We start from the raw sequence: 288,358 nt of genomic DNA on the forward strand, positions 1-288,358 counted from the left end.
TAAATGTCGTGCCCATGAAAATTATTACTACACCTTGAATATAATAATGACAATTAGACTACATGATTCAGGAGCTGAGGTCTCTAACTCCTCAGAATTCATTGGCTTTGGTTCATTGCTGGTGAAAACTGAGACTGCTGGTGTTACAGAGATCATAGTCTTCCCACCCTCCTAGCAGCCAGAGGATGACTACGTTCCTCTAATATTTAAATCAGGTTTATTCCTGAAGCCTGTAGCAAAAGGGCTGGAAACATCCACAGCTTCATGACTGATAAATAAATTGGGGACGGAATGAGTTGTACATGACACTGAAACAATTTCTCACTAAAGAGATTTCAAAGTTGATAGTCATCCCATTTCTGGTATGTAATTTGTGTCTTTTACCGTGAAGACAGACACAAAGTATTTTTTCAACATCTCTGCCATTACCTCATTTCCCAAGATAATTTCTCCTTTCTCTGCCTCTAAGGGATCAATGTTTACTTTAGCTACTCTCCTCCTTTTTACATACATATAAAAGCTCTTACAATATGTTTTTAGATTCCTGGCTAATTTACTCTCATATTCTATTTTTTCACCTTTTAAACAACTTTTTGGAAGGATGCGCGTTGCTGTGGGCTGCTCCCATGTGCCTTCCAATGGTTGGTTCACCTTCATTCAGTAACACAAAGTTGGGTATCCTGAGGAGATGCAAGCATGGAAAGGAATTGGCACAGTGCAGAGGTGGTGAGATGCGGCATCAATTCCCCATATCACTAACATCATGGTCTCTGCCTCTGTTGTGGGGAGTGACCAGGCAGAGGTATAAAGGATACAGGGAAATAAACAGCTGGCATGTTGCCAACAATTCTTGATCACTTGCTCTTGGTGGCAAGTGCGATAGTGACTGCAGGTTGTCTATCCATTCCATCAGGAGATGTATTGCTCAGGGAGACTAGGGCATTAGAGTAAGAGAAATTTTTGCATAAATCCAAAGATTGTGCTCAGAATAAATAAGGGGAATAACGTGGTTAATCATCTCCAGCTTCTCCCTAGAAGGTGCCGATTGTTGCTGGGGTTAAGCTCCATAGCTGCTGACAGTCCTCAGCATCTTTTCCTTTGATAAGCGAGTGCCAGGGATTCTGACTACATGACCGGCCTAACACAGTAAGTGACTGTCTCAATGTGGTGTGGATGCTTGGTATGCCAGCTTGGGTGAGCACTTCAGTGTCTGGTATTTTGTCCTGCCACCTGATCTTCAGCAGCTTCCAAAGACAAGTGGAGGTGGTTGAGCTTCTTGACATGACGCTGGTACACAGTCCAACTCTTGCATGTGAGGAGCAGAGTGGACAGGACTATTGCTCTATAGACTTCCAGTTTGATAAACAGACTTGCTCCTCTTCATTCCCAGATTGATGTTCAAAGCCTAAGAACACTCTGAACATTTCACTTAGGAGTTTTAATATTGATTTTAAGTGCTAGGAGAAACTCGCTCAAGATCGCTGCACCTGGCATAACCAAATAAAAACCAGCGCAGCCTCCTTCAGTCCCCTCAGGATCTTATATGTTTCAATAAGGTCACCTCCAATTCTTCTAAACTTCAATGGATACAGGCCCAACCTTTCCTCATAAGATAACTTCTTAATTCCGGGAATCAGTTGAGTGGACCTTCTCTGAACCACTTCGAATGCAATTAGATCCTTTCTTAAATAAGGAGACCAAAACTCTACACAGTACTCTCAGTGTGGTCTCACCAATGCCCTGGACAACTGTAGCAAAGCATCCCTACTTTTATATTCCATTCTCCTTCCAATAAAGGCCAACATTCCATTTGCCTTCCTAATCACTTGCTGTACCCACATGCTAACCTGTTGTTGATTTTCTGTTCTCTCTGCCAAAGTAGACATGTCCACATTTTCCCCCATTATACTCCATCTGCCAAATTTTTGCCCACTCACTTAACAGATCTATTTCCCTTTGCAGACTCCTTATGTCTTCTTCACAACTTACTTTCCTACCTATCTTAGTGTCATCTGCAAATATAGCAACTATACATTCAGTCCTTTCATCCAAATCGTTGATATAGTTTGTAAATAGTTGAGGACCCCAGCATTGATCCCTGTGGCACTCCGCTCGTTACATCTTGCTGACCTGTAAATGGCCCATTTATGCCTACTCTTTTTCCTGTTAGCTAACCTATCCGCTAATGTGTTATCCCTACACCATGAGCTCTTTCCTTTATTTATTTTCCTCCTATCTACCTCTGTCTTGCTGAGGCAATCTCAGATCAGATCAACTTAATAGATCAGTTTAGACAAGGAGGGTCCCACAGTTCATTTAATCTTATCCTTTCAGAGTACTTGCCCTACACTTTTCCTGTTGAAGCTTTTAATATTCACTTAAACAGGCGGTTTAATGTCTTATCTGATGAATGATATCTCTGACAGTGCAGCAGTGTCCCAGTGTAGTACTGTCAGGCTGGAAAATGCACTCCGATCCTCTTACAGGCCTTGACATCTTCGGAGCCAAAGGAGAGAGCCAGCTGAGCAAAACTGACTCAATACAAAAATAATCTTCCAAACAAGCAGCAACGTGTTTTATGATAATCTTAAACACAGAATATAAAAAGAGAATGTGACAGTCAGCCATAAAATATGATTTATATTCCACTTGTGTGGCTGACTTTGTAATTTGCAGTTTGTTGCCAATCCAGTCAATCTCACTTTATAAATCGTATTTCACAGCTAGCTGTGACCTAGCTCTATCTAATTTACATACAGAAGACGTTGTGTTAAGGACATCGCACAGATAGAGTCAGAGACTAAACTACACTAAATCTGGAGGTGGGGGTTGGGGAAGGGAGCAGGGAAGGAGGCATGCAGTAAGACAGCACCACTCCTTGGGGGCTTAACAAGCCCATTACTTCCTCTCAGGACTATTTGCATTTGTGATTCTCACTTGCAGCAGATGAAACTTGGCTTCACACATAAATTCGCAGCTTGCAGTATACACAAGAGAAATAAAAAACACTTATTTTAGAACATGAAAGGATGGTAACCTTTAAAAAGTAGCCTGGACTTTACACAGCCAAATTAGAGAAGTCTTGAGAATAGTTCCATAATTGGATCTCAGTTATGTTATATTATTTATTTCCAGTGCTGTTTGTGAGTGTATACAATTTCATGCCAAATAAATCCTGCAGTTAAAACTAATTGAGTGTGGTAGAGTTGGGAAAAGCAAGGTGAAGTTGCAGATCTCCCAGTAGATGAATGGAACAATGCTGATATTTGTTGCTGCTGCACTCTGGCTTACATTTTCATTCACCCTAAGAGCAATTTATTTCCCTCCAAGCCTCTGTATCAGCCTTGTGCCTTTTTTAAAAAAAAGAAACAGTATAATGTGACCTACCACCAGAACATAAATGCATTCTGAAGGATGAATAGATGCTTAAAATTACTTTCCTCTACACAATCTTCCAGCTGACAATCTCCCATTCTTTCACTGTTAACTAATTGTAGCCTGTACCTCGGGACTGATCTCTTATTTGTTTGCTTTTGGGGGGTTGAAACATGCAACTCAGCTCAAACTGATTCAAAAGACGGTGAGGATGTTCAGCCCCCAGACGCGACGGGCGGCAAACCGGGTGGGAGCAGAAAATACCGCGAGAAGGCCAAAAATCGGTCTTACGTAGTCGGGAAACCAGTTTGCGATCGTCCGCACCCCCGCCCGCCAATCGCTGGCCGGGTTTCCCAGCGCGGCACGTTGGGAAGGTCACTTTAATACGTTTCCACCTGGTTATAAGCATGGCTTGCCAGAATCAACCCTCCCCACGCTGGATCATCAGGCCACGTTGGCGTGCAATTAGAACGATGCGTTTCACTGCGGTACGTTAGTGATAGGCGCCTGGCGACCTGCACTTCGCTCGTCACTCTGAGCTTAGTTGGCCCATGCCTTGCATCGCGCAGCGCACGCAGGAATCAGCGCCAGGCTTCGCAGGCAGCACAACGTCGCCTTCAGAGGGTTGTCACAGGCAAGTCTCTACTTACCAGACTGGTGGTAAGGCAGGAGTGGCTTTTAATGGGCTGGAAGGGCTAGAGCTGCACTGGGGAAGGGGCGCAGCTGGCCTCAGGCAGGAGAAGGGGCTGCAGGGCTGGGCCTGTACTGGAAACTATGAGTGGGGAAGGTTGCACTCAGACAGATGAATGGGGGTGAGGGGGTGTGGTGTTGGGGGGAGGTGGTATATGATGAGCAGCGTAAGTGGCCTTAAGATGAGGATGGGTTAGGTCCACACAGGCCATAGGCACATCCACTTCAAACTGTGCAGGGGCTAAGAAGCAGACAGGTAGCAGAAACATGATAGGATCAAGGAATACAGGGAGTGGATGGAGAGGCCTGTGAGGCCAAAGGATGTTTTACTGAAGTTGGGGTTTGTGAATATTTGTTGAGACAGAAGGGAATGAGAACTCCTCGGTAGTTTTAACGCAATCTTGACGTGGAGGCAATTGCCACTTGATGCAAGAAGTAGAACAGTAATCCAGTCTTCAAGGCTGACAATCTTCACAGTGATGAGCACAAAAGGATAACATATCAAAAAAGACAATAAGGTACAAATGCAGGTAACAGGCAAGAGTTAGAATGTAGTACATTTCTGTTGATATGCAAGACATGGTTGGCTGTGTAACCAGCTTTGTCATATCCTTTTGAATAGCCTATTACATCATTACATGTAATTTATGTAATTACTCATTAACTGCTGCTAAACTGGTGATTTTGCATCTCTGTGCTGTAACCTGGGATATAAGTCAATGGTAGGTCTCTCAAAGTTTTATTTTGGGTAGGGCAGAAGACACTGATTATAAACCAATATTTATCTTCCTACCGATCTAATGCTTGATTGAATTTCATCTGTACTCTGGAGGTGAGATATTGCAGTTGTTATCAGTCTTAGCTATGACCTGTTGGAAACTGAGTTAAAACATCCAAAGTCATTTCACTTGCACTCAATCACTATGAAAGGAGACAAGATTTAGATGTTTGGTAGTACTGAACTTCAGTTCTGCTGAAAAAAGAGACATGTCTAAGCTTTTTGTCTTGCACTCATCAGGACAGTCTTAAGAATACCAATATAAGGGGAAGACAACAATTCATATGAATTGCGAGGAAAATGCTGATTGGTTGGCAAGTGGCATTGCCATGGAGAATACACCACTCATGGTGACTGCAAAGCGTTGCTTGAAATGTAAACCAGGCAGCTTGACCCTGATTGGTTGGCATTGCCCTGAGGAATGAGTCAGCAAATGACTGTCACTTATTTTGTTTCGCTGAAAAAGGCGCAATAAAGGTAAAGAACAGGGCCCTGTTTATTAATATATGCAGCTTCCAGCACACGCAAATGTGACACAGTGAGCGCAACTGACAATCTTAGATTGGTTGGCAGCGTAATTCTTAGCTCATTGAGGATTATTCAGCAAATGTTGTCTAATCACGGATTCACATCTAATGTTGGGCACTGCACATTTGCATGTACTGGAAGCTACATATATTAATATACAGGGCCCTGTTCTTTGCAGACAGAAAGAACAGGTACACACATTGCGCCTGTTTCAGCTAAACAAAATAAGTAGCAACCATTCGCTGACTCATTCCTCAGGGCAATGCCTTGACCAATCAGGGTCAAGCTGCTTAGTTTACATTTCAAACAATGCTTGGCAGTTAACTGCCAGTCACCATCAGTGGTGCATTCTCCATGGCAATGCCACTTGCCAACCAATCAGCACTCTCTTCACATACAGTATAAATTGTTGTCTTCCTCTTATATTGGTATCCTTGCGGGTGTCCTGATGAGTGTAAGACGAAAAGCTTCAACTTATATTTCCATTAGTCTGGACAGTTTATAAACTACCAGAGGTGAAGGGAAGAGTGCTAGCCGCACCCTATTTTGCCAACTAATTATTTCCAGTAGATTGTTGACAAACTTTGTAACATTATCTAGATTTGGATTTTATTGGCAACCAATTCCAGTTCCATTCGCAACTCCTCAGTTGATGAAGCCAGCATGCAGCAAGACCTGGACAACATTCAGATTTGGGCTTACTTGGGCAAGCGACATTCATGCCACATAAATGCTGGGCAATGACCATCTCCCGCAAGAGAAGACCTAACCATCTCCCTTTGACATTGAACAGCCCACCAGCAATCTGGTGTGTTTCCCACGCGTACATAATTAATGAGGCGGGAAGCAGGCAATATGGCGTGAAAGCCCACCATTGCGGCTGGTGGGAAAAACCCTGGCTTTCCCGCCCACTGTCTCAGTTTGGAAAAGGCCAGAACCGGTCAGCATGAATTTTAAATTAAAGGACGTTTGTGGATATATACGGTAATAGCTTCAAAGTCAGCCTTAACGCACTGTTAATAAATGTTTACACACGCTGCTTCCTATGCCTTTTCACCCTTCTCTACTCATTACCTAATAAATGTCAAAGCAGAGAAAAGGGATTACATCATCAGGTGAATGGATTCTGAAAAACAAGGGAAAATGAAAGCAAATACCTGCTGAGGCAGAAATGAATAACTCCCTTTGGAATTGTTGTTTAGCTTATGCATCTATTTTACACATGTCATTCATGATCCCTGGCCTAATCCCGAATGAAGTCTCCTGCTGACCTGCCACAGCAGGCTTCACCTCACCAGATGTTCAACCCATTTGCCTCAATTTTTGATAATAAAGCAGCTCCAATTACTATATCACAATCAGGGCACCTTTTTGTGCTTTTTACTCATGTTGCTAAATGGCAAGAGGCTGACGCTGAGACTTGGAGCCAAATAAATTGCTTTGAAGTTGAATTGAAATGCAAGGCACGGTTCCCGAGAGCAGTAAGAAATTTCAATGTTATCCCATTTATCCACTGGGAGATACAGGCTGAACTGCGCCTTGCTTTCCCAAACTCTATCACACTCAATTAGTTTAAACTGTGGAACTTATTTGGCATGAAATTGTATATACACACATAAGGATCATTGGAAAATCGGTTAATACTTATTCTCAGTGAACACCCACGCTACTGATATTTACTGGCCTAGAAATTGAATGGCGCTGTCTATTGCTTGAAAAACGGCCACTTAACTTCCAATATGGTGGTTAGGAAGTGCACACTCATTACCAGAACTATGTCATCCACTTTACTGGTGCAGACAAAATAATCACCAATGAGTGACAACACACGATTCCGGTCTCTACGCTCCCCGATCCAAGCCTCAAACATGCCTGATTCTGACCTCCACTCTTCTCGATCCTAGCTATACCCTTTATGATTCCCGCTCTACCCCCTCCGATCCTAGCCTCTACCCTCAGGATCCAGGCCTCTGCCCTCCCAGATCCCAGCCTGTAACCCCGCCTGATCCTGGGCCCTACCCTCTCCGATCGTGGATTCTACCTTCCTCGAGTCCGGCCTCTACTCTCACGAAACCGGACTTTACCCTCCCCAATTGTGGTGTCCAATTTTTCAATTGATCGGTGATTGATTATGTTTGTCTGCGCTCTGGTAACTGCTCACTGTGTATGATTAGTTAAGCCTGGGTGTGGTCACTTAAGAAAAGAAACTAAATGAAGGTAAGCTGTTGTAAGCACCAGAGAGCAGACATTTTAAAACATTGAATAAAACTCCTGTTACACACATAGAAGCTGGTGTCTCATCTCTGCGTATCTCCAAGGCATAAAACACAACACTGATCCCAGCTTCTACCCTCCCCGAACCAAGTCTCTACCCTCCCAATCCTTCATGACCTGTTCAGCTCACCAATTTAGCACTCATTTACAAACGTAAGACCCTAACATCTGTTTCAGTCAGGCACCATGAGTGCCTAGGCAGCCGCCAATGCCAATATATTGGCACCTGTACACACCTGTAGGGCTGAAGGAGGTGGCGGGGACAAAGGGGGGGGCAGGGGGGGCGAAGTTGTGAACCCCAGCCGCGGTGCCAGTGGCTCTCCGGTCGTGGGCGGTACGAAATGGTTAAGAAAAGCCCTGGAGGCAATTGGGATGAGGGGACTGGCGGAGGGTGGGGGTGGGGGTGGGGGTAGGAGTGCAAACATGAACCATGAGCAGCTTGGAAATTGAGCGTAGAGTTGGGAGGAGCACTCGTCACTATTTACAACGCAGGCGGTTTAAACTGTTGCTTGAGGCGGAACATAAAACAAACATATTACATTAAACCACAGGCAGCTGACACTGACCTTTCAGTGCCAGATGAAATGTATATTTTCAGACAGGGTGACATTTTGTGACAGGGTATTTTTCTCTTTAACTCATTGAAAGGTTAGGGCCGTTGACTGTACCAGAAAAAAAAACATAGTTTTGCAAACAAAATAAAAAAAATTCAAGGATGTGGGACAGGTGAATTGTATAAAGAGATGAAATGTGGAGATGCACACCGATTCCATTTGAAATGTTTAAATGGTTGTAGGGTCTTTTATAATCAATATAATCCTTCCAGTGGAATTTAATTTACTGTAGATCATTTACAATTGTGTACAATTTGGACAGGATCGGCCTTCGGCACTGTTTACAAAGCAAATCATTTAAATTGTGCCTGAGTTGAGAAGTAAAATAAATGTGTTAAGCTAAATCCATCAGGAAGCTCATACTGACCTTTGGGTGTCAGATGAAATATAAATTTTTAGGCGTGCTGACATTTGGGAACAGTCTTTTTTAAAAAAAACTCATTTGGAGGCCCAGGATGCTGGGGAGGGGGAACAGCTTGCAGCACAAAATAGAAAACTTGCTCTTCTTCCCCAAAATTGCCCTCCATTGTGCTAGTTTATACCCTAAAATAGGTGGAGCAAGCTCCGGAAACTACTGCCACTAAAAGCACAGGATATTGGTACTTACTGTTGATAAGCACACGCAGGGGTAAAAAGATAACAGGGTGCATTTTCAGGCCTGGTTCAGTGCTGAGTGATTAGTGCCTGAACCAGACTTTCTAAAGCACAACCCACCCCCCTCTTCCGCTGCTCCATCCTTCAGAAGCGGGTGGTAGATTTCTGTTACAGGCTTTGAGACACACATCCACATCACATCAGTAAAGTGCCTCCCAGAACAACAGAACAGTAAAAACTGGGAAGTAAGAATACTGATCTGAACCAGGCCTGGGCTGGAAGCACTGAGCGCCACTATGCTTTAAATGTGATGCCTGGTGTAGTGAAGCAGCGAGGTAAGGGCGTTCCAGGCAAATCGGAGCCCACCTGCCATCGAAATGGCGTGTATCCCGGGAATGCATAATGAATGCAGTAGGTTTGGGGCGATATGGTGTGAAAAGCCACCTTTGGGTAAAACGTCATTTTTCCCACCCACTACCGTACTTAGTGCCAATCTGGGACGATTCTACCCTTAGTCTAACATACTCCATTATACTAAATCCCCTCCCCAAGTCTCTGTCCAGATGTTAACATTCTCTAATGACCCTGGAAGCCCAATGCTTTAGTCTCCTGGTCATTCTGAACATTTCAGTCTTTTGAAGTCTTGTAGGAAGTGTAGCCTATTTTTGCTCTCTAAGGCAAATGTATTTTTTCTTTCTCTCTCCTTTCTCTAGTTTTCTCAGATTCTCAGCTTCTCTTACACTGATAAGCGTTGCGCTGGCATTCACTAGCCTACAGTACCTCGTTCACCTCTCATTTGCAGGGAATAAGGCATTCTCATTCTGCTGTTTGTCCTCTGGGCGCTGTTGAACAGAATTCGATCTAGTAGGTGATTCGGGATCACCTGCTTCAGTGTCTTCTCTTATTTCTGACGATTGTGACCTCTCTGGTCTCTGAATTTCACCCTGTTGCTCAATTGCAATCAAATCTCTTCTGTTTCTTCTTACTGTGCCCTGTTCTGGCTAGACAATGTAAGATCTCAGGTATGGTGATTTCTCCACTATTTCTCCAAATCTTGATTGTTTGCTGATTTAAACCCGTTCTGCCTATCAAAGATCTGATAATGTTATTGCTCTGTGACGACTATCATAGTGTTCATCTGTTTACTTTGGTAAATTTCCTCTCTTTCTTGTTCTTTCTCTGAATCTGTGTCTTTGACCTGTGGCATCAATGTATGTAGAAGAGTAAGAATCTGTGTCTGCAACCTTCTTCCCATGACTAACTCGCATGGAGCCAATCCATTCTGCAAGGGTGAGGATCTATAGCTCAACAGTCTGGTTGAAAATCCTTTTCAGTAATGCCTTTACAGTTCTGATACTTCTCTCAGCTTCTCCATTAGCCTGAGAAAAACTTGGAGAACTAGTTGTGCGAACAAATCCAAATAATTCAATAAAGTCTTGAATCTCTACGTTCACAAATTGTGGACCATTACCTGATATCACAATATCAGGAATCCCATGGACTGCGAAAATTTCTTTCCATGAGGTTATCACTGTTTCCAATGTGTGACCATGTAATGGTTTCACTTCACTCAACCTTGAGTAGTAATCTGACACTATTATGAACATTTTCCCTTTCTGCTCAGATAAATCCATTCCTAGGCCTTCCCATGGTCTTGGAGGAAAGAAGATGACATTAGAGTTTCTTTTGATTCCTGTCTGTGAATTGTACATGTGATATATCTGGAAATCATTTCTTCCATTGACTTTGAGACACCTGGCCACCAAACCAAGCACCATGCTCCGACTCTGCACTTGGTAATGCCTAAATGACCTTGATGTAGGTGTTGTAATATCTCAAATCTCAATGCTCTTGGGATGACTATTCCATCATCATAAACCAGTAAATCATCGAACATTGTCAGATGTGATTGTTGCTCAAAATATGGCCTCCAGATAGGACTATGCGGTATATATGTTGGCCATCCTCAAATGCAAAATTCTCTGATCTGCTGACATTTCTCATCTGATTTTTGAGCCTCTTTGATTTCACTCAATCTTTGTGTTGTTGCTGGCAATGTATGGGCTTTTATTATAGCAAACTCCTCGACTTCTTCCACAAATTCAGTATCGCATTTTCCTGGATTTTTTGTTGCAATGCATGATAATGCATCAGCTGTGCTCCATTGTTTCCCTTGAACGCATATCATATGAGTATCAAACCTCATCAATCTTAATTTAAGCCTTTGAGCTCTAGATCTCTTGGGTGGCATCACTGCAAGCTCTTTCGAATTCAACAGTGTGGCTAAAGGTTTATGGTCTGTTTCTATCGTAATGTGAAGACCTAAGACATAGTGTAGATTTTTGGGGGTGTTTAACCTCCAAATCCACTTACTCAATATTCCTTTGCTCTTTTGAGACTTTAACCATTCAGGCAGTAGGAGACAATCTAGTGATGTAACTCATGAACACTTATTAAGCAACAAAAGTAGTACTTAACAAATTAGGCAGTGTTTTCACTGGCTTAACATGGTTCTTGCTTCCTAATTCAGCCTAGGCCATGATGTGGGTTGTGGGCTTCTCTCTGTTTTATTGGCTTAATTAGTGCATGATCAATCTCTATATAATAAAGGCAAATACTGCAGATGCTGGAAACCTGAAACAAAAACAAGAAATACTGGAAAAACTCAGCAGGCCTGAAGAAGAGTCATACGAACTCAAAACGTTAACTCTGTCTTTCTCTCCACAGATGCTGTCAGGCCCGTTGAGTTTTTCCAGCATTTTTTGTTTGTGCATGATCAATCTCTGATTGGTTTATGTGGTGCATGATCAATCTCTGATTGGTTTATGTGATGCATGATCAATCTCTGATTGGTTTATGTGATGCATGATCAATCTCTGATTGGTTTATGTGGTGCATAATCATCTATTGTGTTAATTACTCATAGGACCATCTCCCTCATTACAGCCTTTCCTGTTGTCTTATTAAATTTTGTGCTTTCCCACTGAGATAACGGGCCTTAAGGTAGTTGCGGTGTCTGCTTTTAGTTTGGTGTTATTCGAGATAAGAAAGTGTGGTGTCCAGCACTGCTGATTAACATTTAGACTCAGGCGTCTTGTAGAATTCTTATCTGTCTGTACTTTGTACGAGTCAATCAAAAAACAGTAGAAGAGTATGGAGTGGTACATGGCCTTACAGAAATTACAAAGTTAAATACATATAAAGATCATTGCATAGAGAAGGCTGGTGTGTTAAACCTAAGGTAACAAGATACAGATACAAGATATAGCCGAATACATTATGGGTTCATAAAGAATAAAAGTAACAAGAACTATATTGCTGCAAAAACTGATGATGGAACTTCATGCTAAGCTTACAAAGCCAAAGATGGGTACATGCTTACAAAACTGCAAGTTAAAAAGACTAAGCTAGGTCTGACTCATTGCTTAGAACCTTGCAGTTGTTTTACTTAACACAATAGCTTTTTGAATCTCTGGGAATATAAATTTCAATTGCTAGGAGGTACAATGGCTCTACATCTTAATCTAACCAACCTTGACTGACTTTACAGCACTGGCTTGGGGCCATGTGGTGTCTCTCATTGGTCAGGTCTGGATTTGACTTTTAACAGAAAGTCATGTGATGTGCTGGTGTCCTGTATTTACTATAATTCAGCGAAATACCATATTGGGTTAATTAATTAATATACTTTGATTGGTTGATCATTACTCATAACTAAACTACAAGCTAGTTATAAAATCTAAACTTTTTTTACAATAGTCAGCAAATTTCTCTCATGTCCATGCGGTTACTGATGCTTCCTTTTCAAATACTGCGTATCTCTTCTCTATATCTAATAATGAATGCGATGCGTAATAGACTGGCCTGCATTTTCCATCTCTTTGTACCTGAAAAAGTACTGCACCCAATCCGATAGAGGATGTGTCCTATTATGGTGGGTAACTCCAGATTATAATGTGCTAATATCTCTGATGACATTAACCTCTCCTTGCTTTTTCCAAATGATTTCTGATGTGCTTCTTCCTAACACCATTCATTGAATGGTGTAACAACTGGCTTGGTGGCTCATTGAGCTATGTTTAGCTTTTCAGAAGTTTTGCCACTTGATCCACCATTCCCATGAACGCTTGTACCTCATGATGTTCCTTGGAGCTGGAAATTCTTTGATGACTCTGGTCTTCAGTGGATCAACCTTTATTCCTGCTGTACTCACTATGTGACCAAGGAACCTGTTTTTTGGCTGTGAAAATTCGCACTTAGTGTTAAGTGTCAGTCCTGCCCCTTGTAATCTTCTCAGCACTGCTCTCACTCTCATCTCATGCTCAGCTTGAGTGGACCCATGTGTCAACACGTCATCCATGTTAGCCCTCTAAAAGATTTGACACTGTGGGGGATTTTAACGGCCCTGAAAGGAAAATGTACTGTCCTTACTTGGTCTGACCTACATTTGCTGCCATAGAACCATAGAACCATAGAACGCTACAGCACAGAAAACAGGCCATTCGGCCCTCCTAGTCTGTGCCGAAATATTATTCCGCTAGTCCCATTGACCTGCACCTAGTCCATAACCCTCCAGACCTCTCCCATCCATGTATCTATCCAATTTATTTACCACGTCAGGTGGTAGCTCATTCCACACTCTCACCACTCTCTGAGCGAAGAAGTTCCCCTTAATGTTCCCCCTAAACCTTTCCCCTTTCACCCTAAAGCCATGTCCTCTCGTGTTTATCTCTCCTAATCTAAGTGGAAAGAGCCTACTCGCATTTACTCTGTCTATACCCCTCATAATTTTGTAAACTTCTATCAAATCTCCCCTCATTCCTCTACGCTGCAAGGAATAAAGTCCTAACCTGTTTAATCTTCCCTGTAACTCAACTCCTTAAGACCCGGCAACATCCTAGTAAATCTTCTCTGCACTCTCTCAATCTTACTGATATCCTTCCTGTAGTTAGGCGACCAGAACTGCACACAATACTCCAAAGTTGGCCTCACCAATGCCTTATGCAACCTCACCATAACATCCCAACTCCTATACTCAATACTTTGATTTATGCCCTTGTCTTTCTAGGTGGTAGAGGTCACGGGTTTGGAAGGTGATGTCATGGAGCCTTGGTAAGCTTGCTAGCTTTCTTATTTCTTTATCTAACTTTTACATTTAATTCCACTGCACTGTTACTTCTCAATAGTGCCACACTTACATTGTTGACGCTTTCTTTACAGTGCCACCTCCCCCATCCCTAGCGAAAAGTCCCTTGTTTCTCCCCAGAGTTGGTGACACCATTGTTCCCTTGAATTACCAATTGCTCCCAATTACTAATGATCGCCTCTGAACGCAGAAGATCGCTTCCACAACCTTAATAAGCCGCGATGGCTTTCAAGCATTTTTGAGTGTTTTTAACGAATCCTGTAGGGCAGGATCATGATTTTGAGTGCTTCAATACTCATTCCAAATTACAGCATTTGAAGTCTGATCAGCAGTGATTATTCAAAAACTTTTATAAATGCTGAATCGATGTCAGATTTTTCAGGTAGGGATGTGACTCCAGATACACAGCAATGTGGTGGGCTCTTAAAAAATGCCCTCTGAACAAGGGCAATTAGGGATGGGCAATAAATGCTGGCCTAGCCAGCGACGCCCACATCCCATGAACAAATATTTTAAAAATTGCCAGAATCCGCTGTCAGTATCTAACTGGGACAATATGGAGCTCTTCCCTAATTTTGCTAAACTCTCATCTACTGATACCATTAGATGGACTTCTCTTCCACAGCTTTATTGAGTTGTGTGAGATCAACACATATTCTAATGGAACCATTTGCCTTTGGAACCAGTATCACCCCTCAGCACCAACTCATTGGTTCTTTTACAGGCGAAATGACTCCTTGTCTTACCATTGAGTTGATCTCTTTCTTTACCTTTGGAAGTAAAGGGTGTGGAGCCTTTCTGGGTGTACATAATCATACTGGTTTCGCTTCTGGGCTTAGTGTTATACTAAATGCCGTTTTAGCACTCCCAATCCTGAAAATAACTTCGGAAATTCTGTTCTGAAGTCTCCGGGATTGACCCTCATCGTTCTTTATTTCTGCTATTCTGCGAATTAGATTCAACTCCATACATCTCTTTCTACTTAAAAGTGAACAACTCTGATCTTGAATTATGTATAGTGCTTAAATAATTACTTTCTCTCTGTGCTTTAAAGAAGCTGTTAGTTCTCCCAGAACCTTTAGTTCTGTTCCTCCTGGTCCATGTAGCTTTGTGCAGGATGGTTGAAGCACTCTCTTGTTTAACCGTGGTCCCGCATCTGAAAGAACTGAAACTGCTGCCCCTGTATCTGATCTAAAGTTTGTCCTGTGACCTTCTGCCAGGTGCTCTGTACTCCAATAGCTTCCACTTACTTCTTTAATCTCTCCTAAGAAGGGTATCTCAATGACGTGTGAGTCTTCAGCTTCCTTTTAAAACCTTTTCTTTTCGAGCGTTCTGCCAATTTTTCTCCTGCGGCATACTGCCTCAAAATGCCCCATCTTTTTGCACCAATGCACATCTTTGGTGGGACAATTCCCATGCCTGTGTCTTTCTCTTCCACACCAGCAGCAACTAGTCTGGTCTGCCACTATTAATTGCTTTTCATGCCACATGTCTCTCCTTCTTTCTAGTTTCCGTTTTTTATGTTTGATGAATTCAGCCATCTCTGTTACTTTGGGATTCGGGCTGTCTCTCTCTCTCTCTCTCTCCCCTGTCTACCGATCGGTTCTGCCTCCTGATCCCAGCATGCCTGCTTAATTGCACTGCCTTCACCAGCATCAAGTCTTCCCAGAACAACAAATTATCTGATAATGCATCAGCCATTACTCCAACAACTATTCAGTCATATGAATTATCTCTTCATTCAGATTGCTGCTAATCAGTATAAATCAGTAATAAATGCGTCAATGCTTTCCCTGTGTCTCGTGGAATGTTTATTGAACTTTGTGCTTTTCACAATGATGCTCTTGGGGAGATTGAAATAACTAAAATGTCCTCCACACAGTCACCCATTGCATACAAAAGTGTACTGACCTGCTCACAGCCTAGCTTGCTACAAGGCCCAATGTGGTTCAAAATCGAGCGAATCTCTTGTACCACTTTGGCTATGCTTCAGCCTGATTTAAGCCTGAAGCTCTCTCAAAATGTTGCAGTAGTGGTAGAGATTTTTCTAATGCCACCCTTTTACCACTTGCCACCATATGTTATTGTGCTGCTGGGTTGGAGTAGTTTCAACAACTCCCAAAGACTGTTGGCTGCAAACACTAATTTTATTGTAACATATTTACAGTTATGAGAACAATCCCTCACATTAGCTTCTTTCCAAGCTGCTTTCCCTTAGGGTCTCTCAGATCGCAGGTATATGTCACTTCCTTCTATGACATCACAGACTATTACAGTTAACCCTTTATGGGACTTACTCTAACGCACTCCACTAAACTCTTCCTATGGGTGGGCAGAGTCCAGGGGACAATTTCCAATGCGGACACAAGGTGTCAAGATTGGACAGTGTTCTATTTTACAGTGATAGTGTCCTACTCTCAATTACAAGGATTCGTGTGTTGGGTTTGGGGGGTGGGGGGATGGGAGAAAACAGGATGGGGAGGGTGGGGCTGCTAATGGAATTTGTCCTTAAATGGACACCCTTACTGCACTCAGTGTGACATAACATTTCTAATACCAGCCATCCCGTGGCCTCTCTGTGCATGATTGCCAATTGTAGCTGTATTATAGTACAAAATCCTGCTCTGCCCACATGAGCATGGGTTTCATGTCAAACTGGTAGACAGGACATTGTCATTCCAACAGTCTGGCCTCTGATCAGAGCCAGGGCGCAGAGATAAGGTTGATTCTGTGATCTGGTACTCACAGAGAGTGCACCTCGAGAAATGGTGAACTCATAGCCCCTGGTATCCAACAGTTTGATTTTCATTTTAATGGCAGAAGATCATGCCGGAGCCTTTGCTTGCCTGAGATACACTCTCTACAGGCACTGTGTCTGGCTGGAAATGTGCAATTGCAGTATTAACCTCTTGAATGCTCTCCCATATCATGCTCAGCCCCATTGAGCACCCATTGACTGCTTTCATATTGCTGAACCACAGTGATGATAGAACAGTGAAAACAGGACTTTACATCGATAGACCTAAAGAACCTGGCTAGTCTAATCTGGTGGCTGCCTTTGGCTGTCAGAGACCCATTCTTTAGGATCTGCCGGCACTCACTTGGCTGTTAGTTCAATGTAAGAGCAGGTGTATTGCAGGGTGGTGGAATGTGCATTGTCCTTGTCCTTCAGATGTTGGAGCTGCCATTTATTCCAAATCCTGGTACTATCTTAGTACTGCTTTATTTTGCTTGACAATTGTATCTTTCAGCTTGCATTTATAAGGCAGGAGGTTAGAGGGTATTCCCTTGAGGAATTTTCATGTAAGGCTGTGTGAAAAGCATAAACAACTGTCTGATATACTTTGGTGGAGCTGTGCTTCAGTCATTTATTAAGTAAGACCTATAAGTAGTGTAGTATATGCACCACTTGAAACCATAATGCCGCACTATGGGCGATGTGTGATAGGGCAGCCATGTTTCATCCCGTTGCCAAGCCAGTGACACCCACATCCCATGAAAAAATTATAAAATGGACGTCCGGCACCTTCCTCCTCCTGGATCTCCAGTCCTCACTGTTGCATCATGAGACCTCCACCACAAGGTGCAGCAGCCCACCATCACCTTGGACAGGGCTTGCAGAGTTTAGATCTGATCCCTTGGTTGTGGGATCATTTAGCTTTGTTTATCCAATGCTGCTTGCGCTGTTTGGCACGCAAGTGTTCTAGGCTCACCAGGTTGACACCTCATTTTTAAGTATGCCTGCTGCTGCCCCTGGCATGCCCTCCTGCACTCTTCCCTTGCAACCTTTGAACCAGGATTAATCCCCTGGCTTGACGGTAATGGTGGGGTGGAATTTTCCAGTCCCCCTGCCTGCAGCGGGTTTAACGGCAGGCGGAGTGGGCGGTGGCGGGGGGAACAATACAGTGGGGGCTGAAAAATCAGTTTCCTGCCAGCGTAAAATGGCGGCTGGATCCTCCGATCACGCCCGCCATGGTGGGTCACCAGAGGCCAGCGGGGAACCGATTTGCTTTCCTCTAATGGGGTGCAGATGAAAGCTCGACTGGAATGGCACCCTACCCCCCCCTCCACCCCCCGACCCCACCAGCCTGATTGTCTGCATCGCGAGCGGGAAATCACGCCTGTCCAGAACACGTCTAGACCAATGTGGCATGTACAGGTCGGCGCTTACCTGAAGAAGACCTGGGGCAACCTCCGGAGTTTGGGATGGAGGCCACCAGTGAGCGGACCCTGGAACGCCACCTGTCGTAGTGGGGGTGGGTGAAGCATCAGCCACACATGGATCTTCTCCCAGGAGGTGAATCATTAAGCTGCAGGTGGCACTGGGGCACGGCGGTGGTCTGTTCTTGGAGGGGTGGGGGGGATTAGATGGAGAGGAGCAGAATGAGGAAGTGGGATGGGTGTGGAGGCCTAGACAGGGGAGGCAGCGGACGTTGGGGGGTGGCAGGGGAAAGAGAGGGATGATGCAGGGTCATTAAATCGGTGAGGAGGTAAGGAGTGGGAGGGCGGGTAAGGCTGGAGTGCGGGCGGGGGGGGTTGGTCTATGCAGCTGTGAACAGGCATGGGAGCGAAGAGGAGAAAGGGGTTCAGAGGGAGGGGTCAGTGGCATCAATGGAAGTGCCCTGGAGGGAGAACTCAGGAAAACGGTGGTAGGAAGGGATGGTGAGGGTTAAAGGGGACAGCGGGAGCCTGTATGGTGGGAGGGTGAGGGTCCAACGATGTCAGGTGAAAGGGCGCTGATGGCTGTTGGAGGGGAGAGTGGAAGGAAGTATGTGTTCTGGGGGTCAGCAGAATGGGGGAAGCAGATCAACTGTAATAGGGATCAGCTCTTTGGGGATATAGGGGACTTCTACATTGACCTGCACAGGATCAAGGGTCATGGAGGAGGGTTGAAGGGTCACGGTGTGGATGTTGACAGTGATTCCTGCGGGGAGGTCACCGGTGATGGGGGGAAGGGTGTGGGTGATGGGGGGAGTGGAAAAGATATTTGATTGAACCTCAAATGTCACTTGCACCACGGCTGCTCACGACTATGCAGAGCCGTGTGGTGGACGTCTCAAGATGCTGCATAGGGGTTGGGTCATCGGGGGTGGGCGGAGATGCAGGTCATCGCAACTGGACAACTGAAGGGGACTTCCAGCATATAATATTTACAATGCTAGGGCCTTGGGACAGATGAGCGTGGGAAGGGTAAAAGCTCAGTGTGCACGGGGGACTCCTTGCACACAGTTCGCAAGGCCCCTGGCAAAAACTTTTGCCTCCCTGCAGATGCATGACTTTTGAGGACATGGAGATGTCCCTCAGAAGATGGGGGGAGCGCGCAGAGGCTTAGGGATTATCCCAAGTAAAACGCATCAGACATGATTAAAATGCAAGTGAACTATATTTACAAAAGTGTGTTAAGTTTTACAATTATGCTGCACCTGTGCAACCACGTGTGAAATCAAAACTTCTTAATTTTTCTCTTCCTACCACTTCTAGGTGCTGCCCTGACATCTGCAGCATGGGTGGAGGCAGCCTGCTGACCACTTTGCCCTGTTGCCTTGGATGACCTTGGCTGCCGTCCTCGGGAGACCCGAGGTCTGGAAGGCCCCGGCTTACTTTGCTGTCCTGCATTGGGGCAGCTACTCCCTCTGTGGTCACAGAGAACGAGGCTAAAGGGCTACAGGCATAGAGGATTCAGACAGGCTGAGTATCCTGAGAGAGTCCTGAGTGAAGGTCCCACGCGCGTCCACCTGCCGTTCCTCCTCCCTTTAGGTGCCCAAGGGTCCCTTCCTAATTCCTTGAGGGCAAGGGGCACCTGGAGGGAGGTCAAGGTGCCCTGTCTGCCTCTTGCAGCCACTGCAGAAGCTCACCTCTGGCTACAGTGATGGAGTGTGGGTCTTAGCGCATCTCTGGCAGAGTCTGGTTCCTGCATAGCTACATTATGCCTGGATCCTCACTGAGTGGAGCCTGTCCGCTGACCTCTCCATCTCCGCAGGCTCTGTTCTTCTCGACGCCTGCCGGCTGGGCTACCCTGTCCTCGAAGTCAGCGAGGAGGTATTTCAGGTGTGGCCAGCCCCCTCCCATCTTCTCCCTCTCTCCCCTATTATGTCTTAACCCTATTCTGCACAAGGGAAAAGACGGGGTTGAGCGCGATTGGGTTTTAGGTATCTTTCTCATGTTTCTAATCTTACAAATAACCCGCTTAATGGTGTGCTATCTGACTGATGCACTGCATGTTGTCCACAAGTGTTCTGGGGCAGCAGCCTCTAGAGCAGTGAGCCCATGCAGATAGAAAGGTAAGGCTCCCAGAGGCATGTCATTAGTGGTGCTTGCGGGTGCCCTGAGCACCCGAACCGCCTTTCCACCCACCCCCACCTCTCAGACAGCATGTGAGCTTCTGTGTGGTAGAGTGGGGAGCGCACAGTGGTCTCTCCACCTGCAGGGTATGTAGACTGCAGAGGGGCTATGAGGTATCACCTTACCACATTGTCACTGAGGCCCATGTCCCCTGCACCATTCAGGGAGGCGAGTGTGGGCAGTTGAGGGTTCACTTACCCTGGCCGAGCGGATGAGGTCATCCGTCCACTTCCTGCGCTACAGGGCAGACCTCCGTTGGATGCACTGACTGCCCTGGAGAATGTCTCCCATGTTGGGTTTGTTTCCCTGCTCGGCCTCCTCCTCCCATCCTCCGGAATACAGGACACCCCTCCAGACCTCCATCTCACCCAGCAGGATGCCCAGGAGGCGTGGCTAAATTTGAGCACTGGATCTCCCAGTCCCCCTCGGCCCATCTCCTCCCCGACGGTTGGGTAAGTTGATGTCCGGGCCCTTTTTATATGTGGTGCCCGGATATGACAGCGGGGTGCGTGCCATGCAACCCGCTCTGCCATACGAAGCGTCAGAAACCTCCCGACTGCATAATTAATGAAGCTGGGGGTCGCGCGATACAGTGCGAGTTCCCGATGGGCTCTGCAGTGGGGAACATTCCCCACCCCCACCACGAGACCAACTGCCGGGATGGACAATCCTGTCGATAGAGAGGGGGATATGCTGGGGCATGAGGTTACAGATTGTGGTTGAGTACAGTTCTGCTGCTGCGCGTGGCCCACAGCACCTCAGGGATCCCCAGTTTTGAGTTGCTAGATCTGTTCAAAATCCAGCCCATTTAGCATGGTGGTAGTGACACACACAGATGTGTCTGCGACAGGTAGTTTGGTGAGGACGAGGTCAAGTAGGTTTCACCCTCTTGTTGGTTCCCTCGCCACCTGCTGCAGACCCGGTCTAGCAGCTATGTTCTTTAGGTACTATTGAGCCACTCTTGGTGATGAACCTTGAAGTCCCCTGCCCAGAGTACAGTTTGTGCCTTTGCCACCCTCGGTGCTTCCTCCAAGTGGTGTTCAACATGGAGGATTCATCAGCTGAAGTGGGGGTGGGGGAGGGGGGCGGAGGTTGTGGTTGGAGGGATGGGGGCAGCGGCGTGCGGTAGGTGGTAATCAGCAGGAGGTTTCCTTGCTTTCCTTTCCCCTGCCTCTTCAGGAGAGGAGGTGCAGCAGTGGAGCAGGAGGATGATGTGGTAAGGTCACCAGCCACAGCTCACATAACTGCCCAGGCTGCCTGGGATTGGCTGATTCAGGGATGGGTCACTTCAACTGAGGCAGTGCAGACATCTGGCAGACGAATTCTGAGCCTATGCCTGGCTCCCACTCCCCACCCCGACCTCACCAAATCCCAGCACAAAGCCCAAGATCCCAATCAACAATCCAACTCTTTCACAGACACCTTGCATGAGGCAAAAATGGGCAATACAGGTGAGTGGAGTACAGAAAAAGTAACAATAAGCACTCATGTCCATACCCTTTTGCAATTTTAATTCTTACTCTTGCTTTTGCAAATACTACAAGGTGCTTTCCCTTAAGGTTTCAGCAGGGGTAAAGATAGCCTGCTAGGTCCCCGGCTCTGACTGCTAAGATGCTCTTGGCTGATGTCCTCTGGGTATTGGCATCTGTGAGGGCACTGTCGAAGAGTACCCCACCTGCACCGTTGAAGATGTGGACCCGGTCACCAGGATAGAAGACAGTATGTGAGGCTCTGAATGAGTGGTTGGGGGTGGCAAAGGGTCAGGGGTGGAAGTGCTTTGAGCAGGCTCCCACTTCCATGTCTCCTTTCCTCATCTTCCCTCAATCTCGATCACCTCTACTTCCCTGGTAGCGAAGAGCTGGACGTCAGTGAGTGACTGAATAGTCAGGATAGGGTTTTCATCAATCCTGTTTAAGTTGGAATTCTAAATATGCAGGTCATTTGTGAGGACCAGCAGGCATTCTGATGCATGCCTGATGCTTTGTACAAGTAACCACTCTTTCCATGGTCATAGGCATCAACTCGAAGGCCTGGGACATCATGACGCTCATGCTAGAGATGGGCTTCTCCAATCTCTCCCCAGGTGTGCACAGTGCAGCTGGAAATGCTGACTGAACCTCAGACATTTCTGCTGCTCTTGAATTGTGCTCTTTGTCAATGGCCGCTGGGGCTCAGTGTCGGTATCCAGCTGATCAAAGCTCAGAGGGTCCTGTGCCCTCCAACGCACACTATCCACCCTCTTTCTGACACCACGATGCTGCTCCTGTTCACCTGTGATGTGGAAGACACCATGTGACAACCCAACTACCTGTCTTGGAAGTCTCATCGAGGTGTGTGAGCGTGTATCTGAGCTGCTGGATGGTTTGCTTGAGTTCTGTGATGGGATCTGTTCTCAGAGTGAATGACCTCCACTGAGGAGTCTTTGTCTTCCTCTTGTTTCTCTTCCTGTGGGAAGCTTAATGGGCCTGTTGGAAATGAAAGACATGAATTTGAACTGAGGTGGAGATGGTGACAAAATGGTACTGTTACTGGACTAGCAGCCCAGAGGCCCAGGCTAATGCTCTGAGGGTACAAGCTCAAATCCCACCATGGCAGCTGGTGGAATTTAAATTTAATTAATGAATAAATCTGGAATATAAAGCTAGTCTCAGTAATGGTGACCATGACAACTATTGCTGATTATTGTAAAAACTCACCTGATTGACTAATGTCCTTCAGGGAAGGAAATCCACTGTCCTTACCCGGTCTGGACCACACGTGACTCCAGACCCACAGCAATGTGGCTGACTTTTAATTGCCCTCTGAAATGGCTGACCAAGCCATTCAGTTCAAGCAGGGACTGGATGGCCTTGCCAGAGACACCCACATCCCATGAAGGAATAAAGAAAGTAAAATGTCGCTATTGTACACATGATCATATTTCGCTGGTTGCTGACATCAGGTCAACATGAGTGAGTGTTGTACGCCATGAGGCTGTGTGATATTTAATTCTGGCACCAGATAGCAGGGAGATCTCCATCTCTCCATCTCTGAAGGCCAAAATACCGGGACTTGTCTTATCGCCAGAGCCTCCTCTTCTGTAGCTGTCAATAAGGAGTTGACTGGAGGGCCATGTCTGTTCCCTGCCATTCCCTGGTGTTCTCTGCTCTTTTCTTTTGCATGAGACCTCAGAGCATGAGAAATGGAATGTGTTCAGAGGATGGAAGGAGAATATTTATGGAGGGTCATAGTGCCCAGGTGTGACATTGCATTAAGATGAGGGTGGCTATCAGTGGTGGATGGGGATGTGAGGAAGTACCTAGGTAGGCAGGGATGGTGTACCTTCAAGGTGTGTTGGTATGAAGACTGGTGTGCAGGAGTAGAGAAGGCAGAGTGAGGGGAATTGGGGATAGATGCACTTCAGGGTATACTTGAAAGTGCTGAGTCACTCATCTTTTCTGCCCTGATTATGTCATTAAACCTCTTCCGGCACTGTATCCAGCAGCATGGCACCACACTCCTATTGCTGACCTCAGTGACTTCCAACTATGGCATTTTGTTTCCTGAGGAAGCCTTCTTACCCCGTTGGTGGCTATCAGAATCACTGGCTGCAGTGTCTTCTCTAGAGAAGCATCGTTGAACAGTGATGCTGCCCTGCCACATTGTGCATCCATTGCTGTAGGTTCTGTCTAAACACCTCTACAATGCTTCAAATCCCAACCTCGCAGGGTCCCTTTAAACAGCTCAGCTGCCATAGACAGCTATAGGTCATCATCACACCTGCTTACCCTAATCGGTCAGGAAACACTGAAGTCAGATACGAATGCAATGACTCTGATGTGCTACTGAAATTTCTGGGTTCCCGACACATTGCTGGGTTCACTCACTACATCTGAGTGAAGAAGTGAGAATTCAGCCCATAGTCATTGTAGGACTTAAAGTAGTCAATTTGCGCACAACCAGCTCCCTCAAAACACAGTGAAATAATGACCAGAGAATTAGTCTTAGTGACGTTGTGGAGGGATTAATATTTTCCAGGTCACCAGGCAAAACTCACTTCTCCCTTGTTCATGGGATCTTTTATATCCATCTGAGAGAGCTGATGGGGGCAATGGGGGTTTAAAGTCTCATCTGAAAGGATGTCACTCTTTGTTACTGACTGGGTCCAGTGGATGCTTTGAAAGTTGTCCGTCAGAGAATGTACACTTCCTGCATCGAAAACTGGGAGTGAATAGACAACGTCACAAATCTTCATCTTCTGACCCTGCAGCACCATAAACCACTGGCAGAACCGTCAAACACTCAGCGTACCATTTCCACTTGCTGAGACCACATCTGTATTACTGTGTACGGTTTTGGTCTCCTTTTTTGAAAGAGGACACAACTGTGTTAGAAGCAGCACAGAGAAGGTTCCTTTGACTCATTCGTGCGATGAAGGGCTTATCTTATGAAGCAAGGTTGAACAGGTTAGGCCTGTACCCATTGGGGTTTAGAAGAATGAGAGGTGATCTAATTGAAACATGAGGAGACCTGATAGGGTGGATACCAGCAGGGTGTTTTCTCTTGTGGGAGAGACTAGAACAAGGGGAACGCAGTTTAAGAATGAGAGGTCTCCCTTTTAAGACTGAGCTGAGGAGGAATGTTTTCTCTCAGATGATCGTCAGTCTGTGGAATTCTCTTCTCCAAACAGGCTGGGTCGTTGAATTTATTCAAGACAGAGTTAGGCAGATCTTTAACAAAAACAGAATTACCTGGAAAAACTCAGCAGGTTTGCCAGACCTGCTGAGTTTTTCCAGGTAATTCTGTTTTTGTTTTGGATTTCCAGCATCCGCAGTAGTTTTTTGTTTAGGCAGATCTTTGATAGACAAGGGACTCAAGGGTTATGGGCGGGGGGCAGATAGGGAGGTGGAGTTGAGACCATGACCAGATCAGCCATGATTTGTTGAATGGCGCAGCACGCTCGAAGGGCCGAACGGTCTACCCCTGCTCCTAAGTCCTATGGCCCTGTGACATTTTCTTTTATCGAAGATCGATTGATCAGATTTCTAACCTTCCTCACTCACTTATGTAACAGAAAGTTGCATTGCTGCTTTGCACACCCAGAATACAACAAGGTTGCAAATTTAAAATGTTGTGGCAGCAACAAAAGATGATGTTTAGTTCGAGACATTTTTCCTCTGTGGGGCATTTAGTTTTCAAATGTTAATTAGCAAAGAATTACAAATGTTTTACCCAGAGCACAGTGTCACACAGGCAGTGTGTTAATGTAATAATGTTTTCTGTTTTGGTAAGAAGCTCCATTATAGTAACAGTTTCCTTTCATGCAGTTATAACTGCTGTTTATTTAATTAATACAGCAGTATTGACATTGGATTTGAGATACAGATGGCTTTTAGATTTTTATGACATTAAATACATCAAGGCCAGTTCTTATAATGTAATTACTGTACATTGTAAAATAGATAAAACCTAGCAGTGCGAGCTTTTACAAAGTTACTAAGCTGTTTCAAGACCTCCCATGCATTATAATCTTTTTATTCTTTCACAGTATGTGGGCACTGTTGGCTAGACCAGCATTTATTGCCCATCCCTAATTACCCTTGAGAAGGTGTTGGTCAATGTCTGCCTCTGTGGTTTCATAAAGTTATATTTAACCAGCAGAGCTGACACAGTGCAGAGAGATGCAATGTTAAAATGAGGGGGACGAAATGGAATCAAGTACATAAAGAATGACCAGCCTAGGATCAGAAATAGTTGGGTTACTGATGACAGAAACGATATTACACTTGGACTTGGCATTGCTGGGTGGTCAAGGTACCATCAGTCAATGATTCTTTTTGTTAGCATGTGTGAATGTGAATAGGGATATGTTTGGTTCAGCTTAATGTGTGTGTGATTGTGAACAGGGATATGTTTGGTTCAGCTTAATGTGTGTGTGTGAATGTGGACAGGGATATGTTTGGTTCAGCTTAATGTGTGTGTGAATGTGAACAGGGATATGTTTGACTCAGTGTAATGCTTCCTAGAAATGATGTCATCTTTTACCATCCTGGCCACTTGAGTGAAACCCTGAAGGCTACCCACATTTATGGGACTGTATAGCTGAATTGTCCGTTCCAAAACTAACCTGGTCAAGGTTGGTCAGGTACAACCTTACTTGATTGAAATCACATTGGACTTTCCTGGGGTAATTGGAGTCAGTGAGTGCCTCTGGGGCAGATTGGTACTTCCATGCCTCCACTCTGACCCCATCCTGGGGACAAGATCATTTAATATTTTGATTTTGTGTAGCGGGGGAGGTAAGCAGGCCCTTGGTGTCCCAACTTCCGGCACCTGACTTTGGAGCAGGGCCGGAGGCCGGGCCATGCCCACTGTGGGGCAATCCCTGTGTGGCACTAGGTCCCCACCAGTAGATGTCGTCAGCCTGGGAGGTCGCCAAGCAGGGGATTCAGTCGACCCTGGGGGCTCCCCTTGGAGCAGGAGCCAAGGTCCTGTGGGGAGCAGAGGGTGGGCAGAGCCTAAGCCTGGAGTGCGGGCTGAAAAATGCTGGATGTGAGGCCTGGGCTGGGAACATGGGCTGGAGGAGAAGGAAGGACCAAAAGCCTTGGAGGGAGGGAGTGGGTGAGAGGGCGAGAAAGAGAGAGAGAGAGAGAGAGACAGAGAGACAGAGAGACAGAGAGAGAGAGAGAAGGACTGCAGCCAAGAGCTGGAGCAGCAGATCAAGCCTGGTGAGTTACTGCTTTGAGGAGCCAAGGCCATGAATAGGGCAGAGATCTGGAGCATCGGTGGTGAATATTCCCTGTAAATAGTTTGTTTCCTAAAGTTAAGCTTTCCCTTGAGAGTTTGTACAGCTTTGATGCCGCTGGAATAAGGTAACCTTGTTTTTTTACCTCGTGCAGTCCATGTGCTTGAATTCCACGCTCTATTTGCATCTACGCTGCATCCAGTGTAATACAAGTGTTCATCTAAGTGAATGCGGGGAGATGCCAGACAGGAGGCTGAACTTTGCTGTTGCATTTTGCCCATAAGAGAGGGAAAATCTGTTTGAAAAGATAGTTTCCTTCAGCCTCTTTCTTGAAACAAATGATTGCTCCATAGCAAGGGTGGCCAAACTTTCTAAACCTTCGAGCTTCATCCAATAACCTTTAGACATTTGAGAACCACAAGACACGGGCAATCTTTACGGACACATCTTTATTGCTTTAAGGCATTACTATCTTTAAGTTTTCTCTTAACTTCAATAACCATAAAGTATGTATACCACAGTTTCTAAATCTGAATTAATTGTTATATTTTACCTGTATTAAATACGTTAATATGTTTGCTTAAATTAAATTCCACCTTATAAAATTATTATAATAGAAATATCCCTTAAGTAAGATGATAGTTACAGTTATCAGGACTAATCACTGTTAGAGGTAGAGACCTTGTGAGTCGCTATGTGAGTTTAATCAAACGGAAAAAAAAAATGCCAGGAGGACTCCAATTGGCTGCAATTTTGGTGGGGTTTAAGTTTCATTGAGGGATTGGGCATGAGCAGTGAGTGTTGGTCCAAGTGTGATCAGCGTGAGCAGGGGTTTGGATCACTTCACCTCAGGCCTTTTAGTTAAAAACTAGGAGATAGAGAAGCTTTTCCGTGAGCTGCACTTTATATGTAACAGAGCCGCACTTGGCTCGGGAACCACGGTTTGGCCACCCCTGCTCCAGAGAGGCAAATCCAGGCTTTGAATTAGAAAATTCCTCTCCTTCACCCAGCCAGCATCTCTGGGGACCAGGAACTCACAGGCCTAGCAGCACTGGAGACCAAAGGCCGGATTTTCCTGTTTGAGGTGGTTTTGATTCTGGGCCATGATTCCAGTGTGTCATGAAACACGAATTTCACGGGGCCGGAGCCTTAATGACGCTAGAGATTGGTCTGCTGACATATTAGTGGCCGGAAGGGGGTGGGGTGAGGGCAGAAATGGAGGTGGCACACGAGGGAAGTGGGCCACGTTCTGGTTTAATTTGGCAGCCATCGCTGTGTCTGCTGTCTGTGCATGGCATTAAAAATGAAAGGACCTTTATTTGCAAAGTGGCCGGGGCAAATGGAGAGCTGGGGATAGGGTAGGCAAAACTCAGTTGGTAAAATTTTATTACTGTAGAGCAGGTTTTTTCTGTTCAACTTCCTTTTTTTGCTTTAAGTAAAACAGTTTCAGCATTGCTGCCCCTGTTGTTGCCTGCTGCAGTTGGTCAGCTTTAGAGAGCTCCAAATGGCCGTCCGCCCCTGTGAAAATCTCGGGAAGTCAGGAGGTGAGTTCTTAACGAGCTCCCTAATGACCTTGATCTGCCCAGTTAACGAGGCGGGAGACTTCACTTTCCTGCCCGCACCCCCAACCCCCCCCGATTCTCGTCCCATCCTCAGGAAAGTCATCAGAGTTGGGAACAGAGGCAGCAGACTGGCACATGGACCACAGGCACCTTTTCTATGCCATCCTGCTTCTGCCCAGTCCCAAGAGTTCACTGACCCTGCAGCACTGGAAGCCCGGAGCTATAGTATAATAGTCAAGAGTTCACAGGCCTTTCCTAGCTCGCATACATTTTTAGACCATTGTATGTAAGTTTGCAACTGTGGAAGAAGACAGGAACTTGGCACCATTCATTGCTGTTCACACTTTGGCCAGAATTTTATCTGGATGACAAGAGGTTCCGAAGATGGGCCTGAAAGCTGGGGGTGACTCCACCTCAGCCGGTTATGGACCGCACCCCCGCCACATGCTTGGAGAAGGTCCAGCAAATCGCCGCCGGTGCTGCCATCCCTTTAATGGACAGCTATTTGCTGCTGGCCAGTTGGAGGGCCAGCAGCTCAGCAGCACCACTGGGAGTGGTGGCCACTTCTGGGACTGCATCTGAATGAAGAGGACGTCAGGGAAGGACGTTGACCTCCCAACCAGGGACGTGAGGTCTCAGGTGATGTGGTCATTCAGGCAGACCCGTTGAGGCGGGGTGGGGTTGGTTGGTGAAGGCAGCATGTGCTGATGCTATGGCTACTGGGGTCCCTGGGTGGGCCAAAGAGAGCTCGAATAGGAACTTGAGAAAAGAGAGTTGGGAGACAGCAAATGTTACGGTTCAGGCTAAGTAGCCTTTTTTAACATGTGATACAAGATAGCAAGAGTGGGCTAGGGATTTAATGAAGGGCATTCTAGAACAGTGAAGCATCCAGTACTCAGCCAATGGTCACACGCAGATGCATTCCATCAGGTGCTTTGATATTTTGGATCAATGTTGTTGTAGATCTACAGTCACCAGGAGTGGTTCTGCTGAAATATGCCCTAGATTTATATCCCATCCTCAATTTATTAATGAACATTTCAAGGAGCTGTTTGGTGGTGGAGGTCGCAGGTTTGGAAGGTTTTGCTGAGGAAGACTTGATGGATTGTTACAGTACACTCTGCAGATAAAACACACTGCATCCACAGTGCACAGGCACTGGAGGGATGGATGTTTAGACTAGTGGATGAGGTTCTGATCAAATTGACCACTTTTGTCCTGGTTGGTATCGACCTTCTTGAGTGTTGTTGCAGCTGCACGTACCCAGGCAAGTGGGATTGTCTTTCATCACATGTCAGACTTCTGCTAGTAGGTTTTGGAGAGGCTTTGGGGAATCTGGAGGCAGGTCACTCATCGCAGAATAGAAGACCATAGAATGGCTATAGCACAAAAGAAGGCCTTTCACCCTGTCGTATCCATGCTGGCTCTCTGTAAGAGCAACTCATTAGCCCCACTCCCCCACCTTTTCCCCGTAGCCCTACAATTTTCTTTCTCTTCAGGTATTTATCCAATTCCCTTTTAAAATCCACGATCGAATCTGCGTCCACCACACGCTGTCAGTGCATTCCAGACCCTAACCACTCACTGCGTAATGAAGATTTTCCACATGTTGCCATTGATTCTTTTGCCATTCACCTTAAATTAGCGTCCTCTGGTTTCTCAACCTTCCGCCGATGGGGACAGTTTCTTCCAATGACGCCCTCTTTTTCCACCGAGTGCAGGTTTTGCGAGTGGCGAATGGGCACCCCCCCTGCGTTCGCTCCCCGGTAGGTGGGAGGATGTGGCTTCACAGCGGGAGGTTGGAGCCTCAGAATTTCTAAGGCTTATGGGCAGTAAATGGAAAGGCTGCTGTTTGCTCCTATCGCAGCCTTGCCATTTGAGGTCTAAAATCGTGGAGAAGGACGCACACCTGATGAACAGATGCATGTTACTTACCAGCTGCTGCACTGATGAAACCTTCTGATTCTGAAGTATTGGAATACCCTCCAACAGTCTGGCCCTCAGCAGTGCTCCCACAGGCTTCCGGCCTGCATCGTATTGGGATGCCATTTTCCACGCACCTGCCCTGGGAATCTGTCTGCTGTCCATAATTGGACGGTGAACTCAGAAGTGGCTTGTTAATTGGCTGTTGGGTGTGAGTCAGGACTCAGAATTGATTTAGATGTCGGGTTCCCATCCCAACACTCAGTTGAGTTGTTTTATGATGGTTCATCATACCTTCCTTGCTTTTATACTCAATGCCTCCATTTATAAAGCGCAGGATTCTGCATGTCTTTTTAACCACTTTCCCAACCTGCCCTGCCACCTTCAGTGATTTGTGCACATACACACACCAGATCACTCTCTTTCTGCACCCCCCTTTAAAATTGTATATTGCCACTCCTCATTCTTCCTACTAAAATGCATCACAAATGAATATATAGCTTAAGACCATAAGACCATAAGACATAGGAGCAGAAATTAGGCCATTCGGCCTATCAAGTCTGCTCCGCCATTCAATCATGGCTGATAAGTTTCTCAACCCCATTCTCCCGCCTTCTCCCCGTAACCTTTGATCCCCTTACCAATCAAGAACCTCTCTATCTCGGTCGTAAATACACTCAATGACCTGGCCTCCACAGCCTTCTGTGGCAATGAATTCCATAGATTCACCACTCTCTGGCTAAAGAAGTTTCTCCTCATCTCTGTTCTAAAAGGTCTTCCCTTTACTCTGAGGCTGTGCCCTCGGGTCCTAGTCTCTCCTACTAATGGAAACATCTTCCCCACGTCCACTCTATCCAGGCCTTTCAGTATTCTGTAAGTTTCAATCAGAACCCCCCTCATCCTTCTAAACTCCATCGAGTATAGACCCAGAGTCCTCAAACGTTCCTCATATGTTAAGCCTTTCATTCCTGAGCTTCTGACCTGCTCTAGTCATCACAGCATTTATGTAGCTAATCCGTTGTAGTTTCTAGTGAATGATGGGTCCCAAGATATTGATGGTAGTGGGTTCAACATTGATAATGCCATTGAATGTCAAGGTGGTGGGTAGACCTTCTCTTGTTGCAGATGGTTATTGCCTGGCATTTTGTACGGAGTGAATATTACTTACCACTTATCAGTCCAAGCCTTGATGTTACCCAGATCTTGCTGCATGTGGGCACGAACTGCTACATTATCTAAAGAATAGTGAACGGAGTTGGACACTGTGCAATCATCATCTCATTGCCCTACTTCTGACCACATGATGAAGGGAAGGTCATTGATGAAGCAGCTCAAGATGGTTGGAACTCCTGCAGCGCCATCCTTTGTGCTAAGTGTGACTCCACAAACTGGAGATATTCTCTTCTGATCCTCACTGGCTTCAAGCCAGTCAACACAGTCTGGTCCTAAAATGAGAATAAGATTCATCACCTTTGACTGGATTTTCCTATTGGTCAATTTCAATGCGAGTTTACGTGGAGAACTCATTTTTCTTTTGTCTAATTGTTTTAAAGTCTTTCTTTACACACCCCTTCACTTTCCTTGCATGCTTGATTAATTTTCTCAAAGCTGCCCATTTGTTGTGACAGGTTTAATGTACCTCTACTTAATTAATCTTGTCTCTTTGGCTCTTAATTTAACAGTCCATCTGTCTAGGTGGAGATTTGAGATATTTTAAGGTCTGCATTCCAGATGGATACCTGGTTACCATTCCCATGCAATAGTAGCTTCTGTTCCAAATAATAGTTCCATTCATGAATACCTTCAGATCAGGAACCCATTGGAGTTGGTGTTAAAACTGACCCATATGCAATTCACTTGAGTAGCTCACACCTTGGGCAGAATTTAATGCTCACTTCAGTGGTGGGTTTGGAGTGGGGAGGTATTTAACTAGGCAGGAGGGTAGTTGGTGGCAACTCCGCTGCCTGCCTTCCTTCCTCTCTCTGTCCGATTAAATCCGGGGTGGGAAGGCTCATGGTTGGCCTACCCACTCCATGCCAAGTGAGGCCCTTAAGTGGGCAATTAATACCTACTTAAAGGCCTCACCCCACCACCGCTGGTCTTTATCCATCAGTGGGTGGGGGACTTGCCATGTGGGAAACCCGAAAAGCAAATCCTGTCCAGGTTGCTTATCGGCTTCTGGGGAGGTGTGGGGTGGTCGGGGCAGGGGTCAGGGGGTGGGTGCTTCATTCAAAGGCACTCAGCGCTTGATTGGGGGACCTGGCATTGGGTTGGGGGGTAGGCTCTGCTGAGATCTAGCCCCCCTGCCCTTGCTACTGAACCCCCTCCGTTGCAACCCCCACCCCACGATTCCCCTCCTGTTGTCACTCAGCTATGGCCTTGGTCCATCAGTAATTCTGGCCCTCGGGTGGTTGCGTTACTTGTAGCAGCCACTTCTCCCCCAGTTGCGCTGTAGAGAATTGAAGCCTGCCTGTCTCTGATTGGCCGGCAGCTCTCAGCAGGCAGGCCTTCTGCCCCTGGGGTCCTTGATCCCTGGGAAGACCCACTGTTGCTCAGTTAAGTGCCTGATTGACCCTTTAATGTGGTGGGCCTTCCCGAAAAGAGGGGATGCGGGATTCTCCCCGACTTTCCAGCCAATGGGCGAGACACCTGTTGCCTGCATTAAATACTACCTCTTATACCTTCCCTCATTCCCTTCAACATCTACCAAAGCACTTTTGGACCAGTCACTTCCTGACATGTAAATGTCGTTCTTTTCACTGTTCTTTAACTCCTCTTGTAAAACTATGGAGAAATTTTACATGTAGCCCTGGGGACATTTTTCTATCATTATGTATTTGTTTTTCTTCAGCATTTCCTGGTTAGTAAAATAATTGCAGCTATTGTTTGGATGTTTTATTTTCTGTTCAGCACTTTTCACTTCTGCTTCATTCCTCTAATTGAGCCTTTTAGCTGTTTAGCAATTAAACGGTAAGGTTTCCTTCAGAAATTTGTATTTTGCATCTTTAAAGATGTGGAAAACAGTACGCAGAATATTCAATATCTGTGACGTGTGGTCCACTGAGAAAATGCCCATTTCCTTAATCTGCTTATTTTATAGACAGAGAGGAAGAGACAAGGAGAGAGACAAAGATAGAGAGACAAAGACAGGAGGAGAGAGAGAGAGAAAGAGAGAGAGAATCATAGAGTTGTTTACAGCACAGAAGGAGGCCATTCTGCCTGCCATGTCTATGTTGGCCCTCTGAAGGAACAGTGGCGGTGTTTGAGTCCATGTCCCCAGAGCAATTACCCTGGGCCTCTCATTCTATGAAATAATAAAAAAAAGTAACTCCTTTGACTTGGCATTCTTTCTTCTCTCTGATCACCATGGCTCACCTTGAGAGATTTTTTTTTAACCTCAAAGCGACTATAGAAGCACAGGTTGCTGCGGCGTAAAGATTTCTAAAGCCCTTTGTCAACAGGTAATCAGGCTTTCACTGAAATGGTGCAGAAACCTGGGCATTCAGTGTGTTTAATTCAATTTTCTTTCCCTCTTCTATGCTTCCTTTCATAGCCATGAACACACCAGTGCCTCCCATTTAATCAGCAGTAACCCTTCTGTGCTGACATTTACAGATTTCTTCTGGGCTCAACAAACAAGTGTGGCAGTGTCTTCTGATAAGGGCTCCAGCAGGTTATCCATTGCCGTCGACCTGAGGCACTGAGTTGAAACACTCCTTTGCAGACTCATCTTTCTTGTCTAGGTGGCGTGATAAAGACTCATTCCGAGGAACCAGACGCTCTCAGAGTGCTCAGCGTTAGGTGAAAAAGCTTCTTTTTGGAGTTTGCTTTTGGTCTTGAAAGATGTGTTCATCTCCCCACTACAGCCCAAGCAAGTCCCTGTCCTATCTAATTTATTACAACCAGCCAGATCGCGCTGTGTAGGCAGCTCTTTAAGCGTCCAGTTCCTTCAATGTTGTTTCAATTTGTATTTGCACCTTAAAATGCAGGCCAACGTATTCTATTCCCTGAAACAGAAACAAAAACAGCTGGAAAAACTCAGCGGGTCTGACAGCATCTGCGGAGAGGAACACAGTTAACTTTTCGAGCCCACACGACTCTTCATCAGAACTGAGGGAATAAGAAATGAGGTGGAATATAAACTGGTTGAGGGGGGTGGGACAGGTAGAGCTGGTTAGAGGGCCAGTGATAGGTGGAGGCAAAGGAGAGATTGCCAAAGATGTCATAGACAAAAGGACAAAAGGACACGGTGTTTAACGGTGGTGATATTATGTAAGGGATATGCTAATGGTGACATTAAGGGTAGAAAGCAGGATGAGCAAGTAACAGGTAGCCCTAGCAGGGGTGGGGTGGGGGGAAGGGATCGAAATAGGTTAAAAGGTGGAGATGAAACAATGGATGGAAATACATTTAAAAATAATGGAAATAGGTGGGAAAATAAAAATATACTTAAAAAATATAAATTATTGGAAAAGGGGGGATCAGAAAGGGGGTGGGGATGGAGGAGAAAGTTTATGACCTAAAATTGCTGAACTCAATACTCAGTCCGGAAGGCTGCAAAGTGCCTAGTCGGAAGATGAGGTGCTGTTCCTCCAGTTTGCGTTGAGTTTCACTGGAACATTGTAGCAGGCCAAGGACAGACATGTGGGCATGAGAGCAGGGTGGAGTGTTGAAATGGCAAGCGACAGGGAGGTCTGGGTAATGCTTGTGGACAGACCAAAGGTGTTCTGCAAAGCGGTCACCCAGTCTGCGTTTGGTCTCTCCATTGTAGAGGAAACCGCATTGGGGTCAGCAAATGCAGTCGACTAAGTTGAGGGAAGTGCAAGTGAAATGCTGCTTCACTTGAAAGGAGTGTTTGGGCCCTTGGACAGTGAGGAGGGGGGAAGTAAAGGGGCAGGTGTTGCACCTTCTATGGTTGCATGGGAAGGTGCTGTGGTAGGGGGTTGAGGTGTAGGGGGTAATGGAGGAGTGGACCAGGGTGTCCCGGAGGGAATGATCCCCGTGGAATGCCGCCAGGGGGGTGAAGGGAAGATGTGTTTGGTGGTGGCATCATGCTGGAGTTGGCGGAAATGGCGGAGGATGATCCTTTGAATGTGGAGGCGGGTGGAGTGATAAGTGAGGACAAGGGGGACCCTATCATGGTTCTGGGAGAGAGAGGAAGGTGTGAGGGCGGATGCGCGGGAGATGGGCTGGACACAGTTGAGGGCCCTGTCGACTACAGTGGGTGGAAAACCTCGATTATGGAAGAAGGAAGACGTCAGAGGAACTGTTTTTGAAAGTGGCATCATCAGAACAGATGCGACGAAGGCGAACGAACTGAGAGAATGGGATGGAGTCCTTACAGGAAGCGGAGTGTGAGGAGCTGTAGTCGAGGTAGCTGTGGGAGTCAGTAGGCTTGTAATGAATATTGGTGGACAGTCTATCACCAGAAATTGAGACAGAGAGGTCAAGGAAGGGAAGGGACGTGTCAGAGATGGACCATGTGAAAATGATGGAGGGGTGGAGATTGGAAGCAAAATTAATAAGTTTTTCCAGGTCCAGACGAGAGCATGAAGCAGCAATGAAATAATCATCGATGTACCGGAGAAAGAGTTGTGGGGGGGGCTGGAGTAGGACTGGAACAAGGAATGTTCCACATACCCCATAAAGAGACAGGCATAACTGGGGCCCATGCGGGTACCCATAGTCACACCTTTTATTTGGAGGAAGTGAGAGGAGTTTAAGGAGAAATTGTTCAGTGAGAGAACAAGTTCAGCCAGACGGAGGAGAGTGGTGGTGGATGGGGATTGTTCGGGCCTCTGATCGAGGAAGAAGCGGGGAGCCTTCAGACCATCCCGGTGGGGGATGGAGGTGTAGAGGGATTGGACGTCCGTGGTGAAGAGGAGGCGGTTGGGGCCAGGGAACTGGAAATTGTTGATATGATGTAGGGTGTCAGAGGAATCACGGATTCTCTGCTGACCTGTTCCTACATTCCACAGTTGTTCATTCCACACTTATTGACTGAATGGAAAACAACCTTCAGCAGCTGCCAACTGAAGCTAATGTGCAACTTGCTTTACCGTTTCCCTTTTCATTTCTTTTTCGATAAATATGGTGCTTTTAACAGGGAGTAGACTCCTCCCTCCCCACCCCCAAACCACCACCCCCCCCACCCCCCACCCCCCCCGCCCCCAAGCCTACATCCGCTCACTTGATTTTCAGTTTCTGAATAGAAGCTACTTTTATTTGTGCTGGCGGTGTATACCCCAAGCACCTGAGACAATCGGGTAATGCCCCTGTCAATCACTGCCTGACTGACTGGGATAGGTTTTACACATATAATTTGTATTATCCTCTGTTCACTACTGGAGAATCATCAATCTATGGACACAGCATTTTGCTGGAGAATCAATCTTGCCTTTATCGGGAGATTTTGTTGTAGATTTGGTCATGAGCTCTGTTTGCTGTGCCTTGTAGAGACTCTGTTTAAACAGACTCTGTTTTATGGGTAAATAGACTTTGTTGTCAAATACCCTATAAGCTGCAAATCCTGCCATAAATCCCTCCTTGCCTTCAGCTCATCAGTTGACACACTGGCATTAATAGTCACTTTGTTTATTTTTCCCTCAGGTTGATGTCCTGTCCTACATTGCTTGACCTGTATTTTTTGACCTGTATTTTTATCTAGGAATTGATTGCCATGGAGATAGTGGTGTGGAGTGCTTGATTATCAATATGGGCCGATACAGATCAACATGGACTAGTGTGCTGAAATATTAGGCTGGCTTTTCACGGAGTCGGGGAGACTCTATGGACCTTTAAAAGTGGTAGCTGGGGGATTGTGGGATTCTTGGTGTCTTGAGTTTTCCTGAGTGACGGTTAAGGGTGCGGGCTGGCGTGAGCCCTCACCCTGCCCTCCTGACCTGGCTGGCTCCATTGCAGGGATAGGCATCTCCTAGCCACTCCCCACCCCACCACCACCCCCCGACAATTTTCATGGAACCAGGCTAGCTTTACAAGGACTCATGGTCCAAGGCCTCTCCAAGGTGTTATGCACCATAGTCTAGATGAGGAAACCTTTTTGAAAGGTAAGTTCAAAAGGTCTTACCTATGCCCACTATGCCAACCTATGCCCCTCCATCCACCTCCAATGGCCTCATATCCTCCATGCCAAGCTATGCCCCTCCACTCACTCCCCCTTCCACCCCGAAAGTCTTCTCATGCCCTTCATGCCAACCTATTGCGCTTACATGCCCATTCACCCAGTATACAGTCTGTACAGAACCTATGGGCCCTATAATAACAATGTCATATGTGGAAAAGCTGAAAAGAAAAGTAATTCATTCAACAGAATAATGAATGTCTCGACTCTCAGCCAAGCCTCATTATGTATTCTTGGCTGTGAGCCCAGACATTCATTATTCTGTTGAAACAGCTGTGCCCAAGGAAATACCATTACTTGATTGCCAGCTCTTTTTCTTAGATCTATTTTATCAAGTGCACATGTTTATTTACACAAGATAAAGAATTGTCAGGTGCTTGTAGTTTCTGCTATTGAAACTTTAAAGATATGGATGATTGCCACTTTTATAGGGCTGTGCTAAAAGCAGTTTTTCAAAGAAACTTATGAATGAATTACTTTTTAAAACCTTTTCCACGCATGCCATTGTTTCTATAGGACTCATGGTTCTGTACAAAGTGTATACTGGGTGAATCGGCATGGAAATACCATAGGTTGGTATGAGGGGCCATGGGAGTGGGTCAAAGGCATGCGTTGCATGGATGGGGCATGCAGAGTGTGTGCGGGATGAGGCAGTGAGAGTGGTGAGGGCTAAAGGGGCCTAATATTAAATGAAACAACTGGGATGAAATCTCAGAGCCCAGAGGCGCACCTTTTAAAGAGCCTGCCTTGGCACTCGCTAGTCCATGTGGCTGTCTCCAAAACATTCCTGGGGGCGGTAGGCCTGACTTCAGTTAGCACCTGCCTGCACACCCCTGCCCCCTATCCCTGGACTTGAAAATCCAACTTTCTGTTGAGATGGGCAGCCCAAGCTGAGTAATATCCCAACTCCTACCACCCACCTCAAGGATGAAAATCCAGCGCATTGATTCTGGAGGTAACCCTCCCCCACTCCACCCCACCTCCGATATGTGAACTCAGTCAAGATGTTTTCTCATGCGGGTTGCAAAGTGTTATGTTGCATAATGTCAATCCTTTTACAGGATCACTTTATCAGTGTGACAACTGGTGTCAGCCTGGTCTTAATGTTGGGGTTCTTCTTTTGAGTCAGGAGGTCATAGGTCAAGCCTGATTTCAGAAACCTGAGCACACGACCTCGGCTGACAATTCAACGCTACGCATTTGGATGTGTCGTATTTTGAGTGAGGGTCCTGGCTTCCCTTTCTGTTGGGTGTAAAAATTCTATGGCATTATTTCATAGTATTACATCCTATCTACAACACAGGAACAGGCCATCCTGTCCAACAGGCATACGCTGGTGTTTAATGCTCCACACAAGCATCCTCCCACCATTCTTCATTTAACCCTGTCAACATATCCTTCTATTCCTTTCTCTCTCACCTGTTGGGCTTCTGTATGAGTGCATCTATGCTGTTCACCTCAATTACTCCACAGTCAGTTCCACATTCTAACCAGTCTCGATTTGAAGTTTCACCTGAATTCCTTTTTGAATTTATTCATGATTATTTTATTTTTATGGCCCCTCGTTACTAATGGGCAGTGAGGATTCCCACACCGCAGCCTGAAGAGTGGGAGGGGGAACATATCCCTGCCAAAGCTGGCTGTCCCTCAGCTATTTAATGCACTGAGGGCCGTTAATTGGCAGCTTGTGAAACTCCCACCCTTCACTTTGTGACTTCTTCAAATCATTAAATAAGGTTAGTCAAGCATGACCATCCCTTTTGGGACCTGAAAATGGTCCCGACTCCATAAAATGAAGAATCACCAGAAGATTCCAGACACTGGGCAGAATTTTCCGTGCCCGCTGGCATCGGGTGTGTTCGATGGCACAAGCGGACAACGTGGCACAATCATGATGGCGGGAAACCAGTTCCCGATCGTCCGCTCAGCCCGCCGATGGCGGCCACGTTTCCAGCCATCGGACGTGGGGAACCTCATTGTAATACATCAGCATATCATTATCAGGCCAGTCTGCCGGAATTGTCACCTCCGCCCCCGCACCCCACCACCCCCCACCATCCCGCTGGATCATCCATCCACCTAGGTGGGAAAGCACGCCGACCTGTTTCACAACAGCACATAAAAGGCCTGCACTTGGCGGCCTTCACTTTGAGGGGAACGCGGAGGTTGGTGCACAGAAACGCTGTGCAGCACTTGCCGGGGTCGCCTGCTGGACTTGCAGCTTGAGGGGCATTGGGGGGGGGTCAGGATTAAGTTGAGGCGAATTGGAATGGAGTGGGGGGCAAGGGCAGCCCTCGAATGTGGCGCACAAGCATTTGAGGTGGGGAGTAGGGTTGGTGAGGGAAGCGGCCATGCGTTAGGGAAACCCGTATAAAGTGACCATTCCTCTGCAACTCAGGCAGTTCAGACGCAACCACATTGATATTATTGGAGTTGGGCCTCTAGCTTATCTGCCCTCTCAAGCAACGCAGAGGCATCAAAGTGTCACCAAGTGTTCCAAAGCTTTTCACTCCCCCACCCCGGCACAGACTGCAAAGTGATGAGCATTTTAGTGGACTGCAGAACAGCTGGACGACTGCACACATTGTACAATCTCCTTGTGAAAGCTGGGCTGTGGAGCACTCACTGCTGGAGGTGCTCACAGCCCTTTGCAATGTCTTCATTCAGGTTTGGACCAGTCTCCCCGACAGTTCAAGCTAACAGAACCCACCTTGCAGTGTGGGTTAGGAGAATGCCTGCACCTGAGCTGAGAGCACAGCATGCAGTCCAATGGGCAAAGCTGCTGCCAATCGGTTGGGTGGAGTGGGGTGGAGGTGGGTGGGGTTTCGGGGAACCAAGCAGTGCACTATACTCTGACCATCCAAATGGTGGCCAGCACTCTCCAGGAAGTGTTAAGGGGCCTTCAGGCTTAAACAGGACAGGTTGTTAGTACACCCATGCTAACCACGTGTCTCTCTTTCATCCTGCAAGAGGAGCACATCAGGATCATGGAGCCTGGTGAACTAGCCATATGCCTGATGGCCTACAGAAAGCGAAGACAACAGAGGAGAGAGCGACTGAGGCTCCTGGCTGCGCAGAGGCAGGAGCAGCAACCTCAGGAAGAAGTGGCGGCCAGGGCTCCCGCACACGCCACCGAGAATGCGGAGCAAGCCGACGCTGGTCGGCGCCAAGCGACACCCAGGGTCTTTAGACACAGCCTGTCGTTCCTGCAGATGACTTAGAACCAGTGTCACCGAAGACTGTACATGTCTAGGGAACTGGTCGGTCACATCTGCCAGCTGCTGCAGGATTTGGCACCAAGGGGACATGGAGGGTATCCCCTGCCAGTGGCCGTGAAAGTGACCGTGGCGCTCAATTTCTACGCCAGTGGCTCCTTTCAGGCTCCACAGGTGACCTCTGTGGGATTTCACAATCTGCCACCCACAAATGCATCCATGAGGTCATGGGTACCATCTTTGCGAGGGCACACAACTTTGTGCATTTCGCCAGGGACCAGGAGAGCCAGGATGCGAGAGCGATTGGATTTGCCCAAATCTCGGGTTTCCCACAGGTACAGGGTGCAATCGACTGCACTCCTCATGGAGCCTGGTAAACTAGCTGTATGCACTCAGATCTCCATCGCAACATAGAGTAAACTACATCAACCAAAAGAGGCTCCATTCACTGAATATGCAGCTGGTGTGCGACCACCACAAACGCGTCCTGCAGGTCTGCGCACGTTTTCCAGGGAGTGTCCATGACTCCTACATCTTCAGTTGGTCACAGATCCCTGACATCTTCCAGGGTCCACAGAGGCTGAAGGGATGGCTCCTCGGGGACAAGGTGGCCGGTGACACCCGTGCGGCGGCCTCAGACTGCAGCAGAGTGAAGGTATAATGAGGGTCATGCAGCAACTCGCAACCTGGTGGAGCAGACCATCGGGATGCTGAAAATGAGGTTCCGGTGCCTGGACCGGTCTGGTGGAGCCCTGCAATACAGTCCACAGAGGGTGTCACACATCAGCGTTGTCTGCTGCGCCCTTTACAACTTGGCGCTGCAATGGGGAGAGGAGCTGGCTGAGGAGGAGATGGAGGAGCTGGAGGTCTCCTCCAATGAGGAGGACGCTGATGAGGATGAGGGCGAGGAGGTCCTCTGAGGCGATGATGGAGATCGGGCCCTCGCACTGGCCAGACGAGGCAGGCGCACTTGGGAGGCCCTCAGAGCTGCTAGATTTGTGGAGGATGATGACGACATGCAGTGAGGTGACCCCATAGATCCTCACATTGCATCTGTGAATGTTTAACTCCAGTCTGGCTTATGGCAACGCACATACCCTCTGTGGGAATGCTCCTGTCATGGAGATGCAGTGGAGGCCCTAATAGTCGTTCGATTGCAGGAGGATGATGAAGACATGCAGTGCGGACACTCCATAAATCTTCACATAGCCTCTGAGAATGTCTGACTCCTGTCTGGCCGAGGGCAGCTTGCTTGTGTTCTGTGATCAGGGTCATATCATAGAGGCACAACCATGAAACTTTAGAAGCATCTGATGCTTTGTCTGCTTTCAGCACCTGAGCCCTTCAGGAGCTAGGGCACAGCATCAGTGGTCACCGATGCTGAAGAAATGGGGGCAAGCCCCACCTTAAAGGTGCTGAGAGCACACAGAGAGAATGAAAGAACTCTGTGACGCCTACCCACAATATTCTGGCAGCAATGACCCACATCATCGAGGTGCAGGCATCAGTAATGTGTCCAGTGAGTGTGAGGCCGGACTATAACTTTGGTCTGAAGGCTGCACAGAGCACAGGGAAGAGGCCCTGGACTGAAACACCTGCCTTTATCTTGTGCAGAAAGGTTTCACATCTGAGTGACATGAACACTGCTCATCAGAACAAGGAGCCATAGGCAGGGAGACATTCTTGGGAGTTTATTGACAATAGTGAACAGTGTGTACAAGTGATTAACAGCTGTGCCAAGGCCATGCAACTAATTCTCCTTAACCTTCCTAACCCTGCTGCTATGTCTTGGTGTTCCCTGAGTATCTACAGCGGAGGTGGGGGCAGCCTGCTGACTGCTACACCCTGTCTGTGATGACCATGATGGGCGTCCTCTGGAGGGTTGAGACCTGGAGAGCCCCGGCCTGCTTTTGGGGCCCTGCTGTGTGGCAGTGGCACCCTCCTCCTGTGGAGTTGGAGCTGCTGAGGTCACAGGAAGAGGGGCTTCGGATGGGCTGGACACACCCGGAGTCACCTGGGTGGATGACCCCGGAATGTGCACCTTCAGATCCTCCCCCCTATGGGTGTCTGAGAGTCCCAGGCTGACTCCTGGAGGAGAAGGGGTAGCTGGAGTGAGATTGGGCTGCCCCACACCCCTCTTGGGTACATACTTTTGGAGGCCAACTATGGCGTCAGTGATGGAGTTGAGCCCACGCAGCAGCGCAGGAGTGACATCCTGGACCAGACCTCCATGGCGGCCACCATCCTGCCAGTGTTGACCTTGGTACGTTGGCATGCCAGCGCTACCACCTCAGACTGAAGGCAGAGAGACTCCTCCATTGTGCTTTGCAGTCTGAGGAGTGCAGTGGACATCCCTCCCTGATGTTCCCGAGCTTGCCTTTGCAGCTCCAGCAACTGTGCCCTGTGTCCAGGGGGTCATCATCTGACTCAGACTCAGCAAATTTCTGGCCTCCAGCAGTCCCCTGAGCACCAGACACCTGGGAAGTCCCTGCCGCCGCCTACTCTGGATCAGACAGTGCGATGTGCTTACCAGACTGTGATCCCGAGGCTATTCTAAAGCTAGGTCCCACCGTGGTGTGTGTCTCTGTGCTGGTGGAGGGTGTGGGTGAGCTTTGTGACGGGACTTCAGGGCTGGTGCCTCCAGAATCCTCTTCAAGGTTTCTTCGGGGCTTGATCAAGAGTCCCTGGGTCGTGGACTCTATCGGCTGTTTCCCAGATGTGCCTGCGAAAGCAAGGGGAGATAATTAGTGCATGGCAGTGCCTGTGAAACAGGACACATCACTCGCAGCATGGTTGTCTGATGGATGTTGCACTGCTGTATCCTCACTTGGTAAAGCACTGCCGACCTCACTGTCAGCACAGGAATGGTCCAGATCCTCACTGGCCAGCTGGATGGCTCTGTTTTCAAAGTCCGTAAGGACCTTGATTTTGTGCATTCCTCCACCGGTCAGCGACCTCTCCCTCTTGTTGTGTGCCAGCTTGTCCTGCATGAATAGAGATGGAGAGAGTGTAAGTAGGATGTCTGCCAGGTCAGATGATAAGTATGCCTGGCCTGTGTGGGTGGTGAGTGGTCCCATGGACGGGATGGGAACAATGAAGGTGTGTGTGAGAGAGTGGAATGGTGATGTCCCTTGAGCCGGCAGTGAGTGAGGTCCCTGTGGATGTGTTAAAAACAAAATACTGCGGATGCTGGAAACCTGAAACAAAAACAGAAAATGCTGGAAAAACTCAGCAGGTCTAACAGCATCTGTGGAGAGAGAAAAACAAAGTTAAAGACCCCTGAAAGGTCATATAGGCTTGAAACATTAACCCTGTGGATGTGTGATGTGTTTGCGAGTTGAGAGTAATGAGAAGAGTGACTTACCCTGGAGGAGATCATTCATCCTCTTGCGGCACTGGGTGTCTGTCCTCTTTTGAAGGGCGTTGGCGCTGACCACCACTGCCACTGCATCCCAAGCCTGGTTGGTGACCCTGCTGCCCATCCTGCGACCATAGCGGGGGGTAAAGGACATCCCGGTAGGACTCCACTGCGTCCAAAAGGCATTCGCCCTCTACCGCACTTAGTGCAAATCCGGGACAATTCTGCCCCATTGTAATAAACTGCCTTTTGTTCAACTTTACAGAAGCTCAGATGTAGGCCAAAGGCTCTGTACATCGGAGAGGATGGGTAAATGGTCTAGGCTTTGTAACATCAATCATCCAGTCAGTACAATTGCTAACCTAACCATGAAAATAAACCTCGAATTCGGGAGTTTGCAATCACCCTGCTACAGGGGAACATGATGCTGGAGGGATAAAAGCAAAAAAACTGCGGATGCTGGAAATCCAAAACAGAAACAAAAATACCTGGAGAAACTCAGCAGGTCTGGCAGCATCTGCGGAGAGGAACACAGTTAACGTTTCGAGTCCGAATGACTCTTCAACAGACCTAAGTAAAAATAGAAGAGAAGCGAAATATAAGCTAGTTTAAGGGCGGGTGGGACAGGTAGGGCTGGATAGAGGGCCAGTGATAGGTGGAGATAACCAAAAGATGTCACAGACAAAGGAACAAAGAGGTGTTGAAGGTGATGATATTATCTAAGGAATGTGCTAATTAAGGGTAGAAAGCAGGACAAGCAAGGTACAGATAGCTCTAGTGGGGGTGGGGTGGGGTGAAGGAATCAAAAAAGGCTAAAAGGTAGAGATAAAACAATGGATGGAAATACATTTAAAAATAATGGAAATAGGTGGGAAAAGAAAAATCTATATAAATTATTGGAAAAAACAAAAAGGAGGGGGAAAATCGGAAAGGGGGTGGGGATGGAGGAGAGAGTTCATGATCTAAAATTATTGAACTCAATATTCAGTCCGGAAGGCTGTAAAGTGCCTAGTTGGAAGATGAGGTGCTGTTCCTCCAGTTTGCGTTGAGCTTCACTGGAACAATGCAGCAAGCCAAGGACGGACATGTGGGCAAGAGAGCAGGGTGGAGTGTTGAAATGGCAAGCGACAGGGAGGTCTGGGTTATGCTTGCGGACAGACTGAAGGTGTTCCGCAAAGCGGTCACCCAGTCTGCGTTTGGTCTCTCCAATGTAGAGGAAACCGCATTGGGAGCAACGAATGCAGTAGACTAAGTTGAGGGAAGTGCAAGTGAAATGCTGCTTCACTTGAAAGGAGTGTTTGGGCCCTTGGACGGTGAGGAGAGGGGAAGTAAAGGGGCAGGTGTTGCACCTTCTGCGGTTGCATGGGAAGGTGCTGTGGGAGGGGGTTGAGGAGTAGGGGGTGATGGAGGAGTGTACCAGGGTGTCCCAGAGGGAATGATCCCTGCGGAATGCCGCCGGGGGGGGGTGAAGGGAAGATGTGTTTGGTGGTGGCATCATGCTGGAGTTGGCGGAAATGGCGGAGGATGATCCTTTGAATGCGGAGGCTGGTGGGGTGATAAGTGAGGACAAGGGGGACCCTATCATGTTTCTGGGAGGGAGGAGAAGGCGTGAGGGCGGATGCGCGGGAAATGGGCCGGACACGATTGAGGGCCCTGTCAACCACAGTGGATGGAAAACCTCGGTTAAGGAAGAAGGAAGACATGTCAGAGGAGCTGTTTTTGAAAGTGGCATCATCAGAACAGATGCGACGGAGGCAAAGGAACTGAGAGAATGGGCTGGAGTCCTTACAGGAAGCGGGGTGTGAGGAGCTGTAGTCGAGGTAGCTGTGGGAGTCGGTAGGCTTGTAATGAATATTGGTGGACAGTTTATCACCAGAAATTGAGACAGAGAGGTCAAGGAAGGGAAGGGAAGTGTCAGAGATGGACCATGTGAAAATGATGGAGGGGTGGAGATTGGAAGCAAAATTAATAAATTTTTCCAGGTCCAGACGAGAGCATGAAGCAGCACCGAAGTAATCATCGATGTACCGGAGAAAGAGTTGTGGGAGGGGGCCGGAGTAGGACTGGAACAAGGAATGTTCCACATACCCCATAAAGAGACAGGCATAGCTGGAGGGTGTGAGTTTCTAACAGTAACAGCACACTGCTGCCACCTTGTGGCCACAGTACAGCATGCTGGGCATTGAAATCATGAACAATTAAAATCTGCACACGCTTACCCCACTCTATTTAATGTCACTAAACAAAATTGATCTGCATTTTGATAACAAGCAGAAAGACCCTTTTATTGTTGCGAAACTATAATTCGCTCCTGCTTTTTTACACCATTTATGGAGTTAATTTCTCCCCCCTGGGTTCATTCATGTCCTACATGCCTCGGGGGAGCAGATGGGGCCTCTGTTCTCAGGCCCCTGCCACTCTTTATTCCCTCTTCGATTTTTAAAAATTCTCTCTCCTGTGCATGGCAACCTAGAAAACTAGCAAAAACTGACAGATTAAAACAGTTAACACAGGTCCCACAAATGACACTTTAGGAACGAGCCTGATCGTGGCTTGTAAAAAGCATGTAGTTACGTAGAATCACACAGTCCAGAAGGAGGCTATTGCGCCTGATGTTCCTGTGCTGGTTCTTCGAAAGAGCCAATTAGTCCCACTCGTCCCCCTGAAATCGCTTTGCAATTTTTTTTTTCTTTTCCAAGTATAAATCTAATTCCCTTTCGAAAGTTCTTATTGAATCTGCTTCCAAAGCCCTTTGAGCAGCACATTCCAGATTGTAGTTCTTTTTCCAAATACTTTGAATCATGTCCTCTGCTGTTGGAAATGCACCTCTCCCGCCCCCCCACCCCCCCCAGCATCATATTCCCCTGTAGCAGGGTGATTGCAAACTCCCGAATTCGAGGTTTATTTTCATGGTTAGGTTAACAATGGTACTGATTGGATGATTGGTGTTACAAATGCCAATTGCTAGTGAAAATGTCTAATCTCCTGATTCTTATGGTTTAGGAATATAATTTTTGGGGATTGAAATGTCCATTAGTAAAAGTCAGAAGCTACAGAATGGAGCCTGTAAATCTGGTAGGATTACAGTTGTAGGATTGTAGTTGTCCCCTTTAGGCCTATAAACTATATATGTAATTCCCCAGATGAAAGAAAGATTGGAAAGCAACTTGTAAACAAGGGAAGGTCTTAAAGTATCCTTCTTTATATACTTCTCAGATCAAAGGACATGTTTTGGAAGGTAAAGATAATTAGTTGAAATATTGATCTGGGATCTCCCAGCTGTGCTTTGTTGCCATGGGGATAGGTTGCAGTTGTTGTTTTGGGTTTACCTGTGTGGTTTCGTACAGTTTGTCTGGAGCTGGGACAACTTGGAAATAGAGGTAGAGGGAAAGCTGCTAGGAGCTGTGGACTGCTACGCAGGAAGGCAGTGTTGCTTGAGTTGGGATGTCCACAACTGTGAGGCTCTTAAAGAGAGTGGGTGGGTCGCTTGGCTGGAAGCTGGTGAAAGGGCCCCAGGAAAATTTCATACCTCAGAGAAGAACAGGAATACTGAGGAGAATCAAAGTGAATTCCTGAAAGCTGTGACACACCTTGCTTTGGTTCCTGGAGAAGTGAAGAAACCCTCAAGATCCTGTAAAATATAGGGGAACTCTTGGGTGGAAATAAAAATAGAAGTACCGAGGGTCAGAGGGACCTTGGTGTGCATGTCCACCGGTCCCTTAAGTTAGCGGGACAGGTAGATAAGGTGGTTAAGAAGGCATATGGTATACTTGCCTTTATTAGCCGAGGCATAGAATGTAAGAGCAGGGAGGTTATGCTGGAACTGTATAAAACACTGGTTAGGCCACAGCTAGAGTATTGCGTGCAGTTCTGTAATCCGCATTATAGGAAGGATATGATTCCAATAGAGAGAATGCAGAGGAGATTTACCAGGATGTTGCCTGAGCTGGAGAGTTTTAGTTATGAGGATAGATTGGATAGACTGGGGCTATTTTCCCTAGAGCAGAGGAGATTGAGGGGGGACATGATTGAGGTGTAGAAAATTAATAGGGGCACAGACAGGGTAGACAGGGAGGAACTTTTCCCCTTGGTGGAGGGATCAATAACCAGGGGGCATAGATTTAAGGTAGGGAGCAGAAGGTTTAGAAGGGATGTGAGGAAGAATTTTTTCACCTAGAGGGTGGTGGGAATCTGGAACTCACTGCCTGAAAGGGTGGTAGAGGCAGATAACCTTGAAACATTTAAGAAGTTTTTGGATGTGCACTTGCGGTACCATGCCATACAAGGCTATGGGCCTAGTGCTGGAAAATGGGATTAGAATAGTTAGGTACTTGTTTGACCGGTGCAGACTCGATGGGCCAAAGAGCCTTTTTCTGTGCTGTGGACCTCTATGACTCTATGACTCTAGAATGGGCAGTGACGCGTTGAAATTTTCAGGCTCAAAGAAGAAGGGTTTGCGAAATATAGTGTTAAGTTAATAGTACTTACTTTGTTTCTCATACAATATAAGTTATTGTTTAAAATATGAAATCTTATGGCATAATATTTTTAGTTAATAAAGAGGTGTTTGAATTTCTTTTTAAAAGTTAATTCTCTCCCTTGAGATCATAACAACTGTATCAAAGGCATTCATCATTTCGACATGTGCTTTGTATCTTAAACTGTTGGTATACATTATGACCTTGGTAGAGACCAGTAACTTTTCTTTAAAAGTGGATGAAATTCTAAATCCCAGTTATTTGCTAAAAGACTAAAGCCACAAGAATCCATGGTTTTAAAAGAAGAATTTTTACTATACAAGTGTAAACAAAGCAAATATTAATCATTATCTATCCCATATTGTAACATCCAGAATTAACATGAGTTAAAAATGAATTAACAGGCAAATTGTGGTTGAATACCGTAAATTGCAAATTAAAGGGCAGACACAACCAGGGCAGAGAGGATGAATTGACTCAGAGGTCTGCTCAGATTTTAGTGTTCACAGTGAGTCACAAAGTTCATCAAACTCTGGGTGGAATCATCCCAGAGTTGCACTAAGTGTGGGAGAGGGCAGGAAAAAGGACACTTTACCCACTGGCCACAATGGCAGGTTTCCGCACCATATCATCCCAATTCTGCCTCATTAATTGTGCACTCCCGAAAAACACATCGTTTCCGATTCGCCCACCAAGCCATCTCCTCGCCATTTCCTCAGGCAGGGCACCACATTTAAAGGGCAGCTGCACGCACACCTCTCAGTGTTTCCAGCCCAGGAGGGCACCAGTGAAGACATGGCCCCAAAAGCCAAGAGGACTGAAGCACCCTGATTCAGTGATGCATCCCTGGGATACCTTCTGGACATGGTTGGAGTCTGCTGAGACGTCCTCTACCCCGGCGATGGCCTCAGGAGGCCCATCGGTGCCAACACTCCAGCTTGGAAGGCGCTGGCAGTTGTAGTTAGTGCCAACACTGTACAGAAGAGAATGAATGATCTCATCCATGCCACCAGGGTAAGGCAACCATCTCATCACTCTAAACTCACACACTCACAAGGCCATTACACATCCATTGGCACCTCACTCACTGCCAGCTCAAGGGACATCACCACTCACTCCCTCACACACGGCCTCACATCTCCATCTAGACTCATCTCCTCTGGAGACTGCCTCCTCAGCCCTCACCATGTTGAGGCTACTTGCACAGATCAACATGTGTCCCCACACACACCCTTTGATACCCCCCTTCCCCAGTAATGCCCTATCCCTGCAGCCTCTCCCCTTGCCTGAGGCCACTTCTCCCCCTTCACTAAGCAAGCCCTAGCCCTGCAGCCGTTGAAAAGCCACCCCTGCCTTATGGCTGGTCTTGTAAGTAGAGAGCTTCCTTGAGCCCCCCTCAAAGTGGTGCGGTGCTGCCCATGAAGCCTGGCACTGATGACCGTGAGTGCTGCCCGAAGCAAGATAGGCAAACAAACCTCAAAGTCCTGAGCGAAGTGTAGCTCGCCAGGTACATGCCGCTTACGTTCAGTTTTGAAACATGTCGGTGTGCTCAGGTGATCCAGAGTAGGGGGGATGATTCCGCCAAGCTGGGCTTATAATGATATGTAGATATATTACAATGAGGTTCCCGACGTCCGACAATGGGAAATGCAGCCCACCATTGACAGGCAGGGCGGACGATCGCAAATGGGTTTCACGACTTTGTGAAACCGATTTTTGGCCTTCTTGCCAAATTGTCCGCTCAGGCTGCCAAACACGCCTAACGCCAGCGGGAATGGAAAATTCTGCCTTGTGTCTTCCTCATAAGGAATTTTAGCTGCTCTCTTTCTAGGAACTAGTCTGATTCACCAGCCAAAAGCAGTGGGTAGCCAACCCGAGTTCCATGACCACAGTCTTCACCACAAATGGCTGCAGAACCTGCTGAACTTGTTCTGCATGGGGTAGATCCACCACTGTTATCTTACAGTAACAGAACAAACTGCAGCAACATATTTGTTTTGCTTATGCTTAGCTCTGGATCTAACCTCTTCTTGAGTCTTCTTCAGCTTGTCCGTTCTGCTCAGCTTGGCCATTTATTTCTTTCAACAAGTTTGAACTTTGATTTTCCAACTTCAGTTTGCTCTTAATTTCCTTAATGACTGGGAAGTTCGATTTCATTTCTAGGTTTATTTATTCTGATTCCCTTTTTTGTTCCATTTTCGGTTCAGCTTCTGTTTTGAGGTAGAATCTGCCTCAAAAAATAACAAATTGAATTTAAAAATATGGATTCCCTCACAAAAAGAACTCAACGTTTCTTTAATCATATTGGAGAGGGAAACATAAATAAACAAGAAGCTAAACACCATCCAGGACAAAGCAGCCCGCTTGATTGGCACCACATCCACAAACATTCACTCCCTCCACCAGCGATGCACAGTGGAAGCAGTGAGTACCATCTACAAGATGCACTGCAGCAACTCACCAAGGCTCCTTAGGCAGCACCTTCCAAACCCATGAGCTTGACCACCAAGAAGGACAAGGGCAGCAGATACATGGGAACACCACCACCCGCAAGTTCTTCTCCAAGACACACACCATCCTGACTTGGAACTACATTGCTTTTCCTTCACTGTTGCTGGGTCAAAATCCTGGCACTCCCTCCCTAACAGCACTGTGGGTGTACCTACACCACATGGGCTGCAGGTGTTCAAGAAGGTAGCTCACCACCACCTTCTCAAAGGCAACTAGGGATGGGCAATAAATGCTGATCTAGCCAACGATGCCTACATCCTGTGAAAGAATAAATTTAAAAAGCTCAACATTTCTTTAATCACATTGATGGGGAGAAACATAAATAAACGAAAATGTTAAGGACAGGGATATAAATACTAAAGGCACAGCTTTGATAATGTAATTCTTGGAGTGTCTGGCAACATGCTCCTTTGAAACGTTTTGGATCTATTATTGTTTCCTTTAAACAGTGGTGGATGTGGTGCTTTTTAGTTGGACACAAAGGTGAAACAAAGTGATATTTGAATTTAGAACAAACCAGCCAGATCACCACGTACCAGGCACAGTCACTTCTCCAACTCCCTGGCCCAATTCACAAAGGGCTTGCACCCCATCCAAGTCGCCAACCTTTCAGCAACTACTTGTGTTTATATAGCACCCTTAATGAAGAAAGTGGTCCCCAGGTGTTTCACATATGTGTCCCAAAAATATACATTGCATCACAAAAAAGAGGAATTAAGTTTGGTCAAAGAGTTGAGTTTTAATGTGCAGCCTAACAGTGATGGAGAAGCAGGGAGGTTTGACTACCAATTAGGCCATGTAGAAATTAGGCAGTCCTTATGGTCGCTGGATATTTCCAGCATGTTGTATTTGTCTTTAGCCTGACCTTCTGTGGGACCAGTGCACTAAGTTCCATTAGTGCTCCTATCCTAATTGCTACAATGTTAAGGAGGTTTTGAAAGTTCTATTACAATGCTACCTTGTTGACTGACCATCGTGGGTTTTGCAGGCTTGAAATCTTGGTTCTGCATAAAAAGCAATTACAACGGCACAAACAACTTGCATTTATATAGCGCCTTGAATGCAAAGAAACATCCCAAGTTGCTTAAAATGATGCAATCAGCCAAAACAAAAAACGCTAAATTAACGAAAGAGTGATAAGGCAGAGTGACCCTGAAGATCGGTGGAAGGGGTGAATTTAAAGGAGGACAGAGAGATAGGGAGATGAATTCCGGAATACGGGGCCTGGGTGGCCGAATACATGACCACCAATAATAGAGATGAAGGGAGAGGGAGCTGCACAAGGGATCAGAGTTGCAAGGATGCAGAGCTCTTGTGGGGGTAGGGGCTGTGGGCCCTAGGGCTGGAGAAGGTTATAGAAGTAGGGAGAGATGAGGCTGTGAAACCATTTAAACACAAGGATGAGAACTTTGAGGCATTATCAGACTACAAGCCAGCTAGGTCAGTGAGAACAGGCAGATGAATGAGCAGGGCCTGGTGGGGGATAGGTTAAGGGCAGTGGAGCTTTGGTTGGGTTGAAGTCTGTGGAGGGTAGAGGACAGGAGGCTGGTTAGGAGAGTATTTGAATACACAAATCTGGAGGTGGCAAAGGCATGGAGAAGGTTTCAGCAGCAGATGTGTTGGTGATGGAAATCAAGATTGCGGACAGTCTGGTACAGCCTGTGCAATGGCTGAGTGAACAGATGGAGTATGTGGCAAGGATAAGGAGTCTGTGGCAGGGGCCAAAGACAACAGCTTCAGCCTTCCCAATGTTTAACTCGAGGAAATTGCAGCTCATGTAAGACTGAATGTCAGACGAGCACTATGCCAACATAGAGGCCGTGGAGGGGTTGAGACAGCTATCGGGCAGATAGAGCTGGGTGTTGCCAGTGTACATGTGGAAACTAATCTTATGTCTTCAGATGATGCTCCAAAGGACAGTATGTAGATAAGGAAGAGGCTGGGAGCCAGGGAGATCCTCAGTGGACTCGTGAGGTAGCAGTGTGGGTGTGGAATTCAAACTAGATACTCTACTATAACCACAATAACCATTTAGGTCAGGGGGGTCTCAACATTTTTGCTTCTGAGGCCACCCTCCCACCACCCCCACCCCCCACCCTCCCACCACCCACCCCACCCACCCAACCCAACGCAACAAAATTTCCATGGACCTCCTGTAATGCAGCACAAGCTTTTGTATAAAATTTCATGATACAATCATAAGTATATATTCGTTATTATTTTTGTTTTAGCTACTTAATGTAAAGCCTGTTGCTGGTGCTGAGCACCAGATAGAGGCTGGGGTGAGGGGAATGGGCACCACATCGAAGATGGGGTGAGGGGAATGGGCACCAGATAGAGGCTGGGGTGAGGGGAATGGCGAACCCCTGAGGTCGATAACAGCGGAGTCAAACGAGGGCCGCCCCACTGAGCTGGATAACAGAGCAGAGATATTAGGAGAGGATGGTATGGTCAACTTTGTCATAGGCTGCAGAGAAAGGAAGAAGAGAACTCGTAGATTTAGGGAAAGAATTTGAATTATATGGGAACGGGCGGGTGAATTTGATCAGAACTATTTGTTCACAAATGTGATAAGCAGAGTTGAGCTGAATGAAGAAACTGAAACACAATTCAGTTGTGAGAAAGATGGGCATAGATTTATGATGTGACAACACATTCAAGGACTTTGCAGAGGAAAGGCAGGTTAGAGATGGGCAGTAGTTTGTAAAGACAAAGGGTTCAAGGTTGGATGAGGATTAATCTGCAGCTCTAGCTGTGATTGGTCATGTAATACTATGTCTATGGCCCCCTTTAAGTAAATATATGCAAGTATCATGGAAGACACATTGTCCATGATGACCCTTTAATGTATGGGGGAAGGGGTTGTAGAACAATATTGATCAAACAAAATAAATGAATTAAACAAATAATCTATTTCCTTTTGGTTAATTGTGTTGTTCAGACTGTCTGGTATTGTGTTAGTGTTATCCTCATGGTGTACTGCCCAATATCTATAACTTAACAAGCAATGAAATGTAATAAAGCTTGTGAATTAAAAACAGATTTACTCTTCTGCACCAATTTCAGCTCTCCTCACAGAAACTCATTATCTGGAACCCTGAGGGCATAGGCTACTCCTACTAGTCCACATAAATGCAAGTTCAAGCACAGAATTGATCTTGTGTTGACAGTTTAATCCACTTTATCTAAGATACACACACTTCAATGTGCCGGTTATTCAAGTGCTGGAAACCTTTGCTGCTTTCTTGCTACCTCAGTGGTTTCCGTGCTACTGTTAGTTGCCTTATTTCTGGATGGAGGTGGTGGAGCACTCACCCTCTTACCTCACAATCCCCTTGAGTTATTTGCAAGGCACATTCAAACCTGTTCCACTGTCCCAACTTCATGGTACAAATTGTAAATATTAAAAGGCTCCTGAGACGATTGCAACCTTCATTTATTCTTTCTGGAGTTAGAAGGTAAAAGTAACATGGCCCGTGCTTAGTCTGATCATTAAGAGGGATTAAGAAGATAATTAAGGAAGGTATGGGAATAGGTCAGGAAAGTGGAGTTGAGATAGAAGATCTTACTAAATAGTGAGCAGGTTTGAGGAGCTGATATGGTCTATTTCTGTTCCTATTTCATACATTCTTAAAACTCCATTTTACTAAAACACAATATTGGGCCATAATTACTGTAGTAAGGCATCTAACAGCATCTGCCGTTAGCTAGATTTGCTCTTACAAGCTTAGGTTTTTAAATAGTTTGTGAATTGTTGAATGTGTGAGCAGATAACATCACAGTGAGGGAAAGTGGGTACCTGGAACCTGCATGTACAAGGCAAGCAATTGCGCATCACCTCAACCAATCAGATTGAAGGATTGTGAAATTAACAGCACAGGGACGGAGAAGGAAAGTGTAAATTGGAGTGAGTGAATTCAACTTCAAATCAGGTATAGAAAGAGAAATAAAGGGCGGAATCATCCCAGATTTGCACTTTGTGTGGTAACGCGTGGGAAAAAGGACGTTTTATGTGCCAGCCGCAATGATGGCTTTTCACACCGTATTGTCTGCTTCCCTCCTCATTAATTATGCAGCCATAGGAAATGCGCCATCTCTCTGGCAGGCAGCCTCTGGATTACCTGCCACACCGTTACCTCACACTGGGTGCCAAATCTAAACTACAGCCGCACAAACAGTGCTCAATACTTGCAGCTCAGGACTGCTCCAGTGCAGACATGGCCCTGAAAGCCAAGAAGAGTTCAGCGACCAGTCACTGGAATGCCTTTTGAAGACCCGCTGTGATGTCCCCCATCCCCACTCTGGCCGTAGGAGGTCCAGCAATCTCACCGCTCCAGTTTGTAGGCAGTGGCAGTGGTGGTCAATGTTAATGCTGCACTTAAGAGGTTGGCCATCCAGTGCAGGAAGAGGATGAATGATCTCATCCGTGCCGACAGGGTAAGGAAACCATCTCATCACTCTAAACTCACAAGGCCATCACACATTCACTGGCATCTCACTCACTGCCAGCTCAAGGGACATCTCCACTCACTCTCTCACACACACCTTCATATCTCCATCTGGCCTCATCTCCGATGGAGGCTGCCTCCTCAGCCCTCACCAATTTGAGGCCACTTGCACAGATCAACTTGTGGCCCCACACACACCCTGGGATAACCCCCTTCCCCAGTACAGCCCTCGCCCTGCAGCTTCTTCCCTTGCCTGAGGCCACTTCTCTCTTCCACAAGCAAGTCCTAGCAAAATTCTGCCCTGTGAATATTAAGGGCTCTAGTTCTCCTGCAGCTATAGTAAATAGAATAAAATCGCGTGGGGTGTATAACAGACAACTAACACAAACCCACCCTGTGGTATTTGTAAGTTAAACCTTTTCTTATTGTTATGGGGATCTTGTGACTGTACAGACGAATCAGCCCTAAGTTCAGGGAACCTTAAGGGCAGAACCTTTTAGCCTTAGTCTTGGAACAAGCATGTAGCCTCACCAGAAGTCTGTTAATAAGGTTTACTGTTTCTTACAAGAAGCCAGCCCTGCATTCCAAGTTTATTACACACCCATTCCCTGTCTAGTGAGTTAGTTTAAAGATTTCACCCCACCCCACACACAAATCTGTTTGACTATACATGCTTACATCTATTTATTAACTCTGCCTCCCCCCACGCCCCCCTGAGTCCTCCTGAAACATGATTTTCTCAAACTTGTCCTGTTACTGCGCTGCCTGAAGACCCAGATAATGGAAGCATATGCAATCTGCCTTGGCTTTCAAATTATGTCATGATGAAGGTGAAAACAATAGGACTCAAGAATGAATACAGGGAAAAGAGTACTGTATTTTTAAAAAGTGGTGTTTATCATTAATGAAGCTGTATTTGTATCAGTGATGGTTGGCAGTAAAATCACTAATATTGTCATCCAACCTCTTACCGTCTGTTAATGAAAATGTCATAGAATCATAGAAACTTATAGCACAGAGGAGGCCACTTGCCCTCTCATGTCTGCACTAGCTCTTTGAAGGAGCATTTGTGTTAGTCCCACACTCCCACTTTTTATTTGTACCCCTGTAAATTCCTTATCCTCAAGTATCTGTCCAGCTCCCTTTTTATAATTATTTATGGGGTCAGCTTCCGTCATCTTTTCAGGCAGAACCCTCCAGATCCTGACAACTCGGAGTGAAACAAGTTCTCCTTATTTCCCTCCAGATTTTCCCTCAATGATTTTAAATCTAGGACCTCTGGTCATTGACCCACCCACCAATGGGAATAGTTTTTTCTCTATCTACTCAACTAAAACCTCTGATCACCTTGAAAAACGTCTATTGGGTCATCTCTTAACCTCCTCTGTTGCAAGGAGAATGGTTCTGCCTTTTACAACTTCTCCTCATAACTGAAGTCCCTCACACTGGATAAACATCCTGGTGAACCTCCTCTGCACCCTCCCGAAGGCCTTTAAATCTTTACTAAAGTCTGGGCCCAGAATTGGTCCCAAAACATCAGCTGAGGCCTAACCAATGATTTATAACATTTCAAACAGGATATTCTATTCCTCTCTTATAAGCCCAAGAAAGCAAATGTTAGTTTCACCACCTTATTAACTTGCCCCGCCACCTTTGAGAATTTGTGGACACAAATGTTTTTCTGCTCATCTGCATGTTTCAAAATCAGGTCCTTTATTATATAGATGAGCATTTCACTCAATTTTTCCTTCAAATTGCTATTTCCAGTGGGATGTCACTCATACGACCTTGTCGTGTTCAATGAGGCTGAGCTGAACAGACTGTTCCTCCCCCTTTCCTGTACCTTTGTCCCATTTCACACTTGCTAGTTTCCCCATCACCTGGTACTTTTAGCCCTATTTCAGAGGCTGCATGTGAGACACAGACAGACTCACCAGGCTCACTCGCAGCAGCCTGCCTAGCCGACAGGAAGAGTAGAATGTGCTTCGGGATGTCAGACGAAAGCCGTGAGCTCTGTGGTCCTCACTCAACAAGAAAACTTAAAATTAAGAGCAATATGACCTCTTTGGTGAAGCGCAAACTCTCAAGACTTTCTTTAGATTGGAGCTAGGTTTGATTTACCTGGCTTTAATTTTGAAACCTAATTATGGATTTGAATTACTTACAAATATTTTTGCTTCCATTTTGGGAGCATCAAGCATAACGCAGGGCATGTCCAAATGGATACAAAACTTCTGGCAAACCATTTCCTTTGGGAAGAGTCATCATTTTCATGATGATGTTGTCACATGAAAATGATGCGGTGATTCATATTGACATCATTAGCAGAATTTCACTCTGTGGTGGTGTACAGAATAGTGAGGTTTGTCAACAAAGGTTTTTTTTTGACAAACTAGCGATTATCCTTTTTTGAGGGAAAGTAATCGGGGCTGATTCCCAGGCCCATAGATGGAATTTTGAAACCAAACTCTATGTAACCCCATACTTAAACCAGGCAGAGCCATAGTACTCCAGGGCATTTTGATGATTGACCAGCAACTCTGGCTCATGATGGAATCTGGAGAGTTAGACTTGTTACTGCCTGTGGGATTATTCCCATTTAGCACCAGGTGGTCCTGCAAGCTAATGTACTAACAGATACTTAAACAAATAGCAGGAAGTTAACCAGAGCTCTGCACCAGATGTGTGGCATTTGCTAGTTAATCTCAAGCATCACTCCTATACACACTTGGATGTCCATTTGCTTTGACTCTGCCAATTTATCATAAACTCGCTGGACTTAGGCATGTGTCTCATATCAGGCAAATAGAAATTCTACATGGGTCCAATCTCTTGATCAAGTATGCTGAGGAGTTCCTGAAAATGTCAGCTATTTCCTTGATCAAAAAAGGTAATCAACAAATTTTTTTTATGAAGAGTGTGGCCCCTTTTGAATCAAAGCCTCTTAAAACCAATAACATCTTTCATGTTAATGAATTATGCAATTACAGATGACCTGTCGCGTTCCTTTCTATTCAAATCAGTTTTCTCTTTCATCGAGCCTTTAGGACATTTCATTGAACAAGTAAATGCCTAGAAATAAAGAGTACTTAGATTTGTGTGAAAGTCAAAATAGTGAATTAATTTGCCTTCTGTACATGGCCACGTTAAAGAAATCCTCCTGAGAGAAATTGATGTATTAACTTGTCATACTTTTAAAATTTCTTCTGGAACTCTTTCTAAGTTAGGAAGGAGATGAAACAAAAACAGAATTACCTGGAAAAACTCAGCAGGTCTGGCAGCATCGGCGGAGAAGAAAAGAGTTGACGTTTCGAGTCCTCATGACCCTTCGGCAGAAGGGTCATGAGGACTCGAAACATCAACTCTTTTCTTCTCCGCCGATGCTGCCAGACCTGCTGAGTTTTTCCAGGTAATTCTGTTTTTGTTTTGGATTTTCAGCATCCGCAGTAGTTTTTTGTTTTTATCTCTAGGAGATGAAATGGCTGGGTGTAGGCTCAGAATGAAGACATAAGTGGAATGGGCAGCAAAGGATGGTGTATTTCAATGGGTCTATTTTCTCTTCCTCCACTATTAAACCTCCAGTAGATGCAGGAATAATAAGGTTAATCTGGACTGTGATTTAATCTCCGCTGGCCAAAATGAGAGATTTACTCTCTATAATATTGTTGCTGTTTTATGTCTGTCTGCTTTCCTCAATGTATAAAACCTGCTTCATGGTTGTCTGTGTCAATCATGCTGCTTTCATCAGTGCAGCCTGATGTGCCTTCTATTCCAATTGTGCTTGCTTTGGAATGTATAATACCCTTGGCAGCAGCAGCTCCTGTCTGAATTGTGCCAACCAGCTGCAGCGCCATCTGTGAAAAAAAGCAGCTGTGCCCAATTTATTAATATCTCATTCGTGCCATCTGTATTCACTTGGTTGCGCCCGGTGCTGCACTGTAGTGGTCGTGACATTTCTGCATTGGAAAGTCGCCACCTTAAAAATGGGCCTAAAAAAAAAAATGGGTACCTGCCCCGAAAATTGATGGGATGGGATCGGCTGCCCATTTTATACCCCGTCAATGAAGCCAATGAAAGGTAATTAATAAACAAGGTCAAAGCGTGAAGTCTGCAGGGATGAGTAGCAGAATGGACAACTAGTTGGGTACTAGACAGAGAGCAGAGGGTTAAGGATAAAGGTTAGCTGCTCGGAGTGTCCAAAGGTGGGAAATAGGATCCTAAAAGTATCAGTCCTATACCACTGTCGTCTACAAGTTATATTAATGATTTAGACTTTGGAATCAAACACACAATTTCTAAATTTGTGGATGACAACAAATTGGGAGATGATGGTCCCCAACGAGGAAGACTGCAACAGATTCCAAGAAGACATTAATAAACCTGCATAATGGGCAAATAATTAGCAAAATTTTCAACATTGATCAGCCTAGGTTTTACATTTTGATAAGAAAAATAAGGAGGTCACAAATTACTTGCAAAGTAAGAATCTAAACAGGGTAGAGGAACAAAGGAATCTGGGAGTACAAATCACTATAGTGACATAGCTTAATAAAAACAATGAAAACATGGTACAAGGATTTAACTCTAGAGGGATAGAATTAGAAGTAGATATATACCAAACTTGTATTGAACCACAATTAGACTGCACTTGGATTATTGTGTATAGTTCTGGTTGCCATATTATAAAAAAGATACAGAGGCACTGGCAAAGTGTTAAAAAAGATTTACAGAAATGTGAGGTTATACCTATCAGAGAAGGGTGAACAGGCTGGGTCTCTTTTCAAGAAAAAAAGGAAGGGATGAGGGGTGACTTAATAGAGATCTTTAAAATTGTGAAAGATTTTTATAGAGTGGATCCATAGGGTTTCCATTGTGGGGAAGAGTAAAACTAATGGCCATTAATATAATATAATCACCAGGAAATCCAATCGGGAATTCAGAAGAAACTTCTTTACCCAGAGATTGGTGATAATGTGGAACTCACTGCCACAAGGAGTAGTTGAGGCAAACAGTATAGATGCATTTAAGGGGAAGGCTAGAGCATATGAAGGAGCAGGAATGGTGGACTATGATGATAGATTTAGATGAGGAAAGGCTGGAGGAGACGCGACTGGAGCATAAACGCCAACATAGATTGGATGGGTCAAATGGCCTGTTTCTGTGCTGCAAATTCTACATAACATTGGACAAGGTGTAAAGTGGGCAGCTGATCCAATCCCATCGATTTCCCATTGGGCAAGTCAGGTGAAAATTAGTCAAGAAGAAAAATAAAATGCAAATGTAGAAAATATGAAATATAAATACAGTAACTGCGGGACATTAACAATAGTTTAATCAGCAAACGAAAAGAAAGGAGACTGGCTAACAGGGTGGGTTTCAAGAAAGGTACCAGGGCAAAAGTATTGTGACTGGAGAATCAGCTCTAAATCTTTATGGCAAATTAGAATAGCCAATAGCAACATCAACACTGGTCAAGTTCCAGCACACAAAGCAAATGTCACTTTCTGGGAGGAAAACTGGAAAGGACAGAAATCCAGTGACACATATGGTGAGGATTAATAATGGGCTGAAAGGAGACATCAATGAGAATGAGCAAGAATCATGAACGACAATAACACAACTTTCTTCAGGCACATTTTGTATTAAGATGTCAGTCATGCAGGGGCAAGTCGATAATGGAGTGAAGGAGAGGTGGAGAGTGAGAGAATGGCAGGATATTAAACAAGTATTTTCCATCAGTTTCCACAATAGGAGTAGAAACTGGGATTGTGTGTTGACAGTGGTCAAAGTGAAATGTTGCTGGAGAAGCTATTCAAACTTAAGGTTAAAATAAAATCACGAGGAGAATAGCAAATGTGAATCACCCCGCCCCCCCTAATCTAAAAAAATGAAAGCACATGTGCACGAATGTCAGATAAGGACAGGATTTGTCTCAGCTGTGGTCAATGGTTGAAAATCACTGTCAGGGTTTAAAACTTGAGCTTCTTGGCATATCCAAGGACTGTCTTTATTAGGGCTGTTTTAATTAGCTCCTGTGACTAACACGTTCATTCTTCTGGTGATTAAATTTTTAAACGTGTTAATCACAGAAGTTACATGGAGAGTACTTCAGAGTCTTCACAGTTCCTTTGGGATCAATGGCACAGTGGTTGAGAAGGCAGAAGTATCGACTGGTTTACTTAACCCTGTCTGTCCTCCACCGCTATCATTTAAATGCGAAGGGGCAATCAAGGGGTGGGTGGTCAAGATCCATGACCTGGTGTTTGGCAGAGTGCAGTGTTCAACATAATTTCTAAGGTTGGGAATCCAGTAGTGGACATCCCTACCCCATTTTTCCCTGCTCCGCCACTACCCAATTTATCTGTTATCTAGCCCTTAGTGCACAGGCTAACAAACGAAGACAGCCAAATTTGCTGAGATACAGGGAGCGAAGCAATGCCTCTGAAACTGTTCTCTATCAGAAATCAAGCCCTTCAGGATAGAGAGCAGATCTTGCAGAATTTAGATCAAGGTATAAATAAATAATAATCACATACGGGAGTTCCAACTTTTGGTTTAATTTTCAAACTACTTTTGGCTACATGGTATAAGTGATCATCCACTAGAATTTAATCAATTGGCCTCCTTCAGACATTAATTCCAAATGTTACATCTCGACATGTGTTGACCATGACTTTTGAATGAGAGCTCAACAAATTTTAGCCTGGCATTCCTCACCATAAGCTCCTATACATGTGATCAGTATGTTATGCAGATATGCAAACATTATCCTCTTTCTGCACATGTGCAAATGCCACGCTCTAATCATAGTTGCCAGGACGATTTAGTAGAGTGTGAATGCAGCAGTGTCTGTCAGAGTCTGAGGCTTGCTGAAGGCCATTTCTCCATCAGCCTCAGGCCCCAGTAGGCTGCTGCTCACTGGATCCCCATTCATTGCGTGCAGGTCAGAGTGTTCCTGCTGGCAAGGCTGCATTTATTGTCCACCTGTACTTTCCCTTGAGAAGATAGTGGTGAGCCGCCTTCTACTTGAACTGTTGCAGTCTGTGTAATGAAAGCGCTTCCGCAACACTGCTGGATAGGGCATTAAAGAAATTTGATTAGCAAAAAGGAAGGAACAGTGATATATTTTCTAGTTAAGATGGCGTGTGATTTAGAGGATGGTGATGTTCCTCTGTGTCTACTGTCTTTGTCTTCCTAGGTGGTAGAGGTCGCAGTTTTCAGAGGTCCTGTCAAAAAAGCCAAGGTCGAGTTACTGCAGTGCATCCTACAGATAGCACACATTGTAACCATGGTACACTGATGATAGAGGGGGTGGATTTTTAATTGTTAACGGTGAGAATAATTACAATTAATTTTTGATGGTCCTAATACATAATTATGAATAATTATTCATAAGTACTCTATCCTGAAGGGCTTAACTTCTGCCAGAGAACAGTTTCAGAGGGATTGACTCTCTCCCATTTGTCTTCATTTGTTTACTGAATAAAAACTGAACCTACTTTAAATACTCAGCAGGTCTGGTGACATTTGTGGAGAGAGAAGCAGAATTAATGTTTCAGGCCTGTAACCTTTATTCGCAACTGGGAAAAGGTAGAAATGTAACAGGTTTTGAGTGAGTGAAGGGGGATGGGAAGAAGAACAAAAGAGAAGGTCTATGATAGAGTGGAGGGCAGGAGAGGTTGAATGAGAAAAGGTTTTGTGGTACAAGACAAAAGGGAGTGGTAATGGGTGAGTAAAGAATGTGTCTAGAGGAGGTGTGAATGGTAAAATCTTGAATAGCTGCTATCCAAAAGCAAAGGAAATAAGAGAGAAACAAGAGAGAAAATACCAAACCAGCAAAGGAAACATGGGGGAGGATGTTCCCCCTCGTTGGGCAGGCCCGGGAGCAGCCGCACAACAGCCCCGCCCGCAATCGGGGCCCCGACCGCAATTAATTGGCCAGCCAGCGTGAACCGCCCGCTGAAATGCTCAGCGTTGCCTGAGTGGGGAGAGGGTGGGGGGAGGAGGGCGAGCGCGGAGGTCAGCGCATGCTCAGCGAAATCTCCCTGAAGGCACAGAGCTGCCTCGGGGAGCTGAAGGTTTTTCACGTTAAAAATAATGTTTTCAAAAAAAAAAGGAAACATGTCCCCTCATGTGACTCCGTCACATGAGCGGGGACATGTTGAAAATGAGTTCTAAAAAATTTTAATTTTATTTTTAATTAACGTCAGAAACCTCACCCCGCCCGTGGATGAGGTTTCCTCAAAAATCCAAAGGCCGCTTGGCCTTTTCGCCCGCCCGCCCAGCCGTAAGGTCGGACGGGCAGGGGAAAATTTCAGTTTAATTAATTGAATAACGGGTTTAACAGCCCTCTTAATTCTCGGCAGGCACGCTACCGACTCCCACGCGCGCGCGCTAACTGAAATATCGCGTGAGTGTGCGATGACCTTGGGACGCTCACCGTACATCATCGTGTGTTATTTCACGCTCGTATACGTCGCGTACTCGCCCGCACGCCGAGCTGAAAATCCAGACCGTGAAATAAATTGGGGTCACATTCTAAAATTGTGGAACACAACGTTGAGCCCAAAAGGCTGTAATAAGTCCAGAGAAAGACGAGGAGCTGTTCTGCGCCCTGTTATACCCAGTCTGTCCACCGGATGGCAGTTGTTGAAAAACTGCTTTGATTAGAATTCAGCTTTAAAATGAGCTGAAATTTATTATTGGGGGATAGAGTGCCCATACCCACTGTTAAGCACAATTACTGTTGTGTTATAATCTCCAATCTCTGCTGAGGGAATTGATTCAGTCAGGTTGGCAGTAAAGGTGTAAAACATTAACTTTAGCACATACGTGGGATGAGGAAATATAAGGTGTTGAGCCCTTCATTGCTATCCAGCAACCTCTTCAGGACTCTTCCACAGGGATAAATTGGCCCACGATGGACTCACCTGCACTTCATGTGAACAATATGCTCTTTGATGAAATATGTTTGTTGAACAGCTTTGCAGTAAGAGATTCAGGGTCAATGGAAAAAATTGGCATGGAAAAAGATGCCTGTGATTGGTAGAATTAATTTCCTTACTCTTTAATGTCACTTTATGGTGGCATTGGTTTAAACCAGCAATTCAGATCAGTTATTGATCAACCAGTTGGAATGTAGACTTTGAATTCACTCATTTTTAGTTCTGAAGTCTCTGTTATCACAATAGCAATGTTACTAATATATGAGTGAGAGAGAGGGAATGTAGCAAGTGACAGTCCTAAACTTAGAATTATAGGGTGGAATTTTACGGCCCTGTTGTGTCAGGGGTGGGACTGTAAAATGTGGCAAGCCTTCAAAAGCCCGTTGACTTTGGCAAGGCCATAAAATCCCGCCAGCCTAAAATTCCGCTCATAGAATGTACACCCGCCCATAGAATCTAGTTAGTACGCAACGATGCTGATGTCACAAGATATGTTAAAACTTACTCTGACCCAGCACTGGACCTATACTGCAGCATTACTGAACGGTGGGTGTGACTGGTTCCTTCAAGAACTTTCATACTGTTCCATTCTGAAGTCAGAGTGACGGTCTGGGGTTAGCCTAAACTTTAATATCACTGCAAAGTGGAAAACACGTCATAGCAATATTTAAACAGACTCTGAAAAGAAATACCTAAAAGTCCTCACATGGCCTTAAAAGTTGGAAATAAACACATTTTTCATGTTGACATCACTACCTATCGATAGGATCGTCTTGTGTGTCTGTGTCAAAGCTATTATTTTCAGTAACTGCAAAATAGTAGAGACTGCTTGCTGTTTGAATGCTAATTTCTGCTGTTTCAAGTAACAATTTCTTGTTCCTCAGTAAAGCCATCAGCTGAAAATATTTTTGGATAATTAATTTGAATAGTTTAACAAACTAAAAGCGAGACTCCTGACTACCCCTCTCCAACACCTTGTAGCATAGAAATACCAGCACATGGCATATATCTTGGTGGAATCGCTGGATAAGATCTCGCAACCGAGCAGAGACACATCATTTTTACAGCAAAATTTTACATTCTTTGACGGGAGATATGGCAGCCAAATCATTGGTGAAACCCACTTAAACTGTGTTAATTCTGTTTAGTTTTTGTATGCAAATGCACAAAATAAAGCATGTTGTTAAACACACATCATATAACATGTGAATGGATGGGTGCATTTGGTTTGTCCATATGTAACTTTATTAAATAACTATCCATGATTTACATTTTCTTGTGGATCAGCCAACAGGGCCTCCAAGGACGGCAACTGAGGAACCTGTAGCTTCATAATAATTATCAGTGGTGCAGGTTCAGGGGAACGTGCACCTTTACAGGCACAATAGGAGCTTTTTTCAAATGTCAGAAGAGGTGGCAATCATTTGCAGGATTCATGAGCATCTTTCAGAATAAAACACCAACGAAAGAGATGTTATTCCTAATTCTCTCTTGACTTAAATTCGATAAGATGGAAAGAACGTTTACCGCTTATAGGCAGAGAAGTCTCCTCCCAGTGTGGTAGGAACTCAGGATGATAACTGCATAATAAAATAAGTGTCTGCCTCTTTCACATGTAACACAATTTCTAGCTTCTGACATCTACAAAGGGCACAACAGCAAAACAGTCACTGCTCAATTGAATTATACTCCACAAACACTCCCTGCTAGCCATTATTCTCCAGTATATACAGCCAGAATTCTTTGAACACAGGACTGTGTGACAGCAATTTAATTTCCACTCCTGAGATTGGCCATAACTCACTTATATTGTGTAGTTTCCTTACTGGTGGAAATAAATGAATGAATAAATAAAACTAGGGCACAGACTGCTATGAAGAATCTTCCGTCTTTGTGTTGTAAAAAGCCCCTTTGGAAATAAGAGTGAAAGTAATTTAAAACCATAACACTGAATGTCAATTTATTTAAAACATATTTGCAAGTCAATTTGAAGTAACTTTATTAGCACCATATTAAAAAAAAGCAATATAATGTTAATGAATGATCACAGTCACTTCTTCAGAAACCAATTGTATCTCATTTGTCCATATGGCACTCAAGAAACATGCCATATGTGAAGCAGAACCTCAATCACTAATTCACAGTGGGTGACCCTCTACTTACACATGACATACTCATTGGATTATATTTTAAAATACGTGGTTATGCTACATTGGCTTTAACAGAGGATAGCCATCAGGAAGCAGTGGTTTATGAAACATAAGCCCTTAATCAATGCTGCAATGTTTAACACACCTGGAAGATACCAAGAGAGTTAAGTGCCTGGTTTATTTCTTGCAGGTATTCAAAATGTGTTTAAAATTTGGATTTTTTTTGTACTCAAGGTGAGTGACACCACTTTGGACAATGCAACATTGTTAAATTCAAGCATTTCCAGGTCAGGCATATAGCACATTCGGGAAAAACTCAACCTTCCTCCTGAACTTTTACAGTATTTCCTATTTCATGTAAATGCATTCTATCTGCTCTACTTTTTCCATTGTTGAGACTGGCCATAACACCTGTACCGTATACAGAATAGTTTCGTCATTTGTGGGAACAAATGAATAAATGAAAATTAGCAGACTGTCATGAAGAAGTTTCCATCTTTTTGCTGTAACTGGACCACTCAGGGTCAGTTTTCTTTTCGCTGTCCTTATCCAGTAAGAAATAAATTAAAGTAGCCCAAGCTTATTTCATGTAGGACCGCTGTCAACAATACGCAGAAGCTTTCATCTGATCAAAAGAGAGGTTCAAATGTCATGCCAATGAAGCATTTTTCTCCCTGACAAATTGTTTATTGGATTCTTTCATGCTGGTAATATCACACACAGGGTTAAGGTTAGTTTCTGCTGTCTGCTTCGGCAGGCTATAGAGAATACGACTGTGTACAGTGATGCCACTATATCCAGCCAAAGTCGAGCTGATTTGCTAATTACTCTGTCAATCACGCCAGGAGACCAAACTGCTATAAGTGGCCAGGATTTATTTTAAATGTATTTAGCTTGAAAGTGAGTTGGAAGCAGATTAATTAATAACTTTCAAAGGGGAATTAGACTACTTGAAAAGGAAAGCCTATTGCTGGTTTACGGGGAAGGGGTACAGACACAATGGGCCAGATAACCTCCTTCTGTACTGTATTATTCTATGATTACTCACATGATATGCCTATAATTGTCCACCACTCGCTGCATTTTTCTGGGATTATCACCCTTTTATAAGGAGATGTTATTATTGTTTCAGTCCTGAGTTCTGTTCATTTGTAGTCATGAACACTCTTTTTAAATAGATATAGATATAGATTGCAGTTGTCCACTGTTTAAACAGACTCTTGTGTAAATAGATTTCAGTAGTATCGAACTTAAGCATTGCTGAAAAAAGAGACAAGTCTCTTTTTGGCATCTCTCTTTTGTCAGCAACGCTTAAATAGACTTTGTTTGCTGCAGGATACACTGTTTGCTATAAGTCCTACATTAAATCCTGCCTAGTCTCCAATTCATTGGCTGACATAGTGGTATCAATAGATGCTCAGGATATACATTGCAACCTATTATGCCTACATTAATAAGCTTAAGGATTACCTGTACAATAATAGTCTATTTAACCACAGCCACTATTAGATTCCCCTTATTAGATAAGGGGAAATTCCTGCCTAACCAACCTCGTTAACATCTTTGAGGAAGTGACAACACAGGCGATATTACGATCTCCGTGGAGACCGATAACTAAAAGATATTTGAATTCCAGTGACCGACTGAAAAGATTACATGACAAGGTTTCAAGCATTACACTTTTATTGTAATAAACAAACTAAAAGCAAATTTGACTAAACACTATTTTTGTAGGGAACTTATACTTTAAACTACAGATAAGTTCCCCTGTTTATCTTTTACAATAGCTGATAATTCCATACTGCAGTTATACTTTACTCTGTCCCTTATGAGGACACTTAATTCTCTGGGAATCAGTTTAAAGCTTTTCTCCACTCCCGATGGCTTGCTTCTTTTTCCCTCTCCCTGCTGGCTAGCTTCTAATCCCAGGACTGACTTTCACTGTGAAGGTTACCTTGGAGATTCCTTCCTCTAGCCAATGCTAGGTGAAGCTTCCACCCTCATTTAAATCACCTTGAACCTTGGTCTCTTCAATGTGAGTGCAAACACTTACCCATATTGTGCATGATGAACAATAGTTAGCATTTTCTCTGCTTCAAGTGCAAGATTGGCTGCCTCTTTTCCTCTGCTCTCTCTCTCAATCAGGTTCTTGCAGATACACTAGTGTCTGTGAGGTTCAGTGATATCTTAGGAACACTGTGATTACTACATTACTACAATGGCTTTCTATGGCCATTTCTCCTCTAAAAGCTCATCTTCATGACAATGTGAATCACATGGGCCTTGTATCTAGGTAGAAGTGTGAGATCATCTACTTTGTATCAGAGAAAGACAAATTAGAATGTTTTCTTAATGGTGAGAGACTATTGGTGACCTAATGGTGATGAGCAAAAGGATTCAGGTATCCAAATGTAGTGGTCACAAAAACCTAGTGTACAGGTACAAAAGATAATCTAATAAGATAATGGAATGTTGGCCTTTATCACTAGGGAGTGGGAAAAGAAAGTTGAAGAAGCAATATTTCAGTTGCACGGAACCTTGGTATTGCATTTTGTTTCGGGCTCTGGATCTCAGGAAAGATACAGATTGCAAGATTCAATGAGTCCTGAAGAAGAGTGTGGGGATCATGATGTTTGGTTAACTTGCGCATGTTGCTTCTAATACAGGCAGCACAGAAAGAGCATTCAAGCTGCATGCCTAAGCAGAGTGTGCAAAATCACAAGAAGGGAGCAAGAATTCAGGTTAGCCAACACTACTTAAAGGAACCTGCACCTCTTAAAGGGGAGGTGCATTTTGGCTGCAGCAGGTAACGGAAGTCATTATACAAGTGATTTCTTAAAAAAATATTCATTCATGGATGCGGGCATCGCTGGCTAGACCAGCATTTACTGCCCATCCCTAATTGCCCTCGAGAAGATGGTGGTGAACCGCCACCTTGAACTGCTGCAATCCATGCATCGTAGGAACACACACACTGTTGTTAGGAAGAGACTTCCAGGATTTTAACCCAGTGACAGTGGAGGAACAGTGATATAGTTCCAGGTCAGGATATTATGTAGCTTGGAGGGGAACTTGAAGGTGGTGGCGTTCCCATGCACCTGCTCCCCTTGTCCTTCTGGGTGGTAAATGTCTGATGAGTTGCTGCAGCGCATCTTGTGGATGGTACACACTGCTGCCACTGTATGTTGGTGGTGGAGGGAGTGAATGTTTATTGTGGTAGATGGGGTACCAATCAAGCAGGCTGCTTTGTCCTGGAGAGTGTCAAGCTTCTTGAGTATTGTTGGAGCTGCACTCATCTAGGTAACTGGAGAGTATTCTATCACCTATCCTGACCTATGCCTTGTAGACGGTGCAGCTTTGGGGAGTCAGGAGGTGAGTTACTCACCTCAGAATTCTCAGTCTCCGAACTGCTCTTGTAGGCACAATATTTATTAGGTTGGTCCCGCTCAGTTTCTGGTCAATGGTATCCCCCAGGATATTTGACAGTGGGAGATTCAGCGATGGTAATGCCATTGAATGTCAAGTGGAGATGATTAGATTCTCTCTTGTTGAAGATGGTCATTGCCTGGTGTGTGTGTGTGTGGTGCAAATGTTACTTGTCACTTATCAGCCCAAGCCTGAATATTGTCCAGGTTTTGCTGCTTTTGGACATGGACTGCTTTTGATGTGGAGAAGACACAAGAGTAGCACAACAAAGCAATAAGCAGATTCTTAGATTTTCCAATGGTGCACTGGAGACCTTTGGTGCAGAAGGTGGAGGGGAATAAAGTTGTCACCTATCCATAGGGGGCTAAGAAGCCCTCCAGACAAACTTTGTGAAGGCAGTGGGACCAGATAGCTAGTTAATGTCAGGGACTTAGCCCAGAAGATCTGGATGCACTGCCACTAGAATCAATGACCTCATAGGAGTGGTCAAGGTCAGTGAATGCGTCAAATACCATATTCCACCAACTGCACCACTAGCCTTATACACCTCAATACCTCCTTCACTCACCTACCAGAAATCTCTATCAATCATGACTCACTTCTAACATTCATGGTTTCATGTGTCTCTCAAACTTTGCACTGCTGCAAACTTCACACTCCACCTCATAGGCTGCACACACTCGAGCATGACCAGGCACGTCACTCAAACACATTGTACTCGCCTTGCAGGACAAAGTGCGTATAATCAGAAGCAGCAGTTTCCACCGGGCAAGGAGAGTCATGGCTAAATGTTCTCACTCCAATCACCATCATTGGAATGGTCAAGACTGAGGCCATGGCTCGGGGTTGGAACCATTGAAGATGATGGTATGTTAATATCTAATCCTCCTCCTTACATGGTACTTACCTTCATCCGACAATCTCTCCTGATTTGCAAGCTACAGATGGTGTAAACACATACCTCCTCCTTCAACCACGCTCCTCCCCTCACCACACCCTTATCCGTGTGCCTTTCCCCCTCTAGATACCCAAGAACTGCAACCTAGTCAAGCAGTAGTGGAAGAAAAAGAGGTAGAGCGGCAGGAAAACAATGAAGAAGGAGAAACACAGTCTCTCTTTCTCACACTAGCAGCCAGCAGCTCAGATGCTGCGTGTACTTCACAGGATAATGAAAAGAGAAAATGCTGGAAATACACAGTGGGTCAGACAGCAACTGTGGAGAAAGAAACAGAGTTAATGTTTCAGAATTAATGTCTCATCAAGATGCACCTATTCTGACCATTCCCCAAACCAGTCAGTTTTACAAAGGGTGCAAAGCAAAGCAGGTGTAGCTTCCCTGTGCTTCCCGATAAGTGATTATACATTGTCAGAAATCAAGAATTTCTACCCTGCAATCAGAATGACATCTTGGTGATTTGCTTGCAAGTATTTTTTTTAATTCATTGGATGGGCTAGGGCAGCATTTATTGTTATTATTCAGAGGGCATTTAAGAGCCAGTAAGGCAGCAGATTTCCTTCCCTAAAGGACATTAGTGAACCAGATGGGTTTTTACAACATAAAAACAAAAACAAAAATACCTGGAAAAACTCAGCAGGTCTGGCAGCATCGGCGGAGAAGAACACAGTTGACATTTTGAGTCCTCATGATCCTTCAACAGAACTAAGTAAAAATAGAAAAGGGGTGAAATATAAGCTGGTTTAAGGGGGTGGGGTGGGGGGTTGGGACAAGAAGCGAAAATCCTGCCAGACCTGCTGAGTTTTTCCAGGTATTTTTGTTTTTGTTCTGGATTTCCAGCATCCGCAGTTCTTTGCTTTTATCTCTGTGTTTAATTGACTGCCACTTCTCTTCAAGGAATGCCTACCTTGAAGAAGTTTTGCTCTTCTCTCCGTCAGGATTTTCGCTTCTTGTCCCAACACCCCACCACCCTTCCTTAAACCAGCTTATATTTCACCCCTTTTCTATTTTTATTTAGTTCTGTTGAAGGATCATGAGGACTCGAAACGTTAACTGTGTTCCTCTCCGCCGATGTTGCCAGACCTGCTGAGTTTTTCCAGGTATTTTTGTTTTTGTTTTGGATTTCCAGCATCCACAGTTCTTTGCTTTTATCTTTGGGTTTTTACGACAATTGGCAATGGTTTCATGGTCCTCATCAGACTTTTCATTCCAGAGTTTTTATTTTATTGAATTCAAATTCCACTACTTGCTGTGGTGGGGTTTGAACCTGGGACCCCAGAGCATTACCCTGGGTCTCTGAATTACTAGTCCAGCACCATCGTCTCCTCCTATGAAGGGAGAGTAATAAAGATGCGACCTTTAGTCTTTTACTGCGTTTTATCAGAGATTTTTATTTCAAGAAGTTTTCACAGAACGTTAAGGTTAAACTATAGTTACTTTACCACAAAACTGAAAGGTTGCCTTGGTATTCAAAAGGTAAACTGTGCACGTTGTGTTGCCAATCTTACTGAATGCACACACAAGTCTGTGAACAAAGCTTCTTTCATTGGTCTGAAGAGCCTCTTTCAGAAATACCTTGACTGATGCATGCAGGCACGACCAAATCATGTGGACTCACAGGGCTAGTGGGGCTTATATTTATGCACAAAAGTTCCAGTTTGGATGAAGTCCCATCAACAAACCTTAATGAAGTTTGATCTTCGGGTGAAATTCATTTTCCAGCATGCAAGCACCATACCTACAGATAGATACTGGCACCAATGCACAAACTGAACCTCTGTGTACTGGCCCTGCACCAACACAGCAGCTATTTTTCCATTTTGTAGTTTAAGATGGGTGATCTATGGGCAGAATTTTACGCCCGATCGGGCAGGCATGAGCCCAGCAGGATTGGGCGTAGAATGGTGAGAGAAGAGGTCAGGTGAGCATCCTGATGTCATCCCGCACGCGTGCAATCTTCAGGTCGGCGGGCACGCGATGGTGTCGGAGCCGTGCCCGCCATCAATTAAGGGGCCACTTAAGGCCATTAAAAACCCAGTTGGACCCGATTTTATGTTGCCCGTGCAATTTCACGCTTGTCGCTCGGGCAAAATGGGCAGGCGGGCAGCCCACATTTTGCGAAACCTCATCCAAGGGGGGGATAAAAAGTGTCAGCGGCATTGCCAGTGTGAGTGGTGAAGAGTTTAGGAGATAGTTTGCTGCTGGCTGCTTATTTGAACTTGACAGCTTTGTCCCTGTTTTGAGCTTCATTCTTAGCATTTCCAGACTTCATTTCAGGACTCATTGGGTCTCCAAGGCCCCCAGAGGATTTTGACTCTGTGAACCCTTCCAAGTATCAGGCAGCCTTCTGTTACCCTAGTAATGGGGATTGTGCTCTCCGCTGGAGGCACCTCCTCTGAGGAGAAAGAGAGGGGCAGAAGGGAGAGGAGGCCAGGTGTCCCAATGCAGCTTCAAGGGGAGTGATCTGCGGGAGAGGCGCAGGCACAAGGGGTGCGGGGCCAGCAGGTAGTCCAAGGCAGAAGGGGCCACAGAAGACGTCACTATCCTGCTGCCAGGGTTTACAGACAGCGATGCAGCTACCTCAACATGTCCGAGGTGCAATGCCGAAAGAGGCTCCATCTCTCCAGGGAGACTGTGACCTCCATTTATCAGATGATTGGGCTGAGATCAGTTTCAACTGTGTGGATGGACACCCCATGCCAATGGCTCTGAAGGTCACAGTGGCCCTCAGCTTCTTTGCCTCCGGCTCTTCCTAGGGGTCAGTGGGGGATCTTTGTGCAGTGTCCCAATCAGCTGTCCACAGTTGCATCAAGCTGGTGATGGAAGCTCTGTCCAGGCGGGTAATGACATTTATTCATTTCCGTATGGACAAGAGCCAGGCTGAACGAGCCAGAGGGTTTGCAGCGATTGCTGAGATCCCATGCATCCAGGGTGCAATCGTCTGCACACCATCAAGGCACCAGGTCAGCCGGGTGCCTTCGTCAACAGGAAGGGATTCCACTCCATGAACGTGCAGATTCTGCAAGTCTGTGCAAGGTACCCTGGCAGCTCCCATGACGCTTGTATTCTGAGACACTCCCAGGTGCCGAGGCTCTTCAGTGCTCCAGCCCGCCTGGATGGATGGCTGCTGGGTGACGAGGGCTATCCATTGAAAAGGTGGCTTGTGACGCCTCTCCGCCTCTCCCAAGAACAGAGTCAGAGCAGTGTTATAATAGGAGTCATACCTCCACAAGTGCGGTGATAGAGAGCACCATAGATCTTCTGAAGTTATGCTTCCAATGCCTGCACCATTCACAGGGAGCACTACAATACCCCCCAGAGCAGGTGTCACTGATAGTAGTTGCATGCTGCACTCTCCACAATCTGGCACTGGCAAGGGGGGGATCCACTGGAGGAAGGGGATCTTGAGGCAGCTCCACAGGCCACAGAGAATGAATCCAGTAGTGAGTCAAAAGAGGAGCATGGTGAGGAGAACACTGAGGGCGTGGAGGCAGACCTCTGTATCCTTCAGGGAGGCAGGAACACCAGGGAAGCAGTGATCCAATGCTCCTTCAGCTAGGCTGCCAAAGATCCGCTTCCACCTCATGCCAGGGCTGCTGCCTCCATCCTGATGTCTGAAATGACCCTTTCATTTGAACCCAAAGTCTACTCAGTGCCTGTGCAATAAAGTTTAGAACCACTCACACCCAACATTACAGACTGGCGTACCCTGCACCAAAAAATTAAAAAGGTGAAGCATACTCAGGCGATTATGACAAAAACAAAATTTATCTCATTTTGACAATCCAAACAAATTAACATAACCTTCTCTGGTCTTCAATCCCAGGCCAATAAACACAAACAAAACATTACAGAACAGAAGATCACCTGTGATCTGTCCCTCTTGTGCTCATGGTGCCTTAAACTTACATTTGCAAGTGTGACGTATTGATACCCTCCCCCCCACTGGCACCAGCATTGGAGCCGGCCTGCTCACTCTGCTGTCCTGTTGGCCTTAATGACCTTGGTGGTCGTCCTCTGGTCAGCGGAGCCTGTGCTGGCCCCACCTGGGAGGGAACGGCCAGTGCCATGGCTGGCATTTCCCGAGTCATCGCAGCCTCACCAGATGCCACAGTCACTGGCAGAGGGGTGGAGAAGCTGCTGCCTTCATCCAGGCCGCCCTGAGAGGAGCCCGCAGAGACAAGCAGCTCGTGCGCCAACGTGAGGCCGCTCTGGACCTCCCTACTCACCACTGATGGACAAGCACCTAGCTGGGATACTGGGTGCCTCATCCATCTCCCACACTGGCACTGACCACCTTAGGTCATTGCCTGTGTGAGGGTTTGCAGGTCCGAGTGCAACCCCAGGAACCCCGATTCTGTCCCTGGAACTGCCTTTCCATGAGAGTTGCCACTCTCTCAATGGAGGAGGCAGTGCACTCGACCATGAGGGTCAACACAGTTTTCATGCTCCCCATGGACTCCTCCACAACACAGACCTCATGGGTCTCCACCAGATCCTCCCACACATCCCACTGGACGTCCAGCATCTGCCGCCTAATGGACGACTCCTGAGGTTCATCATCTGCCCTCGACTCAGCATCGTCCTCGTCTCCAGCAGTCCTATGACTGCCGGTGCCCTGGGCACTCTCTGCCTACGTCTGCTCCTCAAGTGAGTGTGAAGAGCCCTCACCGCTGTGCTCCGACATTCTAGCCAACAATCTAATAGCCACCGAGGTGCTGGTATCTGCGCTGGTGCCTGGTTCAGGGTGCAGGCATGACACAGGTGCATATGAAGCCTGGCGGTCCTCTGGTGTCAGGGGTGGCACTTCAGGGTTCTGCGATTGAGTGTGTGCTGGCAAAACTAAGGGCAAACAGGAACATGTCATTAGTTTAAGTCATCACACTGTCACTGTGCATGCCAGGCACCCTGGTGAGATAATGGAGATCTGCATCATGGTGCCATCATCTTTCAATGATCAATGGGGAATCCAGTTTTGAGGCTCCCATCAATGATGAGGGTACACAAGAATGTTTGCACCATTGAAACTCTGACCTCTGTGCACTGCTTCTCCGTGGCCAGTTGACCGAGGTGTGTGGTGCATCTCCAGCTTCAAGGCGCCCTTCTCGAATCTGGTTAGGATTAGGAGGTTTTGGGGGCCTCCGCCTGTCTGTGACCTTTCCATGTTGTATTGGATCATCTTCTCCTCAACGGACAGAGGAGCATGGATTAGTCCACTCTCTACCTGCAGCACCATTGCAGCCTGGCCAACCCCGCCTGAGGAACACCTTGCAGGGCACATCAGAATCATGGACCTCAAGCCACAAGGCATTCAGGCCAAGCAGCCAGGGCTTACCCCCTTGGCCAGCTCCGGTGTTATTGACAGTTGGCACTCAGATCTAACACTCCTGAGCTCCACGGGGAGGATGGCCAACCCTTAACACTTCAACACACTGATCCATGCCAACATGATGCTCACCCTTCCTGAGCACAGCAGATCATTAAACCTTTAGTGGCACTGCACCCCTGTGTGTCGTGCAACATCGTGGCTGCTGACCATTATTGCCACCTCCTCCCAAGCTCCTCTTGTCAGGTGCAGCGGCCTCCTCCTGCCAGCCCTGGAGATGAGGGTGTCCCTCCTGGCAGCCGCCTCCTCCAGGAGCACCATTATCCAAAGACCGGGAGGGAGGTCAAGTGCCCACCCATCCTGCCCTCCCGCCTGGCGTCTGCAGCTGCACTTGAGGCCATAACTTCAGTCTTCAGAACACTGCAACTATGTTCTTCCCTGGCAGCCTTCCAGGAGCTGCCTGCACCGTTTTTAAGCCGCACGCCGGGTGGCCATTGGACCCGGTGAGCGACAGGCTCTTCCCGGCCATTGGGAAGATGTATTTCACGCTGGGCGGGCGTTAATTGGCCAGCCAGCGTGAAATCGCGGCCGGGTGGCTATCGTGGGCGGTGGCCCGGTTCCCGGCCAGTCCCGATCCCACGTGCCCACCAAGGGTAAAATTCAGGACTATGAATATTTATTGTGCAGATTTGATGAAAATAATTGTTGAAGGGCGTAGTTCTGTGCTCATCAAAAGGTGGAACAGCATCCCTTTGTGGAAAAGAAAATGGGCAGAGTTATCATATTCAGTGGGATCGTAAATAGGGTGGTATCAAATTGGCCACACTTTAAACACCTTTCCATTGACTTTAACCTCAAGCGCTTTCAGGCTTTTATACTATAATTCAGAGATGCAAAGTACAGTAATTCCTCACTTAACAACCTAGTTGCGTTCTTCAGAAGTGTGACTTTAAGCAAAACATTAAGTGAATTAGATTTTGCCATAATTAATGTATTTAGGTTCCACAGCAATGTTTTCCCCTGATCTCCAGTGAGTTCTCCCTCCGATCCACAGCGATTCTCACGCCCATGATCCCCAGCAAATCTCCCCCCAGTCTCTGGTACCAGGATGTGGAAACGGCAAATCGATTTTGGAGCAAGACAGTGAGTGGTGCAGCAAGCAGAGCGGAATCAAGATGGGGGCATGGCGACGGACAGAGCTGGAGCAGGACTGATCTGGGAATCTCCCAAGGCAGCTCCTCAGGTTGCAGACAACCTCCCAACAGCACTGCTCCACTGCGATGAGAACGCCCAACACATGATGTAAAAAATGGAAATTGTGATGTAAATCGGAGAAACAGGCCCTAAAGAATAAATGACTTTAAAAAACAATGTTAAGTGAGGTGACTTAAAACAGGGACTTTACTGTACACCAATAAGTTGCCTTTATTTTATTCTCCAAAGTGTACCTCTATTCTCTGCTAGTAAGACATTTCTAGTTTTACTCCAGTTATCCTTGTGATGTGAAAGTCATGTCGGACTGAAAAGTCCGACTGCTCCGGTCAAGACAGGGCCCCAAAAACCAAGAAGAGTTCAGCCCCCGATTCAGTGACGCATCCCTGGGATGCCTTCTGGGTGTCGTGGAGGCCCGTCGGGGTGTCCTCTATCCCCGTTCTGGCCGCAGGAGGCCCATCTAAGCTCTGGGTTGCTTTCTGGTTTAGACTCATACTCGACATTTTCTGAGTGTGGACCGTCTTTCAGATGGAGGATGCAAGATAGCTCCTATGGGGCTATTTTGTAGAACAGGGGAGTTATCCCTGGCGTCCTGGCCAATAATTGTCCCTCAATCAATCTCACAAAACAGGTCATCTAGTCATTAGCACCTTGCCGTTTGTGGGATCTTGCTGTGTGCAAACTGATTGTTGTAATGGAGGAAACGTGGCAATGAATTACACTTCAAAAGCACTTAACTGGTTATAAAATGCTCTGGTGGTCATGAAAGGTCTTATACAAACGTAACTCTTTATTTTCTGCTTGAGCAAGCTGACTTCAAGGTTTTTACAGCAGTCTGGCATGGAAAACCATAATCACTTCGATCGGGGCTAGACTGAAACCCCATCGCTGAAATTAACGGACAGTTTGCAAATCCACCAAGTTTCCAATTCAACCTCTATTTAACTAATTCAACCAGACAGATTAAGGCACCAACGGTCAGTTTCCGTCCACGACGCTATAGGCTCCTGAAATAAACATACGATACTGATAACATGTGAAATCTTCAACCTATTCTTGGCTAGTCACTAGTTTTCTGTAGCTTATATAGCTTTCGTTGTATTTGGCAAAAACAGATGCACAATCACCTTATGCTTGAAAACTTTCAATTCATCAACCAACACAGACGCATCTAATTTTTCAACACATTTTTATTTAAAATTAAAAACACTTGGCAGAATAAGTTAACTTTGCCCTCCATAGGCAGGTTGTGCACAGTACACTGTACTGTGGCCACAGTTGTGTTTTTTGTAGCTCCACTGAGCAGATTTGTTCTGAATATTTATAACTGGTTTAACACTGACAAAATATTTACTGCCCAGAGATTTAATTCTTCAAACAGTACAATTTGATTTGTGTGTACAGGTAAAAAAAAAATGTTCAGACTTAGGAAAAGCTTTTAGTACAATACACGTAGCACTGGACCATCCTTTAAAAACAACTTTCTAGTTTGGTAATATCGAACCTGCTATGCAAATTCTATTCTTAAAAAAAAAAGGGGGGGTTGTCCGATGAGAAGGTCAGTTAAAGGAACTAGAATGATTGGGGAGCGTAGTTTAAGTATAAGGCACTCATCTCTTCTATATCGGCACATTCAAGCCTTCTCTGCTTAAGGTATCCTATGCAGGTTGATATTTGATTTAAATTAGCATCTTCCTCTGATCGTGGTGGTGTGAAGCCTATCTGCTGCTGCTGAATTGCATGTAGTTGATCTGTTTTACATGTCAACCTTGTGAGCAACCTTTTCTTGTTGTTTTTGTCCTTTAAGCAAAGCTGCTTATTAACAATTGTCTATCGTGTAAATGGTATAAAATACTCCTACCTAGTCTATAGGCAGGTTAACGGCGTAGTTTTCAGCAGACATGTCCTCTGTTTGCGTAACATATGATACTAATAGAAAAGGTCACAGGGCTTCAGGAGCCTTTCAACTGGTGATTATTCAACAGCAAGAGGCAGCTTCTTAACCAACATGATGGAACATTTCTGCCAAGTATGCCTTCTCACTGATACTTGCCTTTAATGCAAATAATCATTCAAGTTTAATAGAAATGCGACTTTTAAAAAAAAAACTCTTAATTTCTCAATCACCGCAAGGAAATTCAGGCATTTATTTAAAAAAACATTGAAGGTAGAAACTCATCTCAGGCGACAGCACAAAATGGGCAATATCGGATCAGCTGCTTGTTACACACACCGCGCCCGATATCCATAGCTCAATGGAATTAAATATCAGGCACAGTGTTTAATGAGTGGCTGATCCGATATCGTCCCTTTGCATTACCGCCAAAGACAAATTCCTACTCCATTATATCTTGAATTGGAGGTCGGAAGTTTCAAAAGATAAGCCTCTGATCATGTTTTGTGTGTTCACTGTGGTGCAAGAACATTGGAGTTCTATGGGTCAACAAAAGACACTGCAATGTATCGTGTTCCGTTTGTAGTCGGAAGCCCTTCGTGAAGGTGAGTTAGTCTTCCTGGATGTATGAAACTCCACCCTTTCCTGGGGGACTCGACTGCACAGTTATATCGATGGAATTTGCAGCCTCCACCCTGGAATGAGAAAAGGGTTTATTTTTCTCCAGTTTTGAGAAGTTAAAATTTATTTCACTGCTCAGTATTGAAAAAAAAGACTACCAGAAGAATCAGGCACTATGTTCCTGTCTTTCTCCGTCACGGTTTTACATCCGTCGCAAAACGTGACCATTTGTATGGTGGACATAAGGCATGAAATCTATCTTTATACCTACCTGCCTTAGAAATAAAATATTTAATGCTGAAATAAACTTTTTTGGAAGATCAACTTTGTCCCTAAACAAGCAAAGATAACTCATATTGGAATAAGAACTGCAAGTTAGCTGTTGTTGGCAGCATCAGGGTTGATGTTGATCTGAACAGGTTCTGGAGGCTTTAATGGTTGGTTTACACTTTATAACCATTAGCAGATAATGTCAACTATCTTGGAGCTCTACATTCTGCAGGGATGATGAATCTATAATATCATTGAAGATACATGGATAATGTTGATAATCAGGAAATTCTAACTGCTGTCACTGGTGATCTATAAGAGCTTTGTACAAAGGGAACGTGGCTCCTTTACCATCTGCTTCCAAATGCAGCAGCTTGTTAAAATGATCCAGTAATTAACAATTTAGCTATTCATTGCTAATTTTGTTACATGATATCTTTACTTCTGTTACTTCAGTGACATTTTATGCTGTCAAGTGGACACCAAAACAGAATGGGGGTAATTTTAACCTAACGTTTCCTTTGTACTTTCCTTTTGTAACCAGGTGAGATGCAAAATGGGCGCTCCATCTGAATCAGAGGCCGGGATTTTCCGGCCCCGTTGCAGGCGGGGCCCCAGCCAGAAGCCCATTGACTTGAGGTGGGACCGGAAGATCGTGGCGGCGGGCGGGCGGAGAAAATCCCACCCAGAGAGTTTGTCACCAGGCAGGTTAAAAATTACCCAATTCCCACCACATTTAAACTTTCCAATTTTTAGTATTCTGTAAAGGGCATATCAATCAGGAAGGCCGGGCACATTAAGGTACTAAAGAACATCCTCCCGGAGGAGGGTGAATAAAAGCAAAATGCTTTGGGTGTTGGAAATCTGAAATAAAAAAACTGAAAGTGCTGGAAAAACTCAACAGGTCTGGCAGCACCTGCGGAGAGGGATAGACAGAGTTAACATTTCAAGTTGAACGTGACACTTCTTCAGAGCTGAGAAGGGTTCTGCTCGATACAGACCTGCTGAGTGTTTCCAGCACTTTGTGTCTTATTCCTGGAAGTTGGAAATGGGTTTGATTGAAAGGGACACAGATGAAGACCCTCCGTGAGAAGGTACCAAAGGACACCATCCCTCTCACTCCCTGCAGGTCAGCACCAAGGGAAATAACCGTGTTCAGGGCAATTGAGTTTTGAACAAAGATACTGTGAAAAATGGTCTTAGGCCTAGTAGCCGGAAGCTAAAGGAGCAAGTTTTGCAGTTAGAAGTTGCCTTAGTAAGAAAAGCATGCTAATGACAAATGAGTCAGGTAAGGTGGTCTCGTTTTTCTCTCCCTATTTTTGAGGAGAGAAGAGACACCGACTAGTGAAATTTACTTTGACTGTTGCTCTTTATGTTCAATTACTCTCTGCAAAATATAGCAGCTTCACAATTTGTATCTTGGCTCCTCTCACCAAGTTATTCATTCTACCTTTGAAAAGGTTGGAGAGAAGCACAAACCTGAAAGACACTATATCCAGTTCACATCACATTGGAGGGGGGAGGGGTCCCATTGTTACAGCCCTTGGTTATACTACTGTATAATTAGGCTGTACAGACACACCTGAATGGAGGATGCACCCAAAAGAATATCTAAAGTAGACCTGAAACTTTATAATAAAATTAAACAATATCATAGAAAGCAAAATTATACAAAAAGTCCTAGAAAACCAGGTAGGGTCAGGTGCCACCTGAAAGTGGCAGGTCTACTATAGGAATGGAGATTGATAAAATGGAGCTAAAACCTATCTCAAATAGTTATGTGAAACGAGGCAAGTCCAAATGACCAACCAGATTTTACAATAATGAAGGACATTTTATTAGTGGGTTCAGCTCATGGATTTCAATGTAAGCTATCAACTGGGGCTGTGGAGAGTGTGTGGAACAAACAACACATAAGATGATGAATCTTTCTAACCATGCACTAACAAAATTTACAATGAAATTTGACTAAATGAAGACATTTGGGTTATGACCAGACACCATAATTATGCTTATTTTGTCAATGCATTGTGTTTTGACTTAAAGCCAGGCCTTCTATATTTATGCTACCTATGGCACTATGCAAACTCTAGATTATTAGTCTGACAATAGTTGGATTGCAAAGTATTGGCTGTCATTTTCTTCCCTCTCTCTTCTTGCCTCCTCTCTCTCTTTTTGGACTGTTCCTTCTTCAACCACTGGACTGGAAAGTCCATCCCAAGTGGTAAATGCTAATCCCAACAACCACAATCAGGAACTGACACCTCAATTTTAGCCAAATGTCTTTCCACCATCAAAATCCTCATCTTCAAGCACAGCTTTGTTACCTACCTCAACCTTTACTCAGAGTCCATCACACACCTGACGAAAGCCTTGAACCACCTTAAGGCTATTTTTGGTACAATAGGGTCCTTTTTTTTAAAGCAACTTTTGGGTTTAGAATTATACTTCAGGATAATGATATTTATGTCATCTTTCTGCTTTTGCATTCTCCATTAGGAGAGCAAAGACTTTTTAAAAGGTTAATGCCAGATTTAAAATAACATGACTGGAAAATCAAGGCCGGACCCTGTAAGCATATTAAGCTCCACCCTTAAAATGAAGACAAAGAAAGCAATGCTTGGGGTACCTATTGAGTTGTTTTACACTACAGAGTATAACACAGGGAGACTAAGACATCTGCAGTTGGCTATACATTTGTAATACAAGAATACCCTTCGAGTTAGCACTTGGAGGCTCCGAAGTGACCTGTAGATATAAACATACCTTTAGACAGCTTCTTAAACAGCTGTAGGAATTACTTCTAAAAAAAAAGCACCCAAGAAGCAAAAAACAGCGGGTTATTCAAATCCATAATGATAATCACCAATAAGTATAGAGGAGAGAAGCTATCTGGCTGATCTAGCTCATTTTTCCATGGAAAGTTACAGGTCACCCTCGTTGCATCATCTACTGTCCTCGTAAAAAAGGATCCAGAGCTTTTGATTTGACTGTTTTGCCATAAAGACGATTCAAGATATTAACCATTCTTTGCATTTAGAGGTACTCCAGCCATTAGTCTTAAACGTGCCTTTCATCAGTTTAAATGACAGGGTGGATGTGGAGAGGAGATTTCCTCCTACGGGAGAATCCAGAACTAGGGGTCACTGTTGAAAAATAAGGGGTCGCTCATTTAAGACAGAGGAGGAGAAATTTTTTCTCTCAGGGTCGTGAGTCTTTGGAACTCTGCTTTCATCACCTTTTGAGGAAGAGAGTCTTTGAATACTTTTAAGGCAGAGCTAGATAGATTCGTGATTAACAAGGGGGTGAAAGGTTATCGGGGTTGAGGCTACATTCAGATCAGCCATGCTCTTATTGAACGGCGGTCCAGGCTCGAGGGACCAAGTGGCCTACACCTGCTCCTAATTCGTATGTTTGTATGTATATCTATGCCCCGGTTGAGACTCTGTGCCATTTCTCAAGTTTGAATGTTTTGCTGTGCCAAAACTGAAAGTACTATTCAAATTACAACCTGATCAGAGCACTGTAGGAGAACTTATGTTCTACTGATTTAGCAAGATGGCTCAACATTTTGCTTGCTACACTGGTTACTGCTCCACAATGACTTAACATGGCGATCTAGGCTTTCTGCCTCACACAACCCAGGTGATTGGGTGGTGGGGTTGGAAATAGTGTCTAGTTTTTTTGCCTTCCATGTGCCCTTGTCCCTAGCCAATCTTCTATCTTTGGTGTCATTAGCATATTGAAGGAAGGATTTCTGGCCTCTATTGGGGAATCTCACTTCATCGAGGGCAGTTTTGATATTGTAGGTTTTGGCTCTAGGAGCACGTAGGGCTCCTGGTTGCAAATAAATTACTTTCTCTCCCTACTGTTGAATGTAGGAGTGTTTGGCCCTTGTGCCCATCATTCACACAATACAAATGCTGGGAAATATGAAAGATGCTCTACTGCCCCTATTTCTATAAAGTTCATGTAATGACAGGTGTACACTGTCTGGAAGAGTCTGGTCCCTGGGAAATGAGGATGGTGGGTGGGAGGGTGGTTGTGGGGGGACACTGTGGCAGGGATATGGTGGCACATGCTGTGGAGTACTTTTCCTCAACTATCCACCCCAGATCTGCTGGGGGGCATGGAAGAGGCAAGAGAGGAAGAGGAAAGCCTACGCTAGGAAACACTGCACGAACATCATTTCCAGATCTCTTTCAAGGAGAAACAGTATGTTAAAGGGTCAGCTAAAAAGTTTAATTCAATCCCCACTCTGATTTTTCCTAACCAGAAGGTAGGCAAAATGGAAGTGCAATCCTAAATGTATTTAAAACTAAGACCTTTACTGAAGATTCAAGTGAGAAGACACCAGCTGACAGAATAAAATAATACAAAGAACACATCTAACCCACCTGATAATCTATTCCTTTATTATTTAAGGCGATGTTTATAGTGAATGTAGAGGAATCATGATGAGGTTTTAAAGAAGCCTGTCTCTCTGGCGTATACTTTACAATGAAGTTCAGCATGGCAAAACCCTGGAAGAAAAATAAATCAACAACACTGAAAACTATTGAGTTGCTTAATCATTTTTGTGACATTGCAATGTTGTTGCACTCATTAATTGCCTTTCTGCTGTGAGTTGTGCCCAAATAAAACTGATTTTTTTTTAAACCGCCAGCTTGCTGAAAATATGAAAACATGTTTCAAAAGACTATCAAAACCCCAAAGTTTGTAAGCTAAACTAAAATTAAAAATGTGGCCTAGATTTCCTGATGAGCACTATTTTAACAGAATCTGTAATTAAAAACATGCATTGGTCCAGACATTATAATAACATCAACTACCAAGTCCAGCCCTCTACGTCATTGTTAGGTCGTTGCCAGCCTGTCTCCTATGAGTCAAATTTACAAGTCTATTGACAATCTTTACTCAGCAAAATGTTTGTTGGGCACCATATTAACAAACATGTGGAAACATTTCAGTCAGTTCCAGTAATAAAGAATGATTAGTTGCAGGTAACCAAGATTGGCACAGCCAATCACATCAGTAAAATACTTCCAAACAAACTCTTGAAAAAATTTTGTTGGTGGTATTTCTCGCTTCTGTGTTTCATTTTCCTCTTGTAGCCTGAGAGCAATTGCAGCTATTGGTCCTGTAACTTTCTTTCCCTTCTTCTTCCTGTTCAGGAATGCCTGTCATCAGTAACTGCCCACTGGTATGATTTAAATTAAGAGCTCATAGGGACATCACAGTTGCTGACTTTTTCCTGTCACTCCATGATGCAAGTTGTTACAGCATTCCAGGAAAAGTAACAGAGGCGGTGGCATAGTGGTAATGTCACTGGGCTAGTAATCCAGAGGCCCAGGCTAGTTCTCTGGGGACATGAGTTCAAAGCTGGTGGAATTTAAATTCAATTAGTAAATCTGGAATAGAAAGGTAGTCTCAGTAATGGTGACCATGAAACCATCATTCACTAACATCCTTCAGGGAAGGAAATCTGCTGTATTGATCCGGTCCGGCCTATATGTGACTCCAGCTACGTGGCTGACTCTTAACTGCCCTCTGAAATGGCCTAGCAGTTCAAGGGCAATTAGTAATGGGCAACAAATGCTGGCCTTGCCAGCGACGTCCACATCCCATGAAAGAATGTTGGTTCAGGACAGTGTACACCTAAACACTGATTGGCATTGCCCCAGCATAATATCTTCCCTTGCTTGCTGTCCCTTTGGATGTTTGCACCTCCCTTTGTTCTTTACCTCTTCTAAGTGCACAATGGCAATAGATGCCACTGTTGTACTTGCTGTTTTCAATCAGGGAACTTATTGTTTGCTGGACTAACTCATGTTTGGATCAAAAGTGCAATATATGACCTTATTATTATACACCTAAACGAGAGCAATCCAGAATTTGCAGCATTATAGAGACTAGCTGGGTCCACGCCTTTGATATCAAACATTTACACTTCGTAGTTATAATAACCGACGCAGTCAATAGCCCAAACAATTACTATAACCGATTGATCAGTACCCTGGGTACCGAGTAACACTCTTCAGTGCTCACCTGCACAGTAAATAACTGAGCAGCTGACTAACGGGCTTAACCTCTCCCCATGGATGTACTACTCACCTGTTTAACAGCCAGTGAGCCTATGGAGTGCTCCACATAAGAGTGGCAGGAGTTAGAATGTGTAAATGAAAAGTATCGATATCAGAAAAGTAATCATTCATAGCAGCCTGATGGGAAGGGGAACCTGGGGAATACAGTGGGGAGGACAAGCTGAGCAGCTGGTGATAAGTGGGACAGTCATTACATGATCATCAGGATCCACTGATAGTAATTTCTGCAGATTAACAAAGTTGTAACAGAGGGAATGGGCTTTGAGCAATGGGATCAGCCAGTAAAGATTTGTACATAAAATGCCACTAATTAAACAATTACATTTCTGTGGTTTTGAAAATCAGATTTTGGTTGTGATCAATTCTTCTAGATTCCACTGTTCCAGCATGTTAAGCCAAGTTGGAATTTGTGAATGAGCGGTAATACCTGCCAGATGTGATGTAACACCTGGATGACAACACCTTACCAGCCAAATGTGACTTAACAAGTGGCCTATTATGCCACAGCCATCAAATGTAAATTAAAACTTGGAATACCACTGACTGAATGGTAGTAAGTTGTTAAGAAATTACACTCTAGAACATGAGTAACATTCAAGAAAGAGAAAGTTTTAGTTTAATCGACTTCATTCCACTGCAACACAGCAGGTCGAGTGAGGTGGTGACATTTTTGTTTTGCTTCATTCAACTGATAAGCAAAAGCTAAGTCTTGGCACAAGGTACATTTTACACTTCCTTTTTCAACATTAAACATTTGTGAAGGAAGGCTTTCATACCTTGGTGTGATAACCAGAGAAAAGCTTTAGTGCCACTGGTGCAATGTACTCCCGAATGAATTGCAGCCACACCTGTTCCAGTCCAACCTGGGTCATATGAATGTCGTCAGTAGGAACATTTTCATATCCACCAACCAGCCGCTTATCCTTAAACAGAACGGTTGAGTTAGTGGGCTGAGATCCTTCAGCTTCAGAAAAGTTAAAAGAAAGACAGAGACACAGAAACAAATATGCCATGATCTCCTCATTACTGACTAAATTCAGATAAAAAAATAAATCCTCAGTTTTTGGGAGTGTACTAATCTACAATTTCTAAAATCTTGCCCTTTCTTTTTGACTATCATGTTGCACTTAATGTACTAAGACATCCCACAGCACTTCACAGGAGCGAAGAGTGAACAAAATTTGACACCAAGCTACATAAGGAGATATTGGGGCAAATAAACAAAAGCACAGTTAAAGAGGTAGGCTTTAAGGTGGAGAGAGAGAGAGATAGGGTGGCAGAGAGCTTTGCTCATACGAACTAGTGACTGTACTGTTAAGTGAGCAAAGACATAAAGGTGTGGGGAGGAGTAACAAGGAGATTAAATAATAAAGAAACTTGAGACTAGAAGCAAAAACCTGCTTACTCTGATAGCCTCTTTTTTAAGATATGTAAACAAAATGGCTGAGAGAGGAAGACAGCGTAGTCTAATGGAACTAATTCATGCTAATCCAAGGTTTCACCTCATTCTTTCCACCAGACCAAATGCCGTAGTGCTCCACTTCCTCCACAAGTTCATCACATGTTGTCTCTGAAAATATGGGGAACCAGAAGACATCTGGGCAGGGCTGCCAAGTACAAAAAGAGAAACAAAGTTCCGCATTAAATAGCTGGAGTGGTTACATAAGAAATAGGAGCAGGAGTAGGTCATTTGGCCCCTCAAGCCCACCCTGTCATTCAATAAGATCATGACTAATCTGCCTCAGGCCTCAACTACTCTTTTATGCCAGTTCCTCGTAGCCCTCAACTCCCCGATTTTTCAACAGTCTACCTTCTCGTTAAATACGTTCAGTGATCTAGCCTCCACAACTCTTTGGGGTAGAGAATTCTAGACATTCACTACCCTCAGAGAAGAAATTCCTTCGCATCTCAGTTTTAAGTGAATGTCCCCTTATTCTGTAACTATGTCTCCTAGTTCAAGATTCCCCCACTAGTGGAAACATCTTCTCAACATCTACCCTGTCAAGCCCCCTCAGGACTTTGTACGTTTCAACAAGATCACCCCTCATCCTTCTAAACTCTGATGAATAAAGGCTTAACCTGTTTTAGCCGTTCTTGATAAGTCAACACCTTCATCCCAGGAATCAGCCTAGTGAATCTCTTTTGAACTGCCTCCAATGCCAGTATATCATTCCTTAAATACGGGGACCAAAACTGTACACAGTACTCCAGGTGCAGCCTCACCAACACCCTGTACATTCCTATTTTTAAACTTCAACCCCCTAGTAATATACGCCAAAATTCCATTTGCCTTCTTAATGACTTGCTGCACCTGCATGCTAACTTTGTGTTTCATGCACAAGAACACCCATATCCCTCTGTGCTGCACTTTTATGGAGTCTCTCTCCATTAAATAGTCGTCTGCCTTTTGATTCTTCCTACTAAAGTGCATGACCTCACACTTTCCTACATTAAACTCCATCTGCCAAGTTTTTGCCCACTCACTTAATCTATCTACACCCCCTTGCAGATTCCTTATGTCCTCATTACAACATGCCTTCCCACCTATTTTTGTGTACAGGTTGTATTCCTCATTGGACGGAGAAACAAATTAACCTTCATGGAACCACACAGATCAAAATGACATCATGATTCAGTGCAGCAGTAACGGTTTACAATCATACCTGCAAAAGCGAATTATTGTCTAAGCTTATTGCTGGTTAGGTGTCATTTTTATATTACTATAATATCTGAAGATTATTTTAAAATAGTTTATTTCTAGCTGAGGTCCTAAGCAGAGTGGCGACTGTGTGATGTATGATGTGACAGGATAATAAAAAGGGCAATGTTTTGCGACTTAAAGATCTATGGCATTGTACGACAGATGTACAGTACATGACTTTTATACAGGCTTTATTTCCTCCCCTATGCACATTTTCCTTTACCAGGTATTTATCGGTTAATGTAAAGGAACTTCAGATATGTGGCAGGGCTCTACTGAAAAACAATGGACACATGGAGTGGGGTCTTCTGCTGCAGTTTTCCTGCTACACATTGGAAGCACAGATAATGAAACTGTGCACACAAAGTGCATTGTATTAGGCTGTGTGCGGGCAATTTTTCAATATACAAACCAGGTATGTGCTAGAAACACCGAAGTGTAAAATCCCAGCCACAGGATCTTAGCTGTACATCACAATGAATGAGAGATGCAAAAAGCGATTGACAAGAGTGCTTAGATAAGAGGTATATATTTTGTGAGGACTAGATGGTCCAATAGAAAACTTTTATAGTGTGCTACTGGAGATATACTTGGTGGTTCTGTGTCTGGAATATATTATGCACTGTGGAAAGGTCTTGTGAATATATATTATATGTATAAACAAGCTGCTGGCTAGGCAAATGGAAAAGTTCAAACAGTTTTCAATGATTACCATAAGGGGATCTGCAAGGAACAGCAAATGTTTGAAGGGACATTGCTTTGATTACTCTCAGCAAACTATTACATACCTCTTCAACCACCTGCCCTGTGAATATCTTGGAATAGTTTGGATGAATGTATTTTTCCTTCCAATCCTGCAAAACAAATTGTGATAGTCAGGAATAAGGCAAAAGACCTAAGCCAATTCAGGCCGCTGAGATGGCAGAGTTAGAGTAGGCTCTCTCTCCAGCTTTCTCATCCTGGAGGTTAGTGCTCGGTCTGTATCAGACATTTGTCCAGAGCGTAACACTTAGGTTGAGCTCACCGCTCCATCTCTCAGCAAAACCTCAGGGGAAAGCACACGGGAGAATGATGCACCATTTATAATAACAGTACAAATCAGAAGTGTAACCAAGGCCAGGATTTTAATATCGGCGTGTGGGGGGAGGGCCCGACATGCCAGGATGTAAAATGACGCGTGAAGGCATCGGGCGTGTGTCCCGACGCCGTTGCGCTCTCGATGTTTCGTTCGGCAGTTGCACACTGGAGTTGGCTGCGTGCCTGCCAATAATTAAAAAGCCTATTAAAGGCCATTAAGGAACTAGTTAATTTCAAATTTACACTGTCCGTTCAACCTAACGGCTGGCGGGCAGGCAGAAAGGCCACGCGGCCTTTACGCTTTTTAGGAAACCTCATCCACGAGTGGAATGAGGATTCCTAAAGCTTTTACAAATAGAATTAAAACTTTTATTGAAAAATAAAAACGTGTCCCATCTCATGTGACACAGTCGCACGAGGGGACATGTTCCATTAAATTTTTATCGCATTTAATTATTTTTTTTCAAAAGCGCTTCAATTTCCCTGAGAGAGCTCCGTGCCTCAGGGAGATTGAAGCGCTCTTTCGTGCGCACTGGACCAGACTCTCCGTCCTCACCAACCCCCCCACCCCCCCCACCGCCCGCACAGGTGGCGCTCAGCACTACCACTCGTGTGTTACGCTGGCTGGGCCTTAATTGGTCCGCCTGTGTAAAATGGCGGTGCGGAGCCAATGGTGGTGTGGAGCCAATGGCGGGCGGCTGTTGGCTCTGCGACCGCTCCCGCCGAACCCACCCGACATGGGAAAGATTCAGGCCCAAGAGTTGTGGAGACAAGGGCATGTGGGGAAGTGGATGTAGCCATTCGAAGCAAATCCATAGTTTGGAGTGGAGGAGAAATAGGCCATGCCAAAATAACTTGTGGGGATGGGTGCCGAACAAAGAGCAAACAAGAGATTTATTTTAACCTTCTCTTTCCTGGTGGCTGCAGCTGTGGGGTGAACTTTTACTTGGTACTCATTCTGCCATTTTGACAGCGGGTGGATGGTGAGGTAAGTCGCAAACCCAGCGCTGCTGCAGAAATCTGGCCTGTGGATAGGTTAAGCCCTGGCCCTCATTAACACGTCACTGGTCCATCTCCCAGAAAGGCCAGGATGCAGCTGTCTGCCTGCGATTCATCACCGCCTCCCAACACACGATAGCTGGCGGGATCAGGTTCTCGTGTTCTGAAAAACGCAGTGAGGGGCAGGGGAGGGAGGAAGTGGGGTGGCCTAAGCTTTCTTTGTGAGGCTCGAAGGAGGGTTTCTGCTCTTCTTAGCTCCCTGAAAAGGGGATGAAAAGCACATTTTCTATCAGTCTCTTCTGGGGTTGATTCTCTTTTGTCCAGAGATACTCTGGGAGGGAACACAGAGCACCTGCCTGTACCAAATTTACAGAGCGGTTTCAAGGATGTCATCAGGATACAACATGCACGTGTGAAGAAGGATCTCATTGGCTTTGGATGGGTACCTGCTCAGGAAAGCAGGTTACTATTGGCAACTCCAGGGGCAGGGGCATTTTAATTGCTTACAAGCCTAGTTTCTGATGGGCGGGTAGGATTCAAAAGTGCCCACAGTGTCACCATGCAATTTTTTTTGTTTCAGTTTTAATATGCAGTACCACTTCCAGCTATACAAATGCAAGCTGATGTTTTTGCATGAAAAACTCATTTCCCAAAGGATTTAAATGCTGTGTCGAAACATGCATGCACATGAAAGATGATGGGTAGTATGAAAGGCAAGTATTTTAAATTGAATTACTTTTTAACTTCACAATTTATCCCCATTTCCTCCCTCTTTCCGCAAGACCCCATAGGACAGCAAATTAATTGGCAACGGAGCCCCACAAATTGTAATATTACAGCTTCACATCTGGTTCTCCCACCCTCTTGTTATTAAGGACATTTTGTTCTTTGTGCTCCACTCCACAAATGCTGATTAAAGGCAGCACATCAAGCCAAAACTGTCTGTACTAAAAAAGGGACTGTTGAAAACTACAACCTGTACAAATAATTAAGGGAGAAATAAGGAAAGAAAATTATCCCTAAAATGAAATGGAAGTTGCTGATTTGATCCTTGTTTCAGATAAATGCCTATTAAACAAAATTCATCGTGAAAATAAAATTTCTTCATGTCTGCAACAGCTTATTAGATGCTGAAAAACACTACTACATAGGAATGTTGACATGTAATGATTAATTTAAAAATTCATATTAACAAAGCATGATTTTAGCAGTTACTGCATGGGGTTTAATCCCTCTTAAAACTCAATGCACTGTAATTCCTGATGCTGATTGGCCAGGTGTCTTTGTGCATGTGTGCGCTAATGTGTGCATTAGAGCTCGGCTCATATTGCGTCTGGTAAGCAGGCACAATTTCTGCCACCGCTTGCTGGTGTATGCCCATCAGCCAGTGCCAGTTCAGGTTTGCACCTGTGCAAGCTGAGGAGGTCACCCACCGACATTGGCCAGCCACTCTCTCTGGCTCTGGGTAGCTGTGTGCCAGTCACTCTGCCTCCACCTGTCGCTGCCTGCAGCTCTGGGAGCCATCCTGTCTGCCACTGCCCCAAATCCTCGCCTGCACTCTAGTACCACCATGTGGTATCCTGCTCTCTGGCCGTCGCCAGCCATGGTCTATTGGGCTCCATCTTGCTTCCGTGGAACTTGACATCTCTCTTTTTAACCCAAGCAGGCCCGTTGCTTCCTACTCTACGTTTTTCTTAGATCTGTATCATCTTTGGTGCAGGTAGCTGGCCTAGGACATCACTAGCCTTGACGTAGCTGGCGCTGCAACTGCTTGTGTGGGAGCCTTCTGCAGTTGCCGCATCACCAAACTCAGCTAACTCAATAATGATTAGAGGCGTGCCCCCAACATCCATGAAAATCCTTTGGGAAATGCATTAAGTCATGCAAAAACATCAACTTACATTTATAGTGCTGAAAGTAGCACTGTGTATTAAAACTGAAGCAAAAATTTCATGGTGACAGGATGGGCACTTTTGAACAAGTTTAATTTTTAATAAGTGGGAAAGCTGATCACCACTATGACGGCCACATTTCATGGGATGCGAGGGCTTACCTGTAACCATTATTGAGTTTAGAAAGAGATTAAACCCCACCTAGCAGCTACTAAAATCATATTTTGCCAATTTGTACTTTTAAAATTAAAATTATTACATCATCATTCCCGTGCAACAATGATTTGCAGCAATTACCTATCGCAAATATGAAGTTTTATTTCCACAGTGAATTTTGTTTTATAGACATTTGTCTGAAACAAGGATTAAGTCATGAACTTGCATTTGATCTTAGGAACAATTTTCCATAAAATAAATTTAAATTAAACTCAGGGCATTTTAATTGCTTATGGACTTGGTTTCTGTCAGGTTGATAAAGGTTCACATGTGGCCATGAAAAGCAGCTTACAAAATGCAAGTCTTTCCTTTCTTTCATTTACATTAAAAGAAAACCTTGATTTAAAGCTCAGATATTGTCTCTTATTCTTCTTACATGTTTAATATTCTTGTAATTAGCACCAAACAAGCATAACAAAATGCTAACATGATATGTATAATGCTATTGATTAGAGTGAATATGTAGATATTGCGTCTAATATTGAACTATACATTTAAAATTTAAAAATCAGGGCAAAGGCCCCATTTTTCAATACCCACCCCCCCCCCTCAGAAATACCTTTTAATCGTCTGTTGGTAGTTTTGTATTCAGAGAGCACAGGAGGCTGGTGTTCTGCCCATCATGGCTATGCTGGCTCAGAATAAGCTACCCAATTAGTCCTGCTCCCTTGTTCCTTTTCCACAGCCCTGCAATTTTCTCCCTATTACGTATTTATCCAATTTTCTTTTGAAGGTTAGCACCGAATCTGTTTGCCTCTCAGGCAGCGCCTTCTAGATGATAATAACGTGCTACATAAAAGAAATCCTCATCTCGCTCTGGCTCTTTTGTCAACTGCCTTAAGTCTGTCTCCCTTGGGTAATGAGTATGTTAAAACTATTTTCTCTTTTTAACAATGAAAATGACCAGACTCTATTTCATTAAAATGTAATTGCGAACACCATATTACCCATTAGCTTTCATCTAGTGGATGATGATCCTTGCAGTAAATTTTATATCTTCCCAGCTCTGAAGGCCTGCCTGCTAAAATAATACATGTCACCTCCTTACTCGTTCCATTCATTGCTGTCTGGCAAGATTGCAGCATTTACTTAAGTAAAATGCACAACAATCAACAAAATACCCAGTGAACCATAAAACAAGTCTCATATTGCATCATAAATATCACCAGATTACAGTGAAGGAAACGCATTTTAGTCAGCCCCATAACTGGTAAAAACGTAGCAGAAAGTGTGAAATATAACTAAACCTCGATCTTTAAATGCTTAATGTTTCTATCTTATATATCCTTGCAACGTACAAGGTTTTTCAGTATGATATTTATGACTTTCCCCAACATAAATGAAGTGTGCGCTCTAGATCTTAGTGTGCCAAAACACAAAATAAATACATCCAACTATTGCTTGGTCTGTCGCACATTACACAGTGGATGAACAGCACGGAGAGTTACAGCAAATGACAAAACATCCATATCGTTGATCCTTCCTATGGTAGGAAAGTACAAGACACGAAGAAATCTAAAATCTCATAACGATCCTGATTTTTTCAGGAGGACTGCCGGTAGACTATGCTGGAAGGCTGTGCAGTTGCAGCAAGATTTACAGGAACCATAACCGGCACTTAATATCAAAATAACCTAGGCATTATTTATGCCAAACAGTCTTGTGTTAGAGTTATGGGTTAAATAGGGTGTTGCAAGGCAATAATGTATCTTCAGGTTTAAATCATTTGAGTATTGTTCTCAGTGCCATGTGAATATTTCTGAAGGTGTCAAAACTTAGTCACCGCCTTGTTACAAATTCGTAAGTGCAGCTCATCAACTATGCAATACACTCATGTTATAGGTTGTACATTTTAAATAGTGCATTGTGATTAATAAATTTTCTCAAATTACTGTATTAATGAAAACTTAACAACAGAACATAATTGGTTGCCTGAAGAGAATTTAATTATGGATATTTGCAAACATCATTTAAAATTAGGCTTTAAAATGAACACATCAGATTCCGAACCTTACTCACAATGTACAAATACTCACCAACGGGTTGTCAAAGATTTCCCACAGATCACCGTGCACGTGTGAGGCATTGTAATTTTCTGTTGGAAGAAGTCGTCCAAATTCGTGCTGGTTGCTAATGTACATGAAAATGCCCTATATATTAAAATTTTAAAAATTACTACTTGAAAGTTACTATGGTGGCAAAACAAAAACTACACAAAAAAAACCCTGAAACAATCTACGCATTTCTTGAATGAGAATTCGGTGTTCCAGCAGCTAAAGATTGGTGTTGATGTGACTGCCTTGTGTGAAAGACCACAGACATTGTAGAATTACACAAAAATGAAAGACTTCTTTCATTTTCCAGAGCACTTAACATTTTTGCAAGTTTGATCAGCAGAATTCTTGCAAGAGATTGCAGTCACACCCCCCCGGCCTCCACCAACTCCCCGAGGTCATGGTACGGGGCGGGGGATAATGCAGACCCAGTAAGGTGCCTGCATGTTCAGTCTGTCATGTGCATCTTAAAAGTACCTTTTGCAAAGAGCTTCCTTACTCCATTAATTTGGAGGCTTGATCCAATTTTCAAACAAAATTACAACGCTTGCTGAGAATGCCTAACCAGCTAATGCTTGTTCTCCAAATATCATTTCATGCATAGGAAATAATCCTTTGTGCACTAGGTGCAATTTCATGTAAAATGGACTCTGAGCACCGATCACTGCAGTCATTTCCAAGGGAAGCTGATCTCGGAGGTGTTGCCTTAAAGCATCAAATTCCTGCTTCAACCTAGTAATACCTGGAAATAGACAATGTTATTTTGACTTGTTTTAAAACAAGTAAAGAATAAAAGAGCGGCACAATAATTGGACATTGCAATAATTTTTCTGGAAACAAAATGAAGAAAGGTGTAATTCATAAATTTTTTTGAAAAAAAAAGGCCAGGTTTTGATCTTATAAATTACCTTTATGCCATAGAATGACAGAAGCTCAAAATGTAAACTAAAGCAAACGTAATACAGATACCTATATATTAGCTGAAAACAATTTCAACCCAGATAAACGGTTCATAAAGAAATTTGACATCTTCACAAAAAGCAAGACATATGGATTAAGTCTAAAAGCACTGAGCATCTAGAATATCCCAAACACTGAAATCCCATTAGAGAGTTTTCTTTTGTTTGGGTAACAAAATCATAGGACCTCCACCTACCTTCGTAGCAGGAGGGCGCAGGGTTAGCTTTCAGAAGTGTGCTTTGCTAAAAAACCTGCCTGTTTCAGTTGAGTAGAATTCATGGGGTGGATCCCTTGAACTGATGTAGTTTCACCTTCCGTCCATTAACTGTGCAACAATATTGACAGCTGCCATTCATTTCTCAGAGTCTTACCCAACAGAGCAGAAGAACACGGAGGGTGGCAAGACTCTGGCAGGGTGAAAATAAGGGGTCTCAATCCTATTGCCATTTTGGAAATGAAGGAATTGAGAGGGTAATGGCAAACTCAATTTCATATATTAAAAAAGAAATGTCATCATTGAAATTACACGAGACTTCCCTGAGTACGATTAAAGTCATCTTTTCACAAGTGGCCACGAATTATCTGACACATGTACAACGATCCTGCTGATCATCAGGAAAAGCCCAGCTGACCTGGGTTTCCTGTCTTTGCCAGCAGACTGGCTTGACGTCCATTAAAACAAACAGTGAAGGGGTGGCGGGGTGAAAATCACAGGCTGGCGAGCGCAGTGAACTCAAACTGTTATAAAGAATGAGAACATTTCCAAACCCCATCTGTTGCACATTTTTTTTGGCATGATGCAAGGTTCCAGAGAACTCTTGCATTCTTGATTAGAGAGAAAAAACCTATCCAAAGGGGAAGCATGTTAACAGTACATTAACAATAGTTCAATATCCTACCCATTTAAAGCACAGCATTGTGTAAATTGATTTTGCTCCCAAATGCATCACATGCCACAGGGAGGACCAGGTCTAGTGCCACACCATCAACAGATTGTGGATTGAAGAGAATATCCCCCTGCCCCCACCCTTACTGGTTTAATGTGTGCGATATATCATTTGATAATGGAACTAATTTATTAAAACTGTGCACTGAACAGGTAGTATATGACTGAACTAGTTTTTGATTCTATGTTATGGGATGGAGGTTCAAAACTAATGATTAAAAGGGCATCTAAATAGCAGCAGCAGGGAATATGGAGGATGGGGTGGGGGGGGGCGGATTTTGTTGAATTACCGCTATCTGCAAACACTTCTGAAAATAAACCTTTATAATTCCACACTTATTGCGATGCAAAATATGAAATGCAACAGAGATTCAAACCTTTTTTCATGTCATCTTTCCAACTCTTCAACAAACTCTTCAAGAACTAGACACAGGATCTCATAACTAGGTTGCCTTTTAACTATGTAACATAACTCCCTGGTGAGAGAAAAATCAGTGGTTTTCTGTCAACCTCCAACAACCCTCAAAGTTTGGAAATTCACCCGAACATTGAATAACTAGAGAAAACAGCAGCAGTGCGGTACTAGGAATCTGCTATGTTCCTCTTCCCGTTATTTAAAGTAATTCAGAGCTGAATTGCAGCAATCTAAATAATTCAAATAAATGCAATACTAGCTTCCTTATTATATACCACAGACAAAACATCATCTACAATGGAAAGCAGTGATAAATAAACTTTGCTTCAGCTGACAAGACATCTATGGTTAGCCTATAACTTCAGCACTTGTGTGATACAGTGGGGTGGATTTTGTAGGGGCAGTGGCAGATTACTTGCTCCCCCCTCACCACCCCACCCTGATTGAAACGTCTGCTTGCACTGTGCCGACCGAGACCCAGCTACCTGCAGTGATATTATGTTTGGGGGTGGGGGGGGCAGGCTTAATTGATTAGGAGGGGCATTTCTGCCCCCACCTGGGAGGAAGTCATGCCCTAGAGAGCTGCCAGCCAATCTGATTGACTGGCAGCTTTGTAGTCCCAGCAGAGCCAGGATCGAGTAATGGCCACTTCTGGGACTACAAGCAGTCCCCGGGGAAATGCCATTGATGCTGGACTTCAGGTAAGTCCAGGATTTTGAATAAGCCTCCTGACAGACCCCAGCAATGAGAGTGGGGGGAAGGGGGGGTGTGAGGACCATGTTGTAGAGGCCAGGGGGAGGAAGGATTAAAGGGGGGTACGATCTTGTAGGGAAGTTGTGCCTCTGATAGGCACAGGGGGAACCCCCCAGACCCAAAGAAGGAGGTTATCCACCCGCCTTCATGCCCACCTGCAGCACATGCAGCGAAAGCTGCCGGAATACCCGTTTTGCTTCTGCCTTTGCCTTCCCCTGCCACATGTATTATAGTTGCGGAGGCAGAATGAGGCCCTTAAGTGGCCATTAGTTGGCCACTCAAGGGCCTCAATCGGCCCAAAGGCGGGCAGTCTGCCTGACGCCTTACCCACCCACTGCATTATGGGAGACATGCCGAGGGTGGGCGGGAAGGTGGCAGGCAGGCCACCTGTTTTATTTTCTGAGGGCGGGGGGGGTAAAGTTCACCCCGGAGCTCTTTCCTCTTGCCACATATGCTGCACCTCACTGTATTTCATCTGTGCATCATGTAGTTATGCTGCCTGGATGTGGAGATCAAATTTGATGTGGAGGTCAAATTTACATACAATAAAAATTAAATTTGAAATAGATTATTAGGTAAAAAATTTGGTGTGCATGTTAAACAAAACTCCACTTCAAGAATCAGTAGGCAACTCAGTTTACAGACATTCACACATTGTTCATAATACAGCTGTAACATCACCATCCACGTATTAGGTGTTCACATACTTGCCAAATAAACAAGGTGAAACCGCATTTCTCAATGTATTTCCAACAGGTTTAGGATGGAAGATGGTTCACAGTGGAACTTACGGTCTTCCTAACTTGTGGGATAAACCCAATTATTTATCTAAAGCTTTCCGATTGTATGTCTGAGGTCCTTTCCAAAAACAAGATAACCTATAGTAATTCCTATTGTTCTATGTTCTGTATCCTCCAGGTGCTCAGTTTTGAAGTGGTCAGATTTTACCTTCTATATGGAATGAGATACAATATCCAAGTGCTCGTCAGGTAGTTCTAAAATCTTCTTCGCTTGCATGGTGAGCACAATATCCCAGGGTTTGTTATAGCACACACACGCTACACACACACACACGCTACACACACACACTCAAGCTACACACACACACACTGATCTTTAATTATAGAACAGCATGGGGCCCTGGAGTTCCTTACATGTTTCAAAGTCTTCCTCACTTATAGATAAATCACTATCTAAGAGTTCTCCACTGATCCACTGTATCCCAACACTCCCTACAGCAAATACGCACTGTCTTCTTCACTGATGGGATAAGTGACAGCATTCCAGAATATCCTCCCCTTCATCCTCTGCAAGAATACTCAAGAAGCTTGACACAATTCAGGACAAAGCAGCCTGCTTTATTGGCAGCCCATCTACCACCTTAAACATCTGCTCTCTCCAGCACCGGTGCACCGTGACTGTAGTGTGTACTATCTACAGGATCCAGGATCCATAGCAGAAAGTCGCCAGAGCTTTGTCGAGAGTATCTCCCAAACCTGCAACCTTTACTCCCAGAAGGACAAAGACGGTAGCCACATGGAAAGATTTGAGGGGGTTGTGGATGCTCCATCATTAAATATATCAAAGGCTGAGATGGACAGATTTTTGGTCTCTCAGGGAACCAAGGTATATGGAGAGCGGGTTGGAAAGTGGAGTTGAAACTGAAGGTTTGCCATAATCGCACTGAATGACGGAGTAGCTCAATTGGGCCAAATGATCAACTCCTGCTCCGATTTTTTATGTTCTTAGCTAACCACCAACTCCAAGGTCTCCTTCAAATCACACACGATCCTGATTTGGACATATACCGTTGTTCCTTCGTCATTGCTAGATAAAAACTCTGGAAGTCCGACCTAATACAACTGTGGGAGTATGTTCAACGTAGTTCATAGGTTTGGAAATATATCGCTGTTCCTTCACTGTCGCTGGGCCAAAATCCAGGAACTCCCTTCCTAACACCACTGTGGGTGTGCCTACACCACATGGACTGCAGCGGTTCAAGAAGGCAGCTCACCATCACTTTCTAGAGGGCAATTAGGGATGGGCAATAAATGCTGGCCCAGCCAGCGAAGCCCACATCCCAAGAATGAATTTTAAAAAAAGATGGCTCTCCTCCACATTTTCAAGGGCAGCTATGGATGGGCAATAAATGCTGGCTTGCCAACACCACCTATATTCCAAGCATCAAATTCTGAAAAAGTTATTTCTCACTTATAGAATAGGCGCTATCTCAATCTCGCCTGCAATGCATCTCCAAGCTTTTTGTCACACAGAGTACCAGCACGTCCCACTGCGTGTCAAGGTCATCTTCACTTGCAACGTGATCTGATTCCACGACTCTCCAATGTGCATTCCATTCACTACACACATAAATACAGACAACATGGCTATTCTAATCATTGACTTAACAAAATAGAGCAGAGCAGGATAAAATCAAAAAGGCATTTGCCCTCTTAAAAGGAAGTATGACTTCTATTAACCTGTATATTTGTTTGGGTCAATTTTGTAAAACAGCCATCCAATTCAGATGACGTTTTTATCAACTGTGCTCGTCGAATCAATTATCCAATTAATCGTGAGGCAATTACTTCATTGTACAACTGACGATGGGCAATGGACAACAGACAAGATACATTCACACAAGTACAGGATTTAAACAAATGCTTAATACAGCTGGAAAAACCCAATTGGAAAAAGCAAAAAGCACAAAGAGGATTTTTTTTTTCAAAAAAAGATGAAGGAAGCAAACATAAACCTTTGGGGGCTTGAACATATGGCAACTTTCCGGAGTAGGGGAGCCTTTTTCCTTTTCTATTCTCTAAAATAAAGGAGAAGCACTGGGTAAGATTCATTATCTTGTTGAAAAAACATCTGGAACACATCTTGAGGAGATAGACAAGAGGAGACACCAGAGGTTTACAGGACCAGTTTAAGACACATGTTGCCAACAAAGCTTGCCTGGCAGTTGCATAACAAAGCTCCAGAAAACGAGTGACAGACAACAACAACCTGCTCGCTTGACATGAAAGAAGTACACAGCCCAGCCCCTTCAATTGATCGTTGCAGCATAAACTTGGCTGGTTAGTAATGCAGGGATATAGTTAATTCTGGTCAATACAAGCAGAGAGGGTTAATAAAAGGTAGTGCAGTGCAACACCAGCCACATGATCCAATTGGCTCAGGAATACGGTGCAAAACAAACAGAACAAAATCAATCGCTTCCAGTTGTGGGTCAAAACCGAAAAGGAAAAAGGTAAATTGACAAACAGGTCGTCAAAGAAATAACAGGTATATCTTAAATAGAAACAAGAATATCGTGCCCGATAAGGAACAGCATGTGCACATACAATCGTGCCACATCAATGGTAGTACAGTACTTGCCAACTCTCTTGATTTGAGGTCAGTAGGCTTTTCTCCCACCTATTTTGCTCATGAATGAAAATGGTGAAATCTACACATTTTAGTTCCAATTTAAGCTATTGTAAAATAAATACAGTAAAAAAAAATGAAAATCTCACAATATTGCTTTTTTAAACAGTAGAAAATACAAATGTTTGTCACCATGCAAAACTTTGATAACTTTCTTACAGGAATCTCAGGACTTTGAACATGTTGGTCCCCTTTGTTTTTCTCCATTGGAATGGAATGTTACACCATCCTCCCTGTCTTTATGTCAGGGTCCAGATGGAACAGTACAGGAAATGGCCTGAAATAATTCATCTGCATGCCAACATAAACTTACAGACCAACAAACTACAAATCTCCGAAATATTTTGCTTCCTTAAAAATAATTTACTTTCAAGCTATTCCCCATTCATAACGGTGAAAAGTCCCTGTTGGCTAACTCAAATAAACAGAAAAGTTGGCAAGCTTTACAAGAAAGTATATTTCTTTACCCTTTTGAGAAATGTAGAAACATTATTACAATAAAAGTAAGTCAATTACAATATTTAACAATAAATTATTCAATAGATTTTTCCCGATACTACTTCATAATATTTGACACTGAAAGAATGCTTTTTCCAGATTACATTTTGTAGGTCACATGCATCCATGCTACAAGTCATTAAAACTCAGTGACCGGCCCCCTCCCCCCGGCCCTCACTGTAACATGCACTTAGAAGCTCATTCAAACCAATTAATTTAAGGGCCAATGCCACTGGAGGGTTCTGTGCATTATTTGCATTGCTACAACTGGTAATCCATCAAAATTGATGCTACAAGTTGCTGTTACAGCTAAATTACTAATTTAATGAAGTTATTTCAGCATGGTGTTATGATTGACATTGTAAGGAATATTTCATTTACAAATTCTTCAGGGTATTGTCATGTGGCCTTTATTTGAGATCAATTCTTGTACAAAAAAACTTTCCCGAATGAAAGTGCTCTTGTAAAAATAAAACATACCCAACCCCTTACCTGTTCCCTGAGATTTCTGCAAAGTGACATATCAGGATCCATCGTGTCCTGGTTAAAATAGTTTTTCTCTTTTAGATCTGCTCTCAAGGTGGTTCCTTTGATAAGGTACACATGTGCGATGTAGGGAACATTCCATACGCCTCTGCAAGGTATACCACAAAGAATGTGAATATCAACACCATTTCCAAACAAGTGTCTTAAAGCCAAACATGTTGCTGGCATGTAACAAAACAATATGTATAGTGCTTAAAAATGGTTCTAAACACAGAAAGCCAAAATGTTTCATTTAACAGATTTCCATGAGTCTTGATCAGATAAATAGATACTCCAGTATCACGCACACGCTTACTGTGAACTGTCTCGCATTAAAAAAGTGAGGCACCCCTAAGGTTATAGGCCCTGCTCCAGAATAACTTGTAGCATTTTGCACTATATGAGCCTGTTGCTGTGTCAGGAGCTCAAATATATTATTTTCTACTTGTTTATGTGTCAATATTAAGCTATACAACTTTTCTTTAAATACAGGATTAAAATTATTAATCAGTAGGTCAGGTAGCCCCTGTGGAGAGGGAAACAGAACTAACATTTCAGGCTGATGAAAAAGTTTTAAACAATTAGAGAGAGGCAGGGAATTTTTTTTTACTCAAAGGTAATCTTTGGCATTCTCTTGCGCAGGGGGCTGTGGTAGCTCAGTCATTGAGTGTGTTTAAAGCAGAGATTGACAGATTTCTAAATACAATAAGATAAAGGGATATGGGGACAGTGCAGGGGAAAAAGGCACTGAAGTGGATGATCAGCCATGATTGTATTGAATGGCGGAGCAGGCTCAACAGACTGAATGGCCCACTCCTGCTCCTATGTACCTACAAAAGGGAGGAAGAGGAAAGAACCAAAGAGAAGATCCGTGATAGGCTGGAAGACAGGAGAGTTTGAATAGCAAAAGGCCTAATGGAGAAAGACAAAAGGAAATGGTAATGGGCCAGGTCAAGGAACAAGAAATGGATGTGGGATAGCTGTAAAGGGAAAAGCAGAATCATCAACAGCTGCCATCTAAAAATACAAAAAATAAACAAAACATTGGGGGCATAGGTGGAACTCTGTGTTGGGGTGGGAGTTTGTAAAGTGTCCAAAAGATGAGGCGTTGTTCCTCACAATGGAAGCTCGAGGAACAGCACTTCACCGATGAGGCTCTTTACATACTTTTGGACTCAACATGGAGTTCAACAATTTCAGATCATAATCTCTGCTCCTTTTTATCCTGTTTTTTTTTTGGTTTTAGAAGGCAGCTGTTGGCGGTGCTACTACTTTTCCCATTTACACCTCTCCTAGACTCAGCATTTTTTTTAACTTGTCCAATTATCATCTCCTTTTGTCTTTTCCCTTCAAGCCTTTTGTCATTTAATCTTTCCTGCCTTCTACCGCATCAGAGACTTTCCCTTTTGTTCTCCCTGCCTCTGTATTTGTTTAAAACCTGCCAACTCTCTAACTTTATCCAGCTCTGACAAAAGGTCATTGACCTGAAATGGTGGGCCGCAACTTCTGACGAGCATCAGAAAGTGCTGGCCCACAGGAATTAGAAGAAATAAATACCTACTTACCTGGCTTTGAAAATTACGTTGAGACTTCCATTCGCCGGAGCTGCTTGGGGCCTGCATCAAAAGGCCTCTTGCAGGCCTCAGCTAAGCCTGGATCCAGTGGATTCAAGGAAGCCACGCCCCCTTTTATACAGCACCAGCTGCCGTAAAGCAGGTGAGCTTAAAGGACCAGGGAAATGGACAGGCCGAGGGGAAGGTAAGTGTCTAAGGTAAGTGGATAGGATTTGGGGAGTGGGGGTTCAGAAGTCCAAGGGGGTGGGCTTGATGCCAGAGGTCGGGGGCGGTGGGGGATGGGAGGTCGAGGGGGCGGTGCTCGGGGGGGGGCGGTTGGAGTGGGGGGAGTCCTGCGGTGTCGGTCTGGGTCTTTACAATAGTTATTCAGAAGTCAGAAGAGGTTTTAATTCTTCTCCCAATTTCTGAGGAATTATTGGCATAACCCTGGCGGAGCCATCCGAAGTTTGCGATTTAAACTTCATTTTCGGATGGTTCCCAGCGCAACGCAATTGTCCAGAGGAAGTTAGCACTTCTGGGCAATTGCTGTGCAAACTCTTACCTGGGAACTTGCCAGAGGGATTCCCCAGCGTATCTTTGGGGTACCCCCCAAATCCGATGCTGGGGAGCTTGGAGGTTATGGGCCACAGACTCTGTTTCTCTCTCCACAGATGCTACTTGGCCTAGTGAGCGTTTCCAGCGTTTCCTGGTTTTATTTCAGATTTCCAGGATTTGAAGCATTTTGCTTTTATGATAGAATGATTAACCTGCACTACATGTTAGTAAGAATGGTATAGTGATATAAAAATGGCTACAGCTTTTCAAATTGTGCTATATTTGAAAAAAATGCATGATCTCAAATGTGTCATTTGAATTGAACATCAATAGTAATGAGGCTGGTAGGATTCGGTTGTGCTGTGTCCTTGAAAGTTAAAGAGCATCTTCCTGCAACAATGCTGCGAAAATATTTTTAAAGCTTATATACCTCTGGCTATTAAATGGATAAGAATAATCAAGGTTCCTGCAATGGAAGACTATTCAGTAAACCCTGCTGAAAACTGCATGAGGATGAAGGATGAGAACTGGAAGGCGATGCCCTTTATGCTAAAGCGTCATGCTGGCAATTGCTGTCTGAGCTCACAATTGGATAATAACCACCAGGACCAAGTGCTGAAGGGCCGCCAGCAACTATGGAAGCATTGCCCACCCACAGTCAGCATAAAGGGTGAGCAAAGTGGGCAATAGATCACACAACAAATGGGATAATCACATTTCACTTTAAAAAGCACAACTCGTTTACTTGAATCTTTTGAATAATAATCATTTTTCGGCTTCCATTTGAAAAGCTGGACCATTCACACTTTTGTGCCAGCGTTCACTGTGCTCAATTGTTAGGCTGACATTTCCACTCATTTTTGCTGTGTCAAAATGTCACCGTGTAGTTTTAAGGTCTGAACACGAGGCAGCTCTTTGGAGTGATTTACTGAAGCCTCTCTCCCAACTATGGGCTGGATTTTACGCTCCCCCTCCCCCCCCCACCCCCCCACCCAGCAGTGGGTCTGAAGGCAGGGTGGGACAAGTAAAACCCAGCAGGAGGCCTTCCAGCCTCTTACCTGCCCAACCCCAACCTGTCTGAAATTTCATGGGGGGGGGGGAGGGGGGGCCATGCAGGGGAAGTGTCAGGCGGCCCATTTGCTCTTGGGCCTCTTGAAGTCCTTCAGTGGCAAATTAATGGCCGATCGAGGGCCTTATCCTGCCCCCACCTATATTTTCCCTCCAGCAGAGTGGGCAGGGTGGCACATCATGTAGGGGGGGCAGCTTTAGCTGGCAGCGGGCAAGTGGGCTGGGGGGCAAAAAGCACTCCTTTGCAGGTCACCTGGGCACATCAGAGGCAGCCCCCCCCCACACCAAGGTGAGCCCTCCCTCTCAACCCTCTCCCGGCTTCTTGAACCCAGCCCTCCACCACCCCTCTCAGTGGAACTTACCCCTGGGCTCCTTGGCAGAATGCCCGTAGTCCCAGTGCTGACCACTGCTCCCAGCTGGCGCTACTGGGACCACAGAGCTGTTGGCCATCCGGTTGGCCGTTGACTCTCTAAAGGCAGGACTTCCTTCCAAGATAGGGCAGAAGTCACGTCTTAAAACAATGAACGCTGCTCTCAGAGTTAAATTACTGTGGGCCAGCCATTGGGATCGTGCTCGGACTCCTCCCCACCCCCCGGTTTTTTTTATGCAAGGGCGGCCAGGGGCCTGTAAAATCCAGCCTCATGATTGATTTATATCTATCACCTTATCAATAACCAACGGTGAGCAACACTATAGGCAATTCTTCGCACAGAACGATAGTGAATAAAACTCACACTCTTTTTCCTTCGACAATATCAACATAATCCTCAGAGCGTGCGTAGAAACCATCGGGAGTCAACGCGCCCCAGAAATTGGACCAGAGCTTTTTATACTGGGTAATCATCGGTGCAATTATCCTCCTGTTAGGATCAGAGACAAATAATGACTAACCCAAAAAATTACTTTGTAATTCATTTAGTGAAACATGTGACACTTGGTCATTTTAAGAATTCATTTCCCTCTTTTTGCAGGTATTATTCGTATTCTTTGTCACCTATTTTAACTATATCGTGTCAAAGCAAATCCACAGAAAATCTGTCAAAATAATGGCTAGGATGCCGCAATCGGTGGGAAAAGCAGCAAAACTATGGCCTGGATCTTAAGGCCCGCAGTGAAGGGTGGGGGGTGTACACTGTTGAGTACGTTTAAAACGACATTCTTACCTTCACGGTTTAGGCTGCAATGGGAGCTTGCTCTCCTAGCTGCAGCATGGGTCCGTTGCCAAGGTGAGTTAGGAAGGCCCATTGGCGACACCAGTTCCGGTGAAGCCAATCCAACTGACGTCATGAGCTGAAGACACACCCCTCGAGGTCCATTGACTGGGATTTTCCAGCCCTGTTGTGGTGGGACCCGTCACGGGAGATTCGGCAGCCCAACCAAAAGTCCATTGACTTTCGGCGGAACCAGATAATCCCAGCGGCAGGCAGGATTGGAAAATCCCGCCCCCAATGTCCTCATCCCCAATGACTGATAAGTGTTTGCAATCATTTTAAATGTTTTCTCAAATGGACTTTTAATTCTAGCTTCCCCACCCCCCCCGCTCCCCCCACCCCCACCCCATCCCCTAACCTGGCTCTGCTTCCTCCCACCACCTGCACCTTGGGGTTCTGCAAACCAAACCTTCACCCCTGCTCACCCCAAAACCACCCCCGCTCCCCCAACCCCCAGTTCCCCGCAAGCTCCCCAGCTTGCCTCGCACGTCCTGGCTTTTCTCAGACATCAGCAATCATATCTACTTTCAATTCCTGCCATTCAATTGACTGAAAAAAAAACAACCAGCAGAGTCAGGGTACAGACAGCCAATCAAAAAAAAGTTATTCCAATCAAAAAAAAAGTTAGTCCAATCAAAAAAAAAAGTTAGTCCAATCAGGGTGAAACTGAGGAGCCGAGGATGCGGCGGTGGAGGGAGTGTCGCTGGGAAAATGTGGGGAACGGAGGGGGGTGGTGTAGTGATGGGAGCAGAGTGGGGGTGGAGCAGGGTGGGGAGATGGTGCGGTGAGCAGAGTCAGGGTTTCGTGGCAGGGGGCTGGGGAGGCGGGAAAGGGGGACTAACAGGAATGGGGGTGCGGGAATGTTATCACACTCCTGATTTAAAGCTCCTGACAGGGGAGCTAGGATCCGCCTTAAATAAATCAGTGCAAAGGCTAGTGTAGAACCTAAAAAAAACTTAATACCTGAGACACAATATCAGCCATACAAATAGGAAATTATTAGTATGCAGCAACAGAATAGACAGCACACATACAGACTGCTCGAGATACTATGATCACAGCTCACGGTATGTCTGTGCCCTGCTGAATGAAGAACTGATCTTTTTCACCATTTCCTGTGCAGCAGCAGCAGTGTAGATCGAAGGCCGTTAGCCCAGGTTTTCGCATTGACATTTCCCAGAGAGACCATCAGCTTGGATTTCCCCGGAACCCCTTGCAGGAGAACCGCAAGTTCCATTTCTGAGCCTAAATTAGCATTCTCAGCTATTGGGTCCGCAAGGTTCAGACCAATGGCAACTTTTGAATACTCAAATATCTACTGTGTTAGCCCTTGAGCCAGTGATAACACTTTCAATGAGGGCCAAAGGTCATGGGTTTAAGTCCATTTCAGATACTTAAGCACTTCATCTCAGCTGGTATTTAAGTACAGCACTGAGGGAGTGTCATACTGTTGGGAGGGCAGTCTTTTGAGTGAGACACTAAACCGGCCCTCCATCTGCTCAGGGACCCTTGGTAGACGCAAAAGATCCCAGGGCAGTAGCGAAGGGCAGCATGGCAGTTGTCCCAAAGTCCTTGCCACGATTTCTCCACTGACTGACATCACCATAACAGCGTTTTCTGGTTATTTATCTCTGCTGATTGTGGGAGCTTGCTGTGCACTAATTGTGACCTCCGGAGGTCATGAAAGTCAATGGATAATTTCAAGTTCCTGATCCTTCTTGAAAGACCTCTTCCCCTCCAAGTTTAAGACCCTCCTTAAAATCCACCACGCCGGCCAAGATTTTGCTCATTCCACTTAATTTTCCTTCTTTGCCTCGTGCTCCACTGTTTCCCTCTGCTTGTGTGAAGCACCTTGGGACATTTCTCTACACCAAAGGTGATATATAAATATAAGATGACGTTGTTGATTGGAACGTCAAATGTAATGATTAGCCCATCATGGGTTCAATGGGTCGGGTGACCTCTTTCTGTGCCATAAACGACTTCAGGGGCAGGGTTTTTACGCCCCGCAGGGAGGCGCACGACCAACCCGATCGGGCGTAAAATAGCACGTGATGACACGGGAGCGAGTGTCCCGGTGTCATTGCGCACTCGTGCGATATTTCGGTCAGCGGGTGCTCGCGGGAGTCGGCAGCATACCCACCAATAATTAAGAGGCCTATTAAGGCCATTAAAGTATTAATTGACAGCGACTTTTCACTGCCCATTCAACCTTACGGTTGGCGGGCAGGTGAATCGGCCAGGTGGCCTTTGCATTTCTTTTTTAGGAAACCTCATCCACGGGCGGGATGAGGTTTCCAGCAGTAATTTTTTTAAAAAGTTACATTTTCACACACCATTTTTAATACGTCCCTGAGTTACCTGTGGAATTCACTTGCCTCAAGAGTGCAGTGGATGCCGGGATGCTGAGTAAATTTAAAGGAGGAGATAGACAGATTTTTAATTAGTAATGGGTTGAGAGGTTATGGGGAGAGGGCGGGGAATTGGAGTTGAGGCTGAAACAAGATCAGCCATGATTGTATTGAATGGCGGGGCAGGCTCAAGGGGCTGAATGGCCTACTCCTGCTCCTAGTTCTTATGTACGTGTAGGGACATGTTTCTCTCATTCTTAAAATGTTTATTTTCGTATCCACAATTCTTTAGCTCCCTGAGGCAGCTCTGTGCCTTCAGGGAGCTTTCAGTGTGCGCTTGCGCAGACTTTAGCGCTTGCCCTCATCCCACCCCCCACCCCGGCAGTGCTGAGCTCCTCAGCGCGTGTTTCACGCTGGCTGGACGTTAATTGGGCAGCAAGCGTGAAATCGCGATCGGCGGTGGGCCATTTCCTGGCCGCTCCTGCGCCCGTCCGCCGCCCCAGAAATCATGTCCCATGACTTTTTATTGTCAATTTTGACACGACTCACGGGCCAGGATTTTCAGCGGGGAGTGTGGGCGCGTGTCCGTGTCCGACACGCACAAGCATGGAATAACGCGCATGTCGACAGGCGAGCGGCCCCCTCGACGTCATCGAGTACTCGCGCAATATTTCGGTTGGCGCGCGCGGGAGTCAGCAGCGTGCCCGCCGACAGTCAAGAGGCTGTTAAGCTAATTAATTAATTAATTAAATCGAATTTTTCCCTGCCCATCCAACCTTCCAGTTGGCGGGCGGGCGAATAGGCCAAGCAGCCTTTGCATTTTTGTGCGAAACCTTACCCACAGGCAGGATGAAGTTTCGACCAGTGATTCGAAAACAAAGCTTTTAAAGCTCATTTTTAACACGTCCCTGCTCAAGTGACAGAGTCACATGAGGGGGGGCATGCTTTCTTCATTTTTCAATTCTTTATTTGCAATGTTAAAAATCTTCAGCATGTGCACGCTTCAGCGCTCTCCCCGCCCCCCCCCAGCCAGCAGCATTGAGGGTCTAAGTGCGACTTTCATGCTGGCTGGCCGTTAATTGGATCCACTCCAAGGGGTTAAAGGGAGCCATGAGAATCTGCCTGTAATCCTTCTTCAGCACGTGTAGCATGATAGATGTGTGTATCGGACTAAACTCACTGTCTCGAGGACAGTGACCATTTAAACATTACAGTAACCCTCACTGTATTGAATTTGAGTGACTAATTCAAAACAGCCTATGTACAAGGCAACATGGAGAGTCTAGTTCAACATCCCAATATTCTGCTTTTAATTTCATGAGTGCTTTTACAACACAAGTTTATTGTACCTCAGGTGGTGTAAATTAAATGAACATTTAAAAAGCCCAAGTTGATCGACTTCAGCTTTTTAAATGCTTATTGCATTTAAATACAACACAATCATTAGTTTAATTAAAAGACGTATCTCTTGTTGGTGCTGCTTCAATTAAACGCATTCCCTACTCAATCTCCAGTCATACCTACTGTAGTCTCCTGATTCAGAGCTGCTGAATTATCCAGAAGTTGGCATTTCAAACTGATGGAGCTGCCAGGAAAAGGCTGCACCAAGTATAGCCAAACTGGTAATAGCTTTTCTCAGTTCAGACATCTGGGGGGACTGATTTTTAGTTAATTCAACAGGGCTAATCAAGGGGCAAGTGGAAACCTAAGTATTTGGACTCCACAGGGTGGGACAGGAACACGTCATTTAAGTGAGGAGATCTCACACAGGAAGAAGTTTTTAGGCACATGGAGAATGTAACGCTTTGAAAATAGTCCCACCAGGCTTTCATCTTTCATTCTACTTAATATTTGATCAGAGGCATTAAAAGTTGGAGTGCATTTGCACAAATTAAAAAGGGGTTAATGTGTGTTGAGGTTTAATGCTTTCCATCTTTCCCTAGATGGATGGAACAATAGCCATATGCTACACAGCAAATATCTATAACCTATCTGGAAAGTGAGCCACCACAAACTGGGATTGACCAAAAGAAATGGAAATTCATTCAGGAATTGCTTTCTGAAATAGGTAACCATTTAAACTAAGAGGGAACATGGGTAACAAGAGTAAGCTTTTCAGCCCCTTAAGCCTGTTCTGCCATTCTATACCTCAGCCATATTTGTCCATTTTTATTCCATGTTCCTTCATACTAGCAAAAAATCAATTGATCTCTGTCTTGCAGGTTTCAAATGATCCATGATCCAGAATCGTTTGGGCAGTGTTCCAGATTTCCACTACCCTCTTTGGTGAGAAGTGCTTCCTGATTCCACTTCTTAATGACCTGGACTAATTTTAAGATTATGCCTTCTTATTCTAGATTCCCACACCAGAGGGAATAGTTTCTTTCCATCAAGACCACAGAATGTTTTTCAGTTTAAACAGCTGTTACATCACCCCTCAACAATGTAAGCCCAAATCCCTTTGCTCCTCCACTGCTGCTAGTCTCTCACCATTCAGCAAATATTCTGATTTGTCTTTCTTTGATTCCAAGTGGATGATCTCACACTTCCCAACAATGAACGTCATCTTCCACAGCTTTTCCCACTCACTTAGTCTGTGAAGGTCACTTTGTAATTTCCTGCTGCCTCTTAACTTAGTAGCCATCTGCAAATTTAGATGCCAGAATAGAGAATTTATTTCCACAATATCTATAGTGAAAAGCTAGTGTCCCAGTACAGAACTCTAGGGAACACCACTTGTCATATCCAGCCAATCCTGGGCCACATGAACAGGTTGAGAAAGCAACTATTATTGCACAAGGGATCTTAAAAGACCATAAGACATAGGAGCAGAAATTAGGCCATTCGGCCCATCGAGTCTGCTCCGCCATTCAATCATGGCTGATAAGTTTCTCAACCTCATTCTCCCGCCTTCTCCCCATAACCTTTGATCCCCTTACCAATCAAGAACCTATCTATCTCGGTCTTAAATACACTCAATAACCTGGCCTCCACAGCCTTCTGTGGCAATGAATTCCATAGATTCACTACTCTTTGGCTTCAGAAATTTCTCCTCATATCTGTTCTAAAAGGTCTCCCCTTTACTCTGAGGCTGTGCTCTCGGGTCCTAGTCTCTCCTATTAATGGAAACACCTTCCCCACATCCACTCTATCCAGGCCTTTCAGTATTCTGTAAGTTTCAATCAGATACCCCTCATCCTTCTAAACTCCATCGAGTATAGACCCAGAGTCCTCAAACGTTCCTCATATATTAAGCCTTTCATTCCTGGGATCATTCTCGTGAACCTCCTCTGGACCCTCTCCAGGGCCAGAACATCCTTCTTGAGATACGGGGCCCAAAATTGCTCACAATATTCTAAATGTGGTCTGACCAGAACCTTGGGCTTTATAAATAGAGGCATAGAGTACAAAAGCAAGGAAGTTATAATAAATTTGCACAAAACACAAGTTTGCCATCCACTACGGTATCCAGTTGTGGACACAGCACCTAAGGAAGGATGTTAAGGCATCAGAGGTGGTGCAGAAAAGATTCACGAGAATGATTCCAGGGATGGGGAACTTCAGTTGCACAAATACATTGGAGAAGCTAGGGCTGTTCTCCCAGAAGAAGAGTAAATTAAGAGGAGATTTGATAGCGGTGTCCGGAACGATGAGGCGTCTAGACAGAATAGATTGTGAGGAAATATTTCCATGGGGTAAAAAGGTCACGAACCAGAGGACACTGATTTAAGGTGACCAGCAAATGAAGCAACAGTGGCTTGAAAAAAATCTTTTTTAAGCAATGAGTGGTTGGGATGTGGAATGCAATGCCTGGGAGTGTGGTGGAGGCAGATTCAATTAAGACCTTAAAAGAGAATTAGATAATTATCTGAAGAGAAAAACAATTGAAGGGTTATGGGGAAAGGATGGGGAAATGGGGTTAGGTGGAGTTGCTCTTATTGGGAGACAGTATGGATACAATGGGCCGAATGGCCTCCTCTGGGCTGCAACCGTTCTACGATTCTACTTCTGGCCCACAATTTCCTTCACGACAAGTGTGGCCTGATGAAAAATCTGTCGCTGCTCCCATGCTCAGGTCGTCAACTAAAATGGCAGATCGGGACCTGATGGTGCCCTTGGGCCTTGATCTCCATATTTAAACAGGACGCTGAACCTTTTAGTATCATACTCACCTGCTCAGATATTGGAACACAGTTAACATCGGGATACGACATGAAGGCAGTAGGATTGGAGAGCGCCAAGTGAATAATCTCATTCTAACTGCTTCCACCCACTTCCTGGCAGGGACTGGGGGATAGTGTTGGGGTGGGGGGGTGGTTAGGTAAATTAAAATCGGCTTCTTGGTATTTGATCACACTCAACTGATTATCGACAACACTTTTTTCCATAACTTATCACTACAGCCTACAGCTTCAGTACCATTTTTGACTCAAACATTCCTGGTTTGGGATCATAACTTCATGGAATTGGCTACAAAAAAAATGAAGACTTTTTAAATTAAGATTAGGATACTGCCTTGTTTCCATTCAGCAGGTTCATGAATAGAAAAAACACACGATTACTGCAGTGAATCAACTTTAAATCAGCACACAGCTAAACACTAATCTGTAAGCTCGTTACCTGTTCTGCTCAATTAAAAGCTTCAGTGTATCTGGATTCGTCAATACAACATCTGAATCAAGGTTGAAGTAATAATCGCATCCCGGATCTTGGCGACAGTAATCCCTGCATCGAGAAAAGGAGACGACGGTATGAGGACGGTAAAATTATACTTGGCTTGTAACCACAGAATGACCTACTTTAAAATCACTGTCTTTAGTAATGGAAATAATCACAAAGTTTCCTTTTTTCCATTGAGGACTTGCCAAAGTCATTCTGTCTATTTTGGCAGATTTAAAAAGAGAAAAGAAAATTTTACAAACTTCCAACAAAAAACCTTTCTGAAGGAAATTTGCTTGCCTGATGCTTTTTTGTACTTTCCTTTTTAAAAAAACGCGAATATTTTTATAACTTGCCAGTTGTTCAGCTCTCAAATCAGGCCATCTGCTAGACAGGAAATGGAGTGAAAATATTCTAAAGAGGCTCGGCCATTGAATTCAACACGATCTCCATGTTCCCGGTGTTTCTGGGGTTTTCCAGCTGCTGACAGGCACCCCCTACTTCCTTCCCGCCAAAAGTTATTCCCAGGTTATTCCAAGCGGCGGCCAATTAAGAGGCTGCTGATGGAACCAGAGTCCAACTGAGGATGGTGGCCCACCTATCAGAGGTGCTGGCCCAATCAGAGGACCAGCAGCTTGGAAAAAGCCACTGCTGGAGGCTGCAGGAAGAGGAGGAAGGCCACTAAACATGGAGGCACCCTCAAAAACCAGGCCCCAGAGGTACGGCGGAGGGCACCAGTGCCACTGGGGTCCACTCTGTGGGCCATGGCACAGGCATTAAGGAGGGACCCCCTAAACCCTCGAAACCTGCTGGCTGGTTGTTTACCCGACAGTTGTGCCATGCAGTGGATGTCATCAGTTCCCAGGCTGGTAAAATCCCAGGCTGGGGCAGGAGTGGCTGTTTATTAACCATTTAAGTGGTTTGTAATTGGCTGCCCGCCTCTGGCTGGCAGCTGGTCATGTCGCTGCCATCCCCTCCCGTGGTGGTGGGAAGACGTCAGGCTCCCCTCCCGATGCCTTCTGCTTCCATTTTACGATGCTTCCCGTCTCCCAGCCCACCTCCACAGGGCTGGTGAAATCTAGCCTAGCAAGTCAGGTACACTAAAATGTTTGGAATTTTTGAAGTATCAAGTTATTATCTGGAGCCAGGCAGATAATAACCTATCAACCATTCCACTTCAGCCACAGTTACAGTCTTTGAAAGCAGAAACTCACATCCCCATGTTCCTGGCATCTCCTTCGCTCAGAATTTCCTCAGGACCCACAAACTTCACTTGAAGTTCACCGTTGTGTTTCTCCCAGAACCTGTGCAGATGTTTTTCATGGTAAACCTCCTAGGGAAAAACAGAGTTTAAGAAACGGAATTAATAGTCCATATTTTACAGTCGACGGTGAACAAATGGTGCTCGTTAAACTGACAGCTGCCTTGAGGTTTCAAATGAGCTTTTGTGCAGAAACTCGAGGTAATTAGAGAGCCATTTCAGCGCAGAGCCCTCTGCAGTGGACCTGGGACCCATGTTAATAGGGTAAAGCAGCCAATCAGGCTGAAGAATTCTCACTGGCTGAAGGAATTTTGCCAGGCCCTCGGAGGGGGGTTTGGAGACGGTGGGGAGGAAAATGAAAAAAAAAAAATCATGTCTGACAGGAACGTTGACGTATTCCTGCCTCTTCCCGCGGGTGCTTTCTGTGCACTGAAGGTAACCTGGCCGGCAGTGGCAGAGCCGATGGAGGTTGTTAATGAAGCAGTTAGCAGGCTTTTTCTGAGGGCAATCGAATTTTACCACCCCCCCCCCTCGCCACATCCCCAGCTCATCAACTGACAGAGCAGGGTGCACAGCAAGAGGTCAGAGCACCAGGAAAATAACGTGCAATCTACAAGTTAAAAGTGCAAATCAATTAGCCCAAGATCATCCACATTTGCATGATTACCTCCTGGAGACCGAATCATGGGCAGCGTTGGCGGGGAAGAGGGAGTGGCTGCCGGTCCCACCAGCAGCTATGTGCCTCCATTTTGTCCCTCCCTCTCTCATTCCCTTACGCCTCAGCAGCACACTCACTGCAGCCACAACGAAGGCTGCCGGCCACCCTTGTAATCGCGCACACAGTGCGTCACCCTCCTGTTGTCTCGAATCGGATAGCTATTCTGGAAACGCCCTTTTAATTGGATGCCTCACAGAAGGTTGTATCGGCAGCCCAGCTACTGCTGTGATTGTGTATCAACCCCAAAATGGCCCTGCCATCTAGAGAAAATGTCTCGGGTGGGAAAATTCAGCCCGCAGAGTCTAAGTCTGGAAGTGCCAGGTGGAATATTTAATTAAATATGAAATCGTGTACCGACAGCTCTTCTCACTCTCATGTAGTTTAATGGCAAATCACTTGGTAAGGTACTGGTATAGCAAAGCTTGTGAAGGAGCAGACCAAATTACAAATCAGACAGCAACTTCCTGGTTTCTGTATTTTATTGGGCATGTGCAGATGCCGAAAACTGCTGAACAATTTACTCCATAATAAAGGCAAGCACCGATAGCTCATTGTTATTGTTACAGCAAAATCTGGTTAACTCAAAACCACTGTACACCAAATAGGGGAAAAATAAAATCTTATGGTTGGAAAGATAATTTTTCACATTTTATTACCTAATTATTAAAAGTAAGGAACTGTGGACTTAATCTAAACTATGGGCCATTTGAACTTTATTATAATTTCCATTTCATCTACAATGAGGAGTTAAGAGAATCAGGGGAGTGCACATCCATAAATGGAACACTTACTTTGTTGTGAATAAAGTAAGTAAGCTTGTCCCTTGGATAATCAAGGGTCAGAAGTCTTTCCAAAAACTCTGGAAGAAAAGGTGTTGGCCGTTCAATGAATATTCCGACAGTCACACTGGGATATTCCTAAAATACAAACAGAGTGAATCAAATTAGTTATTATAAAACCTCTTTTGCCAATCGTAAATTAAACTCAAGGCGTTTAGACAGAAAACAATCAAATCACTTTATATGACATCACTGGAGGATACTTTTAAACACATTGAATCTTTAATCGAACAGACATCATTCAGTTTTGCACCCTCCAAAATGGAATGAATTGCTTAATGAAAATTGAAACTTTCTATTAATATTTCTCTGGAATGTTGATGAAATAGACAGAACGTTTTCCTTTGCAGGATGCGCCTGTCTTGAATGGTTTATTTCAACCCTCACCCTTGGACAAAAATTTGTTCAAGAAATAACAGCGTCTCAAGGGCTTAGATTGTGCGACAATAAAGCAATGGTTTCTTCAAGATAATCTAGGTTAGCAACACAATACAGTTCAGAAAGACAGGAATATTTACATGCTGTCACACACACTGGGCAGAATCTTTCACTCTGAGGCAGGTGGGCATGCAGACGGTGAGGCCCATAAAACGCCATGGGTGCCTCTTCTGGCTCCTACCTCCCTTCTCCTGCCCCTCACCACAATTTTATGAGCAGTGGGGGAGGCTTCAAGCGCCCCTCTGCCCTTGTGCCAATTGAGGCCCTCAAGTGGTCCAATTAATTAGAGTAACATTGTGAAAATGCATTGTGAGCTTTAAACTAAAATTGAAGAACTGACAATGCTGCCCTAGAATGGGGCACAGACTGGTCAGAGGACACTCACTGTCCACATGGACTCATTCCCACCATCCCTCCTTTTCAAACCTACCAGATTCTTGTTCTCTCCCTTCACCATCAGATCCCAACCTCTTAATGATACTGCACCCTAGTCACTGCCTCAAAATGATACAAATCCCAAGAGCTCCAAATATTCCTACATTCCACAACCCCTTCCCCATTACTCAACCTTGGGACTCCCTCCTCAGTACCACTGCTCAAAAACTTCAAGATCCTGTATTATCCTTTTCACTATTCAAAGGCCAGAGAATCCCATTCACATTGCTCACATATCTTAGTACTTCACTTCTTGAGCTCCCCTTCTTGGTTCCACCAGACCTAAGGAGCACATGAATACGTTCCTCAAAGTTCCAAGACTTCGCTGCCAAAGGTTGTCCGTATTGATTTTCGGACAGACTTTGATTTAGATAGCCAGCCTTCCTGCCAGAAACAGGCAGCGACCTCATTAATATATTTAAATAGGGGTCACGTTGAAGTTAGGGTCCAAGGGAATTTTGGTGTCAACCAGTGCTACTTCTGCAACCTATTCACAATCCACGCGTTGTACTATACTAGATGTCGTCAATTTGCAGAACTACTTCGAAAGGGGTCATAAGCTGCGGTCAGGTAAAGCTGGAAGAGGTCAGTTAGCTCAGATGGTCAAGAGTGTTGTGTAGAATTAACAGCAACAGCATGGGTGCAATTCCCCCTGCTGGCTGAGGCAGTTCTCTTCACCTAGCTGCAAAGGCGCAATGGGGAAAGGTCGCTGTCTAAGACCTTTCTGCCACAGTGCACCGCAGGGCTGGGAATTGTACAGACCCCTCGGGCTGTACGGCTCACAATGAATGTATGCATTGAATACTAATTGTATTATAATTGTATTGAAGCACCTCAGAGTGCAACATGATGTATGTTGATAACTGCAATACCATTGCACTGTCTGTTTGTCTGTAATGACCATACTGAAATGATTGTAATATTCATTGATTGTATTGAAGCACCTCGTGATCCATGTGTAAAAGTTGAATCTGATTGCACTTTTTGTAATGGCGATTTAGAAATGTTTTGTAATGTTCTTCCAGGTATTTTATGAATAAAGTATATTTTTCAAAAAAAAAAGTTCTCTTCACCTTGCCCTATAGTGATATCATTGCATAGGCCATGATTAGCAACCCTTGGCAGACTGCAGTAAAGGGTGGGAGCAGAGAAACACCCTGTCCTGATCATTCATTGTAGGTGCCAAGCTATCCAGGCATCTGGGATCCTGCTTGCCTCTGGAATCATGAGCATGAGGAACTGAGAGTGCAGGGGCAGCAGCACACATCAATCTCCTTTGCATATGTTTGACTGTAAAATATGAGACCTTTGAAATCACTTACAGCTTGGACATACTCCAACCACCAAAGTCTACCATGGAAGCTGGAAACTGTTTTTATTCATTCTTTTTTGGGACTTTTAAGCCTTAAAGACTTCCCAAAGTTTAACTTCTTGTTAGTGTTGTTTGTAACATTGTTTAAATGATTTCAGCCCTCCACTCCACAGCCCTATTAAGGCACAGTGGGTTTGACCTTAGAACAGACACCCCACCCTCCTAAAGTGCATCAAGATAGGAAAATCAACCCTGCTGGTTTTAGCAACTTTGAACAAAAATCTTGTTAATAGAGTGAGTGAAGTTTGAGACACAACCAAAGCTGAATTAAAGATATGGCAAACTGTCTGCAGTATAAATTCCTAACCGAGAGGTCTCAGAGAAAAAGTCAATCAAGTTCAACGGATCAGTGGAGCATTTTAGGCATAGATTGGCGACATGCAGATGGTCACACTTGTCCAAGCTTCATTCCCCCCCAGATGCCAGTAGTTCATTCTGTGGACAGCTTCTATCTTAAAGTTAATTCAAATATTATCCCATGAGTTTACATCTGAGTAAGGGCAAAAATAAAACCCTTTTACAAAAATGTCTGGAATTTAAAACAAGGGGAAGTTTGGCTTCCATCAGCCACATCTTTACACAGTTCCATGATCTACAAGGCTGAGTTCAGCTGCATTATATCAAAGCAGTGAACACGATCCAAGACATTTAACAATGGGATTTCATTTGTCTGGACAAGAACAATTGCCATTTTTATTGGGTTAAACCGTACAGCTTTCCAGATACTGGTATACCGCTTTCCACATGAAGAAAAATATATGCACACTTCACATGGGTCAGAAAATCGTTTGTTTTACACTATAACGTGAGCTCGGCCAACCTTGCAGCAGTGAGCAATTTCTCTCACAAGCAACAGAAGCTGAAAACCAAAAGGCACCCATACGGCTTTGTCAACACATCCTCTAAGGACTGAACCTTTCCCCACTTAAAACTGTTCAAACTACTTTGCACAGATTTTGAGATAATATTCCTGGTGCATTTGCAATCTGTTTTAGTTGATTAACAGCTAATGTGAAATACTGTGCTGTGAGGGGGTCACTTCGCAAACCAGCTTGGAGGATTGAGAATCCCCTAGAATCCCCAAAGGAAGCACATCGTTCCACTCGCACATCTCAACGGTTCAGCCAAGCACATTCCAATGTTTTAGCTGCATTTCTTCACGCAGCGACACAGAACTGTCTTCATCTTATTCGAATGTACAATTCTCTAGACATTTGGCCTTGAATCTACTGCCTCAACCCCAGTGGGAATAACAATATTTTCACAATAATCGCTGGCTTTTAGCAGGTCTTCAGCACGGTCATATTCAGCAATGCTGCTGATAGACATCAACGGCAAACATATATTATGGTGCAGATATGTTAATGCTGATGCCAGCATGTTTTGCCCCTGGTTACAGGTTAGTGCGAGGACTTTCGGAACTTGGTACTTGTGTTGCGGGATCAGTGCAATGAGTTTTCTTCTTGCAGGGAATAAGAATGGCCACCACTCCCTCCCTCCCTTCCTGCACCCCCCCCACACCCCTTCCGTACCCCCACCCCCAAAGCCAGTGAAAACAGCCCTAATTATATGCAACCTGCCAGTTCTGAAGCTTGGGTCCAGCTTTACACTGCAGGCTTGCCAAAGGGGAGGCAGAGTGGAAAACACACCTAAGCTTCAAGGGTTGTTACTGCAAATAAAGAGAAAGTGGTTACATAAAGGCACAATTTTGGAGGTGGCAAAACATTGCAAGTGTAGGAAAAGGAGTCGGTAGCCAAATGGTGGGAGTGGCAAAGGGCCCAAACCCCATTTGATAGACAGTGAGGTACGCGTGCTGCTTGACATTCAGGGCCAGCCTATTTAGTGTTTTGCAATGCCAGAGCTAATATTATGTTCATTATCCATGAGTCCTGGAAACAGATAAAGTACGAGCTAAAAGCAAAATACTGCGGATGCTGGAAATCTGAAACAAAAACAGAAAATGCAGGAAAAACTCAGGCAGCATCTGTGGAGAGAGAAACAGAGTTAATGTTTCGAGTCCGTATGACCCTTCTTCAGAGCTGAAGAGAAGTGGAAATGTGATATGGAATGGAAATGTAGTGTTTAAGGGGGGTGGAGCACTTGAAGCTGGGTAGAAGGCCAGTGATAGATGGGGACAAAGGAGAGATTGACAAGGATGTCATGAACTAAAGGACAAAGGGAGTGTTACTGGTAGTGGTAAGGGCTAAAAAAGGTGCTGATAGTGGCATTAAGGTGAGAAAGCAGAATGTGATAATAGCAGAACAAGGGTAGCATTGTGTGAAAGAATAACATGGAACAACTAACACAGGCCCTTTTGGAGATAGGGTAGGGGGAGGGAGGCAGTGGTGGGGAAAAAAGGATAGAAAATGGGATAGAAGTGGGGATAACAAAGCGGAAAAAAGAACGAGCTTCTTTTTGACAATGCTGGTCACCTCCTCTGGATGTGTCAATGAACTTTATAATTCAATGATCATCTTTATTGCGGAAAATAAAAGCTTGTGGTGTAGGGGTAACATATTGGAATGGACAGAAGATTGGCTAGCTAACAGGAAGCAGAGAATTGGCATTAATGGGTCTTTTTCTGCTTGGCAGAGTGTGATGAGTGGTGTGCCACAGGGATCAGCGCTGGGGCTTCAACTTTTTACAGTTTATATAAAAGGCTTGGGTGAAGGGACCGAAGGAATGGTAGCTAATTTTACTGATGACACAAAGATAGGTAGGAAAATAAATTGTGAAGAGGACAAAAGGAGGCTACAAAGTGACATAGATAGGTTAAGTGAGTGGGCAAGGATCAGGTAAATGGAGCATATTGTGGGAAAACGTGAAATTGTTCATTTTGGCAGGAAGAATAAAAAGAGAAGCTTATTATCTAAATAATGAGAGATTGCAGAGCTCTGAGATTCAGAGGGGTCTGCGTGTCCTGGTGCATAAATCGCAAAAGGCTTGTATGTAGGTACAGCAAGTGATTAGGAAAACTAATAGAATGTTATCATTTATTGTGAGGGGAATTGATTACAAAAGTAGGGAGGTTATGCTTCAGTTATACAGGGCATTGGTGAGACCACATCTGGAGTATTGTGTACAGTACTGGTCTCCTTATTTAAAGGAAAGATGTAAACGCGATGGAAGCAGTTCAGAGAGGGTTTACTAGACTAACACCAGGAATGGGCGGGTTGTCTTAGGAGGAAAGGCTGGACAGGTTAGGTTTGTATTCACTGGAATTTAGAAGAGTAAGGGGAAAACATGATTGAAACCTTTAAGCTCCTGAGGGGTCTTGACAGGGTGGATGTGGAGAGGATGTTTCCTGTAGCAGAAAAATCTCAAACTAGGGGTTACTGTTTGAAAATCAGGGGTCACTCATTTAAGACAGAGATGAGAAGAAATTTTTTCCCTAAGGGGGTTGTAAGTCTTTGGGAATCTGTTCCTCAAAAAGCAGTGGAAGCAGAGTCTTTGAATATTTTTAAGCAGAGCTGGATAGATTCTTGATTAACAAGGGGGTGAAAGGTTATGGGGGTAGGCAGAAATGTGGGGTTGTAGTTTACAATCAGATCAGCCATGATCTCATTGAATGGTGGTGCAGGCTCGAGGGGCTGAGTGGCCTACTCCTGCTCCTTGTTCATATCTTATGTACTGCAGTCACCACTGCGACATAGGTGAGTGTGAAAGATGGCAGACCTTAAGGCCACTGTCAAGGTATGGCTATAAAACAGTTTACATACCATGAATATGCCAAAAATATGCTTGGAAATCTGCAGTACATTTATTGTTAATCCCTGCCAAGGGCTCAGGCAATCTATCTTTCCTTACCCTACATATCTTTAACTCCAGCATAACACACATTCAAGCTGAGACTTAGAATCAAAACCTTTGGCATACTAACACCTTAAAAGCACTCCACACCATAAATGACTATAATACAACCTAGTAACCTGAGAATACTGCATGAGTTGGCATGGTAGATGTATGGGCAAAGGGTGGTGGGTGGGGTGCACAAGTTGGCACTAAGTTGGCATAGGGCCTATAAAGGGCTGTGAGGATGAGTCAGGGGCATAGGTTGGGATGGAGGATGTGGAGGGCCATGAGGGATGGGTGGGGACCATAGGGTGACATCTGTTTGCATGGATGTGGCATGGGGAGTGAGAACAGTTTTATGTTTTTTTTTATTGAACTTCAATACAGTGCCGGAGCAAAGGCTACTATTCTCATTTTCCCCATTCACTTGCACAGGCACGACTATAGCCCTATACACAGCCGTACAAACTAGACATGCAGTATTGTGCAATTTAACTTTTATATTCCATTTTACAATGGTGTTATAAACCTGATTTCTAAGAGTTGTTGCTATCATTTCAGTGACCTAGAAAAGCAGATGAACAGCACTGCCACTGATCAAGGATAAGATAGCGCCTTGTGGCATTTTGTGCCTCTCGCGCTAAAGTTTGCAAGCTTCAGAATAGCCAAACACATCTGCAGTAAGTGTCTGCAGCTGGAGGAGCTTCGGCTTAGGGTCATTGAGCTGGAGGCCGAGCTGCAGGCACTGCAACACATCAGGGAGGGGGAGAGTTACCTGGGCACTTTGTTCGAGGATAGGGCTGTCTGATTTGGTCCATGGTCAGGGGCAGGAGGGTGCGACTGTGAGTGAGGTAGCTAGGGAGATTGAGAAAGTAGAAGTGGAGGAGCCTCAGCCCTTGCAATTATCCAAAAGGGTTCAAGGTTCTTGAGCCTGTATGGACAAAAACGGTGGATGAGCAAATTGACCGTGGCACCGCGGTACAGGGATGTAGTTATAATAGGGGATAGTGTAGCGGGGATAGACACAGTTCTTTGAAGCCGAGAGTGAGAGTCTGGAACGCTGTGTAGCCTGCCAGCTCTGGGCTGAAGAGGAACTTGCAGCGGGAGGGGAGGAGAGTATTGCCATGGTCCACGTAGGTACCAATGACATAGGTAGGACTAGGAAGGAGGTTCTGCATAGGGAGTATGAGCAGCTAAGGGTTAAAGTAAAAAGCAGAGCCTCAAAGGTAATAATATCTGGATTATTACCTGAGCCACCAGCAAACTTGAGTAGGGTAAATAAGATCAGAGAGTGAATCATGCTAGGATTAGTGTTCTGGCAAGTCATATAACTAGGGCGGCAGAGAGGGCTTTAAACTAAATAGTGGGCGCGAGGGATCAAGTGAGGGAAGATGTGATAAATTAAAGGGAGGGGACAGGACAAGAGAGCAAGGTACTAATAAGGTATTTGATCAATAAAGCACGGCAGGAAGAGTGTACAAACTTAAGAGTGCACCAGCAGATAAGACTAGAGGTTGCAAAAATAATAAAAATACAGAACTAAAGGCACCATCTGAATACACACAGCATTCGCAACAGGTTTATGAACTGATGGCACAAACGGGAGTAAATAGGTGCCTGTATTATCTAATTGCCATTACAGAAACATAGCTGCAGGGCGACCAAGGGTATTCAACATTTAGGAAGGAAAAGCAAAAAGGAAAAGGAGGTGGGGTAGTGCTAGATGAGATTAGTACATTAATGACAGAAAATCTTAGCTTGGAAGATCAAGGTGTAGAATCAGTTTGGATAGAGCTAAGAAACAGCAAGGGCTGCAATGATTGAAAGTTGTTGTTTATAGGCCACCAAACAGTAGTGGTAATGTAGGACATGATATAAATCAGGAAATTAGAGGTGGATGTAACAAGGCTAATACAGTAATCATGGGAGACTTTAACCTACATAAACTGGGTAAACCGAATTAGCACTAATGCCTTGGAGGGCGAATTCCCAGAATGCATATGAGATGGTTTTCTAGAACAGTACGTTGAGAACCGACCGGAGAACGGGTTATTTTAGATCTAGTAGTGTACAATGAGAAAGGGTTAATTAAAAATTTCATTGTAAAGGAACCCCTAGGGAAGAGTGACCATAATATGGTAGAATTTTACATTAAGTCTGAAAGTGATGTAGTTCAATCTGAAACCAGAGTCCTGTATCAAAACAAAGGAAAGCATGAAGGTATGAGGGGCAAATTGGCTGTGGTAGATTGACAAAGTACATTAAAAGGTATGACGGTAGACAGGCAATGGTGAGCATTTAAAGAATTAATACATGGTTCACAACAAATTTACATTCCTTTGAGGCACAAAAACCCAGCAGGAAAAGTGATCCAACTGTATCTAACAAGAGAATATAAAGATTGTATTAGATCAAAAGGAAGAGTCTTATAAATTTGCCAAAAAAGTTATAAGCCTGAGGATTGGGAGCATTTTAGAATTCAGCAAAGGAGGACCAAAAAACTGATGATGAAGAGAAAATAGAATCTGAAAGTAAACTAGCGAGAAACATAAAAAGGATTGTAAAAGCTTCTATAGGTATGTAAAAAGGGAAATATTAGCAAAGTCAAATGTGGGCTGACTACAGGCAGAGACAGGAGAATTTATAATGGGGAATACGCAAATGGCAGAGAAACTAAACAAATACTTTGTGTCTGTCTTCACAGAGGAAGATACAAAAAACCTCCCGGAATAGAGAACCAAGGGACAAGCGAGAATTAGGGGCTGAATAAAAGGCACTGGAGAAATTAATGGGACTGTAAGTTGATAAAATCCCCTGGGCCTCATGGTCTACACCCAAAGTGTTGAAAGAGGTGGCTGAAGAGATAGTGGATGTGTTAGTGATCATCTTCTAAAATTCTATAGATTCTGGAACAGTTCCTGCCGATTGGAAGGTAGCAAATGTAAGCCCACCATTTAAGAAAAGAGGGAGAGAGAAAACAGGGAACTACAGACCTCAGTAGCAGGGAAAATGCTAGAATCTATTATAAAGGATGTGATAACTGGACACTTCGGAAATAATGGTAGGATTGGGCTGAGTCAACATGGATTTATGAAGGGGAAATGATGTTTGGCAAACCTGTTAGTGTTTTTTGGAGGATGTAACTAGCAGAATAGAGAAGAGAGCCAGCAGGTGTGACACATTTCAATTCTTTCCATAAAGGTCCCACGCAGGTTAGTAAGCAAAATTAGAGCACGTGGGATTGGGGGTAATATCCTGGCATGGATTGAGAATTGGCAAACGGACAGAAAACAGTAGGAATAAACGGGTCAATCTCAGGTTGGCAGGCTGTTATCCCAATGATCAGTGCTTAGGCCCCAGCTATTCACAATCTATATCAATGATTTGGATCTGGGGACCAAATGTAATATTTCCAAGTTTGCTGATGACGTAGGCCAGCATTTTACATTCGGCGTGTGTGGGGGGGCGGGTCCGATACGCCGGAATGTAAAATGATGCGCGATGATGTCGGGCATGCGCCCCGACGTTATCGCGCTGTCTCGCGATGTTTCGTTCGGGGGGAGGGGGCGCCGGAGTTGGCTGCTTGCCTGCTGATAATTAAAAGGCCTATTAAGGAACTAACCAATTTCAAATTTACACTGTGCGTCCAACCTAACGGCTGGCGGGGCAGGCGAAAAGACTAAGTGGCCTTTACGTTTTTTTAGGAAACCTCATCCATGAGCGGAATGAGGTCTCCGGAAGCTTTTACAAATTGAATAAAGACCTTTTTTTTGAAAAATAAAAACATATCACATGAGGGGATATGTTTCAATAAGTTTTTATTGCATTTATTTATTTTTTTCAAAAGTGTTTCAATCTCCCTCAGGGACATCGAAGCGCTTTTATGCGCATGCGCCGAAAGAGCGTTGGGCCCAACTCTCCCTCCTCCCCCCCCCGCCCGCACAAGTCGTGCTCACCGCTCGTGTATTATGCTGGGCGGGCCTTAATTGGCCCACCTGGGTAAAATGGCGGTGCGGAACCGATCACGGGTGGCAGTCGGCTCCGTGACTGGCCCCTGCCTGCCCGATGCAGGAGAAATTCAGGCCATAAAAAGTGAATTGTGAAGGGGATGCAAAGAGGCTTCAAGGGGATTTAGACAGGCTAAAATGAGTGGGCAAGAACATGGCAGATGGAATATAATGTGGGACAATGTGAAGTTATCCACTTTGGGAGGAAGAAACAGGAATGCAGAGCATTTCTTAAATGATGAGAGATTGGGGAGTGTTGATGTCCAAAGGGACCTGGATGTCCTTGTTCATGAATCACTGAAAGCTAACATGCAGGTGCAGCAAGCAATTAGGAAGCTAAAAGGTATGGTGATCTTAATTGCAGGAGGATATTTACTCCTGTAAAGAAGTCTTGTTGCAATTATATAGAGCCTTGGTGAGGCCGCACCTGGAGTATTGTGTAGAGTTCTGGTCTCCTTACCCAATGAAGAATATACTTGCAATAGAGGGAGTGCAGCAGACTGATTCCTGGGATGGCAGGATTGTCCTATGAAGAGAGATTGAGGAGACTGGGTCTGTATTCTCTAGAATTTAGAAGAATGAGGGGTGATCTCATTGAAACAAAATTCTTACAGGGCTCAACAGAGTGGATGTAGGAAGGATGTTTGACCTGTCTGGGGAGTCTAGAACCAGGGCACATAGGCTCAGAATAAGGGGTTGGCCATTTAGGACTGAGATGAGGGGGACTTTCTTTACTCAAAGTGATGAATATTTGGAATTTTCTACCTCACAGGGCTGTGGAGGCTCAGTCATTGAGTATGTTCAAAACATCGGTCGATAGATTTCTAGATATTAAAGACATTGAGGAACACGGGGATAGTGTGGGAAAATGGGATTGAGGTAGAAGATCAGCCACGATCTAGTTAATTAACGGAGAAGGCTCAAGGGGCTGAATGGACTACTCCTGCCCTTATTTCTTACATTCCGATGTAAGTGGTTAAGCACGTTGTCAGCTGCAAAAGAATGGTGGCGATTGGAGGGTAAGAGAAGCAGTTGGGATTAGAAAGTAGAGCTCACAGCACAAAGTCAACCAGTCTCATTCAGACAATGTTTATACTATCCGAAATTTTTATTTTAATCATCTTTGTTCAAATGGAATGGATAACCTTGTGTTGTTTGTGGCATCATTTATATCATGGTCTAGCCAATAACCCCCACTACAAATAGGTGCAATTGAATCACCAAAAGCTCAGCATGTCCTTGCAGCTTCCAAAAAGCAGCCAAGTGCCTCCTAGCAGGAGTAAAAGCAGAGGTGTAGGTGTAGGTTGTTTCGCCACCTTCGTCTATGAAGAAATGGTAGTGGGCGTACAATTTAAATGCGCATGTTTACTTACTCTCCACTCCAGTTGTCTTTGAGTTTCCTCAAGGGACTCCGAAATGCACTAACAATGAACGACGTAAATATTATCAACTTTCTCCTCTCAAGGGGCAACTCCTTGAGTGGCCTAGTTGTTGATTACAGGTAATTTCTTAAAATTCAAAACACAATGAATGCCTACAACGAATGTACTATTCCCATTCCCAATTTGCTGCCTAGCATCAAAGCAATTGAATTTAAAAGCTAGCTTAAAAAAAAAACAAATCTACTGTGGCTGCTTTTTTTATGGGAGCTAGCAAAGGTCCAGTTTCTACCTTGGATGAAGTTTAACAATGTCAAGTTCATATTTGCACTTTTTAGCAGAGGAACAATTAAATAGAACAAGCATCCACACTATTGCACATGTTATATACATTAGCTGTTCACTGCAAAGTAAAAATATAACATTGGAACTGTCTCTAACATATGGAGCTGTAGTTAGGTTTTATACTTCTTTGCTGGAATGACAATAGAGCTCAAGTTTTTATCAATGTTTTACAAATAGCATCATCTACATTACAAACCTACCAACTGTTTTTCCAATTCTCCCATCTTTAGTAGATACTTACTGGTATTTACACCTATCCCCTGGAATCAACTAACTTCAAACTTCTAACAGATGGATTTGGCAGAATACCCAACGTGCAGATTAAAAAGCAATTGCCTTCAAGCATTCAAAATCATATGCTATACTCACTCCAAAATAACAGACTATCTTAAATCAGAAGTTTCTCTGATTTCCCCATTTAAAAAACATTTTTGTAGTCTGCTTATATAAGCTACAGTAACAGTTAGGTACTGTAATTTTAGTCATAATTTCTGACTCTTAGTTTCCGAGTCACTTGCTAGGCTATTTCAGAGAGTAGTTAAGAGCCAAGCATGTTAGCCAGGGGTCATTTATAGGGCTGAAAGTGTAAGGATAGTAGGTTCACTTCACCAAAAGGGCATGAATGAATCAGATGGGATTTTTAGTGACAATCTAACAGCTTTATAATCTGTAGAAATGTTAGAAAGAATGGAAAAGTAAAAATTATTTAAATGGAGAGCGACTACAGAACGCTGCGGTACAGAGGGATCGGGATGTCCTCGTATTTGAAACGCAACAAGTTACGATGCAGATACAGCAAGTGATTAGGATGGCAAGTGAAACGTTAGCCTTTATTGCAGAGGGCCTAAAAGTAGGATGACTTGCTGAACTGTACATGGGGTTGGTGAAACCCCACCTACACTAGTGCGTATAGTTTTGGCCTTATTTAAGGAGGGATACACTTGCATTCAAGGCAATTTAAAGAAGGTTCACCAGGTGGATTCCTGGAACGAAGGGACTGTCTTATGACAATGGTCAAGAGCTCTGAAGAAGAGTCCTACAGACTCGAAACTTAAAACTCTGTTTCGCTCTCCACAGATGCTGCCAGGCCTGCTAAGTTTTTCCAGCATTTTCTGTTTTTATTTCAGACCATGCAGCTTATTCCTGCTCCTATTTCTGATGTTCTTATAGGTGAAAGTGCATTTTTTTTTCTGGTACTAGCTTTTGATTCCTAGATATAAAAAAAAAATCAAATTCTTCAATTGACACGGTGGGATTTGAACGCATAATGGCAGGGTGGGGGGGTGCGATGGGCACATTTTCCCAGCACGTCACAAGCAGGTTTGGAAGTGAGGGTGGAAAATTAGGAAAGAAATGCCAGATTTGCTTACCGATGTGCTCTCAGCTCCTCACACTTATGCCACAGGGAGGCTTCAGAGCAGTCATGGCGACCCGCTCGTCAGCAGCAGGAAGCCAATTAAGGTAATTATGGAGGCAACTTGTGGGCACTTCTGGAATTTTGCTGACAGAGCATGGGACCCCCCCCCCCCCGCGTACCTGCAGTCTGTATACTCACAGGAGGCGGGAACAGAGTGGGAGGGCAGAAGGCCATGAGATTCATATGCAGTGATTGCTTTAAAGGGCAAAATCGACAATCGTCAGGACATCCGCAGGCCTGTCGCTTGCTGGCGGATCTACCATATAGCGCTGGGGGTAGGGAATTGGCTGCTGGTTCCAACATGCGTTATGGTGCCTCCATCTTGTGCAGTCCTCTCGTTCAGCATTCACTTTAGCAGCACATGGTGCTCAGTGTGTCTGCTGGCCACCTTTCACTTCAGATGTTCTGACTGACCCCCGCGCATCCACAGGCCGCCCACTCTCCCGAATCAAACAGCGCTCTTGGAGGCAGCTTCTTAACTGGCTTCCTCTGGGAAAATTGTACCCATTGTTCCACCGGACACATATCCAGTTTTGCGATTCGGAAACCAACCTGACGTCAGGCTCAAAACTTAAAACGGGAAAATTCAGCCCATCGGATTATTAGCCCAGTAACATAACCACTACATGGCAGTACCCAATCATCACACGGAATAGTCATTTTCACAAGCGACATATACTGTGCACACAGAAAATAAGCGTCATTTATAGACTCAGGGGACAGATGCTGGATCAGATCCCACATTACTAACTCAATTCATCATCCTCTCGTTTTGGCTTCTAATTAGCAGACAGCAGCATAAATCATCCAGCGCTAAAACCGAGATTGACAGATTTTTGTTACTTAAGGGTATTAAGGGTTAAAGGATTAAGGTGTGTAGGTGAATTTAAGATATAGCTCAGTCATTGATGTAAGTGAACGGCGTAGAGGCATTGAATGGCCTATCCCTGTTCCTAGCTTTGAGAAATGGTCCATTTTACACCCATTTATATGGTTCAGTGTAACAATAATTATGCTATCCATGTTGTCCAATCCCTTTGCATGTAACCCTTTGGGGCTTTGGTTAAGCATTACATCCATACAGGACTGACATTTTTCATTTTTTTGGTGCCTTTAAATAATCTGACATAATAAATGTGCAAAAAAGGCACCATAAATGCTCGGTGTCCATCCTCATTGTTAAAGGAAACATTGGAGCACTCAAACTATATTTTCACATCCTGCTGCTTAATAGTTGGGAATTGCTATTAAAATTTGTTTTAATCCAAGCTGGAAGTTTAGTTATTTTTGTCCAGTCATGCCACTATCTTTGTCCGTCCTACTATAAATGCGATTGAAAAAAATCCTCACACAGGCTATGATCTTCTTGAGGCTGTTTTGTCAAATTATTTCTCAGATTTAACGTTTGTTAAATTGCATATTGCTGTACTTTGGGTTCCTCAGCACCGAAACGAAGCAAAGTGTAAAACCAATCAAAAACTCACGCCCAGTGTTGACAGATCCAGTAAATTTTCATCACAGACTGTACAGCCAGTTTCAGAAGTCCAGGCGTCAGGAACATAGTTACCAAGATAGTTCAGCAGGTGCTAAGTAAGGTGCACAAAGAAATTGAAATAGAAGCATCAGTGCAATAAAACAGCAAAAAGAGTCAATATACCAGAACTCAATTATTCAATACATACAACTACATTTCAGTCTATTTACTAAATCAGAATGTTGGCACTGAAACCTCTAATTCTGCATTTTAGGCACAATTACTGACTTCAGTATTTATATCCAAGTACAACCTATAATCCCTGTTTAGACAATTTAGTTGGCCCCTAGGACAAAGTCAAACTTTGCACATGTGGCAGTATTTATCTTCAGTACTGGCTGTATTACCGTTCTTGGCATCATGCCTGAATTTGGTCTGGGGGAAGGGGTCTACCAGGTTTCCAGGTGACTGACTGCTACCTAGCGACTCCTGCCTTTTGGTGGATGCCAGGTAAAGAGAGGATCATCTCGGTAGTTATACCAAGGCCCCTCTTCTTCAATGTTGTAAAGCCTGCCAACTGGGCTAACGTTTGGAGAATGGGCGAAGAGTACCAGTGGCTGATGCCGCTTGTGAAACTAAAAGCTAGCATGTCTTTAGGACCAAAGAAAAGGAGAAAACTTAAAACGAACAATGTTAATTCTTAAAAATTACCTCGGTTATATGGATATTGACATGACTTACAGTATCAGAACATTAGGGTGGATATAACCAGTAAAGTGACCATTGTCTGGAATTTCCACAGTTGGCTGGGACTAGAATTAAGATTCTAGTCAGAAACCCCAGACAAACAGGATAAATGGTCAATCACATTATTTTGTTGCAAGTTCTGCTGAGGTTAAAATAGGAAATCGAGACAACCCTGTGAAAATTCAGGAGTCTGAGCGAGTAAGCATGTAAGAGTCTAAATTGAAAAAAACAAAAGCAAACAATTCAAAAGCTATACTATAAATGACAAAAATTAGGGCCAGCACCGCCAGCTGTTCAGTAATCCTTGGATTATAGAACTCCACCTTCAATCAATCAAACAGGACGCAAGGTTATCTGACAGAAATGTTAACATAAACAGGGGAGGCAGGCTCTTGTAAAGAAATGGCGAGATGCAGGCTTGCATCTGCTATTCTCCAATGTCAGACACGGAATACTAGTTTGCTCCCCGTCATGTGGAAAAGGGTATAAGCAAATACAGAAGTGGATGATGAGTTCATCTCATTATTCTCTCACACCTCCTGGGGGGATTCTGATTGCCACAGGCAGAACTTTGGCAACAGATTGGCAATCCTTTGCTGCCTGCCTGGAGAGTAGCTTGTGAAAATAAAGTACAGAATAAGTAAGTATATAAGCCAGGCCAGACACTTCAACCTGGATATTTAACAGTAAGCTCCCATACTTTGGTTTGTCTATTGCCGTGGATTAGGACGGGTAACGAGTCGAATATTATATTCCTGGTTCTGACCCGTGTTGGTTCAAAGTGCAACTCCACTTCATCTGTAAAGAAAGGAGATTAAATAAAAGTTGTACGAGAAGAAAGGCCAGTTTTATTGCAAGTCGCATACATTTTCAATATATTATCAGGAAGGTTATGATGGTTAAATAACCATGAAAGCTGCTGGAACATGGGATTTACAGTAGGCCATTTGGGCCCTCAATCTCGTTCTTCTCCAGATAGAATCATACAACACAGAAGGAAGCACCAAGTGGCCCATTCTACTTCTATCAGCTCTCTGAAGGAGCCAGCAATTTAATCCCACTTGCCTGCTCGTCTCCCCATAGTCTTCAAACATTTCCTCTTCATGTAGAAATCTAATTCCCTTTTGAACCTTACCATGAATCTGCTTCCGCCAGGCTTTCATGAAATGCATTCCATGATGATTCACCCAGGCTTTTGGATTATTCGTTCAGTAACAAAAATGATTATATTACACAGTATTTGTGTATTCTCATTCAAAAACCCATCTGGTTTACTAGTGGAATTAAAGTGCTAGACAGTACTAGCGCTTGAAAAATCCTGGTGATATTACATTCACAGAATTTGCAATGAGTTAAGAATTATTTCAGATATATCACCCCAAAATCCATGACGTTTTAGAATCCTATTTTCTGGAGACAGTAACAGACCTTTGGATGTGTGTAAGCAATTCTACTTTATTAACCTCTCCAAAAATCAGTGAGGCTCTTTTTATTTTTGTAGTAAATTGCACAATTGCGTGTTTTATCTTACTGGTTATTTAATGTTTAAGTTTTTTTCCGCCATAATTTTACTTGGGCCATTATAAACCTATTGCTCCTTTAACAGTACACTACTCCACATGCAGCAGGAGGAACTGCAGAAGGCCAAATCTCCCAAGGCTATCAAAAATCACAAGATTTCAGTAAGTCACGTGGATTGGCAAATCTGACAACTTTTAAGCGAGAAACCAAAGTACAAGCTGAACAAAGAATTTTGTAAATTGTGTTTGTGACACAAAAAATACTGCATTTCACTAGAGTTAAATAATACTTCAATTAGAAACACACGCCTTTCAAATGAACAATTTGGTTATCGTAACAGCATTTGTCAAATGTTTCTATTGGGAAATTTCCATGTTATATTTCTTCTTACTCGCTCAAGGGATTTGAGCATTACGAGCAAGGACAGCATTTGTTTCCTGTCCATAATTGCCTTTCAGAAAGTGGTGGTGTGCTGCACTCTTGAACTGCTGTTGGCTATGTGGTGCAGGCACACCCACAGTGCTGGCAGAAAGGGAGTTCTAGGATCTTGATCCAAATATGGTGAAGGGACGGTGATATAATTCTAATTCAGGATGGTGAGAGGCTTGGAGGGGAACTTGCAGGTAGTGGTGTTCACATGCTTCTGCAGCCCCTGTCCTTTTAGGTGGTAAAGGTCATGCATTTGGAAGATGCTGCCGAAGGAGGCTCGGTGAGTTGCTGCAGTGCATCTTGCAGATGGTACACACTGCTGCCAGTCCGCGCAGGTTGTGGAGGGAGCGAATGTTTAAGGTGGGCAATAGGGGGCCAATCAAGTGGGCTGCCTTGTCCTGGATAGTTTTGATCTTGAGTGTTGCTGGAGCTGCATTCATCCAGGCAAGTGGGGAGCATTCCATTACACACCTGACTTGTGCCTTGTAGATGGCGGACAGGCTTTGCAGAGTCAGGAGATTAGCCTGCTCTCGTGGCCACAGTACTTATATGACTAAGGTAAAAGCAAAATACTGCGGATGCTGGAAATCTGAAACAAAAACAAAAATAGCGGGAAACACTCAGCAGGTCTGACAGCATCTCTGGGGAGGAAGACAGAGTTAACGTTTCGCGTCCGTATGACTCTTCAGTTAATTTTCAGGTCAATGGCAACATCCAGGATGTTGACAGTGGGGATTCAGCGATGGTAATGCCATAGATTGATGATTAGATTCTTTTGTTTGGAGATGGTCGCTGCCTGGCACTTGTGCAAGCTGAAATGTTGTCGAGGTCTTGCTGCATGCAGGCATGGACTGCTTTAGTATCTGAAGAGCTGTGAATTGAACTGAACATCAACATAGATGCATACTTCTTGACCTTATCACAGAGGGAATGTTATTGATGAAGCAGCTGAAGATTTTTGAGCTTAGGACACTACCCTGAGGAACTCCTGCAGTGATGTCTTGTGGCCTCCAACAGTCAGCTTCCTTTGTGCTAGGTATGACTCCAACCACTGCAGACTTATCCCTGATTTCCACTGACTTCAATTTTGCCCAGCTGCTGATGCCACACCTGGTCAAATGCTGCCTTGATGTCCAGGGCTGTTACACACACTGCTCCTCTTGAATTTAGCTCTTTTGTTCACGGACTGTATTTTATGTAGGGGCTGTGACCCTGTCCACTAGCTAAGAAGCCGGAGGTGAGCCTTCCCGGGGCACCGGGGCTGGATTTTATAGTCATCGGTTAATCTGTTGCTCGAGATCAAAGCCACCAACCTCAGGGGGGAGGATGTCCCTCCTTCAAGAGTTGCCAGCCAATCAAATGGCTGGTAGCTCTCCAGCCCCAGCAACCCCTCTGGAAGCACTGGCCACTGAAGGGGCTTCAGTCAATCCCTGACAAGGAGCCATGGAGGAGGCACTACTGGAAGTGAAGTAAAACACCAACGGAAATGGGAATTGGCCTCTTAAATGCCTCAATTGACCCAAGGGCAGATGGGTGTCCCGTTACTAACGTTGCCCTCTGCTGACAAAATACCAGTGGTAGGTGATGGGCACAGTACTTCCTGCCATCCCGCTTGATTGCACACCCCCCTCCCCCACCAGCGTATCAGCTGCTACTGCTACTGTGGGGGGCATAAAAAGCCGGCCCACGCTTTCACCAAAGTTGGACCGAGGTCTGGAGCCTAGTGGCCCAGGCGGGACCCGAACTGAGCATCGGTTAAGCAGATTTCTGCTGAATGAGTGCCGCTTGATAGCAGTGTCAGTGACACCTTCCATCACTTTCCTGATGTTTGAGAGCAGGCTGATGGGGCAGTATTTGGCCAGATTGGATTTGTCCTGCTTTTTGTGAACAGGAGATACCTGACCAGTTTCTAAAACATACACATTTCAAAATGTTCATAGTTAAGTTTTTCCAATTAAGAAGAATGATTTTACGAAGGAAGAGTAAACAGTCTGTTTAAGGTTTTCCTTTTTTTAAGCAATGCTATTCTTCTGTTCCAACCCTGTCCCTTTCTCAAATGTCAAATCTAACCTAGAGATCAGGGCAGAAACCCATTAACAGTTATGCTTACTTTGACAGTTAAATAAATGACAACATAATATAAATGCTAAAGCCACCCAACAACCAACCTTTGAAGGTGACGCGGTATGGTTTTCTGTCCCTGCTCATGGTCTCTAACTCACAGCAGAGTAAGAGTCAGTTATGCCTCTTTTACCATGAGGTGTAATCCAAGTTAGCTCCGTTTGAGTAGAAATTGAGCCCAGAAATAATTCTGGGACAAATTTACTCAGAAGTCACTTAAGTTAAAAAGAACCAAATCAAAAAAAAGTCATTGACAGGTTTAAAAAAAAACGTTACGGAGCCAATTAAAAGGGAAACGAATGGATTTTTAAAAATGTATTCTCTTTCACGGGATCTGGGCGTTGCAGCATTTATTACCCATCCCTAATTGCCCTCGAGAAGATGGTGGTGAGCCACCTTCTCGAACTGCTGCAGTTCCTGGTCAATTATTGCCAATTGTGAAGTAAAAGTAAGGCAGTTTATTAAGACCAGCTACAAATCACTTTCGTAACTTTGCCTGATTACTGAGAACATAAAACGTACCGTTAAGGTTTACGTGGTAAATATAAATCGGCAGAGAAACACAATAGGAATTTATAGGCTGATCAATACTTGCAGCTCATAAACAAGCAAACATTGATACTAAAGCAGAAGACTGGAGCTTACTTACCTACAGCCCCATTCAAGTTTTGAAAGATTTTGCTTTTGTGATCCAAGGTTATGTTGATAGAAAGCTAGAAGAATACAAAAAAGGGTATTAATCCCAAACGTACTTCATGCACCATAACAATTCTGGCAAATTACTACAATTGCTTTTCAGTCTCTGGAGAAACACCTGAAGAGAAGCCAACTGTTACAGAACTATCATTAAGAGTAAACGATTAGGTCATTTGTAACCATAAACTCTCATCATCTTGTCCTCAATTTACTTACTCGCTTTAAGGGATCCACATAAATTTTGGTATAGAATAGTTGATCATCATCGTTATCTTGTAGTTGCCATTTCTCTACAATGCGATTTACAGAAGAAGCATATCCAATGACACCTGAGGAAAAAAAAGTACACGGGTGGTAGTACAAAGTCGTCCACAAAAATACAGCAGTCTTGAAATAAAAGAAAGATTTCTTCAACAGTCAAAACAAAGGAAGTCTGTAGCTTTGGTCGAAAAAGCTGAGAATCTACACGGTGGGAAATGGGAGAATACCACTTTATTGACGCACTATCAAAATTGTATGCTCAGGAGCTGTACATTTTAAAAACGTGCATACCCTCAATTTTTCTGGGTTTTTTTCAGGGTGACACCACTATTCCCAGCTAGGAAAGAGGGGATTGGGTCATTTCTTCAGAAATCATGGGAAAAATGATCTCCCCATGGTGGGGGGGGGGGGGATTCCCTCAGCTGGGAGTGCGCTCTTTCGCACAGGCTAAGTGCTGCCTCAGGGAGATCGGCTCGAAGTTAAAATTTGCAACAAAATGAAAGAAAAATTTCCCTGACATGTTCCCTCATGTGACAGTGCCACATGAATTGGGACATGTCCATAACTTTAACTGAAACCTTTATTAAAGATTTAAATACCCACATGAAACCTCATCCCACCTGTGGATGAGGTTTCATGCTTTTTCTGAAGCTCGCCAGGACTCCAGGCCTGCTCGTCCAACCTTAAGGTTGGACGGGCAGGTCCATTAATGACTTTAATTACTTTCTCAATGGCCTCAATAGGCCGTTGACAGGTCGGTGGTCGCACAGCTGACTTGGCTGCGCTCCCGCCGACCTGAAAATGGAAATGACGCGGGGTGACGTCGGGAGTTCCACCTGACGTCATCCCGCGTCATTTTATGCGTTGGCGAGTGGGCCTCGCCCCCTCTCACTGACCAGAAGATCCTGCCCCATGCCTCGACACCGCACTGCTCTAAATGACTAGGATCAATTTTACACTCAATTTGTACGTAGTCATTCTTCACTCACTGCATTTTGCTGGAGGAATTATCCTGCTTTTATCGGGAGATGTTGCTAGTTTCAGACAGGAATTCTGTTGGCTGTAATCCGTAGATACTCTTTTCAAATAGACACTGTAGATTGTTGTAGTGTGCTGTTTAAAAGGTCTTGTTTGCTAATTAATAGATTTTGCTTGCTGTTAAATACACTGCTTGCTGCGAGTCCTGCTGTAAGCCCCACCTCACCTCAAACTCAGTGGCTGACACAGTGGTACAATTAGATACAATGCAGTCTTGTTGGTTGTAACTCCCCAATGGTTTAGTAGGTAAATGTAGGGCAGAATCGTCCCCGGTTTGTACTGAGTACGGTAGTGGGCGGGTAAAATGAGGTTTTTAACACCGGCCGCGATGGCAGGTTTCCATACCATATCATCCCAAACCCGCCGCATTATTTTTGCATTCCCAGGAAACATTAGGTTTCCATGGTGAGCGGGCTCTGATTCACCTGCCATGCCATCACCTCGCCGCTTCATCACCCCAGGCACCACATTTATAGTACAGCCTCGCTCAGTGCTTCCAGCCCAGGGCTGCAGCAAAGACGACATGGTCCCAAAAGGTAAGATGACTGGAGCCTTGAGCGCCTTTTGGACACCGTGAAGGCCGCTGTGATGTCCTCTACCCTTGCTCTGGCCATAGGAAGGGCAGCAACATTACCACTATGGCTTGGTAGGCGATGGCAGTGGTGATCAGCGCCAATGCTGCACAGAAGAGATCGGCCATCCAATGCAGATAGAGGATGAATGATCTCATCCGTGCAACCAGGGTATGGCAACCAACTCATCACTCTAAACTCACACACTCAAGCACATCACACATTCACTGGCATCTCACCCACTGCCAGCTCAAGGGACATCACCATCCATTCTCTCACACACCCCCTCACAGTCCATCTAGCCTCATCTCCTCTGGAGACTGCCTCCCCTGCCCTCACCATTTTGAGGCCACTTGCACAGATCAACATGTGCCCCCACACACACCCTGGGATACCCTCCTTCCCCAGTACAGCCCTCGCCCTGCAGTCTCTTGCCTTGCCTGAGGCCACTTCCCCCACTTACCCAAGCAAGACCCAGCCCTGCAGCCATTGAAAAGCCACCCAATAATGGCGGATCTGGTAGGTACAGACCTGCCCATGAGCCCCCCTAAAAGTGATGTGGTGCTGTCTATGAAGCCTGGCGCTGATAACTGCGAGTGCTGACCGAAGCAAGGTAGGCAAACAAACTTTGAAGTCCTGAGTGAAGTGCAGCCGGCCAAATGCACGTCACTTATGTGCTGTTGTGAAACATGTTGGCGTGTTTTCCGCCGACATGGGCGGATGATCGGTGGGGGGATAAACAATTCCGGTGGGCTGGCATAATAATGATACACGGATGTGTTACAATAAGGTTTCCAATGTCTTATGGTGGAGAAGGCGGCAGGCTGAGCGGATAATCGTGAAACCGATCGCACGATATTGTCCGCTCACGTCACAGAACACACCCGACACCAGCAGACACGGAAAATCCCGGCCATAGTGTGTGTGCAGTTATTCATCCACATAAGCCACAAGATGCCAGGTACAAAATTAGTGTCTGCTATGTTAGCTGATCTCAGCCAGAACAATATCTGGAGCACTGCAATCGAATTTAGATGTCGGCTATTCTTACAAAGTAGCATCTCTGCATCGAACAGCTGTCCATTCAAACTTCACTCCAGGAACTCAGTACACTTACTACGCCTACACTCTTTACCACAAGCAGTCATAAAAGTTTATCTAATCAGCAAACAGAGTCTCTTTAAACATCAGACTACAACAGTCTACAGGGTCTATTTAAAAAGAGTTTCTACAATATACAACAAACAGATTTCATGTCTGAAACGACAGCGACATCTCCCGATAAAAGCAGGGCAATTTCTCGGGGGAAAAAAAGCGCAATGAGTGGAGCAATAACAAAGAATGCTGGAAAAACTCAGCAGGTCTGACAGCATCTGTGGAGAGAAAGACAGAGTTAACGTTTTGAGTCTGTATGACTCATCTTCAGAGCTTCCAGCATCCACAGTATTTTACCTTTATGCAATGAGTGGAGTATGGTTACATACAAATTATATGTTAAAAATTGATTCCAGTCATTTAGAGCAGTGTTGTGTCCAGGCGTGATTTATGAAGAAATTACACAATCATTTCTATTCTGGCTGGCAATTCAGCAGCAGGAGTGTTTCAAACAACATATTGCTCAGGTACTGAAGCAGTCCATGTCCAAATGCAGCAAGACCTGGACAATATCCAGGCTTGGGCTGACAAGTAACATGTGTGCCACACAAGTGGCGGGCAATGGCCATCTCCAACAAGAGAGAATCTAACCATCACCCCCTGACATTCAATGGCATTGCCATTGCTGAATCCCCCACTACCAACATCAACAGAAACTGAACTGGACAAGCTATATAAATACTGTGGCTACAAGAGCAGGTCAGGAGCTAGGCATCCTGTAACGAGTAACTCACCTCCTGACTCCCTAAAGCATGTCCGCCATCTACAAGGCACAAGTCAGGAATGTGATGGAATGCTCGCCACTTGCCTGGGTGAGTGCAGCTCCAACGACACTCAAGAAGCATGATACCATCCAGGACAAAGCAGCCCGCTTGATTGGCACCCCATCCACAAACATTCACTCCCTCCATTCACCCACTCGTTGTTCCTTCACTGTCACTCACTGAATTTTTTTTGGAGAAATTACCCTGCTTTTATCGGGAGATGTTGCTATAGTTTCAGGTATGAATGCAGTTTGTTGTATTTTGTAAAAACTCTTCTTAAATAGAATGCTTCAGAATGCTGTAGTGTGCTGTTTGAAGAGACTCTGTTCACCTTTACTGAGACGAGAATTCAATTCCAGTGACTGCAGTGTGTACCATCTACAGGATGCACTGCAGGATCTCACCAAGGTTCCTTAGGCAGCACCTTCCAAACCCACGACCATTACCATCTAGAAGGACGAGGGCAGCAGACACATGGGAACACCAACACATGGAAGCTCCCCTCCAAGCCACTCACCATCCTGACTTGGCAATTTATCACTGTTCCTTGTGTGTCGCTGGGTCAAAATCCTGGAACTCCCTCCCTAACAGCATTGTGGGTGTATCTACACCACGTGGACTGTAGCGGTTCAAGGAGGCAGCTCACTGCCACCTTCTCAAGGGCAACTATGGATGGGCAACACATGCTGGCTTAGCCAGCGAAGCCCACACCCCGTGAAAGAATAACAAAAATGAAGTTGATATGATACATTCAACACACACACAAATTGTACTGATCAAAAAGCTACACAGTGGCTGCAGAGTTTTGTTCTGGAATATCGACACCTTATCTTGCATACTGTAATGAGTAGCTTTATTGCTGCAGACATTGCATGCTGTCAGCTGTCTGCCACATTTACATAGGCAAGTTGTAAATTTTCCTGTCTGAATGGGAAAATCAAGGCTTTCAGCTTTTCAAATGCCTGGTTGTCCATATTTATGATAGGCAAATTTTGATCAAGATATCAAGTTAGATTAATAAATGCCAGTATTTTATCACTTTGTAACAACTGAAATCAAAGCACTGCACCACTATTAATCAAAACAATCTGCTTTTGTTAAGTATAATGAGGTTGTATCACACTGTGACTGCAGTTGCTTTGGGCCATGGGGTTTAGCCAATAATTTTTTTTTAAAAATGCTGACATCACCATAGAATCTGGAATGTCTGCAGCCACTTTTCTTTGCAAGGTGGGGAGTGAAAGCTCACATTGTGGGCAGGCCTCTTGGGAATCATGCCAAACATCTGTGTAGACCAGCAGCTGGGCAAAATCATTCCAAAGGAACATGAAGAAGTTACAGTTTCATATGTGGTAACAGAAACTCCAGTAATGCAGTGAGCACCGCTTATAGTCTCCGAGCTTTCCTTTGGCTTTTTTGGAATTAGAAGTCTGTTCCTCTTTTGCTGGACAGTCTTCAGATAGCCCTGTGCAGATACAAAGTCACATTCATGCCCTGAGTTCCCTGCTTAGGATAGTGCTCTTCCTAAGTTCTCATTCTGATGTGGAATCATTTCAAGTGCACACTGCAATCTACAGTGTAAATGTGGCTATCTTTCTAATGATAGCTGGGTACAGAGACGCAAGCATCCATACAAAAAAAAATCATGATTGGAGACTCGAAATTATTAAAAGGACCACATATCTCTTTAGTTGTAAAAAGTTAAAAAAAAAGTTTGTGACATAATTTACAAGACGCAGTTAAGTTTGTACCAATGGGGGCAGGAAATAATAAAACGACAAAGGCTAAATATGTAGTCATGTTACTGGATAAACAATCCACAGAACTGGAGTTTAAATCCCAGCTTAGCACGACATTTAGTTTTAAGAGTAAGGAAATATAAAACTGGGATCTGTAAAAGTAACCATGAAGCTGTCAGATTGATATAGAAGCTAAAACAAAAGCAAATTACTGCAGGCGCTGGAAATCTGAAATAAAAACAGAAGATGCTGGGAACACCCAGTAGGTCTGGCAGTAGTGGAGAGAGAAACAGTTCAAGTTTCAAGTCCATATGACTATAAAAACTGATTCACTGATTTTTCTTTTGGAAAAGGAGCTTTGTCATCCAGCCTACATCTGAGTTCATGTCCCACACCAACGCTGTTCACTCTAAGTTCCCCTGTGACACGGCCTAGCAAGCACTCAGCTGTGTAAGAGCCGCTACAGGTACAGACTGTAGTAGTTCAAGTAAACAGCTCACCATCACCTACTCTGGGAAACTAGGGATTTAAAAAAATATTTATTCTTTCATGGGGCGTGGGTATCAGTAGCAAGGCCAGCATTTGTTGCCTGCCCTTGAACTGCGTGGCATGCTAGGCCATTTCGGAGAGCAGTTCCGAGTCAAGCACATTGCTGTAGTCAAACTGGGAAAGGATGGCAGATTTCCTTCCCTAATGGACATGAGTGAACCAGATGGATTTTTACAACAATCAATGATAGTTTCACAATCACCATTACTGAGACTAGCTTTCCATTCCAGATTTTATTAATTTAATTTTAATTCCGCCAACTGCCATGGTGGGATTTAAACCCACAGCACATTAGCCTGGGCCTCTGGATTATTAGTCCAGGGACCTTGCCACCTTTCCACTGTACTCCACCTTCCCCACTGCTGAGAGAATTCCATGGCATCAGGAAGGCGATAGGGCCTCTGTCTCCCTACTGCCCACCCCTCTCCCCAACACTCTGGCACCTCCTGCCTCCCACCGTGTTGCTGAGGGCCCCTTTAAATTCCACCCCATGCATTAAAGAGTTTATTATTAAGCATGGAATTAAATGTGTAAGCAGGCCTAAGGTAAGAATGTCTTCTCTGATAAAGGAGCTGATGATATTCAATCATGCATCTGATGGTCTAGAAGATGTTAATTGGATTAATTGTGCTTATAGTAATAACATAGTTGGAAGAGCTTGTGAAGACAATATAACCATGGACCCTAACAGGGTAATATGACCATGGTAACAGAATGATTTGAAGGGACTTGGGACTTAGAGTTAAGTGCACTTTTTTTTGGCTCCATGTTATTATTCTGATATCACTTTTATTTATCTTTGATGTACAATGACTTAGTTGGACTATGCATGGAATATAGAGGTTAAGGTAGAATTAGTGCAGGAATTGAGTGAAATTGAGTGTGCGCTATACTCATAATGAAATCATTACTGTGACCTCCCTGATTATTTGTAATGGATTGCAAGGTATGAGCTCAATGAAGTTCCGTGTACATTTTTTTATTCTTTCACGGAGTGTGGACGTTGCTGTCTAGGCCAACATTTATTGTCCATCCCTAATTACCCATGAGGTGGTGGTGGTGGTGAGCTGCCTTCTAGAGCCGCTGCAGGTCATGTGGTGCAGGTACACCCACAGTGCTGTTAGGGATTTCCTACAGTGAAGGAACGGCGACATAGTTCCATGTGAGGATGGTGTGTGGCTTGGAGGGAGACCTGCAGGTGGCGTTCCCATGCATCAGCTGCCCTTGTCCTTCTAGGTAGTAAATGTCACACATTTGGAAGGTGATGTCGAGGAAGCCTCGGTGAGTTGCTGCAGTGCATCTTGAAGATGGTAGATATTGCTGCCACTGTCATCCACTCCACCACCGATGCAATGTTTAAGATTGTGGATGAGGTGCCAATCAAGCAGGCTGCTTTGTTCTGGATGGTGTCAAGCATCTTAAGTGTTGTGGGAGCTGCACTCATCCAGGCAAGTGGAGTGTATTCCATCACAATCCTGATTTGTGCCTTACAGATGGTGGACAGGCTTTGGGGAGTCAGGAGGTGAGTTACTCTCCACAGAATTTCCAGTCTCTGACCTGCTCTTATAGCCACAGTATTTATATGGCTAGCCCAGTTCAGTTTCTGGTCATTGGCAACCTCCAGGATGTTGATAATGAGGGAATTCAGCAATGGTTATGCCATTGAATGTTAAGGGAAGATAGTTAGATTCTCTCTTGTTGGAGATAATCTTTGCTGGCACTTGTGTGGACGAATGTAACTTGTCACTTATCAGCCCAAGCCTGAAAGTTGTTCAGGTCTTGCTGCAGTTGGACATGGACTGCTTCAGCATCTGAGTCATCGCAATGGTGCTGAACATTGTGCAATCAGTGAACATCCCTATTTCTGACCTTATGATGGTTGAAAGGTTATTGTTGAAGTAGCTGAAGATGGTTGGGCCTAGGACACTACTCTGAGGAACTCCTGCAGTGATGTCCCAGGACTGAGGCGATTGACCTCCAACAACCACAACCATCTTCCTTTGTGTTAGGTATGAATTTAACCAGTGGAGAGTTTTCTCCAATTCCCATTGACTCCTTGGTGCCACACTCGGTCAAACATTGCCTTGATATCAAGGACAGTCACTCTCACCTCTTGAGTTCAGCTCTTTTGCCCATGTCTGGACCAAGGCTGTAATGGAGGTCAGAAGCTAAGTGGTCTTGGCAGAACCCAAACAGAGCATTAGAGAACCATAGAAATGTAATGGCGCAGAAAGAGGCTATTCAGATCATCGTATCTGCGCCGGCCAAAAACAAGAGCAAAAAAAGAAACTAGTCGCTCATTTTTAATCTCACTTTCCAGCACCTGGTCCGTAGCCTTGCAGGTTACAGCACTTCAGGTGCAGATCCAGGCACCATTTAAATGAGTTGAGCATTTCAGCCTCAAGCACCAATTTAGGGATTGAATTCCAGATGCCCACCAACCTCTGGGTGAAATTATTTTTCATCAGTGATCATCCAGGCAAGTGGAGAGTATTCCATCACAATCCTGATTTGTGCCTTACAGATGGTGGACAGGCTTTGGGAAGTCAGGAGGTGAGTTACTCTCCGCAGAATTTCCAGTCTCTGAGACCTGCTCTTGTAGCCACAGTATTTATATGGCACTTGATAATACTGTCAAAAACTCCTTCCATCACTTTGTTGATGATCGAGAGTAGACTGATGGGGCAGTAATTGTTTGGGTTGGATTTGTCTTGCTTTTTGAGGACAGGTCATACCTGGGCAGTTTTCCACATTGCTAGATATGTGCCAGTGTTGTAGCTATACTGGAACAGCTTGGCTAGGGGCACAGTTAGTTCCAGAGCACAAGTCTATAGTACTACTGCTGGAGCGTCGTCATAGCCCATAGCCTTTGCAGCATCCAATGCCTTCAGCTGTTTCTTGACATCATATGCAGTGAATCAAATTGATTGAAGACTGGCTTCTGTGACACTGGGAACCTCAGAAGGGGGCTGAGATGATCATCCACTCAACACTTCTAGCTGAAGAAGGCTGCCAATACGACAGCCGTGTTTTTTGCATTGATGTGTTGGGCTCCCTCATCATTGAAGATGGGGATATTTGAGTACCCTCCTCCTGCAGTTAGTTGTTTCATTGTCCACCACCATTCACAACTGGATGCGGCAAGGCTGCAGAGCTTAGATCTGATCCGTTAGGTGGGATCATTTGGCTCTGTCTGTTGCATGCTGCTTCTGCTGTTTGGCACGCAAGTAGTTCTGTGTTGTAGATTCACCAGACACCTGATTTTTAGGTATGCCTGGTGCTGCTCTTGGCATGCCTTCCTGCCCTCTTCATTGAACCAGGGTCAATCCCCTGGCTTGATGGTAATGGTAGAGTGGGAGAATATGCCAGGCCACGAGGTTACAGATTGTGGTTGATTATAATTCTGCTGCTGCTAATGGCTCACAATGCCTGATGTGTTCCCAATTTTGAGTTGCTGGATCTGTTTGAAATCTATCCTATTTAGCACGGTGGTAGTGCTGCACAACACATTGGAGGGTGTCCTCAATGTGAAGACAGGACTTTGTCTCCACAAGGGCTGTGCGGTGGTCAACCCTACTGATACTCGAGGTCATTGTGAGGGGGGGGGGGAGAGAGAGGTGGGGTTCCGTGGGGTTGGTCTGGGCCTTTACTATATTTACCCAGAGGTTAGAAAAGGCTTTAATTCTTCTAATGTTTTCTGGATAACTATTACTATAACCCTGGCGGAACCATCCGAAGATTGAGATTTAAAACACATTTTCAGATGGTTCCCAGCACAGCGCAATTGTCCAGAGGAAGTTAGCACTTCTGGGCAATTGCCGTGCAAACCCTTACCTGGGAACTTCCCAGAGGGATTCCCCAGTGCATCTTTGCGGTACCCCCCAAATCTGAACACTGGGGAGTGCGGAAGTTATGGGCCATTGTTTGTGCATTGTTACAACTGCATGTGTCTGTCCTCTGAGGTTTAAAGTAACAGAATAAATTAGAACAAGAAACAAGTCCAACACAGGTAAAGTGACATTGATCTTGCATTTAAAAAGGACATTGGTGAACATAATTCTCATTTTAGTAGGTATGCAGCAGTATAAAAGGAAGTTAACTCTCAAACTGAGTGCTTTGACAGAAACTACAACATTACCAACTGCTATGGCAATAGAATAATAATGGCCTGGATTTCGCTGGGGTAATGATGGCAAAACATGTCAGCATTTGCCACCATTACTCCTCTGAAATGGGCACCAACATCTAGAGTTCCCAACTGCACAGTTAAATGTAGGAATCCAGAAACTGGTGTCAGCGATTCTATGTTTCTCTGTTGAGATTCTGAAGTCAGAGGTGACAGTCAAATAGAAGTCACTAAATTGATGAGAACTTGAAATTTATATTACCAGTCTTGCTGTAAAGGCCCATGAAAACGTTTGAATGAGGTGTAACATTGTACTAAGTTTATAATTACTGACCCTGAAAAATGTCAACAATATTTGTAGAAAGTCAAATTTCTCAACCAAATGGAAAAAAATTAATATATTTTTAAAATAAAACATTTTTAAAAATTGTTTATATGTCGGCTTTCTATCTTAATCTCATGCATGTGTCCCAATCATTTATTTCACTCTGTAAAATGATATTACGGGGGCAATCAGTGCATTTTACTTCCTGATTACCGTCGTTGAGAATGCTTCCATGTGATTGACTGCTTACCCTGCTTGGTTATATCACAGTTGTCCTACAGAGAGATCCCCTTGGCTTGATGCCAGATTCAGACTAATTTCAGGAAAGGGAAAACCCACACCACACAGAGATTACCAGAGCTTTGTAGGCAGCTTTCTTCAAAGCCGGTGGCAAAGCTTCTTCCCTCCAGAAGACCAACCAAAGTTCACTTTATTCATAATTTTGATTCAAAGCGAGTATTACATTAGCAGAGGCACAGTCAGCAGCTCTGTCTCAGGTTTTTCTTTGGAGGTGGATTGGGAGGGAGAAGGTGGGAAAGAAGCGGTGTGTGAGATAATCGTTCTTCTTCACTCTCTCGTTATTTAGGCTTCAGTAAACCGCACATCTTTAAGAGTGTTTGCACGGGTGTTTGCACTTGTTCTCGGGTTCAAACCAATGCTTTTCTTCAACAACCTATAGGAAGCATTCGTGTTAGACAATGACCTATCTCCTCCTGCCAGCAACTTTACAATCAGGAGTCAACAGCATTTGGGAGGCTGCGGGGGTGGGGGGCAAGACGACAGAGCAAGAAAAGGAGCAAATCACGGCTGGGTATCACAGTTCCTCGACTTTTTCTCACTAAAAATGTACACTGATAATTTTTCAGACAAAAATTATACATCTTCTCACCAAAACATTCACCACTTCAATGCCATTGCCAAAGGGCAGTATCCAGTCAGATGTGGCTGCTGTGGTTAGCCTCACCTTCTACAGCTCTTATTATTCCATTTGAAGCTGTGGAGTTACTTACAGCCGTTGAAATTCTCCAAGATGGGGAAGTGTTTTTCCCCCCCACGTCTCTCACGGTCATCTGGTATTATTCTATTTGTTTAATTTACAGTTGACCACTTCAGTCCTTACAAAGTCTGAGAAAACGTAGCGTTTTTTTTCTCACTTTAGAGCAATTCTTACCTCCTGAATTAAGGAATCTCTTTCCGCTGCGGACATTAGGATACTTTTCTGCAAGTCTGTTATCTGGCCAGATAAGCCCTTCAGCAGCAAATACCACCTTGTGATTGAACTGCTGGAACTTGCTCAGTAGCTCTTCAGGGCCACCGGCAAAAAGAACATCGTAACTGGAAAACAAAACGAAAGAAGGTCTCATGTACATTCTGGAGCGTACGCACATGTACATTTTATGTCTTCCCCATTCCCTATACTTCCTATAACAGGACTCAACATGAGCCACTTATCTCTGTTCAGTACTGTATTCCCAAATTATAAGCAAAAAGCCCAGATGTTGCTCTACATATTTGTTTAGTTCATAAATGAGAAAATGAACTTCAAGTTTAAGCTCAGATTCATGAGATAGGGGAAAATACCATTTTCAGCTCTTCAAGAATGTCTAACTGACATTTATTCAGGGAGGCAGAATTTTCTGATGCTCCTGCCTTCTCTGAACTGGCAAACTAAAGGTCACTGTAAAAGACCTAATGAAATAGAGTTATGATTTTAGTAGAGACAATATTATTCATTTTTTTTGAAATCTGAAAACCCTGGTATTTACTAAAAGAACGAAGCCACTAGGTGCACAGATTAAAACAAAAGAATTTTACTACATGAAAAACCAAAGAACAAGAATTCTAATAACTATACTTTATCTTAACAAGTCAGTTATGTTAAAGATGTTAAAAGTACAATTAAAACAGATGTTTTAAACAAAACTTATTAACTCAACTTTCCTTCCACACCCATTTGATATACACCAATAACTCACATCAGATAGTTGTCAGAAATTGGAAGGTTAACCACTTGGTCTGAGTACTGTTTCAAAGATTCATATAAGGCCTGAGATTTCCTGGGCCTTCCGCTTACTTCAGACAAGATTGTGCCTTCAAATCTCCTCCAACCATCCCATGGTTGTGGAATCCCATAGGCATCACTAAAGCATAGCCGCCTTGGGCCAGGACACTGGGTTCTAATATTCTTCAACTCTGGCGTCTGGCATATAAAACTCTCCCTCTCTTTTCTCAGCTTGGCTATCCCTAGAAGTCCAACTCATTGTTAAGCGTCCTTCAGTGAACAAGAGTTTTAAATTCTTTTAGCCAACACACAAAATTTCAACTGAACCCTGTGTGAGAAATGTTTCCTGCACCAAGCCTGTTCTAAACTAAAAACTGAAACTCAAGTAGACAGAACCATGCCCACAATCTACTCCACCCCTATAATTAACTTCCGGATCAGCCTTTCTCTATTGTTATTCTCCCAGGAAACTTGGTCACCTGATCAGTTACTGGAAGCAAGGTGCTTTACCAGAAACCCCCTTCCAGAAAAACCTAGTTCTTAAGGGGGCCATCACCCCAACATAAAATATAGGTTTATCCCCCAAAAGCACATGAGCCATCACAATTGACTTCAATTTTACTAGGGCTCCACTCTGTCAAATACTGCCATGATTTATTAACACAGACTCTGATCAAAATAATACTTCATAATTTTAACCACCTCAATGAAACTTTCTCACCCTTTCTGCTGCAGTTAAAACTATCATCATGGTCAAACTTCTGCAACATCCCTGCATGTGATTTCTTGATGGCACAAAAGGGACATGCACTAGCCAAATTATCACCATCAGTCTGTACACGAGGGAATTGCTGGGCTCTCCTACAGCACAGGCACTTTGAAGCTTGCTTAACTTGCGCACCAGGGAGCCAATGTGAAAGCAGCGCAACTCTCTGCAGATGAGTGAATAAATCAGGGGCTTAGCTGTTCTTTATGGCTTAGTGCCACACAGCGCAAAACACTTACCAACAGCTATCAGGGCAGAGGCACAGGCCATTTTTATGAATCCTTTCAACATTTGTGGCGCAACATTTAAAAGGAAAAGGAGAAAGGACAAATTGTAAATGCTGCAAACGTGATTTTTTTTTAAAAAAAATGAATATTGGCTGGCCTGCTGCATTTTTCTAACATTTTCCATTTTAAGACAAGAAAAGGTCCCTATAGATTTCAGCAGCATTTGTTAATGTCCCTGTACAGCAGCCAATGCAGAACATGCTTTTGAAAATAGTATGAGAGACTCCAGCAGAAGCCAACAGTTACATTTCCTTTTCCAACTCTTCTGGTCTGTTACACTGAACAAGCATCGTATAAAGATGGATAATTAAACACGTCTTCACAGGGATCTTCTTTGCTTTTTAAAAAAGCAAATAGGAGGAATGCCTGAAATACTGGATCCTGTAAGCAAACTGCAGACAATCGGCATTTTATAACCAGGACTTTAACACATAACTGGAACATCTCTCAAAAACTTTAGGATAGGTTTAACTTGTGATTCCACTTACTCCTTCCACCCCAAACCGAAAGAAACTTGCTAATCTGTTAACTACAAGTCTTTTCTTGGAGCAGTCTTAAACATGAAGAATAACACTTTATCTGCATGTCGCACAAACTAATTGGTACATTAGAAGACTTGGATTGAATCTGGTTCCAGATAATGAGCCATCTTGATTTTCCCCAGGGCTTACTGTAAATCGGTAAAAATGTTGCCAGCACAAGCAGCATTTCCTAAAATGGTGGCTTGTTTGATATGCATTCCATAAAATTATTTGCCCCTTCCATTTGCCAAATCCTGCAAGACTTCCCGGCAGTTTCTGGCCAATGTTATAGATCAATACGTCAGTAGTTTGTCATTAACATTAGTGCACTTCTGCGCTACAACCATTCTGCAAGTTTACAAGCTTAGTAAATAACAGTTCAAAACAAAGAACTCTTGTGTACAGACTACTGGCAAAATACAAAAAAGCCATTTAAGTCAAATTCTATATATGTTTATTTCTTACGTGCAGCTTCAACATTTAAAAGTTTTATCCCTTTAATTCATTCTTGCGATGTGGCTTTCACTGGCAAGTCTGCTATTAACTCATTCCTCATTGCCTGTGGGAAGAAGGTGGTCGTTGTATATTGCAAGGTCTGAGCATTTTGTTATATTGCTCTCTCTGCTGCCCCCTCTGTTGGGGAGGTGGAAATAAAGTTAGCTCAATAACGACTGCCTGCAGTTGAGCATGTCTTGACTGCGTTTGTTGCCAATGCTGCGCATGCATAGGTGCATGCGCGTTTGCCATCTTTGATGGGGGCAATGCGTAGCAGGGCACATGTGCAGTAAACACTGGCCCTGGAATTGCAAAGGTTACAGCGCTGGCAGCATTAAGTTAACACTTATAACAATCCACTCCATCTGCAGCTCGCCCCAAACCTCAGCCAGGGCTAGGAAAGAGAAAAATGGCAAATGGGACCCACTCCTTCTGCCCATTCTCACTCCTAATGCGCAAGTAAAATGTCATAACTTGGTGTCTTTTCAGAAATGTAGTAAAAGATGAAATATTGGAAGAAGTGACTGGGGAGAGAGAGAAAGCTGGAGAGACAGAGATGAGGAAATGGCTGCGCCCCGAGTGCCAGCCCACCGCAGGGCTCAGGAAGCATTATATTGCTAGAAATTTCAGACCAACCATTTAATTAGTTCGGAGGGATACTTCACCTGGTAGCGACATGTTTCTTTTGTGTTAAAAATGATTTTGGGGATACATGGGCAATGAAATAAACTGCCAAAAAGAAGCTGTCACCGCTTATGAGGGTGGATTTATGTCTCCTGCAACTGACGCCATTGGCTTCTGCACACGCGCTGACAGATATCGGCGGCCATCTTGCATGACCATCTTGCGTTGGCAGGAGATAGTGAGCATATGTTAGTCTTGCTCAGTGCAATACACAACAGTGGTGGGACCTTTTTCTAGAACTACTTTTGTTCATGTAGAAAAGCTGCTTCTACAACACTGTTACCTATGATTTTGATTCTATGACAAAGGAATGTCGACGTACGTCTAAAGTCAGGATGGTATGCGACTTGGAAGGAGACTTGGAGATGATGGTATTCCCATGCCCTTGTCCTTATTGGTCCCTGAAGTTGTGTATTTGGGAGGAACTGCTGGCGAAATCTTGAGTTTCTGCAGTGCATCTTGTTGGTGGTAAACACCGCAGTTGCTGGTGGTGATGAAAATGGACTTTTAGGCATTCATGTGGCTGTTCAGTTGAAGTTTTGGTCATTGGTAACTCTAGGATATTGATGGTCAAGGACACTGCAATGTCAATGTCATTGAATGTTACGAGGAGGCAGTCAAGCCCTCCCTTGTTGGAGATGGTAATTTCCTGGCACTTAAGTGGCATGTGCTATTTGCACCACATGTCAACCCAAGCTATGTTGTTCAGGTCTTGTTACTTGTGGGCATGGACTAATTTACTATCTGAAGTGAACGGAGTTGAACACTACAATCATTAACAAACAGCGCTACCTGGACCTCATGACAGCAGGAAGGTCATTGATGAAGCTATCGAAGATCGTTGAGCATTGAATAAAACCCTGAGAAACTCCTGCAGGGAGGTTCTAGGGCTGCGATGACTGGCCTCCAAAAACTTAAACCCTTTGTGCCAGGCGTAAATCCAGCTACTGGAGAGTTTTCCACTGGTCCCTATTGCCTTCAATTTTATCAGCGCTCCCTGGTGGCACTCAGTCAAATTCAGCCTTAATGGCAAGGCTGGTCTTATTTCACCTCCATAATTCAATTTGGGCTCACCTTTGGACCAAAGTCTAGGGCCGACTGGTCCTAGCAGAACATCATTAAATACTGGTGATTAAGTGCTGCTTTAAAGTACCATTGCTTTAATGATGATACCTTGCATCACTTTGCTGATGATTGGGAGTAGGCCGATGGGGTTGGAATTGTGTTTGCTTTGTTTTTTGTGGACAGGGAATTCCTGGGCAATTTTCCCCATTTTTGGGTAGATACCAGTGTAGCAGCTGTACCAAAACGTATAGGGCATGGCTAGTTCTGGAGCACAGGTTTTCAGCATAGTTAAGATGTTGTCAGGGCCCATAGCCCTTGCTGTGTCCAGTGCATTCAACAATTTTGTGATGGAACATGGAATGAATGACTGAAGGCTGGTGGCTGTGATGGTGGGGGCTCTGGAGGAGGCCAAGGAGGATTAATTGCCTGGAACTTTTGGTGAAAATGGTTGCAAGCACTTTGAACTTGTTGTTTTGCCCAAACATAAAGAGCTCCACCAGTATTAAGCTTGAGGAATTTCATGGAACATCCTCCTCACATTAATTGCTAAATTGCCAATGGTTCACAATTCGATGTGGCAGGATGCAGGGATTTAAGTTGATTGTGGCAGAAGGGAACTGAGTCTAGAGGTGACAAAGACATGGGTGAGGGTTTCGGTAGATGGGCTGCGGTTGGGATGGAGGCAAGGTGTTGTTATGGAAGTGTAACTAGTTAATCCATGTGAGGAGAGGGTGTTGGATTGGAAGCTCAGTCTGGGGTCAAATAAGATAGAGTTTCAAACAGTCCTGTTCAATGGTCAAGGGGAAGGAGGGAATCGGTGGCAAGGATATGGAGTTTGTGATAAGGGCCAAAGATAATAGCTTTGACTTTCCAATGCTTAACTGAAGGAAATTGCAAGTCTTCTGGGATGTCAGGCAAGCAGTTTACAACAACACAGGGTAGTAGAAGTGTTGAGGAGGATTAGTGGAGAAGTAGAGCTGGGTGTTGTCAGCAACTTGTGGAACCTGATCCCATGTCTTTGGATGATCTTACCAAGGGCCAGCATTCAATTGAGGAAAATTAGGGCAGCCAAGGTTAAATCCCTGGGGGAGTGTAGAAGTAACAATGTGCGGGTGGGAAGGGAAGGTCTTGCTGGAGGTGCTCCAGACATGGTTGGTTATGTGAGAATGGAACCAAATGTCCCATCGTGCCGGTCAGAAAAGGGGTATTGGGTACAGGGTGGTGTAACAGAAGGCAGGAATGCTAGAAACTGAGCCAAAATGACCATATAACAAGTTTACCTATAGGAAACTCTAGCCTCTGTTTCCATCACCCACAACGTAGTTTTGGGAACACAGGAATAAGAATAGGCCATTCAGCCCCTCGAGCCAGTTCCACAATTCAATTAGATTGTGGCTGATCTGTATCATAGACCAATTTACCTGTCTTAGTTTTGTAACACTTATTACCCTTGCCTAACAAAATTCTATCAATCTCAGCTTTGACATTTTCAATTGACCCCTGGTCTCAGCAACTTTGCGGGAGGTGAAATTACAGATTTCCATTGCAATCGGTGTGAATGACGGCTTCCTAGCATCACCTTTGAAAGACCTCACTTTAATTTTAAGGTCACGCCCCATCGTTCTAGACTCTCCAGCTAAGGATAACAACTTAGTAATTAGAAAGTGATAAACTGGCCAGGAGCAAAAGACATTTTCCGTGACAGTAATTGGCCAAGTTGTTCTGAATGTCAGTGTTCACTGGGAATAAGAAGGCTTTCATTAAAATAAATCGCCTGCTCCCTCCATACATCAAATATCAGGCAGCTATCAGACAAGTCAGAACAGCAACTTGAGATTGAAGCAGTGTGCAGAGATTAGAATCTGCTAGCTTTACTTTTCAAGAACAGTAAGCAAAAATGTATTGCCCTTCACCACTGTGATAAAGCAGAACATTTCAAGGTGCCAGAAGGTAATTTTTTTTAAAAGAAGAAATTGAGTTCACCAAAAGGGAAAGGTCTGTAAACGACGTGTTCCAATATGTGGTTAGAAAACATATACTTTTTTTTATTTTAAGGTAGGCACTCAGATTTCACACCCTCCCCCCGGTGGCTCAGATTTACCCAGTGAGTTTTTTAAAAATCCTTTCGTGGGTTGTGGGCATCGCTGGCAAGGCCAGATTTGCTACCCATCCCTAATTGCCCTCGTGCTGAGTGACTTGCTAGGCCATTTTAGAGGGCAGTTAAAAGTCAACCAAATTACTGTGAATCTGGAGTCACGTGTAAGCCAAGCCAGGTAAGGATGGGAGATTTCCTTCCCTAAAGGGCATCCGTGAAACCGATGGGATTTGACGGCAATCAATGATAATTTAATAGTCACCATGCTAAGTTGCTAAGCCATAAAGGATAACAATATAACTAACATTGAGGAAGGCCATTTGACCATTTTTTTTAAATCCAGGAAGATCCTAAAGTCTCCCCTGTGCAGCATCCAATTATTTCTTAAGTGATTCCTGAGGTTTCCCCTTCTACCTGGAAACGCATTCCTTGTGTTCCTCACTTGTGTGAACAATAAATCTGTTGGGCTGAATTTTCTGCATATTCCCCGCCACTCAAAGGAGAAGTCAGTCTTGAGACTACCGGCTGAGCAGCTGATTGCCCCGTGTCAATATTACGCCGGGAGCAGCCTTAATTAATTTACAGTGGAATATCTGCCCCTATCTGGGAGGAAGTCCCACCCTAGACAACTGCTGGACCATCTGATTGGCTGGCAGCTCTGTAGTCCCAGCAGCGCCAGGATCGAGCAGGGACTACAGCCAGTTGCTGAGGAAGAAGAGCCATGGAGCCCAGACTCAGAGGAAAGTCAGGTATTTCGATGGGCCTGGATGGGAGACCCCAGCGAGAGGGTTGAGGCTTATGGGGGGGCTGAGTCAAAGAGGCCGGAGTTGGTGGGGGGTGGGGGGGGGGAGGGGGGGGGAGCTGTGGGGGATTAAAGGGAGGGGGTCTGATCTTTGGGGTGGGTGGGGGAGGGTTACCTCCAATGGACAGAGGGGAGCTCCTAAAGGAGGGTCCCCCTTTCTTGCCTGACAGTAGCCCACACTGTGAAAGCAGCTGAGTTGAAACCTGCCTTGCCTCCACCTGTCTGCTGCATGGTAAATAGCAGCAGAGGCAGAATGAGGCTCTTAAGCGGCCATTAATTGGCCACTTAAGGGCCTCAATAGGTCTAAGGGCATCTGGGCTGCCTGACACTTTCTCCGCCCACCGTAATATGGGACACAGGTCAGGGTTGGATGGGAAGGTGGTGGGAACGCCACCTATTTTAACTTACAAGCTCTCCCCTCCCCCTCCCACCCCACCTTCAAATACGACAGCAGGGGTACTCATTTGAACCTGTGTCTCCTTATTCTCTTTCTGCTGTTTAATTTAACGTAATATTTCAGGGATTTTTTTTCCATTTGCTTAATCTTATTTGCCTCCAGAAAAGCACCTGCCTAATGACCTTTTTCTGGGATGAAAAGGCCTAAGTTGCTTCAGTTTTTCCTTGGAACTCAGTCTTTGACACAAGAAGTGATTCTTATGATTGTCTGCACTGCCTCCAATAATTGAAGGTCTTCCCTTGTTCCCTGGCAACCAGAAATGGACCCAGTATTCAAGGTGCAGTATAGCCTGAGCACCATTCAGTTTGATCACCACCTCCACTGGCTTATCCTCTATTGTTCTAACATTCCATTGTTCTTGTTAACTGCTGCTCGGTACTGGTTCTCTATGTTGGCCATCAAGGCCTCTCCTCATTAGTATAGTTGTGAGAATCCTCGCCTGTCACATGGGAGACCGGGGTTCAATTCCCCGATGGGGAGACAAGTCCTTGCTCGCATTGTGTGAGGTGAAACGCGTGCCCATGATTTTGATTCGCAAACCGGTTTTCATTTCCACATGGCGATCGACCGAAAGAGCATCTGCACAGCGTTTAGGACAGGAGGCAGATTTGACAAAATATACCACGTTGGCCATCAAATCTCCTCAGTCTCTTTCAGCTTCAAAATTCAACAGCAGTCATGGAGTATGTCATTTACTTGGTGTATAGTTAACACTAGCCTACATTAAATTTTAAAACAAAAACAAAAGTACCTGGAAAAACTCAGCAAGTCTGGCAGCATCTGTGGAGAGGAGCACAGTTAATGTCAACGAGTGGGACTCGAAACGTTAACTGTGCTCCTCTCCGCAGATGCTGCCAGACCTGCTGAGCTTTTCCAGGTACTTTTGTTTTTGATTTGGATTTCCAGCATCTGCAGTTTTTTGCTTTTATCTTACATTAAATTTTACTCAGTCTTTAATCTGTCCACATTTTTCCTTCCCCTGCGAGGCTGGGAATGATATTGCTATTTATAACGCATGAGCTACCTCCATGCAGATCAAGGGTACAACTTAGGACCTTAAGTTCTGAATCATTTCTTCCATACCTACTGCGTCTACTAGCTTGGTAATAACTTACAAACTTGACCACTTTGCATTGAAGTTTTTGGATCTTGGTTATTAACGGAGGCACCATATCCATTACTTTGCCCTCCTTTCCCACAAATTCTAAAATAACTCCCCGTAACGAATTGTCTCAGATTCTACCAGTCTGATTCATCAGTTTCGTTGATAGCCTTTTATGTGGAATTTTGTCAAAAAGTCTTTCGAAAGTCTTTGTTTTTATTCAGTTGTTGATGGGATGTGGCGGTTGTTGGGTTAGGTCAGCACTTTTTGCCCATCCCTAATCGCTCTTGAACTGAGTGACCTGATAGTCCATTTCAGCGGGCAGTGAAGGGTCAACCATATGGCTCTGGAGTCAAATGTAGGCCAGATGCAATAAGGATGGCAGATTTCCTTCCCTAAAAGGACATTTAGTGGACCATGTGTATTTTTATGACAATGATAGCTTCATGGTCACCATCACTGAGAGTAGCTTTCAATTCCAAATTTTATTAACTGAATTCAAATTCCATCAGCTGTCATGGTGGGATTGAACCCATGTCCCCAGAGAACTAGCTTGGGCCTGTGGATTACTAGTCCAGTGATATAGCCACTGAGCCACCATCTCTCCCTATCTTAGTGCTTTCCACAGTGTACGGATTAAGGTTCTAAGTTATACCTTTGATCTGCATGGAGGTAGCCCATGTGTTATAAATAGCAATAGCATTCCCAGCCTGGCAAGGGAAGGAAAAACAGCCAGAGTGGCTGCCTGTTTGTAAAAGAGCCTTGGTGGATATATATATATATATATATATATACACACGTGTGTGGATATCAGTTATGGATAGAATCGTGATGACTACTGATTCCCCCAGGGTCGAACAGCCTGTATGCATTCAAAGCGAAGCTTTATATGAATAATCAGCACGTGGACAAGGATGACCCATTCCCCAAAAAGCTTATCCCAGTAAACAAGTGCTGCCTTCAGAAGGGAACAAAACTGGCAAGAAAAAATGATTAACTTTCTATTTTGTGCATTACATTAAAAAAAAATCAGTTCCTGTGGAACACTTTTTTCCCATTTTTAAACCTGACTACTGGATTTTAGTAGAACTCATAATCAAATAAGTGAGAGATAAAGAGAGATGGTGTGTGAGAAGTCAATAGGAGAAATGTAGGGATGGGGATGTAAGATAACAGCAACCTAGGCTGACAAGGATCAGCTGTTCTATTTAAATCCTTTAAGCCGAGATGCAAAATCCTTAAATGGATACTGCTCACTCTGTCTCAAATGTTTGCACAGACTTTTTTTATATTACATTTTCATTGCCATAGATAAGAAAAATTGCTCTTCAGGTTTTGGGCTCTACACTTTTCAAGAGTTACTGAACATTTGCTCGCTGACAACACAGGGAACCCAAGCTGCAAAACGTCTCTGCATTAGCCTTCGCAATCATGAGTTTGGTACAGCATATGATTGCTTCCTGTGTGCTACAAGCCAGAAGGCGGATGCTAAGTGGAGGCCACTTTCTTTCTCCTTGAGAGCCTGAACTGAAGGTATTGAGCCTTCCTTGGGTTGTCCTTCTACAGCTCAACCCCAACTGTATCGCAACAATCACTAGCGTTAGCGGAAGTCAAGGAGAAGACTGTTTGTCCACTTTCAAGTCTGCAGCATTTGGCTAAGTCAAGAAGAATTTGGACAGACCCTCATCCTGAAAAAGATGAGAAAGAAAAAAAAACATAGCATAATGCCCCAACGAATAGCCCCCCGCCCCCCTCTCCCCCCAAATATCAGATATTCAATAATAAAAACAGAAAATGATGGAAATACTCAGCAGGTCTGGCAGCATCTGTGGAGAGAAAAACAGAGTTAACGGCCAGGATTTTGACCTTGTGGGGCGGGTCCAGGAGCGGTTGTGAAACCGACTGCGATCGAGCCCCAATATCGATTTCACGCTGGCTGGCTGCCGGAGTGGGGGCAAGAGGAGTGCAAGATCGCGCATGTGCGCGCAACGAAAACTCCCTTGGGCACAGAGCTACCTCAGGGAGCTGAAGATTTAAAAAATCATAAATAAAAAACTATGTCATGTTAAAAACATGTCCCATCATGTGACTCTGTCACATGAGCAGGGACGTGTAATAAATGAAATGTAAAAATTTTAATTAAATTTTTAATTGCTCTTGGAAACCTCATCTCGCCCGTGGATGAGGTTTCCTAAAAAATCCAAAGGCCGCTTGGCTTTTTTGCCTGCCGCCAATGAAAGGCTGGACGGGCAATGAAAAATTTCATTCAATTAGAAATTTAATGGCCTCAACAGGCCTATTAATTGTCGGCGGGTGCACTGCCAACTCCCATGCATGCCCGCCAACCAAAAAATCGCGCGAGTGTGCGATGACATCAGGATGCTCGCCCAGCATCATTTTATGCTCGAGCGGGTTGGGCGCGCACCTGCCCACTCAGCTAAAAATTCTGGCTACTGTTTCAGGTCAAGGACCTTTCTTCAGTTCTGAAGAATAAGGCCACGTTAAATTTTACTCACCACAGCACTTGCCAAACATTCAGTTCCCAGGTGTAGCAAATATGAAAAAGGAGGCAGTTTTTTTTTTACATTGGGCTTGCAACTAACTGTGTAACTCTAGATTGCCTGGGGTTTTCCAATGTGACAGGGCCAGTTCCTAAATAGGCACAGGCCCAGCATCACAATTGTAATGAGGTGGTATTCCTGGCCTCGCATCTCACTGGGAAATCACCGTATGCTCCTGTGGAGGGGTTTGGAGTGTGGGTTGCTTGGTGAAACCTGCTGGTAGAGCTTGTGGAAGGACCCCTGCAAGTTGTAGGGCCTGCAGCAATCCTGGGGGATACCTGAAGGTTATGATCACGGACAAATGTAGAGTTTTGAGTATCCTACCTTCCTCGAATAACCTTCAAGTCCAATGCCTTCTGATGGCTGCTGTGGGGATTTGCCCTAAGGGTCCAATACCATGGTTACAGACTTCTCTGGTCTGTAGTTGTGCTCCTGTTGACCTCCTTACTTCCCAGCACTAGACCCAACCAGAAAGTTGGGGCCATGTAATTTATGTGGGGTAGGAAACAAGCCTGGGTTTTTCTTTCTACAGCACCACTTCAGTAAACAGCATCGTCCAGACACCCAAAGACAACAGTTGACCTAATCTGCTTGTTTATCTGTAGCTTGCGCTTTATGTGTACCTGAAAACCACAAACTAATTCAGCTAAACCGAGTCAATAGAATTCTTATTTCAGTCAAAGACTGTATATTCAAGCTTCAAGTCCAAGATAACTCTTCTTCGGAATATGCAGAATGGAGTTCCGAAGAAGAGTCATGTTAGACTCAAAACGCTAACTCTGAGCAGAATTGTCCCAGATTTGCACTAAGTGCGAAGGGGGAGGGCGAACAGCCAGAGGTCGTGGTCCATATTGATACCAACAACATTAGTAAAAAGAGGGATGAGGTCCTGAAAGCAGAATATAGAGAGCTAGAAAATAAATTAAAAAGCAGGACCTCAAAAAGGTAATCTCAGGGTTACTCCTAGTGCCACGTGCTAGTGAGATCAAGAATAGGAGAATAGATCGGATGAACGTGTGGCTGGAGAGATGGTGTAGGAGGGAGGGATTTAGATTCCTGAGGCTTTGGGACCAATTCTGGAGAAGACGGGACGGGTACAAACTGGGCGAGTTGCACTGCAGCAGGACCGGGACCAATATCCTCGCAGGAATATTCGCTAGTAGGGGAGGGTTTAAACTAGAGTGGCAGGGGGGTGGAAACCTGAGCGGGGAGGCAGAAGACAGGGAAACAAAGATAGAAATGAAAGACAGAAAAGTAGAAAACAAAAGTGGAAGGCAGAGGAAAGGAGGGCTAGCAGCAAATAGGGCAATAGTACAGAAAGAGATGTGTAAAAATGTTGAACAGACAAGCCCAAAGGCATTGTACCTGAATGCATGGAGCATTCACAACAAGGTAGATGAATTAACAGAGCAAACAGATGTAAACGGGTATGATACGATTGCGATTACGGAGACATGGCTGCGGGGTGACCAGGGCTGGGAACTGAATATCGAAGCATATTCGATATTCAGGACGGACAGGCAAAAATGAAAAGGAGATGGCATGGCATTGTTAGCTAAGGATGAAATCAGTGCAATAGTGAGACAAGATATTGGCTCATTAAATCTAGAAGTAGAATCAGTCTGGGTGGAGCTAAGAAGCAACAAGGGGTGGAAAACATTAGGGGTTGTCTATAGGCCTCCAAACAGTAGTAGTAAGGTAGGGGGTGGCATTCAACAGGAAATTAGAGATGCATGTAACAGGGGTGCTACAGTAATCATGGGTGACTTTAATCTACATATAGACTGGGCAAATCAAATTAGCAATAATACTGTGGTAGATGAATTCGTGGAGATGTTTTTTTTAGACCATTTCGTCAAGGAACCAACTAGGAAACAGACTATCCAAGACTTAGTATTAGTATTGTACGATGAGAAGGGGTTAATTAATAATCTTATTGTGAGGGGTCCTTTAGGGAAGAGTGATCATAACATGGTAGAATTCTTTATTCGGTTGGAAGGTGAAGTAATCCAAACCGAAACTAGGGTCCTAAATCTTAACAAAGGAAACTACCAAGGTATGAGGGGTGAGTTGGCTTCAACAGGTTGGGGAACTTCAATAAAAGGCATCATTGTGGACAGACAATGGCTAATATTTAAGGAACAAATGCATGCATTGCAACACATTCCTTTCTGCACAAAAACAGAACAGGACAATCCGCCCAACCATGGCCAGCAAAAGAAATTAAGGATAGTATTAGATTCAAAGGGAATCATATAAAGTTGCTAGAAAAGGTAGCAAACCTGAGGATTGGGAGTAGTTTAGAATTCAGCAAGGCAGGTCCAAGAGATTAATTAAGAGGGGAAAAATAGAGTATGAGAGTAAACTTGCAAGGAACATAAAAGCAGACTATACAGGGCCTTGGTGAGACCACACCTGGAGTACTGTGTGCAGTTTTGGTCTCCTTACCTAAGAAAGGATATACTTGCCATGTGGGAGTGCAGCGATGGTTCACCAGACTGACTTCTGGGATGGCAAGATTATCATATGATGAGAGATTGGGGCGACTAGGCCTGTATTCACTGGAATTTAGAAGAATGAGAGGGGATCTCATTGAAACATATAAAATTCTGACAGGGCTGAACAGACTGGATGCAGGGATGATGTTTCTTCTGGCTGGGGGTTCTAGAACAAGGGGTCACAGTTTCAGGATATGGGGCAGGCCATTTAGGACTGAGATGAGGAGAAATTTCTTCACTCGGAGAGTGGTGAACCTGTGGAATTCCCTCCCACAGAAGCCTGTGGAGGCCAAGTCACTGGATATATTTAAGGAGGAAATAGATAGATTTCTAAACATTAAAGACATCAAGGGACATGGAGAGAGAGCGGCGTTGAGATAGAGGGTCAGCCATGATCATGTTGAATGGCGCAGCAGGCTCCAAGGGACAAATGACCTACTCCTGCTCCTAGTTTCTATGCAGTTGACTCTTAAATGCCCCGTTAAATGTCCTAGCAAGCCACTCAGTTGTATCAAACTGCTACAAGGTCTACAAAAGGACTGAAACTGGACAGGTCTGCAAGCATCGACCTAGGCACAGGAGACAATAGTAAACCAGCCCTGTCGACCCTGCAAAGTCCTCCTTACTAATATCTGGGTACTTGTGCCAAAATTGGGAGAGCTGCCCATAGACTAGTCAAGCAACAGTCTGACATAGTAATCCTCACGGAATCACACCTTACAAATAATGTCCCAGACACCACCATCAACATCCCTGGCTATGTCCTGTCCCATCGACAGGAGAGACCCAGCAGGGATGGCAGCACAGTGGTATACAGTCAGGAGGGAGTTGCCCTGAGAGTTCTCAACATTCGCTCTGGACCCCATGAAGTCTCATGGCATCAGGTCAAACATGGGCAAGGAATCCTCCTGCTGATTATCACCTACCACATCCCACACTGCTGATGAATCACTACTCATCCATGTTGAACACCAATTGGAAGTAACAGTGAGCGTGGCAAGGACACAGAATGCACTCTGGGTGGGCGAGTCCAATGAACATCACCAAGAGTGGCTCAGTAGCACTGCTACAGACTGAGTTGGCCGAGTCCTAAAGGGCACAGTTGCTAGGCAGGGCCTGCGACAGGTGGTGAGGGGACCAATAAGAGGGATAAACCTACTTGACCTTGTCCTCGCCAATCTACTTCTTGCATCTGTCCATGGCAGTATTGGTAGGAGTGCCTACTGCACTGTCCTTGTGAAGACAAAGTCGCATCTTTACATTGAGGATACCCTCCATCTTGTCGTGTGGTACTACAACTGTATTAAGCGGGATAGATTTTGAACAGATCTAGCAACTCAAAACTGGGTATCCTTGAGGCACTGTGGGCCATCAGCAACAGCAGAATTGCATACAACCCCAGTCTGTAACCTCATGGCCCAGCATATCCCCCACTTTATCATTACCATCAAGTTGGGAGATCAACCCTGGTTCAATGGCGAGTGCAGGAGGGCATGCCAGGGGCAGTGCCAGGCATACCTAAAAATTAAGTATCAGCCTGGTGAAAATACAACACAGGACTACTTGCATGCCAAACAGCAGCAGCAGCTTGGGATTGACAGAGCTAAGTGGTCCCACAACACCGATCAGATCTAAGCTCCGCAAAGCTGCCACATCCAGTCACGAATGGTGGTGGACAATTAAACAACTGACTGGAGGAGGCGGCTCCACAAATGTCCCCATCCTCAATGATGGGGGAGCAAAGCACATCAGTGCAAAAGACAAGGCTGAAGCATTCGCAACAACCTTCAGCCAGAAGTGCCGACTGGATGATCCATCACGGCCTCCTCCTGTGGCCTCCAGCATCATAGATGCCAGTTTTCAGCCAATTCGATTCACTCCAAGTGATATCAAGAAATGGCTGAAGGCACTGTGTTACTGCAAAGGCTATGGGCCCTGACAACATTGCGGCAATAGTGCTGAAGACTTGTGCTCCAGAAATAGCTACGCCTTAGCCAATCTGTTCCAGTACAGCTACAACGCTGGCATCTACACAGCAATGAGGAAAATTGCCCACGTATGTCCCGTCCACAAAAAACAGGACAAATCCAATCGGCCAATCACCGCCCCATCTGTCGATTTCCAATGATCAGCAAAGCGATGGAAAGTATTGTTGGCAGTGCCATCAAGCGGCACTTACTCAGCAATAACCTGTTCACTGACGATCAGTTTGGGTTCTGCCAGGGCCACACAGCTCCTGACCTTATTACAGCCTTGTTTCAAACATGGACAAAAGAGCTGAACTCAAGAGATGAGGCGACAGTGACTGTCCTTGACACCAAGGCAGTATTTGACCGAGTGTGGCATTAAGGAGCCCTAACAAAACTGGAGTCAATGGAAATCAGGAAGAAAACTCTCCAATGGTCGAAGGAAGTTGATTGTGGTTGTTGGAGGTCAATCATCTCAGTCCCAGGGCATCACTGCAGGAGTTCATGGTAGTGTCCTAGGCCAAGCCATCTTCAGCTCCTTCATCAATGACCTACCCTCCATCATAAGGGCAGGAGTGGGGATGTTCGCCGATGACTGCACAATGTTCAGCATCTTTCACAACACCTCAGATACTGAAGCAGTCCATGTCCAAATGTAGCAAGACCTGGACAACATTCAAGCTTGGGCTGATAAGTAACAAGTAACATTTGTGCCACACAAGTGCTGGGCAATAACCATCTCCAACAGGAGAGAATCCCCCACGATCAACATCCTCAGGGGTTACCATTGACCAAAAACTGAACTGGACCAGCCATATAAATATTGTGGCTTTAAGAGCAGGTCAGAGACTGCTGATTCTGTGGAGAGTAACTCACCTTCTGACTCCTCAAAGCCTGTCCACTATCTACAAGGCACAGGAGTGTGATGCCTGGACGAGTACAGCTCCAACAACACTCAAGAAGCTTGACACCATCCAGGTCAAAGCAGCTCGCTTGATTGGCACCACATCCACCAAATAAACATTCACTCCCCCTGCCCACTGATGCACAGTGGCAGCAGCGCGTACCGTTTACAAGATGCACTGCAGCAACTCATCAAGGCTCCTTAGACAGTACAGCTCCTTCTACCACCCAGAAGGACAAGGGCAGCAGATGCACGGGAACACCACCATGTACAAGTTCCCCTCTAAGTCACCCACCATCCTGACTTGGAACTACGTTGCTGCTCCTTCACTATTGCTGGGTCAAAATCCTGGAACACCCTTCCTAATAGTCCTGTGGGTATTCCTACAACACATGGACTGCAGCAGTTCAAGGAGACAGCACACCACGGCCTTCTCAAGGGCAATTAGAGATGGGAAATAAATGCTGGCCTAGCCAGCAACACCCACTTACCATTAACAAAAATAAACGAAATTCATGTGAAATTCATGAGAAGCAGTAGTAGGACAAGATAGCTGGCATTAGATGAACTCTATTATGACGTCAGTGTCTTCAGTGGAAAGAATTGCAAAACAAAAATAAAACAGGTCAAACAGGGTGGAGGATAATTTCACTCACCCGAGTTATGAGAATACTTAAAATTCCTGGTCCTAGGAAATCCCACTGGTGCAGTATATGTGACGAAACAGCTCTCACAAAAGGAGACAGGGTTATTCAAAGTTTCATTTGCAAAATGCAGACTTCCCATGGTTCCAGGATTCTGTTGTATCAACAAACTTCCATAACAGCCTCAGATTCTTTACCATTCAGCAAACTCATTTTCTTTGGCAATCTCAGCAGACATTTGCTAAGATGTGCAGACACCAGTTGCTCATTTTCTCCCTGTCTGAGCAACTCGCTCCAGGGAGTGACAGGGGGTAGACAGAAGAAAAATGTAAATGTAACTGAAAGAGGAAGGAACACAGCAACCTAATGTTTCCAGTACTTTCTGTTTTTTTATTTCAGATCTCCAGCATTCGCTTTATTTTGCTTCTGTTTAATAACATACTTGGCCAATTCCCAGTGACAATCCATGCGTGTAAAGAAATTTGAACTGTAAGAGGCCAGATGACTGTGGAATTCAACCTCGGCAGGGGCTCAGCCTGAGATAAGAACCCATTGGGCTGACTTTTTTTCTACCCTCTTCTTCCCGTACATTTAATACTCATGTGAAGTAAGGAATAGGAATTTGATTCTTGCAAATATTTGGTGCCAATGGGAGTTCAGGGTAACATTTTGCAATTTCAGTTAAGACAACAAAGGATGGATGTGCAAGGAGCCTTGGTATGTGTCTGGAGTGCGATATCAAGAATCCTCAGGATATCGCGATATCAAAAAATTGAATCGCCGAACAGGGAACCTGTGCTTCAGAAGCAATTTCCCACCTATCACAGCAGAGGAAATGAGGTGTTTCTGGGTAGTACTGACCAGAATGTGCACAGCCGAAAGACAGTGCTGGATATCCCAAGATGCAGGGGCAAGGTAGAGAGAACTGGGTGATCATCTGCAGGGACAGTAAAGGGAAGACAAGACTGCTAAGTGCAGGGAACTGTACTATAGATGCTTAATGTTGGACAAGCAACAGCTAGACAACAGCAGCGACTCAGAAGGATGGTTTTGAGCAACATTGTGCTGCTGTGGAGCAAGGGACAGCCTGATGGAGTGAGAAGAAAGTAGCCTACAAGAGTAGGAGCGTGGTATTAATAGAGTATTCTACAGGAAGTTTATAAATTGTTTCTTGACAGTCATGAGTGGGAGTGTTGTTTGCTATGTTGCCTCCCTGACAGGGTGGGGGGGCATCACTGAACAAGTGGAAAAACTGCTGGCAAGGGAGGGTGGGTAATCAAGGTTGTGGTCCATGATGGACCCAACCTCATAAATAGAACTATGTTTGTGGTCTTGCATGATTTTCTAAAATTAATTCTCAGAATAAATGCATCATTGGCAAGGTTGGGAATTATTGTCCATCCCTCGTTTTGCTGAACCATCTTCTTGAAATACTGCAGTTCATGTGGTACTCTTTATAATGGTTTGACATAACCAAGTGGTTGGCCAGGAAACTTCAGCAGGCAGTTAAGAGTTGACCGTATTAACATGGGACTGGTGACATAAACCAGGTTAGGCATGGACGACCAATTTCCTTTCTTAAAAAGGACATTAGGGGGCCGATCTTGACTGCAATCTGCAGCTTTAATGTCACATCAACTATCTTTTTATTTCCAGATGTTTTCCGGATGGAATTCAGATTTGCCTCTGGGATTTGCATTCATGTTCCCTGAAAAACAAGATACTGCAAGAGCTGGAAATCTGAAAGAAAAACAGAATGTACTGTAAGTGGTCAAAAGATCAGGTAGCATCTGTGGAGGGTGAAACAGTTAACATTTCAGGTCAATGACCGTTCATCAGGACTGTTGTGGTGAAAGGTCACTGACCTGAAATGTTGACTCTGTTTTTCTCTCCACAGATGCTGCTTGCCTCCGAATTACTAGTCCGTTTGCTATGACACTACCATGCTCTAGATAATGGGCCATAGAAATGAAACTCTCATTTCCCAGGAACCTTATAAAATTGCAAGATAAAGCCTAAAACTAAGGATTGTGATTTGATTTTTGGTAATGCTACAAACTTGGAAACAAAAATTTACAAAGTGATTTTCTCCTCCTATGCTCATTCCAACAGTCCTTGCTAGTACATAACCTCAGTATCCTTATGCTGTTTACGAGGATAAAAAAGGACACTGCACTGCCCTACATTATTTTTCTGAAATATCATACAGCACAATAAAGGTCTTGGCACAGGTGCGTATCGATCATTTTATAGGTCCGGTATGCTTAGAACCAAAATCTCTCTTAACTGAAACTTGGTCAGGGGTGACGGGGATAAGGTTTTGAGGGGGTGGAGTTGAGGGTTGACGAAGAGAAAAAAAAATTGGAGGGTGGAGTCAAACCTGTGCCTGCTCCATTCTAGTTATTGGGGGCATTGGTCGTATGCTCAGCTTTTCTAGTGACGGAGAAAACTGGGCCAGGTAATCTGGGAAAACTTCAATATACACCTGGGTGCTGAATTTTTCATACTTAAAATCATGCCCTTAATTGCTTCACTGGTTTATTGGGTGAATGTTCCCTCTGGTATGGATTTCAGCCATAAAACACAGAACAATCTGAGACCAGATCCCAGTCTCTGGTGATTTTGCTGATCTCAGCAGTACAGGTTTCACAAATTAGCGACAGTATCTCTAGGCTGGACATGACGAGGTGAGAAACAGAGCAGCCAAGGTGCCAGATTACCTCTTCTGGAAGGTACATGCGGACAGAATTAGATTCAGGTGTCAACTTTTGTCCTCAATAAAGCTGACGAACTCCGTGCTAGAGAGTGGAACGCTGCCCCACTTTTTGAAACCAGGGCTAGCGTGAAATGTGACCACGTCAGTTACAACAGAATGAAAGCAAAATGAAGCTGCATCTGTTTTGATCCGTTATGCTTTAAGGTCACACCAGAATGGCATTTTGCATTTCTCAAAGTCATTTTTATGACCCATCTCTGCAATGGTGAGTGAGCGAATGAACTTGAAAGGCAACTTAGTGCCAAATTGCAGCTAGTTTTCCTGCTGTTCACCCAGTGATTTACATAGTCTGGCACATTCTAATAAGGACAAATTTGGAACATTATGCTGACACGCAAGCAGGGAGTAAACTAAACTGATTACTGTGAAGTGAAAGCAAAAATTTGGATGTTGCCAGCATAACCAAGCTTGCACTTAATTGAACTGAAAACCAAACTCGCATGTAATAGAACTGTTAACTAGAAAATTTTGTACATCTGGAGTTCCTTTATGTACACTCGAAGAGTTTATATTTCATTGGAGCTGTCAAATGTCTTTAGAATTTGAAAACATATTTGAAGAGCAAGTACTTTGAACATTTCCAGCACAGCCAATTAATCTATTTGTGGAGAGATCAATCAGAACTTTATTATCTGACTTCCCACTCAAAATGAACAGACCAGAATGAACTGATCAACAGAAAATTAACAGGGTAAAATTATTGCGGGGGTTTCTTGATCTCCTGCTGTAACTTTGGCAAAGATCAGTGGAAAAATGGGGAAAAATAAAGGCCAACTCCTAGGAAAATGACTAGAAAACACTTTTTTTAAAAAACATTATAGGCGTCACATTTTAAAAATTAGTTTAATGTCAAGTGTAAAAATTACAACTAGAATTTTTCTATTATATTTATTCACTTTGCTAGTTCAGTGCAGAGCAATATAAAGCTGATCCCTAGGGTCAGGGAGAATAGTTATGAGGAACGATTAGATAAGAGGATCTTATGGAGACATATGAGATATTTAACTCAGGAAACCTGAAACAGCATTTTCAGGTATGCTGAAGTATCAAGACAAAGGGTCCAGGTTCAGGGTAAAGGGCACACTTAGGCGGAGATGAATGAAGTACTTCTTTACACAGGTGATCAACAGCATAACAAACTGGCAGGACGTTTACTTCAAGACACGGCAACAAGCTCACCTAAGAGAAGACCTTAATGAGATTGTGATTCGTAGGTTGGAAGGACAAAATTAAATGAACTGAAGGAGTGCTCTTTTGAAGAAAGCCCATTTTGGAAATCAAGCAATACATGACCAAGGAAAGTATAGTGCTGCTGAAATCTTATTGATATTATATACGATACATTTCGTATTACTCGGTGTGGAAAAATTTCATGGGTCGGCTACCAACACACTGGTACCTCATTCAAACGACAATCCTTCATGAGTGTAGTGTGGGTTATGTGGCTAGGGAGTGCACCGCAGCCAAACTTGGTCCTGTTCTCACTGGATGCCAATATGCATGCACTTGAAAAGGGATGTGGGGAGGTAGGGTTACTGAATAGCACTCCAGAACTTGAATCATGACTGATTTTTCTCCTTCCTTGCACAGGTTGCTGTGGCCTTAATCCTGGCTGTGAAATAACTCTGTGCAGATTGGGAATCAAGCCTGCAACATTTTGATTTCTGTGATTTATTACAACACAAGGTATTGCCTTTGTTTACAAGCCCTGTCATGAACACTTTAATCACAGAAAATGGTTCATCTTCAAGGACTAAGGACATTCTGGAAGAACTTGTGTTTTAAAAGGCGCTGTCCCTTAAAAGGGTTAATGCAGGACTCTCATTGTTATTCTTGGAAAAAGTATCCTTTTACAAGAAAGAGTAATTAAGCTGTTGTAAACCTCTTGACCCCGGTGGACTGTGTACAAAAAGGCTCACATGGTTTTTATGAATCTGAAAAAAAACACACGCCTGCATCTGTGTTTTAAAAATTGGTTTTAGTTTTGCTTTTGAGTAAAGAAGGACCAGCTGCTTGAGAAGGAAGACAGAAGCCGTTTTGCTGTCCAGAGCCAGTCCACAGCCAGAATTGGATATGAGCTGCTCCTAAGTTGCTGGGATAGAGTACCTGCGAGAGTTCCTTGAGCCCACCTGAAAAGCAGGGCCAGAGTCATTGATTGTTTCATTGACCACTCCTAAGGGACCAAGGGCAGAATTTTTCCCTTGATAGGTGGGCTTGGCGGGGGCAGTTGGGAAGCCGACTGCTGCCCGCAATCGGCACCGCACCGCAATTTCACACTGGCGGGCCAATTAAGGCCTGTCCAGCGTGAAACGTGAACGGCAGCGCTATGCGCTGCTTGTGCCTGGGGGGGCGGGGAGGGGAGGGGCGGGAGGGTAGGAGGGCGAGTAGGCTGAGCGTGTGCACATAAGTGAGCGCTGCGTAATCTCTGTGAGGCACGTAGCTGCCTCAGGGAGATGAAGAGATATATAGAAAAAAACTAAAGAAAATAAAAATGTCATAAAACATGTTTCCTCATGTGATTCTGTCACATGAGCAGGGACATGTTATTAATGAAAATCTTAAGTTTTCATTTTAATCTCATTTGCTTTAAGAAACCTCATTATGCCAGTGGATGAGCAGCGCACCCGCTGACCGAAATATTGTGCGACTGCGCGTTGACATCGGCACACTCAGCTGGCATCAACGTGCATCATTTCATGCTCGAGCGGGTTAGGCACACATCTGCATGCCGAGCGAAAATTTCTGCTCCAACTGAAAAACCTGGACGCCATTTCAAGCACCCCATCATCTATTCTTTGCCTTTGAACCATTGACTTATAACCTTCGGCAGAATTCCTCCATTTCTACTTTTTATTTCATTGTTTTGTGTGTGTGTGTGTGTGTGTGTGTTTGTGCGCGTGCGCACGGTGGGTGTTGATAAGCTTTGCCTTTCTATTCGACAAGACCGGTTTTATAATAAACTAATAAGTTTGTTGTTTATTCAAAGAAGCCTGGATAAAGTCTCTTTCATTCAGCAGCGAAGATAAATAATTGGCCATTTTGGTGAGTGAGTTGAACATTTAGACTAATGTTGCAACCTGCAGAGTAGTGGGGCTAGATCCACTGCGCATTCCTCCCATCCCAGTCTTAACAGTCCGCCAGTGGAGCTCATATACGTGGGATTTATATTAAAATTTATTTAAATTATGTCAAAATTTGAAAGCAGTGTACACCTTTAAACAACTAAGACTTTTTTTTAAAAAATATAGATTTTGTATTTTCTTGGGATAGCTTTTCTCATGTTCTGTGCTAAAACCAGTGATCAGTGCAGATACTGACTGCTTGAGTTTGCATCGTTGATGCACTGTTGACCTTGAAGAGTCTGAGAGAAAAATTAGCCTCAAGGGCTTTGAAAAAGATTTGCAGATCTAATACAGTAAGTTTTCACTTCAGGAACACAGCTACAACTTTAAAAGTGCAACTTTAAATGAAACGACTTAAAGCGATTCAAGTTTCCCGTTAAAAACAACGTAAAGGCTCTGGTTAGGTTCTGTAGGACCTTTCTCAACAGAAAAAAATGAAATAACTTTTAAGATATAATAAATTTAAAAGTAAAATATGCTAACTTTCTACTAGCCTCCCATTTGCTGCCTCTTCTGCTCACCTCCAATCCTGCTCATTGAACCACCTGCTTGCCGCACATTCCTCTCCCTGACCTTCCCTCTCGCTGCTGACCCGACAGACTCACAGCCTCTGTCACTCCCTTACCGTCCCTCTCGACCCTACAGACGTGCAGTCTCTGCCACTCCCCGAACCTCCAGGTGCTGCGGACCCTTGCTGTCACTGAGCCTCCCACTGCCTGCCTCTTCCTTCTCCTGAACCCTCACTGTGAGCAAGGTCTCTGGAGGTGAGTGACGAGAGGCAGGAAGAGCAGATTCGACTTGCAGGAGTTAAGTCGCAAGCTGGAGAGACAGTAAGAGGGGGGCGTTCAGGGAGCAGGAGAGGGTGCGAACCAGGGGGTGGGTCAGCAGTGAAGGGAGGGTCAGGGTGTGGGAGGGGCCACAAACTGGAGGGACAGCAGCGGTGGGGAGGGTCAGGGAGTGCGAGAGGCCGTGAAACGGAGGATCAGCAGCAAGAGGGAGGGTCAGGAAGCAGCAGAGGTCACTCCAATATGGCGCCAGTGTCAGACCCTAAGCAAAACCACTTTAAAACAAAATTCCCAACACCAAACACAAATATGGGCTCCAATAACTGACCGAGGTTAAAGCATCACAACTTAAAATGGGACGAGTTAAAGCGGGGACTTACTGTAAAATAACATGGTATCTATGAATTTGGAGATGGTCGTTAATTCTTAAAAGCTGACTGAAATTAACATTTAGATGCTTGATCATTCAGTTCCCAAAGTGCATTAGACACAAACACAGATCATATTGCAGTGCAACACAGGAATTGGGAACAGCGACCACTGTCTGAAACACTCTCAGCCCACCTTCAAAAACTCCAGGCAGTCAGTCATGGTCAGTCAGTAAAAGCTGCTAGCAATTCCACACACGAAAACAACCAAAACTAAATGTCTGGATTCAACAGATCATAGTTCCACAAAATTGTTCACCCAACTGCCACTGAGCGATGTGCTTTTCCAGCCAATCAAAACATTAAGAAAAAGTTTCAGACACTCTACCTGTCGGTGAACAACACTACGAGATCATCACGATCAGCATAATTTTGCATCTCCTCCTTCAGCAATCGTACTTTCTGTCCTCCACCAATTGAGTGAGGTACATTTCCTCCACGCCACTCCTCCTCTGTACCAAGTACCTGCACAAAGGGAGAAATAAAGTTTAAAATGCGTTTTGAAAGCATTGTTAATCACATGAGGAAGCCAATATTTTAATACCCCCTCAATAGTTTAAAGAGCCGGTTGGGAGAGGGGTGGGGCGGGGGGGAAGAGATATGGGTGGATAAGAGGAGAATATTGGGATTAAGCAACCTAACCCCATTCCCAGCCATTCCTATAGACCCTTAGCGACAGTCTCCTGCTATTAGTTTCCAATCCCACTCACCAGGTAGGCAATCAATCTGGTCAGCTGTCAGGTGGGGGGATTCTCTCGCGTATTCAAAGGTGGCCTTACTATTAACATTGTCAGAGCCTCCAAATCCCCAGTATTACTGGGTTCTTCACCTACTACAAGGCTCCCCCTCCCAACCCCCTTCCCCCCTACCCCACCTCTCTCTCTCTTTCTCTTCCCCCCCCTTACTCTCTTTCTCCCCCGCCAACTCTCCCTCTCTCCCCTCCCCACCCCCCCACCCCCCCACAGCATCCCTTGAACAATTTCAGGCAAAAAAAGTGTTTCACTGCTTAACCTTAGCTATCTGTTTTTTTTTAATTGTTTTCACCATCACCAGAAGATGCTGGGACGACAGCCTAAAGAGGAAACAATGGACAGTGATATACTAGATTGGCATGGACTCAAGATGTATACTTGTCCCATAATTCGACAGAATTCAAATAGAAAATTGCCAACTTCCAGTGACCAAGTTACATTTGTCCTGTGGATTGCTGTACCATCTTCGTTTATCTCTTAGGCGAGGTATTTCTTGCAGAGTGCCACTAATTAAACCTTTAAAATCGAATTGTGAACACATTTTTCTTAAAAGTCTGAGTTAAGCTATGTTTGTTGAGATCATTATGAGGATCATTGCAGGGCCTTAAGCCTGCAGTATTTAACTTTTACTGGGTATATTTGCTGTCCTTACCCCACCACACCCATAGAAGTTTTTTGTTAAATGAGAGAGATTTTTCTCTCTACAGTGCAAATGGAAGAACATTGAGATGCCTCTAGGAGTGGAGCAAGGAAATACAGTGTATGTAGAAGTAGAGGGAGTGAAAAGATTCAAAACAAGATGGCATACAAAGCTAAGTAGGAGACGGTGGGGGGGGGGAAAGGCAATATTCACCATTAATTTGAATATTTGCTCATGTTTTTCCAAGTCCAATTTGGCATTTTCCCCTAAAGTCATCACAGGTACACTTGCAAAACAGGCCAAAATATATTTAATGATGTAGTAATGTGAAACCTTGTTTTTTTCACTTAATTTGTGGGATGGACGTATCACAGGCTGCAATCGCATTAATTGCCAATCCCTAATTGTCCTTGAAAAGGTGATGGTGAACTGTTATCTTGAACTGCTGCAGTCCATGTGGTGAAGGTACTTCCACAGTGCTGCGAAGTAGGGAGTTTTGACCCAGTGACGATGAAGGAACGTTGATATATTTCCATAACGGTGTGCGATTTGGAGGGCAAGATGTAGGCTCTGATGTTCCCAAGACAATAGAGATTACAGGCCTGGGAGGTTCTGTCACTGAAGCCTTGGAGAGACACTGCAGCGCATCTTGTAGATGGTACACACTGCTGCTTGTGGTGGAGAAGGTGAATGTTTAAGATGGTGTATTGGGTGGTTGCTTTGCTTTGGATGGTGTTGAGTTTCTTGAGCATTGTTGAACCTGCACTCACCCAGGTAAGTGAAGAGTATTCCATCACACTCCTGACTTGAGCCTCGTCAATGGTGGAAAGACTTTAGGGAATCAGGAGGCGACTTTGTCAATGCCGAGTTCCCAGCCTCTGACCTGCTCTTCTAACCACATGATTTCTGTGGCTAGTCCAGTTGTGTTTCTGTTCAATAATGACCCCAAGGATGTTGAGGCTGGGGAATTAAGTTACAAAATCATAGATTCACTGAACTGTTACAGCACAGGTGGTGGTCAATCGGCCCATTGTGTCTGTGCTAGCTATCCGAATGAGCAATTTATCTAGAACCACTCCTCCACCTTCTCCCCGTAGACCTGCACATTCAACCTTTTCAGATAATGATCCTCGTCCCCCTTGAACACCTCAATTGAATCCGCTTTCCCTACACTCTCAGGCAGCACCATCCTAGATCTTAACCACCCGCTGTGTGAAAAAGTTTCTCCATATGTCGCCATTGCTTCTTTTGCCAATTACCTTAAATCTGTGTCTTCGGATTCTTGATCCTTCCACCATTGGGAAGTTTCTCCCTATCTACTCTGTGCAGCCTACTCAGGATTTTGAAAACCTCTATCAAATCTCCTCGCAACATTCTCTTCTCCATTAAAACAGTCCCAACTTTCAGAAATACTTCAGAAGTTCCTCACCCTGGAACCACTCTCTTTAAGGCCTTCACATCCCTTCCTAAAAATGTGGCACCCGGAACTGGGTGGAATGGACGGATTTTCACCCTCGAAGCGGGTAAAGGGAGCCGGGAAAATTCCCAGCTTGGCCCACCCGCCTGCCTTGGGAGAAACTGCCAGGAAAGACAGGATTTTCATTCTGTGGGGGCGAGTACAGGCAGCAGTCAGGCCAGCTGATCCGGGAAAAAGTTTGGAGGCAGCCAGAGGGGCTGCAGCACACTGAGGCAGGCTGTTTAAAAGGCCCATCTTGGTGCTGTGGGACTTGGTGCTTGTGTCCCAGTTATAAATGAAAAATCCCTCCAGTCCTCACCCCTCACACTCTCCATGCCACCTACCCACCTCCTATAACCCCCATACCAAGCCATAGGACTTCCATGCCCATTCACTCACATTACACTGTATAGAACCAATATACCCTATAGTGACAATAGGATTTATTTTAAAAAAGCTTTAAAAAAAAACCTGTCATTCATTAATAATTTTCCACTTCCTCTTTTTACTTCGGGTCAAATAGGAGTGTCAAAAGCCTAGAAATTCATTAGAATAGGGAAACACCTGAGCCTCAGGGAAAACATTGCTTGATTGACAGCTCTGGCTCTCTGATCTCATCTGTCAATTTCACCATGTTTATTTACACACAATAAAGAGATTTCAAGTGCTAACATTTTCTCCTATTGATAATTTAAGGGGCCTGGATGACTGACACTTTTATTGGGCTGTATAAAAATGAGTTTTTTTTTTAAGAAAGTGAAATTTTATGAATAACTTTTTTAAAGCTTTTTATAAATACATCCTACTGTCACTATAGGGTTCATTGATTCTGAAGAGCGTATAATGGGTGAATGGGGATGCAGGTGTCGTGGCTTGGCATTGGGGGCATGACAGGCCATACAGGGTGGGTGGGGGGCATGAGGTGGCATGGTTGGGGAGTGAGGAGGACTCTTGAACTTAGCTTTCTCCCTCATGCAGACAATGTTTCATGACATCTCTTAAGGTGCCATGGACCATGATTCTTTAAAACGCTTGCCCAACTCCATGAAAATTGCAGAGGACTAGGACATGCCTAAGCCCGCAATGGAGCTGGCCAGGTTGGGAGTGCAGGGTGCGGGCTCATATCTAGAACCAGCCGCATCCTTTAAAGGCACTCCTGAAGACTCAGAAATTCCCGGAATTGGGTCCTGGCCACCATATTCACCTCACCACGGAGTCTTCCACAACTCCATGTAAAACCAGCCCAATACTCCAGTTGAGGCCAAACCAATGTTTTATACAACTTTAACATAACCACCTTGTTCCTGTACTTTATGTCCCTATTAATAAAGCCTAGGATACTGTATGTTTTATTAACCATTCTCTCAACCTGTCCTGCCACCTTCAATGACTTCTGCACATGAACATTGAGGTCCCTCTGGTCCTGCAGCCCCTTTAGAGTTGTACCTTTTATTTTATATTGTTATGACGTGGCAGGTATGTGTGCCAGGCCGACCAAATCCACAAGGGAAACATGGCCAAGCTATCACAATGATTTTGCAATTTGTATTTATTAAGAGAAGATTTGTGCACTGAATTCAGAAGTAATGAGTCCACTAACACGTTTAGATATTTTAAAAGTTAAATTAAAACATTTATTAACAGAAGGGCATATCTCAAGCACATACATAAGATTACAATTACTTAATTCTTTAACAAATCCCAAATTCCTGATTAACCTAACTCCCAACTACACATCCTCTTTAAGGCAACAGTCCAAAGTAGATTTTAACTTTAAATAGGCAATCCAGCAAGTTTACCACAGCACCCACATGACAGTGGAATTCCAAAGGCTTTTCTCCAACTTATTGGACACAGCAGACTCCTGCAAAAGTGGCTGGAGGCTTTTTTTGAAGGTTGTTTCACACACTGCTTTTAGTTCTTATATGGCCCCCAACATCACCTTCCATCCTTCTTTATATATGTTTCTCTCTTGTTAATCTGTAAATTCCATTGTTCTATATGTCTTTGGAAATTTATTTTTCCCATAATATAAAAATCTTTTATGTTGCCAATATGGTCAGTACCTTTTGGAGACATAAACATATTGCTTGGCCTTGCTTACCTTGTTAGTTGTAAACATCCTTTCAAAATCTAAATCCCTTCACTTATCTAAAAATGCAAATTTCCTTCACACCCTACATGCTGCCCTCATTCATGCTTACTCATTAGTATTTCAAATGCCTTTTACACCTAACTTATTTTGATAATTTCGACCTTGCAGTCTATCTGACTCCAATTCAATTAAACCACATAGACTGAACCATATACACTCACACTCATAAACCTACTTTACAATAAGCCACAATAATATTATGAAAAAAATGATAGTTTCATGACAATATATCCTGGAATTTAGTTATGGTAATGCCATTAATGTCAAGGGGAAGTGGTTAGACTCTTGTTGGAGGTGGTCACTGACTGGCAGTTGTGTGGCATGAACGTTACTTGCCATATTCAGCCCAAACTTGAATGTTGTTCAGATCTTGCTTGCATGTGAACAAAGACTGCTTCAGTATCTGAGAAGAACTGAACTCTCACTGTGCAATCATAAGCAAACATTTCCACTTAGGACCTTATGATGGAGCTCAGGTCATTGATAGAGCAGATGAAATTGGTTGGGCCTAGGACACTGCCTTGAGGAACTCCTGCAGCAATAATCCGGAGCTGAGATGATTTGACTCCAACAGTGGCAACCATTTTCATTTGTGCTGGTACGACTCTAGCCAGTGAAGAGTTTTCCCCCTTATTTCCACTGATTTCAATTTTTACTAGGGTTCCTCAATGTCACTCTCGGTCAAATGCTGCCTTGATGTTAAGGGCTGTGACTCTCACCTCACCTCTGGGATCTGGACTCTTTCATCCATGTTTGGACCAAGGCTGTAATGAGTTCTGGAGCCTAGTGTTCATGGCAGAACTCAAAATAAGCACTGGTGAGCAGGTTATTGCTGAGTAAGTGTTGCTTGATAGAACTGTCCACAAATCCTTTCATCACTTTGCTGATGATCAAGAGTAGCCAGGTAGGATCTGTCCTGCTTTTTGTGGACAGGTGTCCATTTTGTCAGGTAGATGCCAATGTTTTATCTATATTAGTTAGAGGCATAGCTAGTTCTGGAGCAGGTCTTGAGCATTACAGTTGGCTCAGTCTTTCCTTGATATCATATAGAGTGAATCAATTTGGCTGAAGACTAGTTTCTGCAGTGCCAGGGACTTTAGAAGGCAGCTGAGATGGATCATCTACTCGGCACTTCTGGCTGAAGATAGTTGCAAGATGTCCTTTGTTCTCACATCTCGGCCATGGAGCCTTCTCATTCCGGTTAACTGTTTAATTATCCACTATCATTCCTGACTGAATGTGGCAGGACTGCAGCGCTTTGATATAATTTGATCCATTCTCTTCCAATTTCCACACCATAATCTGCTGGTCTCCCCCAAGGATCTATGTTTGGACCCCTCCTATCTCTCGTGTACATGCCGTCCTGTGGCAACCTCATCCAATTGTTTTTATTTCCCCACACCGCTGGTCTCCATGCCGATTCACCATTCCAATTCTGATCCTAGGCCATTTTCAATGAGAGTGGCTTGGAGTCAGGGTCAGCTGCCTGCCACTTCTAGACGAGAGGTCAATCATTGATAATTCTCGGGCCTATCAAGACCCCATTCTTGCAACGACAGGGATTTTCAGTTTGCAACGTAAGCTGTCCACTCGGGCCTGGACCACGTACCTCTGGACCCACAGCTGCAGTCGCTGGCTGTCCCCTGGAGCTGTTGGCCCTCCAAGATTATGGCCAGGTAGAGTTGTGTCTTTTTCAAACAGCCAGAGAAACTTACCTGGTCTTCTCCCCCCTCAGTCTCCATCTTCAGATCAGCAGCTCCCACCTTGGCAGGTGGAGCTGCCAATCACTGGGTGCCAGAGAGCCTCCCAGTGGCCCGCCCACTATCCCTGATTGGACGGCGAGCCCGCTCACTGGCATTAAATTAGGTGCAGCTCTGAAAATTCCAATGGGTTTGCCTAGAGCACATTGTGCGGGGTCGGAACCTGGAGCTAGCGAACATGTCCGCTTCCCAAGCATACTGACATAACTGAATGTTGTGCCAGTAGGTCAGTTGAAATACTATTTTCCTTCCCAGAAGAAGCCCCTCAATTTCTACCTCTCAGTACCACTCATGCAAAAGAAAATCCTATTAAAAATATGAAAATATATCGAACATTGCAAGTATACATGTCACATTACTATCATTTTGGTTATTCCTGTGCTAATACTTTCAGATGATTGTTATCTAAAACATGGACTGGCTTACTGTGTTGACAACAACAACTTTGTGAGGACATGGCGGCATGGTGGTAATGTCACTGGACTAGCAATCCAGAAGCCCAGGTGAATTCTCTGGGGACATGAGTTCAAGTCCCACCATGACAGCTGGTGGAATTTAAAATGCAATAAATAAAATCTGCAATTAAACGCTAATCTCAGTGATTGTGATCATGAAACTATCATTGGATTGTCATAAAAACCCATCTGGTTCACTAATGCCCTTTAGGGAAGGAAATCTGCCATCCTTACCTGGTCTGGCCTACATGTGACCCACAGCAATGTGGTTGACTCTTAAATGCCCTCTTAAATGGCTTAGCAAGCCACTCAATCAAGGGCAATTAGGGATGGGCAACAAATGCTTGCCTTGCCAGCGACAACCAACATCCCAAGAAGCAATAAGAAAACTTATATTTACACCACTCCTAGCGGAAGGGAAGGAAGCGGCAGAGGCAGCTGATCGGATTTTCTCAATCATAGTGACAAAGAGGTCCATGAACGCCTCACACTTTTGTTGAAGGTTAGGGTGGAAGAGACATGGGAGAGGGGTTTAAGAAGACGGTTTGTAGTAGAGAAATGAAAAGTTTATCTTTGCCTTCCAGGATGATCCTGGAATAGTGAGCAATTTTAGAAGATGAGAGCAGGACTCAATAGTGTTTCATGTGTCCCAGCTAGATCTGGCAGTGAATGGCTAAATTAGTTGTCAGCCACACTCTTTCAAGTCTGCATTCCTTAGAATTAAGGAAGTGGAGACGAGACCCGCAACCAGCATAAGAGACAGTAATGTTTTTATTGGGGACTAGGGAGTCAAAGTTGGAAGTTAGATGCAGTTCAGCAATTCAGTAGCTACAGAAATATTGTAATGAACGGAGGGTCAAAGTTAGATAGTTGGGATTTTGAAAGTGAATTGGCCATTAGTTTTGTCTAAGGACGGACACAGAAGATATTAGGTTTGGGGCGTGAAAGGAGGGTGTGGGTGGAGACTGCTACATGGAAGTGATCGGCGTTGCCTTTATCGACAATGGATACGATGGGAGTAGCGAGACGACAGGAGAAGGCAAGGTTCAAGATTGTGGCAGTGAATACGGGCCAACAAATTACTTTGAAACTTTCGAACGCACAGCATGCTTCAAAAACCACATTGCAAGCGCCTACCTTGACTGTGTAGTTAAGATGTTTAGCTGTCTGCATAAAACGTTTGAAGCCATCTGTTTCTCTTGTTGCTACGGTAAGCACTAAAAGATTTTCTGAAATGAAAACATTGAACAGATCAGAAACCTGGTACAAGAAGGAGCTAAGTAGTCAGCAGCCAGAAAAAAAAAACAGGAAATGCAATCAACCAACATCAATCCAGTCAACATTCCACTCAGCATCAGAATGTCATTACTGAAAGTGAGAGTATTTCACTGAAGTAGGTACTCCATGAAAAACAAGCTTTTGAAAATCAGAACAATTTTTTAAAAATTTGTTCATAGGATGTGGGCGTCACTCGCTGGGCCAGCATTTATTGCCCATCCCTAATTGCCCTTGAGAAGGTGGTGGTGAGCTGCCTTCTTGAACTGCTGTACACCCACAGTGCGGTTAGGGAGGGAGTTCCAGGATTTTGACCCAGCGACAGTGAAGGAACGGCGATATATTTCCAAGTCAGGACAGTAAGTGGCTTGGAGGAGAACTTGCAGGTGGTGGTGTTCCAGTACAGCTACAAAATTGGCATCTACCCGGCTCTGTGGAAAATTGCCCAGGTATGTCCTGTACACAAAAAGCAGGATAAATCCAACCTGGCCAATTACTGCCCCATCAGTTTATTCTCAATTATCAGTAAAGTAATGGAAAGGTGCATCAACAGTGCTATCAAGCGACACTTGCTCAGCAATAACCTGCTCACTGACACCCAGTTTGGGTTCCGCCAGGGCCACTCAGCTCCTGACCTCATTACAGCCTTGGCTCAAACACGGACAAAAGAGCTGAACTCCCGAGATGAGGTGAGAGTGATTGCCCTCGACATCAAGGCCGCATTTAACCGAGTGTGGTATCAGGGGAAATCTCTTCACTGGTTTGGAGTCATACCTAGCACAAAGGAAGATGGTTTTGGCTGTTGGAGGTCAGCCATCTCATCTCCAGGACATCACTGCAGGAGTTCCTCAGGGTAGTGTCCTAGGCCTAACCAACTTCAGCTGCTTCATCAATGACTTTTCTTCCATCATAAGGTCAGAAGTGGGGATATTCGCTAATGATTGCACAATGTTCAGCACCATTCGTAACTCCTCAGATACTGAAGCAGTCCATGTCCAAAAGCAGCAAGACTTGGACAATATCCAGGCTTGGGCTGGCAAGTGGCAAGTAACATTCGCACCACACAAGTGCCAGGCAATGGCCATCTCCAACAAGAGAGAATCTAACCACGGTAGCGGTCGAGGGTTTGGAAGGTGCTGCCTAAGGAGTCTTGGTGGATTTCTGCCATGCATCTTGTAGATGGTACACATGGCTGCCACCGTTCGTCAATGGTGAAGGGAATGAATGTTTGTGGAAGGGGTACCAATCAAGTGGGCTGCTTTGTCCTGGATGGTGTAAAGCATTGAGTGTTGTGGGAGCTGCACTCATCCAGGCAAGTGGAGAGTATTTCATCACACTCCTGACTTGTGCCTTGCAGATGGTGGACAGGCTTTGAGAGTCAGGAGGTGAGTTACTCACTGCAGGATTCCTAGCCTCTGACCTGCTCTTGTAGCCACAGTATTTATATGGCTAGTCCAATTCAGCTTCCAGTCAATGGTAATCCCGCCCCCCCCCCCCCACCCACCCCCGGAAGTTGATAGTTGGGGTATCACGATATCAAGGGCACTCTCACCTCACCTCTGGAGTTCAGCTCTTTTGTCCAGGTTTGAACCAAGGCTGTAAATAAGGTCAGGAGCTGAGTGGCCCTGACAGAACCCAAGCTTAGCGTCAGTGAGCAGGTTATTGCTAAGCAAATGCTGCTTGATAGCACTGTTGATGACCCCATCCATCACGTTATGCTGGAAAAATCCAGCTGCTCAGGCATCTGTGGAGAGAAACAGAGTTAACATTTCTGGTCAATGACCTTTCATCACATTAACTTTCTCTCCCCAGATGCTGCCTGATCTGCTGAGGTTTTCTTGCATTCTTTGTTTTTATTTCGGAATTCAGCATCTGCAATATTTTATTTTTTGTGAAAATGGAGTTTGCCTTTTTATCACATTTCCCTGCGTGTTTTGTCATGCCAGTATTTTCACTTTGCACGACTTACATAATAATTTCCTTTTTCTCATTGTACTTTTCAAATGCCCTCTTTCCTGGTCCTCAAGATGAATTATGTTAATAGTTGTTTGTTTCCTCTGGAACACATTGAAACAAGTTACATTTGCGCAATGCACTTATTGTAACAGAGCAGCTGTGCACATGTAATTGAGTAAGGACAATGTACTGCAGGGTTTATGGGCTATTCAGATGATATCAGTAGAGTCACACACTAGGTCGTTTTAAACAGTAAACAAATGGTTTTGCTTCTCCACAGCCTGTCTGAACAGAAAACAGCATTAAAATTTATGACCAGCAGGGAACTTTGCTTGACCCAACATTGTTCAGGCTAAGCATTCCTCAAATTATTCTTTTCATTCTTAACTCATTACAACCCAGCGTTGAAAGTTGTAAATCACCTACAAAAAGTTATTTGGATAGTTGATGCTATTGCGCAGCAGCTTGCTGGCTTGCTAAGTTCCTGCGTAAACAACAGTTCACTTCAATGCTTGCAAGTATTAGCCATGGCTCAGTTAGTAGCATACCTGCCTCCGAGTCAGGAGGCTATGGTTCAAGTCCTACTGCGGAGAGTTGCGCACAAAATGGATCTTGGTTAACACTCCAGTGCAGCACTGAAGGAGTGGTGTACTATTAGGAATTCTGTCTTTCAGATGAGAAGTTAAACTGAGTGAACATGCACAGCACTATTTGAAGGAGTGCCGGGGAGTTATGCCCACCATCGTCAATATTTATCCCTCAATCAACATCGCTGAAACAGATTATCTGGTCATTATCACATTGTGGTTTGTGGGACCTTGCTGTGTGGAAACTGACCAATACATTTTGTAAAATACAACAGCGACGTAACTTCAAATGTCCTTCAGGAGCATTAAAGCCCTTTGGGTCGTCTGAAGATTGCGAAAGGTGCTATACAAATGCATGCTCAATACTAAATTATTACTTTGTGAGAAAATTTTACACAGTAATGAGGCTGCAATTTCTAATTCCTCCAGTCTTTTTACACAAGTACACATACTCAGAATGTACTGTTTGCGACAATGGGGAACAACATTTAGTAGTTTGTGCATATTTCTTTTCTATTTAAGTGGGTTAACAGCTCAGTTAAAGTAGATGAACCAATGCTATATGAACATATTATCTTGTAATAGCACCAACAGTAATTTTGCCGGAGAGGAGCATGTGGATGACTGTGCATCATCTGCCATCAAGTGCTCTCAAGAAGACAGTACCTTTAAGAAGCATTTAAGATTCAAATCAGCAGATATTTACATAATGTAATGATTGAAAACTATGTTGATTTATTGATATTGGTGAGAAACTGAATTTTTTTTTTTGAAATCATATAGTCAACCCTGAAATGAAAACAGAAAATTCTGGAAACGCTCAGCAGGCCAGGCATCGGGTGAAACAGTTAACATTTGAGATCGAGGACCTTTCATCCAAACTGGGAAATGTTAGCGTGCAAGAGGTTTTGAGCAAGGGGTGGGTGGGACAAGGACAAAAGGAAGGTCTGTGATAGAGTGGAAGACAGGAGAGATTGAATGACAGAAGAATTAGTCTTACAAGGCCAAAGAGAATGGAGATGGGGCAAGAAAAGAAACAAAGAAACAAAAGGTGTACCTAGAGCAGCTGTGTAGCTGTCTGAAAGCAAAAATAAGAGAAAATCTGAAAGATGCAAAGAAATGGAAACAAAATGGTGGGGGGCAGAGTTTATGGTCCAAAATTGTTGATCTCAATGTTGAGCTCAGAAGGAAGTAAAGTGCTTAATCGAAAGATGAGGTACTGCTCCTGAAGCTGGAACAATGCAGCAGGCCAAGGACAGGGATGTCAGCATGAGAGCAAGGTGGAAGAGTTGATAGGCCACAGGGAGCTGGAGATCCATGCTTGCGGACAGAATCGGGAGTGTTCCCAAAGTGGTCACCAAATCTGTGTTTGGCCTCCAATATGTAGAGATCATTGCATGGTGAGCAGCAAATACTGTAGACTAGATTGAAAGTAGTAAATCACTGCTTCACCTGGAAGGAGTGTTTGGGGCCTTGGGACAGTGAGAAGAGAGGAAGTAAAAGGGCAGATGTTATATCTCCTGTATTTGCATGGAAAGATGTCACGGGGAGGGGATGGGGTGTTAGAGGTGAGTGAGGAGTGGACCAGAAATGGGGGCAGAGAAAAGGTGTCAGGGAGGGAACGGTCCCTTCAGAATGCTGAAAGGGGAAGGGAAGATGTGTTTCTTTTGATTCATTCAGGGGTGTGGGCATCACTAGCTAGGCCAGCATTTATTGCCCATCCCTAATTGCCCTTGAGAAGGTGGTGGTAAAACACCTTCTTGTACCGCTGCAGTCCATGTGGTGTAGGTACACCTTCAGTGCTGTTAGGGAGGGAGTTCCAGGATTTGGTGGTGGCATCACACTGTAGGTGGCGGAAATGGCGGGAAATGACCCGTTGAATAGGGAAGCTGGTGGGGTTGAAGGTGAGGACAAGGGAAACCCTAATATGGTTCTGTGGGGATAGGCGGGAATGTGCGAGAGCAGAAATGCAGGAAGTGTGGCTACATTTGCATTTTTGTGGGATATATAGCAAATTCCTTCTTCCAGTTCTACTCAGGCTTCCTCGATTTTTTTTCTGATACATTGATGTCTTGCTCTCACCCTGAATTGGAAAACTTCATCAACTTTGCTTCCAATTTCCACTCTTCTTTCAGTTTCACTTGATTCAACTCTGACACTTCCCTTCCTTTCCTTTTCTCTGTCCCCATTTCTGGTGATAGTCCATCAACTAATATTCATTAATAAGTGTACTGACTCCTACAAATACTTCGACTACGCTTCCTCACACCCTGCACCCTGTAAGGATTTCATTCCATTCTCCCATTGCTCCGTCTCTGTTTCATCTGTTCTGATGATGCAACCTTCCAGACAAGTGCTTCTGAGATGTCTTCCTTTTTCCTCAACCAAGGACCCCACCACAGCCGATACAGCTCTCCAAAGTGTTTGACCCGTCTCCCACACTTTTGCTCTAACCCCTTCTCCTCCCAGAACCATGAAAGGTTTCTTCTTGCCCTCACCTTCATCCGCATCAGCCTCCATATTCAATGATAAAAACAAAAAGCTAAAAGCTACTGCGGATGCTGGAAATCCAAAACAAAAACAGAATTACCTGGAAAAACTCAGCAAGTCTGGCAGCATCGGCGGAGAAGAAATCAGTTAACGTTTCGAGCCTTCATGGCCCTTCGGCAGAACTGGAGCATAGTTAGAAGAAGGGAGAAATATAAATTGGTTTAAGGTGGGTGGGGGGGGGAGAGACACATTGAGGGTGTGGTGTGGTGATTGTGGAGATGAGCAGATAATCAAAAGATGTCACAGACAAAAGGGTCAAAGAGGTGTTGAAGGTGGTGGTATTTGTCTGAGAAAAGTGCCAATTAAGAATGGAAGACAGGATATTCAAAGTACAGCTCTAGTGGGGGTGGGGTGGAAAGACTAAAGGTTTTAGTTTTAGATTTAAAAATAATGGAAATAGGTGGGGAAAGAAGAATCTATATAAATTATTGAAAAAAAAAAGCGGGGGGGGGGGGGGGGGAAGAAACGGGGTGGGGATGGGGGGAGGGGGAGTTTAAGATCTAAAGTTGTTGAATTCAATATTCAGCCCGGAGGGCTGCAAAGTGCCTAGTCGGAAGATGAGGTGCTGTTCCTCCAGTTTGCGTTGGGCTTCACTGGAACAATGCAGCAAGCCAAGGACAGACATGTTGGCAAGAGAACAGGGTGGAGTGTTAAAATGGCAAGCGACAGGGAGGTTTGGGTCTTTCTTGCGGACAGACCGCAGGTGTTCCGCAAAACGGTCGCCCAGTTTGCGTTTGGTCTCTCCAATGTAGAGGAGACCGCATTGGGAGCAACGAATGCAGTAGACTAAGTTAGGGGAAATGCAAGTGAAATGCTGCTTCACTTGAAAGGAGTGTTTGGGCCCTTGGACGGTGAGGAGAGAGGAAGTGAAGGGGCAGGTGTTGCATCTTCTGCGTGGGCATGGGGAGGTGCCATAAGTGGGGGTTGAGGAGTAGGGGGTGATGGAGGAGTGGACCAGGGTGTCCCGGAGGGAACGATCCCTACGGAATGCCGTCAGGGGGGGTGAAGGGAAGATGTGTTTGGTGGTGGCATAAACACCTTGTCAAACACCAGGAGAGAAATGGAAAGCAATGAAGGTGAGCAGGGCAGAAGAGACAGTCGGAAATCCTGTCGGAGGACAGAACCATACTTCTTCAAAGAGGGCATTTTTTGAAGAGAGGTGGCAGTCAATCAAACACAAAGATAAAAACAAAAAGCTAAAAGCTACTGCGGATCCATATTCAATGGATCATTTTCCCCCATTTCCACCACCTCCATCGTGATGGGACCACCAAACACATCTTCCACTCCCCTCCCCTTTCAGCATTCTGAAGGGACCGTTACCTCCCTAATAATCTGCTCCACTCCTCAATCACCCCAAAACCCTGTATGCTTCCCACAATACTTTACCATGTAAACACAGGCAATTTAACATCTGCCTATTTACTTCACTCCTCACCATCGAAGGGCCCAAACACTCCCTGCAGGTAAAGCATTGATTTACATGTACTTTCAATTTAGTCTACAGTATTCACTGCTCACAATGTTGGCCCCACAAGGGAGACCAAACACAAATTGGGTGACTGCTTTGCAGACCATCTCTGCTCCGTCTGCAAGGATGACCCTGAGATTCCTGAGGCCTGTTATTTTAAACCTCCATTTTGCTTTAATGCTGACATCTCTGTCCTTGGCCTGCTGCATTGTTCCAGTGAAGCTCAATGCAAGCTTGATGAACAGTACCCCATCTTTCAATTAGGCACTTTACTGCATTTTCTGGACTCAACACTAAGTTCAACAATTTCAGACCGCAATCTCTTACCTTTTATTTTGTTTCCTTTTCATTACACGTTTTGGTTTTCTCTGATTTTTGCTTTCAGACAGCAGCACGCTTGGTCTAGGCACAGCTTTTGTTCCTTTGCTTGCCCCATCTCCATTCCCTTTGGCTTTGTAAGACTAACTCTTCTATCAGTCAATCTGTCCCGTCTTCCACCCTATCACAAACCGTCCTTTTATCCTCGTCTTACTCACCCCTTGCTCAAAACCTATTATATTTCTAACTTTTCCCAGTTCCGATAAAAGGTCCATGACTTGAAACATTGGCTCTGTTTCTTTCTCCAACGATGCTGCCTGATCTGCTGAGTACTTCCAGCATTTTCTGTTTTTCATTCAGATTTCCAGCATCCGTGGTATTCTGCATTTCATATACTCAAACCTAATGGGTTTGACATCTGATGGATCTACCACTGCTTCAAAACTACCTAATGGGACAAACGCAGAGTCAGCATCATGGAATCTGCAACCAAATTCAATGTCAGTTCTAATTACCCAATTTCTGTTTACGCAAAATATTGAGTTGGTCCAAGCATTGTTCCTTTGATGTGAATGTACTCATCCCATTTTACGGTTTTGTATTATTGCTGCAGACTTAAAGTATTGAAGCACCCAAACTATGGGATTTGTATTCTACATACTGGTATGTGTGGAAAATTGTTAAGCTCCTTTGAAAATCTCCATCAAAAGAAGCCAAGAAAAATACTGGATTTCATATCTAGTGGGTTAAAACCAGGAGCAAGAAAACAGAGCTGGAGGGTTTCTCCAATGTGCAGCTTGTCTGAACAAAAGGCTGTTTCAATCCCTGCTTGAGAGATAGGATTTGCTGACACAGTAAAGCTTTTTAAGACTAAACAAACAGAATTTGCCATGCCAGAAACTGGATCTTTGGACTGCAGAGTCATCCCTGCAGGTTTTGTAAACAAACAAGTTCTTCTGAAGGATAGTTTGCTGGTTTGTTACAGGTTCTCTCATTTCATTTAAAAGTCATATTTACATTTTTAGCATGTCCCTTTTTGTATTTCCTATAATTTAATTCTCAATGGGGGTATCATTTGCTTTGGGACAGTTGTCCATGAGGTAAAAACCTGCCAACTGAAGGAAAGCTTGGAAGATTATTTTGAGACTATGTTAAATCCAGTATGTAAATTTGAGAGTGCAGTAATTGTTAATTGCTTGAGTATGTACTTCTGTAAGGACAGGGCATAAAAAAGGAATGGCTTCTGGAAAGGCGATAGAAGAGGACTTATCCCCCTACAAGAACTAGTATCAGATTATTCCAAAAAATATTTATTTGGCTGGTACAGTGCACAAGTTATATCTAATTAAGTCTTTAAAATTGCAGTGACCACAATATGATTGAACTTAACATTCTGTTTGAGGGAGAGAGGAGTGGGTCTAAGACTATGTTTTTAAACTTAAATTACAGCAATTATGAGGGCATGAAAGCAGAGTTGGCTAAAGTGAACTGGCAAATTAGATTAAGGGATAGGTTAATAGAAATGCAGTGGCAAACATTTAAGGGATGGTTGCCAAATTTGCTGATGACACAAATACAGGTAGGAAAATAAATTGTGAAGAGGGGATAAGGAGGCTACAAAAAGATATAGATAGGTTAAGTGAGCGGGCAAAGATCTGGCAAAAGGAGTATAATATGGGAAATGTGAAATTGTCCATTTTGGCAGGAAGGATAAAAGAGGATATTATCTAAATGGTGAGAGATTGCAGAGCTCTGAAATGCAGAGGGATCTTGGTGTCTTAGTGTATGGATCGTAAAAGGCCAGTATGCAGGTACAGCAAGCAATTGGGAAAGCTAATAGAATGTTATCATTTATTGCGAGGGGAACTGAATACAAAGTAGGGAGGTTATGCTTCAATTAATACTGGCCCAGCCAGTGAAGCCCACATCCTGTGAATGAATCAAAAAAAATTATACAGAGCACTAGTGAGCTCACATTTGGAGTACTGTGTACAGTATTGGTCACCTTATTTAAGAAAGAATGTAAATATGTTGGAAGCAGTTCAGAGAAGGTTTACCAGTCTAATACCTGAATGGGCAGGTTGTCTTATGAGGAAAAGTTGGACAGGCTAGGCTTGTATCTGCTGGAGTTTAGAAGAGTAAGAGGAGACTTGATTGAAACATAAGATCCTGAGGGGTCTTGACAGGGTGGATGTGGAGAGAGCATTTCCTCTTGTGGGACAATCTAGAATTAGGGGTTGCCATTTAAAATAAGGGGTCACCCATTTAAAAATGGAGATGAGATGAAATTTTCTCTCTCAGAAGGTCATGAGTCTTTGGAACTCTCTTCCTGAAAAGGTGGTGGAAGCAGAGTCTTCGAATATTTTTAAGGAAGAGGTGGATAGATTCTTGGTAAGCAAAGGGATGACAGGTTATTGGGGTAGACAGGATGCAGGTTTTACTATCAGATCAGCCATGATCTTATTAAATGGCAGAGCAGGTACAAGAAGCTGAATGGCCTACTCCTGATCCTTGTTAATGAAGGATTTTGATGGACTAAATGTTGATAAACTATTTTCTCTGGTGGGCAATACAGAACTAGAGGGCATAATCTTTAAATTAGAGTTATACCATTTAGGAATGAAATCTTTCCACATGAAGGGCAATGGAAAAAACGGTAAATGGATTTGATGTGCAGATCAGCCATGATCTAATCAAAAGGCAGAGCAGGTTTGAGGAGCCGAATGGCCTACTCATGTCCCTATGAAATCCTAAACTAAAAAAAACCCTCCATAATTAAGAAAAGCCAAAGGCATTTGATGATGTTTTTTTATACTGTGTTGTACTCCTATTCTAAGCCTTCCTGTGCTTCTCGATGCTTGCTGACTTTGTTTTTGTGCCAGAGAAAGGATCGTCAAATTTAAAAAATTTTCATAGTTCACAAGTTCAGCTTTAGCAGTGTTCACACTTCGTAATTTTCTATCCTGCATCACCAGATGCTCAGCTAAGCACGGGGTTTCATCTACGATTCTAAAAGAAAAGCAACCTCCACAGCATTATTCTGAAGATTTGCAGATGGCCATGCCTCTAACTGTACTGCAATCGTTCAAATAACCAAGCATCTGTGCAAAATGGTTACAAAACACATGAGCTTAGAAACCCAGGAACTCCTGTTGTGCAGAGTACTTAACCATACACATGAATGTTAAAGTTAAGGAACCCAGATATTGGGCCTTATACCTCATCACAGAGACAGTGCTGCAGAAAGAGATTACGCAGATGAGTGGTGAAAGTTCAGGGGGGTTATTTACAGTTTTGCAGATGTTCTGCAGCATTGGCTTCCCTGAGTGCAGCTGGTACTCACTGCCTTGGGGCAAACCAGTGTGGTGACAGCGTTGGAAGTAGCCTAACACCTGGTTCAGGCAAGAGTAAAGGGTGCACCCTTGCTTTCTTATTCAATATGGCAAATGGTGTGCTTCTGGTAGAAGCACACATGCACTTCCCAGCCACCATTTTGGAGCCAAAGTAGCGCACGTAGGGCCTGAAAAGTGGACACTACACAACCCAATTTCTAGATGAAGGTTTCAATGCAAGGTGTATAACACTTATCCCACTGCATAGAAGGATACTTTCAATGGACTGGCTGGCACAGAGAGCTATAGCAACAACTGGTGCGCAAATCTAGCCGCAGCCAGAAGGATGGAAACATCCTCTCTGCTCCATTAAGGTATTGAGCTTGTGTCAATGGTACAAACCTGCCCAGAAATCAGTAACAAATGGCTCAAATTCACAGAAACCACATAGATGCCAGATGTGGGAAACAGAAAAGGTACATAGGATAACCCTTACTACCTCAACTAAGGTTTGGACTAAAGAATACACGAGGCTAAGTACAGCAGCCCATGGTACATGAGGTCAATAAGCATTTGAACAAGTGAAGCAGAGCAAAGACAAAGGCCATTCAGTCCATCATGCCTGTGCGAGCTTGATCCTAGAATAATCCAAAACAAACTCCACAGCCCTTCTTTCTCCCCATGCTTCAATTTATACTTTCCATATTTTCTGCAAAAAGGTGTAAAACTCACCATCTTAGCCACTCCTAGTTGACCAAGCACCCATGCTCCTGTGTAATAAAATTTCTCCTATTCTTTCTCCCTTATAATTTTAAATTGACATAATGGTTATTCACACCCCTGAAGAAATAGTATTTCATTATTCACCATATAAGAAGCTTCATAATTTTAAAAACATTATTAAATCTCTTCTTAGCCTTCACTGGTCCAGTGGAAATAGTCCAACATCCCAAGTCTCGCCTCATGACCATAGTTTCCCTCCTTTCAACCAAGTGAATCTATTCTGTACACTTTCTATAATTTATGTGTTCTTGTCTATAATGGAGTGTCTACAGATGTGCACGATACTCAAAATTGTGGCCTAAGGGGCGCCTTACCTTTTAAGCACATGTATAATTGCTTTTTTTCTGATGCGCACTGCAGCTTTAGCACTGTGGGTGTACCTACACCACATTGATTGCAGCAGTTCAAGTAGGCAGCTCACCACCAACTTTCTCAAGGGCAATTCGGGATGGGCAATAAATGCTGGCCCAGCCAGCGACGCACACATCCCAAGAATGAGTTATTTTAAAAGCTGCATTATAACACAAAAAGGCTGGCCTTTTAATAGCCTGATCCACCTCCTTTCACGCTTTCGGGAAATTGTATGCTTGAATATCTCGCTCTCTCTGCTCAGCCATAGCCATAAACATCTTTTGATGGTGACACAGGATGCCATTCCCAAGCGTTGCTTTTCAAAATGAGTGATGCCGTTGAACTTTTAAGTAAAGGAGAAAGGGGGTGGGAGTGGAAAGAGGGAGGGAAATTACATCAGCATGCCCATGCATGAAACAGGAAGGGAGAGTAAGAAATAAGGGTTGTGCTCCATGCACTCAGCGCTCTAAGGATTATACTTATGGATAGAATCATTCCTCATTTTTCTTAAAATACTATGTTTATATGATGCAGCGGTAAGCCAGTATTACTATTTTGAAAAGAGGAGTCCAGAGAGTTAAGCTATCCCACTCAGAGGCTTTCCTATTCTTTTTGACAGAAGTCAAACTGCATTTGTTTTTAAACACCCTGCCTATAGAAATTGCACAATCTTGCACATTCCAGCACACCATCAGCTTGTACCTTTATTTTAAAAATAAACATATTGTTTAACAATCACTTTCAAGATATTCAACTACAAACCAGAAAAAATGTTTACTGAGAGAGCAATTTTGTCATTTGGAAAGAGAGACTGGTTTATTGAAAGACCACTGCACTCACTGCAAATTGTTCAGGTCCAAAGCTCGCAATAGAATGGCACAAATCACTTCGAAAGCGGTCACTCTGTTGGTGGCCTGCAGCATTTTTGGGAACTGAAGCTTTGAGTTTTCCTTTTTCTCCAGCAACGAATAAGGCTCTTCCTTCGTAGTGAAAATCTCCATGTTTTAACTCATGTGTTGAATTTGACATGGAGGCAAGACATCTGAGACCCAGTGATTGCTTTCATTCACTCAACACTATTGACCTTTCTTCAATTCAAGAAAATTCCAGCTGTGCGCACACAAGACAAGTATTGGCCACCTCCAACTTTCCTCAGGGGATTAACAACTTCCATCCCATTCAGGAATCATTGCACAAAGGAACATAGGGCATATCAAAGCTGAGTCAGTTAACAGATAACTTGAAACTACAAGTCGATATGCTTCAGTTTGGAGAACAAATTTATGATTTTTAAAACCTAAATGTTTTCATTATCTTCTAAGCATGAACTATGCAGCAGTCCTGCAGTATTTCACTTCCTCTGAACTGCTTACAAATGGCCTATTGAGAAAAGTTTCAATTCCAGACAGCGGTGAATTTTTCTCTCCTCCACCCAGTAAACAAATGTACATTTCAGACAGACCACAGTCACCAGAGTTCTGCCAAAACAAATCTAATGAAACCATAGATCAGGACAAGTGGGTATTCAGCACAGGCAACTTTACTTCTGTCTCCATCCCTCTGACAATAAAACAACCAAGAAATGCACATTTCCCATGTCTTATAATCAGATTAACATGAAAAATTATGCAAGAGAACATATGGGCTCCAATTCTAACTCGCTCAAAATTAATTCACCTTCAGAGTTAAAATCAGGTCCTGTGAAACTCGTTGCACATTCAATAATAGACTGAGAACCAGCCAACACGAGGGGTCCAACCTAAGACACAAAGTGTGCAGATAGCTCTTAACCACTGAGAAAAATGAAAATAATGATAAAGCAATGCAGGACTCCTAACAATCCTTGGATTAATATTGATGGATGTTGAATCAGTACAATGGTGGTTTAATGAAAGGCCGAGTCACATTCTGGGGCATTGCAGATATTCCTTCTTCCTCAAGTTTATTGTCCCAGCTGTGTAAACCAGATGCCCATGGGGGTATGGGTTCAAATCCTACCACAGCAGCTGGTGGAATTTAAATTAAATGAATAAAGTCTGGAATCGAAAGCTAGTCTCACTAATAGTAACCATGCAACTAACATCGATTGTCATTAAAAACCCATCTGGTTCACTAATGCCCTTTGGGGAAGAAGATCTGCCATCCTTTCCTGGTTTTATATGCGAATCCAGAGCCATAGCAATGTGGTTAACTCTTAGCTGCCCTCTGAAATAGCTAACTAAGCCACTCAGCTCAAGGGCAATTAGGGATGGGCAACAAATGTTAGCTTTACCGGCGATTCAGACAACTTATCCTAACTTATCCTAAACTGCACATGTGCCAACCCCACAGGTCAATTAAAAAAACCTTTTGAGAACTGTCAACCTGATCTATAGGATCAGAGATGATGCACTAGAAATCTATCCTTGGAGGAAAGGATAGAATGAAATGAACAATTGAATGTAGAGAACATTATTAGGCTTTCAAACCACAGCTTAAAAAAAAAATGCATATTTTGACGCCTTCAATAATTTGGGCCATAATCCAAGATTTTAGTTTCCTCAATTCCATTTTGGTGGATGACAAAGGCATTTTAACAAAACACAAGAAAATGTAATTGGAATGCGAGAAGAGGAAAGAAATGTTTTATCCTTACGATTATAAAAAAAGTTGTGCCTTTTTTTAAAAAAAAGGTAATCATAGTGTTTGATAAACCTCTTTCCCATGTTTATATAGTAATGACATTTTGACTCCAGCAGCAATCAACCTCAGGAGACAGTTCTGCTCCCATCCTTCTCCTCCATGAAGCCTTGACAATAAGCCTTTACTTAGTTACTAGTCCTGTGATGTTACTACTATGTTACTACTATGCCACTGTCTTCCCATTTTGTTTATTCAATAGAAAGAAATGTTCAGCATTTAGTGAAGCAGCAGCATGGGAATAGAGTGTGGCTATGTTTCTGTAAACTAAGCAGAATCTGGAAATACAATGATCAACCACGGGCACGTTACAGCCCGCCACGAGGTCAATCTTTTGCAAAGCCAAAAGTTTTCCCGGCTCCTGTACTTGCCACGTCAAGAAGGAAGCTCAACCCTACATTTAAGGCCACATAAATGTTGGTTTGCTTAAACTCAGGGAATGTCACTTGTGCCAAAATGCTCCCAGTTTATTTTATTTGAAAGTCAAGATAATTAACGTCTTCAATGGTTAGTGAAAACACACTTCCGCCAACAAGTAAAGCCAAGCGAGTAGCGAAGTCTTTAAAAACTAACAAGCCAAGTCATTTCATGAATTTATGAGTACTGTTTCACCAAGGGGATTTTGAACAGAAAGGTACCTTAGAACAATGTCCCTAAAGTTTGGTTGCCGAAGCTTTCCCTTCTGTTGCGTAACCAGCATTTGTAATATTAAAATAAAACTTTTTAAATGGAGGGAAAGTGAAAGAGGGTGCTATAAGGTACTGAAATGAAGTAAAGGTAACAGAGTAATGGGAAAATACCAAATAATGGGATCTGATAATGATGACCATTGGGTGGAATCTATAAATTGGGCACTGGACAAAGAGGAGAAAATAAGAATCATCGCCTGTGAGTTAAGTTTTAGTCAGGTCCAGGCTAACAATAATTACCTCGTGTTTTCTCTCAAAGATAAAATCTAAGAATTCCATTTGCCTTTTTTTACCCCAGAAACAAACTCTCATCAGCTGCAGTTGCTGACTTTAATGTCCTGTGAAGCAGCATCCCTGAAATCTCTCTGTTCCTCCGCAGCACTGAGCTCAATTCCATTTAAGGTACAATTTTTCTTGAAAAAACAAAAATGCATCATTTACATACACCTTACACTGAATTCCATCTACCATTTTTTTCCGCCCAGGAATCCATTTTATCAACATGCTTTTGCAGTTTCCTTAGGTTTTCTATAGAATTAACCATACTGTCCCTCGGCTCCAAACTTCAAACAGCCTATATCTAATCAATTACATACACCATGCACAAAAGTGACCCCAGAACTGAACACTGTGATACCACTAACCACTTCTAACCACTCTGAAAAAATGCCCTTAACACCTACTTGCTATTCTCTCCCTTCTAACCATTTTTAACCCAGATCATTAGCGCTCCCTAATTCCATAACTCTCCTCTAGTAATTTCTTTTCTAATAAGTTTTTAATTTGGCTTCTTATTATCCCCTTAATTCTATACACCATGTCAAGTGATTACCTGTGTGATGCATTGCCAAGGTTGGTCTTCATGTAAGCTACATCCACCTTATTTCACCATCCACCTTGTCTGTTCCTTCTTCAAAGAATTCTGGGGTTTTTCATGCATAATTTGCACTTTTGAAATCCATGCTTGCTCCTTCTAAATTTTCTAACTAATTTTCGATCTAATTACAATCTAAGATGTTTCCTATTGCAGATGTGAAGTTAACTGGCCTGTAATTACCAGATTAGTTCTGTCTCCCTTTTCAAAAATAGCTACTACGCTGGCTATGCTCCAGCCTTCTGGTACACACCTACACTATGTGGAATCCTTAAGTATAACTTCTAGGGCCTCTGCAATTTCCTCACAGGACTGTGTCAGCATCCTAGAATGTATCTAATCAGACGCTGGCTCTAGGTCTTCCCTTATCTTAATTTATCCAAAATTATTTTAATCTATCCTATTAGCTCTCATCTCATTTTAAACCACTTCAGGATTTACCTTTTCTTAGATATCAGCTTTCGATGTGATCGGTTCTGAAGTCCAGAAAACATTAGCCAGAATGATTTTTGTTTATTTATTTCTGATTTAGCTAACTTTGGCTACACATCTGCTGAAATTAGCTGACAGGAACTTGCATTTTATCTCAAAGTATTCACTAAGGTAACACATTTAAACTTAGGCAAGATAAAGGCAGATGAAATTAAGTTGAATGTGGCTATATGGAGAGAGATGGTTGAAGGGTAAAAAGTGAAGGAGCAAGGATGGTATGGCGAATGATATTCCACAGGGATCTGTTTTGGGCTGCGTATTTACTATAGTATGGTAATAGGGTCATTGTCCTATGGTAGCACTGTTGCCTCTGAGGCAGAAGACAAAAGTTCAAGTTCCAGTCAGAGATTTGAGCGCGTAATCTAGGCCAACACTCCAGCACAGTAATGAGCGTTGGGGAAGGAAACAGTTAAAGGAATTATTAGTTAACAACCTAGGTACCCATTTGATTGTATAAAAGGGACAACATTACAGTATCCCTTTATGGGGCTGCTCTTTTAATTTGTCCTTCATTTTCTTAATTTAGTTTAATTGGTTGCTCAAAAGACTAAAAGGGATAGCAGCTGGGACAAGTTCTCCCTGTAGAGAGTTTTATGCATTAGATATAAAACTCTATCCAAAAGAGTCAGTCCTGGTCTCAGTCCTTATTGCCTAACACCTATTGGAGCTTAACACTGAGAAAGTGCTGCATGCACTTTCGGAGGTGGTTTCTTTTAAAGCAGACATCAAACAGAGGACTCAGGTGAACATAAACGATCCCACAACACTATCTGAAGTTAAGGTGAGTTTGCCACACTGTCCAGGCCAACAATTATCTTTCAAACAACACCGCAAACAGATTACCTGGTCGCTTATTCCGTTGCCGTTTGTTGGACCTTGCTGTTCACAAAAGGGCTGTCACATTTCCTGTATTAAACTAGTGACTACATTTGAAAACTACTTGAATGACGTTAATTCCTGAGGTCAAGAAAGTTGCAATATAAATGCAAAGTCTTTCTTTGTATAAACAACCATGCTTAAGAATTCTGGGAAGGACATCAAAATTTGATAATGGAGCAGATGTGACAAATTATGATGAGCATCTTGAAAGAAGGAAGCACAAAAGCCAGCAAATGCAGTTCAATATTGAAGTAACATTTTGAAGTAACAAGAGGGAAAGAAAATATTATTCAGGGTTTTGTTCAAGTGGAGTGGGAGAAGCTGAATGCGCAAATACATAGTTGAATGCGCGAGCAGGAACATTATAAGAAAAAGTAAAAATCCTTCGTTGATATATACAAACACAGAATACAAGCGCAAGAAGATAATGTTCAATTTGTACAAGGCCCTACAGAACGGTTGGAATATGATCTACATTTTTAAAAAACTTTTTCCCCCACCCAAAATGAGTAGAATCTAAGGAGAAACCAGGATATCGGGGATGAGGAGCTCTAGACAGTTGTGATGACAAGTTTGGGAAGTTAGTGTTTTTCTTTAATTACAAGGTTACAGGATGAGCAAACAGAGGTCTTCAAGATTATGAAAGGTTGTCATAAGGATAATAGTGGCAGACTGTTTCCATTGGCCAGTGAGACAATAAACAGGAACAACTTTAAAACAAAAACAATTTAAAAATATTTGAAAAGATCTTTAGACAAATTGGGGTCACATTTTGGAACTCTGTGCCACAAACCACAGTCTAACCAGAATCCATAGGTACATTTAAAAGGAAATTACATTGTTGGTTGAGAAAGAGGACTATTTAAAGGGTAGACAAGTGAACAGAAAAATCGGGATTAGATTAGATGGCTCACGTGAAGAAAATCATCAGCGCAGATTTGATGGGCTGATTGGCTGTTTTATTCTATAATCTTTATGATTTTCAGCAGAGGTAGCATTCTAGGGTGAATTTAGTGGTGCATAGCTGTCTAGATGCGCAGGTTCAATGTCCCGTGGTGACCAGAGCTCTCATGTTTGGCGGGCAAAGAGAATAGGCTTTAGTGCTTATTTTTCTCCTTCATCATGTTCTTCCATCTTCCAGGAAACTTTTTCCATTGGCTCTGCCCTTGGTTTTACCCTTCTCTCATGTTCCGTTCCCTTTCTGCGGTCTTTCTTTACGTGAAGAGCAGTCTAATGTTGGCATTCTTCGATGTTAAGTTATCAAATAAAATGCACGATGCAGTGAAAAAAAACGTAGAGAACTTTTGTTGAAATAACCTTCCCCTAAACCTGCTGGGTAATGGCATGGTCAACTATACTGAGGGGGCAAAACATTCACGTCCCCTTCTGCCTCCTATTGAAGAGTCTGTATCTGCAGACGTTGTTAATAAACTGAATCCGACTCTACTTTGATGCCCTCCACAGTTGAATAGCTCCTGACTTTATTTTCTAAGCTCATCTACAAAGTCTTGCCATTTTGGCAGATTACAGAAAACTGTCTATTAGTGTAATGGTCCTTATTCACTCAATCCCATTGTCCTGCTGCTTTTTCCTCCCCCACTCATACCTTTTCCACCACTCTGCCCACAGCATCAGCCGTGGCTCAGTGGTTAACACTCTCACCTCTGAGTTGCAAGGTTCAGGTTCAAGTCACACACCAGGAACTGAGCACAAAAATCAAGGCTGACATCCCAGTACAGTACTGAGGGAGTACTGCACTGTTGGAGGTGCTATCTTTCAGATGAGAAGTTAAGCCAAGTCCACATCAGCCTGCTCTGTTGGATGTAAAAGATCCCAAGGCACTATTTTGGGCAACTGGGGATGGGCAATAAATGCTTGGCCACACCAGCGATGCCCACATCCCATGAATGAATATTTAAATAAAAGTGCAGGGGAATTATCCCCAGAGTCCTGGCCAATATTTCTCTCTCAATCAACAATCACAGGTCAAATTATCTGTTCATTATCGCACTGTTTGTGGGAGTTTGTTGTGTGCCAAACTTGGCTGCACATTTCTTACATTCCAATATAGTGACCATACTTCAAAAGTACTTCATTGGCTGTAAGGCACTGAGACATCAGGTTGGTCATGAAAAGTGCAAATATTTATTTTTTCACATTCTGCACCATCTTAATACTTGGGCTCTGAGGAGCAAATACTTCAGTCATGACATTTGTGTTTCATGCTTGAAAGCTTATTAATATGAATTCTAACCAAAATGCATAGTAGTATGTATTGAAGATATAGAAACATAGAATGGTTACAGCACACAAGGCGGCCATTCAGCCCATTGTCTCTCTGCTGGCTCTCAAAAGCAATTCACCTAGCGCTACTCCCCCATCTTCTCCTTGTAACCTTCACTTCCATCCTTTTTAGATAATAATCCAATTCCCTCAAATGCCTTGATTGAACCTGCCTCCATCACACTGTCAGCCAGTGCATCCCTGATCCTAACCACTCGCTGTGTGAAAAAGCTTTCCCCTCATGTCGCCATTGGTTCATTTGCCAATCACCTTAAATCTTGTCCTCTGCCTCTTGATCCTTCCACCATTGGGAACAGTTTTTTTCCCCTATCTGCTCTGGGCAGACCCGTCATGATTTTGAATACCTCTATCAAATCTCCTCTCAACCTTCTCTTCTCCAAGGAAAACAATCCAAACTTTTCCAATCTATCTACTTAACGTGCCTCATCCCTGGAATTACCCATGAATCTTTTCTGCACGCTCTCTAATGCCATCACATCCCTCCTAAAGAGTGGTGCCCAAAACTGGAAACAATACTCTAGTTGGGGCTGTACTAGTGTTTTATGCAGGTTTAATATAATTTCCTTGCTTTTGCACTCTATGCCCCTATTGATAAAGCCCAGAATACCTTATACTTTTTTAAATGTTCCCTCAAACTGTCCTGCCACTTTCAATGATTTGTGCACACATATACCCAGGTCTCTCTTTCCTGCATCTCCTTTAGAATTGTATCCTTGATTTTATATTGCCTCCCCACATTCTTCCTACCAAATTTCACTTCACATTTCTCTGCATTAAATCTCATCTGCCACTTGTCCACCTATCCCACTAACTTGTCTATATCCTCTGAAGTTCTACACTATTCTCCTACAATTCTTAATACTTCCAAGTTTTGTATCATCAGCAAATTTTGAAATTGTGCCCTGCCCACCAAGGTTTAGGTTATTAATATCTATCAGGAAGAGCAGGGGTCCTAACGTTGACCCCTGCCCACTATAAACCTTCCTCCAGTCTGAAAAACAACCGTTAACCACTACTCTCTACTTCCTGTCACTTAGTTAATTGCTACATGTTGCTACTGTCCCTTTTAATACATGAGCTATAACTTTGCTTACATGTCTGGTGAAGCTTTTTGGAAGTCCATGTACATCACATCAACAGCATTGCCCTCATCAACTCACTATGTTACCTCATCAAAAAACTCCAGCAAGTTAGTTAAACACAATTTGCTCTTAACAAATCGACGCTGGCTTTCCTTAATTAACCCACAATTGCCCAGGTGGCTTATAACTTTGTTCTGAATTATTGTTTCCAGAAGCTTCCCCACAGATATGGCTAAATTGACTGGCCACTAGTTACTGGATTTATCTTTACACCTTTTTCTAAACAAGGGTGTAACATTTGCAATTCTCCAAACCACCACTGAATCTAAGGAAGATTGTAAAATTACCGCCAGTCCCTCTGCAATTTCCACCCTCACTTTCCTTAATAACATTGGATGCATCGTTCAGAGGTCATTTTCCCTTCAGATTTCACAGGAAAGCTAAGCGCAGTTTGGGGACTATCCAGGGATTTGTGGGTGGGGGGAGGTTTGAGAGGGCAGAGCATGCGCACTGCGGCCATATTAGTGCGATCTCTGCATAAATTAAAGCCCCTCAACAAGTCAGCATCTTCTACTGTTTGAAAACAGGAAATTGACATCCCTCCGACCAATCAGAACCCACACCGCCGAACATAGCCCTTCACTGAACAACTTTATTGACCAACTGCAGGGTTCATGTGACTTCTGATTGGAACCTGTGCAGCCATTAATGATTAGGGCATTCATTCATGGACTAGTTTCATGAACTAGGGACTCTTCTGAGATTACCGTTTGCCTGGGGGATACAGTACCCGGAAAACAGGGATATATGGCCACCCTACAATAAGGCCACATGAACTGCCATGAGAAGAATGAGGAGTCAATCTGTGTTTTTTAAATGATAGCATTGATTGAAGGAAACTGATCGGACAGAAAGTCCAGCACTTTCCTCAAGTAATGTAATGCTGTGACAAGGAAACTGTCACAATTCAAATCATTGAACGATAGCACAAAGGAAGCCATTCAGCCCATCATGAGCATGCCTGTTCTTTGAAGAGTTACCCAATTAGTCCCATTCCCCGGCTCTTTCCACACAACTCTGCAATATTCTCCCATTCAAATATTTAGTCAATTGCCTTTTGAAAGTTGCTATTAAACCTGCATCCACCAACCTTTTGATCAGTGAATTCCAGATCACAACAAAGTTCCCCCCCGCCCCACCCTCAAATGATACCTCTCCTTCTTCTGCCAATGATCTAAAATCTGTGTCCTCTGGTTACCAGGCCACCCATCACTGGCAACAGTTTGGCTTCATTTATTCTATCAAAAACTCTTCATGGTTTTGAACACCCATCACCATTATATATTATCATCCTCTGGAGGCTGAGAGCCCACTCTCATGGGGATGCGGCCATTCTGTTGGCTTATTGTACGGCTCGATTTCATGATTGCATTAAAACTCTGAGATGGGACTGTTCACTGCCAGCTTCCTTTGCAAATAACGAAAGGTATTATAAATATCCAAGTCCTTTCTTCTCACGATGAAATATTGATAGGAGTATTTTGGATCTCAAGCCCTTTTAAAAAAAGGAGTAAGTTGTCAAATTATAAGAAAGAAAAAAAAAATCAGCTTTTCAAATTACGTTTTTGGGGATTGTTTCGAGCAACTGTAAAAATTTACATTTTTTTCCCCACCTGTACCCAAACAGACAAACCTCGTGATCAAATCGTTTCACATACTATAGAATTCCTCCGAGCGGGTCAGTGGATGCACTGCTTATAACAATGAGAATGTTATATCATTCAGAACAACTTATCTGCGCAGATCATTTGTCTCCCCTAGAGTTAAGTCATTCAAAAGGAAAAAAAATCCACACAAATAAGATTCAGAAATCCTTTATATAGTTTATCCCTTTTACCTTCTGACTGAACACTAGCTACATTCTGCTCCCATGTACCCAGGTTCCTCCATTTCGAATGAATGGAGTTGCTGTGTGGTAATGACGTTATCGGAGCTACATTTATATTGTGCAAAATCCTGTTTAAGGTACTCATTTCAGATGCAAAGGGCTCTGCATTGCTATTTTCAACCCGTAAATAAACAAGCTGAGGTTTGCTAAGGCTGGAGGCCAGGACAGCCTGGTTAAAAACAGGATCTTCAGCCTCGGCATATTCCAGTAAAAAGAGACTGGCCTTTCATATCTGCAGGAATGTCCCTAAGCGCTTCACAGATAAAGAAGTCTTTTTGAAGTGCAGTCACTGTTGTCACAGAGAGAAACGGCAACCAATTTGCACATAGCAAGTGCCCAGAGCAAAAAGGATAAACGACCAGATATCCTGTTCCTGATGGTGCTGGGAGGGATAAATATTGATTAGGACACTGAAATCACTGGTCTACTATCTGCTGCACAGGACCTTTTATGAACTGTGGTTAAACCTGGTTTACAGCCCCAACTTTTGGGAATGGAAACTATGACTGATACACCAGTGCCCTCGGTGCTGGGTTTGGTAACCAAGTCCAATACCACAGGCTAACGTGAGAGTTAAATTGCTGCTGTTTTTGTTTTGGAAATGCAACACTCCGTAAGTACTGCACCAGAGTGTCAGCCTAGGCCAATGTTCAAGTCATGTCCACAACCTCCCTATACACAGGTAAGAATGTTATCATTGAGCTAAAGGGACACAGGTTTCCTCAGTGGCAGACAAGTGGGAGGCACCCGGGCAGTATGAACCAACACACACACGTTCACAACAGCAAAGAACTACAACCTCCTTTGATTTCCATTCTAATCTCTGAAGTCATTTTCGGAACAAAAGAGGGAGTGAAAATGACGTAGAATTACTTTAGAGTGCAATTTCTTCCCTTAACCATTCCTCTCAATGCGAGACAGTTGCACGTATTGCACAACATAAAATGCATGGAATGTAGCACTGCATGTGTAAAGCCTCAGAGTTAATGTGGGTGATGATAGAAGGCAATTGGCAGCCTGGTTCCATGTCATTCAATACCAATGTGGCCATTTACTTTAAACCAGGTGATGCCCTTGCCAAGATGCCAACTAAGGAAATACAGAATAAGTGTTTATCTGCTAATATCAACAGTATCCCCCACCCCCTTCTCTCTCCAAACAAGCACATGAGTGTTGCAAAGGCTTGGCTGACTAAACTGGAACTTTGTTGGGGGGGGGGGGGGTTGGGGTAAGATGCCAGACGTGAGCCCCTTTCTGCACTAGAGCAAAACTTGGGAGCAGTAACAACACAGCCAAGTGGCAACAGAATTTCTAGGACAAAAGCAAAGTACTGCGGATGCTGGAAATCTGAAATAAAAACAGAAAATGCTGGAAAAACTCAGCAGGTGTAGCAGATCTAAAGATCTGAAGAAGGGTCATACAGACACGAAACGTTAATTCTGTTTCTCCCTCCACCAATGCTGCTACACCTGTTGAGTTTTTCCAGCAATTCCAGAATTCCTAGGACATTGCCCCCTAACTGCATTACAGAATCTGGGCTTCGATGATGAATTTCAATTTGCCCCCTCGGTTTCTTTAGTTCAGGATGGCGTATGGCATCAGAAAATCAGAAAAAGGGAGGAAACATTGAGAAGAAAAACTGATTCCTTTGACTCAGTTTACGACCATATGAACAAGGAGCAGGAGTAGGCCATTCAGCCCCTCGAGTCTCCTCTGCCATTTAATAAGATCATGGCTGAACTGATAGTAACTTCAAATCTGCATCCTGCCTACCCCCGATAACCTATTATCCCCTTGCTTACCAAGAATCTATCCATCTCTGCCTTAACAACATTCAAAGACTCTGCTTCCACCGCCTTTTCAGGGAGAGAGTTCCAAAGACTCACGACCCTCTGAATGAAAAAAATTTGCCTCATCTCTGTTTTAAATGAGCGACCCCTTATTTTTAACCAGTGACCCCTAGTTCTAGATTCTCCCACAAGAGGAAACATCTTCTCCACATCCACCCTGTCAAGACCCCTCAGGATCTTATATGTTTCAATCAAGTCACCTGAATCTTCTAAACTCCTGCCAATACAAGCCTAGTCAGTCCAACCTCCTCGTAAGGCAACCCACCCATTCTAGGTCTGGTAAACCTTCTCTGAACTGCTTCCAACTCATTTACATCCTTCCTTAAATAAGGTGACCAATACTGTACACAGTACTCCAAATGTGGTCTCACTAGTGCCCTGTATAACTGAAGCATAACCTCCCTACTTTTGTATTCAATTCCCCTCACAATAAATGATAACATTCCATTAGCTTTCCTAATTATTTGCTGTAAATTGTTTCTTTTAGACTATTTTTAAAAAAACTATAAAGTATACTTGAAAGAAATGTCTTTATCAAAATAAAACTATAGAAGGGGTAAAACTCTAGTCCACCAAGACACAATTCTTGAAAGGATTTACCAGAAGCTTGCAAAGTTTGGCAAACCAACACAAGGATCTCCAATGCAGGAAGTCCTGTTTGAATAGTTGTGAATAGCAAGTATTCAACAACAATGCCAGCTGTTAGTTTAAACAACAAATGCTTTACTTATAGTAGAAATACACAAACCTGTTGGACAGATTGGTGACTGATGAGGGGGAAATGAGCCTACTATGGGGAAAGAAATCCCTTGGAACTGCGATCTCAATTTCTTGGCATTACAGTACAGTATCCTCCATTTCACAAAGAATGCGAGGTCTCCTTCAAAAAATTCCGGTCACAAACACTTTAACACAGCTTCTTTCTCCAATTAGGAAAATGTTGTCAGTATGTCCAAGAGGTGAAAATGGCACAAGGGATTTAATGGGCTGCTGTCAGAATCTGAAATACTTCCAAATCAAAAAAGAGGATCTTCGAGATTAATGAGACAGTTTAAGATTCTTCCATAATGACACTGGAATCAAGATATGCTTGATCATTAAATTTTCAGATACTGAGGATGTTCTTGGCCATGCTAAAAATACAAACACGGCTTGGAATCCCAAGTCAGGATAAAATATTAGCTTTCCTACAAGTGTCTGCAATTCCTAAGTACTTCATTGGCTACAAACGGCATTGGAACACGCTGAGGTTGTGAAAGGCGCCATAGCAAGTCAAGTTTTTTATTTTAACAGTGCTGCAAGTATCACCGTGACTCAACTGAGTCCGAATGTTCTGTGTTCAAGTGCCACGACACATCATCAATCCACTGATGTTTATAACACTGAAGACAGCCAGCTGTTTGCCGAGCAGTCTAGAATTAAGCACACAGAGAAATTTCGCCCCACCGCTCCCCTCTCTTTGTGACAATTTTAAACTGAAGACCCCTTCATCACTAACAGTGCAACGAGAGAAAAAACAGTCTTTCCCTAATCATTCTAACAATAGCCCTTTAGGTTTTAAAAATAACTAAGGGCTGGATATCCATCCTCGAGGCAGACTGCAAAGGTCAGGAAAATTCCAAGCTTGGCCCGCCCGCTTGCCTTGGGAGAATGTGCCAGGAAAGACAGGGATTTCCATTCCACAGGGTCGGGGTGGGGGGTCTGGTCTGAAGTCGGGCCAGCCCAACCCGGGAAAAAAAGTTCGGAGGCAGCCACGGGGGTTGCCAGGTGCCAAGGTGGTGCTGAGAGACTTCGTCCCAGTTATAATGAACAAAGTAAGGCCCTCTAGCCCTCATGCCTCTCATACCATCCATGCTACCTCATGCCCCCCCCAGCCATGCAAAGCCATGGCACTTCCATGCCCGTTCATCTACTATACACAGTATAGAACCAATGAACTCTGTAGTGACAATAGGAAGTACAAAAAAAAGCTTTCAAAAAAAGTCATTCATTGATAACCATCTACTCCTTTTTACCACAGGCTAATAAAAATGTCAATCATCAAACGCTTTAAAGTATCAACAGCAGAAACTGCAATCACTCGAAACCTCTATCTTGTGTAAATAAATTGAGCAACTGACAGAGGCGATCAGGGAGGCAGAGCTGTCAATCAAGCAATGTTTTCCCTGGGTTGCAGCAGTTTCCGCACTGTAATGGATTTCTGGGCTCTCAGCCAAGTCTCGTTAGGCATTTTTAGGGAGGGGGGGGGGGTGGTGTCGGTGATGGCGGGACAGCATGAAGTGGCATGGATGGGGCATGAGGGGGACCTGTTGAACTTTTCAAAAGGTTCCCTCATACAGACGATGGTTCATAACACCTCTTGGAGGTGCCATGAACCACAACGCTTTAAAAAGCTGACCTAACACCATGAAAATTGCAGAGGACTACAACATGCCTATCCCCATAATGGAGCCGACCGGGTCGGGAGTGCAGGCTCACGACCTGAACCAGCCCACACCCTTAAAAGGCACACCTGAAAATCAGGAACACCAGGAGTGGGGTCAGAAATCCCAGAATCGGGTCCGGCTGCCATTTTTTATTCCTCCACGGAATCTTCTGACTCCCTGAAAATCCAGTCCGACGTCTCCTCTTAGTCTGCTCTGCTGAAGTGGAAATAGTCTCATTGTTTCAATTCTCTCTTCCCGTCTCGGGCATTATTCTAGCAAATCTACTCTATAGCTTTGAAAGTCCTTTTCACCATCAGGTGCCCAAAATTGCAAACCAGCATTTTAACTGTGCCCTAAAAAACAACAGGTTGTTTACATAGCGCCGTAAGGCACTTTAAGGGATGTCATTAAACAAAAGTTGAACAGAACCAAATAAAGATATTAGGGCAGATATACTTGGCAAAAGAGATAGGTGTTAAGAAATGTCATAAAGGAGAAGAGAGGTACAATGGTGGGGAGGTTTAGGATGGGAAATCCAGTGCTTGGGCCTGGACAACTAACAGCACAATTCCAAGTGATGGGGCAAAGGAAATCAGGGATCTACAAATGGCCAGAGTTGGAGGAATCAAAGTTCCAGGAGGGTTGTAGGGAGAGTCCAGAAATAGGGAGGGGAAGGCTATAGAGAGCAATGTTTAATATAAAATCATAAATTCTTTACTCTGATACCCCATGTTTTCACATAAAATTCGGAACAATGCCCCACAATCTAGGTCGACACTTCATGTGTGGTGCTGACTTTCACTTGGCACATTAAACTAAAGTAACTGCCATGTGCACATAAAGGATTCCATGGCACAATAGAAGAATTAGGGCTTCTCCCAAAGTCCTGGCCAACATTTCTCAGTCAATAAAAATCACCACAAAACCTCCCATGTTAACAAAGTCTTTATTCGCTTGATGTTTGAAAGGCCTTGCTGTGTGAACTGATTGCCACAGTTGTCTACACAATGCATCAAAAGCATCTACTTTTTGGAAAGCATTTGGGGTTTCCCTAAGGACATGGTAAGGCCTTTTATAAGTACAGGTGTTTATGAATTCTGTAAGGCAAAACATGAGAAAAAACAAAGTCACCATCTCTTTTCTCTGTCTCAAAGACATGCTCCTCAAATATCTTGAAGAATTGAGTGGTATAGCGAAAAGCAGGACATGTGGAATGTGAATGGTGTAGCCAGTCCTTCAGCAAGAACATATTCAATTTAAAAGGAGCCAACAATTAAAGCTCAAGTGATGATATTGATAAAAAGGGGCTGTTTGTAATGGACTAGAGTCAGAAATTGGCCAAGTTTTGCTTCCCCGCATTCCACATGACTCTGGAACTGAACTTAAAAAAAATCTCGAAACAAAACCCAGAGACAATGAAGTGACTTCTTGACTATAGCGGCCAAGAGATGCCAGAGGTAATGGGTACGATCACTTGTCTTGACCATTGAACTCCTGTGGCCAAACTGTAGAATTGTAAATAGTACTTACAAACTAATGAGTTGAGGGTTCCAGGATGTGTGGGTGTGCACCCACATCCCATGGAAATGCTAATCCCAAAAACTGTTCCATTAGAGCTAAACTCATTCACCAATCTGGTGATGCTGAGAAGCCAGAATCTTCCCCATTGAAACATCTCCATATGTTAATGGACTCTTCATGAACCCAGGATGTTGGATTGTTCCAAGATTTACGAAGGTATAATCAAGGGCAGGAAGAGTTTGCGTCAATCATTGTCACGGGTGTGATTTTTGCACTGTAAGAAACTTGTGTTTAGGAATAGGGGCGCTGACTTGTAAGGTTAACCACTGGCAGAATTGATCATCAGTACACATGGGAATGTACTCCTCTGAATGACTGAGAGTGGGTGCACTTTGGAATTTACAGGAACACCATTTTTAGGTACTGATTTAACTTGAAGGGAGTTGAGTACTGATGTTCGTAAATTATCAGAGGATATTGATGTTTGCAAGTTACTGGTGGTACATTAAATTGTTGAAAGAATACCAAGATGAACTGAATTGTGAGCCATTTTCCAGACTTTAGAGATCAAGAGGGGAGGTGAGGGTTCACCTACCTAAAATGAATGAAGTTTGTTTGGTCCGGCGGAGCCCCATGAGGACAAGACTTCATGAAAGCATACCTTTCCTTGCTCAAGAACAGTGCTTAAAAAGTCTGGGATCTGGGCTAATTAAAGTAGCTCTTAATCATGACACAGTAGTGATGAATTCTACTCTCCCTATAGGTGACAAAAAGTAAAGCCAGTCCAGTAGGTAAAACCAAAACATTGTGTCAGGATAAGGCACAAATGGAACTTTGCACTAGGCGCTTTGGCTGGGTTATGGTCAGTGAAACTTTGCAACACTAACTACACCCACATTGCTGTTAGGGAGGGAGTTCCAGGGTTTTAATCCAGTGACAGCGAAGGAACGGCGATATATTTCCAAGTCAGGATGTGAGTGGCTTGGAGGAGAACATTCAGGTGGTGATGTTCTCATGTGTCCTTCTAGATGGTAGCGGTCATGGGTTTGGAAGGTGCTGTTTAAGGAGCCTTGATGAGCTCCTGTACTGCATCTTGCAGATGGTACACACTGCTGCTACTCTGTGTCGGTAGTGGAGCTAGCCGGATGTTTGTGGATGAGATGCCAATCAAGCGGGCTACTTTGTCTTGGATGGTGTCAAGCTTCTCGAGTGTTGTTGGAGTTGCACTCATCTGGGCAAGTGGAGAGTATTCCATCACACTCCTGACTTGTGCCCTGTAAATGGTGGACAGGCTTTGGAGAGTCAGGAGGTGAATTGCTCGCCACAGGATTCCTAGCCTCTGACCTGCTCTTGTGGCCACAGTATTTATATGGCTAGTCCAGTTCAGTTTCTGGTCGATGGTAGTCCCCGGGATGTTGATAGTGGGGGAATTCAACGATGGTAATGCCATTAAATGTCAATGGAAGATGGTTAGATTCTCACCTGGATCAAAATAAACTTAGCAGTGAAAGTGTTCTGACTGACTTATAATGCCTCCATTGGACCAACCTGTCTACAATTCCAGTCACCACACTTGCAATACAAAGTCTATGAAAGTGATTCCAAATGTAATGTGGCATGAGTTATGAGAAAATACTTGGGTTTAATTTCTAATGTATTAGAGGGATGAATTTTGACAGGGTAACTGGACTTCTGAAAATGCTTGAGTTTACTTTCTCACTCTTGATGAATTTTGCAATCTGTGTAGAAAGAAGGTGTTTAAAGAAATGGACTTTAAAATCGAAAAATAGTAAAAATGGTAAAGGTGTCAGAATCCCAGTTACCTCAAACAAGTATTCCAAAAAGTGTGCATAAATATAAAAAAAGAAAAGCTGGAACAGCAATAAGGAAAAAATTGTCAAGAGTGATACAGTTGAAATAATTTACTAAGCAAGATAGTGGAGGCAAAAATGCATTGAGATAATTCAAGGTACAACTCGATACCATTAAAGGAGAGGTAATGTACTAGAAGGTTTAACTTTGCTTGGTTAACTAGCCTTTTTTGTCATTGACTTAGCTTAGCACAAAAGATTGCTACTGTTCATGATATGTAACTTCATCCATGCATTCACAAAAGTGCAAAAATAAATTCCAAAAAAAATTAGCATGTTCCTGATTTGGTCTTTATTGGTACGGCAGATACAAAGACATCTGGTTCAGTCCACCCCTCCTACAAAACAGTAGTATCTTTTACTTTAAAATCTTGATAAAAGAATTCAACAATGATTAGAGAAAACTCGCATCCAATTTTCCAGTAACAATGAGCTACATGCTCAATTTATCCCTTCCCCGAAGGCCTTAACTTATAATTTCACCAGCAACATTCCCACTTTGTGGTACTTCCTCCAAGTGACCACTATTCATGTGAGAGCCTAAGCAGACTATTATTAAAGATCACAATCGTGTCTGACCTATCCTTACTCAATGTCCACAAATGTGTGCTTCCAGTAAAGTTTAATGCATGACTTTCACTTTGGCAAATGGTGGGTCACACACTGTGGAAGGGGAACAAAACTGACTTGAACTCTCCAGCAGGTAATTATACACACGCACTATATACACATCGAGTGACTCGAAGCAATCCCATCTTTAGGTTTACTTAAATAAAAACATAATATGCTGGAAAAACTCAGCAATTCTGGCAGCATCTATGGAGAAAGAAATAGGGTTAATGTTTCGAGTCCGTCTAAAGTATCAAGGTCCTGAACGACCTTGACAAGATGGACATCGAAAGGATGTTTCCTCTTGTGGGTGAGCCCAGAACTAGGGGACACTGTTTTAAAATTAGGTGTCACCCTTTTACGACAGGGATGAGGAGAATTTTTTTCTCTCAGAGGGTTATGCGACTTTGGATCGTTCTGCCTCAGGAGGTGGGGTCATTGAATATTTTTAAGGCAGAGGTAGATTGATTCCCTTGCCTAACAAGAATCTAAGATTATCGGGGTTAGATGGGAATGCAGAAATCGAAACACAAGATGATCAGCCATGATCTTATTGAATGGCGGAGCAGGCTCAAGGGGCTGAATGGTCTATTCCTGTTCCTATTTCTTATGTTCTCTTCTTCATACGGACTCAAAACATTAACTCTGTTTCTCTCTCCACAGATGCTGCCAGGCCTGCTGAGTTTTTCCAGCATTTTATGTTTTTATTTCAAATTTCCAGCATCCGGAATATTTTGCTTTCAACTTAGGCTTACTTCCTCTGTTTCATATTTGAACCTTAATTTTAAAAACACAATGGATGATAACAAAGTGACAAACCAACACCTCCCAGTGTAAATTTGTTTTAAGTTGTGATTGTAATTGCAAAAAAGAAATTCCATTTCACAGGAAGTCCTCTTTCCCCAAAACTGATCCCTTTGACACACACACAACTGCCACAATAGTTGTTCAACAGACATTTAAAACCATCTGGAAAATCTGAAAGCTAAGTTTTTCTGAGATAGAAAGAAAATGTGTATGGTTACTTAGGAACAGAAATATCACCTTGGGACAACATGTTGGCTAGCACACTATGTAACATTGGCATCACATACAGACGTGAACAATCAATATCAAATGACATTGTAGGAATGTAGCCAAGGCAAGTCAAACACTTGATTCATGGGATTTTTAGTCTCATCAAAAAGGGAAGTGACCACTGTCAAACAAAGTCTTTTCAGATTAAAGTCAGGTACTTGGCTGAGGTAGACTTGGACCTACCTCCTCACCTTTTCCCTGAAAGTGGAAGGCAATGGGAAACCACCACTGAAAAAAACTGCCAAGCAAACAGCTCAGGACAAAGGATCAGCAGACAATGAGCCCAGGAATGGCCTTCGGGCAGAGCACACATACCACGTATTTCAATGATTGAAGGAATGAGGCTGGATTTTGCAGTGGTAATAATGGTGAAATCATCAGAATTCACTGCCATTATGTCACTGAAACTGACAGCAACTTCTAGAGTTTTCACACGTGCAAGAATACGCCAAAATCCAGAAGTTACTGTCAGCGACTCTACACTTCTCCAGAGGGTACACTGTTGAGGTTCCCCACCCCCTCCACAAGTTGCAATCAATGGGAAATCTATAAATTGTCATTAGTCACGCTATAAAAGCTCTTGAAAAGCTCTTCCAGCATTTTCCAGTTTTTTTTTCCCTTCAATTTCTTCAAAAGCTATTTGCTGCTCTTAAGACCAGCAGATGCAACGTACTTCAAAATACGAACCTTCAAGGAGGAAAGCCTCAAGGCATTTTCAAAGATCACTTTAACTGCGTGAATAGTATTTAAAACTAGATGATCTTTGTATCTTGTCATCAGTGTAAAGAGAACATGTGAGAGGGGGCAGAAAATACACTGCGCATTGGCTCTTTGTCAAAGAGAGTCAGGATATTTGGGTGCCAAGATAATGAAACGAAACAGGTTTAAACAAAGCTTTGATAAGTTGTCAGATCAGACAATCAATAATGCGATGGGGTCATTCTGCCTTTGTGTGCAACTCTGTTCGCTTCACAGACAAAGTTTTTGAAATTTGGTGAACATAAATAAACGTATTTTTCTTTCTCCAAACAGTATTATTCTACTAATCCATCTTACAGTCACTACATTAGCTGTTAAAAAAAAAAACAACTGTTGAATCTTGGCACTTGTTCAAACCTCATTTCTGCTGAGTTGAAGCCTCCGAGACACCCCACATACCCAGGGCATTCCCATTTCTGCCTGTGCGGGTGTACTGCGTTACTAGCTTTGTTTAGAGTTATAGGTTTTCAACTTGTGGCAAAGTGCCGACAGTGAAAATTGAGGCAGCGTTCAGGGAAACGTGGTGATAAATTCTAGCAACAAGTATGGTACATCCAATAGCAAAAACATGGTATCAATATATCATATAGAAATAGGCAGGGGAGGGAGAAACATTCGCATCTTGATCTTCCATATACATTTCCGCTAGGTTTAATAATGTATGCACTCAGTTTATTTTTAAAGAAGGTTATTTCTCATCACCACTTCTTGGAAACTCATTCCTTTCTTCCCTGTCCCACGTAGACAAGGTTAACCAAAGCTGTAAGTTTTATCATTCTGCATCACACAGAACTGCAGCATGTGCTGACACTGATGAAGTAGGACGAGGCAATAAGTTTTTGTCTTCAACCAAAACAGAATTACCTGGAAAAGCTCAGCAGGTCTGGCAGCATCGGCGGAGAAGAAAAGAGTTGACGTTTCGAGTCCTCAGACCCTTCTCTTTTCTTCTCCGCCGATGCTGCCAGACCTGCTGAGCTTTTCCAGGTAATTCTGTTTTTGTTTTGGATTTCCAGCATCCGCAGTTTTTTGTTTTTATATTTTTGTTTTTATCTAAGTTTTTGTCTTCGTTGCCATATGCTGTACACCATGGAGTCTTGTGGAGCACTAATATTTTTAAATGTATTTCCATCCATTGTTTTATCTCTACCTTTTAGCCTATTTCGATCCCTTCCCCCCATCCCACCCCCCCTAGGGCTATCTGTGCCTTGCTCATCCTGCTTTCTACCCTTAATGTCACCTATTAGCACTTTCCTTAGATAATATCACCACCGTCAACACCTCTTTGTCTTTTTGTCTATGACATCTTTTAGTTATCTCCACCCATCACTGGCCCTCTATCCAGCTCTACTTGTCCCACCCCACCTTAAACCAGCTTATATTTCACCTCTCTTCTATTTTTCCTTAGTTCTGTTGAAGAGTCATACGGACTCGAAACGTTAACTGTATTCCTCTCCGCAGATGCTGTCAGACCTGCTGAGTTTTTCCAGGTATTTTTGTTTTTGTTCTTGTTTTGGATTTCCAGCATCCGCAGTTTTTTGCTTTTATCTTAAGTTTAAATCCATGTTTCTCTTAATTTGCCAATAGTTCAAGCTACTGATACCATCACATCTTGGCATACTAATTTAGGAATGTATTTGCTAATTCAGCAACAATGCTATAGTTAGCACATTCCAAAACTTCAGAGCCACAAAACAAATAGGACAAATTAGCACGGCTCGGGGGCTATATATCGATGGCTGCAAAGTCAACTGTGTGTAAAAAAAAAAGTGAACAATTTCACATCTTGATATGAAAGCTAACACTTCCCCACTGAGGAGTTGATCTCTGTATTCAAAGTAATGTTTTCAATATAGGACTGCTTTGAACTGGTTCACAAAGACAACATAAAAGAAAAATAAGTTGCATTTACAGAGCACCTTTCATGACCTCCGGACCTCCAAAACTACCATAGAAAAGTTATGGCACAGAAGGCCATTCAGCCCATTGTGCCTGTGCCAGCCAGAGAAAAAAAACTAGCCGCTCATTTTAATCCCACTTTCCAGTACCTGGTCCACAGCCTTACAGGTTACAACACTTCAGGTGCAGATCCAAGTACCTTTAAAATGAGTTCAGCATTTCAGACTCAACCACCAATTTGGGCAGTGAGCTCCAGACGCCCACCACCCTCTGGGTGAAAATGTTTTTCCTCATGTCCCCTCTAATCCTTCTACCAATCACTTTAAATCTATACCCCTTGGTACAGCAATTGACCTCTCAACTAGGGGAAACAGGTCTGTCCTGTCTACCCTATTGAGGCTCCTCAATTTTGTACACCTAAGTTAGGTCACCCCTCAGCCTCCTCTGCTCTAAGAAAAACATCCCTAGCCTATCCAACCTTTCCTCATAGCTGCAATTTTCAAGCCCTGGCAACATTCTTGTACACCTCCCTCTGTACTCTCTTCAGATTATGTCCTTCCTGTGATGTGAACAGGACTTCACAGTTACATATCCAACCTATTTAGGTGATTTAAGGTAATTCTCCTTAGAGCAGAGGAGGTTAAGCGATCATTTAAGAGAGATGTTCAAAATCATGAATGACTCCAGTAGAAGGTCAGTCAGAATATCCTTCTGGTGGAAGAGGGCGTTTGTCATAATGGGGCCATGCTGAGCACACTGTCAGCAGGAGATCAACATTTGTATTAGCTTTTCCCACTCATTTTCCCAATGGTTCTTCTCCAGACATCGGAGTCACAAACAACCCTGGCATTAAGTCTCCCAGAAGGTTGACCTTTTTTCCCCTTTTGAGATGGCAGTGAGGACTTCAAGGTCAGAACAGAACTTTTCTGTAACATCTTCATCGGAGTCAAGGGTCAGGGCATAAGCGCTGATGATGGTGGCTTATTGATTATACGTGAAGTGTCATAAGCCTTTCATTTATACACTTAAGGAGTTCTGGCAGTGTAGCCAAAATCCTATGCCAGATGGCAAAAATATCTCCAGCATTCAGGCAAAACTCCTCAGAATGAACTACGATGGGCTGGACACTGTCTGGATGGCTGGAAAGCGTCTCCCCGCCAGGTCCTGTTTTCACAACTCTCAAATGGCCAGCATTCTAAAAGAGCGCAAAAGAAAACACTTCAAAGACACTCTGAAGCTCTCCTTGAAGTGTGGCAGTATTGACAATGACTGGTAGGAGCTTGCTACCAATCATTCAAAACTGCAACCACTTGTCCATCAAGCTGCATCACGCTTCGAAACCAAATGCCTCACTGATAAGGCGGATTAGTGGCAGAGAAGGAAGGAAAATGAAGCAAATCCAGCATTCTGGGTTCCACTACCTCGTGGGACGTCCTGCCCCATGTGCCCAAAGAATCGGCCTGTTCAGTCACATGACGACCCATGGCAGAAACTCACGATCCTGAGTAGGTGTCATCCTCAAATCAAGGGACAGCCAACAATGATGAATCAGTATATCAGAGACACACATTCAAAATAATTGATGAAAGAAACAGAGCCAAGGTGAGGATTTTTTCACACAGCGGGTTATGATGATGTGGAATACACTGCCTGTAAGGATGGTGGAAGCTGATTCAATAGTAATAACAAAGGGATTTGAATATATGATTGTCAAAAGGAAACATTTGGAGCATTATAGCGAATGAAGGGGAGAGTGGAGCTAATTGAATATGTCTTTCAAAGAGCCGTGACAGACATGATGGACCAAATGGCCTCCTTCTGTGCTGTATGTATATCTTAAAAAGGGCATTGGCTAGCAATGGGCCTTAAACTGTTCATAAGCAGGGATTATACTGCCAGTAACAACAGTTGTGACACTAACCACAGATATCTGAAATATGAATATCCGGCCAACCACAAAATAACGTAAAGGTAAATTTGACTCTTCAGCACAAACATCCTGACAGTCAACTCAATTTTCACAGCTGATCTGTCCTTCATTATTTTTAAAAGCACTTTTCCAAAGGTTAGGTGAAAGGTAGGAGGAAAATGCAAAAGAAAAAGAGAAAAGCAAATTAATAGAAACCAACAATAAAAAGGTAACATTAAAAACTGGAAATCATATAATCACTAACAATAGACACCGGAATCTATTTAAAATGTTAGAATATGACCAGTAAGCCATCATGTTATCCAAAAGACATCCACCAAATGCGTGAACAATGTTGTGACTAAATTATTGCCAGCGCTATAAGAACAATATAACTAATATCCCTCAAGTAAAAAATGGTGCATTTAAAGTTTCAATCCAATTCTTTCTGGTTTAACTTCAGTGTAGCTAAAGGCAGAGCAAGCTTTTGCTCACTGTTCTTTATCTTCAATTTCGACTGTGATTCGACATAATTTCCATTAGCTATGTAATGCTGTGAATCAAAACCACATAAAAGATGAACAGACAGTCCTTGGCACAATACAACTAGAAACAATGGACAGTTCAAAATAATATTTAGAATAATTCTAAAGTTGCAGGACCACATATTTCATTCCATGAACTGCTGTTAAGAAAAATCATTGAATCAAAACAAATACTTAAAAGTGAAGGCGAAAATTATGTTGGAGCCCCAATTATTTTTCACTATTTTCTGGGAATTAAAATTCCTGCTTCACAGGTGTCACAGAAGAAACTTCTAGGATGTATGAATTAGTTGCAAAACATTTCACCTGCTGCCCCAATGTCAGAAGAACAGTGGGCGGAATTTAATGCTCCCCCCACCCACCCCGGGCGCAGGTTTGGAGGTGGGTGGAGGGCTAGCGGGCCATTGATCGAGCGGAAGGGTACAAAGTGGGAACCTCACCGCCTTTGCCAATTAAGCACGGGGTATGAGAAGCCTCAGGGGTGGCCTTCCAGGCCATACACTAATTGAGGGACCTCATTCCACCACTGCTGGTACTTAACCAGCGGCAGGCAAGGGACTCACCATGCGGGGACATAAGGCAGGGCATAAATACCCTGTTGGATTTGCTCGAGGTCTCCCGGGCGATCAAAATTATGCCAGTAGGCTACATTGATCTGGATTTACATTAGAGGAACCAGCCCTTGTGCGAGGTAATCTCTCTCATCCAGAAACTGGTCCCGCTCTCTCGCAAAGGAATACTGCAAGTCACCTTTCACTGTGCAAGTTGGAAACCTGTTCAGCTGATCCACTATTCTCTGGGAAAAGAACCGAGCATCTAACCTAACTCTGCCCTTGTGTAACTTGTGAGCATGACCATTTCCTAACCCATTCAATTGAAATAATTGGTGTACTTAACCGCAATCCAAATTCTTCAATTTTATAAACCTGGATCAAATCGTACCCAGAAAGAGAAGTTTTGGAGAAGTTATTTCAACTTGGAGGTGATAAACCTTTTACTTTCTAGCCTTGAGTGATACTGCATGTAATAATGTAGATATTTGACACATCAAAGATACTTGAACATTAAATAGTGTTATGAATGAGAAGTGTAATCCTGTGTTGATTCTTGTATTTAAATTATTTTGGGTCGAGTATCATGATCCATGATTTACAAATGGTGAATTTTGTTTGAAGTATTTTCTAGGATCATAGGTAATTTACTGCACATCATTGCCTCAAAATTCTTCCCAATTTACGCTCTCTAGCCTTTTATTAGGTTTTTCAGGACTTCAGTGAACATTATGAGCTTGGGATTTTTTTTTTTGCTGTACTTTGACAGTGCAGTAACAGTTGTGGTCATCTCTAACTTTCTAGTACAGCACTGACAATGATTTCCCTGCTTGCCTGAGTTACACTAGGTGGAATTTAATCTTGGCAACGGGAGTTTTGCCTGCCAGTTAACTCTCCATGGCCAGCAGTACCACTGAGAAGGGTGGTTGCTGCCAGTAAAGCCACCAGAGAGCCACCTAGGATCGTCAAGGGGTCCAGGACACAGATAATGAGGGGTGGGATAGGGGTCCCCAACTAGAGGGTGGGGGGAGGGGTTCAGCGTCAGAAGAAAGGGCAAGGGCTGACCACAAACCTTCTCCCCGCACCCCCCCACCCCAGACTTAAATCGGGCAGAGGCGGGAAGGTGGTGGGGTCCCCACCCCTCATCCTCCCACCCATCAAAACATCCTTGTTTGGGAGGGGAATTCTTCAGATTTCTTTTCCATCGTGGGCTGGAATTTGGTGTTTTTTTTTGCCTCTACCAGTAAATTACATGACTTCTGATATCTTGAATATGCGCAAGATATCACAGAATGTAAATGCAGGCACATTCTTTCTTTCTTACTCACTCAATTTGAAGGTTTCGAGAGTGAAGCCGAAGTAAGTCTGAGAACGAGTCTACCTGGTCTATTTATTAACGTTTGGAAACACACAAGCACTGTAAGGTAATGACTTGCTTGAGATTCACGGAAAATTAATACTTTTTAACCCCCTCTTCAGTTAGCAAATCATTCACTCCTGATATGGTGGATTACAATATCAGTAAAATTCTTTCAAGTGCCTCAAAAAGATTACCGTATTTAGACTCAATATCCTCACAGTTAGAAATACTGACTCCAGATATTCAGGGAAAATGCAACAAATGTCAAAGAGAAAACTTAAGGTGAACTAAAGCTACTTCACACATTACCACTCAGCCAAAACCAAGTCACCATTCTTGCCTGAGAAACCTACACACAGTCCACTCTTCTCAAATGCACTCCCAGGTTCTTTTTAATCAAAGGTTAACAAGAGCTATATCTGAACTCACAAAGGGTGTTTAATATATGGGTGGCAACATTTCACTTCTGAATTACAACTAAATTAAATTACAACTAACTATGGAGGTCAAAGTTATCTAATAATTGTATTCTTGCTTTCTTTAATCAGGTTCACCCTCCCTAACAATCTTAACTGGTGTTTTAAACAATGTGCACCCATTTTTTTTATAGTTCGTGGTTTTTTTAAAAAATAGCTTACTTCACCCTTTGCCCTCAATTCAGGGTTCTAGCTGACAAAAAATAAATGAGAATTCATTTTTCAGAAAGCATCAGTAAAAAAAAATTTCATTCGTCAAACTTAAATTTGTACGAGGAACCAGCCAAAGCAAACTGGCTAACCCATACATATGTTCCTTTTGAGAAAACCATGTAAATACAATGAAAACAGAAGCCCTGGTTTTTGAAGGAGTTTTGCACCATCTGACAGCAACGTATCCATCTACTGCTAGATTGTAATCTGGCCATAGACACTGCTTCAGCCTGTTGCCTACTTACTGTTCATATGTCATGCTTCAGCACTGATGTCATCTAACTAATCTTACACCCCCACCCCCTACCTCGTAACCTATACTCGATGTAGTCACATCTGCCAGACTTCACATCTGCATCCCATAAATCAGTTGAGCACAAAAAACCAGTGATTTCATTTGTCCTGATTTGGACTGCATAATGCAAAAGGGTGGGCTTTCCTCAAAGTTTATTTAATGTTTTGCTGTAAAAAAAATCCATTCATTTCAGTGATGCAGAGTCAATTCTTTGTTCATCAATAGTGTATTTGGGGGGGGGGGGAAATGTTATGCTTTGTTTGGATCCATTAATTGCAAGTTAAGAGCCTAGAATATAATTCTGTTTCTCCTTAACAGTGTTCTTGAAGTGTTAAATATGGATTGTGGATTAAATTACACATCAAGCAGCAGTCACAACATGATTAACAGTCCTAGACATGTTGCTGTTTTGTTTCAAAGAGAGGCTGTACTGAATGAACTATGGATAATAAGCCTATCAGCAACTAAGAGATGCATTACTAAATGGCATACTGGACTGAACTGGTTGTCTATTGGCCATCACTACTTCTCTGTCTGCCTACTCACCCTGCCATTTCCTCAGGCTCAAATGCATCTTGAATAATCACATTCTTGCCCTGTGGGCCTCTCTTGACATTCTCCAAAAGAACCACATCAAACTGCCAAAATCCTGCTCACCGACCACCATGTCATTTACAACCCACATTGACTCCCAATCCCCCAACTCCTCAAATTTAAAGTTCTCACCCTAATGTTTATGTCCATTCCTGGCCTCACCGGTCTTTCTCTGCAACTCTCTCTTACCTGACAATGCTCCTCTAGACTCTCCATTGCTTCAATTCCAGTTTTTTCCACCATCCACCCTCACCATTGGTGGCCATGCCTTCAGCTACCTAGTTCCCACCCTTGTGGAATTCCCTCTCTAAACCGGCCCGTGTGTTCATCTCCCTCTCCTCCTTTTATTATTAAAACCTACCTCTTTTGCCAAATTTTAGATCACCCCTCCTAATCTCTCCTCCTCGGGTGCTACAACAGCCATTTTCTTCCTGACTACTGTTCTAAGGAATGCCTTGGGAAGTTTTTCTACAATAAACCCACTGTATGAATGCAAGTTGCTATTGAATGGTACTACTCTTACGTTGAATTAGTTTCCATAATTCATCGCAGTTCTATTTATTTCAATATATTCTTTTCTATCCAGCATCAAATATTCCCAATTAAGGTACAACACAGGATAAATGTATGATAGTGCTCCTTTGATGGTGGCTGAATAATATTCCTATCCCCATTCCCTAATGCAACAGCAAAACATCTGCCAAGAGTGAACCCGATGCTTCACTGTCAAATTACAGACAAATTTCTACTGTGAAACCACACCTACAAGGAAGCAGGTGAAGATTACTCATGTTGAGTTATAAGTTGCAACAGAAATTTTCCATCCCGTTACTCTGGGCTAAATTTAAATTGTAAAAGTTGTTCAGCATCCAAACTCGTGGCACACCTGTTTAAACAACGTGCCTGAATAGTAAATTACAGTTTTTAAAGCATCACAATAAAAAGGAGGCTTTGCACTTTAATATGCTGGCACCCATCCTGATGAGTGGAATTTTGTGTGTTACATCAACAGACCAAAAGCACCACTAGTAGTTAAGAGACAGAAATAAAGCGCTAGGGAGAACAGAAAAGCAAGATTCATTATAAAAACGATGGGTAAAGGGAGAAAATTGGAGACGTTCCTTCTCTTCCACATTACCTTTCCTACTCTTTAGCTGCCCACACGTTTACCTTTTCCTCACTATCCCTTTCTACGTGCACCTATCACCATCTCCCATACCTCTCTCTCTTAAACCTTCTCCTTACTCCAGCTTTCATTTACTCATTATGTTCTATTCAGCACATAACCCTCAACCATAACTACTATATATATAAAAAAAATTCCTATTTGTGGATCCTTGCCGGGCATAAATTGGCTGCCACGTTTGCTTAAATTACAACAGTAACTACAGTTTAAAATAATCCATTGGTTGCAAAGCATGTTCACTGGATATATTCAAAGGTACTTTTGTGCTTGCAAATATGGAGCAGAAAACACTGCTTTAATGACACTGACAAAGATGGCAAGATTCTTCAAAACATAAAAATAATTATTTGGCAATTAACAATACAATTTTGTGCTGCTTTGCTTTGAGCTGAGGACCTGAAAGGCTCTATATCAGGTTTTATTTATTGACAATCAAAAAAAACTGATGTAAAATATGCACAGAAGTTGAAATCACTTACAACAATGACATACCATGGATAGAGGATCAAAAGTAGCCATTAGCTCTTGGAACACAACTCATTTTCACATCATGCCAATTACAAAAGCTATAGAAGAGTGCACTTTTATTCATCACCTATCGCAAGGTCAGAGATCAAAAATCAATAACTTATTCAAGAAATGGTGACCACAAATCCATCTCTTAATACATCAATACTTAAAACAGAAAGGTATCTCAGCCATTTTATTTTGGGAATGGGGGTGAAGGGATAATTATACTACAGTTTGTGCTTTTTGACATGGCAGTGAAACCGTTTTTGTATAAAAGCAGAGTGCCAGCTTTGGGCATGTTCTAAAGTCTATATGCAATGTAGATACCAACAATAACATGCTTTACCCAAACGGCATTGCTGCTGAGAATTTCTTTGGTGGGGGCAGGGGCGGGGGTGGTAAAAAGGTTAGATATTTTTGTTAAGTTCACTGGATACGTTTAAAATACTTTCTTCTTGCAAATATGGAGCAGAAAATTTTGCTTTATTGATATGGGGTAAAGCAACTACTAACATTGTTTTCAAACAGATACACAAATAAATATTTGGAAAATTTGCAAAGCGCTAAAATCATTTAGCAGGAGAATTACGTGCTGCTTTGCATGCAGACAGCTCAAATGATCATCATTTCCATGAATAAGTCTGGACAATTTTTGGATCTAAAGTAAACACTCTTGATGAAAATTAATGATCAGAGCTGATTTTACCACTCTCCACAAGGCATTAACTTGCAAACACAAAAGAGCAGTTATTTCAGGTGTGACGTATTTGTATGTTAGTAGGACATAAAGGGCATCTTTGTGTGCCTCCCAACATACAGATCCCTCCTCTCTCAACATGAACATTTACAGTGAGAGAGGGCAGCTTCTAAATTAAGAATTTTGTTTCTCTGGCTTTTAAAAACGGACAGAGCCTTAGTCAGTCAGTCAGTGGTGAAGGGGTAGAGGGAGACCCCTGCCAATAAATTATCAAAACACCTTGGGAATAACAAGTACAACTTATTGCCAATGTGAAGTTTGAACAAGGAAAGAGAATAAGCAAATAAAACTAAACAAAAACCACTCTCACCCTTCAATGTTCTCACAACCTCTAAAAATTCAGAAAATCATACTGAAGTAATATTATGAAACTTAACTTATAAAAATGAAAAATCAATCATGACTAGCCAACACCATGAAACTTGGCACACAGAAAAATCCCAGGTAGATCAACTTTACCAATTCACACAGACAATTAAACTTATGAAGGGAATTTGAGTGGGGGGGGGGGGGTAAAAAAAGCACAATGCTTACTTTGTCAAAAAAAGAATGAAAGAATATACGTTTGTTGCTCACCGTTAGGGATGGGCGGCTGATCAGAAGCTGAAGCGTTTACTAGGAAGAGAGCTATTAGGAGGAGTGTGTGGACGGGGAGAATGAAGTGCCGGAGGCTGAACACAGCCATCTCCATCAGCTGCAGCGACTGACTGAGAGACAGTCAGAGAGGCGGGCTGACCCACCCGGTGCGCGCTCTCGCGAGACCAGCGGGCACGCGCGCCTCCAAACTTTTTTTCACCCAGAGAGAACAAAGTTTGGAACAGAGTTGTGTATGTGGCCGGGAAAGTTCGCGCAGCCGGTAATCTAATCTCCAGGCTGCAGCCTCCTCCTGTGCCTCGCTATTCTTTTAAACAAGAGAGACAAAGCCTGCAAGGGAGGTGGGGAAGCAAGGAGGATCCTTCCCTGACTGACAGTCCCACCTACTCACTGCCAGTCAGCCTTCATCCCCACTCACTGAATCTCTTCTCTTCTCAAAAGAAAACGTTTGCGTTTATCTAAATTAACATCAGTGTGGGTACCAATTAGTCCTTTAGGAGAGGAGAGGGGAGGGGGAACTAAAAACTTCCTAATAAGTAACTCAACATAAATTACAGAGTCACTCCTTGTTCCCTGTTGAAATCTTTTTTTTGACAACTGTATTCTCTTTTTACTGACCTGCAGAGCTTTCAGTTCGTATTGGTTTTATTTTGAACGTTTTTTTTTAACACTGTCGATCACAGGAGGCGATATAACTGTCCTTGCAATGATGGATTTGCATTTGATACATCATGGCATTGCAAAATTGTCAGCACTTTATTTGTCTATGATATAATTGAACTAAAATAGGACTTTACCTAAACATCTACACCCCCCACCCCCACCCCATAGTAGTGATCCCCTAAAAATACTTCTTCCAGGAAGATCTGAGCTGTGAACTGAGAACCTACCTTTACTCTTTAAAGATGTTGAGAGACATCTTACTATTTTCAGCGTTTCCTGTGTTTATTTTTCAATTAGTTCTCTCCTGTGTTATCTTTAAAGTGCATATTTGGCACCAATGCAACATTCTCTTGGTCACTGACTCAATGCTAAAAGCTGTATCATGGAATGGGCAAATGCACATTAAGAAGTGGTCTTGCAGAATGCCTCATCATCAGAACTTTCAAACAAGCACCAAGATGTAGCTTGGCTGGCAATGAAAAAGGCCCTCCCCTTAGACCCTTCCTACACGCCCAGGGTCTCACCACCTCTGCACATTGCCCTCAGGGTGGCTGTGGTGGAGAAGAGACCATCCCTGCTGAAATGTGCCTTTGCAGAGAAGATCTGGAGAGAGATGCAGTAGTTTTTGTCGAGGTTCATCCCGAGCAGCTCCATGATGCAGGACTGCGTGCTGTACGGGCTCTTCCCAAGTACAAGCACTGAGGCAAACATCAACTGCAGCTGGAGTACCATCAACTCAGTGAAAAATGCTCTTTCGTCTGCCCAAAACCTGCCAGTCTTCCACTGAAACGAGTTTCCTCAACTGAGTGTTGCAGACTGGCATCATAGGACTACATCTTGAGGGGTGCACTAAAATTGAGGTAAACACGCAGAGGTGCAATGGGGAAAGGTCACTGTCTAAGGCCTTTCAGCCATAGTACACTAAGGGGCTGGAAACTGCATAAAGCCCCTCAGACATATGCCTGACATGGAATGTATATTGTAAAACTCAAGAGTATTGCAATTGCATTGAAGCACCTCAGAGTGGAACGTGCTATATGAAGAGAAGATGAATTTTATTGTACTTTCTGTAATATTTAATTTGAAATGTTTGTAATGTACTTATGCAAATATTATGAATAAAGTATATTTTTGGAAAAAAAAGTTTTCCCCAAGGTACCTCAGGATGGAACATGCAGTGTGGAGAAAGGTTCAATTATATTACATTTTCTGTAATATTCAATTTGAAAATGTTCCATCCTCGGGCTGTGTGTCTGACATGGAATGCATATTGTAAATATCAAGTGTATTGCAATTGTATTGAGGGACCTCAGAGTGGAATGTGCTGTATAAAGAAAAGTTGGATTTTATTGCATTCAATTTGAAAAGTTTTACAATGTACTTTTGAAAATGTTATGAATAAATTATATTTTTGGAAAAACACACATTAAGAGATTCCCTATCTCCAATAATCCTAATTCAGAGATTCCTTGCTGTCACAGGTTTCTTCCCTTTTTCTCTCTTTCTTTCCCTCTCCTCTCCATCATTACATGTCACTTCCTTTTTCATTTTCATTCACTTCAAACACTCAACCTCTCAGTCCACAAGCCATGTCATAACTGATAAACCACATAAATTTCCAGCACATTGTTTAAGTGAAAAGTAATCGCTCAGGGCCTGATATTATAAAGTAAGATATTAGCATCCAAGCATTTGACTAAACACCCTCTCGTCACTATTTTAACAGAGGCACTAATTAATTTATTACAGGGCCTTGGAAGAAAATATGCAAGATTGTGGGGTAATTGTATTATTTTTCCAGCAATAAACATTCTATAGAAATTAGTGTTTGTATTTAGATTGAAAGGCATAGCTAACACATTATAAGTCGATCCCAGAATAAACCTAAGCTGGCCTATCCCAGAATAAACCTAAGTGGGCCCACCCCAGATATCCATATACCACTCTGTACTAGCTGCACAACCTTCACTGCACATCAACTTACCCAAGGACTTTGCTCATCTATCTGAATTACTGTCAGTGGCTTTGCATGTACTTCTCCCACTGCTGGTACCACCAATTTTTGCTTCCTGTGATCATTTTCTGCAGAGCAGACATTCATTGTGTCTCCAATGTATTTTGGAACCATTGCTCCTACAATTTCCCCATACATCTGCTTTATCAATCCTACCCTTAGTATGCCATTTTCTTCCAGATGATAATATCAGCCCTTCATTCTGTTCGTCATTTGCCTGGGTGAATGTGGCTCCAACAACACTCAAGAAGCCCAAAACCATCCAGAACAAAGCAGACCATTGATCAGCACCACAGGCATTGCTTGGCTGCTGATGCACTTCAGTAACTCGCCGAGGTATCTTTGGCAGCACCTCCTAAACCTGTGACCATTACCGCCTAGAAGAACAAGGGCAGCAAGGTGCAAGGGATCCCACACCTCCATGCTCTCCTCTAAATCACACACCGTCCTGACTTGGAAATACATCGCCATTCTTACATCACTGCTTGAACTTCCTCCCTAAGAACACTTCACCAGACAGACTGCAGCAGTTTAAGAAGGCAGCTCTCTATCACATTGTCAGAGGCAATTATGAACAGATATATATTTCACGGTGAGTAAAGTAGATGTTATACCACGTGTATTTAGTGGGTTCAAGAAGGGTTACCATCATTGGCACTTACCCAGCCTATCTGTCAGCTGTTCAGCATGTTTATAAATGTCTGAGAGAAAAAAGATAAGAGCTGCAGTGGCCTTCACAAACACGGGAAAATCTATTCCTCTGAACAAGTTTGACTTTTTGTCTGATTGCAGCATGTAGCACAATTCTGTCACTGCCTTTATGGTCAACTGGAGTCTACCCAAACAAAGGCCTTTGGACAGGTAAGTGTCCATTAAAGGTAAGGCTAGTAAGTCATAGTCGTCTTGTGGCGTAACTTCACGTGTGTAGTATCTCTCCATTGTTCTGTTTCCTGAAATCATGAGTGACGGGATTCCTGCAGGAAATAGCAAGGATAACTTTTTTTTACTTCTTTCATAGGATGTGGGCATCGATGGCAAGGTCAGCATTTGGTACCCAACCTTAGTTGCCTTGAGAAGGTGGTGGTGAGCCGCCTTCTTGAATCGCTGAGTCTGTCTGGTGTAGATACACCCATAGTGCTGTTAGGAAGGGGGTTCCAGAATTTTGATCCTGCAACGGAGAAGGATCAGCAATATAGTTCCAAGTCAGGATGGTATGCGGCTTGGAGGGGAACTTGCAGGTGGTGTTGTTCCCATGAGACTGTGGTCCTTGTCCTTTTAGGTGGTGGAGGTTGCGGATATGGCAGATGTGGTAGAAGGAGCCTTGGTGAGTTGCTGCAATGCATAGATGGTACACACTGCTGCCACTGTGTCAGGGGTGAAGGGAGTGAATGTTCAAGTTGGAGTATGGGGTGCCAAAGGCTGCTTTGTTCTGGATGGTCTCATACTTCTTGAGTGTTGTTGGAGCTGCACTCACCCAGGCAAGTGGAGAGTATTCTAACACACTCCTGACTTGTGCCGTGTAGGTGACAGACATGCTTTGGGGAGTCAGAAGGTGAATTACTCACCACAGAATTCTATAAGACCATAAGACATAGGAGCAGAAATTAGGCCCTTCGGCCCATCGAGTCTGCTCCGCCATTCAATCATGGCTGATAAGTTTCTCAACCCCACTCTCCCACCATCTCCCCGTAACCTTTCATCCCCTTACCAATCAAAAACCTATCTATCTCAGTCTTAAATACACTCAATGACCTGGCCTCCACTGCCTTCTGTGGCAATGAATTCCATAGATTCACGACTCTCTGGCTAAAGAAGTTTCTCCTCATCTCTGTTCTAAAAGGTCTTCCCTTTACTCTGAGGCTGTGCCCTCGGGTCCTAGACTCTCCTACTAATGGAAACATCTTCCCCACGTCCACTCTATCCAGGCCTTTCAGTATTCTGTAAGTTTCAATAGATCCCCCCTCATCCTTCTAAACTCCATCAAGTATAGATCCAGAGCCCTCAAACGTTCCTCATATGTTAAGCCTTTCATTCCTGGGATTGTTCTCGTGAACTTCCTCTGGACCCTCTCCAGGGCCAGAACATCCTTCCTGAGATACGGGGCCCAAAATTGCTCACAATATTCTAAATGTGGTCTATCCAGAGCTTTATAAAGCCTCAGCAGCACATCCCTGCTTTTATATTCTAGTCCTCTCGAAATAAATGCCAACATTGCATTTGCCTTCATAACTACTGACTCAACCTGAAAGTTAAGCTTAAGAGAATCCTGGACTAGGACTCCCAAGTCCCTTTGCACTCCAGATTTCTGAATTCTCTCCCCATTTAGAAAATAGTCTATGCCTCTATTCTTCCTACCAAAATGCATGACCTCACACTTCCCCACGTTGTATTCCATCTGCCACTTCTTTGCCCATTCTCCTAACCTGTCCAAATCCTTCTGCAGCCTCCCTGCCTCTTCAATACTACCTGTCGCTCCACCTATCTTTGTATCATCTGCAAACTTAGCCAGGATGCCCTCTGTTCCTTCATCTAGATCATTAATGTATAAAGTGAAAAGTTGTGGTCCCAACACTGACCCCTGCGGAACTCTACTAGTCACCGGCTGCCATCCTGAGAAGGACCCCTTTATCCCCACTCTCTGCTTCCTGCCAGACAGCCAATCTTCTATCCATGCTAGTACCTTGCCTCTAACACCATGGACTCTTATCTTACTGAGTAGCCTCCTGTGTGGCACCTTGTCAAAGGCCTTCTGGAAGTCCAAGTAGATAACATCCATTGGCTCTCCTTTGTCTAACCTACTCGTTACCTCCTCAAAGAATTCTAACAGATTTGTCAGGCATGACCTCCCCTTGATGAAACCATGCTGACTTTGCACTATTTTACCATGCACTTCCAAGTATTCTGAAATCTCATCCTTAATAATGGACTCTAAAATCTTACCAACGACCAAGGTCAGGCTAATCGGCCTATAATTTCCTGTCTTTTGCCTCACTCCTTTCTTAAACAGCGGGGGTTACATTAGCGATTTTCCAGTCCTCTAGGACCCTCCCTGACTCCAGTGATTCCTGAAAGATCACCACTAACGCCTCCACTATCTCTTCAGTTATCTCCTTCAGAACTCTGGGGTGTAATCCATCTGGTCCAGGTGATTTATCCACCTTCAGACCTTTCAGTTTTCCTAGCACCTTCTCCTTTGTAATGGCCACCATACTCACCTCTTCCCCCTGACTCTCTTGAAATTTGGGGATGTTATTCGTGTCTTCCACCATGAAGACTGACGCAAAGTACCTATTCAGTTCCTCCACCATTTCTTTGTTCCCCACTACTACTTCTCCAGCGTCATTTTCCAGCGGCCCAATGTTCATTTGTTTCAATCTGCGCCACAAGCTCATTTACCTTCCACCCTCTGACCTGCTCTTGTAGCTACAGTATTTATATGGCTGCTCCAGTTCAGTTTCTGGTCAATGTTAACATCCCCGAGGATGTTAATAGTGGGGGATTCAACTATGGTAATGGCATTGAATATCAGCGGGAGATGGTTAGATTCTCTGTTGTTGGAGATGGTCATTGTCTGGTACTTGTGTGGCACGAATGTTACTTGCTTATCAGCCCAAGCTTGAATGTTGTCCAGTTCTTGCTGCATATGAGCACAGACTGCTTCAGTATCTGAGGAGTTGCGAATGGTGCTGAACATTGCGCAATCATCAGCAAACATCCCCACTTCTAACCTTATGATGGTGGGAAGGTCAATGATGAAGCAGCTGAAGATGGTTGGGCCTGCAGCAATGTCCTGGGACTGAGATGATTGGCTACCAATAATCACAACCATCTTCCTTTGTGCTGGGTGTGACTCGAACTAGTGGAGAGTTTTCCCTTGATACCAATTGGCTTCAATTTTCCCAGGGCTCCTTGATGCCACACTCAGTCAAATGCTGCCTTGATGTCAAGGGCAGTCACTTTCATCTCACCTCTAGGGTTCAGCTCTTTTGACCATGTTTGGACCAAGACTGTAATGAATTCAGGAGCTGAGTGGCCCTGATGGAACTCAAACAGTATCAGTGAGCAGGTTATTGATGAGAAAGTGCCACTTGATAACATTGTCGATACACTTTCTATCACTTTGCTGATGATCAATAGTAGGCTGATGGAGTGGTAATTGGCCAGGTTGGATTTGTCCTTTATGCGGACAGGACATACATGGGTAATTTTCTACATTATCGTCTAGATGCCAGGGTTGTAGCCGCACTGGAACAGCTTGGCTAGAGGTGTGGCAAGTTGTGGGACACAAGTGTTTAGTATTATTGCTGGGATGTTTAGGGTCGTAGCCTTTTCAGATTCCAGTGATTTCAGCCATTTCTTGATATCACATTGAGTGAATCGGATTGGCTGAAGATTGGCATCTGTGATGCTGGGGATGTCAGGTGAAGAATGAGATGGATCAGGCAGTCGGCACTTCTGGCTGAAGATCGCTACAAATGCTTCAGCCTTGTCTTTTGCATTGAATTGCCGGGCTCCCCCATCATTGAGGATGGGGATTATTTTGGAGCCTCCTCCTCCTGTTTGTTGTTTAATTGCCCACCATCATTCATGACTGGATGTGGCAGGACTGCAGAGCTTTGATCTGATTCATTGGCTGTGGGATGGCTTAGTTTTATCTATTGCATGTTACTTTCAGTGTTTGGCATGCAAGTGGTCCTGTGTTGTAGCTTCATCCGGTTGACATCTCATGTTTAGGTATGCCAGGTACTGCACTCTTCATTGAACCATGGTTGATCCCCTGGCTTGATGGTAATGGTAGAGTAGGGAATATGCCATGCTATGAAGTTACAGATTGTGATTGAACACAATTCTGCTGCCTGTGATGGTCCACAGCGTTTCATGGATGCCCAGTTTTGAGCTGCTATATCTGTTCTGAATGTATTCCATTTGGTGTGGGTTAGTGCCACAGATCACAATGGAGGGTATCCTCAATGTGAAGACTGGATTTCGTCTTCACCAGGACTGTGCAGTGGTCACTGCTACCAATACTGTCATGGACAGATGCATCTGCGACAGGGAGATTGTTGAGGACAAGGTCTAGTCGGTTTTTCCTTCTTGTTGGTTCCCACACCACCTGTTGATGACCCAGTCTAGCAGCTATGTCCTTTAGGACTCAGTCAGTTCAGTTGGTAGTGGTGCTACCGAGCCATGGTTGGTGATGAACATTGAAGTCCCCCACCCAGAGTACATTCTGTGCCCTTGCCACCCTCAGTGCTCCTCCAAGTGTTGTTCAGCATGGAGGAGCACTGATTCAGCAGCTGAGGGAGGGCAGTACATGAAAATCAGCGGGTGTTTGCCTTGCCCATGTTTGATCTGATGTCATGAGACTTCATGGGGTCTGGAATCAATGTTGAGGACCCCCAGGGAAATTCCCTCCCATCCATATACCACTGTGCCGCCGCCTCTGCTGGGTTTGTCCAGCCAGTGGGGCAGGACATATCCAGGAATGATGATGGTAATATCTTGGACATTGGCTGCAAGATATGATTCTGTCAGGCTGTTGCTTGACTGTATGTGGGACAACTCTCCCAATTTTAACACTAGCCCCCAGTTGTGTTGGCAAGGAGGAATTTTCAGGTTCGACAGAGCTGGATGTGTTGTTGTTGTTTCGGTGCCTAAGTTGATGCTGGATGGACCATCTGGTTTTATTCCTTTTGAACTTTTCTGTAGCAGTTTTGTACAACTAAGTGGCTTGCTGGACCATTTCAGAGATACATGTTGGCCAGACCAGGTAAAGACAGCAGATTTATTCCCTTAATGAGTGAACCAGATGGGTTTTTACAACAATTGATGATAATTTCATGGCACCATTACTGAGATTAGCTTTCAATTCAGGATTTTTGTTTATTAATTGAATTTAACTTCCCGCAACTGCCCTGGTGGGATCTGAACCCATGCCCCTAGGGCAATAACCTGGGTGTCTGGATCACTAGTCCAGTGACATTAACACCACCCCTACTGTCATTTTAATTGTCTCTTTAATATTGTAATGAAATGCCTGACTTTTCCTCATGGGAGTTCTCGGTGATATTGATTTTCCTTTAATGCACATTGTGAGTGGAGATCTAGAACAGCTGAGCTCTGCACACCCTCCTGTTCAATTATTTTCACTCATTTATGTAACGAAGCCTAAAATCAGAGCTAATATAATTTTAATTGGAATATATCTGAATTTTTCATCTGAAAGTAATTCAGAACTTGGAAAGAAATAGTTCATCTTAACTGCCAATAGACTTCACCATTATCATGTAATATTTCATTATTGTGGAAGTACATAACATGGAACTGAAAGGATTGAACAATACCCAGGTTGAAAAAAATGCACAAGTACTTACATACATTGGACTGGATTTTGCAGTCAGTTGCAAATGAAATGCACTTACTGCTAACTTTGAAGAAAGTTGCTCAAAATGATCTCTGTGATGTGGATTTTCTCATTCCCGGTGTCAATTTGAATCTGGTACCAAGACATAGGGATCTCCAGACCTCCAGCAGCAGTAATATCGCCAAGCAGAGTAAGCAGCCAATTATGTCGACATATTCTCAAAGACAGCAGACCAGGAAGGAAAAACCACTGAAATCCTTCACTTTTAATTTTAAGTTTTACAGACAATGAAATAAACGATTGGGAAATGCACATACAACTTAAGGATTTCCATAAAAGCAAAATACTGCGGATGCTGGAAATCTAGAACAAAAACAAAAATACCTGGAAAAACTCAGCAGGTCTGACAGCATCTATGACATCTTTGGCAGTCTCTTCTTGGCCTCCACCTATTACTGGCCCCCTATTGAGCTCTACCTGTCCCACCCACCGCCCCTCTACCAGCTTATATTTCATCTCATTTCTATATGTCTTAGTTCTGATGAAGGGTCATATGGACTCGAAACGTCAACTGTATCCCTCTCCGCAGATGCTGTCAGACCTGCTGAGTTTTTTCAGGTATTTTTGTTTTTGTTGAGGATTTCCATGTTTACTTGCATATGTTCAGCACCATCCGCGACTCCTCAGATACTGGTAAGTAACATTCACACCACATAAGTGCCAGGCAATGACCATCTCCAACAACAGAGAATCTAACCATCGCCCCTTGACATTCAATGGCATTACCATCAGTGAATCCCTCACTATCAGCATTGTGGAGGTTACCATTAACCAGAAACTGAACTGGCCATATAAATACTGTGGCTACAAAAGCAGGTCAGAGGCTAGGAATTCTGCGGTGAGTAACTAACCTCCTGACTCCCCAAAGCCTGTCCACCATCTACAAGGTACAAGTCAGGAGTGTGATGGAATACCCTTCCCTTTCTTGGAGGAGTGCAGCTCCAACAACGCTCAAGAAGCTTGACACTCACCAGGACAAAGCAGCCCGTTTGATTGGCACCACATCCACAAACATTCACTTCCTCCACCACTGATGCACAGTGGCAGCAATGTGTACCACCTACAAGGCACATTGCAGAAACACGCCAAGGCTCCTTAGACAAACCCACGTCTGCTACCATCTAGTAGGACAAGGGCAGCAGATACATGGGAACGCCATCACCTGGGAGTTCCCCTCCAAGCCACTCACCATCCTGAGTTGGAAATATATCGCTGCCTTCACTGTCACTGGGTCAAAATCCTGGAACTCCCTTCCTAACAGCACTGTGGGTGTACCTACACCAGCTGTTTAAGAAGGCAGCTCACTTTCACATTCTCAAGGGCAATTAGGGATGCACATTAAATGCTGGCCTAGCCAGTGACGCCCACATCCTATGAATGAATTTAAAAAATGCGCATTCTCCAGGTATTGCTCTCAGTTTCAGAAGAGCAACAACGGTGAAGACAGTTTAGTTGCTGTTACCCCTGCAAAAATCATGTCCATTACAGGAATTAAGAGATAACAAGGTTAGATTTATTGTTATTTAGCATGTGTATTGACGTAGTTTCTTTCCATGTTGTATATGACAAAAATAGTTGGGAAAATTTCAATTTCTCTGTTAAAATATTCTACGGGAACTTAAGTTCTGTTAAGGATTTGTTCTGATTGTAATTGTCCTATGTGAACCAGAGTAGTGGTTATATCTCAGATTTCTGGCAGTTACAAATTGTAGGTTTCACTCTTAACGATAATTGAATGCCTCAAAATTACAACCACTATAATTTAGAGACTAAAAATGCCTCGCAAAAGAAAATTCACTTTAATTATTGTGATCACATGATTTGAAGTTTTTAACTTTATTCATGTTCAAAGATATAAGGCAAGTATGTGTGTGTGACTGGGCTGATAGGGGCCATACTAGCATATTAATTCTTCTTTTATAATATTCTTTGAAGGGATGTGGGCATGATTGGCAAGGCCAGCATTTGTTGCCCACCCCTAACTGCCACAATTGAGTAGCTTACTAGGCCATGGGGGCAATTGTTGTGTGTCTGTAGCCACCTGTAAGCCACACCAGGGGGAGAACCTTTCCTATGGCGGGCGGGCTGGGTGGGAATGGGTGGGGGCAGGCGCTGAGCCAATTGCCTCCTGCAATCAGCTGCGCGCCGCCATTGTATGCGGGCAGGCCAATTAAGGCCCTCCCAGAGTAATGCGCGGCCAGTAGCGCTCACTGCTACCTGTGCGGGCGGGGGGAGAAGAGAGAGTCAGGGCCTGCGCTCTTTCGTGCATGCGCGCGGAAGAGCGCAGCAATCTCCCTGAGGCACGGAGCTGCCTTGGGGAGATTGAATGGATTAGAAAAAATTGTAATAAATAAAGTAAAAATTTATTTAAACATGTCCCCTCATGTACAGTGTTACATGAGCTGGGACATGTTTGTGCAATTAGGAAAACATATTTATTTATTTTGTAAAAGCTTCAGGAAACCTCATCCCTCCTGTGGATGAGGTTTCCTGAAAAATGCGAAGGCCGCTTGGGCTCTTCGCCTGCCCGCCAACCTTAAGGTTGGACGGACAGTGTTTTTAACAAGTTTAATTAGCTTTTTGATGGATTTAATAGGCCATTGACAGTTCGGTGGGCGTGCAGCCGTCTCCAGCGCGCTCCCGCTGAACGAAATATTGAGATGACGTGTGATGACATTGGGACGCGCGCCTGACTTCACCGCGCGTCATTTTACGTGTCGGTGTGTCAGGCCCTCCCCTGCACGCCAATGGGAAAATTCCGCCCCAAGTAAAGATAGCAGGTTTCTTTCCCTAAAGGACAGCAGTGAAACAGGTGGGTTTTTACAACAATCATGGGTAGTTTCATAATGGCCACTATTACTGAGACTAGCTTTCAATTCCAGATTTAGTAATTAATAGCATTTATTAAGTAATTGCATTCAAATTCCACCAGTCGCCATGGTGGGATTTGAGCCCAGGTCCCCAGAACATTAACCTGGGCCTCTGGATTACTCGTCCAGTGACATTACTACTTCACCACCATCTCACGCTCTTGGAATGAGAAAAGGGGCCCACTTGTGAATAATTAATATGTTATTCAGTTTGGAACTTAAAACCTTTTGGTACAGACTGATGATGATCAGTGTGACTGTGCATTGTTCAAAAGGAGATAGCCACCACTGAAAAGAAAGTTGTTCAAATGAGAATCAGTGATGCAGTCAGTGCCGTCTTGTGCTCACTATTTGGGGCAAGTTTCAACTGAACCATACAAGTATGTGCTACAATTGTAGTCAGAGACACCCTGCCTGGCAATCTTTACTCCAGTAAGTGTCTGATCAGTACATATTTTCCCAATCCCACGAGCATGACTATACGTGCCACTTAAGAAAAGGGTGCAACTACTAAAAACATTGGGCAGTATCTCGATTCTGAAATCAGAATCCTGCAAAGAAAATGATCAAGTTTAGTTTGACGTTTGACCAAATCTTGCTGGAAAAAGGCATTTAGGAGCGTTTGCCATTAGTTAGGTTTTTTCCCACATGCTTTGGTGCGAAAATTGTTATGTTGGAAGTGTGAGCTGATAATGATGTGGTGAGGACAAGGAGGCATCTGGGACCTTATTGAATAGTAAGGTCAGCAGTGAATCTGTCTAAACAATTGGACCTAAAGATTTTGAAAGAAACAGAGAAATGACAGAGAAAGAGGGCAAAATAGAATCAAATCATGTAAGAAAAGAGAGATAAAGAGAGTGAAAAAAAGAATGGTAGAGAGAACAAGAAAGAAACGGAAAGGAAATGTTAAAAAAAAGTTTTAAAATATCTAAGAATTTGCTACATGCAGGTATGAGATTGAAAGAGTTTAAATTGTTCCTTTTCTGGGCCAGAAAGGTTGATTAGCATTGCATCAAAAATGTCATGTTGTTAAAAAAGTACTTTCTCTCTTAATTGCCAGACTTAACTTTCCGTGGTGAGCTTATTGGGCAAATGATGTACAATCAAGCAAGTTCTGAAAAATAATATGGAGGTTAAATGCTGTTGCTGCAAAGCAAACATCAGAGTGGAGTAAATCATCCAGCGAGTTCTGGAGGCTCACAACTCACAGCTTACTTCTTAATTCTCAAACTTGCTGGCTGGTTTGTACGCTAATAACAGAATGTATCGTTGACACACCATTATTTTTCCAGCAAGATTTTCCTCAATATCTTCAATCCTGTGCAATGCCCACTGGGATAACAGAAAGCTTCCAGTGAACCGATCGATACTCCATGGTTATCTAGGTGCATACTGGAGCTCTAAACATTGTTGAGCAGTTGCGTGCAGCCTGCTAAGTAAACATCAATGTTACATATCAGTTTGATTGTGTAAGTTAAAGATATTCCATTAACAATCAATATCTTACAATGTGTCAATTAGCTTACCAAATTTAAAAAGACTGTGCCAAATTCTGAAGATGCGTTATCAGCACAGGGTTAATGGTGCTTGGAATCTAAATAAAGTTATTCCTTTCATTCAATCTTGGATTACAAAAGTCCTCAAGTATAAAAGTTAAAATTGTGCTGTCGTTGTGTTTTTTTTCATGTCTGACTCTTATTGTTGCTCTTTGTGTCCCTCTATCTTGACTTTTATATGTCTTTTAAACCAACAACAACAACTTGTATTTATATAGCATCTTTAACGTAATAAAACGTCCCAAGGCATATCAGGGGAGAGTTAATCAAACAAAATTTGACACTAAACCACATAAAGAGATATCAGGACAGACAAAATAGATTTTAAGGAGCAGCTTCAAGGAGGAAAGAGAGGTAGAGAACTGGAGAGGTGTTGGGAGAGAATTCTAGAGCTTGGGGCCTAGACAGCTGAAGGCAAGGCTACAAATGGTGGAGCGATTAAAACCAAGGATGCTCAAGAGGCCAAAATTAGAGGAGGCGAGAAATCATAGAGGGTTTTAGGACTGCAGGAGGTTACAGTAAGAGGGAAGGGTGTGTACAGAATCCAGTAGCAAAGTGGTGATGGAATGCAATCAGAAACAGTCAACAGGACTTGGTAGATTGCAGCAGATGAGAGGAATTGGGAAGGGACTGGAGTTAGGAGGGATAGATGACAGTAGGTCTTGAGGCTGCGCCTGGGACAGAGATGTTTGGGGACAGGGAAGTGAGCAGCTTGAGTAAGGAGGTACTTGATTCTCAGCAGGAAGGGCATGATCAACAAGATCAGGTGAGGGAATCCATGTTGGTATAGCACCTGGTCATGCACAGACTGGAAAGTGCAGCTGAATTGGAGTGCAATACTGGAATAGTTTTCCTTGTCCTCAACTTATGTTGTTTCATATGACTGTATTGCTTTGATTTTAATACAATAAGATCCTTTAACTTCTGAAATTCAGCTAGAGCTGAAATTTACCTTTAAACAGCACTGAGGTATTCCAAAGATTATAGACGAGAGGGTAAACTGTCAGTCTGGAGCCTGCATTCCTAGTCATAACTTCATATCTGGCCAATAACTGTTCAGGTAACATTCAAGAATCTTTACATTTCTGTAACCACTGAGTAAAGGGAATCAAAAACATTTTTTGAAAATACAAGCAGAAAATTGTAGATACACTCAGCAGGTCTGGCAGCATCTTTGGAGAGAGGGCAAGAGTTAATGCTTCAGTCAATGAACTTTCATTATCAGTTTTTTTTAAAGATTATTAAGGAAAATGAAAACCTTAAGGAGCTGTTGGCTATATGTGCTTATTTATTGCCAAAAGAGCATGCAATGGAGATATATTGGACAATTACCATCTTTACGGGGTTTGTCTGCTTCTTACCCCTTCACATTCAATGGTAACTTACAGTGAATCAGATTTTGTTTAAGTTCTGGTCTTTTACTGTGAAAGTCCAGACGAAGAGAAAATTATTAGACGTAGCTCGCAAAAGTTTCAAAAGTGACAATCGTGGTTGACAAATTTCATGGAGTCCTTTGAGGGGGTAACAGACCAAGTGGATGAGGAAAATGCAGTGGATACAGGATACATGAAAAGTCATTGGCTGGAGTTTTCCAGCCCACCCCCATCCACCCCCACCACTCCTTAAGGTGGGTTCCCCCCCCCACCAACCCCCGGCAGGGCTGGCAAGCCATTGAAATTCCCATTCACATCGGCGGGACGGGGAGATCCCGCTGGTCTGAGGGGCTGGAAAATTCCATTCAGTGGCAAGCTACCACATGGGACATTGGTGGAGTGGATTAAAGGGTACTGATTAAGGGGAAAGATGGAAAACTGGATTAAATGTTAATTAGAAGGGAGAAGGCAGGGAATAAGAGTTGTGGGCGGTTTCTCAAAATAACTGCAAGTGGGTAGTGGGGTCACACAGGGTTCGGCTCTAGGGCAACTTCAGTTCACTGGCTATACCACTGATTTGGATATAGCATGGATGTCGAAATTTGGAGTTGATGGCAAAATGGGAGGTATAGTTATTTTTTCAGAAGAGCAAAGGGAACTCTGAAGGGAAGACAACATTGCAGATGGAATTCAATGCTGTAGGTGCAAGATGATGGAATTTGTTCAAAAAATTCATTACAATAGTAATTATACTCTAAATGAAAGTGGGTGCATGGAACAAAGAGGAAAAGCAGGGGAACTTTTCCCCTTCAAGTATGCATAGAAACATGGAAACTAGGAGCAGGAGTAGGCCATTCAGAAATTTCTCCTCATCTTAGTCCTAAATGGTCTACCCCATATCCTCAGACTGTGACCCCTGGTTCTGGACTCCCCCACCATCAGGAACATCCTTCCTGCGTCTACCCTGTCTAGTCCTGTTAGAATTTTATAGGTTTCTATGAAATCCCCCCTCATTCTTCTGAACTCCAGTGAATATAATCCTAATCGACTCAATCTCTCCTCATATGTCAGTCCCGCCATCCCAGGAATCAGTCGGGTAAATCTTCAATGCACTCCCTCTATAGCAAGTACATCCTTCCTCAGATAAGGAGACCAAAACTGCACACAATATTCCAGTTGTGGTCTCACCAAGGGCCTGTGCAACTGCAGCAAGACATCCCTGCTCCTGTACTCGAATCCTCTCGCTATGAAGGCCAACATACCATTTGCCATCTTTACCGCCTGCTGCACCTGCATGCTTACCTTCAGCGATTGGTGTACGAGGACACCCAGGCCTCATTGCACATTCCCCTCTCTCAATTTATAGCCATTCAGATAATAATCTGCCTTCCTGTTCTTGCTACCAAAGTGGATCACCTCACATTTATCCACATTATACCGCATCTGTCATGCATTTGCCCACTCACTCAGCTTGTCCAAATCACACTGAAGCATCTCTGCACCCTCCTCACAGCTCACCCTTCCACCCAGCTTTGTGTCATCTGCAAATTTGGAGATATTACATTTAATTCCCTCATCTAAATCATTAATATATATTGTGAATAACTGGGGTCCCAGCACCGATCCCTGTGGTACCCCACTAGTCACTGCCTGCCATTTGGAAAAAGACCCATTTATCCCTACTCTTTGTTTCCTGTCTGCCAACCAGTTTTCTATCCATCGCAATACACTACCCCCAATCCCATACACTTTAATTTTACACGCCAATCTCTTATGTTTTCTTTCGTGAGTTACTAATGAATCTGCTTCCACCACCCTTCCAGTGCATTCCAGACCTTAACAGCTCATTGCACAAAAACATTTCTCCTTTTGGCCCTCCTTGGTTCTTTTGTCAGAATTTAAAGTATTCTATAATAGGCTGATTTTTTAAATTAAGTTCAGTTCAGCTCACAAAGGGTTAAACATGCAAAATATAGCCTTAGGGAATGTGGATTAGAATTAGAAAAGTTTTTACCATATCTCCCCTCTTTTGCCCTCCTGCCAGTGAAAATGGCTTCTCCTTATTTACTCTATCAAAACAACCTAACAATTTTGGACACCTCCATTAAGTCTCTCCTTCACCTTCTCTGCTCTAAGGAGAACAGTCCCAGCTATTCATCTTGGTTTGCACTTTCAAAGATTATAGAACTGCATAATGTGGCTTGTTGGCTTCTTTCCCATTGCACAGTCAGCCTGGTCTGGGACAAACAGTTGGGGCTGGGCCCAGTCAACTAATGATTTAATCTAAAGATCAAATATCACATCTGTGGCCCTTCATGCCTGCTGCATTCTTGCAAATGAAAACCTTGGCTGACCTCCACCACAAAAGACGTTACTGCACAGTTTGTAAAATTATCAACTCAGTTCAGTTGATGTAACCCTCACCTAAATCAGCAGGCCATGGTTTCACAGCCTACAATAGAACTGAGGCACATCATTTAAACAGATTCACATGTGGAGATACATTGCCACTGTTGATACAAAATGTTGAACCAAGGCTTCAGGTGGTTGCTAAAGATCCCATGGTGCTGTCCAATGAAGAACTTTTCCCAATGCCCTGAACAATATTCCTTTCTCAATCAGTATCGCCAAAGACAGATTAGTTGATTACGCATCCTATTGCTGTCCGTGAGATCTTGCTGTGCACAAAGTGCTTGAAATGGTTTTGTGCACAGCAAGTCACTGCACTTTAAAGAAATTCACTGTATGGGAAATATGAAGATGCTGTGAAAAATCATCTCTTTCCAGGGTGAGATTGCAGCTTTACCGAGTTTTCTCCTCTTTGTATCTCGGGAACACCTAAGGCATTTTGTAAAACCTTCTCTGCCCCACTAGCTGAGATCAGTTAACCTAGTTAATCAGTTAACCTGGCACAACAAGGGTCAAACCTGATGTATTTTATTCTTTCTGGTAGCACACACAATAGCAATATTAGCCATTGAGCCATCAATGGTGTCAGGAAATCTTATTTAACTTAGTTATCTCAATGTAGGCTAGAATCTCTAAATATAAAGGCCAAGAAGTTGCACACAGTGAATGCTTCACTTTAGATCCAGTGGAGAATAATTTGCGTACTTCGATTTTCTTGGTCAAATCATTTGTATATATTTAGGAGTAGTAATTGGCATAAAATCCATGTCAGATGGATACAGTGTACTTAGGTACATGGGAATTAGAGACCAATCTTTAAAAAGGCCAGTGCTAGCTGAAGATTGCAGTAGTAGACTGGGGGAGCAGAGGTAAGTAAAAGAATAATGCTTATCAGAACAAACTGACTGGCAGCTAGCTTCACTTAATGTCTCATTATCATTTAGGTGCCATTTTACAATAACACCTAAGTTAAGGGAATCTGGCAGAGGCAGACAATGAAGGAAAAAGGGCATAATACATAGCCAGTGAAGAAGATGCTAATTTTCTTAAATAGAACACAGAGAGTGTTGGGTATTGGTGGCAGGAAATACACTGAGGGTCGCTTATTCCACATGGAGGTACTGGAATTGATTGCCACCTCCTTCACTCCTCCCCCTCCTCCTTCTGGGGCTATGTACACAGCCTTTAAACTGCTTTCTCACATTATAACAGCTTCTTACCACCCCAAGTCTCCAACTTACCCCCCTTCCTCAGTGACTGTCTCCATCTCTGACTTACCCCATGTGGATTTCAACTGAAGTTCCATCCCTCATGTTTCGAACCCACCCAGGATTACAGGTATCACCGGGACATACAATGCTCCTCGGACTGCTGTTCTCATCGCATTCTGAGATCCACACTCAGTGCCATGCGCCGCCATATGAACACACTCGACCTCTCCCTCCAACAGTACCACCGCACCCTTTTTCGAAGCTGCGCATGCCCCCAGTTTCATTTTATTCTTCATCTCATCCGACGCCTCAACAAGAAACTTTGTCTCTTTCTTTCAGGTGCAAAGGAACACAAGCTCCAACAACTCATCGACACCAACACCCATCCAGGACCCTCCACCCCTGCCTGTCCCTCTGTCCCCATCTCGTCTTCCAATCCCAGCCCCAGCCATGTTTTCATCATACCCTCTGACCTGCCCCTCTCTGATGCTGGACGTTCAGTGCTCAGCAAAGGACTTAGTTTCATACCCTTACGCCCTCATCTCAATGAATTTTGGGCTCGGCGTGATGCTGAACTCTTCTTTCGCCGCCTTCGTCTCCGTGCTCACTTCTTTGGGCAGGAGTCCTCTCCCCGTTCAACGGATCCTTTTACCCACCTCCAATATTCTCCCTCCACCTGGACCCCTTCCTCTGGATTCTTACCTTCTCTTGACCTTTTCATTGAGAACTGTCGGCGTGACATTAGTCATTTCAATTTCTCTGCTCCTCTCACCCACTCTAACCTGTCTCTCTCTGAACTTACTGAACTCCGTTCTCTCAGGTCCAACCCTGACATTGTCATCAAACCCGCTGACAAGGGTGGTGCTGTTGATGTCTGGCGCACTGACCTCTACCTTGTAGAGGCTGAGTGTCAACTCGCAGACACTTCCTCCTACCTCCCCCTGGACCATGACCCCACCACTGAACATCAAGCCATTGTTTCCAGGACTGTTACTGACCTAATCTTCTTTGGAGATCTTCCTTCCACAGCTTCCAACCTCATAGCCTCCCAACCTTGGACGGCCCGCTTCTACCTCCTACCCAAAATCCACAAACAGGACTGTCCTGGCAGACCGATCGTGTCAGCCTGTTCCTGCCCCATGGAACTCATTTCTTGCTATCTTGACTCCATTCTCTCTCCCCTTGTTCAGTCCCTTCCCACCTACATCCGTGATTCCTCTGAAACTGTACATCATATCAACAATTTCCAGTTCCCTGGCCCCAACCGCCTCCTCTTCACCATGGACGTCCAATCCCTCTATACCTCCATCCCCCACTGGGATGGTCTGATGGCTCTCCGCTTCTTCCTCGAACAGAGGCCCGAACAATCCCCATCCACCACTACTCTCCTCCGTTTGGCTGAACTTGTTCTCACATTGAACAATTTCTCCTTAAACTCCTCTCACTTCCTCCAAATAAAAGATGTGGCTATGGGTACCCGCATATGCCTGTGTCTTTATGGGGTATGTGGAACATTCCTTGTTCCAGTCCTACTCCGGCCCCCTCCCACAACTTTCTCTGGTACATCGATGATTACTTGGGTGCTGCTTCGTGCTCTCATCTGGACCTGGAAAAATTTATTAATTTTGCTTCCAATTTCCACCCCTCCATCATTTTCACATGGTCCATCTCTAACACTTCCCTTCCCTTCCTTGACCTCTCTGTCTCAATTTTTGGTGATAGACTGTCCACCAATATTCATTACAAGCCTACCGACTCCAACAGCTACCTCGACTACAGCTCCTCACACCCCGCTTCCTGTAAGGACTCCATCCCATTCTCTCAGTTCCTTCGCCTCCGTCGCATCTGTTCTGATGATGCCACTTTCAAAAACAGTTCCTCTGACATGTCTTCCTTCTTCCTTAACCGAGGTTTTCTACCCACGGTGGTTGACAGGGCCCTCAACCATGTCCGGCCCATCTCCCGCGCATCCGCCCTCACACCTTCCTCTCCCTCCAAGAAACATGATAGGGTCCCCCTTGTCCTCACTTATCACCCCACCAGCCTCCGCATTCAAAGGATAATCCTCTGCCATTTCCGCCAACTCCTGCATGATGCCACCACCAAACACATCTTCCCTTCACACCCCCTGGCGGCATTCCGCAGGGATCGTTCCCTCTGGGACACTCTGGTCCACTCCTCCATCATCCCCTACACCTCAACCCCCTCCCACGGCACATTCCCATGCAACTGTAGAAGGTGCAACACCTGCCCCTTCACTTCCCCTCTCCTCACCGTCCAAAGGCCCAAACACTCCTTTCAAGTGAAGCAGCATTTCACTTGCACTTCCCTCAATTTAGTCTACTGCATTCGTTGCTCTCAATGAGGTTTCCTCTACACTGGAGAGACCAAACGCAGACTGGGTGACTGCTTTGCAGAACACCTTCGGTCTGTCCGCAAGCATTACCCAGACCTTCCTGTCGCTTGCCATTTCAACACACCACCCTGCTCTCATGCCCACATGTCCATCCTTGGCCTGTTGCATTGTTCCAGTGAAGCTCAACGCAAACTGGAGGAACAGCACCTCATCTTCTGACTAGGCACTTTACAGCCTTCCGGACTGAATTTTGAGTTCAACAATTTTAGATCATGAACTCTTTCCTCCATCCCCACCTCCTTTCCGATCCTCCTCTTTTTTTCCAATAATTTATATAGATTTTTATTTTCCCACCTATTTCCATTATTTTAAAATGTATTTCCATCCATTGTTTTATCTCTACCTTTTAGCCTATTTCGATTCCTTCACCCCACCCCTCCCCCACTAGGGCTATCTGTACCTTGCTTGTCCTGCTTTCTACCCTTAATTAGCACATTCCTTAGATAATATCACCACCTTCAACACCTCTTTGTCCTTTTGCCTGTGACATCTTTTGGTTATCTCCACCTATCACTGGCCCTCTATCCAGCTCTACTTGTCCCACCCCCCTTAAACCAGCTTATATTTCACCTCTCTTCTATTTTTACTTAGTTTTGCTGAAGGGTCATTCGGACTCGAAACGTTAACTGTGTTCCTCTCTGCAGATGCTGCCAGACTTACTGAGTTTTTCCAGATATTTTTGTTTTTGTTTTGGATTTCCAGCATCCGCAGTTTTTTGCTTTCACCCCAAGTATTACTTCAGCACTCTTATTACACTTGGCACATAGGGCAGATTCATTGGAATCTACAACAAACTGCCAGCTAAGAAGCAATCAGCGACCACTTGACAGAAGTACAGAAATGCAGCTCTGTTAACAATCGGGAATAGACAACAACCTTTCAGATCATATATGATGCCTGTGAAGATTGCTGCTGTTTCGCAGGGCTTAAGGGCCCTATTGCAATATTGGACCAGCTATCTGCTGACCTGTGGGGACACATTTCCTGGGCCAAGTAGAGTGGTGATAGCTGGAGTTGACTTGATTGACACTGCCCTTACTCAGGATGTCAGCCATCTGGCGTTGTCCTTCAGAACGCCATAGCAGTGGAACGTAAAAGGTGACACCAGGATGCCCAGGACTACACTCCAGAGATGCAGCCGGCACCATCTTTCAGGCAGGAGGAAGCTGCCATGATAGGAAAGCTACCTCAGTCCCATGGATATACTGGCCTTGGAAAGAATGCAGCTCAGATTTTTACCAAGACTCCAAGAGTTAAATTTCTAGGCAAGATTATGTGAACTAGGCTTGCATTCCCTGAAATACAAAAGATGAAGTGGTGATTTGAATGGAATGATATGGTCATTAGTTGTGGAGGGAGAGAGGAAATGTGGTGAGGTAAGTGATGGAGTTGGGACTGCCAAGAAGAAGAAGAGGAGGGCCTAAGGCCAGATGGAAAGATGCAGTGACAAGAAAATTAACTGCAGAGAAATTGAGAGAGGGGTGGTTGACTCACAAGAGGAGATGGAGAAGGGTAATCAACCACCATTGTGGTGACCCCAAGTAAACTGGGAGAAGCCTGAAAAAGAAAATCATTCTGAGGGGGCTTTAAAGGGTAGATGCCAAGAGGGTGTTTCCCCTTGTGGGGGAATCTAGAAAGAGGAGGCATGACCTTAAAATCAGAGCCAGGTCATTCAGGAGGGATGTTAGCAAACACTCCTTCATGCAAAGGGTGGTTGAAGTGTAGAATTCCTTCCCAGAAAGAAACATTATATGCAAACTTAATTAATATTTTTAAATTCGAGATCAATGGATTTCTACTAGACAAGGGCATGAAAGAATCTGGATCAAGATGGGTAAATAGAGTAGGATACAGATCAGACATGATCTCATTGAATGGCAGAAACGGCTGGAGGGGCTGAATGGCCTACTCCTGTTCCTTTCTTTCTATGGCACTTTTGATGCACACAATCAGCCAGCTGCCTCTCACATTTCTGGGTTTCAGGTTAAGCGCTGTAACAAGTGAAAGGGTCTAACTTTGGACACCCAGCGGAAGCACTCTGTTGACGAACATATGAAAATGATGGGCCAGCTGTTCTATTGAACCTATTGTATACAGTTATATTGCAATCATGGTTCCCCCAAGAGCTCCCCTCCCACCAGCAGACATCTAATCTCCTAGGAGGGACAAAAAATAGATTGAAAGAAATCCCTAGGCCAATTCAAGAGGAAAAAAAGATTGTGGGAACACACCTCTCTGACCCCTAAAGGTGACTAAAATGTGTTGTAGGAGATCACATTAAGGAGCATCACTCAAAATTCCAGCTACCTTTTATGCAATAGTGATATATACACAGCCAGAAGGCTGTCTCGCTCCCTTGCTCTGAAAGTTTGCAGCAAATGAGTCAGCAATTTATTCCAAAGTGCAATAACCTTCTGTGAAAAGAAATCCTTCCTGTACCTAACCCACTTCATTGCTAACGTAACTTATATGTATGCCCCCTGGTTTGCTGAACCTATCCACCTCAAATAGCCATGGAAACCAAATCTCAATTGATATAGGATATAAGTTTCCCGATTGTTTAGGCATAATTGTGCCAGATAACACAATGTGCAGTGAGGCATTCTTTGGAAATGGTGTAGACAGTTTATTTCAAGCTTCACACAGATGCCAATTTCCTAATTTAAAAAAACTGTTTGATAGTGCAAAACCAATACCTGGGATGATCCCAAGGCAGTAATTTGATCAGAAGTTTCTAAAAAAAACATGAGACTAAAGCACTAATAAGTTGTAATCAACAACTGAATGCTAAGTTTAGATTACAGTTTTGAAATCGCTGCCATAGCTCGAGCTCTTTTTATATATGTACATAGAAGTATAATACATGTACAATAGGAATGGATTCCATATAGCATTGCTCAGAATGATTTACAGGATGCATTGTTTTATAATGAGAGGAGTGTTATGTAATGTACAAAAGACAATACTTGTCTATCTCCCATGGTGTTACACGTAGGAAGTCATGAACAAGGGCACTTTCCTGACCATCTAGGTGGAATGGAAATTGAATCAAGGGAAGGGAAGAAGAGGAGGGGGAAAAGGGGAGTAGAAAAGGGAATGGAAAAAGCAGAGAAGGGAGATGAAAGGAGGAGGAAAGAGTTGAAAGTGAGGAGCTGAAGGATGCGATGGAAAGAAGGAGAGAAAGGCAACGGGGAGGGAAGAGAAAAGAGGGGGGAAGATGAGGGTTGTGGGGGGGTGTAGTGTCTGAGAGACGGAAGAGGAGAAGAATGGGAATAGAGGGGGGAAAATGAGGGAGGAGTGAGAGGAAAGTGAATGGAAGGAACAGGTGAGTGGGAGAGAAGAGAGAGGGGAAAGGAAGTGTCAAGGGAGGAGAATGGGTGAAATAAGGGAAGGGAGATGAGGAGAAGGGAAAGAAGAGAAGGAGGTACAGGGAAGGAGGAAAATGAAAGGAAGAAGGGGATTGGAGAAGAGGTAGAAATGGTATTTTGGGAGAGAGGAAAGGATGGGGAGGTGGATGAGGCAAAGGGGTAGTGTTGAGACAAATACAGAGGAGGGTGATAGATTAAGGAGTGTTTCCATCATCAAGATGAGGATGCTGAACAAGGGGAGGGGTTTTAATTGTTTTCCATTCTCTTCCTATCTGGTGAGGTGTGCTCGGTCTTCATTTCTGTCTGGTGGGAGGAGAGGTTTGGGTCATTGCTCCTAAAACATATGATTAAAGGGCCACATATGGTGAGAAACAGTGTAAGTGATAACGGCACAGTGACATCTTTCCAACCTAAAACTCCAGCAGACAGTGGCCTGGTGCTTGTGGCATTCGACCAACAGCTGAGGCGTTCTGATTCCAAATATCACCATGAAAAATTGTGAAAGCGAATTCAATAGATCTAATGATTTGTGATACTCACATTGCAAACAGCAAGTTAAAAGGAAAAGGACAGTTTTCCAGATAGTGGAATGTTTGTTCCCATGTTGGGTGTAATGTGGTATTCGTCCATGCTGAATGGTGGTGAGATCCTGCCATAGAGACCAATGGATGGAGTAGAGTTTATTTTGGAAATGAGGCTGGATGGTTAGAGTGTGTTTATGAATTTCAGGATAAGATACCAAAACACAAGCCAAAAACCTGAAACCCAAAACACTAAAACAATAGCAACCAATTCAGTCGCTTGAAGCAGTTGCTTTGGTTGTAGGCTTTTAAGGACAGTTGGACATTGTTTTATGAATTGTCAGCTACTTGGGACTGTAAGTATTTTAAAAATTCTTTGTTGGATTGTGATAAGTAGGTGGATGTATATCCTTCACCGGAAACAAATTAGGTGATTTTGCCAGGAATACAAATGGCAGCATCCTAATTGTGAGGCCTGCAGACCCAGGGTGCAAACTGAGGTTGATGGAACATGAGTTTGGCCTGAGTGAAGTCAGCAAAAAGGCCCAATTCAACAATATGAGCTCAGGAAACAGTGCAGTGATGATTTTCTTAACTGTCCCCGCCTGGATATATCAGGTGGCGTGCACCCAAAATGTACCCAAAATGTCGGTCCTGACCTGAACTTAGGATCACATTAATAGCCTGAATCCAATGTATCCGAGGTACAGGTTTACTCCCTGGCAGGAGTCTTCAAAGAATTCCATCTATATCTGCATGGGAGGCCTGTTGCAGCAGTCGTGCCCTCACTAATGGAATCTGTAACCAATAGTTGTAGGACTTCAGCCATGAGATTATTCCTATTGGCCCTGTTGCTGCTACCAATTTTTTTTGGGCTTCAATGGCCTTGCTGCTGGTCTTTCTCAGCTTCTTTGATGGGGTGACCGGACATCTCACTTTGGCCAGGTTTTTCACTAAAGTGCTTCGGTGTCCTGACAGTTTTCTCCAAATTTCTCAAATGCCTGGGTTTTCAGCTCTGCTGAGGCCCCTATCCTTTAACCCGCCCCTTGCATTTCACTTACTGCTGACAAACCCAGAAAAAGTCCTTCTCTCGATGCACTGCACCCTGGGCATATAGAGAGAGAGCGAGATGAGGGACAGGAAATACTTCCTGGTGGCCTTCCCTGCACCTTGTAGGAGGACATTAGATTCCCCTTGAGTCTTACCCTTTGTTCACATCAAGGCGGCAACCCTGGTGATGGCAAGGAAGTGTTTTGAGTGCTCTGTGTTCCCATCCAGCCGGAAAAGGGAAGGAGTCACTCAAAGGGCAGACCTGTTGGCGGGGAAGAGCTATGTCTATTTCTAGAGGTGAGTGACGGGGTAGGCTGCGGCCTAGCAATAGCTTCAGGAGTGTGGGTGAACACTGCCCAGCCCAACCCAACCAAATGTGGACCATAGCCGAGGCTGTAGCCCTCGGGGATGTGATTCCACTTCACTCGGCCTTGCTGTTCACTTTTATCCACTCTGCTCCCATCCTCAGTAAAACAGCAACAGCTGCCGCTTTGTGTATGTAGCTGGGGTTCATCGTGGCTCTTTCTGTCTGAGGCCGGATTGAGTTAGGTTCCAGCAAATGAAACATTCATTGGGTGGACTCTTTTGTAGTTTCTGACAGACCGTCTGTTAAGTATATACCCATTAATTACACTGGAAATGTCAATAAGGTCATTGCCCATTGGAAACATTAATTAAACCCAATCATGTTGTCCAAATATTTGAGTGTTTACATAACCACTGTTTTCTATCGCTGAAAACAACAGCAACAAGTTACCTTTATAAAAACAAAAGGTATTTTTCATCGTTTAGCAAAGAAGCCTGACTTAATTATCTTTTCATTTCAGTTGTAGAAGGGATCCTCTCTCAGCCACAGCCATATATTGCGAAAACTTGTTGAGGTATCATATAGTCCAATTTAATAACACACCAGTTTCTGCTGGAGGCTGAAGGTTATCTTATCCAAATGCAAAACACCTTTCTGCACAATCAAAAATTGCAGGCAAGCCAGGGACAGAGCCAGAGAACCATTGTAAAGTTACGGTGCAACAAGAGGCCATTTAGCCCATCGTGTCTGTGCTGGAGACTGCTTTATATTTTAAGACAGCATGATATACATGCAGGGTGGAAATTCCCACTGATTTAGATTTTCTTGATCAAAGACATGCACAGTGAATTAAATGTGAACATCCCAAGAAAATGAAGTTTAGAGAGATGATTAATAATACATATTTCTATTACACAAACTAGCTATTGACTAAAAATAGGTCAGACACAGGAAGTCTTTGCTGTTCAATTTGACATGAAAGGTTTGAACCTTGTTGTTAAAAGGCAAGTGGATTCTATCCAATGGTTAAAAATGCAGCTAAGGGGCATAAATTAAATGCAGCAAAGCTCTTAGGCTGTTAAGTGGTTTAGGATCAGGGTAACTGTAGTATAAAGGATTAATAGCTATTAAGCTAATGGCTAATATACATTATTAGTGATGTCAGATCACACGTGACCAGAGCTCGGAGGGATGGTTCTGGAAGGTTTTCTATCCTTGTACACATATATAATTAATAAATGTTTGAAAGTTCCTGGAGGGCTTGTGTCCAGCAACCTATGTTAAATACACCCTGCGACCATTTACAATGATAATATCTGACCATGTTTGCTATGTTTACTTAATGTGTAAGATTCAGTTGGTCAGGATGGAACACTGGCAAAAACATGACATTGATGTGTTTGCTGAGTGATCTATAGTTTAGTTTAGATGGCATTTCCAAGTAAAGGAGTTGTGTGTGGTGGCATTGACAGGCACATAAGCTTAAATTACTTTGCATCCCCACATGCTTTAAACTTTTCATCACAATATTTTTCAATGTGTTTGATGTTTGTTACAATAACCATGCTGCTCTGCAAATCGCATCCTGTTATTGGGTTTGGTATTTCCCTCCAAAAGCAACATTTCCTTTCAAATGAGACTGAGATGAGGGACTGTCTACTGTCTCTCAGGCGCTGAGTGTAGGATTACAGTTGCTGTTGCGATTGATGTTTAGGGGCTAGAAGTGCCATGAAGCCACCTCTCCCTTTCCCTCCCTCACTCACCTTCAGTCACTCCACCATGGTGCAGATAGGCTCCGGTCCCTGGGGCCCTATCCCCGCCACCCCGGCGGTCACTTCACTTTGGATCAACTCCAGTTTGTAACCGGTGTCTTCAATAATTGGGTGCCTTAATAGCGTTGCCAACTCTGGCTGGGCATATTCTGGGAGATACCATCCGATGATCTCCTACCTTTAACTGCCCCTCCCCGAGACTCCTACCTTTGGTCACCTGACATGTCAGTCATCATGGAGCCCTGCCTTCCAAAGGCTTTTCAATAATTCGCAGTTTTGACTTTTGAAAATCTGGTTAGCCTATCCTTCAATCATGTCTGTGGTTGAGCACAGGGCCTAATATCTACCTCTTCTGGATGCCCTTCCTTATTCATGTTTCCATGGCGATGGGGAGCAAGCTGAGGTAGGTGATGTCATTCCATTATTCCTGCTTTATTTTCATGTGATTACAATGCTTGCCCTGCTGTGCACTCCTGCGCACAAAGCAGATGAAAATCAGTCATTATGACTTAAGTTCCAACCCAAGATGAAAGAGTAGACCCATGTGAAGGGATGTTGTTGTAGCAATTTAGTGATTTATTTGAGAATTTTTAAAAAAGTTGCACCATAGAATGCCATGGGCTTGAAAATCAGCATGACTGCTGAAAGAATTTAGAGATATATTTTGAGGCAACTAACACCCATACTTGAATTGGGAGCTTCCTTTCCCTTACTCTCTTCCATTGACTCCTGGTCTTGCAATAATGTCTAAAGTTCTCAGCCTAACTTATTTTCAAATCCTTCCACAGCCTCACCTTGAGATCTGAAGCACAGATTCACATTTTATTTTTAAATTACTGGCAAATTTGATGACTGGTATATATGCTTCTACAAAGGATCATGGCAAAAACATTTCTTACCTTTGCCATATCCCTGAGCATATACTCTACCCATTATAATAAAATGGAATAACAAGTAGACTTCATTAACATTTTTGCAAAGAGGGTATAGTTCTCTATGGAAGCATTCTATCTGAAAGCCCCATTCCAACAAATCTCAAAACAGTGAAACACATTAGGGTGTGTACAGCAATCAGTGATGTCATTAAATGAACATTACATGGTTTGTCATTATTATCTCCATATGGTGAACTTCCCATATGAATACGACATCCCCTGTGTGCATTTTTTAATGTATGCATTGACCAATTAATTTTGTAATAGAAAATTGTCTGTAAGTTTATTTTTTCTCTCTTCCTTCTTTGGATCCTTCCTCAGCACACACCAGTTGAACCTTAAGCAGCTTCTGTGGTAATGCAAGCTTCAACATCTGTTAGACTCATGTTGTTAATGCCCGCCTTTGATTAAAATAGTAGGATTCTTGTGTAACTCTGAAGTGTTCTTTTAAGATAACTGAAGTTAATTTGTTGTTATGTTTGATTAAAATAAGAAAACAACCTGTGTTGTAATCCAGATATAATAACTCTTCCTTTCCCTTTAAAAAGAATGAGTGCAATTACTGCAGTTTCTGGCCATTATGAGTCCAAACATATTAAACATCTTGCAGAAATGTCTTCCCATAGACAACAATGAAAGCTATTAAGAGCTGCCTCAGCTCCCTTGCCTAGAAAACAGGAATAATCAAATGGAAGCGACATCATTGAGTTAATTTCTGAATGTTTTGTCACACACAACTGGCCTAATGAAACTCTTCTGTCTCTGACTAATATCTGCTGTAAACAGATGTTTTGTCCAAGTTCTAATCCAAATTCCCGGAATCCGTATTTTGTGAAGTTAACCCTCTGTGAGCTGAATATAACTTAATCAATATATCTTATTGAATTTCAGGCAAAAAAAAAACCAGGGGCACATGAACAGAATTTTTCTCTTTTATGCAGCGCGTTGGTAAAATCTGGAAGGCACTGTCTGAAATGGTGGTGGAGCCAGACTCGAATAGTAACTAACTTTCAAAAGTGAATTGGATATATATTCAGTTGGATTTGGAAAGGAAAGAATGGCAGCTCTGCGGGGAAAGAGAAGGGCAGTGGAAATATTTGGCTAACCATTCCAAAGGGTATAAGAACAGATACAATGGACTGATGGGCCTCCTTCTGTACTATATGATTCTCATTTGTCCTAGGTCAAATAGTCACAAATTTCAAAACATAAATTTTGCAACTTTGCGATATTTTGGTGGATAACATTTGTCCCCTCAACCAGAGCATGTCAGAATAATGTGGGAACACTGCTATGATTATCCCTTCAAAATCAATGGAGAATTGTCCCTGTGATTTTCTAAGAAGCACTGCCTGAACTCAAGGGCTGCCAGTTTCTCATAATCTGCCAGGAGCTCCATTGCTACCAATAGGTGCCTACCTGAGGCAATGCCCAGACTCTTAGCAAACAAAGTTCACACAACAATAATTTCTCTCTCCCTGACACAAAGAGGTGAAATTGAAAATCACCATTATCGATCCCATCGTAGAGCACGTTTACAATTATCATTGATACTACCAACCGCATTAGTCCTACTGTAGTCAATTAAGTCACAAGTCAGTTTAGATAAGACAGAAAAAGAAAAGCTATTCCCACTGAAACATGTTACAAGGAATAGGGGACACAGATTTAAGGTTTTGGACAAGAGATGCAAGTTTTTTTATGTGATAAGTGGTAATGAACTGGAAGTCATGGCTGCCTTCTGTGCCATTATAACTCTATGGCCCAGATTTTTATCACGGCAGAGAGGCTCGATGTCATGATTGGTTGGCATGGATGGGGCATAGCAAGTGTGTGTGTGGTGGGGGGGTGGGAGTGGAGTGAGGGCTGGAGGGATTTTTTTTGTTTTATTATCATTTTTTATTTATTTGAACGCGGTGCTGAAGCATAGAGGCAGGCCTTGCACCCAGACCGCCTCTGCACCCAGCAGCCTCCTTGCTCGTTCCGGGGTCACTCGCCCGGACTTCGGACTATTTCAGCCCACACCCCCCCGCCACCCCCCCCCCGACTGAAAATCTGACCTGTGGGTGGCCATTTTTAAAGGTTGGGTTTGACTCTGTGAACCTGACCTGAGGACGAAAATCTGGGCCTATGAATCTAAACCGAATACAAGAAAAGAGATGAGTCAAGGAATTTTGACTTGAAAATAATTGGTTTATTGCAAAAGACCACAGGGGTGCAATGTTTTCATGTCGGATTTCCATGATTACATTCACATTTGTGTAGAAAAGGTAGAGCTCATTTTAAGTCTCACTTCCAGGTAGGAGCATGATAGGTGTGAGTTAAGGGCGGGGATTGGGTAAAGGTTCCCTTTTTACTCACCATTTTACTCGCTTGAATTCAGGTGTGGAAAATCACTCAATCATCTGGGGCGTAAGTCTAATTTTAATATTTTTAAAAATTATCCTTTCATGGGATGTGGGCTCTGCTGGCTGGGCCAGCATTTATTGCCCATCCCCAGTTGCCCTTGAGAAGGTAGTGGTGAGCTGCCTTCTTGAACTGCTGCAGTCCATGTGGTGTAGGTACACCCACATTGCTGTTAGGAAAAGAGTTTCAGGACTTTTACCCAGCGACAGTGAAGGAACGGCGATATATTTCCAAGTCAGGATGGCGAGTGACTTGAAGGGGAACATCCAGGTGGTGGTGTTCCCATCTATCTGCTGCCCTTGTCCTTCTAGACGGTAGTGGTCATGGGTGTGGAAGGTTCTGTCGAAGGAGCCTTGGTGAATTCCTGCAGTGCATCTTATAGATGGTACACACTGCTGCTACTGTGCTGGAGTCACTGATGGAGGGAGAGAATGTTAGTGGATGTGGTGCCAATCAAGCGGGCTGCTTTGTCCTGGACAGTATCAAGCTTCTTGAGTGCTGTGGGAGCTGCACTCATCCAAGCAAGTGGGGAGTATTCCATCACACTCCTGCCCTGTGTTTTGTAGATGATGGACAGGCTTTGGGGATTCAGGAGCTGAGTTGCTTGTCGCACAATTCCTAACCTCTGATCTGCCCTTATAGTCACAGTGTTTATATGGCCAGTCCAGTTCAGTTTCTGGTCAATGGTTGTTAATATGGCAATCACCTTGTTAAGAACAATTGCTAGTTAAACAAGTGATGGGCATTGATTATCTGGTTTAAATAGAATAAAAGGATACAGCTGGAACACTTTGTGTGGAAGTTACTTGGAAGTTGGGAGTTGTCTTGAAAATAAATCAGCTTGAGCCAAAAGACCAGCCTGGATTAATTTTTTCACCACAACCTCTTCTAGGGCGTTACCATTGTCACTCACAATATGTTCATAGTGGGGGATTCAGTGATGGTAATGCCAGTGAACATCAAGGGGCAATGGTTGGATTCTCTCTTGTTGGAGATGGTTATTGCCTGACACTTTTATGGCATGAATGTTATTTGCCACTTGTCAGCCCAAGCCTGGATATTGTCCAGGTCTTGGTGCAATTGGACATGGACTGCTTCAGTATCTGAGGAGTCGCGAATGGTGCTGAACATTGTGCAATCATCAGTGAACATCCCCACTTCTGACCTTATGATGGAAGGAACGTCATTGATGAAGCAGCTGAAGATGGTTGGGCTGAGGACACTACCCTGAGGAATTCCTGTAGTGATGTCCTGGAGCTGAGATGATTGACCTCCAACAACTACAACCATCTTCCTTTGTGCTAGGTATAACTCCAACCAGCAGAGAGTTTCCCCCTGATTCCCATAGACCCCAGTTTTGCTCTTTGATGCCACACTTGGTTAAATGCTGCCTTGATGTCAAGGGTAGTCAGTCCTCTCCTCACCTTGGGGCTTCAGCTCTTTTGTCCATGTCCAAGGCTGTAATGAGGTCAGGAGCTGAGTGGCCCTGGTGAAGCCCAAAATGAGTGACAGTGAGCAGGTTATTGCTAAGCAAGTGCTACTTGATAGTACTGTTGATGACCCCTTCCATTACTTAACTGGTGATTGAGAGTAGAAGGATGGGGTGCTAACTGCCTGGGTTGGATTTGCCCTGCTTTTTGTGTACAGGACATACCTGGGCAATTTTCCGCATAGCTGGGCAGATGCTAGTGTTGTAACTGTACTGGAACAGCTTGGCTAGGGGTGTGGCAAGTTCTGGAGCACAAATCTTCAGTACTATTGCTGGAATATTGTTAGGGCCCATAGCCTTTGCAGTACCCAGTGCCTTCAGCAGTTTCTTGATATCATGTAGGGTGAATTGAATTGGCTGAAGACTGGCATCTGTAATATTGGGGACCTCCGGAGGAGGCTACGACGAATAATCCACTTGGCACTCCTGGCTGAAGATTGCAGCAAATGCTTCAGCTTTATCTTTTGCACTGATGTGCTGGGTTCCTCCATCATTGAGGATGGGGATATTTGTGGATCCTCCTCCTCCAATGAGTTGTTCAATTGTCCACCATTCACGACTGGATGTGGTAGGACTGCAGAGCTCAGATCTGAACTGTTTGTTGTGGGATCACTTAGCCCTGTCTATCACTTTCTGCTTGTGTTATCTGGCAAGCAAGTAGTCCTGTGTTATAGCTTCACCAGGTTGTCACCTCAGTTTTAGGTATGCCTGGCGCTGCTCCTGGCATGCCCTCCTGCACTCTTCATTGAACCAGGGGTGATCCCCTGGCTTGATGGTAATGGTAGAGTGGGGTATATACCGGGCCATGAGGTTACAGATTGTGTTAGAATACAATGTGGCTGCTGCTGAATGCCCACAGCGCCTCATGGTTGCCCAGTCTTGAGTTGCTAGATCTGTTTGCAATCTATTCCATTTTGCATGGTGTTAGTGCCACACAACACAATGGAGGGTTTCCTCAATGTGAAGGCAGGACTTTGTCTCTAAAATGACTGTGTGGTGGTCACCCCTACTGATACTGTCATGGACAGATGCATCTGTGGCAGGCAAATGGCAGAGTCATATCTTGATGACATCAGTGAGATACACATACCATTTTAACCATGGACCTGACTAAGGCCTGCGTTGTCTCCAATGCCCCCACACCCTCCCCAAACCACACCACCTCCCCCACCCCTCCACCAACACCCCCGTCAAAGGAAGGGTGGCACGGATCCCGATCGCAGGATGCCAAGAATACTGCATTGTTTTTTCTTTGCCTGAATTTTTAATGGCTCATTGTAGGCTAAGAGGCGCACTTCTGCTCCTCCTAACCCAAGTCTTTCCTGCTTTGAGCCTCTTGCTCTCCTCCCCTAATCACCTACACATTAACCCACCCTGCTAAAAGGGAATTACTCCTCTTCATGCTCCAGAGAAGTAGCAAAAGCATTTCGCCAGCAGTGACTTGGAGGAACCTGTTATTTGAAAAAGATACTGTTGGGTAAATAATATAAGTTATGACATTAACCAAGACCCCATCTAGGCTTAATAGATCAAATCGCACTACTTGAGGAATTCTCCCAGTATCCCAGCCAACATTTATCTCTCAACCAACTCTACCAAAAACAGATAAAGCAGATTGATTATTGTTCATCTCAGCGCTGCTTCTGAGACTTTGCTGAGCACAAATTGACTGTAATATTTCCCAAAATCAACAGTGACTACACCAGAAGAAATTCATTGGCTGCAAAACGCTTCCTTTATCCTTGCATAGGGTGTGGGCATTGTTGGCAAAGCCTGCATTTGTTGGCTGTCCCTAATTGCCCTTGAACAGGACATTTCAGGGGGCAGTTAAGGATCAACCATGTTGCTGTGGGTCTGGGGTCACATGTAGGCCAGACTGGCTAACAGCAGATTTCCTTCCTACAAGGGCATTAGTGAAGCAGACAGGTCTTTATCACATCAATGATAGTTTTCATGGTCATCATTACTGAGACTAGCATTATATTTGAGATATATTAATTGAATTTAAATTTTACCAGCTGCTGTTGTGGGATTTGAACCCACTTTTCCAGAACATTAGCTTGGGACTCTGGATTACCAGCCCAGTGATATTACCACTTCGTCACCATCTCCCCTTGAGGTTCCTGAGGATGGGGCAGGTGATATACAAATTCCAGCTCTCTTATTTTTTCATATGCTGTAAGTGTTTTTTTGCAGCAGGGTGGGGCAGTGCCACAGAGTAAGTCTAAGCCACAGTCTCCAGCTTTGCATGATTCAACTCCATGTGGCACCAGTCTAGGTTTTGCCTTACTCTTGGTTGGTACCATTGTTTGGTGAAAGTAATTCACCACCCAGTCACCATGTTATAGGCTGGACTTAAGCCTGGTTGCTGAAACAATATTGAAGGAAGGCAACATTGTGAACAGAAGTCTCTGGTATGGTGTTCTTGCAGCTGTCATCAATGCAATAAGTAAAGAAAAGCAGGTGAGAAAATCTTACAGATCATTATACCTCTATACTACCCAATACTGGATACTTGCCGATGAGTGACATTCAATAGAATACCGTGTAGGAATGCTGTTGTCTCCGTCTGGCATATAGCATTGCACTTCTTGCTAAGATGCTTTGCTTCAGTGGGATTGTCTGGTCCCAAGACCCAGCATGAGACTGTGACAAGAATAATGTGGTCATGATGTGTACAAATGGCACTCATAAATCACATCTCACCAGCAAATCAGGCAACATCAATGCTAGAAACAACAATTTTGCAGATGTTGTTCATGCTTCAAGTACACCTCAGGATTAGAGGCATCGTGCAAGGCATTACACAAGAATATTTTTAATTGCCACTGTTTTGTTCAATTTACCATGTGCTAACAATTGTGAGGTTAGTTACCTGATGTTGCTGCAGCAAATATAAAGTTTCCTGAATGTGAAATTAGTACCCAAAAATTGATAACGCACTCACATATGACCAGACTTTTAAACGCCTGTCCTAATATCTCCTTTGGTTGTGTCAAATTTTGTCCGATTACGTTCCTGTAAAGCCTCTTGTGACTTATTCCAACATTAAAGGTGTTATATAAATGCAAGTTGTTGTTGTAATTTTTTATCTCCTTCATGCCAGGCTCACGCTGCAAGTACTGGGTTAATATCAGGGCCTGCCTTAGAGCCATCTTGCCACTTTCAAATCAATTCAAATGAATAGTTAAACATATGGCCTACTTCTACTCCTATGTCTTATGGTCTAATATGTTCAGTGCACAGCTAGCCCGTATCCAAGTGCCAGTCTGATTTTTAATGTCAGTGATTTCCCAGTACGACAGTTTTATTTTTACTGCTACAAGAGAACTCAAGGCGATACTTCAGATTTGAACTTGAACAGATCATAAGAAGCATCTTTCCACAGGGGCCGATGGCACATCAGTCCTTTTTTACATGATTTTCTGATAATCGGGTCGTGTAAAATGAGCTCTCAATAGGTTATGGCCAGTTTTCTGTTGTAATCCAAGATAATTTCATCTCTCAATCATTACCCTAGTGTGGCCATAAGCAAAATACAAGGTACCTAGAGGATATATAGGAAAGATCCAATCTAAGTAAAAGTCTAATTATGATCATGGAACCATTGTTGATTGTTGTAAAAACCCATCTGGTTCACTAATGTGCTTTTAGGGAAGAGAATCTGCTATCCTTACCCGGTCTGACCTCCATGTAACTCCAGACCCACAGCCATATGGTTGACTCTTAAATGCCCTCTGAAATGGCCTAGCAAGCCACTCAGTTCTTAAGGGCAATTAGGGATGGGCTATAAATGCTGGCCCAGCCAGCAATGCCCACATCCCATGAACGAATAATTTAAAAAAATGACCTGTGTGCATTATCGACCAAAGACATGCTGAATTTTCATTTGCAACTGAACTCAGAAGGAAGTGTGCCTCACGCTAAGGGCTCTCAATGTTAGCCTGGCAGCAGTTTTCCTTCTGAATCAGAATACTATAAGTTTGATTACAGGTTTGAGTACCTAATCTTTGCTAATACATCAGTGCGATACTGAGAAAGACATTTTTATCTGAAGTGGCCTGTCCATCCATTTACATACAAACATACGAACTAGAGGCAGGAGTAGGCCATTCAGCCCTTCAAGCCTGCTCCCCACATTCAATAAGATCATGGCTGATCTGATTGTAACCTCCCATCTACCCCCGATAACCTTTCACCCCCTTGTTAATCAAGAATCTATCTAGCTATGCCTTAAAAATATTCGAAGACCTTGCTTCCACTGCCTTTTGAGGAAGAGAATTCCAAAGACTCATGACCCTCTGAGAGAAAAAAATTCTCCTCATCTCTCTTGAATGAGCGACCCCTTATTTTTAAACCATGACCCCTAGCACAAGAGGAAACATCTGCTCCACATCCACTCTGTCGAGTCCCCTCAGAATCTTAAAGGTTTCGATCAAGTCACCTGTTACTCTTCTAAGCTCCAGTGGACACAAGCATGACCTGTCCGACCTTTCCTCATAAGCCAACCTATCCGTTTTAGGTGGACATAAATTATCTCATGGTACAATGTGAAGAAGAGTGGCATTCTTCCAGCCCAGTCCTCCCACAATAAATATCAAGAAAGAGCTTACAGAAATGTAGCAATTTTCACTTCCTCAGGATGTCCCAAAGCGATTCATAGCCAATAATTGTGAAATGCAGTCACTGTTATAATTTAGGCAAACATAATAGCCGATGTGCACACAGCAAGGACCCTTCAAATGACAATAAATGTCCAGAAACATCTATTTTTGGTGGTATATGCTGGTTAAGAACTGCTCAGTGCCCAGGACAATATTTATCCATCAGCCAACATCATTAAAAAATAACAAATTATCTGGCCATTATTACATTGCTGCTTTTGGGATCCTGCTGTGTGCATGCAAATTGGCTGCTGAGTTTTCCAACATTGCAGGAGTGACAACACTTCAAAAGTATTTGATTGACTGCAAAGTGCTTTTGCAGGTCCTGAGCTTGTGAAAGGCACTATAGAAATGTAAGTGTTTTTGTATGGTGTACTAACCTAAAATTTAGAGTTAGTCCCAAGTGCTAATGTGGCTTGAGAGTCCGGCAGCCACATGACTATTAAAACCTCTATGGATTGGTAAGGCTTCAAATCAGTATCATGGATCCTTTGAGAAAGAGAGGCAACTGGGGGGAATAAAGTAATTTTATGGAAAAGTTGGCTGAGCACAAGGCAGCATTTCTGCAAAAATGAAGCTGAAAAGAAAATAATTCACCCCACTCTTAACAACTGTTCAATTAAATTTGTTCCACGGCTTAAAAGATTATACAATTTATACAAACACTGCCACGCAGTGAAGTGTGTGTACAGTTCTGTTTGCCATGAGGGTTTGGTTCTTTTAGCAGTTTCACAGTGTACTGATACCCTGGGCTGAATTTTCGAAGACATGTGCAGATGAGATGGGAGGCAGGGGAGCCCATAGTTTTCTACTAACCTCTGGTATGATGATCTGCCACAATGGTCCTGCCTCAGAGCAATTTTCATTGAGGCTGGATTAGGGGTCGGGGGTTGCAAGCAGCAGGAAGCCAGTTAGATCAATTAAATTGCCCATTGAGGCCACTTGTCAGTTAAAAACTACAGGACAGTCAACTTACTGTTTCTTCATAACAGCCTCCCCCACTCCCCACCTCCCATCCCACCCTTCACCTTACTCCACTACAGAGAAAGTGCCTCTGGGTTAAAATTCAGGTCTTTGCCTCTGGCTGAATACCAGTCAAAAAGTCTGTTTTCTTCTCAGATTCGCATACCTGAAGATTGGCTTGGGCATACTGTAGCAGTGCTCAGCACCACTTGCTTTAAAAGCACTGATAAGTATGACTGCCAGCCCAGTTATCTCTGTGGCGATGGCCACTTGAATTTTCTCCCACAAGATGATGCAAACATGATACCTAAAAGCTTTGCTGTAGAGTACTTGGCTGGAAATTTATACAATTGTGCATATCATTATCAGCCATAATTGAATGGCGGAGCAGACTCGATGGGCTGAATGGCTTAATTTCTGCTCCTATGTCTTATGGTCTTATGGTCTATCATTCCATGTGAACAGACAGTCTCATTGTTTGCAACTGGCAACATGATAATTGCTTGTTGGCCCTCCCCAGGCATACAGAGGTGAGGCTCTTTACTGTCAATCCTAAATCTCCAGACAGATACATAATTTATGCACGCACCCATTCCACAGCAAGTAGACAAGTTTCAGACCTCCTGGAGTGCAGGAATTACATTTAAAGTATCGCTTTTTTTTGTTTATAGATTGCGGTTATAAAATAAACACCTATGAAATATATTATTATGTGGTTTCCTTAGTAAAATCTGCTTACTTTTTGTGGCCTGCTGCTTCTTGAATGAGGTGACTGTTTTTGTGGGTTTTGAGGGAGATGCTCAAGGAGTTTAGAACAGTGAGCTCCTTTTACAGCCGGTCATGACATGGCAGAAAAACACTTCAATGTTAATAAAGAACACTGGGAAGGCTGAGGGAAATGTTCTTTGATTCCCGCCACAATCTCTATTCTCTTAAACTGACTCTGCTTCCTTGAGCCTGGACCTGTATTAGAAGAACAAGAGGCGATTATATTTAAACTTACAAAATTCTTAAGGGGCTAGGCAGGGTAAACGCAGGAAGGGTGTTTCCCTTGGCTGGGAGGGGGTCTAGAACCAGGGGACATCGTCTCAGAATAAGAGGCAGGCATTTAAGACTGAGATGAGGTGGAGTTTCTTCACTCAGAGGGTGGTGAAGTTTTGGAATTCTCTACCCAGGAGGGCTGTGGAGGCTCAGTCATTGATCATATTCAAGACAGAGATAGATAGATTTCTAGATATTAAAGATATCAAGGGATATGGAGACAGTGTGGAAAAATGGTAGATGATCAGCCACGATCTAGTTGAAATGTAAAGCAGGCTCGAGGGGCTGAATGGCCTACTTCTGCTCCTATGTTCCTATCCCTTCATCGCCTCACTCCACCCTAACTCTAAAATTTTCTGTAGCCTAGATACCCTGTCAAGTGGCAGCAGGGAGGGTGGAAAATTAGGCAGGATGACAATATTTCTGGCCATGAATTTATGCTGGGGTCGAGCCTTCACCTGTCTCAAATGTAGTTTCTAGTATCAGAGAAGGAAGAGCTGATGACGGTGAGATCTGACGACGAGAATTTCCTGAGCCCAGATCTCTCTACTACCCAGTGATCTGGGTGAAGCAGGTATACAGGTAATGGAATGGTAGAAACAGGCCTCGCCCGGGAGGGAGGATGTGAGTCCTATACTGGGCTCCCAATCAAAATTTCAGCTGGACAGCAATTTCAATTTATGCTTTCATGGGACACAGGTGTCAATGGCAAGGCCAGCATTTGTTGCCCATCACTAATTGGCCTTGAACTGAGTGGCTTGCTAAGTCATTTCAGAGGACAGTTAAGTACAAATCACATTGCTGTGGTTCTGGATTCACATGTAGGCCAGAGCAGGTAAAGACAGCAGATTTCCATCCCTATAAGGGCATTAGTGAGCCAGATGGGTTTTTACAACAATCAGTGGTAGGTTCATGGTCACTATTATCATCTTTTAATTCCAGGTGTGTTTATTGATTGAATTTAAATTCCTCCAGCTGCCATGGTGGGCTTTGAACCCATGTCCCCAAAGTATTAGCCTGGGCCTCTGGATTACTAGCCCAGTGACATTACCACTATGCCAGCATCACTCCATGGATATTGCCAAAGGCTTCCCTGTGGGTGGCTTTCCACTTTGTTGATCTCACCCCATCCCTTGAGTGGATGCCTGAGTTGGATACACAGTGTCACCAGTTAGTGGTACACTAATTGGCTGTACTCCCCTGACCTGAGATACTCTGATGGAGTTAGGATTGGAAGCCGTGAGTATCTGCTCCACCATACTTCCGTCAAGCCGAGTGGTCCAAAGTAGCCAATTCCAGTGGCCCTGTTATTTATTGCAGTGGGGTTATGGAATGGAGCAAGGGGATAGGAGTAATTAATGGTGACGAAACCTGAAATGGGTGGGGTATGGGGGGTGGGTGGGAGGTAAGTAAAACAAGGTCGGAAGGGTCAGAGATTGAAGGGTCGTTGGGGAAAATGGCAGATTATGGTTAGAGAATCCAGGCAGTCGGAAAGATCGGGGTGGGTGTGGTGGTTGGGGAATCAATGATCCAAGGATGGATCAAAGGAGATCAAATGCTGGGATGTCACAATTGATCTGTGTTGATGGAGTTTGAGGGTGGGGAGATCATGGATGTGGGTATATGCGTGGGGGGTTGGGTTTACTAAATAGCTCTTTGAGCCTGGAGGAAACACTCTCGTTCCTCGTGACCCAGAAGCAGCACTGCAAAGGCACTTACCTTCTTGCCTCCTTTTACCTGTCAGGTTTGTGGAGACCAGGAAATTCTGGTCACCAAGTGTTAAAAACAGAGACCTTGTTAAAATGGAAGCATGCATCTTCTTTTAAAAGTTTCAATAACTGACCTGCCTCTTGAGAGCAGATTGTTTGCTTGCTTCTTGCCTCCATTAAAACTGGAAATGGGAGGAGGAGGTGATTGAGGCAGTTTTGGTTCGGGTTTGAAATTTTTCACGTTTTCACTTCCCACTGAAGCAAACCCACCCGTTTTTGGGGGTTAAAATTAACCCCAGTTTTTTTTTACAATTACTCCCAAGTGTTTTGACAGGATGGGTATCCATCGCAATATGCCTCCAATAGTGTTATGACATATTAAGGTATTTTAATCAATTATTCCCCTTTCCTACATTTCACTCAAGTGGATTTTTACAATTTATTTACAGGATGTGGGCTTTGCTGGTTGGGCCAACATTTATTGCCCTTGAGAAGGTGGTGGTGAGCTGCCTTCTTGAACCACTGCAGTTCCTGTGGTGTAGGTACACCCACAGTGTTGTTAAGGAGGGAGTTCCAGGGTTATGACCTCACCACAGTGAAGGAGCGGGGATATATTTCCAAGTCAGGATGGTGAGTGGCTTGGAGGGGACATTCCAGGTGGTGGTTCTCTCATGTATCTGCTACCCTTGTCCTTCTAGATGGTAGTGGTTGTGTGTTTGGAAGGTGCTGCATAGGGAGTCTTGGTGAGTTTCAGCAGTGCGTATTGTACATGGTACATACTATGGCCACTGACTTTCGATGGTGGCAGGAGTGAATGTTTGTGAATGTGGTGCCAATCAAGCGGGCTGCTTTGTCTTGGATAGTGTCAAGCTTCTTGAGTGTTATTGGAGCTGCACTCATCCAGGCAAGTGGAGAGTATTCCATCACACTTCTGATTTGTGCCTTGTAGATTGTGGACAGGGTTTGGGGAGTCAGGAGGTGAGTTACTTGCCACAGGTTTCCTGGCCTCTGACCTGCTCTTGTAGCCACAGTGTTTATGTGCCTCGTCCAGTTCAGAGTCTGGTCAATGGTAACCCCAGGATGTTGATAGTGGGGAATTCAGTAATGGCAATGCTATTGAATGGTAAGGGTGATCGTTAGATTCTCTCTTGTTGGAGATGGTCATTGCCTGACACTTGTGTGGCACGAATGTTAATTGTCAGCCCAAGCCTGGATATTGCCCAGGTCTTGCTGCATTTGGTAATGGACTGCTTCAGCGTATGAGGAGTTGTGAATGGTGCTGAACATTGTGCAATCATCAATGAACATCCCCATTTCTGACCTTAAGATGGAGAGAAGGTCATTGTTGAAGCAGCTTAAGATGGTTGGGCCGAGGACACTACTCTGAGGAACTCCTGCAGTGATGTCCTGGAAATGAGATGATTGACCTCCAACAACCACAGCCATCTTCCTTTGTGCTAGGTATGACTCTAATCGGTGGAGAGATTTCCCTGATTCTCATTGACTCCAGTTTTGTTAAGGCTCCTTGATGCCACACTTGATCAAATGCGGCCTTGATGTCAAGGACAGTCACTCTCACCTCACCTCTGGAGTTCAGCTCTTTTGACCATGTTTGAACCAAGGCTGTAATGAGGTCAGGAGCTGAGTGGCTCTGGCGGAACCCAAACTGAGCGTCAGTGAGCAGGTTATTGCTTAGCAAGTGTCGTTTGATAGCATTGTTGATGGCACCTTCCATCACTTTACTGATGATCGAGAGTGGACTGATGGGGTGGTAATTGGCCGTGTTGGATTTGTCCTGCTTTTTGTGCACAGGACATACCTGGGCAATTTTCCATCGGGTAGATGCCAGTGTTGTAGCTGGACTGGAACTGCTTGGCTAAGGGCGCAGCAAGTTCTTGAGCACAGGCCTCCAGTACTATTGTCGGAATATTGTCAGGGCCCATAACCTTTGCAGTATTCAGTGCCTTCAGCCGTTTCTTGATATCACGTAATGTGAATCAAATTGGCTGAAGGCTAGCAACCAATGGAGGCAAAGGTGAATCATCCACTCAGCACTTCTGGATGAAGATTGTTGCAAATGCTGCAACCTTATCTATTGCACTGATAGTGAGTTGTCACCATTCATGACTGAATATGGCAGGACTGCAGAGCTTAGATCTGATCCGTTGGTTATGGAATCACTTAGCTCTGTCTATCGCTTGCTACTTATGCTGTTTGGCAAGCAAGTAGTCCTGTGTTATAGCTTCTTCAGGTTGACACCTCATTTTTAGGAATGCCTGGTGCTGCTCCTGGCATGCCTTCCTGCACTTTTCATTGAACTGGGGTTGATTCGCTGGCTTGGTGGTAATGATAGGGTGGGGGATATGCCGGGCCATGAGGTTACAGATTGTGGTTGAGTACAATTCTGCTGCTGCTGATGGCCCAAAGTGCCTCCTGGTTGCCCAGTCTTGAGTTGCTGGATCTGTTCAAAATCTATCCCATTTAGCACGGTAGTAGTGCCACACAACACGATGGAGGGTATCCTCAATGTGAAGGCGGGACTTTGTCTCTTCAGTGACTGTGCGGTAGTCACTCCTACCAATACTGTCATGGACAAATGCATCTTTGGCAGGCAGGTCGATGAGGATGAGGTCAAGTATGTTTTTCTCTCTTGTTGGTTCCCTCACCACCTGCCACAAACCTAGTCAAGCAGCTATGTCCTTTAGGACTTGGTCAATTCAGTCAGTAGTGGTGCTACCGAGCACTCTTAGTGATGGACATTGAAGTTCCCCACCCAGAATATAGTCTGTGTCCTTGCCGCCCTTAGTGCTTCCTCATAGTGGTGTTCAAAATGGAGGAGCACTGATTGATCAGCTGAGTGGGGGGGGAGGGCGGTGGGGTTGGGGTTGGTGGTGGCAGATGCGGTACATGGTAATCAGCAAGAGATTTCCTTGCCCCTGATTGACCTGATGCCATCAGACTTCATAGGGTCCGGAATTGATGTTAAGGATTCCCAGGGAGACGCTCTCCTGACTGTATATCAATGTGCCACCACCTCTGCTGGGTCTGTCCTGCCGCTGGGACAGGACATACCCAAGGATGGTGATAGTGGAGTCTGGGACATGACCTGTAAGGTATGATTCCTTGAGGATGACTATATCAGGCTGTTGCTTAACTAGCCTGTGAGATAGCTCTCCTAATAATGGCACAAGCCCCTCCGATGTTAGTAAGGAGGACTTTGCAGAGTCGACAGGGCTGGGTTTGCCTTCGTCGTTGACAGTGTCTGGGGTAACTCAATGCCAGGTGGTCCATTTGTTTTATTCCTTTTATTGACTTTTTAGTGGTTTGATACAACTGAGTTAAGTGTCAACCACATTACTGCGGATCTTGAGTCAGGTGATTATGGCAGATTTCCTTCCCTAGAGGGGCATTAGTGAACCAGATAGGTTTTTAATGTCAACAATGGTTCCATGGTGATCATTAGACTTTTAATTCCAGATCTTTTCTTTTGTTGAATTCAAATTACACCATCGGGTGGAACCCAGGTCCCCAGAGCATTACCCTATGGCCTCTGGATTACTAGTCCAGTGACAATACCACTACACCAATGCCTACCTATAAATCCCCTATGATGAAGCAGGGAACTCAGGCTATGGTTTTCTGCTGATGCAGAAACCTTCAATCTTTCAGGACGTCATTCAATCCTTAATTGCTTAAGCCTGTTGCACTTTATTTCTCTCCAAACCATTCCAGAAAGCTACAATATTAACACACCACCCTCAAGCTGCCTCAGATATTGAACTTATTAAATTAATAGGACACAGACAATACAGTGCAAGCTTATGTACAATGACAATCGCATTAGGCCTGGAAGAACACTTTGCACATAATAACAGTGAGTATAATAATGCCATTGATTGTCACCCCTTGACAATGGCATTAATATCGCTGAATTCCCCCACTATCAACATCCTGGGGGTTACCATTGACCAAAAGCTGAACCGGACTAGCCATATAAATACTGTGACTAAAAGAGAAGGTCAGAGGCTAGGAATCCTGCGGTGAGTAGTTCACCTCCTGAGTCCCCAAAGCCTGTCTACCATCTACAAGGCACAAGTCAGGAGTGTGATGGAATACTTGCCTGGATGAGTGCAGCTCCAACAACAGTCAAGAAGCTTGACACCATCCAGGACAAATCAGCACACTTGATTGGCACCACATCCACAAACATTCACTCCCTCCACCACTCATGCACAGTGACAGCATTGTCTGACATCTTCAAGATGCACTGCAGAAACACACCAAGGCTCCTTAGATAGCACCTTCCAAACACATGACCACTACCATCTAGAAGGACAAGGGCAGCAGACACATGGGAATACCAACATCTGGAATTTCCCTTCCAAGACACTCACCATCCTGATTTGGAAATATATCGCCGTTCCTTCACTGTCGCTGGGTCAAATTCTTGGAACTCCCTCCCTAACAGCACTGTGGTTGTACCTACACCACATGGGCTGCAGCGATTCAAGAAGGCAGCTCACCACCATGTTCTCAAGGGCAATTAGGGATGGGCAATAAATGCTGGCCCAGACAGCGAAGCCCACATCCCTTGAATGAATAAAAAAAACATTACTGTCATCAGAGTGGAACATACTCCAGTATTCACTTCAGTTTCTGTTTCATTGAAAGGCACTCTGGTGCTGAATCTTTCCTGTCTTCCTGCTACACCCCATTCTCTCCTTCTCCCGCTCTCCCCCACTTTCTCTTCCTGCTCTCTCTTTTTCTCTGCCTCCCCCTCTCCTTTTCTCTATCAGTTGTCTGTTCCACACAACTCAGCCTTCAACGGTTCATTAATCTTCAAACGACCTGGAATGTATAATAATGGCTCAACGCTTCCCATTTCCAAATTGACGGATCCTGAAATGAATGTTGTCCATACCTCTCAAATGAAGCCTTCCTGGACTAATTAACACATCAACACAATATGGAAGTCAAGGGTGTCATTATCAGGGGCGATGCTTTGTATAATTGTCATAGCAGCAAAGCCCCCACTTTAATTGAGTGCCAGGCACAAAGGATGGAACTTCATAGCATTGCTAGAGAGAAGCAGAGATCAAGGAGAACATCTTTATTCCAGTGAAGTTATAAAATAATTCATAATTGGTGGTGTACTTCAACACTGAGTTTCATTCTGTATATCTGAAGAAGTGAGGCACAGTGAAGTGGGGAAGGCTCCCCATGGATTCCACACAGCAGTAATGTAACCAGCCTTCCAGGATAGAGGCCCATTTATCCACACATTTTTGATCTTGTGCTGTACCTTGCACTAATTGCTTCAGTGGCAGGCCAGTTTTGCTCATTCTACTGCCAACTCCCAAATCTCTACCATCCCAAACCTGCACCCCTCCATCCACCCCTGCACTAACCACCCCCCCTGCCCCCAACCAACCCTCCACTCCTGCCCCCACCTAGTGGTGTCTCATCTTCACTAATTCTGGCATGGACACTACCCAACTGTATGTAAACAACCTGATTCTGGGGTTATATTAGGGCCAAGTCCTTATAACTGTGCAGCATACAAGTACTCCAGGCAGAGGATATTTAACATCATTGAGGGTAAAATTTGTCTTGGGCAGAAGTGAGAAATGGATGTTGGAGCATCAGCAGCCTGTTTACACTCCACCCAATGCTTTCTTCCATTTAGTTATGTTTAGTACAGTGCATTTCCTGGAAGATGTGACTGGCTCCCCCCCGATCTGCAAAAATCACGATATTTGTGCATCACTGTGTGACGAATTGTTGATTAATGAGCTGGCACTGAAAGGCCCTCACTGCTTTTTATCGAGCTGCTCTACCTGGGGGCTCCCCTTTTGTCAACTCCAAAGACGGCCCTCTGGCTGGAGCCTGACCTCCTGAAGCAATTCAACATTGGCATCCACAAAGTGGGAGAGTGGGGTGGGGATGTGGGGGGAGTGGGGGAGGAGGCAGGGTGGGCTGGGGGTGTGGGGTGGGGGTGGGGTACAGTGATTGGTGGAAAGGGGGAGGGGAGTGGCTGATCCTCCAAATTATTCCATATCCAAAAAGAAAATCTGCTTTTGGTGATATTGGTTGCGGGATAAATATTAGTTAGGACAGTGAGGAGAACTCCCCTGGCCTTCTTCGAAATAGTGGCGTGACGTCTTTTATGACGGCCTGAGAGGACAGAGGGGATCCCACCTTTAACATTTCATCCAAAACACAACACCTCCAACAGTGCAGCACTCCCTCAGTATAGCAGTGAAGTGGCAGCATTTTGATGCCAATGGATCAGCTAATTAGCAGCGATGGCACAACAGTGGAAAATTTCTAGGCCCCCTACCCCACACACCTTTGTGATGCTCCAGTGCTGGGTTGAAAAACTGTTGGAAAGTCTTCAAAACAACTGCAATTTATTATTATGCTAGACTTTGCAAAAAACAAAACCTGCAATGATAGCTCCAAGTTGGACCAGTGATGTGAGACTTCAAGATTTGACAGAGAAGATCAGTCTTGATAGAAATGATGCCACATGGAAGTTTTTTTTCCGCTCCAACCGATACAAAGAAGTGTTTCAATTGGTTCAAAATGCCAGATATGTTTACTCTGATTAGTCCTCGAAGAATACCAACATCAGGGCAGCAGCAGAATGCACAGCATGCACCAAAAATCTGCAGAGCCTGTTTTCAGTTCTCGTTCTGAATGGTGAGTTTCACCAGGGCTGTCTGCCACTCTCCTGCTGGTTAACCAGGTGGTGCCTTTACTCCGACTGTCAGGGAAATGCATATTTTTTTTAAAAATAAAGGGAGCTGTAGAAATACGCAGTAGGTTGTGAACTGTTTACATTAGTGCTGTTGTTTAATGAATCAGACGCTGTTTACATTATAGATGAAATTTGACATTGCTACCTTGTCACTGAGCTTTATCATTCTACTTTTCCATGTAATTTCTGTTAGCAACGTACTGATGTAAATATTCTAACCTTATTTAGGCCATTTAATAACTAAACTTTAAGAGAATAAGACATTATTGCTACACTCTTAAAGTGCTTACACTGTAGTTACATAAGAAATAGAGTAGGTCATTCGGTCCACCATTCAACAAGATCATGGCTGTACCTCTTACCTCCACTGCACCCCCTGGATTATCCCCATATCCCTTAATTGCCTTAGTACCCAAAAATACACCCATCTTGGCCTTGAATCTACTCAACAACTGAGCATCCACAGTTCTCTGGGATAAAGGCGAACATACGAAATAGGAGCAGAAGTAGGCCATTCGGCCCCTCAAGCCTCCTCCGCCATTCAGTAAGATCATGGCTGATCCGTTTCTGTTTTGAATTCCACGTTCCTATTTACCCCCAATAACCTTTGATTCTCTTGCCTAACAAGAATCTGTCTACCTCAGCCTTAAAAATATTCAATGACACTGCCTCCAATGCCTTCAGAGACAGAGAGTTCCAAAGTTGCACATCATCTCTGTCCTAAAAGGGCACCCCCTAACTGAATGAAGACATTTCTCCTTATCTCAGTCCTAATTAGCTAACACTTTATTCTGAGACTGTTCTAGATTCTCTTATCAGGTAAAACATATCACCGCTCATTTTTCTATACTCCAGAATATATAGGCACAGACTACTCAACCTCCCTCCTTAGGACAATCCCCTAATTACAGTAACCTGTCTAGTGAACCATGCTGCAATCCCTCAAGGGTGTATGTCCTTCATTAGGGAAGGAGATCATGGCCTGGATTTTTTGGGAGTACATCCCCGCCAACTCAGAGTGCTCCGCAGCCATTTCACGCTCGAATGAACGTTCAGTAGCTGCAGGCAGGACTGCCGCCCCTCACTTGGGAGGAAGTCCCGCCTTAGAGAGCTGCCAGCCGGCCAATCTGATTATAGCGCTGCAGTCGACAGAAGGAGAAATGGTGGAGGATTTCAGAACCTAAGCCTGGGCACCGGAGGCCTACGTTAAGTTCAAGGTGTCCCAGGGTGGGAAGAGTAGGAAAGGCCTGGGGGGCATAAAGGGGTGATTGGGGTCTCAGGGGAGAGATCTGGGTGGGGGAGGGAGGTCCGGAGGCTCCCCACCAACCCCTTCCCACCCGAGATGTAACTCTTTTGATTTTCTTCCTTCCCCCATGCAAGTTCAACCCTCCAGCCAACCTAAAAATTGAGGCTGGGTGGGAAATGCCCCTAAGGGTCTCTATTTGGGCAAGGGTGGTCTTCCTGTTCAAGGCCTTGCCCACCCCAGCGTAACCTCGCTATATTCCTATCTCCCTAATTGTTTAACTAGCTTCCTTTTAAATGCGCCTATACTAATCACCTCAACTACTTCATGAGGTAGCAAGTTCTACAGTCTAACCATGCTTTGCTTAAAGAATTTTCTCCTGAATTCCTCATTGGATTTATTGGTGACTGTCTTACATTTATAGGCCGGAATTTTACGATCCCGCCATGACGTGTCACCCCACCGCACCACACCCCCACCCCCCACGCCCCTCCACCGGCCTGGCGGACGCAGCGAGCCATTTAAATCTCCATTCAGTTCGTTGGAACCATAATAGCCCGCAGGGCGGGAGGGGCTGTAAAAACCTGGCCATAATCTCCTCAACTAGAGTGAATGATCATTCCATATGAACCTTGTTGCTTCCTTTCATAATTATAAGTAACCCAGTCAGATTTACACCTACATTTTTCATCTCCATGGCAATAGAACCCAATTTCATCCAATCTCTCATCATAATCAAAACCCTTCATTCCAGTGAATTTCTGATGGACTCCCTCCAAGACCACCATATTAAGGTGCGGTACCCAAAACACAACACAATATTCCAAATGCAGACAGCAGCATTCTGTATAACTGCATTAATACTTTCTTCGATTTATATTCTACACTTCGTGTGATGAAATCAGCATCCTATTAGCTTTTTTGCTCATGTTTTATGTCCATGACTTAGCTTCTAATGACTTATATATGGACCTTTAAATCCCTCTGTTCACCTTCAGCCACCGATGTTTCCTTATTTAGATTCCATTCCCATTTAATGCCCAAAGTCTATTACTTTACACTTATAAGGTTAAACTGAATCCACCATTCTTTTATCTATTCCCTCAATCAAGCTATATTCTTCTTCACTTTTTCATTCTCCTCTTCATTATTTAATGTACCTTATGGCTTAATATCATCTTCAGACTTGGGTACGATCCTCTATCTATTCCAGTTCAGTTAGTAATTTATATAGGAAATCAATTACAAGTCAGAACTGCTGGTGAGGAACCTTATCTACAGATAGGGCCGATTCAGGCATCCATCAAAATATCATTCGGGGAGCTATTCCTCTCCCTATTACCTAAATACAATAGTGAGTGTTTTCTAATTCTCTGCACCCACCCACCCCCATTCTTTTTATTTGATTTCTCCTATTCATTAATTCATCCCGCACCATATACCCTGATAAATAATGCCAGTTCTGAATATCAGACACGTCCCTGGTTTAGGGCAGCTTACAGGCAGCTGTTGGTAGCTGCATCTACTTCAGTTCATCTGCTTCCAGTGCACGGCCTTTTTCAATACTTTCTGTGAAATCATCTATCGAATTGAACTAATGACAAGAAATAGAATTAGCCTATCATGAAACACGGAATGCATAACTAACAACTTCGCCCCAAGCAGCAGTTATAATCTTTCAGAAAGTGCCTTCTGGAAGAGAATGAAGGATACATTTTGACTCCACGTTCCTTCATTTAATTAACATTTTGTTTAGGGTTTGGGATTTAAAAAAAAAGCTTTACCTGCAGTAATCTTTGCTGATAGAGAATAATCACTTCTTTGCTCTCCCTTTACACATGCCCATTTCCCCACCTCAGAAACCAGAGGACAATTTACAGACAACACAAACTGGCTGGGTCATATGAAAGAAAGAAATAATTTGCATCTATATAGTGCCTTTCGTAATCTCAACATTAACATCACAGCCAGTGAAATACCTTTGAAGTGTAGTCAATTTGTGCAGAGGAAAGTTTTATTAAGCAGATGATACATCTTAATGTTTTAGTTATGTGGAAGAAAGGATTCTAACTGTGAAGATTAAATATTGAATCACAAATCAAAACTGACTAAGCAGCTCCTGTGTTTGGTCTGTTCCACAACATTACATTTAATTCTTACAATTAATATATCTTGTCTTGATGAATATGCATGTAATGACGCTGAGGCAAACTTATCTGGAAGGCCCATGGTGTGATCCTATATCTGTGACAATCGATGTTGCACATCTTTTGCTCCATTTTTTCATAGATGGGGATGAGAAAGAAGGAAAGACTTGAATTTATATAGCGCTTTACAGCTAGTGAAGTGTACTCGCTGTTCCCACAAACAGCAATGACCAGATAATCTGTTTTTGTGATGTTGATTGAGGGATAAATATTGGCCAGGACACCAGGAATAACTTCCCTGCTGTTCTCAAAGTAGTGTCATAGAATCTTTTGCATCCCCCCAAGCAGACAGATGGCACCTTGGTTTGGCATCTCATCCAAAAGATGGCACAGGCAAAAGTGCAGCACTCCCGTAGTACTGTACTGGAGTGTCAACCTTGATTTCTGTGCTCAAGCCCTGGGTTGGAACTTGAACCCAGAATCTTGTGACTGAGGCAAGAATGTACCAACTAAGTCATGGCTGACAAGTGACAGTATGATGCAATGCGATATTGCATAAGGAGACCTACGTAAATTCCACATTTTTCAGATTACAGGCCTGGAACTGGCACAACTATGATAATTCAGCAATGTGACAGTGGGTGGCCTATACGGAGGCTAAGGTCACAGCCAAATTAGTTCCGCAATAGTTTTTGATGCCAAGGCTGCTGACCGTATTTAGATATTAAAGTGAGGTCACCGCATCTCAAGAGCTTTCAGTCTCAATGAACCTCCTCCCCCACCAAGACAGCCAGGTGTCAAGTTAGTTATTTGGAGACAAGGGCTATTCCTGGAACACCTGGATCATGAACCCTGTCCAGAACCGAGCTACAGATACACAGTGTGTATAAATGAGAGTCAAACCAGAACCAGGCTCTCAGAGAGTAGGCCAGCTGGTTCTGAGAGCAAAGGTTCCAGTGCCTCAACTAATTTGTGGCATACTTAATATAATCTAGATTGAATGTCAAGATTTGCCATTTGTGTGCTGCTTGCTTCACAACGTCACCTTGAAAAAGGGGTTAAAGCATTAAAGTCGCAAGAAGGGGAAGAGGAGCAGAAAGCAGAAGGATTAGATATCTGAGATTACAGTGGAAGACAACCCCCAGCAGTGCTACCAGCTGACAAAGCCTTCAGCTAGCATCTCACCAATGAGGGATTTGTACTCCATCCTCTCCCATGTATGGCAAGTATTCCTCAATCCACCACACCCAGTCCTCATTGCTGTGGCTCAGTTAATTGCAATCTCACCTCTGAGTCAGAAGGTTGTGTGTTCAAGGCTGACACTCCAGTGCAGTACTGAAGGAGTGTTCACACTGTCGAAGGTACTACCTTTCAGATTTAAACCAAGGCTCTACCTGCTCTCTCACATGAATGTAAAAGATGCAATGGCATTATTAGAATATGATCAATGGAGTTATCCCTGGTGTCCTGGGTGATATTTATCCTTCAAATCAACACCACAAAAAAATAATAGGTTACCTGATCATTATCATATTCTGTTTGTGGGTGCTTGCTGTGTGAAAATTGGCTGCTGCATTTCAGGCATCACAACAGTGACAACCCTTCAAAAGTACTTAATTGGCCATAAAGCACTTTGAAATGCCCAGTGGCTATGAAAAGTGCTATATAAATATATTCTTTCTTTTCTCTTTTCATTCCTAACATTTGAATACAGTTTAACTTCATTGGTGTTACCTTGTACATGATCAAGGAATATCAAGAGCAAAAGCAACCCAAGGAAAAGAATGGTTATTATACCAAGATAATTCATCACTCTTCATTTGACAACTGAATGTAGAGAACTAAAAATACCCTCTTGTATAAAGCCCCAGTCCCTTGTGTGCTTGCATAGCTATTCTCCTACTCCAATGAGGTGCATTCTTGATGGCTGCAGTCTGGGAAGTGAATTATTAAAGGCTCCTGAGATGGCTGAGGTGGACAGCCTCAAGCGGTTCTGGGCATTCAGGGTTCAGCTTCAGACTGCTGTATCTTGGACCTGGCCAGGGTACCCTGGCACAGTATGCTGTGTGGCACCAAGAAGGGCACTGGTTGAGAGGGTGGCGTGGGAGCAATATCCCATCATCCTGAGTGAGGGTAGCATAAGATTCTCCCATGGAACCATTGGCACCCTCATGGAACTGCACAGTGAGAGAAAAAAGCTCAGGAATGATGAGAAGCTCTTAAAACCCCTAGCAACGCTGTCGTTCATGCCCTGCAAGCCTTAAGGCATGTTGGGGCCAGTGCTAAGATAGAAGCAGTTTGTACTTCCAGTTAAGTTGTCATAACTCTCCGCCAGAGGCTCCATCATGGTGGGTCCCAATGCAGTTTTCGTGGAGCTGACCACTTGCTCCATGCTTGACTGCATGGTCAAAATACTATGAGTGAAGATCCTACAGAATTTGGAGCTGGACTTCTTCATGCTCATTGTCATTGCGTAGACGTTTGCCAGCAGGTTAACCAGGGCAATCAGAAGCTTGTGCTATACAGCCAATTGGCCAATTGTTCTGTTCTGTTGGCTGGATCCTCAAGGTCTTCATCTCTGCCCTGCAATAGTGCTTGGATGTGAGTTTGCCTTTGGGTGACAAATATCCTGGGCTGTTGAATCCACCTGCCCTTGCTCTTGCCCATTGTTGCTTTGTGAACCTAGTGTAGCTCTAGCCTCAAAGCTACATGGGGTACCATTCTCTGGACTGGGTGCTTGCTTGGGCAAGGTTAAATAAGGCTGGGTCTTCTGGAGAGATGCCCTCCTCTTCCTCTAGTCTTGCTGTGCCCCCTAGAGCTTTAGAATCTGAGTACTCCAGATGTGGTCTCACCAATGCCTTGTATAATTGAAGCATAACCTTCCTACTTTTGTATTCAATTCCCCTCACAATAAATGATAACATTCTATTACTTTTCCTAATTATTTACTGTACCCACATAACAACCTTTTGTGATTCATGCACTAGGACATCCAGATCCCTCTGCATCTCAGAGCTCTGAGATCTCTCACCATTTATATAATATGCTTCTTTATTATTCCTGCCAAAATGGACAATTTCACACTTTCCCATATTATACTTCATTTGTCAGATCTTTTCCCACTCACTTAACCTATATATATCCCTTTAGTAGCTTCCTTACATCCTCTTCACAACTTACTTTTCTACCTATCTTAGTGTCATCAGCAAATTTAGCAACCATACCTCCGGTTCCTTCATCCAAGTCATTTATATCAACTGCAAAAAGTTGAGGCCCCAGCACTGATCCCTGTGGCACACCACACATTACATCTTACCAACCAGAAAATGACCCATTTATGCCTACTCTCAGTTTTCTGTTAGCTAGCCAGTCTTTTATCCATGCCAATATTTTATCTCCTACACCATGAGCTTTTATTTTCTACAATAATCTTTGATGTGGCACCTTATCAAATACCTTCTGGAAATCTAAGTACATTACATCCACTGGCTTCCCTTTATCCACAGCACATGTTACTTCTTCAAAGAACTCCAATAAATTGGTCAAACATGATTTCCTTTTCATAAAACCATACTGACTCTGCCTGACTACCTTGAATTTTTCTAAATGCCCTACCATATGTCTTTAAGAATAGTTTCTAATATTTTCATTATTGCTGAGTAAGTGCTGCTTGATAATGCTGTCAACAGCGCTTTCCATCACTTTGCTGATGATCATGAGCAGACTGATGGGCGGTAACTGGCCGAGTTGGATTTGTCCTGTTTTTTGTGGGCAGGACATACCTAGGAAAATTTCCACATTGCTGAGTAGAGGCCAGTGTTGCAGATGTACTGGAACAGCTTGATTCAGGGCGCAGCTAGTTCCGGAGTACAAGTCTTCAGTGCTATTGCCAGAATGTTGACAGGATCCATAGCTTTTGCACTATCCAGTGCCTTCAGCCATTTCTTGATGTCATGTAGAGTGAATCAAATTGGCTGAAGACTGGCATCTGTGACGTAGGGGACATCAGAATGAGGCCGAGATGGCTCATCCACTCGGCACTTCTGGCTCAAGATGATTGCAAATAGTTTAGCCTTGTCTTTTGCACTGATGCGCTGGGCTCCCCCATCATTGTTTATGGGGATATTTGTGGAGTCCCCTCCTCCAGTGAGTTGTTTAATTGTCCACCACCATTCACGACTGGGTGTGGCAGGACTGCAGAGTTTAGATTTGATCCATTGTTTGTGGGATTGCTTAGCTCTGTCTATCACATGCTGCTTCCACTGTTTGGCATGCAAGTAGCCCTGTGTTATAACTTCACCAGGCTGACACCTCATTTTTAGTAACGCATGGTGCTGCTCCTGGCATGCCCTCCTGCATTCTTCATTGAACCAAGGTTGATCTCCCGACTTGATGGCAATGGTAGAGTGGGGAATATGCTGGGCCACGAGGTTACAGATTGTGGTTGTATGCAATTCTGCTGTTGCTGATGGCCCACAGCTCCTCATGGAGGCCTGGGTTTGAGTTGCTAGATCTGTTTGAAATATATCCCATTTAGCACAGTGATAGTGCCACACAACACGATGGAGGTTATCCTCAATGTAAAGACGGGACTTCATTTCTACAAGGGCTGTACAGTGGTCACTCCTACCAATACTGTCATGGACATATGCATTTACCACAGGTAGACTGGTGAGAATGAGGTCAAGTAGGTTTTTCCTTCTTGCTGGTTCCCTCACCATGTGCAGCTGACCCACACTAGCAGCTATGTTCTTTAGGACTCGGACAGCTCAGTCAGTAGTGGTACTACCAAGCCACTCTTGGTGATGTACATTGAAGTCCCCCACCCAGAGTACATTCTGTGCTCTTGCTCCCTCAGTGCTTCCTCCTAGTGGAGGAGTACTGATTCATCAGCTGAGGAGGTATGGTAGGTGGTAACCAGCAGGTTTGCTTGCCTTTGTTTGACCTGATTGCATGAGATTTCATGGGTTCCAGAGCCAATGTTAAGGACTCCCAGGGCAACTCCCTCCGGACTGTATACCACAGTGCTTGGTCAGTGGGACAAGGCATACTCAGGGATGGTGTTGGTGGTTCTGGGACATTGTCTGTAAGGTATGATTTCATGAATATGACAATGCCAGGCTGTTGCTTGACTAGCCTGTGGGACAGCTCTCCCAGTTTTTGTACAACCCCCAGATGTTAATGAGGAGGACTTTGCAGGGTCAACAGGGCTGGGTGTGCAGTTGTTGTTGTTGGTGCCTTGGTTGATGCTGGGTGCTCTGTCTGGTTTCATTCCTTTTAGACTCTTTAGCAGTTTGATACAACTGAACGGCTTGCTAGGCCATTTCAGAGGGCATTTAAGAGTCAAACACATTCTGTGGGCCTGGAGTCACATATAGGCCAGGCCAAGTAAGGACGGCAGGTTTCCTTCCCTGAAGGGTATTAATGAACCAGATGGGATTTTATAATGTAATAACAGAAAATGCTGGAAAAACTCAGCAGCTCTGACAGCATCTGCGGAGAGAGAAACAGAGTTAATGCATCAAGTCCATATGACTCTTTTTAAGAGTGGTTTTTACAATGGTTTCATCGTCACCATTAGGCTAGTTTTTAATTCCAGATTTATTAATTGATTTTAAATTACACCCACTTCCATGGTGGCATTTGAACCCATATCCCCAAAGCATTAATCTGGGCTTCTGGATTGTCCAGTGACATTACCACTATGCGAACCCATGTATAGGACATTTCTTGCAGAAGAAGAAAGGAGACAATTGGAAATGCAAATGTAGTAATGATGCTTATTAGGAACGCGTTAAAGCCAATAAACTAAAATGACTGTGTAATAAAGAAGAGAAGCTTTTCACTTCATACTTTTCACCCTGTCCTATAATTGTTTTTTTCAGGACCCATTATAACCACAAAAAAAACACGCTCCAACCTTCTGTTCATATCGCTCTCCACTTTAATTTATGATTAACCCAATTCTCTTTGTAATTTTTCAAAAAAAGTGATATTTATTCTGCAAGGTGGCAATCTGTTCCATATGTTGATCACTCTAAACATGAAGAGGTCATTCATTATGTTGTGCAGCCTGTGCTTTCCTCAATATATAATTATATCTGTTGATTCTTCTTTCCTGCTTTTGTGTTAAAAAAAACATAGATATGTAGATTGATTCTTATTGGTTCCTTTTATTATGTTCAGCAACTTGAATCATGTGCCCTTTAATTGAGCATAAGATTGGTCATTGGTAGAAATCAATGTTAAAGATTTTAGAGATCTTATCTCAAGCATTTTCTTCAATAGGGAAATGGAACTTCTTATTCCACTGCTCTTACCAGGAATACGATTTGGATGAAACATCAATGGAATAATGATGGGCTACACTCTAGCTAAATTTAAACATTTGCGACCATGATTACATTCAATGGGCAGTGAGAGAAATAAGATGTGTTGTTGATTACTAATGCTAGAGAAACCAGGAAAGAAACTTGGAGCTCTTGATGCCAGGGTTTAATGTTCTCATATAGCATCTTTGTTTTACAGATTTTATGATAGGAAACGATACTCAGACAGCAGCCATGAAAATGTAAAGGCTGCTGGAGATCTCAAGTTCTAGTTACTGGGTTACGTTTCAGGGTGATTAATTCTGCGGGTCTTTCCTAAATTTCTGTACTAAAGGAGAAAGGTCAATGGTTAAAATCTCTTTTTCTCACCAGTCCCATGATCTCCGCTTTTGGCTTTACAACTAACGTACATTAACTCTGAATTCCAGATAATAGGGGCGAGAAATTGCCTTGCATAGGGACGCTTGTGTACTGGTGCTATGTAGGCCTTGCATCAATCTCCATGTGTTCCCTGCCCCCCACCCCGCCACCTGCTATGTTTTGTGTGGGCCACGCGATAACTGTTAGTAGAAGGGCAGGTGCTGGGGTGTCCCCTCTGTGCACCGGCAGGTCGTGAGTCGGCATTATCGTGACATCACACAGCCCAACCGTTCGATAGGACGCTAGGATACTAATTTCGAGAACAAATGTGCAGGCAATGTATTCCCATATCATTCTGCAATCAAGAAGTATGAGGTTGCAAGATGGGCCCTGCTGTGCTGTTGTTATTTTTCCTCCTCGTGGGGTTGCTGTGGTTGGCAGGTGGTAGTTCTTGGATGTAATGAAAGCAGGAATTCAGAAGGAAAGGTTGGCATGAGGGAAGGAGGTTGGGGGCATGGAAAGTCCATGCCACAGCTAGATAGCAGGATGAGACTGAGTTGGGGGTTGTTTCCGCTGTGCAGCAGTTATTACGTTCCCCTCTCGTGCAGAAGGTACCTGGTTTTCTCTTGTGCAATGTTTCAAGGAGCTCCACTATTGGTGGCTACACCTTCAGTTGTCTATAGCTCTGTCCTCCCTACACCTCTCCGTCTCCCTACCTTGTTTTCCTCCTTTAAGATGCTCTTAAAAAACCTACTTATTTTACCAAGCTTTCAGTCATCTGTTCCAATATTCCCTTAGTGGCTTTGTATCATATTTTGTTTTAAAATGCTCCCCTGAAACACCTTGGGACATTTCATTATACTAAAGGTGCCATATAAATATCAGTTGTTGTTGTACCTTTTGGGCTGGGAGCTGAGAAGGGGCACAAGGCAGGAACAGACCATCCACCGCAATGTTCTGATCATCACCCAGTGCCACAAGATCTGCTGCGGCCAGCCCCATGATATCTGTAGGGCTCAGTAGTTGCAGGGGTGGGAGGTCCAGCGGCCACCGGACCTTAGTAGTGGGGGAGGGGGTGCCTGAAGTTAGAAGAGGGATCCTGATAAGGTGCCACCAACCCACCACCCCCCCCCCCACCAACCCCCACCCCCACCCCCCACCACCTTCCCGCCCAAGGCCCAAGCCCAATCATTTTTGGGCTTCCCCCTACACCCAGGAATTCCTTCCGTCGGCCTAAACATTGAGGCTGGGAGGGAAACGGCTCTTAAGTGGCCAATAATAGCGGGGCAAGGGTGGCCCGTCTGAGGCTTCTCCCCCCAGCCCACCCCAGCGTAAAATTGCTGAGAGGCCAGGGAGGGTGGAAACCCAGAAGAAAGCCCATTCACCCTATTTCACACTCCCCTCCTCCGTAAAAACCCGCAGGTGGGAGACTGTGAAATTCAGGCCAGTGTAGTTCAATGACATAATTCTGTGTAGGAATTTATCCCCCTAAAACTACCCAATGCTATGTCTATGATGACAATGGTACAGCCTTGGAGATTTCTTGACACAGCCCACCTGTGGTGTTCAGTTGTTCAATTGTTCTGATTTGATTATGTGAGCCTGGTAACTGGTCTATGCCCACTATGCTTGATTGATTAAGCATGGGTGTGGACTCAGAGCAAAGTAAGCAGACACCATAGAAGCTGCCAGAAGCTGAGCTGTAAGCATGAGTGCAGATATTTTGCGATTGCAGAGATATTTTAAAACTCTTGCAAATAAACCTGTAGTGCATTGAGAAATGAGTGTCATCTCTGCATTGCACTGTGATGTATAATATATCCAATGAAACAGCAAATGTACAACACTGATTGTTTCAATAGATTTAGCAAAATTGTCTCTCAAGTACAAAATGGAGCCCAGGATAATCTAATAAAACATTTGTTGTTAGCATTTCTAAAAATATTGTTAGCATGTGTCTAAGACACCAAATAAGAATGTCACAGGTCTAATTTTGAACCATTCCATCGCCTCTAAGTCAAAACTTGGTTCAGTTCAAATGTACATTTTATATTTGTACCAACTACATTAGAAATAAGAACCGGAGCTAAAAAGACTTGTCTTTGAAATGAAATTAGCAGAGAGATGGAGAGACAGAGAGGTTTATGAAGGATGTTCCAAAAAGCTGGGCCAGGTCACCTGATCACCTGAAAGGCTTGTCACATATGAGGCTGGATTTTATATTCTCCTGCTGGCAGGGAGAAGGTGGGGGGGTGGGGCATATAAAATCCAGTGGGCAGGATAGCCGCCATCTACCTGCTCTGCCCTCACCCAATTTTACCAGCCTGGGGCTAGGCAATCTGACTCCCAGTGGGCTTTTGAGGCCCTTAAGCGGGCGATTAATGCTCACTTCAGGGCCTCGACACCCCTGCCACTGGGATTTAACCGGTGGTGGGAGCCCAGTGCATCAGGTTTCCTTGTGTGGACTGGTGCTGGACGGCAGGATAACCCCTGGGCCCATCAGAGGATCCCCCCACCCCCAAAGATTTGGCACCCCTTCAGGTGCCCCTCCACCATAGTCTCTCAAGCCCAAGCCCCCAAACTCCCTCACTGGCGCCTGTCAACTTGGCACCTGCTGAGACCCCCAAACAGTTACAAAGTCACGATCCAGTGCTGAACATCTCCTCAAGTCCAGAGTGCAGTACTGACAGTAGCCACCACTCACCACTCCCATCGGCCCTCCCGGCACTGGAGCGTTGCTGGCCTATGATTATTCAATTATTATCACGTCGCTGTTTGTGGGATTTTGCTGTGTGCGAATTGGCTGCCACGTTTCCTACATTGCAACAGCAACTCCATTTCAATCAGTTGTTAAATGGCTGCAGGCAGCAATTCTTCACCTGGGTGGGCTCCACTCAGAGTTTTTAATTGGGGAGAGGGTCCATGGCACCCTGAAAAATCAAACCCATGGTGGGGCTAAGAGTAGGGGAAATAAGGCTGGAATAAGAGCACTGGAGAGCTTGGCAGTGATTATTGCACTGAAGGAGATTGCAGGGCTAAGGTGAACAAGAATGTCAAGTGATGTATGGATGAGCAGAAAGATTTTGAAGTTAATATGCTGGGGAAAGTAAGCTGTCTTGGTGATGGATGGGATGGGAGTTTTAAAACTCAGCTCAGTACCAAACAGAACATTAACACTGCAACAGTCTAGTTGAGCCTGAGAGAGTGGGCGGGAAGGAGGATGGAATCAGTGACAAGGGAGTGGAGTTTGTGTGGGATGAGTGGGCCTTTTCATGTTGAATTGAAGAAAATTGTATCTAATCAGCCTGACTGCAGGGAAATAGTGGAGAATAGCAGCAGAGACAGGGTTGAGGCAACTGAAAATTAGCTGGACACTAAATTATACCTGTACTACCATTTCTGTCATTGGAAGCAAATAGAGGTCTTACAGCATAGCGGTCTTACAGCATAGAGGTCTTACGGCATGGCGGGTAATTCCCCTGCTTCTGAGCCAGAAACTCCAGGTTCAAGTCCCACCCCAGGACTTGATGACCAAGGAAAGTATGTTCATAATGTGGCCAAACAGATTGAGTATCAACTTGTAAATCCTTCCAACACACGCCAATGACAGGTGCTAAGAGCAGGAGAGATTCCAGGTCAGTCATGTGATGGAAAGAATGTTGGAGCCTCTACCATCACTATCCATAGCTCCAGACTACAACATGCGTGTGAAAGTGCATGTTGCCACAGCAACCTGGACTCCCTGAGTGAACTATAACACACCACCATCATTAGAAGCAAACAAAAAACATTTTTAAAAATTAACAGTATATGCCTCTAATTCTGTGTGAGCTGCTGTTAGTGTTGAGCAGGCAGTGGTTTTGTGATCCTGCTGTTTTATACCCAGACTCTATTTCCCAAGCAACAACTCAGGGTGACAAGTGTGATCACTATTACATTTGTCAGTCCAAGAAACAGTTAGATTAGAATTCTTTAGACTTTTGATATAACATTTTAAATAAAAATCTTTTTTAAATTTAATAAAACATATTTTATTGACTTAAAAACATACAAGATCCTGAGAGGCCTTGACAGGGTGGATATGGAAAGAGTGTTTCCTCTTGTGGGAGAATCTAGACTAGGGGTCACTGTTTAAGAATAAGGCGTTGCCCATTTAAGACAGAGATGAGGAAGCAGAGTCTTTGAATATTTTTAAGGCAGATCTGGATAGATTCTTGATTAACAAGGGGGTGAACGGTTACCTGGGGTAGGCAGAAATGTGGAGCTGAAGTTGCAAACAGATCAGACATGATCTTATTGAATAGCAGAGCAAACTTGAGGTACCAAGTGGCCTACTACTCCTCCTAATTCGTGTGTTCGTGTAACTCATAAGAATTAAGCTGCTTTATGTTATCATTCAAAAAAAAAAGATCTTTAATGAATATATCATTTTATTCTAAAAAAAGAAAGAATTTGCATTTATAAAGTGGAGTGCAGGATGTCCCAAAGCTCTTTACAGCCAATGAAGTACTTTTCAAGTAAGTCACTGTTGTAATGTGGGAAATGCATCAGCCAATGTGCACAGAGCAAGCTCCCACAAGTAGCAATGCGATAATGATCAGATAATCCCTTGGTTGAGGGATAA

At 43.9% G+C, this 288,358-nt stretch overlaps 1 protein-coding gene across 2 annotated transcripts; it reads right to left on the reverse strand.

The window, feature by feature from the left end:
* Positions 1-78,887: 78,887 nt before the first annotated feature.
* Positions 78,888-225,881, reverse strand: plod2 (procollagen-lysine, 2-oxoglutarate 5-dioxygenase 2). Of its 2 annotated transcripts, XM_078564229.1 has the most exons (20): positions 225,717-225,881; positions 182,303-182,394; positions 174,276-174,412; positions 149,158-149,321; positions 137,674-137,786; positions 137,411-137,474; positions 133,391-133,488; positions 131,954-132,055; positions 117,237-117,362; positions 115,681-115,799; positions 114,428-114,532; positions 106,980-107,105; positions 103,037-103,178; positions 101,373-101,435; positions 95,526-95,639; positions 90,094-90,159; positions 88,107-88,211; positions 87,381-87,527; positions 84,898-85,023; positions 78,888-80,304 (listed from the first exon to the last, which is right to left on the reverse strand). In XM_078564229.1, exons 1-20 carry the CDS (start codon positions 225,829-225,831, stop codon positions 80,149-80,151), a joined length of 2,280 nt encoding a protein of 759 aa, XP_078420355.1. In that variant the 5' UTR covers positions 225,832-225,881; the 3' UTR covers positions 78,888-80,148. The 2 variants fall into 2 exon arrangements, with proteins under 2 accessions (XP_078420355.1, XP_078420356.1); XM_078564230.1 differs by lacking the exon at positions 101,373-101,435.
* Positions 225,882-288,358: the final 62,477 nt, after the last annotated feature.

This window comes from Cetorhinus maximus, chromosome 19 (assembly GCF_964194155.1).
Source record: "Cetorhinus maximus chromosome 19, sCetMax3.hap1.1, whole genome shotgun sequence".
Taxonomy (NCBI): domain Eukaryota; kingdom Metazoa; phylum Chordata; class Chondrichthyes; order Lamniformes; family Cetorhinidae; genus Cetorhinus; species Cetorhinus maximus.

Coding starts and splice junctions, on each gene's coding strand:
- plod2 (XM_078564229.1), bottom strand. CDS start 225,831: ATGGAGATGGCTGTGTTCAGCCTCCGGCACTTCATTCTCCCCGTCCAC. Junction 133,489..137,410: donor AAACTTGAATGGGGCTGTAG/GTAAGTAAGCTC, acceptor CTTTCTTTACAG/ATGAAGTGGAGTTGCACTTT. Junction 88,212..90,093: donor CAGGGCAGGTGGTTGAAGAG/GTATGTAATAGT, acceptor TGTACTTGGCAG/CCCTGCCCAGATGTCTTCTG.